Source organism: Eschrichtius robustus, chromosome 9 (assembly GCF_028021215.1).
Source record: "Eschrichtius robustus isolate mEscRob2 chromosome 9, mEscRob2.pri, whole genome shotgun sequence".
Taxonomy (NCBI): Eukaryota; Metazoa; Chordata; class Mammalia; order Artiodactyla; family Eschrichtiidae; genus Eschrichtius; species Eschrichtius robustus.
In genome coordinates this window covers 46449289-46737646 of record NC_090832.1, presented here as the reverse complement: position 1 = coordinate 46737646, position 288358 = coordinate 46449289, and the positions used below count along the sequence as shown (strand labels likewise).

Sequence of the window (288358 nt, the reverse complement as noted above, 5' to 3'; positions counted from 1 at the left end):
TCACACGTAATTTGTAAGGAACACATTTACTTGCAAATACAAAATGTTCCTTTGGAAATTTAATAACTCTTTGCATTCGCTGATATTTGATGTCTGCAAAATGTTTCTTTCTCCCCCTAGGATTTTAGGACCTGGTGAGCTTGCTAGGATGCACCAGGGAGAATTTGTTACTGCTCTCTGGATTTCTTTTTCAAGCATTCTGTAAGGATCTTTACTGTGGTCACCACCATGTCCTCTCTCTAAGGTGGAGATCAAAGCTGGCAGTGACCTCAGCATCTCTTTCACCAGGAGGGAACCTGCCGCCAAAAAGCTTCCTCCCCTGGCTTCAAGTTGCCTCTGGAAGGCTCTCTGAACTCCCTAGCTCTGAGTTTTCCAATTGCTGTCCCCGGTTTTTTGTCTAGCTCTTTCTGTGATTGACTTTGCCACTGAGGACCTAATATTTTAGACTCTGTCCTTCTTGACGGTGCTCCGAGGGCTGACCATCCCTGGCAGTCCCACCTCCAGAGACCCAGCGTAGGTGAGAACTGCTTCCGAACTGGAGGGAAGGAGAAACCCAATAGTGCAGGTGACACCAAGGATGCAGGCTGGGCCAGGCCCAAAGCCCGGGCACTGAGTCATCAATTTCTTTCATTTCTTTCAGCCCATAGTCCTTATTCTACAAGCGCTTCAATTAACCATACCCACTTCCTGTGCCCACACACATACGAGACTAAAAGAAGATATGGGGTTTTTTTTGTCTATCAGACTGATATTTAGATTTAGGTAAATGAGTTTTGAAAATGTTCCGGCTTATATATTTCCACTACTGTGGCTCAGTTGCCTGGTAACCAAATCTATTCAAAATCAGCTCGCCCCCTCCTTTTTTAAATCTAGTAGTACTAGCTGATGAAAAATAAACCCTGATAGTGGGGAAAAAACAACACAAAGCCTTTAACATTATTATCCTTCTTTCTTGGTACATTTGAGACAATGGAACTGAAATGTGTCTCCTCTTTCAGAAGATAAAGGGACCATATTATTAACAATCAACTACTGATTTTCAGATTTGCATTGTTTTCAGTCATCTGGTATATTTCTCTGCAGCAAATTGCTTGATGGTAGCAAGGAAAATGTCCTATAAAATAAGCAAGTAAGATGCAACATTCCAAAGCGTGGTCTATGGGGTGATTCTAGCTGTGTGACAATAAGCAATTTGCTGGGGTGGCTACTTTTACTAGGAATTTCTTAAGAGAGGCAGCCAGGATATAAGTTTATGTGTCTTAGACTGGCACTAAACTCAGTCTGGGAAAAGTAAATAAAATGTAATTGATTTTTCTCTGGAAGATGTGACATTCGACTGAAATATGTAAAATGTAATATGGTCAATGAATTAAATGATTTTATTTTCCTTTTAAAAATACAAAACACTGTTGAAGTTGAAATATATTCAGAAAGAATTAGTATTTTAGCTTTTCTAGCATCACATATCAAGAGTAATCTAACAGGTCCCCCTCAACTGAGAACAGGACATACAATTTGGAAACTTTATGTCTTTCAATAGAAATTCCCTTCCTAATGCATACAATTTTAAAGGTGAATGCTAAAGGTCATTTAAAAATGTGTCAGTATTCTCAGAAAATTAGCTGTAAAATTTAGGGCAATATATCAAAAATAGTTTTAAACATATAACACTTGATTTTGGTTCAGCAAAAAAAAAAAGCATCATTGAATTCTAGAAAACCAGTTTTCTACCATTTCATGAAAGTAGTTAAATATTTAGCAAGATCAAAAGGTGCTCTCTTTCTGGCATCGTCTACCTCAAAGGCGATTCTCAAGAAATTGGTAATTAGGTAGAATTTTATTCCAGTAATGGAGTCTTATACCACATATTCCTATTTAAGGCACAAACACAATAAACGGCATAAGCGGGACCCTAAATTGAACGCCACCTGATTAATCGAATCCCACAGCGTAGAGAGAGTACTTAGTGGACTCAAGGCTGAAATGACTGCACAGCCTCAAATATATCAACTTGATGACTACCTGACTGGCCTTTCCTGCTGACTCCTTGTCAACACATGATAGCCTACTTGGCATTGTTTGACTCGCTCTAAAACGCAGAAATAGGCAAATTACCCATCTTTCTTTTGAAGTAAAAAACATGCAGCAAGGAAGCTGACGGGCACTGCTACCAGGAACTAGGAAACAAAGTCGGCGGAGAACTCTCAGAAAAATACCTATAGGAGGCCATTAAAACAACAAAGCTCTGAGGTAAAATTCTACCTAAGAAGCTTTAATCAAAGAACAGCTTGAATCTTATATTCCTGTTCTTTCTTCACCATGATTAATATCATCAGTTCCTTAGGGCACAGTAATAAGCAACATTTCAAAAACACTCCCTGGATACACAAAGAAAAAAATGCCAAATATACATTCTGCGCAAGCAAACATTTTAGTGTCGAGGGAGACATTTAAAAAAAAGAGTAAGAAGAAAATAAAACAGAGAGCCTTTATAAGTTTTTCATAGCGAGTCATTCATAAGTAGTAATTCAGGTCAGCCCCAGGCAAACATATGCAAAGAGTTCAATTTCACTCCTTTTTCCAGCCACTTGCATTGGGAGTGTTCCTATCTCTCATCCTTCCTGTTCAGTGTCTAATTAGAAAAGGGTCATGAAAGGGGCAGTATACTATAGGGATTAAAAGCACTTCTGTACATCTAGGCAGATTTGGGATTTAAAAAAAGTTTCTCCAGTTACTTGCTGTGTAAATTTGGGGAAGTCACTTAAGCATTCTGGGCCCCGTTTATTCATCGGTCATAAGAGGATGACAATATCCACCTCCCAGGATTATTCTGAGAATTCAGTGAGGTATCTACTGAATGCAGAAGACTAGCACAGAGTCAGGGATGGGGTACAGGTTAAATAAATGGCAGCTGTTTTTATTATTATGAACTGATTTCTATTGGGCGAACATGATGTAAATGCAACTCATCCCTCAGGCATTCCATTTTTTTTTTAACATCTTTATTGGAATATAATTGCTTTACAATAGTGTGTTAGTTTCTGCCGTATAACAAAGTGAATCAGCTATACGTATACATATATCTCCATATCCCCTCCCTCTTGCGTCTCCCTCCCCCCCTCCCTATCCCACCCCTCTAGGTGGTCACGAAGCACCAAGCTGACCTCCCTGTGCTATGCAGCTGCTTCCCACTAGCTATCTATCTTACATTTGGTAGTGTATATATAAGTCCATGCCGCTCTCTCACTTCATCCCAGCTTACTCTTCCCCCCCCCCACCCCGTGTCCTCAAGTCCATTCTCTACATCTGCGTCTTTATACCTGTCCTGCCCCTAGGTTCTTCAGAACCATTTTTTTTTTTTTTTAGATTCCATATATATGTGTTAGCATACGGTATTTGTTTTTCTCTTTCTGACTTACTTCACTCTGTATGACAGACTCTAAGTAGGGCATTCCATTTTAAAAGGGATTTCTAGAGAACTGAAGAACTCTCAGGAATCAAAGACGTCAATTTATTTCAGGAATTCCACCACCATGATAGGCTGGTGGGTAAGTTAATTTTTGTCATGGGAGCCTTCCTTGTGCCCTTCAAATAAACAGACAGGCAGCTGTGAGCACTGAACCTGGGTCAGGAGAATTGGGTTCAAATGACAGTTCTATCACTTGCCAAATGCCTGACCTTGGGCACATCACTACTTAATCCTTCATGGCTCAGGCTTTCTCTTTGGTAAGGTAGGGATAATGATAAATCACAGGGTTATTAAGAGGATTACATGACACAAGGCATGAAAATAAGTGCTGTCAATGGTCAATGCTATACAACTGTAAATTATTACCACGGTCCGTTCCTTGTCCTTGGCAAGGAACATGCCCTAAGAGTGACAGAAATGTCTTACCACTGAGAGACACATAAAAATCTGACTGGCTAACAATAAACCAGAGAAAGGAAGGAAGGAAGGAAGAAAGGTTGATTCTAGCATTCATTTGGTTAGCAAGAGTTTGAGAACCTTCAAAATTACTTGGGGAAACAACTACAGTTATGAGCAACTGAATGGGTGATTCTCTAAGCATTACGCTAAGTGAAAGAAGCCAGGCACACAAGTGTACATAGGCAGATGAATGGATAACAAACTGTGATATATACATACAATAAAATATACTCAGTCGTAAAAAGGAAGGATATTCTGACACATGCTACAAGACGGTTGCACCTAGAGGACATTATGCTAAGTCAAATAGGCCAGTCACACAATGACAAATACAGGATTCCACTTATATGAGGTACCTAAATTTATAGAGACAGAAAGTAGAATGGTGGTTTCCAGGAACTAGGGAGAGGGGAGAATGAGGAGTTAGTGTTTAATGGTTACAGAGTTTTAGCTGGGAAAGATGAGAAAGTTCTGGAGATGGATGGTGGTGATGGTTGCACAACAATGTGAATGCACTTAATGCCACAGAACTGTACACTTAAAAGTAGTGAAAATGGTAAATTTTCTGTTATGTGTATTTTATCATGGTAAAAAACAAAAAGAAGCCAGGCACAAATAGTACATATTATATGACTCAATTTATGGAAAATTCTAGAACAGACAAACCTGATCCATAGTGATAGAAACAGATCAATGGTTGTAAAGGCACAGGAGACAGTTTTCTGGGGTGAAGGAATGTGCTTTATCCTGAATGAGGTAGTAGATACTGAAAATATACATTTTCAAAACTCATCGAACTGTATACCTCAAGTGGGTACATTTACAATATGTAAATTGTACTTCATTGTGATGGTTAATTTTATGTGTCAACTTGGTTAGGCTATGGTACACAGTTGTTTGTTCAAACACCATTCTAGATGATGCTGTGAAGCTATTTTTTTTAGATGTGATTAACATTCAAATCAGTAGACTTTGAGTAAAGCAGATTACCCAATAATGTGGGTGGGCCTCGTGCAATCAGTTGAAGGCTTGAAGAGAAAAGACTGAAGTTCCTAGAAGAGGAAGGAATTCTGCCTCCAGACTGCCTTTTGACTCAAGACTGCAACATCTGTTCTTGCTGGAATTTCCAGCCTGCCTTACAGACTTCACACTTGCCAGCTCCCACACTTGTGTGAGCCAATTCCTTAAAATAAATCTCTCTAAATAAATATACACCTACCTCCTATTGGCTCTGTTTCTCTGGAGAACCCTGACCAATACACCCATAAAGTTGATTTAAAAAGAAAAAAGATTACCTAGGATTCTCTGTGAGAAAATAGATTCTTAGGCTTCACCCTGGATTCACGGAATCAAACAATCTTTAGGGGAAAGACCTGAGCCTACATAGTTTTTTGTTCATTTGTTTACTGAAGGATGGTTGATGTATAATATTACATAAGTTACAGGTGCTCATAATAGCGATTCACAATTTTTAAAGGTTATACTCCATTTATAGTTATAAAATATTGGCTATATTCCCTGTGTTGTACAATATATCCTTGTAGCTTATTTTATACATAGTATTTTGTACCTCCTAGTCCCTTACCCCTATCTTGCCCCTCCCTCCTTCCCTCTCCCCACTGGTAACCAGTATACTTTGTTCTCTGTATCTGTGAGTCTGCTTCTTTTTTGTTATATTCACTAGTTTGTTGTATTTGAGCCTATGTAGTTTTGAAAAACTCTTCTAGATGATTCTGATACGTGCTCTGCCCCCTCCCTGGTTGAGCATTGGAAATATTCTTCAATAACATCTTAATATAGCTAAATAACATTTTAAGAAATTCTTAAACACGTCAAATTTTGTGTGCATGCCTTCTTTCCCCCATGTTTCTTAGTATTTTATATAAATAGTAAAACACTTTTAAAAGAGGGCAAAATTGTAACCCCTCACCCCCGCAAGATGGGATAGAGGAACATAGTGCAACCATATGAATACTCTGAATTTTGGTCATCACTCATCTAACAAATGGTGATCAAGTGCTTATAATATGTCAGGCACTATTTAAAGGACTGCAGATACATGTAGAAGTGGACAAGCCAGACCAGATCCCTGCCCTCACCGAGCTTACACTCCAGTAGGGGGGACCTTAAAGAGAAGCCAATTATGCCTATGCCCTGAATACAGGTTTTCATGAAAAAATAAAAACTGCTCCATAGGCAACACACTAGACTGCCAGAAGGTTAAAAAACAACAAGAAACAAACCTATAGATCACAACTTGTATTTTCATGGTAAAATTTAACTGAGAGTACCAAACCAAGACTTTAGCAGCACCCTGGAGTGATTAATACAACTGCTGAGAGTAAAAAGTACAGGAAAATAGAGTAAGCAATTAGCTCCAGTCCAATGTGAATGTCAGTGAGCCAATCTGGGCTCTTTATAGCTCCCGAGCATTGCTCTTTCAACCCTTGGTTGCTACGAATATTAGATAGTCACGTTACTTTCTGCAATGAAGAAAAACTGCTGCTAAGGTCTCGTCATTGCAGAAAAGGCTGCTGAGAACTTCTTTTTGTCTGTCATGAGCAAGGCCAACTCCAGGAAAAGGAAAAGCCAAGTTTCTGGCTTGATACTTTGTCCATCCATCATACATTTATTAAACTGAGATTGTAATAGTGTTTATCGCATAGATTTTGTGAGGGTAAACGAGAATATAAATCCCTTAGCACAACGTCTGGTCACAGCGAGCTCTTGGTAAATGGTAACTATCATTGTTGGTATATGGGTCTCATTATTGGCAAGGCAGACTTCCAGGAGCTGGGGATGCAGACGGTTGCCACAAGCCCACCACGACAAGAATCTTAACATCTAGCAGAGGGAGGGCCCCCATACATGAGAAGTATTCGAATTGCTACTGTAGAGATCAGTGGTGTCACTGCAAAAGAGGTCTCTGGTGGGGACGGAAGGGACAAGGGAGAGACAGGTGAGCCTCGCAGGAGGATGTTTTGCCAGTGGTGGCTTTTGATGTAACTGCAGTTGTGCGAAGGCAGTTTTAGGAAAAAATATTTTCTGTGATCTGTGTAAAAAGTGGTTGTGGGAGAGAAGATGGCGGAAGAGTAAGACGCGGAGATCACCTTCCTTCCCACAGATACAGTAGAAATACATCTACACGTGGAACTGCTCCTACAGAACACCCACTGAACGCTGGCAGAAAACGTCCGACCTCCAAAAAGCCGTGTGGACGAAAGGCTCTTGGTGCTCCAGCCAGGCATCAGGGCCGTGCCTCTGAGGTGGGAGAGCCAACTTCAGGACACTGGTCCACAAGAGACCTCCCAGCTCCACGTAATACCAAACGGTAAAAATCTCTCAGAGATCTCCATCTCAACATCAAGACCCAGCATCACTCAATGACCAGCAAGCTACAGTGCTGAACACCCTATGCCAAACAACTAGCAAGACAGGAACACAGCCCCGTCCATTAGCAGAGAGGCTGCCTAATATCATAATAAGGCCACAGACACCCCAAAATACACCACCAGACGTGGACGTGCCCACCAGAAAGACAAGATCCAGCCTCATCCACCAGAGCTCAGGCACTAGTTCCCTACACCAGGAAGCCTACACAACCCACTGAACCAACCTTAGCCACTGGGGACAGATACCAAAAACAACGGGAACTACAAACCTGCAGTCTGTGAAAAGGAGACCCCAAACACAGTAAGATAAGCAAAATGAGACGACAGAAAAACACACAGCAGATGAAGGAGCAGGGTCAAAACACACCAGACTTAACAAATGAAGAGGAAATAGGTAGTCTACCTGAAAAAGAATTCAGAATAATGATAGTAAGGATGATCCAAAATCTTGGAAATAGAATAGACAAAATGCAAGAAACATTTAACAAGGACGTAGAAGAACTAAAGAGGAACCAAGCAATGATGAAAAACACAATAAATGAAATTAAAAATACTCTAGATGGGATCAATAGCAGAATAACTGAGGCAGAAGAAAGGATAAGTGACCTGGAAGATAAAATGGTGGAAATAACTACTACAGAGCAGGATAAAGAAAAAAGAATGAAAAGAACTGAGGACAGTCTCAGAGACCTCTGGGACGACATTAAACGCACCGACATTCGAATTATAGGGGTCCCAGAAGAAGAAGAGGAAAAGAAAGGGACTGAGAAAATATTTGAAGAGATTATAGTTGAAAACTTCCCTAATATGGGAAAGGAAATAGTTAATCAAGTCCTGGAAGCACAGAGAGTCCCATACAGGATAAACCCAAGGAGAAACACGCCAAGACACATATTAATCAAACTGTCAAAAATTAAATATAAGGAAAACATATTAAAGGCAGCAAGGGAAAAAAAACAAATAACACACAAGGGAATCCCCATAAGGTTAACATCTGATCTTTCAGCAGAAACTCTGCAAGCCAGAAGGGACTGGCAGGATATACTTAAAGTGATGAAGGAGAAAAACCTACAACCAAGATTACTCTACCCAGCAAGGATCTCATTCAGATTCGATGGAGAAATTAAAACGTTTACAGACAAGCAAAAGCTGAGAGAGTTCAGCACCACCAAACCAGCTTTACAACAAATGCTAAAGGAACTTCTCTAGGCAAGAAACACAAGAGAAGGAAAACACCTACAATAACAAACCCAAAACATTTAAGAAAATGGGAATAGGAACATACATATCGATAATTACCTTGAATGTAAATGGATTAAATGCTCCCACCAAAAGACACAGGCTGGCTGAATGGATACAAAAACAAGACCCATATATACGCTGTCTACAAGAGACCCACTTCAGACCTAGAGACACATACAGACTGAAAGTGAGGGGATGGAAAAAGATATTCCATGCACATGGAAATCAAAAGAAAGCTGGAGTAGCAATTCTCATATCAGACAAAATAGACTTTAAAATAAAGACTATTACAAGAGACAAAGAAGGACACTATATAATGATCAAGGGATCGATCCAAGAGGAAGCTATAACAATTGTAAATATTTATGCACCCAACATAGGAGCACCTCAATACATAAGGCAAATACTAACAGCCATAAAAGGGGAAATCGACAGCAACACAATCATAGTAGGGGACTTTAACACCCCACTTTCACCAATGGACAGATCATCCAAAATGAAAATAAATAAGGAAACACAAGCTTTAAATGATACATTAAACAAGATGGACTTAATTGATATTTATAGGACATTCTACCCAAAAACAACAGAATACACATTTTTCTCAAGTGCTCATGGAACATTCTCCAGGATAGATCATATCTTGGGTCATAAATCAAGCCTCGGTAAATTTAAGAAAATTGAAATCATATCAAGTATCTTTTCCGACCACAACGCTATGAGACTAGATATCAATTACAGGAAAAGATCTGTAAAAAATACAAACACATGAGGCTACACAATACACTACTTAATAACGAAGTGATTACTGAAGAAATCAAAGGGGAAATCAAAAAATACCTAGAAACAAATGACAATGGAGATACGACGACCCAAAACCTATGGGACGCAGCAAAAGCAGTGCTAAGAGGGAAGTTTATAGCAATACAAGCCTACCTCAAGAAACAGGAAACATCTCGAATAAACAACCTAACCTTGCACCTGAAGCAATTAGAGAAAGAAGAACAAAAAAACCCCAAAGCCAGCAGAAGGAAAGAAATCATAAAGATCAGGTCAGAAATAAATGAAAAAGAAATGAAGGAAACAATAGCAAAAATCAATGAAACTAAAAGCTGGTTCTTTGAGAAGATAAACAAAATTGATAAACCATTAGCCAGACTCATCAAGAGAAAAAGGGAGAAGACTCAGATCAATAGAATTAGAAATGAAAAAGGAGAAGTAACCACTGACACTGCAGAAATACAAAAGATCATGAGAGATTACTACAAGCAACTCTATGCCAATAAAATGGACAACCTGGAAGAAATGGACAGATTCTTAGAAATGCACAAACTGCCGAGACTGAACCAGGAAGAAATAGAAAATATGAACAGACCAATCACAAGCACTGAAATTGAAACTGTGATTAAAAACCTTCCAACAAACAAAAGCCCAGGACCAGATGGCTTCACAGGTGAATTCTATCAAACATTTAGAGAAGAGCTAACACCTATCCTTCTCAAACTCTTCCAAAATATTGCAGAGGGAGGAACACTCCCAAACTCATTCTACGAGGCCACCATCACCCTGATACCAAAACCAGACAAAGATGTCACAAAGAAAGAAAACTACAGGCCAATATCACTGATGAATATAGATGCAAAAATCCTCAACAAAATACTAGCAAACAGAATCCAACAGCACATTAAAAGGATCATACACCATGATCAAGTGGGGTTTATTCCAGGAATGCAAGGATTCTTCAATATACGCAAATCAATCAGTGTGATACACCATATTAACAAATTGAAGGAGAAAAACCATATGATCATCTCAATAGATGCAGAGAAAGCTTTCGACAAAATTCAACACCCATTTATGATAAAAGCCCTGCAGAAAGTAGGCATAGAGGGAACTTTCCTCAACATAATAAAGGCCATATATGACAAACCCACAGCCAACATTGTCCTCAATGGTGAAAAACTGAAACCATTTCCACTAAGATCAGGAACAAGACAAGGTTGCCCACTCTCACCACTATTATTCAACATAGTTTTGGAAGTGTTAGCCACAGCAATCAGAGAAGACAAAGAAATAAAAGGAATCCAAATCGGAAAAGAAGAAGTAAAGCTGTCACTATTTGCAGATGACATGATACTATACATAGAGAATCCTAAAGATGCTACCAGAAAACTCCTAGAGCTAATCAATGAATTTGGTAAAGTAGCAGGATACAAAATTAATGCACAGAAATCTCTTGCATTTCTATACACTAATGACGAAAAATCTGAAAGTGAAATTAAGAAAACACTCCCATTTACCATTGCAACAAAAAGAATAAAATATCTAGGAATAAACCTACCTAAGGAGACAAAAGACCTGTATGCAGAAAATTATAAGACACTGATGAAAGAAATTAAAGATGATACAAATAGATGGAGAGATATACCATGTTCCTGGATTGGAAGAATCAACATTGTGAAAATGACTCTACTACCCAAAGCAATCTACAGATTCAATGCAATCCCTATCAAACTACCACTGGCATTTTTCACAGAACTAGAACAAAAAATTTCACAATTTGTATGGAAACACAAAAGACCCCGAATAGCCAAAGCAATCTTGAGAACGAAAAATGGAGCTGGGGGAATCAGGCTTCCTGACTTCAGACTATATTACAAAGCTTCAGTAATCAAGACAGTTTGGTACTGGCACAAAAGCAGAAATATAGATCAATGGAACAGGATAGAAAGCCCAGAGATAAACCCACACACATATGGTCACCTTATCTTTGATAAAGGAGGCAAGCATATACAGTGGAGAAAAGACAGCCTCTTCAATAAGTGGTGCTGGGAAAATTGGACAGGTACATGTAAAAGTATGAAATTAGAACACTGCCTGACACCATGCACAAAAATAAACTCAAAATGGATTAAAGACCTAAGTGTAAGGGCAGACACTATCAAACTCTTAGAGGAAAACATAGGCAGAACACTCTATGACATACATCACAGCAAGATTCTTTTTGACCCAGCTCCCAGAGAAATGGAAATAAGAACACAAATAAACAAATGGGACCTAATGAAACTTAAAAGCTTTTGCACAGCAAAGGAAACCATAAACAAGACCAAAAGACAACCCTCAGAATGGGAGAAAATATTTGCAAATGAAGCAACTGACAAAGGATTAATCTCCAAGATTTACAAGCAGCTCATGCAGCTCAATAACAAAAAAACCAACAACCCAATCCAAAAATGGGCAGAAGACCTAAATAGACATTTCTCCAAAGAAGATATACAGATGGCCTACAGACACATGAAAGAATGCTCAACATCATTAATCATTAGAGAAATGCAAATCAAAACTACAATGAGATATCATCTCACACCGGTCAGAATGGCCATCATCAAAAAATCTAGAAACAATAAATGCTGGAGAGGGTGTGGAGGAAAGGGAACACTCTTGCACTGTTGGTGGGAATGTAAATTGATACAGCCACTATGGAGAACAGTATGGAGGTTCCTGAAAAAACTACAAATAGAACTACCATACGACCCAGCAATCCCACTACTGGGCATATACCCTGAGAAAACCATAGGTCAAAAAGAGTCATGTACCAAAATGTTCATTGCAGCTCTATTTACAATAGCCAGGACATGGAAGCAACCTAAATGTCCATCGACAGATGAATGGATAAAGAAGATGTGGCACATATATACAATGGAATATTACTCAGCCATAAAAAGAAATGAAATGGAGGTATTTGTAATGAGGTGGGTGGAGTTAGAGTCTGTCATACAGAGTGAAGTAAGTCAGAAAGAGAAAAACAAATACAGTATGCTAACACATATATACGGAATCTAAGGAAAAAAAAAAAAAAAAAAAGGCCATGAAGAACCTAGTGGCAAGACGGGAATAAAGACACAGACCTACTAGAGAATGGACTTGAGGATATGGGGAGGGGGTGGGGTGAGAAGTGACAGGGTAAGAGAGTGTCATGGACATATATACACTACCAAATGTAAAATAGATAACTAGTGGGAAGCAGCCGCATAGCACAGGGAGATCCGCTCGGTGCTTTGTGACCACCTAGAGGGGTGGGATGGGGAGGGTGGGAGGGAGGGAGATGCAAGAGGGAAGAGAAATGGGAACATATTGTATATGTATAACTGATTCACTTTGTTATAAAGCAGAAGCTAACACACCATTGTAAGGCAATTATACTTCAATAAAGATGTTTAAAAAAAAAAAAAAGTGGTTGTGATAACATTGATTATCAAAGATTTTGTATAAAACTCAAGTGTCATTTTCACTGATGCTACTAAAGCCTCACAGTATTAGATTTGATATTTAGGCTGTTATAGAATTAAAGGCGGGTGTAAAGAGTGTGATATTTTGAGACAGAGAGGAGAGTCAGACAAGTTTGAGCTGCAAAGAACATTTAGAAATCACGTAGTCAACACTCTCATTCTGCTAATGAGAAAATCAAGGTGCAGATAGGTTTGGTCTCAATGGAACACTGTATACAGGCAACGAAATGACCACATCTGTTTGCTCTGTGCTATCCAATACGGTAGCCACTAGTCACAGATGGCTATTTAAATTTAAAATAATCACGACCTTTTAATCCCCTACTGTATCTTGCCCCTCCCTCCTGCCCTCTCCCCACTGCTAATCACTAGTTTGTTCTCTGTATCTGTGTCTGTTTCTGTTTTTTTATATAGATTCATTTGCTTTATTTTTTAGATTCCACATATAAGTGATAACATAGAGTATTTGTCTTTGTCTGACTTACTTCGCTAAGCATAATAGTCCCTAGGTCCATTCACATTATCACAAGTGGCAGAATTTCATTCTTTTTTATGGCTGAGTAATAGTCCATTGTATATATGTACCACATCTTCTTTATCCATTCATCTATTGATGGACACTTAGGTTGCTTCCATATCTTGGCTATTGTAAATTGTACTGTTACGAATACTGGGGTGCATGCATCTTTTTAAATTAGTGTTTTAGTTTTCTTTGGATATATACCCAGCATATACGTTGCTGGATTATACGAGAGATACAGACTACTATGTATAAAGTAAATAAGTAACAAGGAGTAGAGTAACAAGTAACAAGTGCTATATATTGTATAGCACAGGAAAATATAGTCATTATTTTGTAATAACTTTAAATGGACTATAATCTATAAAAGTATTGAATTACTATGTAGTACACCTGAAACTAATATAATACTGTAAATCAACTATACTTCAATAAAAAATAAATAAAATAAAATGATCATGATCACTTAAAATTAAGAATTCAGTTCCTCAGATGAACTAAGGATATTTCAAGTGCTCAATGGCACTAGTAGTCCCATATCATATATACAGATTTTCATCATCCTAAAGCATTCTACTGTACAGCACTGTGTTATTTTTACGCAGTGAGAGAGGAAAGTAACTTTTAGTCACTATTAAAAGCATTTCACAATAAATAAAGAGCTTATTTCACATTATGACCAAATTTTCCAAGTGTACTTCTAAAATTACCTATGTAATTGCTAGCCTATAGAAAAATCTACCTTAGCACACAAATGTTTCACAGAAAAAATTGGGCTGGTGTCACCACAGAATGCATGGCTTTACAGATGCATCAAAGTTACAAGCATAATTTTGGAAATGGGGTGGAAACAACTTTAATGTTCCAACTGTCATACATTTCAGGAGCAATCTAATACAAACATCTACTCCATAGATTATCAAAGAGAAGAAGAAGGAGGTAAAGGTAATTTAAGTAGATCATATTTGAGGAGAGAATTCCTAAAATAGGAAACAAAGAAACAAATATAAGTTTTGTTCTTAAAGTGTTGCAAAAGTAAACTTTAAAAAAGTTAGCCACTTTCCCTATACATTTGGGAAGTAAAAAAGTGTATTCTCCCTCCTTTGACAATAATTTTTCAAGTATAAAAATACATATAATACCAGTTCTTAAAAGATGTGTTTTAAAAGAGTATGCTGTATGGAGGGAAAATGTCCTTACACTTCTTAGGGACCACAGTTTTTATATAATGACTGGAAACTGGCTGGGGGTGGGGGGTGGTGGTGGGCGGGGTGTGGATGATCTGAAATTGAAAGAGAGATTTTTAAAAATGTCCTTCAGGAAGCTGACATTTTAGACTTGAATATTGTATTTTAAGATTTGTTGTATAGCTACCAAAAATCTTTACCAATTTAGTTTCTTTTCATATATATACATATATGTGTATATATGAATTATATTCATAAGTGAAATCCATGTTTAAGTGACATTTCACATATAAGCAAAATCCATAAATTTCACTTCTGCAAAATTACTTTTTGCCATTTTTCCTTCTATATTTCTCTTTCTGACTAGTACAATTCCCTACCAGTGTTCACCAAGAGCTTTGGCCTTAATCCTGTGGGCATTTGATATTCCAGTGTGCCCTTTCACCAATGCCAAGGGTGTGACTGTGGTGTGGCTTCCATTTGGAAATTCCTCTCCCATTACTATGTAGTGTGTTTTACCCCTCATCTTAATTTTTCTATATTTTATTTTATAAATATTTTGGTTCTTTATCTTATTTGCACCCTGCATTTTAAATATCCTTTTGCATACTAATGATTCACTTTTTTCAATATTCTCATAGCTTATATCCCAGGGTAAAGGTTCTCAAACACCAGTCTATTAACTATTGTCAAAAGAGAAAATAAGGACCATGCAATGACCATAATGTGCATGATATGGTATAGAGAGTCGATTTGTAACCAGTACATTTGCATGATTTTATGAATTCCCAGTAAAACTTCGCAAAAATACTCTTCATTTTACCACTTACTCCTACGATGAATTAAAATTTATTGGCAAATGTGATTTTGTTTTCCTACACCCAACATATCAATTTCTGATACCGATTTATAGACCATGTTTACTGTTAAGTTTGCCATATCTTGTTATGCCATATAAATGCTGGAAATGAATAAAGATCACCTTCTTGTTCTCCTAGCAGCTGGCTAGCCAGGGGAGCTAGAAAGACAGCTATTCAAAAATCAGCCAAGTACCAGCAGGGCAGGCATTTTCCAAGAACGTGCTAGTGGTCACAAACAAAGAATTTTCCGTGCTGTCTGCCTATAATATAAGAGCAACAGGAAACAGAGCAGTTTCCATGGCCTGAAGCAATGGAGATGGCCCGGCCTGATTGAAACAAGAGTTTTGGCCAGGTCTGTGGAGAAAAGGCCGACTTGTAAATAGTTTCAGGCACAGTAAATATTAAATAGGGCCTGCACCAAGGCATGCATGTGTGCCTACTGTGAACCAAGGCTGGGTGTGGTAGTTCTGGAACACGGGCTAACTGCTGGACCTTTGGGCCCTTGTCTTATTCACCACCTGAGGCCAAGGCTCCCTTTCGGGCCACTCTGAATTTGGAGCATTTGACTTTTGACTTTCTTCTGGGACATTTTCAGGGCTAGGTAGACTGCCTTATGTGACATTTTCACTATTCTCTTATTCACATTATGCCTTTGTCAACCGAATCTCCAACCAACCTTCCAATTTCATCTCTCCCCTAAGCCCTTTCATTGCGCTTGCTCCCCGGTGGGCCTCCTCCTCCTCCTAGGTACTCCCGTTTCTTACCCCTTCTCCAGTTTCCTCTAGGCCCTGCATCCAGACCTGTTCCTTCTGGATTATCCTTCCCATACAGATTGCATCATTTCCCATTCAGTCTTCTGTCCATCTGGGTATGACGCTGGGTCTGGTCTCCACTGCCCTGTCCGTTCCTCCATCTTTCTCCTTCAGAGTCAGCTTCTCTGAATCTCCCCAAGCTCTGAGACTAGACCCTTCGGGTTCTAGAGGTGGAGGGAACCTGAGAGCTTCTTCAGCCCGTGACTCTACTGCTCATCTGAGGGCACTGAGGCAAAGGCAGGGGATGAGAAAGGCAGGGGATGAGGCTGTCTACGGAGGACAGTCCTTGCCTCTGTACTATCGTGTATCCGTGTGTACGTGTGTGTGTGTGTGTGTATGCGTGTGTGTAACCAAAGGTACATTCTAACTAGGTTTCTGTCCGTGTGGTGGTGTTTTTCTCATTTAACCCAAGAAAATGATTCCAATGGTAGAAAAACCAGGCTGGAAGAAGGGAGTGGGTATCTTAATAGGCCACCAGAAAAGATATTTTAGCACATTTAGGGCAGTCAGCATTGATTGAGTGCTTGTGGCATACTGGACACTGTTTTAAGCACCAAAGGTACAAGATAAATTACTTCCAGGAGCTCAGTTCTAGTGGGGGCAAGGGGCACGTGCATAGATAGTTACAACACACTGTGATAAATGCAGAGTTAGAGATAGTACAGGGCGTTTTAGTGGCACAGAGGAAATGACTCTGCTTGGCATGGGGTGAGGGGATGTCCAGGGAAAGTTTCAGGGAGATGATCATGAGATGAGTCTCAAGGATGCAAAGGAATCATGAAGGCTGAAGGAAGGACAGAAAGAGGCCAGGCCAGGCAGAGGGAACAAGACAGGGTTATGAGAGACACCATGGAGAAGAGAGAAGAGAGAAAAAGAGAGAAATTAAAAACAATTCAAGTTGGAAGATGCAATGAGCCAAGAAATTGTCAAACCCTGAAGCCGGGGGCTGGGTAGAGACTTGCACATGCCAGGCTGACACGCACTGCTGACAGCAAATAGCAGCCATCTGCTATGCGCCAGGCACCACGTGAGGAAATTTACACTTAGACTTCGTGAAATCATCACAACCCCATGAGGTGGGTATTATTATTATCATCTGTTTACAAGTAAAGGAATCTGAGGCCAGGAGAGGTTAATTAACTGGCCCAAGGGCTCACTGCTGGCCTGGATCCAAGGTCTGACCCAAGGGTCTGATTCAAACACTGTATCACTTAGCCATCTCTTTCCCTCTCACGTACAGGGTCGTCTGGTTGGAGCCCAGTTTGGGAGGCCCAAAGTGGGAGGGAGACCCAGGAAGGAGTCCTTTCCAGGCAGGCAGGCAGAGTCCTTTGCAAACAGCTGCACGGAAGGCAGGATCCACAGAGAAGTCCTTTGTTGCGGCTCTGATTGTAGCTCCATGGCCGTTGGCCCTGACGGATAGTAGAGTCATCAAGGAAATACCGGCCTGGGCTTTACCCCAGAGGTTCTCATTTAACTGGGGACTGAGCATTAGTTTTTGAAAGCTCCTCAGGTGATTCTAATGGGCAGCCAGGGCTGTTGGAAACTGCTGCTTCTATGCAGGGCTTGGGGTACATCTCCTTATGTATGCCCTATATTCATTTCCCTTTCTCCCTGTTCTCTGTCAATCTTACTTTCCCTCCAGTATCCCCGATTCTTCTGTTCATTCAGGTTCCCTTTAAACCCACATCACAGTCATTGCCTTCCACTCTGACATCCATGCTTGCTTTCCAAGTAAACCATCCAGGCGCAAAGGGACCAAAGATACAAGGGCTGGACAGGACGAGAAAGCTCAGAACCCCCACGGGAAGGGATCATGTCTGTGTGTGAACTCAGTGACAGACTAGTTTCCTGTATAAGGGACGGCTAGGCTGGGGAAACAGGGTGGAAGGGGTGTGAGAGATAAGATCCAACCTGGCCAGGAGGTAAAGACCGGGAGGGCACCATGAGCTCCTTCTTCAGAGCCCCTGTGGAAACTTCTCCCATGTTCCTACTATGCAGTGGCTGCAAACATTCCCTATACCCTTCCTGTTCCTTCCATCATTCACAGGACTACAGATTCAAGATTAGATCATGACCCGGATGCTAACCTGAGAGAAAACCTATGCATTCATTTGATTATTTATTTATTTAACTTTGGGTTTTTATTTTTATTTATTTATTTATTTATGGCTGTATTGGGTCTTCGTTTCTGCGCGAGGGCTTTCTCTAGTTGTGGCAAGCGGGGGCCACTCTTCATCGCGGTGCGCGGGCCTCTCACTGTCGCGGCCTCTCTTGTTGCGGAGCACAGGCTCCAGACGCGCAGGCTCGGTAGTTGTGGCTCACGGGCCTAGTTGCTCCGCAGCATGTGGGATCTTTCCAGACCAGGGCTCGAACCCGTGTCCCCTGCATTGGCAGGCAGATTCTCAACCACTGCGCCACCAGGGAAGCCCCTGTATCACTCTTTATACCATGAAGGCAGAGATATTTGTTCTTTGCTTTATTTCCAGCACCTAGAATAGAGACTGACATAGTGGGTACTCAATGCATATTGGTTGAATGAATGAATGAATAAATCCTGGCCTGCATTACGATTGTTAGAGGAGCTGTCTGTCTAGCTCATTAGACTGTAAATCTCTAAGGACAGGAACTGAACTGTATCCCCCTCGTATCTCTCACAGCACCTCCTACACAAAAGTTCACACGTATTGCTATAATGAACTGAATGGGACATTACCTTGGAATCCTTCAGCCTCTCCTGAAGGAGTCAGTTTGTTTGGTTGGTGGCTAGTGTGATGTGCTGCCTTTATTTTATGGTTTTGGCACTTGAGAATACAATTCAAGGAATTTATGGCAATTTAAAAGCTTTGTTTAGTTCAAGAGGAGGTCACTGTAGACAATCCCTCATTTCATTTGCATAATCCAAGTACTCCCAATCATTCTGGACACCTTCAGGGAGGAAGCCATGGGGCCGTCTTTCATATTGGGCTCAACATCTTTCTTCAGTTTGGTTCTTTTAATTATAATAGTTATAAAATGGTATTTATGTAGTGCTAAAAGTCCTGGTGTTTTTATGAAGAATTACTTTTGAAGAGAACATCATTCTTTAATATTTTGCCTTCTTAATCTCATCATTCAGAAAACATAATGTATTCTGCTGAGGAACTATTACGAAAGTATTTTTTCTTCTAAATCTGTATGTGGATATGCCAGTATAATGCATCATAGCAATCTTATTCCAATGACTTTTTGGATAACGGCAGTATCCAAAGTAGAAACCTGAGAATTATCTCTTCTTGAATAGGTTATCTGGAAAAGATATTTTCTCCCTTAATGAAAACAATTCCCATTTCTCTGTTTCTTCTCACATATCCCATTTACAGTTTCAAAGTACAAAAGTTAATAGTATGCTGGTTTTAACTCTTGGATACTAGGAAATTATCATTGCATATGAGAAAGCCACTTATTTTAGTAAAAGTGATAAAAGAAATACGCATCTATGGATATTACAGAGACAAGATCTGCTGCAGTTCTAGATTTTAAACATTAATATCTCTTTGGGGTGCCAACAACTGGGTTTTGGGCTTGGTATTGCTCCACAGATATCGGCTAAATTGCTACAGTAATTAATTAATTATTAAGTTGGTCATACAAAAGAGTGAGACTCAAAACAGTGGCAGGAAATGATAAGACTTTTTCCAGGTAACCATTCAAAATCCCCAACTTCTGTCTCTCCTGTAGCCTGAGACGATACTCTAAGGAAAGGAGAGGTGAGAGAGGTAAATCCCTCTGTCCCACCTGCTAACGAGGCAGGTACTGTTGTCACGTCACTCTGACTCAGATCCTCTGCTTGGCTTCCTTTCTTTGTCAGCCTTTTATATTCGATTCTTTTATTCCTATTTCATCTCCCCCACGTTTTCCATTTCCCGCTGCTAATGTCCCCTTTGGCATCCAACATTATGTCCTACTGGTGGCACTGACTAAAAAGAGTTGGCTCTTTGAGGGAAAAGACATTTTTAGACTTCCTTAATACCCCCAAAGAATAAGGACACAGCATAGATGCACTTAGCTACCATTTATTAAATTCCTCCTACGGGCCAGGTACTATGCCAGATGCTCTACATACTTTATCTCTAATCTTAAAAATAGCACTAACATTTTATAAATGAGAAAATAGAGGCTCAGAGAGCTGGGTACCTTGCCTAAAGTCACACCACTAGTAAGTGGCAGTAGCAAAATAAACATCAACATCTGATTGCTCAGCCCAAATGTCCGAATGTACATTCATTCATTCATTTGACAAGTACTTATTGAGCATCTATTATAATGCAGAGTAGATTCTAGGTACTGGGGACGGGACAGAGTCACTGACTTCATAAAGTAAGAAGTTTCTACTACTGAATTGAACTTAAAAAAACATTTTCTTCACAAATTCACTTTTCAGATTGTCTTTGTTCTCCAAAAAAGGTGACTTGTATAGTATCGGCACAGTTAGAAGCAAGGTATTTGGGTTAATAAGAACTTGTCTGTAATTGCTGTTAGAGTCGCTGTTGCTTAAAGTGATGGAATTTTGGGGAGCGCAGAAGGTCTTGACATTGGGAGAGGTCAGGTAAAACTTAAAAGCAGAAGCCAGAGTTAGGAGAAACTGGGTTGGAATGAGCCAGTAACCATTTAGGAACATCTTACATGTACTTTAACTTCTTTCTTAGCATTTCCCCCTCTAATTTATGAGGTCAAATGGCTGAAAATATCACCTGTCACAACCCTTTGGGCCTAAACCATCTACGTGGCTCTTCTGGTAAACATCCAGAGCAGGATGTTTAAGGGAAACATTTCTGCAGGCTCCACTAAGAGCCAGGTTGTGCACACCACAAAGATGGCAGCAGGGAGGGTGCTATTTCAGAAGCGGCATCCTTTGGTCCCAAAGGCACATCTTTGCCCTATTGCCCAGATCTCCTCCCCGCTCTTCTTTCAGAAGCACTTCTTTAGTCTTTACTGCAATGACTGAGGCAGCTTTGTTTCCAACTATTGCTGAGTTTTGGTGTTGAACAGTGAGGCCATCTGGGATGCATTAACATAACTGCTTAATCTCAGCTACTCTCAGGCCAATGCGGGTAAGGAGACTATGAAGCAGGTTGGGAAAGCAGTTGGAAAAGTCCATGACGAGCTCAGAATTTTAAAACTCATTCCAACAGCATGGGCGACAAAGGGTAAAAAATGGGTGAGGAAGGCAGAGGAGGCCTCTGTAGACAACTTCATCTTCTAGGTCATTCAGCATGAGTAATCCCATTTATCTTTGATTCTGCTCTAGATGAGCAAAAGGAAAAGGTGCCCAATAAACTGAAGTTGGATTTAATTGTTGAATTCAGAATGAAAAATACGACAAGATTCCTATCCATCTAAAGATTTATGCCCTATTGCTTATTTAATACATTTTGGATTCCCAGCTCCATGTTAGGTTTTGGCTTGTAGAACTTGGACCTCTTACAGAACCTGTACCCAGCTCTTTTAACTACCATTCATGCAGCGTCTTCAACTTGTGGGGCAAGATGCAACATTAGCAAGAACACTGCTGGGAGTCAAGAGACCAACTGGCATTTGATTGTACTGACATTAAGTGGTAGCAACAGAATTAGAATCCGCATTCTATTCTAAAGCCCAAATATGTCCAAATAGCCCGTTTATGCATTCACTGAACATCGACTAAGTGCCACGTATCAGATATGTGAACATGGAAAATCATTTCACCTTTCTGGATCTCAGTTTCTTTTTTGGTAAAATGTGGGAAATAGACAAGACCAGAGTTTTCCAAGTGATGAATACAGACTACTGTTTGTGCTAGAGGTGACTAAGTTATGCACGGACTTGGCATTAAGTAACATTGAACAACCCGGGGAAAGATTTTTTTCCTTCTAATTCCTTTTTGAATCCTCCTATTTATTCTAGGAGAAAAGTCTCAGTTTGATGCTACAATGTCTTTAATATCCCCAAACAATTTCAAATATGCACAAGAAAAACCTGGCTATCAATTTCAAAGAATTTTGGCCATATCTGGCTAGAATTTAATAACATTACTTTGTTTTGTCTGTATTTTTTATGGTTAACTTCAAATTAAGGAAGTATACCGGTTTTCCATTTAAAATAGTGATGTAAAAGTTCCTTTTATAATAAATGATTTAATATAAAAAAGAGTTTATTTAAACGATATATTAAATAATTGTAAACAAGTGATGGGTGGATCTGGCTGAAATGAAGGTGGTGTGTGACTGGCTAGAATTCGAGACACATTAGATGTTTGAGATGAATTAGAAGAGCTCTAAGGTCTGTCTACCCTCACTTGTTATAATGTTCTAAGATTCATTGGTAAAACAAATGCAGATTTAGAAGGCATTGGACATTACTAATTCTATTCCACTCTCACCCGACACAGGGCACTAGTATCACATTCAGATCTGCTCCAAGGGCTTAGGGAAGAGCATCTTGGACAGAGGCGCCTCGAGGGGGCTGTTCTGGGATCGAGCCACCAGGGAGATGTGTGACTAATGTAAAACACGGCAAGTTTGCTATTTGCCAAAATGGGAAACAGACGAGGGTTTTGGAACCAGGCAGGTCTTTGCATTTACTAGTTGTGTGATTTTTGAGCAAGTTATTTAATGTCTCTGGTTCAATTTCCTCATCTGTAAAATGGAGAAAACAAGGCTGTTTAACGATTAAATAAGGTAGGGTGAGCAAATCAAGTAATAAATGGCAGCTATTATTTTTATTCATATGAGGACCAAAACGGGATTTTGAAAATAGTTTCAAATTGGGTTATCTGGCTTCACTGCCTCATTAAAATGTACTCATCTACGTTACCACTGGAAACCCATGTCTCTTCCAGCTTCCCCAACCTCTAAGAATCTCCATTTATCCAGCAACCAAGGACAGAGACCTGGGATCATTCTAAATTGCTTCCTTTCTCCAGGATTGAAATGTAATCATAGCACTGCCATGGATGGCTAAAACCAGCCCGGTGTATTAACTGAACATTTTTATCATGTAAATATAGATACTAAACTTCTTCTACAGCCTATCAGTAAATCAGTGATGAAGAAGTTATTTTTCAGATCTCAAAATTCCATATAATATTTATAGCCTCTGAATATGTTTAAAGCTAAGCATACCAGGGATAAGAAAAAGTTCCATAAGCAGAGAAATAAATATACTAAATGTGTGCAGTATATCTGTCCTACAAGGCCCAAGCATGCTTCACGCAGCGCTGAGAGTTTCTGAGTGAGAGCTAAGCTGCGTTTCCCTGGTTGATCTTTTTAACTATAAAGGAAGGTGATAAATTATAAATGTACCCCAGCCTCCCAAGTCTGACAGTTTTAATTTTCATTTTAACAATACGTACAATACCAAATGCATGAAACTCAGTTGGAATATGACAAAGCAGCAGAGGTTATTTGGAAGGTGAAGCTGAGAAGGTGAGTCTGATCTTCCTGCCCATTAGCTCCTGTCCGGTAGCCATTGGTAGGGACAGCCAGTGTTCTCAGCGCCTTACACTCTGCCACCTCTGTGCTCTATCTAGATGATAGTTCATCTGTTGCTTTGTACACAGGCTTACCATGCTAATGACTGCTCGAGTATTGAACTGGCTCTGAGATCCTCACATTATCTGAATAAAATGAATACTTCCTTGCTTCACTTTTTTAAAATTTAATTTAATTTTTTTAGAATTAATTTTTGGAACTTCCCTGGTGGCGCAGTGGTTAAGAATCCACCTGCCAATGCAGGGGATGCGGGTTCCATCCCTGGTCCAGGAAGATCCCACATGCCGCGGAGCAACTGGGCCCATGAGCCACAACTACTGAGGCTGTGCTCTGGAGCCCGTGAGCCACAACTACTGAACCCGCGTGCCGCAGCTGCTGAAGCCGCATGCCTAGAGCCGGTGCTCCGCAACAAGAGAAGCCACCGCAATGAGAGGCCCGCGCACCGCAACGAAGAGTAGCCCCCGCTCGCCGCAGCTAGAGAAAGCCCGCACGCAGCAACGAAGACCCAACACAGCCAAAAATAAAAAAAATTAAAATTAAAATTAATTTTTATTGGAGTATGGTTGCTTTACAATGTTGTGTTAGTTTCTGCTGTACAGCAAAATGAATCAGCTATACGTATACAGGTATCCCCTCTTTTCACTTTGTATCCCACTTTTTTCCTTCATTTCCTACAGCCAGTTGTCTGTTAACACACATGATATTTCTTGGTTTCCACGTTGTCTCTTGTTTCTCTCTCACAAAATGATGCCCCGTCCTTTATGTCCTTGTACTGCCTTTCTTCCCCTGTCATCCTTATTTCTTAAGCTTTTTGACTTGGAGCATCACTGCCTGCTTATTTCAAAGGTGACAACTTCCGCCCTTTGTACGGAATCCTCAGAAGAGGCTATGAGAAACATGCCACTTTTATAGACATTGTACAGTTGCAATTAGGGTTTAAAAAGTCCAAACAGTCCTAGTTCAAATAGGACCTACAGTTTGGGATTGGCAAATCGATGAAAGGAATTAGTAAAATGAAGTAATATCAGAAAAGGAATGCCATCCACCTTGTTTCCTTGTCTTTTTCATTAAAAACCCATTCCATGTGGAAACTCTGAATGTGGTCTTGCGGCAGGCACGTGTACCCTGGGAGATGGGGAAGGCAGGCAGGAAGGAGGGGCAGTAATTGCGAAGGTGGGTGAGGATAATGCAAACCTGTGAGCCAAACAGAATTTAAATCTGGCAATGTTTGAAACATGTTTGTCAAGATGGATAATTACATCACTGATAAGTAAGTATGATAATCTTTTTGCCCCTACAGGTAAAGTCACAGACTAGTAAATGCCATTACAGGAAAGTATTCTGTAAAATAAAACTATTTCAAAGTCTCAGAAGAGGGGCTAAAATAACACCATTTAATTGATCTAGTCTTATAAACTCTATGCAAGGAATAATCCTATGTTAAGGCTTTCCGATAAGTCTATCTATTTATGGGGGATAAGCAGGGATAAGGAGGGGGAAGGGACAAGTGCTCCACAGAATGGTATTATTTCCTTTGGACTGTTTTTAGGTAAAAGTTATTCCTCCACCTCACTCACCATTTCCTATCTCATTATCACAGATTCCTCACCTAAATATATTCACAAAGAAAATTTTTCAGGTTTTTGGAGTAGGCAAGATACAAGCGGATGGTGCCACAGGGAGCAGTGCAGTGACTTAAACAGTGTTAAGTTACACATGTGAGGTGACTACTGAGATCTCTCTTCTCCCTTCACTTATTCCAAAGTACCTGTCACTCATTATATCTGCCTCATCATCATCATCCTTCAAGTAAGGAGCACACTTTTAGGAGTTGCTTTTTACTAGATACCTGGCTTTGGGCAAGTTACTTAACTGGTCTATGCCTTAGTTTCCTTATCTCTAGCTTTGGCATAATAACAGTACCGCCTTCACGCAACTGTTGTAAAAGTTAAATGAGTTAATATCCATAAAGTGCATAGAACAATACTCAGCACATCATAAGCATTACATAAATGTCTGATGGAAAAATAGTGATTATCATTGTTAACAACACCTATGTTGTATTCAGTGGGAGTTCACTGTATATAATCATTGCCCCATTCTTCTTCAAGATTTGTGTTTCTCTTAGGCACTCTGCTCATGGCCACAGCAGAATAAGGGGTGCTTAGGTATATAGTTTTGTTGCTATTTCAATACTAGAGTTTGGCAGGCAATGCAAACTCACTTGAGGCGTTCCCAGCGGCAGTGAGCTCAGCACCCTCCACTCTGTGCCCAGGTAACTTCTCCTGACGAGGCTGATGATTTGAGTATCAGGAAAACTGTTGTTCTGTATTTTTAAGCTGAAAGACTTTCATTTTGATTTGGACTATACCAAGGCAAGCATGCTGTGCTCCCAAACACTGTCAGGACACAATTGGATGACCTAAGACCAATACATTTAATGAAATAATTACATTATTAACTGGATTTCCCACAAGTCATTGTTCAAAGATTGAAATTTCACAAATAAAATCAAAGCCTGATGAAGGCTTTTTGCTTATATCATAAAGAAAGAAATCTGTTTCAGCCTTGGGACTTCATCTTTGATAAAAATGCAGAATGGTCTGGTTCAAGGACTTAAAATTAAATTCTCCAAAGATTCCTACAGTCTAACCAAACATGACCATTTAATGATGAGAGAAATCCTTGCCCAGAGAAAGCTTTCACTCCAATATGTCTATAGGACAGAAGCAGAGAAATGGAAACTGGCTGTGACAGGCCCAGAAAACTCATGAATCATTTTAAAGAAGTTCTAACCCCTGCTAGATGAAAAAATGTAAAGCCTTTGGCATCAGGGAGATCTGGGCACTAAGTTCTGACACTTCCTAGCTATGTGATCTGAACCATGTTTCAGTTTCCTCATCAGTAAAATGCTGAGTTGACACCTACTTCAAAGTGGTATTGCCAGAATTAAATGAGCAACCTTTGAATAGCTCCTATGACAGTGTCTGGCGTATTAAGAGCTGTTCTGTAAATGTTTGTGTCTCCCTGGCTCATTGCTCTGCTGTTAATTAGGACCCGAACAGTGGGAGCCATTACCAGGTGAGGGTTCACCTGTGCCCATAGAGGCTGGGCCCCTCAAACATGCTCAACTGATGCTCGTGGAAATTACTCTCACTTGCCCACTTCTTCTCCACCCCTGCTCCTCTATGCCCTGTTAGTTTTTGTCCCTGACTTGACCCTCACTTTTTGGTATTCCTCATTGTTTACCCTGAGACTCTTGGCTTTGAACCTGACCTCATACTTTTCATACTAATTAGGTTCTGGTTTTCTGTCCATGTTCCTTCAAGTTCTGGATCAGGGTTTGCCTTCATACTTCTGGGTTGGTCCTGATATCACACACCAGTCCTATCTCACACATGGCTCAAAGACTGCCTCACCAAAACAAAACAAAATGACACCTTGTTTGGATTTTCATCATCTTTTCAGAAAGAGAGTTTCTTTATAATGGAAGATCTCTTCTCAAAATGGCTTAGTGTGCTTCTAGTTTCATCTCAAGTGTTATTTGCAATGGTCCTAGCAGTAGGCCTGGCCTATCTGGGTCCTGGTTTATGGTAGAGGCTGAATGGGAGAGGCCAGGTATGTGAAGCAGGCAGGGTGGAGGGCACCAAAGCAAACACATACCGCAGATGCATAAGTGAGAGTTCAGTCTTTGCTGTCTGGGGAATTGCTTGTGAGACGGCGCGCATGTGTGGTTGTGTCATGGGAAGGCTCTGCCATGGCAGGAAGAGGGTTGTCTGCCACCAAGCCACAATTCTCTGCTCTGGGCTGACCATTTCTGACTATAGTGTCATACTGAATTTAAAGAATTTGTGGAAAGTGACTTTAAATGAGCTATTACCATTATGCCTCATTATCTCTAAACCAGTGGACAGCTGAAAGGCAAGTACATCTTCCTCAGGTTGCATTGAAGTAAATTGCTATTGGAGACAGGCTAACGAAATGGGTCCAAAGCCTCATCATTTTTAGCAGACGAAATTAGTCTGATTTGGAAATAAGACTGCCTTCAGCATTTCCATTAATATTGACAAAAATAACCTGATCCAGTTATTCTGCTTCTACATATGCCTCTTCTCTTTAAAACATTGATCTACAAGAAGCAGTCTTTGATAGCAGAGAGCCTTATTCTGATGACTGATCACAAAAACAGCAAAATAGGATATTTGAGAGAACAATTTGTGAGTGCCATTAAAGGGTAACTGCTGTTTTAAAACAAAACAAAACAAAACAAAAAAGTAATCAGCTTTCTTCCTTTCCTATGGCAGAGACTAGCTGAACCTGATTAAATTTTTAGAGACTCATATTGCTAAAGAAACCAGAAGTCTAGCCCATAAAAGCCTGTGATCATTCAATCTCTAAATTAGGCCCCAAAGAAGGTATTCTTTCTATCTCACCTCGGATATGGCTAAGGAGAATACCAGACAAGGAAGAAACTCCCAGAGGACTTACCCAAGGGGACAAGTCCCCAGGCAGGGTACAGAGTCCCAGAAGTTCCTGAGCATCAGGATTTCAGCACTGGCATGGACCAATGCTCTGTGTTTCCCTTGACTTCTTCTCTAAAGGAGCACTTTTATTGTAGTTGTCCTATTCCTATGCCCACACTATGTATTGAGGGCAGGTGAGTAGAGTCAGACAACTTGACTGTTTACAGGTGGCTGGAACACACGAGCCATCTCTGCTCCCGATGGGAAAGCTGGTACACGACTATGTGCTGGATGCAAAGACTGGCTGGGTTTTTGAAAAGCACAAGTGCATCTGGCCACCCAGAGGCACACACTGGATGGGGACTGCCACAGACTATGTGTCCAGCCTTCCTTGCCGCTGGATGTGGTCATATGACTGAATCCTCACTAACAGAATGTGAGCTGAGTGACGTGCACTACTTCCGTATCATTTACCTGATTGCCCTTCATTTCTGCTCTTTCATGGGTGCGAGCACCAGCAGCTTCAACCATGAAGATGAAGATGATGGAAAACAACGTGGAAGGAACCTGGGTCTTGGAATAATCTCATGGAGCAGAGCCACCCTACCAGCCTGGACTGCTCACTCCAAATGGTTAGGGCAGTGAGAAATAAACTTCTATTATATGGAAGCTTCCATGGTTTGGGATTTCGTTGGCATAGCAAATAAGTCCTCCTTCATCCCAATGCATGAAATCATGATTTCAGAACGATTCGATATATTTGATATAAGAACAAATATAAGCATCATCTCTAGAGTCATTTTAAATTTGAAATTTCAGTTCTAGGCACCACAAAATCATATTTCTAGACATGATAAATTCGTAGAGTCAGCAGGAGTTTTGAATCTGGGGCATATCACGCCCCCTGAAATTACATGTAGAAAAGTGCAATACACACATAAAATTTTTCATTCTTATCAGCTACTCAAAAGTAGTCTTGAATGAATTAAAGCACTGTTAAATATCTTGGTAATTCTGCACCATCCAGTATCAAGAACTGTATTCTTAAGATACAGTTCCGCTTTGCTGGTTAGATGAACATGTTAGCTAAATGAGAAATGACTCCATTTCTGCCAGGAGGATGCTCTGATACTCTTGGCCTAGTGTTACTTTTAGATACGAGAATTTGTATTCAGTAGGGAGTAAGGAATGGCTAATTCCAGTTTTCTTGGCTGCCATCAAGTACTCTTGTTGAAAACTAGTCTTTTGCTCATTATTGCCACCTGAATGGAATTAATTTAACAACATTTCCAATACACTGAACTGCTTTAGATGTCCTGTGGAGGTTGTTATCACCTGTACTTTTATTCATGCACACAGATCTAGATGTCACACAGCCTATGTCCACACAACCGTAAACATAAAACACCACCAAGCTCTATCAGGCTCCAGTCCCACAGAGTACAAAATGATGGCTGTTCAGTGTTTGCCCTCTTAAAGTTTTCTAAGATGGGTAATCTCATAAGCAAATGTATAGAGATTCAGCTGCCTTTTTGACTAAGTACATCAAAGTAAGTATTTACTTCATATATAAGAAATTATACAAGTGCCCTTTACAGAGTAGAGAATGTGGAAAGCTGTTGCAATTAGACCTTAATATGGAGGATTGGAGGGGAAAGCCCTACTTCATTTTCATTCAGGAGAGATTTTGTGAAGAATATGGGGGTTCATAAGCTATTTGGGTATGCTGGGAGAAGGTGAGGGGGATTTGCATTCTATAATGTACAAAATATATTTTAAAAAAGGCCCAGAGAAGGAGGTAATACCTGACTGTAGGAAATGAACTCAGTAGTTACAATAAAACCATGAAAGAAAGCATTGTCATTTGTGATCATATTTATTTATTCACTAGAAGCATGGAGAAAAAAACCCAGAAGGGACAGTCAAGGTGTCTTCTGTGAATTACACTGGAAAACTTGTGTTTTAGACATTTTCAAAACTCAAAATATTTTGCTTATTCTTGAAAGTGGGAATTCTAGTATAACTTAATATTCTTTCATCTCACATATTTCACTGCTTGTTTAAACCATGAATAAAAAACCAGAAAACACCTATTCCCTTACACCTGTAAATTTTAAATGATCATTTTTCAAGTCATCCAAATGAAGGCTAATTCTGATAGAATCAAACACCTGAAAATGTTGATGATGAGGTATAGGCCTTACAAACCAACCATATTGAGTCAGGATTTTTAGGGGTTTTGTTTATTTTGGGCAGCATGATTTGACCCACAGAATAGCTATCTGAAACCACGTAATAAAAATCTTTTCTGTAATGGGGCTCTACTGTATTGCCTTTAAGATCAAATGTCAGTGTTCTTTGATCTTTGTTGCTCAGATGTTCTCATTATGTGGAGCAGAATTCAGCAGGTGTTCGATTGTTTATCCAGTAAAGGGGAAGGTGAGCTGGGATTAAATTGCTGTGACATAGCTTTGTTTTCGCCCCGCTGAGTCTCACTGAATTTGGAGGAACTGTGTTGCTGCAATAGCAATCTTGCTAAGTTCAAGAGGACACGGAAGAGTTTGGCTCAGAGACTAATGGACTGCAACTACCATTTGTGGGATTGAAACTAAATGCCTCTAAAAGAAATACTCATAAATGTAACTAGCCATCTTGTTGACTAGCTTGCTGGTGGCCAGGATTCCAGTGGTCTAAACGAACCAGCACAAGCTCTCTCTGGAAGCCAATAAGTAGACGAATAACCATTTGCTTCTGAATAAGCATTTGCCCAATGAATTCCAATATACTCAAAGTCCCTTTGAAAGGGGACATTTACAATCAAATTATATAAAATGTAGAAAGTTATATCAACACTTCACAAGCTGTAAATTAAAACAGGAAAACATAAGTTCTTGCGCCAGCTTTTATAAGGTTGTTCTTTCCCAGTTCAACAACATTCCACTCTCCTCTTGTATCCTATTCTGTGTCTGAGTTAATTGTAAACTGGCAAGCTCACGTTTCTGTTCTTTGATTTATTCAAAAGAAAATTTTAGTCTCCATTCTCAATATTAGCACACATTTTTTTTCTCTTTTTAATGAAAAAGAATCCATCTTTGCAAGTGCACGGTTTTCTCTCCGTGTACTCACATCTGCACAGCACATACAACTCTTAGGCTTCATTAACTATTATTAACACACCTACATTTTTAATGTCTTTACCTTTGATTCCAGAATTTTAAGTTTCTGAGGACATAATTCTTCACTAAAATCCACCTAGAGGTGAAATTTTAGATAATTAAGAATTATTCTGTAACTATATGAGCTAAGCAAGAACTGGTTCTTATAAAGAATTTGAAACCCCCAAACAACTCTACAGATTTACTTTTCTCGTCTTCTCAGAATTTCATCTTGCAGCCCGAGGAAATCCAGAGGCTAACGCTGGATTTTACTGAGAGCTTGTTAGATGAGAGGGGTTAGCACAGGTTCAGTTCTCTGCCTCTGCACACTTTCTTCCTATGGCCTAACCTCCCAAATGCAGGTACCAGTCAGTGCCCACCTCAGCTGGGAGGGATGTAGGATCTCGGTGTCAGCATCATGCAGCTTTTGCTGTTAGGTGCTTTCGCCTATGCTTTGGGTTGTGACTCCAAAGTTTCTGTCTTGTCTTTATGTATTGGATCTTAGTTTTGTTAACTGGATCTGCCTGAAGACCTGGCGAATAATTTCCACACTCTTTAGTTTACCCCGTGTTAGTCCTAGTCTCTAACCCCTCTTGTCCTTCTTGACTCTACAAAGAGTTGAAGTCTTGCCTATGATCCCAGCCAATGATTGAGGCCCTACACATTTGCCTGAATATTCCCAGCTGCTCTATTTAACTTTCCCATCAAAACATCCCTTTATTGCCCAATGTCTGTGTCAGTGGTAACATGACAGCTGCCGTTCAAAGTGGCCTCCGTCTTTTAGTCTAGACTTCCTTAGAGTACATACGGCTGATATGTAGCCTCTTGTATGTCCTGTGTTGGTGGGGCTGTGCCAGGCCCTGACACCCTGTGTCTGCCCTGCTTCAGTATAGCTAACAGAATAATGTTCAACAATCCCCCATTAAGTGACAATAGGTTGGAATATTTACATATTCTATTGGAATTCTGTTATACATCCTAATTTTCCAAATGTTGTCTCTTTCTATATCTTCATTGATATACTCTTCCTTCCCACCCATTGAAAAACTCTGGCCACTCTTAAGGGCAAGAATTGCCTGATGCTCACTTTCATATTCATGTTCTCAACTGGGCAGACTCCCATCACACCATATTGATGGACAGATCAAGCTTTGGCCCTGGACTATCATATTCTGTGTTATCTCACTCTAGTTAACTCTTCTGCACTCAGAAGTGGCAGTATGGTGAGACTATGAGGCTAGAACAAAAATGTTAAGTAATTTTCACCTCTGTTTCTTCTATTTCAAGTTCCTGGGACCCCCTTTTTGCCCTCCTTTTTCTCCTATCGGATCAAGGACTCACCTGGAATCAGCCATAATCACTTTATTAATAGCTACTACCCCATACAACAATTCTGCAGGCTGGGCAAGATCAGGCCCATTTTGCAGATGAACAAGCCAATAATCTTGACCTTTCTTGACTCAGAAAGGTCAAGATTATTTTCCCTTCAGCTCTTTGCTGTTCAGGTCCCTTCAAGTGGGCAACAGTGAGTAGGGAGGAATTACCTAGGAGACCCACGGGGACTGAGCACACATGGGGTCAGGAGGGGGTTCAGTGGGGAGCAGAGAGGATCACAGCGGGTTTTATTTCCTGGGTCAAGGAAGCGGGCAGAAGCAGAAGCAAATTCAGCTGCTGGAGACTTGGTTCTTGGACTTCAGGCTATTAATAAATGCAGGTGGGTGGGGGAGCAGAGATGGAAAAATCGGCATGAGAAAGGCTATGTCTGGAATGGTTCATCGCTTGGCCAGCTCTGATCTTTTGCAGGCAGACCAGAGAAATCTGTGATCTTGTATTGCTGCCTGCCCCAGGGGAGGAGAGGGGAGTGGCAGCTTGCTTATTTTCTGATCCTGCTCTCCTTGGTTTCAGGACAAATCATCCAACTGGATCTATTTATAACTAAGAGGAAACCCGAAAGAGGAGCAAACCGGTAAAACTTGGATTGGACATGTTAAAGCAATATTAATTGTAAATGTGACTTCCTTACTAGATTTGACTAAAGTCCTCATGTGACTTACAGGGCCCTCTGAGGTCAGACCAGCTGCCCCATTACCAGGCCGGTCGGATTTAGTAGCTCGCTAGCCATTCTCCATTCCCCTAACCTATTCATTCTGGCTACCTGGCCTCCTTGCCTTGGGGAAGACAGAGGTAGGGGCACACAAACACTCGGCAAGTTCCTGCTTTGGGTTGGTTGGTCAGGCTTCCTCTTTCTGAGGTGCACTGCACTGGGCTGTGGGAAGGGTTTGCCCCCTGTGGCTTCTGTCTAACTTTAACTCACCTGAAAAGTCTTCCCTGACTGCCTTACTTGAGAACACAACGCCTCTCTTTCCATCCCCTTGGCACTCCCTTTCTACTTGACTTTGCCTTCTCTTTCCCCGCTGTCGTGGTTATACATGTGTTTACTGTCTACCTCTCCCCTCTCCCACTTAGAAGGTCAGCTCCAGGAGGTAAATAATAAGATATAAATACATATAAAGAATAAAGGAAAGAAAAGGATAGGGTGGTAAAGTGAAGCCTGTGATAGATTTAGAAGACAACAATATTAGTCTTCTGTTAATCAAGCAAATAGACTCTATTCAAAACTTGGAAAGAAAGCAAAAAAGCCAAAACAAAAACAAAAACAAAAATGAACAAAACAAGCACACAACACTTTAGTTCCAGTATGTCATTGTGGGAAAATCTGGGTTTGAATCCAGGTCTTGTTACTTATTAGTTGTGTACTTGGGCAAATTACTTCATTTCTCAGGTTCTGCCTTTCCCTTTCTGTGAAATGAATATAATTAGAGTGTCGACCTCTCAGCTGTGCTGGAGATGAAGTGAGAACAGAGTGCCCCATCCCCAGAGGGGAGGCGCTCAGTGAGGTGGAGGACAAGGGTGAAGGGTGCCCTGCAGGGCTCTGCCACTGAGCGCACCAACCGCTCCACAAAGCACCGCTCCACAAAGCACCGCTCCTTAGCTCTGCCTTCACGCACCAAAGCCACCGTGAGAGGACGCCCTGTCCGTGAAAGGACCCATTCTATCATCCACCTAAGTGACCTTATATATACATATTTTTTGAAACTGGCAAAGGTTTTATTTTATTTATTTATTTTTTAACGTCTTTATTGGAGTATAATGGCTTTACATTGTTGTGTTACTTGCTGCTGTATAACAAAGTGAATCAGCTATACGTATACGTATATCCCCATATCCCCTCCCTCTTGCGTCTCCCTCCCAACCTCCCTATCCCACCCCTCTAGGTGATCACAAAGCACCGAGCTGACCTCCCTGTGCCATGTGGCTGCTTCCTTCCCACTAGCTATCTATTTTACATTTGGTAGTGTATATATGTCCATACCACTCTCTCACTTCGTCCCAGCTTACCCTTCCCCAGTGACCTTATATATTTTTAAAAGGAAAATTCCCCAAACACAATCCTTTTCAAATCTCTTTTAAACACGAATCTCACCCATTAAACTGGTCTGGGGCTTGGTGTGAAATGTGAGGATAAACGCACCCTACATTTATAGATGCATTGGAAGCAGTGCTTTCACATAGTGTTCCTACACCCTCCTAAATGAATTTGCTACACTTTACCCTGGTGCCCCACAGGAGCTGCTCCTGAAATGAAAGGAGCTGAAAATGAAAGAATTTTCAACAGTGGAACAGGGCAGGGAAAACAGAACTTGCTTCTCCTGCTTATGATTTATAACATGTACCCTCTTAGCTCACAACAATGAATCACTGACTTTTCCGCCAAGGAGTATATTCTCTCTCCAAGTTTGACTCTGCATATATGTAAATGCAAGGACAGGAACTTTCCTTCCAGTTGGAATTCCTCCATGCTTTGCTTCCACATTCTATTCTTTGCAACATTAACAAAAAATTCTCCAAAAGGAATTTCTCTAAAGGGAACATTCTCCCTCACCCCATTCCTGTTTCTTCAGAATTCTCAGCTGAGTTTCAAGAGGCGAGTTACTAATAATCAGATTAAGACATAAAATTCATATTCTTCTAAAGAACATTTTTATGGTTCAAAGGTGTATGTTAAACCAGTGATGAACACCCATTATGGAAAAAGAAAACATGATCGAAGTGGTAGATATTTTGTAGTTGCTGTATTTAAGTTTTAAAATATGTATTTAACAGATCTCAGAGTAATTACCTTACTAATATAGTTCTGTAACGTGCTATTCAGTCATCACATTTACCTGAAATTCCATCAAATCTTAGTTGTGTTTCCATTTATTATTTGTACCTCGACTTGCTCAAAGCCAGCCACTTCCTAGCAAAGTTTCCACAGATCTCCTTGTTGCCAAATCTGGTGGTTACACGTCTCAATATCCAGCTTATTTCATACCTTGGCAGCATCTGCCACCACTAGCCATTCATTCTCTCCTTCTAAAAACATTTTATCCCATTGGCCATCACGATAACCACACTCTACATTTTCTTACCACGTCTGTGGCTGTTCCTTCTCAGTGTCCTTTGAGGTACCTCTTATTCCATCTATATCTGAAATATGGCTTTACCTCAGGGCTCTGTTCTAAGCCTCTGTCTTCTCACTCTAAACTCTGCTTAAGCAACCTGTCAGGTGTTCACGGCTGCTGCAATCACCGTGTTACTGATACCTCCACCCTTTTTACTGTCCCAAGCCCCTATCTGGTCTTCCTGCCTCCTGTCTTGTTCCCACCCAATCCATTCCTCACTCTGTACCAACAGTGGTCCTTCTAATACACAAATCTGATCGAGATACTCAAATTTAAAACCATTCAATTGTTTCTCATTATTGTCAGGATAAAGTCCAAAGTCCAAAGTCCAATCTATAAGGGCTTAATGGATGGGCATCTCCTTGCCTTTTTAGCCTTACCTCTTTTTTTTGGACACATTTCATTTTCTTTTCCCCATATCTAGTCTGCTAAGCTTCAGTCTTTCTGAAAATCTTCCAGTCCGCTCATACTATTTCCTCTGCCTGGTATGCTCTAGCTCTTGTACATTCCTTACCCCTCCCTCACCTGGTTAAGTCATATGCATCTATCAGGTGTTAGTTGAGCTGTCACTTCCTCCAGGAAGTCTTCCTGAAGTGAAGGGCCTCTTCGATAGTGTCTGGACTTCCCCTTCATACCAAGTCCCACCACACATTCACTGCGTGAGGACTTGAGAGCCATATCAGCTCTGTGCCCAGAGCAGTGTCTGGACTGTTTATGGTGAAATCAGGGATTGTAGGTGTACAATGTTGCATAGTGCATAGCACATAGTAGGTACTCAATACTTATTTGTGGAAGAATTAATAAAAAGAAGAATAAAATCTAGCTGTCAGGTTCTGATTGACTTTATAGCATATCTGTCTATCCACAAAGTATGAACAAGGGAATCTTTACTATTTTTAGACAGAGGTTGGAAGAATACCCATCTTAAAATTTAAAAAACAACAATAACGCCACCTGTTATTTATTGGGTATCACATGTAGGCACTGTGTGAAGTGCTTCACATGTGCTATGTCATTTGTTCTCACAGTGATCCATGAGGCAAGTTCTATTATTTCTCCACATTGCAGATGAAGAAAATAAGACTAACGGAGGGGCTTCCCTGGTGGTGCAGTGGTTGAGAATCTGCCTGCCAATGCAGGGGACACGGGTTCGAGCCCTGGTCTGGGAAGATCCCACATGCCGCGGAGCAGCTGGGCCCGTGAGCCACAATTACTGAGCCTGCGCGTCTGGAGCCTGTGCTCTGCAACAAGAGAGGCCGCGATAGTGAGAGGCCCGCGCACCGCGATGAAGAGTGGCCCCCGCTTGCCGCAACTAGAGAAAGCCCTCGCGCAGAAACGAAGACCCAACACAGCCACAAATAAATAAAAATTTAAAAACAAACAAAAAAACAAGTTCCATTAAAAAAAAAAAAAAAGACTAACGGAGATTAATAATTTGGCCAAAGTCAGTTGGCAGAACCAAGATTCTATGAAACCCCCAAAGCCCTCCCCCCAAAAAAAACCCCATTCAACAAAATGGATAAATGAGTTCATCAAAAATGTACTGAGTACTTGTTTTGTGTAAAATACCAAAAGAGATGTACACCTACAACCCCTGATTTACTCCAGTGGAAATAACCAGGAACATTGAAGGGCGAGACTGTTTTGCATTTGGCTAATTATTACCATCAGCCTGGCAAACAACGTTCTGTGTTACGTGAAAAAAAATGCAATTGGGCAAACCAGAAAACTTTCCAGCTCTTCTGCATCGGTTACTGTAATTTCATTATTTAGCATAAAATGTGAATGCTCAGGTTCATTAACAGTCAAATCCAGATGCAAATGTAAATAGAGAAATATAACGGAAAACCAAATAGCAGACTTTCATTATTTGCCTTATGTTGAAATCGATGCTAATGTTCTCCACTGTAAACAAGTACTGAATTACAGAATTTTTGGCCTGAAAGAAACCTAGAAATTATTCGCTCCAATTCTCCCCAGTTATTTTTAAGCTTGGGGTCCAAAGTAAAATAACTAGTAAGTGTAAGAGATTACTGGAACTCTGGAAAACGTTTGGCAGTATTTATGAAACCTGAATCTATACCTATCCTGAGACACAGCTATTCTACTCCTAGGATATTTCCAACAGAAATGCTTTCATTTTTCATCAAGTGATATGTATGTTAATGCTCATACAAGCATTTTTTTGCAATAATTCCAAAATGTAATCAATCTAGTGATCAATGTAGACTGGGTAAATAATATATGGTATATTTAAATGAAGAAATACACCATGTGGCAATGACAATAAAGTACAACTACATACAACCATGTGGATGAATCTCGAAAACATTACATTGAGGAAAAGATGTCATACTTTTATCATGATTTTATTTGTATAAAGTTCAAAAAAGAACCTAATGTAATCTAAGATGCCACAAATCAGAAGAATGTTTACTGGGGTGAGGGTGGGAGGTGACAGCTGGAAGGAGACAGGGATGTTTGCTGGAATGCTGGTGATTTTTGTCTCTTGATTTGAGTGCTGCTTACACAGATCTGCTCACTTTGTGACCATGCATTGAGCTGTATACTTATTATGTGTGCATTTTCCCTGTATGTATACCATACTTCAGTAAAAATCCACCCCCCGAAAAAAGAAACTTTGGCACTCCCATTATCAGACTATATGTTATCAAGAAATCCTCTGGCACAATCGGAAAAGTTTATAGAATGTTGTGAATCGTAATTCTGCTAAAACTAACATTTGTTTCAGTCATATCAACAAAAATAAATACTTCAATATTGAAAACGTTTGCTAAAGAAACAAATGTGTTTGATGAGAAAGCAAAAAACGCTACTTCCTTTGGCAAGCATTTGTGGGATTGGAGGTAGCAAATGTAAAGCTTCCAAAGTGTTACTGAATTTGTTTACATGCTCAGTTTACTCAGGATTCAGAATTTTGTGGAGTTGTATTTTTTAAAAACCATAGGGATAAAAATAATTGTAACAGAAATAAAAAGAATACATTTCTAAAATGTTGCTATGGCTCTGTCCCAACTCCACACAGTTTACAATGCCTGGCACGTAACAGGCATCCAAAAAATATTTGCTATATGAATAAAAATATACAACACTGAGTACTCTTTAGAATACATCTAATCAATTTTTGTCACATAGAGGTAAAATGAGTATTTTTTAATACCTGGTAAATAGAAAATTAACTATACTTCTTTACAATTTTAGTAGACAATAATAGAGAACAATGACTGAAAAAAATAAATCTCTATTAAAGTGCTGATTAATATTATTTACAAAGTACCTGTAAATGATAGAACATCACTAAGTGATTTATGAAGCAACAAATCATTTAGGATAAAAAAGTTTTTTTTTTAAAGAAAAACTTGAAACTTGTTAGAACCTTAGAAAAACGAATAAAAAATCCACCTTCCTGTCCACTACCTTTAGAGAAAAAATTAAGACAGAAGTATTACTCTCCCTGGAATTAATCATATATTAAATTGGTGTCAAGAAAACCTTAGAAAATATGAGCTTTCAGGGAAAAACACTTACAATTTATATTTTCTACTTTTAAGTCATATATTCTTACTATGACTCTAAAATCTGTCTAAACCACCATTAACGTTTTAAGAGAAAGTTCTCCACTTCTTACCAAACAGAAATAAATAATACCTGACAACAGCATTAGGGAACATAAACATAAAATTACCTGTTATTAAAAACTGAGCACATTTTTCTCAAAGAAATATATTACTCAACTGTAAAATAGTATGTTTGCCATTCACACTAATGTTTCAACATTATGGTTCAATCTTCTAAAAAGCTGACATGGAAAATAATGGTGTAATAAACTAATTCATCATAATGTGCAAAAGAAACGGCTGGAATAAATTGTAATAACCTTTAAAAACTAGCAGCTTTTAAAAGTATTAATTTCTACTCCAGATAATTGGAAAGGACACCTGGGTGGGTAGGCAATATTTTTTATGGGATTGCTCTGTCAGGAGCTCAGATTGTCTCTGGACTCAGCAATGATCATTTAGCACTAAATGACAGTGAATCTTGCAAATAGGTCTTCCTAGATAGCGTTTGCCGTAAATTACCAAACTCAGCTCCCCTCAAGGTCAGCCATATGAGAGGGCAGGTATCAAACGGCCTTTGCCGAGACCTAGAGTGGTCCTCGGGTTTCTCATAAATGGACAATAGTTGTGTTGGCTGCCATAAAATCAACGTAATGGACTGACAACATAAATTACTGTCAAACTTTGACAACATTCATCCCTAGAAAACAACTGAAGAATGCTTTTATATCAAAGCTGGGGAAAATGGATAACAATATGTTTTGCTCTATACTAGAACATAAATATTCTTAACAATGCTAAGTGGGGAATGAATTAATATTAGAAGCCACAATATGTCTTACTTGATGCACTAAAAACAGCATATAATATTAAAATGACACTTGCTTTTTGAAGTAACTGATATATATATATATATATATATATATATATATATATATATATCATAGTAATACAATGGAGAGAGAGAGGGAGAGTGTGTGTGTGTGTGTGTGTGTGTGTGTGTGTGTGTGTGTGTTCGTTCTAGGGAAGAAGGTTGCATTTGCCTGGCACTGGGTATTTTTATTAAACCTAAACAACTGAAAAGAATATTGATGTCTTTCTAGTTTTATTTTATCTATGTAGTCCACTGGATCCATAGGAAAGATATATTCTTCTGCTCTCACACCACCTTGGATAAGTCATTTGAATTCACTTTCTCTATGGCTTAATTTTTCCATCTATAAAGTAAAATAATTATTATACAAAGACATCTTGAAGACAATGGAAATAATCCTTGGGGGAAGGCACCAAATAAACCCCAAATTACTAGAGAATCATATCAATAATGTGTGAAAATAATGTACTCTAGACATTCAATTCACTGTTTTAGAAGTCAATTTGGTAGAAAATACAACAGCTAAACTAATAAATTGGAACTCTGGAGGTAAATTAAATATCAGCGTTTTGCTAAATTTTCTTTACTCATCTAATTTTGCTACCATTCTGTAACTACGGTTGTTATTATTATTATTATTACTGTTACTACTATGATACACAGTTAGAATTATTCTCTCAGGCATTTTTACAATATCATCTACTATCTCTTGGAAAGCAGCACTTCACTGTAGATTTTGCTAAAAGAAATGCTACATTGAGTAAAAGCAAGATCTTCCTTGAATCTAATGACATCTCAGACCATGAATATTGTATACAACATCCAGTGAACTCTATCCACTTTTATAAACTATAGAAGTTCCTAAACAGAATTTAATCTATTTTGTGCCTCTCTCTCCCGTATCTAGACATCACCTTCTTTTATGTCTTTCTTTGCACTCTCTCTGGCATTTGTTTCTTTCCTTCTAGTCCCATTGTTACTCTGTCCAGAACCTCATCACCTTAGACCCAAATATTGCAGTAGTTTCTTTGCTCTTGCTCTCTTTCCACAAAACCATCCTCCCTAGTCCTGCCAAATTAATCTTTTTTAAAGCACTATTTTAATTATGTCATTCCCCTGCTCAAAATTTTTCAATGACTCCCCATCACCCGGAGGCCAAAGGTCAGAGTCTTCAGCTAGAATCGAAGCCTTTGGCTATCTGGCCTGACCTCCTTTTCCAATCTTATCTTTTCCAGTTCCCCTGCACAAACCTTCAGGATAATAAATGTATTTGCTGCCTGGGCACCTCCACCACAAACACCGGCCCGGCCAGTGCCATCCATCCTCTCTGCCTAGCCAGTTGCCTTCCTTCGGAAAGGCTTTTTTTCCCCACTTCAACCCATAGTCAGCACCTCCAGCCATGAAATTGAAGCGTTCATTTTTTGGTGTTTAACATGATGTATTTCACTGTTGCAATATTACTTAACTCAGTCTTTGTTGCTTAATTGTTATCATGTCTTTTCTCCCTAATTAATTTGTAAAGGTCTTTGAGGGCAAGGGTGTTTGAGTTCTTATTATCTGCCTATCTTCCTAGCACACACTTATAAAAATAGTTGGCAATCAATAGATATTTGTTTAATGGATGAATGCACAATGCTGCTCTAGGCTTCTTGTAAGATTAGGATGAAAGCTATCCAGTTGTGTTTGTAACTTCTAGTATTCCAGCACAGCAATTTCTGTAAATGAGACAGTTTTCCTAAATTTAATACATGTTTCAATTCTTAAGTTCTTAGTGAAATTCTAGATTATAAAATATAAGCTGGGCACATTAGATAGTTAATGTTAACTCTGACTTTAATGTAAACATGAGCACTATTAGAAGAAACACAGACTAGTGCATATTCATTGAATTAGTGTTAATTTTCTGGAAGTTTCTTACCAACAGAAAGCTCAGTAATTTCTAAACAAAACTAAAATCATTCTGAGAATAAATTCAGAGTAAAAAGATAATGATGCAGCAGTCCACAACCTAAAATATAAATCAGACATATATTATATTTTAGCTTATAATAGTCTATAGAAAGATTATGAATTTTGGAACTTGGCAAGACCTGAGTTGGCAACTCGGTTCTGCTACTTACCAGGGGTGCTATCTTGAGTTAGTAACTCAATGCCTTGAACCTTAAATTTCTCACAAGGCAGATGGGACTATTAATATCCAATTCATTTGAAATAAAAGGAATCCAAATTGGAAAGGAAGAAGTCAAACTGTCACTGTTTGCAGATGACATAATACTATATATACAAAATCTTAAAGATGCCACCAAAAAACTGTTAGAACTAATAAATGAATTCAGTAAAGTAGAAAATTAATATAGAGAAATCTGTTGTATTTATACACATTAAAAATGAACTATCAGAAAGAGAAATTAAGAAAACAATCCTATTTACAATTACATCAAAAAGCGTGAAATATCTAGGAATGAATCTAACCAAAGAGGTATAAGACTTGTACTCTGAAAACTATAATACAATGATCAAAGAAGTTGAAGATGACACAAACAAATAGAAAGTTACCATGCTTATGGACTGGAAGAATTAATATTGTTAAAATGGCCATATTCCCCAAGGCAATCTATAGATTAAATGCAATCCCTATCAAAGTACTAAAGGCATTTTTCACAGAACTACAACAAATAATCCTAAATTTTGCATGGAAACACAAAAGACTCCAAACAGTCAAAGCAATCTTGAAAAAGAAGAACAAAGCTGGAGGTACCATGTGCCTTGATTTCAAACCATACTACAAAGCTACAGTAATCAAAACAGTGTGGTACTGGCACAAAAACAGCTGCATAGATCAATGGAACAGAATTGAGAGCCCAGAAATGAATCCATACTTCTATAGTCAATCAATCTGTGACAAAGGAGGCAAGAACAAACAATGGGGAAAAGACAGCCTCTTCAATAAATGGTATTGGGAAAACTGAATGGCTGCATGCAAAAGAATCAAACTGGATGACTTTCTCACACTATATACAAAAATAAACTCAAAATAGATTAAAAACTTAAATGTAAGACCTGAAACCATAAAACTCCTAGAAGAAAACAGGCAGTACACTCTTTGACATTTGGTCTTAGAAATATTTCTTTTTTTTTAGATTTTTTTTTCCTCAGGCAAGGACAACAAAAGCAAAAATAAACAAATGAGACTACATCAAACTAAAAACCTTTCATACAACGAAGGAAACTATCAACAAAATGAAAGACAGCCTAGTGAATGGGAGAAGATATTTGCAAATAATATATCTGTTAAGAGGTTAATATCCAAAATATACAAAGAACGCATACAACACAACATCAAAAAAAACTACAACCCAATTAAAAATTGGGCAGAGAACCCAAATAGACATTTTTCCAAAGACATACAGATGACCAACAGACACATGAAAAGACGACCAATATCACTAAACATCAGGGAAATGCAAATTAAAACCATTGAGATATCACCTCACACCTGTCAGAATGGCTATTACCAAAAAGACAACAAATAATAAGTGTTGGCGAGGATGTGGAGAAAAGGGAACATTTGTGCACTGTTGGTGGGAATGTAAATTGGTGTAGCCACTATGGAAAACAGTATGGAGGTTCCTCAAAAAATTAAAAACAGAACTGCCATACAATCCAGCAATTTCACTTCTGGATAGTTACCTGAAGAAAACAAAACCACTAATTCGAAAAGACATATGTACGCCAATATGCATGGCAGCATTATTTGCAAAGGCAAGATATGAAAGCAACTTAAGTGTCCATCAGCAATGAATGGATAAAGATGTTGTACACACACACACACACACACAATGGAATATTACTCAGCAATTAAAGAAAGAAATCTTGCCATTTGCGATAACAATGGATGGACCTACAGGGTATTATGCTAAATAAAATGAGCCAGGCAGAGAAAGACAATCACCATAAGATTTCACTTATATGTGGAATCTAAAAAACAAAACAAACAAACACAACAAAACAAAATGAAAACAGACTTTTAGATACACAGAAGAAACAGGGTTGCCAGAGTGGAAGGGGATGGAGGTGGGTGAAATAGGTGAAGGGGATTAAGAGGTACAAACCTCCAGTTATAAAACAAATAAGCCATGGGAATGTAATATACTGCATAAGCAATGTGGTCAATAACCTTATGATAATTTTGGGGACAGATGGTTACTAGACTTATTGTGATAATCATTTCATAATATATGCACATGTCAAATCACTACATAGTAAGCCTGAAATTAATACAACATTGAACATCAACTATATTTCAATTAAAAAAAACTTCAAAAGAATATCCACTTAATTGAAAAACCTGAGATGATTGAACTCTTTTGAGCTGGTTATTAGGATAATGAATTTAAAGCCCCTAGGGCACCTAACCCAGTACACAGTCCAGCACATTAATAAATGGTAGCTATTATTATTGTTCTGTTTTCAGAATTTTTCTTTTTGACTCATTACCTCCTATCTATTATGGAGGTAACTGGCTTCCCTAATAGTTAAAGAGCATGAGTACAAAGTCTAAAAGATTTGGGCTTGAACTGTGGTGCTACCATTTACTAGTTTACTAATCTCTTTATTAACCTCTCTGAACTCCAATTGTATAAGGATATATGGGGAAAATAAAATCTCCTTGCAGGGACATCCTGAAGACTGAGAGGTACCTATTTCAAAGTGTCTAGCATAGAGCAGGCCCTCTATGAATGTCAGATAATATAATTCATATAAGTCTCCTCTGAGATGGGTACCATCCTACTATGTGTTAAGGAACACATGTGTATGAATATTTTTTAAGTAATGGAGATAGAAACATTTTTCTCTGTTATATTCCAGTACTTTTCAGAAAAACATAATTTGGTATTATAAAAATTATTCTTATAAATAATATTCATATAGTGACTTACAGTTTACAAAATACTTTTATAACTTAGGACAAGACCTTAAAAGTATTCCCCAAATTAGCCATTTGTTGCTATATTATTGAAATCATTATCTTTGCAACCCCTTCTACCATCAAGATGCTTAATAATTAACAATAATGATAAACTGCAGATATTAGGGAGGCTATTTCAAAAAAGTTAAATGTGTTATTGTCATAGGCCTATAGTTTTAGGAATACTTGACAGCTGAAATTGGCCAGATGAAACTGAACAATTGATGATAGCTTTTCCATATCAGCAGTAGTCTTGGAAGCCTCTTCTAGGCAGGCTTTCACAAAAGACACTTATGAAAGTGGTTTCTTAATTTCTCTTTTACTTCTTGAATACTGTTCTAAGTGTCAGATAGGTTACCTGTTCTCATTCAGGTTAAAATACAATTAAAAAAAAATCTGGTAGGTGGTTTCTGGAACTTTGCATGTAAACAAAAGAGTAGAAAAAATGTGGGTAATTTTCTTAAATCTAAATGCATTAGGTCATATGCTGAGATTAATGATTTATTGTCTAAACTCAGTAGGAATGCAATTAAATGCTCAGAAATGGAAAGCACCTTACAGTTTTTTAAGACTGAGCTGTTTTTATTATCATAATAACCGAAGCACATGCTTAATAACTCATCAAATACATTGACTTCTCTTCAACATCTACAAGGTCAAAACCAGACATCAGGTACAACTTGAGTGCCATTAATTCCTCTGAAAAACTTTTGAAGAGATTGTTTCAAGAAGCAGCAGGCTGGATCCCACTGAGGCCTGTAGGATGTTTTAGGTCAGGGGTCCCCAAACCCTGGGCCACAGACCAGTACTCGTCTGTGGCCTGTTAGGAACCGGGCCGCACAGCAGGAGGTGAGCAGTGGGCCAGCGAGCAAAATTTCATCTGTATTTACAGCCGCTCCCCATCTCTCACATTACCGCCTGAGCTCTGCCTCCTGTCAGATCAGTGGTGGCATTAGAGTCTCATAGGAGCACGAACCCTACTGTGAACTGTGCATGCCAGGGATCTAGGTTGTGCGCTGCTTATGAGAATCTAATACCTGATGATCTGAGGTGGAGCTGAGGCGGTGATGCTAGCGCTGGGGAGCGGTGGCAAATACAGATCATCATTAGCAGAGAGGTTTGACTGCACAGAGACCATAATAAATCAATTGCTTGCAGACTAATATCAAAACCCTATCAGTGAGTGGCAAGTAACAATGAAGCTGCATCTGGTGGCAGGCTTTATAGTGGCAAGTGAGTTGATGTACTTCAATTGTACAGCTGCATCTGGTGGCAGGCTTTACGTCAGAATCCGACACTTATTTTAGTCCATGCGTAGCCCGCCCATTATTTTATTTACCACTTCCATCCGAGCCTCTTTCCCGCACTGTGCACTTGTCTCAGTCACAGTTTTTGTAAGCCCACAAGCTAACCCTAGCCAAAAAGAGTAAAAAACAAACGTTGCTGGAGAGCTTCTTTGAAAAGGGGGAAAGACCCAATGATGAGACAGCAGAAGACTTTAAGACTGCCAACAAAAAGAAAGCTGCATTTAAAAGAAAATACCAAGAGTCCTACTTAAATTACAGGTTCATCGCAACAGGTGATTCACATTCTCCAAGCCTGCTTTGTATAATATGTGGCGACCGGCTATCCAATGAAGCCATGAAACCTTCAAAACTTTTGCGCCACATGGAGACCAAGCACCCTGCATTAAAAGACAAGACTTTGGAGTTTTTCAAAAGAAAAAAACGTGAACACAAAGAACAGAAGCAATTATTGAAGGCCACCACTTCATCAAATGTGTCTGTACTGAGAGCATCATTCTTAGTGGCTAACTGCATTGCTAAAGCTAAGAAGCCCTTTACTATTGGTGAAGAGTTGATCCTGCCTGCTGCTAAGGACATTTGCCGTGAACTTTTGGGAGAGGATGCTGTTCAAAAGGTGGCACGTGTTCCCCTTTTGGCTAGCACCATAGCTAGACGAATTGATGAAATAGCAGAGGATATTGAGGCACAATTGTTAGAGAGGATTACTGAGTCACCATGGTACGTAATCCAGGTTGACGAGTCTACCGATGTTGACAACAGGGCAACAATGCTTGTTTTTGTGCCATATATTTTTCAGGAGGATGTGCATGAAGATGTTATGTGCACTTTTGTTGCCAACCAACACCACAGCTGCAGAACTATTCAAGTCTTTGAATGATTACATATCAGGAAAATCAAATTTGTCACTTTGTGTCGGTATATGCGTGGACGGAGCAGCTGCCATGACTGGACGGCTTTCTGATTTCACTACTCGGGTCAAAGAGGTCGTTTCTGAATCTGAGTCTATGCACTGTGTCATCCATAGAGAAATGCTGGCTAGCCAAAAAATGTCACCTGAACTTAACAACGTTTTGCAGGATGTGATTAAAATTATCAACCACATTAAAGTACATGCCCTTAACTCACGTCTGTTCACGCAGCCCTGTGAGGAGATGGACGCAGAGCACACACATAATTTATCTTACAAATAAAATATTTTGATCCTCCTGACAATGTCATGTGAGATGAGGAAACTGAGGCATGAAGAGGTTCTATGATGTGTCTGAGTCACTTGTAGTTAGTGTCAAAACGCAGCCCCTGCCTCATAACTCTGAATCGAGCCCTCACTTCACCGCCATTACTACTTCATCATTTGCTTGGTTGATTAGACTTGTGTTGGAAATTCTTTCTCACCAGCTTTGTGACTTTTACAGTATGTTAGTTAAACTCTCTGAATTTTAGCTTCCTTGTTGGTAAAGGGGATATAATAATACCTATTTCATGGAGTTACTTTGAGAATTAAATAAAATGCTGTATGCAGAGTAAAAAACCTAGAATAAGGTAAGTGTTCAAACATGTTAGTTCTTCCACTCCTCTCTCTTGGGTATGCTTCACATAAGGTAGTTCCTCTAGGTCCACAGAGGACTTCTGAAGTTACTCTGTAATTCAGCGGTAGGCCAGGAGAGCAGAGCATATTTAAGTATTAGCAGGGTGACAAAATTCCACTTAATCAAGGATTTATCAGTCATCTACTACATCCCAACACAGAGCTAAGTGCTACAGCACAAATGAAGTAGCGGCAGCCGAAGAATTTTGGCAGTGAGAAGAACAAGACTGTTGATAACTTCCTAGAAAATAGAGAGATTCCAAGAGGGGCTAGTCTGCCAAGTTTAATAGAGCTCTTTGTAAATTCTCCCAAGTAATTTCAAATAAAATAAAACAATTTTAAAACTCATAAATTTTATGGTTTACTCTTAAGTAGCACATTCCACCAAACCCCAAAGTGTTATCTTTGTAGACAATGATACTGTGTCCAACCTACATTATTACGTGGGGTGAGGGAGGGACCATGGAGGAGCCAGTCTCATAAGGAACCTAGAGACAAGAGGTTAAAAAATGTGTTAGATATTTCTGCTTTGTTTCATTACTTGAATCACCTAGATTGTAAAATATCCTAGGGTAGGAATAGCCATCTTGTATTTTCTTCATCTTTCTCCTTCAGTGCCTGGGACTAGAAATACTTGTTGAGTCAAATTTGGTTTAAACCATAAGAATAGAGAAGAATAAATTTCATTATGATCAATATGAACTAGTCACTAGGCACCTGTGTGAGACAGCGTAGGGAGTGAAACAGCCCAGGGTTTAGGATCAGACACTTTGGTTCTCATTCTGTCTCTTCTCTCCATCTTAGGCAGTAACCTGACTGCTCAGGGTCACAGGGTTCCAATTTTTAGAATGGGAATTATGCCATCTATCTTCTAGTATTATTGAGAAATTAAATGAGATGAACTATTATTGTATATACAGTAACAAATAAGTAATGATTTTTGAGTGTTTGGAATGTATTAGACACTATTCTAAGCTCTTTTTCTTTATTAGCTCACTGAAATTTTACAACTTAAGGAAATGGGTGTATTACTATTATTCCTATTTTGGAGATGAGAAGATGAAGACATAGAAAGTTTTGTAGGTTTTTTTTTAGTAAATTTATTTATTTTATTTTTGGCTGCGTTGGGTCTTTGTTGCTGCTCACGGGCTTTTCTCTGGTTGTGGCGAGCGGGGCCTACTCTTCGTTGCGGTGCACGGGCTTCTCATTGCTGTGGCTTCTCTTGTTGTGGAGCACGGGCTCTAGGCATGTAGGCTTCAGTAGTTGTGGCACGCAGGCTCAGTAGTTATGGCACACAGGCTTAGTTGCTCCGCGGCACGTGGGATCTTCCCGGGCCAGGGATCAAACCCGTGTCCCCTGCATTGGCAGGCAGATTCATAACCACTGCGCCACCAGGGAAGCCCCATAGAAAGTTTTTTAAAAAACCTTGCCAAGGTCACACAGCTAGTAGTTGGCTGGGCAGCAACTCAAACTCAGGCAGCCTTGCTCTAGAGTCTGTGTTCTTGACCACGCCCCTTTGTTGCCTCGCTCCATCAATGGTAGCTCTTTTCAAGCCCATTTCCCCTGGTCCTGGACTCTGATACAAAAATGCAACAGATCCTGCCTCTTCAGAAATAAACGGCTACACTGAGGACACAGGATAGACGCATGAAGAGAGAAACAACCATACATGATAGAAGTGGTCAAATGCCAGAGGAGAGGTATGACTACAAGCCCTACACACATTTGAAAGGAAGGAATGAATTGGGATGGGGAATCAGCAAGATGTTGTCATGTACGTGAAACCTGACTTAGGTCTCGGAGGAAAAACAGAACTAAAACCAGCAGAGAGGATTTGGGAAAGTTATTTCAGATAGTGGGACAGCAAAGACAAAGGTCTTCTGTGCTCAGGAAACAAGGTTCAGTGCCAGTGGGAAATGTTTCTATATGGGAACGCTGAGATTACAGAATCAGGAGGCAGTTTAAAGTCATTCTGTAGAATGTTTTAAAAGCCCACAGAGGAGAGAGGACCTCCTGCTGGAGAGCCGCCCTGCATTTCTGAGTAGCTGTGTGCATCTGTGCGTGCCTCCAAGTCCTGCCAAGTAGGGCTTTCAAAAGGCTGATGAGACGGCAGGTGTATAACATGAATGGGAAAGCTAGATAATGGATTGCAGGAACACACAGAAGTCTTTGGTACACATACCTACATTCAGACACCTCCAGTTATTCCAGCGATGATTATCTGCTTGGTGGATGCTCCAAGGCCTTTCCGCATCTACTGCTGTCCTTTTGGCTTGTCCCCTGCTCTGTTAGCGCCTGGGGGTAGAGACAGAGGCAAAGTGATCTTCCCATTAGTCTTTTTTTTTTTCTCTCCACTCCTCAGTATCTGTGGTTAAAAATTTGTGTTGGAAGAAGCATATTAGGTATGATCAGAACATTTCTTTTTTTTTTTTTAAAGTACTTCTGGTCTTTTTATTAAACAATTTGTTGATGAAGGACAGAGCTCACATTTGAGCCTAACCTTGGAATATGTAATTGCAAATTCCCTTTCATCAGAGATGGACTTGTAAATTGGGGGCTACCCACATGTACTTTCACGTAATGATCTTGTTTCTGATCTGGCTGCTGAGGATTTTAGGTTGAGAGTGGTTAAATGTACTCTTTTAAAAAATGCTATATATTGACCTTTTTACAACCATATGATGATTATCCGTCAATCATTCTTACCTTTGCTACTACTTGAATATATTAAGCAATTGCTGCTTCTTCCTAAGTTGAATATAGATTACTAGGAGACCTGAGTAATTCTCTAGCTGCAGAGTACATGTATGGCTCTAAAACAAAAAGTGTTGTATTGGAAAGGTGAAAAAAGAAATTGATGGGAAAATGAAAAAAGATTTCAACGTAACAGATTTGCAATGCCAAACTCCTTTTTAAAAAGTAATATTTCAGTGTCATTTCAGGCTATTATTAAGAATGCGTATGAAGTCTAAATAGACTGTAGGAGCCCAGTCCTAATACATCATTAACACTAATATGTATTTGATAATAGTAGACATAAAGATTATTCAGTCCAAAATAGCCAGAATGTCCATCTTTCACTTGGGTCCACTGGATGCAAATATATTTAGAGTGCAAAGCACACATACACACACACACACACACACACACACACACACCTCTTTCAAGAAAAGGAAAGTCTTTTTAAAATTTTATATATACTTGGCTAATAGCCAGCTACCAAATCTATTGTATTTCTTCTCTGATTAACATGCTTTCATTCATTATTTCCAGTTCTTCCATTTGAATCCTTGTCAACACTTCCCCTCACAACCCCAATATTGCCCAGATAGTTTTAGAGAAACCAGAGAATGAGTAAAGTTCATTCAGTTATTTCAGGACATGGCACACATCAATAGTATCCACTTATTAGCCAGAAAACTGGCTCCATTGCTCAGAGAACTTCTTGGCATGTTCATACACCTGCTGAGACCTCAATATAAAATAAAACAAAACAAAGCCTCAACTACTCTGTTTCTCAATTTGTTTTGATAAACCAGAATTATTTCTAAAGTTCCCAAATAAACAGAAATCATTATAATTATGAATAATTAACATGCTAAACTCAAGAGGGCACTCAACATTCATTACACTGTAGAATTCGTCCCCTAAGGGTAGTACCTTCAATTAGTTCAGTTTTTACAACAGAAAGAAAATGTGACAATCAGTAATTGCAGATACTCAGTACAAGGAACAAAACAAGCTAACTTGCCTTTAAATCACCCTCTTTCAGCCAGCAGAGGCCCTGCTCTCTTTTAGAGTCTTAACATTTGTGCTACTTCCAGAACACAGAAAAGCAATAGATAATAGAAAAACACACTGCCTTCAAAGATGTAAGGAGATGCACTTCAGCTTTATCAGCTATTCTAATAGAGCAGGTTAAAGTAGAAGGTAAGATATAGCAATAAATGGTTTTAAAACAGAATCTTTTAAAAGACGTTTTATAAAATATATCAACATATTTATTCACTCAATTTACAAACATTTATTAAGCACTTACAATGTGTCAGGGTAAATGTGCTAAATGATAGCTACATTGTAGTATAAGAACTAGCCAATGTGGCGAAAAGGGAACCATAGTAAACTGCTGGTGAAATGTAAACTGGTGTAGTCATTATGGAAAACAGTATGGAGGTTCCTCAAAAAATTAAAACTAGAACTACCAGACGATCCAGCAATTCCATTCCTGGACATATATCTGAAGAAACAAAAACACTAATTCCAAAAGATATATGCACCCTAATGTTTATAGCAGCATTATTTACAGTAGCCAAGATATGAAAGCAACCTAAGTGTCCCATAAGCAGATGAATGGATAAAGAAGGTGTGGTATACATACACACACAGGAATATTACTCAACCATAAAAAAGAATGAAAATTTGCCATTTGCAACAACATGGATGGACCTGGAGGGCATTATGCTTAGTGAAATAAGTCAGAGAAAGACATGATATCACTTATACGTGAAATCTAAAAAACAGAACAAATGAATGAATATAACAAAACAGACACAGACTCACAGACATGGAGAAAAAACTAATGGTTACTAGTGGGAAGAAGGACAAGACAGGGGTAGGAGATTAAGAGGTACAAATTATGATGTATAAAATAAATAAGATACAAGGATATATTATAGCAAAGAGAATATAGCCAATATTTTATAATAACTCTAAATGGAGTATAATCTAAAAAATATTGAATCACTGTGTTGTATAACTGAAACTAATATATTATAAATCAACTATAATTTAATTAAAAAAATAAAGACTGAAACATAAGAAAAAGAACAAGCCAATGATTTCTTTAAATAAATACACATTTTTATATACAAATTTGAATATAGCAACACATTTGTATATTCTTACAAATATAAAGTTTGAAGTATATTTATAAAATGAAGCTATTCAGTGTTATTCCTCAAATTCAACTGCAATTGAAATTGCAGTACATCATTTTAATTTAAAAAATTAAATCACAAAATTATTTAGGTTTTCTTCTTCCTCAGAGTCTCCTCTATAAAAATTATAAAAAATTTCAACCAAAATACATCCATTTTCTTTTGCAGTAATAAACGCTATTACAATTATTAGGGGTTTTCTTAGGCACTTATAGAACTAAAATATAAGTCAAGTTGAAAATGGTTTAGCAAATAGTAACTACAGTTGTGTATGCAAGTAGACATTTTTGTTCTGATCCAATATCAAATTGACAACCATGACCCAAGAAAGGGTTATCTTTTATTAGCAGCCACTTCGGGGAGATACATTTTATCTTCCATTGAAGTAGAGGAAAGAACTCATTAGATATGTGGTACAAGTGGTTTCAGAGTGATAAATCTCAAGTTACCAATTCCACTTTTAATGATTAGTTGCCCGAGTCTTGTATTTAATTAAAATGGTTATTTTAAATGCTTATATTTAATTTAAACATAATTAGCTAAACCTCAATGTTACTGCCTCATCCATTTTGAAATTAATTTATAAAATAGCTAAAAAAGTGCTGTAAGATTTTAATATTAAAATAAATCACTATCAGTTTGTATCTTTTGTTTGTTTCAGTTGTGAACCCACAGTGAGCCATTTATATTAGGTATGACTGCAGGGTCTCTGGCATGGCTAACATGTAGTAGAATCAAATATTGATATGCCATTGATGTTTCCTTTATACATATGACATATACTTTAACCTCCTAGGCAAAAATAGTCTATAGACAGGATATGATGATTTAAACTTTAAAGGGATCTAAATATAAATTAATTTTGGCCTTAATACATTTAGGAGGAACCACTGTTTTTAGCAGATGGTTCATAAGCGTGTAACAATCAGTGTAACAAAACTTCCTTTGTGTCAGTCTGATAATACATTCTGATTTTAACTTCTATTTAAACAGACAACATGATATATATACATAACTTAATTAAAAGGTGAAGGTAACACATTTGGCTTGCCTATTAGTAACTAAAATCTGTTCTTCCCAATATTAATATCTTTTCATACCAATATATGCAGAATTTTCTAACATTTTATTAAAACCTGGGCCTTCTACTCTCCAATGAATGCTTATAGTTGGAGGAATCTGTTTCTACCATTCTCTGACATTAGCTCAAACCATCGGCACCCTTCTCGCCCCCGGCCCCGACCCTTTAGGAATTTTAATTCAGAACATAAAATCTGACTCAGCTTACACATCAAGTGAAGCTGTGTAGAATATTTCTCCTCTTTTCACACTAGTACTATTATGTGGCATTCCAGGATGCCTTCAAGCTATACTGTATCTCAATTACCTCAAATGCCATCTGCTTTTGTTTCTTTCAGTCCTTCTCCCTGGTTCCCTAAACAATGAACAATAGATATTATTACTCAGGAGCTAGACTTAGGCGCATTCTCTGCAAAGAATGTAGGTAATATATACTAATATCCCTCCTGTTTAGATAAGACAATATGAGATTGTGATCAAATCCAATTATGTATTGATTTACCATTTACCATTTCAACTATCAACCATTATCTTAACTCCAAACATCCTCAGAAAGTCCAAAGGATTGTAACTGTCTCAAAGTAATCACAATGGAGAGGGACTATTTGAGAACCAGGAAGGTACATCTGCTTTGTTCACCTTGCTCAGGCCTTTAAATACCATCTGTTTTCCATTCTTTTCTGGCTACCATCTTCCCCTAGGCTAAAAGATTTTTAAATGACTGGGGAAAAAAAAAAAACTTGAGAAACTAGTTTGAGATTTTAATTCAGCATTTCATCTGCCAGACAGTGAAATGCAGTTAGCCGCAGCAAGTGTTCCTAATAGATAAGGGAATTGTTGCTTCACATATAATTTACATTGAGTCTAACGGTAGACATAGCCAACCATATCATCTTCATACTATTAGAAGTGCTAGTAAGTCTGAAAAGAATCCATTTTGAGGATGGTCAGAGCTACTTTTATTTTACTTCAAACCAGGGTTATCATGGAATAAAACTGATAGTTCTTTTGGAGGAACAATATTTGGTATATAAGAAAAAAGTATTAAAGGGTAAATGAAACTGACTTGTGACTGGCAGTAAGTTCAGGCATTTTGTGCGCTTTTGTGTTTGCTTTGGAATGTTAAACAGGTTGGGTTCTTTTAGAAAGAAAACATTTTATTCAGAACATTTTCCCATGAAAGCCCTCTTTGACAAAGTGTCTTTTTTTGATATATTAGTACATGTCTGCCCACATTTTATATTCAAAAAAGGCAAGCAATGTTTTAACAACTTTTGACAAGCATGGGGAATTAAACTACCACAGAATCGACTCTCAGTGTAATACTATAGACTGTTATATTTTCTATTTCTGTACTTCTTCATGGCAGGACACAACATTTTAATTATATAAATTTCTGGTTGAAGAAAGAGACATTGAAGATGAGTAATTAGAATAGGAAACGTCAATTCATCAATAAAGTATGTTTTAAGCATAGAATTCTGAACTTTGTTGAGAAACAGAGCTACAGATATAGCATGCAGTGAAATATAAATAAGTAGCAGGAGATAAGTCAAAGAATTTTCTAGAAAACTAGCCAGGAAATCTCAAGAAATTTACCTACTTCTTCATTATTCTTACAAGTTACCTACTAAATTACAAATTTCAAAACCAAACCATCCTTCATGTTTTGGCAGTGCAGGCTCTGCCTATTAGAACCTCACTTGGATACACACAGGTACCTCCAGTCAGCAAACTGCTTCCAATCCTGTGTCCCTCTGACTGTGACCCTGCAGGACAGGGTCCTGGCTGCTCTCCAGCCTCATCTGTCTCCACCCCACCCTGCCCTTGCTCACTCATTCACCCAGACCTTCTTCCAATTCCTTGACTACGTCAGGTTTTTGCTCCTCTGCCTAGATCACTTGGCTAATTTCTCCTCTTCTTTTCAATCTCAGCTTGGATGTCACTTCCCTCAGGAAGATCTCTCTGACAGTTCTCTCTCTAGGTGTCCTTTCTCTAGAGCCTGTAGAACCCCGTTCTCTCCAATCCAAGTCCCTGTCATATAGTGATGCCATTGTCTCTTTATTTGCAGACTGTAAGCTCCATGAAGGCTAAGACCATGTCTATCTTATTTACTGTTAAATATCTACTTCTTAGACAGGTGCTTGGAATATTCTCGATGCTCTCGAACACTCTGTTAAGCAGGCTAGTGAATCATCTGAGTGAAAAGTTCATATATAACCAATGACTTTTTTTCCTTTTGGTGACAATACAAACTATTAAATATAACCACTTTTACCAGATATATTAACTTATTTGAGTTGGCAGTGTTAATGTTATTGCTCCCATTTGATTACTTGATTTAGCTGGAACAAGTTTCACATTTTAGTTCAAGAGCTTTCTCATACCACCTTCCTCTATGAAGAAAGTGCAACGTGGATAATAGCCATTGAAGGATGTTAAGCACTGAAATGCCATTCTTGGATTTGAGTTTAAGATACAGACTTCTAATGGCAAAACCAGGGTAGATTGAAAAGGGGGAGAAAATATTTATGGAGATTAACGTATAATATCTGAAAGAGCTGAAGGTCTTTCTTTACTATCACTCTGTTAGTATAATCTGATAACTTTTAGGGAGACGCTACAACTGGGAAAAAAAAAAAAAGAAAATTTGAGACCAATACCCATTAGTGAGTAGGGAAGTGGAGTTGGAGAAGAGGGCATCTTACGAATATTGTTATCAGATAATCAAGAGCTGTAATAATCGTTATACTCTTCTTTTTTCTTATTAGTTATCCATTTTATATGTATTAGTGTATACATGTCAATCCCAATCACCCAATTCATCCCACCACAACCCCCACACCCCACCGCTTTCCCCCCTTGGTGTCCATACGTTTGTTCTCTACATCTGTGTCTATATTTCTGCCCTGCAAACCGGTTCATCTGTACCATTTTCTAGGTTCCACATATATGCGTTAATGTACGATATTTGTTTTTCTCTTTCTGACTTACTTCACTCTGTATGACAGTCTCTAGATCCATCCACGTCTCTACAAATGACCCAATTTCGTTCCTTTTCATGGCTGAGTAATATTCCATTGTATATATGTGCCATCTCTTCTTTATCCATTCGTCTGTCGATGGGCATTTAGTTTGCTTCCATGACCTGGCTATTGTAAATAGTCCTGCAGTGAACATTGGGGTGCATGTGTCTTTTTGAATTATGGTTTTCTCTGGGTATATGCCCAGTAGTGGGATTGCTGGGTCACATGGTAATTCTATTTTTAGTTCTTTAAGGAACCTCCATACTGCTCTCCATAGTGGCTGTATCAATTTACATTCCCACCAACAGTGCAAGAGGGTTCCCTTTTCTCCACACCCTCTCCAGCATTTGTTGTTTGTAGATTTTCTGATGATGCCCATTCTAACTGGTGTGAGGTGATACCTCATTGCAGTTTTGATTTGCATTTCTCTAATAATGAGTGATGTTGAGCAGCTTTTCATGTGCTTCTTGGCCATCTGTATGTCTTCTTTGGAGAAATGTCTATTTAGGTCTTCTGCCCATTTTTGGATTGGGTTGTTTTTTTTTTAATATTGAGCTGCATGAGCTGTTTATATATTTTGGAGATTAATCCTTTGTCGGTTGCTTTGCTTGCAAATATTTTCTCCCGTTCTGAGGGTTGTCTTTTCGTCTTGTTTATGGTTTCCTTTCCTGTACAAAAGCTTTTAAGTTTCATTAGGTCCCATTTGTTTATTTTTGTTTTTATTCCCATTACTCTAGGAGGTGGATCAAAAAATATCTTGCTGTGATTTATGTCAAAGAGTGTTCTTCCTATGTTTTCCTCTAAGAGTTTTATAGTGCCTGGCCTTACATTTAGGTCTCGAATCCATTTTGAGTTTATTTTTGTGTATGGTGTTAGGCAGTGTTCTAATTTCATTCTTTTAGATGTAGCTGTCCAGTTTTCCCAGCACCACTTATTGAAGAGACTGTCTTTTCTCCATTGTATATCCTGGCCTCCTTTGTCATAGATTAGTTGACCATAGGTGCATGGGTTTATCTCTGGGCTTTCTATCCTGTTCCATTGATCTATGTTTCTGTTTTTGTGCCAGTACCATATTGTCTTGATTACTGTAGCTTTGTAGTATAGTCTGAAGTCAGGGAGTCTGATTCCTCCAGCTCCGTTTTTTTCCCTTAAGACTGCTTTGGCTATTCGGGGTCTTTTGTGTCTCCATACAAATTTTAAGTTTTTTTGTTCTAGTTCTGTAAAAAATGCCATTGGTAATTTAATAGGGATTGCACTGAATCTGTAGATTGCTTTGGGTAGTATAGTCATTTTCACAATATTGATTCTTCCAATCCAAGAACATGGTATATCTCTCCATCTGTTGGTGTCATCTTTAATTATCTTACATTTTTCTGCATACAGGTCTTTTGTCTCCCTAGGTAGGTTTATTCCTAGGTATTTTATTCTTTTTGTTGCAATGGTAAATGGGAGTGTGTGTTTCCTTAATTTCCCTCTCAGATTTTTCATCATTAGTGTATAGGAATGCAAGAGATTTCTGTGCATTAATTTTGTATCATGCAACTTTACCAAATTCATTGATTAGCTCTAGTAGTTTTCTGGTGGCATCTTTAGGATTCTCTATGTATTGTATCATGTCATCTGCAAACAGTGACAGTTTGACTTCTTCTTTTCCAATTTGTATTTTTTATTTCTTTTTCTCCTCTGATTGCTGTGGCTAGGACTTCCAAAACTATGTTGAATAATAGTGGTGAGAGTGGACATCCTTGTCTCGTTCCTGATCTTAGAGGAAATGCTTTCAGGTTTTCACCATTGAGAATGATGTTTGCCGTGGGTTTGTCATACATGGCCTTTATTATGTTGAGGTAGGTTCCCTCTACACCCACTTTCTGGAGAGTTTTTATCATAAATGGGTGTTGAATTTAGTCAAAACCTTTTTCTGCATCTATTGAGATGATCATATGGTTTTTATACTTCAATTTGTTAATATGGTGTATCACATTGATTGATTTGCGTATATTGAAGAGACCTTGCATCCCTTGGATAAATCCCACTTGATCGTGGTGTATGATCCTTTTAATGAGTTGTTGGATTCTGTTAGCTAGTATGTTGTTGAGGATTTTTGCATCTATATTCATGTGTGATATTGGTCTATAATTTTCTTTTTTTGTAGTATCTTTGTCTGGTTTTGGTATCAGGGTGATGGTGGCCTCATAGAATGAGGTTGGGAGTATTCCTTCCTCCACAATTTTTTGGAAGAGTTTGAGAAGGATGGGTGTTAGCTCTTCTCTAAATGTTTGATAGAATTCACCTGTGAAGCCATCTGGTCCTGGACTTTTGTTTGTTGGAAGATTTTTAATCACAGTTTCAATTTCATTACTTGTGACTGGTCTGTTCATATTTTGTATTTCTTCCTGGTTCAGTCTTGGAAGGTTATACCTTTCTAAGAATTTGTCCATTGCTTCCAGGTTGTCCATTTTATTGGCATAGAGTTGCGTGTAGTAGTCTCTTAGGATGCTTTGTATTTCTGCAGTGTCTGTTGTAACTTCTTCTTTTTCATTTCTAATTTTATTGATTTGAGTGCTCTCCCTCTTTTTCTTATGAGTCTGGCTAATGGTTTATCAATTTTATTTATCTTCTCAAAGAACCAGCTTTTCATTTTATTGATCTTTGCTATTGTTTTCTTTGTTTCTATTTCATTTATTTCTGCTCTGATGTTTATGATTTCTTTCCTTCTGCTAACTTTGGGTTTTGTTTGTTCTGCTTTCTCTAGTTCCTTTAGGTGTAAGGTTAGATTGTTTATTTGAGATTTTTCTTGTTTCTTGAGGTAGGCTTGTATAACTATAAACTTCCCTGTTAGAACTGCTTTTGCTGCATCCCATAGGTTTTGGATCATTGTGTTTTCATTGTCATTTGTCTCTAGGTATTTTTTGATTTCCTCTTTGATTTCTTCAGTGATCTCTTGGTTATTTAGTAACATATTGTTTAGCCTCCATGTGTTTGTGTTTTTTACTTTTTTTCCCTGTAATTCATTTCTAATCTCATAGCGTTTTGGTCAGAAAAGATGCTTGATATGATTTCAATTTTCTTTAACTTACTGAGGCTTGATTTGTGACCCAGGATGTGATCTATCCTGGAGAATGTTCCGTGCGCACTTGAGAAGAAAGTGTAATCTGCTGTTTTTGGATGGAATGTCCTATAAATATCAACTAAATCTATCTGGTCTATTGTGTCATTTAAAGCTTCTGTTTCCTTATTTATTTTCATTTTGGATGATCTGTCCATTGGTGTAAGTGAGGTGTTAAAGTCCCCCACTATTACTGTGTTACTGTCGATTTCCTGTTTTATAGCTGTTAGCAGTTGCCTTATGTATTGAAGTGCTCCTATGTTGGGTGCACATATATTTATAATTGTTATATCTTCTTCTTGGATGGATCCCTTGATCATTATGTAGTGTCCTTCCTTGTCTCTTGTAACATTCTTTATTTTAAGGTCTATTTTATCTGATATGATTATTGCTACTGCAGCTTTCTTTTGATTTCCATTTGCATGGAATATCTTTTTCCATCCCTTCACTTTCAGTCTGTATGTGTCCCTAGGTCTGAAGTGGGTCTCTTGTAGACAGCACATATATGGGTCTTGTTTTTGTATCCATTCAGCAAGCCTGTGTCTTTTGGTTGGAGCATTTAATCCATTCACATTTAAGGTAATTATTGATATGTATGTTCCTATTACCATTTTCTTAATTTTTTGGGTTTGTTTTTGTACGTCCTTCTTCTCTTGTGTTTCCCACTTAGAGAAGTTCCTTTAGCATTTGTTGTAGAGCTGGTTTGGTGGTGCTGAATTCTCTTAGCTTTTGCTTGTCTGTAAAGCTTTTGATTTCTCCATCAAATCTGAATGAGATCCTTGCTGGGTAGAGTAATCTTGGTTGTAGGTTCTTCCCTTTCATCACTTTAATTATATCATGCCAACCCCTTCTGGCTTGTAGAGTTTCTGCTGAAAGATCAGCTGTTAACCTTATGGGAGTTCCCTTGTATGTTATTTGTCGTTTTTCCCTTGTTGCTTTCAATAATTTTTCTTTGCCTTTAATTTTTGCCAATTTGATTACTATGTGTCTTGGCATGTTTCTCCTTGGGTTTATCCTGCATGGGACTCGCTGTGCTTCCTGGACTTGGGTGGCTACTTCCTTTCCCATGTTAGGGAAGTTTTTGACTATCATCTCTTCAAATATTTTCTCTGGTCCTTTCTCTCTCTCTTCTCCTTCTGGGACCCCTATAATGCGAATGTTATTGCGTTTAATGTTGTCCCAGAGGTCTCTTAGGCTGTCTTTATTTCTTTTCATTCTTTTTTCTTTATTTTGTTCCATAGCAGTGAATTCCACCATTCTGTCTTCCATGTCACTTATCCGTTCTTCTGCCTCAGTTATTCTGCTATTCATTCCTTCTAGTGTAGTTTTCATTTCAGTTATTGTATTGTTCTTCACTGTTTTTTTGTTCTTTAATTCTTCTATGTCTTTGTTAAACATTTCTTGCATCTTCTCAATATTTGCCTCCATTCTTTTTCCGAGGTCCTGGATCATCCTCATTATCATTATTCTGAATTCTTTTTCTGGAAGGTTGCCTATCTCCATTTCATTTAGTTGTTTTTCTGGTGTTTTATCTTGTTCCTTCATCTGGTACTTAGCCCTCTGCCTTTTCATCTTGTCTATCTTTCTGTGAATGTGGTTTTTCTTCCACAGGCTGCAGGACTGTAGTTCTTCTTGCTTCTGCTGTCTGCCCTGTCATGGATGAGGTTATCTAAGAGGCTTGAGCAAGTTTCCTGATGGGAGGCACTGGTGGTAGGTTGAGCTGGCTGTTGCTCTGGTGGGCAGAGCTCAGTAAAACTTTAATCCACTTGTCTGCTGATGGGTGGCACTTGGTTCCCTCCCTGTTGGTTGTTTGGCCTGAGGCGACCCAACACTGGAGCCTACCTGGGCTCTTTGGTGGGGCTAATGGTGGAGTCTGGGAGGGCTCACACCAAGGTGTACTTCCCAGAACTTCCGCTGCCAGTGTCTTTGTCCCTTGGTGAGCCACAGCTGCCCCCCGCCTCCACAGGAGACCCTCCAACACCAGCAGGTAGGTCTGGTTCAGTCTCCTATGGGGTCACTGCTCCTTCCCCTGTGTCCCGAGGCGCACACTACTTTGTGTGTGCCCTCCAAGAATGGAGTCTCTGTTTCCCCCAGTCCTGCTGAAGTCCTGCAATGAAATCCCACTAGCTTTCAAAGTCTGATTCTCCAGGAATTCCTCCTCCCTTTGCCAGGCCCCCAGGTTGGGAAGCCTGATGTGTGGCTCAGAACCTTCACTCCAGTGGGTGGACTTCTGTGGTATAAGTGTTCTTCAGTTTGTGAGTCACTCACCCAGCAGTTATGGGATTTGATTTTGCTGTGATAGCGCCCCTCCTATCGTCTCATTGCAGCTTCTCCTTTGTCTTTGCATGTGGGGTATCTTTTTTGGTGAGTTCCAGTGTCTTCCTGTTGATGATTGTTCAGAAGTTAGTTGTGAGTCCAGTGTTCTCGAAAGAGGGAGTGAGAGCATGTCCTTCTACTCCGCCATCTTGAACCAATCTGCCCAATCTATATACTCTTGAAAGACCTTAAATCTAATGAAGCAGCTGTGGATAACTAAATTATGATTATGACAAATTCAGGGAATTTGTTCAGAGTTCCTTGCATCTGATATGCAAACAAGTAATCAAAGTGGAATTATATTAGCTCACCTCCTCAGACCACTTCTGAAATACAGGAGGCATTTATTAAGAATACTCAAAATAACAGCATGACATAACTGTTTCCGTATTTCACAAATGCCTTTGGCTAAGGGGGAGGGTGGTTGAAGTTGGGTTGGGGAGGGTGGGTATGAGGGGAAGGACACAGAAGGAAGAGAAGGAGCTACTTGGAAAGAGATCAGTGGAGCTCTTCTTTTAAAAATTGCCATAGCAGAACTCTCCTTAAGTCAAGATTAAAAATGTGATGAGTTTATGGAATGTTATCATGCACAGCAAAAGTAATATAAAAATAATTTTTATTCCCACATAAATTACTTAACACAGCAGCCACTGGTTTTATAGACTAATGCTGGAATTGATGGTCCATTATGTATAAGAGATTCTTTCTCTGTATTTTCTTAGTCTTAGGCTTTCAGTATTTCTTCATCTCTTTAGTAACCACTTATTCTTAGAAATATATTGAAATAGTTCACCAGAAACACACATAGAGTTGTTTCTACTGGCTCTCTTCTGGGCTTCCTGGGGCCATTATGTGGGTGGTGGCAGAAAATAATCTCAAACACAATAATAATGATGAATAAATTAAAACACGGTGTATATAGCCCCCATCAAAGAAATACATTTGTTTTACTGAACTGTATTTTCATCTCAAAGACTGTTCACCCCATCATCACCTCATTCCAAAATGCTTCTTTATAGCAATTCTCATTTCAAAAGGGTGCTTCAAATTGATTCTGAGGAATTTCAGTTCTTCACACTGTTTTCTGGCTCTATGCTTTTTTTTTTTTTTTTTTTTTTTTTTTTATCAGAGCAGCAGAAACAATGTGAAAATACCTGCCACAGTAATTTCAAATGTTTACCATCTACCAAATTATACACAAATGATCTATGGCTGCAATGCGGTCCTTGAACGAAGAACTTTTTTCAGGAAAGACCAACAAATGCTGTTGAAAATATAAATGGATATGTTGCAAGAAGAAGACACTTGTAGCATTTGCGGAAACTTAAGAGTTTTTGTTTTTATTTTTAATCAGAACCGAGAGAACATTTCTGAAAGAACTAGTCTTGCTTTTCACAAGAGTCTTGCATTCACACAGAGTGTTATATATATACACACTCGCCTCCTCCTCACAGGGGTAGACATCACTCAACTAAACGCTACAGGGCTGCAACTGGCAATGGAGTCCGATGGGCAGCAAAGCATTTACTGGATGCACACTCAGGGTAAAATGATAAAAAATCTATGCCCCCACCCCACACACCCCCCCCAAAACAAAGAAAGGTATAATCGTTGAACATGTATAGGTTTTTTAAAAAGCACAGAGAAAGGCTCTGGGCTATAAATCTATTTGTATGTCCTACATACCAGTTCTGTTCTGTGGTCTTAACTTACATGCTAGTCACTCTTAGGGACTGCTGCGCTCCACGAGGATTCTGTTGTGCAGCCAGAGCTGAGAATCCTGCTCTAAAGCCTCTTCTGCTCTGTGATTTAGTGACAAACTCCCTTCCCATTTCTTGTTTCAGTCACCTGTGCACATCTGCATTTCCCTCACAACCAAGGAGGCCTTTCACCAGGGCTTGAAAGTTTTGGTATATTTTCCTACTCCATTCCCCTTCTGTCCTCAGAACTGGAATGTAGTTTGAATGTGAAGTATTACAGATTTTAGCATTCAGATTCAAGGAAGTAAGTATGTATCAAAATAATGTTTACATTTATCATCTAAAAGAATAACACTCGAAGTAAGCCTTTTGCATGGGGTTGCAATTTTATAGGAAATAAGATGGTATAAAAAGAAATGGAAAAACATATCCTTTTATTTTTTTAAGTTCAGTGTATTTCAGACTTAAACCTACGGGAACATAATGACACAGTATGATAAACACTCCAATATTTCTAAAGGTTTGACATTTTTAAAGAGTGTGTATAATATTCAGGTGGGGCTCAAATGGATCTAACCACCCCGGCTGCTGTTTTGTAAAGCAGCATGTTCTACGGTAGCACAGCTAAGGGCAGAAATATCCAACCCTCAAAAGGCAATAAAAAACACTCTTAAATGTACCTTATTTCTAAACTATGGTGGCATATTACAGCACTCTTTGTCAGCACTTTATTGGTTTCACAAGAATAAAAACAAACACTGAGGTCTTTACTCTGAAATCCATTTCTAGAATTTATTTTACTAACAAAGTCCTTAGTCCTGTGAGAGGTGTTCTAGTTATAAAAGAAGAATCTCTCTTGGTAAAGCTTATTTGCTGTTTGAAAGGCTGTATTTATTTGACATTCTTAATTTATAAATGTGCTTTAAAAGCAACAAACTCTTTAAAATCATGCTTTTCCATGATCCATATGATAAACCAAAAGAAGGAAATTTACTGAAATAAGAATAGTTTTCTGTATCTGGGCAAAACTGATGCATTTATGCATTTATATGGGAAGAAAAAAAGAAACCCTAAACTTTGTTTAAACATGAAAAAAAATTGGAATAAGTCCAATTTGCATTCAGCATTGTTCTAGAGGTTATTTACCACAATTGCATATTCGTTGAAGTTTTGCCAAAACATTTACTCTTACTTTTTCCTTTCTTTTATTTAAGCATACAACAATAGGCAGCTGATATCAGTGCTTCTCTTAGCTGTTTTGATTTTGTATTGTATATACATGAACTCAGGTTGCCTCAAAATAATAAAACAAAATAAGGTATATTTCCAAAGCAACAAAAGAACAGTCTATTTTGCTACACTGTTACTGCAGAATTGTGTCTAGGAGAATGGATGTTTAGATGTGAAAAATGGTTTATGAATCATAACCAAATCCATTTACTGATCAGCCCTGCCTATGGGTGACAAAAGGATGACAAACACAACAAAGAACATGGTAAATGGCCACCAAACCAAACAAAATCTACTCTGCAAATATTTATGCAGAGTATTTATTCCCTCTTCTGAATCAAGAGGGAAGGATGAATGGGGGCTGGAAAAGTGAGAACACCCCTCGCTCCCATCCTCCAACACTAGGAGGTTAACAGACTGTCCTATACAGACATCCACAAATGCTAAGAAAGGGAACTGGCGACAGAAAGAGGCCCCTTTTAGAAAGGTATCGTTGTGAAGCTTTAATTTCCCAACTTGTTTTAAGATGTTTTCCTTTTTTCAGGCTGAAATTTTTCAGAGACAGGATTCAGGGAAGCCAATTAAACATTATAGGACAATGGATAGATCAAGGTATAATTCTCTTTAGGATAAGAAAGCTGTCTTTATATAAAAGCCTGTCCCACTAGAGGGGAGAGATGAGAGAAGAAAGGCTCTTAGAGAATAAGAGTAATGAGTACCTTTTTATAAAATGTCATGTCAAACAGGAGTCCTTCATGCATTTTTGAAAAAGAAATGAGCAATATTTACCATATATGTGACAAGCTATTTGACAGCATACATTTTGTTTCTTTTTACATATATTTAGCCATTCACGGGGACTGTGTGAGTTGCCCAGAACAAAACCTTTCTGGACATGAGACATGGCTGGGGACTCAGGAGCCTGCCGATCCCAGGTTTTTGTCATTAGACTCCTTAATTCTCTCTAGAATGTAAGCTCTGTGAAGGTAGATTTTGTTCTGTTTTGTTTCTGTTTTGCTAGCTGCTTTATCTCTAGCACCCATAATCAGGCCTGGCAGTAAGTATGCAATAAATATTTGGGGTATGAACAAACGAATGTAGGCTAGCTCAGACCCCAAGTTCTCTGACTTTGGCTACTATATGTAGTTACCAATTCACTGAGATGTTAGCATGTGTCACACACGGTGCCAAATACTAATGTTGACCTTAAACAAATAGGCTGCAGCAAAGATGGGTTTATTCAGGATTAGCAGAAAATTGCAGTTCAGGGTCTGCAACCATTGCGAGCCATGTGAAAGTCCCCCCCCGCCCGCCCCCGCCCAGGAAGGGAAGGAAAACTTTTATAAAGGAGAAAAGGAAGTTGGGAGGGCTATAGGAAATAAAGAGTCCTTGGCTTTTCATTGGCTGAGTCCTTGCCAGGAAAGAGAGGAGTCTTCCTTCTTCCTGTTGGCTCTGCTATTGTTTCAGGGCATGAGAGCTCCCCCTTCTGGTGGCCCAACTCTATTTAATTGAGGTTTCTGTTTATTAATTTTTTACACTAATCGTTTAATTCTCACAAAGGCTATGTGATAAAAGCACTATCATCTCCATTTTAGAATTAGTTGTGAAGTACCAGAATTAACTTGAGGTACTTAAGTAACTTAAACTCTTTCAACATGTAGAAGATAGAGAAAAAAGTCACTTTAGTTTAAGTCCAAAGCCTAAACTCTTCCTTACTATGCTAAATCCTGGCTCAATCTTGCTTAGTTGATGACTCTGATCTATCCATAGTCTCAGTCTTGTCTTTATTCTGATCCCTAGTCTTATCTAAACTCTGCTCTAACTCTGATCTTGGGATTTGTACTGCACCTGATGCAAACTTCTCTTCAACACTCCAATGTCTCCAGTTCATCTGTGTGGGACTGTCTTAGTCAGTTTTGGCTGCCATAACAAAATGCCATAGATTGTTGGCTTTAACAACAGAAATTTATTTTCTCACAGTTCTGGGTGCTACGAGTCTGAGATCATGGTGCTAGCACAATCATGTTCTGGTGAGACCTCTCTTCCTGGCTTGTAGATGGCTGTCTTCTCACTGTGTGTTCACATGGCCTTTTCTGGGTATGTGAACCTGGAGAGAGATCGCTCTCTCTTTCTCTTCTTATAAAGCCACCAATACTATTGGATTAGGACCCCACCCTTATGACCTCATTTAACCTTATTAACTCCTAAAAGCCTTATCCCCAAACACAGTCACACTGGGCGCTAGGGCTTCAAAATATGAATTATAGGGGAACACAATTCAGTCCGTAGCAGGTATCCTTCTGAACTAAATAATCTGGGACAGTAACAACCAAGCATATCCTATTTTTCTGCATTTAATCACATGATTCACTGTCACACTCGCAGAAATAACTTTTTTGTCATCTTTTGGGTTCTTGCAATGTTTTGGCCTCAGTAATTTAGAGATTAAATATGCAAATCTTGGTCAAATGTGCACTGGATTTGAAGAACTGTTAAAACTCAAGTCATTCGCTGATGCACTCATCCAACAGTCATCTCCTGGGAATTCCTCTATTTTTCCAGAGTCTTCATTCTGGCCATCCCATGATCAGAGTTAGCATTATAGAGGAAAACACAGATTTGGGGGGCATATACCTGAGTGCTAAGCCTCTTTCTATCTGTATGACCTGGAGAACATGGTGCACTTCACAAAACATACATTTAAAAATTATTGTTGTTCAAAGTCTACCAAACCAAAGATACCTTTTGATTACCCAAGGGAAATTTTATAAGTATTATATGGTCTAATACAGTTTCCAGTGGTCATCACATCTGTGTGCTGCTTTCTTTTTCCTATATGTAATTTTGAGAATCCCTGTTCTAGGTAGACAATGACCAGAGGGTCAATATAACTCTTAATTATTCCTTGAGATATTATAAGTATTTCTTGGAACTTTCCAGTTGGATCTTAGGATCAGAAATCATATTCTGACGTAGTTATTACAAAGGTTCCTTACTACAGAGAAAAAAAAAATGAAGCCTGTGACAGTCTCTCTTTAGTAACAATGGCCTTGTTTTCTGAACTTGTATTAAGCTTCTATTGGGGTGGCAGAGAATCTTGTATAAGGATACAACTACATGGCATCATGACCTGCACCAAAATCCCAAAATGCTGCTGTAGATTTGACCATTGTAGACATGACTAAAACATCAAAAAGCCTTGGTGCAGCAGTGTGAGCATCTTCTTTTGACAAAAATAGACCTGACTTATGAACGTTCTTTCTTCAGGGAACTCAGGGAAGTCTAATTGTGTGTGTGTGTATGTGTGTGTTGTATGCACATGCTGTCGTGAATTGCAAAGTTCCTCTGGAAGGGAGATATTTCTTTACATGTTTCATTAGCATAATTACATTTTAAGATACAATAGTGGGTTTTAAAATATATGATTGAAACAATTAAAATATGTGTCTACGGTAAATGCAAAGCCATTACTTAAAACAGAATGAGGAACCTCCATACTGTTCTCCATAGTGGCTGTATCAATTTACATTCCCACCAACAGTGCAAGAGTGTTCCCTTTTCTCCACACCCTCTCCAGCATTTATTGTTTCTAGATTTTTTGATGATGGCCATTCTGACCGGTGTGAGATGATATCTCATTGTAGTTTTGATTTGCATTTCTCTAATGATTAATGATGTTGAGCATTCTTTCATGTGTTTGTTGGCATATATACAATGGAATATTACTCAGCCATAAAAAGAAACGAAATTGAGTTATTTGTAGTGAGGTGGATGGAGTTAGAGTCTGTCATACAGAGTGAAGTAAGTCAGAAAGAGAAAAACAAATACAGTACGCTAACACATATATATGGAATCTAAGGGAAAAAAAAAAAGAAAAAAAGGTCATGAAGAACCTAGTGGCAAGACGGGAATAAAGACACAGACCTACTAGAGAATGGACTTGAGGATATGGGGAGGGGGAAGGGTAAGATGTGACAAAGTGAGAGAGTGGCATGGACATATATTCACTACCAAACGTAAAATAGATAGCTAGTGGGAAGCAACCGCATAGCACAGGGAGATCAGCTCTGTGCTTTGTGACCACCTAGAGGGGTGGGATAGGGAGGGTGGGAGGGAGGGAGATGCAAGAGGGAAGAGATATGGGAACATATGTATATGTATAACTGATTCACTTTGTTGTAAAGCAGAAACTAACACACCATTGTAAAGCAATTATACTCCAATAAAGATGATTTTAAAAAAACAACAAAAAGCAGAATGAGAATGTGTGCAAGTCATACATATTGCAGTATTTATAGGTATTTCTTAGAAATACTGTAACAAGTTATCACCATTAGATTTTCACATAATTACTTATGAATCTAAAAATAGAAATTATTTATTTTTTAAAGAAGAGATTGAACATCCTTAAGCTGCTACCAGGTACTAAATTTAGACAATAATGCAAAATTCAAGTAGAAAAAGTAATTCCTTTTTGCAATATTTTCTTTCATTACTGAACAAATAAAGTTTTCAGTTGTTTGGTAACACTGTGATAATTAGTTTAATAATTTCAGTTTCTCAAAAAGACCAAGGTATATTTTTCTCTATAATTGTAGAGAAGAGTTCTAGACAAGGAACTTGGAGATCTGAGTTCTTGCTTTGGCTCTAGCATTAAATAGCTGTGAGACTTTGGGCAGACTACTAAACCTCCTGAATTTTCCTGACTACAAAAGGAGAGGATAAGATAAGAATACATGAGCTCTGAAGTCCTTACAGGTCCTGCCAGTCTGCGATTCCAGGTGATTATTCATATTACTAAAGCCAGTAGAATTAATCTCCATGAACAGATTAGATAGTAAAGGTAATTACAGGTGAATGTTGTTCCTCACATGGTCACCATGGCTCATATTGTCATTATTAAACACAATGCTCCAGGTGACATCCTGCAGTTAATTACCCCAGACCAACAGAAGCCACATTTGATGGTTCCTTACTCTTCTCTGAAGTTTATTACTCATAATGGTTGTTTGCCAACTACTTGGGGTTGGCATCTACCACACAAGGTGCCAACATGTCACTCTCTCATATAAGATTTACCTGATCCCCCTACTACGCTAAGCCAGCACTCTTTTTATATGGGTTTACACAAGATTAAACAAGAAATTTCAGTCACAGCATTTAGCACAGTTGGTAGTTAGCTACATACCTATGTAATTGTATCATGTCTGTCTCTTTCTTTAGGGTGTAAACTCCAAGACAACCAAGAGGCGGCTAGTATTTTTTTTTTTAATTTGGTTTTTATTTTTTCAAGGGAACAAATGAACATATCTTAAAGAGACAGTGTTATGGGGCTTAATAGGGAAAAGAGCAGCTCCCTGCCCACTCCAGTACCAATTTCAGCTCTTCAGAAGCAACTACTTTCAATTCTTCTGGCTGAATATTTTGGCATTTTTGACCACTTTTTGTAAATAGCATGCCTATATTACTTTTGCTTGAATTCTTGTTTTAGGCATTGAATATTGATTTCCCTCTTGAAAGAGAAGGTTTTATTTAGTTCTCTTTCACTTCTCCACTATTCTTATCTCACAAACGCTTTCTGTCATCCCATTCTCCCAACACAGTTAGATCAACAGTGACTATTATGACTGTCATTAATACATTATTATTACGTAGTGCCATTCTCAGCTGAGTCATGTAGTATACCATGATTGAGTCCCTTTTTGCACAAATTCTTATTCCCACTGAGTTAATCATTATCTTGTTTAGTTTGTTTTCAATAGTTTATCATTATTTCAATCCTAGCCCTTTCCTAATTGGGAAAATCTCTCAGTATGTATAAATACACTACGATTCTGTCAGTTTCCTTCTTTTGGAGAAACCTCTTGGAGCTTTCTGCCTGGTTCCATTCTAAACTAGTTGCTGCACAGATGTCATCGTGAAATTCCCAACGCTTTCTCAATGTTTCCTGATTCCTTACATCCTATGTTTTCTACTTTTTTTGCTTACTTTCTTCTTTCATGAAGTACATCCTTCAAAGGCTTTTTGAGAAAGAGTACATGTAAGTTAGAGTATTCTGAATCTTGTATGCCTAAAATATGATATTGTGGCATATGTCTCTCCTCACAAATAGTCAATAGTGCCAGTTGGTATAGATTCTAGATTAGAAGCAATTTTCCTTCTGAATTCTGAAGGTGCTTATTACCTTCCAGCTACCCAGTATTGCTGCTGAGAGGTCTGATATTATCCTTATACTTTTTCCAATCTATGAACTCTGCAATTTTGCTGTGGAATCAGGTTTTTTCTTTGTCCCAAGAGTTGTAAAATTTCCTAATGAATGTAGTTTATTTTTACTCATTGCGCTGGGCACTTCATGGCCCCCTCAGATGAAAAACTCATATTCTTTAATTCTGAGAATATTCCTTTGATGATTTTTCCCCTCCATCAAAAATTTTTCTCATATTGGGGAATTCTTATTATTCAGAAGTAGGATCCTTACGCTAATTTTAAAAAAAATCTTCTATTTTCCATCTCTTTACCTTTTTGCTATATTTGCTGGGATAATGCCTCAACTTTATCTTCCAAGCTTTTTATTTTGTTTCTCATTTCTTCTATTATAATATTAATTTCCAGGCATATTTTTCTTTTGCTCTCTGGATACGTCTCTTTTATATAGCAAACTTTTCTGGTTCTACTGAGACAAATCTTGTCTTATGTCTTCATATAAACTCTGTTTCCTAAAAAGTATTACTTTCTGTTTTTGGTCTGTATGCCAAATTAGATGCTTGCCTTAAACATGTATTGATCTATTGTTGTTTACTTACATTTATGAGTAAGGCGCTTGTGAATATGCAAGAAATGGGTCAATTGTACTCTGTATACTCCACGGTGATCTGGCCAGGCTGTTTCCCTAAGGAATCTCTGATCTCTGTATCCTTTGGATTTTCATTTCTAGATTGATCAAATTCCCCAAAGACTCTTGAATATCCTTCCTGGAGAACTCTGATTGTCAAGATTCTCTAAGTCCAGTGAGGAAGAAGGCTGTGAATCTCAACATTCCATATGTAAACTCTCACTTAAATCCATCATTTTTAGTGTGATACTCTGTTCTTTCTTCTCCCTGATGTTCCCAAGTCCACTAACTCTGTTTTGCCCTCATTATGGAATAAAACATCAGTCTCCCAGCTGTATGGATGAGTAAGGGGATCTGGAGGGTGACTAGTTGCTCTCGATCAGTCTTCCTGTTATTTAGCTCATGTTTACTCCCCAAATCTAGACATACACGGTGAGGTCATTTCTTGAACATTTTGGGAGTGCTTTGGTGGAAACTGCATTGCTTCTAGACTTTGCCCCCGTGCTGGTTTTAAGAGTCAGCATTTTGGGGTTTGTTAAATTGGTTTCCATGTCTACATCTGCTCTCTAGCTTAAATGACTTGTTGCTATTGTCTCTTATCCCAGGCTTTTGTCCTTATAAGTGTGTGCCTTTAAAAGAATACATTTTCAATCATTTCATTAGGGGTTAAGAAGATAGTTAACACACCATAACTACCCTGCTCACTATGGCATCCTCATCAGAGGGCATAGTGCTTTGCACTTAGGGGGTCCCTAATAAATATCTGTTACCTGAGTGAAGTAATCATCACCATGTATAATTCTTCTCATATAAATAAGCCTCCTCCAATTGAGCAAATTCTCTGGATTGGTCTTATGCCGATATCTCCAAATATTCTAAGATCTTAAATATTCTCTGTCATCTCAATGTAAAACCATGTATGGAGCTCTTTGGTCTCTTAGAATGTAGCTGTTGTAAAGATATCTTTTTGAAGCTAATATACTATTTAGACTAGAACTGAATATCAGTCTCCAAGGAAGACAAAGAACTTCTCTGTGACTGATATTGCCATCTGTCCTGTTTTCCACTTAACATGTATATTAGTTGTTTGAATAGATTCTTGGATGGTGACGGTCACTTTATTGCTGCCCTTTGATTATGGGGTCATCCTGAATAACCTCAAGCTGCAGCTGTGGCCAAAGAGAAAATGCCTACAACTGTTGACAAATGCTCTTGGTCCAGATTTAATGGTGGTCTAATAACATTAAATATAGAAAATATAGGACAAAGGAAAAAAACCATGGACTCACAAGAGTCCCATTGCATCGACATTTTTTTCCTCTTAAAGGAAGTGCTTCAAAATGTATATGCAACGTACTTGTGTGTTCTGTGTTTTGCTCCGTCTCCCAAAGTTGTTTTCAATCACAAAGTAATAATTATTATAAAATAAAACTGTACTTAAAATTGATCATTACTGTCACTCAATCCGGCCTTATTTTTTTTTTTAATCCTGCCTTATTAACACAGAATGCTATACATATGAAAATAGGCTCCTTATTTTATTAGAGAGATACTTAAACAGGTAACTTACAAACTGTTATTTATTTATGTTGAAATAAATGTTGTGTTATGGGCAGAGAAAGATGACATAAGAATCAAATTCAATGAGAATCAATCTTGAGGCAAGTAGTTTCCAGGCATTGAAAGTAAAACAATGGATGCTGGCTAAATGGAAGAGACTTTGTCTTTATATTTGTGGCAGCACCAGGTTGAGTGAGGAGAACCCTCAGCATGCAGCCCTGCACCATCAAATACCCACACACTCAGTGCCTTGCAGTGTCAAAAGCTGCTGCTTCACAGTTACACTGGGACGTTTGTGGAGGCGACTATTTTCTGAGGAAACGCTTGGCTCTGTTCACTGTGGGTCCCCGGCCCACCTCTACCCTAGGTACCAGTGACCATTCTTGAGACATTCTTCCTGATTAGACTCCTTAATTTCCGAAAACAAAATTTAACTCTATTTTCATTTGTTTGATAATAAAAGCATATGTATTTTGACAACACAGGCACTGAAATTTCAAGTTCTTCCAAAGGTTGTAACCTTGAACTCTGTTGGTTAATTCTTCCTCAAGGCAAAAAGTGGTCTATAATTTTCAATATCTTATAGAAACAGATATCTATTCTTCAAGAGAGAAAAGTTTTACTGGTACTAAATTCAAAATTAAATTTGTCATGTAATCTTTAGGTAAGAAATAACATAATGAATATTAAATAACATACTAGATATTATTTTGGACCAGGGTTCTAACTCGGAGAAATATTTTTCACAGGGTTATTTTTGTAACACCTTCAGTAAGTGGAGGGCACAGTATACAACAATTTTTGAAGGCACTTCTGTTGAGATCTAATGTATGCACATAGATTTCTAAATAACCTGATGATGATGATTGCAAGTACTCATATGGCACTTATGTGCCAACACTGTTCTAAGCACTTTACTTAGATGAACTCACCTAATCCTCCTAATTACCTTAAGAGATAGACACTTATCATTATCTCATTTTACAGATGAGGGAATTATCTCACAGAGAGGTTAATATCTTGCCCAATATCACACTATTAAGTTGCAAGAACACAAGGCTTGAACCTGTCTATTTATGGTGTGTTCCACTTTTTTTGGCCTACCTTTTTTTTTTTTTTTTTTTTTTAATATCACTTCTTTCACCTTGGAATTTTTGAAGTAGTTGTATAATGATAAATTCAAAACTGAACTCCAGGAGCCTACTATCGTGTCATTCTAAAGTGTCAATTAAAAGAGCAACAACCAGGGACTTCCCTGGTGGCGCAGCAGTTAAGAGTCTGCCTGCCAATGCCGGGGACATGGGTTCGAGCCCTGGTATGGGAAGATCCCACATGCGCGGAGCAGCTAAGCCCGGGCGCCACAACTACTAAGCATGCACTCTAGAGCCCGTGAGCCACAACTACTGAAGCCTGCGTGCCTAGAGCCCGTGCTCCGCAACAAGAGAAGCCACCGCAATAAGAAGCCCGCACAGCACAACGAAGAGTAGCCCCCGCTTGCCGCAACTAGAGAAAGCCTGTGCGCCGCAATGAAGACCCAGCACAGCCAAAAAAAAAAAAAAAAAAAAAAGATAAATAAAAGAGCAACACCCAGGAGCAGGGGTGACATTCCATTTTTGAAAATTTAGGAAACTGCCTGCAGTCTGAGGGAGGGTCACAGATTATTCAGCTAGAGACTTCAGAATTATATAATTTGGGGAATATTGGTCCTCAGCTCATAGCTTTTACCATAAAGTTATAAAGAGAAAGAAATCATTCCAATGTCAATAAAACATGTGCTACCACAATCTCTCTTAATGAAGCTCTACCATGAACTTCTATGCTATATAACATGGTTATATTATTTTTCTCCATAGTTTCCACAGAAGGCTGTTATTGTCTAAGTTGTTTTTTCCTCTTTTTAAAAATTTAACTTGATAGCAGCATGGATGTGCTTTTCTTTTCTTTTCTTTTCTTTTCTTTTTTTCTTTTCAGATTTTATCAAGCTAACATTACAGCAGTCTTTATGGAACAGGACTAAGTGGCTAATACCCTGTTTGCCCATTCATGGAACATATTAAATCAGCAAGCTCCCATTAATCATTGATGTGTGGGGCACTGGAGATCAAAGCTACCTGCTTCCCGATATCATCATATTTGGTGGAGGAACAAGCATAACAAATGATAGTTTAATATAGTAAAGGCTAAAGGAGAAATATATGTGAATATAAATATATAAATAAATATATATAGAGAGAGTGTGGTGTGTGTGTGTGTGAGTGTGAGTGATCGGAGCTGAGAGGAAAGAAAACTGTAACTCTCCTTGGAAAAGCCAGCAAGTCGTCATAAATGAAGTAGCAAGTCACAACATGGACCTGATGAGCAAAGGTATCATGGGTAAAGGGACAACCTTGTGGGACCCAAAAAGCTTGGTGTGTTGGGGAACTGCGATGACTGTAGTACAAACATGTGTGTGAAGTAGTGTCACATGGAGGTTAAGAAGGTAGACTCTGGCATCATTCTGCCAGATCTGATCCCGGGCACTGACCTTGGATAAGTTCCTTATTAACTTCTCTGTGCTATAATTTCCTTATTTATATAACAGGGAAAATAATGGTACCTAAACTGTAGGGTTTTTGAGGGTTAAATAAAATAGTAGGATTGTAAAGCCCTTAGTATAGTGCCTGGTGCATAAGCATTCAATAAATGTTAATTGTCATTATTATTACCCTAAAGAGACAATTAATTCTTAAGTAATCAATATCACTATTAAGGGTGAAATGTCCTCCACATGTGTCTTCACACTAATAGTAACTTTAGATCATGCTTATAGATTCCTTTTGTCTAAGGTACTCTCTTCTGTAAATCAGAAGGCTATTCCTGGAAGGCAGCTTCCCAACTCAGATGTTCTGAGTGGTGTCTGAATAGCTGTTTTATCTAAGCATTCTGATCTCCTAACTTATAAATTCAGTTGATGAATAGGTGCAAAAAGTAAGTGCAAGACACCCACACTGTCACCAGATACCTTACATACATATTTTAGAAGGATAAATGTTATTTTCAAGACATATAAGGTTTATCTTTTGGGGGAAGATGAATGATATTGAGAGGAACAAGTTGTCATCTGAGCTTGGGTAACTCAGAATTCAGTCCTCTAATTCTGACTGAATTTGACTTAGACATCTTTACCCTTCCATTGGCTAAATTTGGAAATTTGAATGGAAGAAAGACTTGAATAAATTCATCTTCTAAAAGCTGCCTCCTTCTAGCTGAATGCTATTAAGTGATTACAATCACTTCAATGGACACCACTGAAAGATACAAGGAAAGTTAGCAGGACATACAGTCTTTACATTCAGATCCCATATCCCACCACTTCTCATGTGAGAGTTTAGCCATTATTAAGTGCAGAGAGCCACTGAGGAATGCCTGTTTGAATGACATGGGCAGGTTTAGGAGGACCAATTTCTCCAGAGCAGAAATTCAGCAGGACAGACCAAATTACACAGTTAGGAGATCTTTTCTAGTTCCTTAGATCAGGTCAGTTTGTTCTTAGGAACTCCTCTTTTTGCCTGTGAGTTGGGGCAGAGGTGGTGTAAACAAAGGAGTACAAAGATCTTTCCCAATCCGTCCTTCCACTAAGTGGGGCTTTTGTGACAGAATAAGACATTATGTCCTTTAAGTAACTTCTTTTAGCTTATTCTTTCCTTTGTATTCATTCATTACTTTAAAATGGCACATGGAAAAGGTACTGCCCAAATTCCAGTGACAAAGCCTAAGAAGCAGGGAGTGGCCCTTTGGAAAATCTCCTCTTTCTAGCCTAAAACTCAAATACTAGCATCTTTCCCAGCACCTTTTAGCCAGACTGGGGCTCTACAAAGAGACACCCCAAATTCCCTGGGAGTTGAGTGTCTGTCTATAAAGTGACAGTCACTGGATATGGATTTTAGAATGTGTGATGACAACATGCCACTATATGAGTATATTTTGAAGTTACTAATTTGCTTAATAGTGTTTTGAAAGATAACATTTTTTTTAGAAGGGAGTTGCTATCATTACGAAGGAGAGACTAAATTCCTGGCAAATTTGTAAATGAAAAACAAAGATTAAACAAGAGGTGGGGAGAGGACTAACTGGAGAAAAAGTTCCTTTGAAGGGCAAAGGAGTACAGAGGCAAGGTTCTTTTTTCGGTGGTTGTTATCTTGAAAAGACAAAATAATTTTAGCTGCAGGATGGAGACAGTACAACGCCCCAGAACTGCAACCAGCTAGCCAAAAACCAGCCACTTTTGGTTGAAATGAGAAGTGACCTACTCTAGTTCACAGAATAATCAGGGTTAATGGAGAAAGGTAGGGGGTAGGTTTAAGGGGCAATTAGCACCTTCTTTCCCACACACCAGCAGTGCTTCTACAGCAGGTGATGTGCTAGGCTGTGTGAAGAAATTTAGGATGGCTCTGTAAGTGGACAAAATTCAATGAGTAATTAAGTAAATTAAAGAAATAATTCGGCTTGCTTGGAAGCATCCTATACTTACTGTGGACTTTGCTCTGCTTTGTAAATCATGTAGATTTAGAAAGAAATTTAGTAGAAATTACAGACGCATGAAAATATCTGCTACTTAGTAAAAGTTCTTGTTTACAAGAAAGTAAACGTATGAATGAGATAATTATGGGTTGTATACCTAATTCTCATGATGGCCTATGCCTTAGGACAGCCAAACACCAGTCTATGACATATACACCCACACCCCCATTTCCCAGGAGCAGCTACCCAGACATTTAATGCCCTCAAGCAGTGAATTGGCCTTTAAAAGGATGATTTTAGAATAGCAAACATTTTACAGACTTAAAACATCACATGTGATTTCAAATAGATATCTAGGTGCTTCCAAGATTAGTGTAACTGTCCAGAAATAGAACTGAGGGAATAGTGAAAGTGGTAAAAATATTAAAATCATAAAATATTCATGGCATTATTACCAAAGTAATAAAATGGGAACACAGAATGTTTATATTTTAACCAAACATATAAATAGGAACATAAAGATAGCATATCATGAAGCAAAATTAATAGGAGAAAACATCAACAAACTAAAAAGTCAAGTGCAAAAGTGACTTAAAAATTTTGGTGACTATGGCCACAAAGGATGCAGGTGCAGGATAAGGTATCAGAACAAAATAAATGTACCCACTGTTTCTGGAATTGGTCAGATCTGTATTAGGTCAGCATGGCATTTTCCAGTGTGTGAATTGGTCCTAGGAGATACTCCATTAAAAAAAGTTCTATGATCAAACACATTTGAGAAATGCTGCAAAACACATTTCTCTCTTGAAATTTTAAAACGCACACAAGCAAATTAAAAGTCCTGAGAATTCCTATAGTAAAGAAATGTTTATGTTTATTTGACACCCAGAGCTCACCACTGTAAGGTCAAATAAAAATTAAAAACAAGAGGCTTAATCCTCCCTGTTGAAGATTAGGGAAGAGATTCCCCCATCTCCCACCCCTGCCTCCTTTTACCTAGAGCATTTACTTTAGAAAATTTATCACTGTAAATACTTTCTCTTGTCTTTAAAATGTACATAAATCCACTTGAAAACTAGATAGGGCTTTTGTCAGCTTTATGACCCAGAGACCTGGGAGCCATCTTTTTGAAAAGCACACATCAAGGAAGACAGCACCCCTCTCTCCCTCTTCTGTGGGAGGATAGGAGCCTAACTTTGGTGAACGCCTTGCTCTAATTTGCAAAGCTACCTCTTGTCATAAAGATATGAGGTATGTTTTTCCTCTGGATGAAGCCAATAAGCTAACACAGATAGGCAACCCAATTACTAGGTAGAGTTAGGATAAACTATATGTGACAAATGGTGCTGTCAAGTCCTCTTACTTTCAGACTAGTTACTGTGTCTGTAATGGGTTGTATCTACCTGCCTATACGAGAGAGTGCAATCTCTTTCTGTTTTTGCAGTCTCCTATTAGACTATGTGTGATGCACATCACATTTAAGTTTAATTCTTATTCATTAATAAAAGTGTTTTCTTTTTCTACTGCTTTTGTGGAGAGTATATCTGGATTGGTAGAAGACTTTGTTTTAATTATTTTTCTCCAACACCATACATATCTGAGCCATCACCCCCCACCGCCTTTTATATGAGCACCAGTGAAAAACGTGACCATTTTGGGAATCACTAGTTTACAGTATTCCACTTAAGGTTTTATAAAATGACTCCAAATATCTTAAGATCTCAATTACTTTAAGAATAAAAATTAAGACAGTTTGCCTGAAAAAGAGACAGAGAACCTAAATTTTCTTTAGGCATCCAAGCAATCTTTCTCATCTGGGCTTCCTCACCTGAACCACACAACACAAAGAGACAATTTCTCAACTCTTTAAAGGAGGCTACATAATTCGTACCATCCTAGATACCCGGAAGAGAACCGAATTGATTACATACAAGAGATCTTTAGGCAGGAGGGCTTAATTCCCTTGTGAAACTCCAGCTGAGGGGTCTGGCTGGTCTTCACCTCCTCTCAGAGTAGAACAATCTACATGCTGATGACCTTTCCTTAGACTTTAGATTCATAAAGGCAATTGCTGACTTGACATTTCCATTTAAATGTCTAATAAACATCTCAACTCAATACATCTAGCACTAAATTTGATCTTTCATCACAATGCTGCTCCTCGAAATATCTCCTCTATCTCAGTTGATAATACTGTTCTCCTAGTTGTCAAGTCAAAAAAATCTTGGAGTCATTCTTGACCCCTCTTTTTCATCTATACTAAAGAAATATTGTTGGCTCTACCTTCTAAATATGTCTCGAACTGGCCACTCCTCACTACCTCTATTGCTATCACCCAGGAGTGAGATATCACCATCTCTTGCCTCTTTATCCCAACAGCTTTTCACTAGTCTCTCTACTTGTACATTGGTCTCTCCCATCCAGTCATTTTCAGCATGGCAGCCAGATTGGTCCTTTTAACAGTTATCTCTCTGACCTCATCCTGGCACATTCTCTCCTTGCTGTTCAAACATGCTAGGCACCTCTCACCTTAGAGTCTCTGCCTTGGCTCTTCCCTCTGCCTGGAATATTCTCCCTCATGGTCACATTCCTCACTTCAAGTCTTTACCCAAATGTCACCTTCTCAGTGAGTCTACTTTGACCATACTACTTAAAATTGCAACCCATTCCCCAATCCTTGGTGCTCCTGATCTCCCTTACCCTGCTGTTCCCCTTCCCCCATAGTACGTATTTCCTTCTAATATACTAGGTAATTTACTATCTTTTATGTTTACTGATATTTTCTGACTCTCCTCTCCTCCCTTTAAAATATAAGTACCATGAAGGTATGGATCTTTGCATCCCAAGTTCCCAGAGAGATCCTGGCACACAGGAAGTAGGCAATGCGCACTTGAACAAATTAAACAAATGGAGTTTGAAATCAGCAGCAGGTGAGATTAAGATTTGATGCACGGGAAAAAAATTCCAATAGGCTGGTTCTCAGGGTCATGTATAGGTTAATGATCAAGGTCACAAATTCCTCTCGTAGGAAATCGTAAGCCTAGAGGACATTTCTAAACAGTCTAGCACAGTGAGGGGAAGCTGGCCTGGAGGCAGGGTAATGAAGCTGACTTTGGACGAGTCAGACAGCTCTGTTTCATAAATTATTTTAGGGAATGGAAGAAACAAAACTTGAGGGCTATGCTTTTCTTTCAAAGTCAATCTAAGAGTAATTTACTGACTAGGAGCTTGATTAACTCCCCCTAAATGAAAATGAAAACTGGGGTCATAAATCCCTACTGACAAAGTGGTATTGCAAATAATCTAAATTTTGATATTACTCTTAGGATCACAGGTGATAACTTCAATGTCTTAACAAAAAACATTAGGAAGAGTTGAGGTATGGTCGATTCTCTCATTTTGTAATTAGAACTGGTGGTTAGTTGGCTAATTGAAAAGTTGGCTAAGGAGGGAATTTGACAAGTAATACACACTTTGTGCATTTCATTTTAACTTAAAACATATGAATCATCTTTTGAAGAAGAATCAAGGCCTTTTCTTTGAGTATAGGTCTGGTGGTTGGTGTTTCTTATTTTCTTCCTTGCTAAGTCACACCCATATTTCATCATCTACAAATTTCAGTTTTCTTTCTTTAAAGTGAAACCTTAAAGATACTTGTGAAGAATTTTGAGTGGAGACTCCTCCTGATTTATTTTTTAAATTTAAAGGTTTTGTACTATAATTCATATTTACGCAATTAGTTTTTTTATGATTCTAAAAGTATATTCTGAAGTAATTTCTTGGGTAATTTTGTATTCTAGGAATAGATACATTTTTAATCTTTCTAGATTTAAATTTTTTCTTCAGTCTTTTAGAATGGTCTTGTCCAAGCCCACTTTGATAGAATTTTTTTTTGCAACTTACCTTTATCAAAGTCTTTCCAAAGAATCTGACTAAATTTTCCTAGAAACTACTCTTGCATTTCACATTTATAGTCCTAAATTTACTTAATATTCAATTATAGTGCATAACTATACAAAATACAATTACCACAAACAGTTTGGGGGCAAACACTACTAGTTATTGATAAGTACACAACACAACTGGTGGACACAGAAATGCAAAGTGACCTAGAGAGTACCACACTGGCCACATATACTCCACATGCCTTGAGCCACATACAGGGCATTTTGTAGAGGACGTGGTGAGCACTGGTGTTTGGTTTTTGCAAGCAATAATCAATTCTCCAATCCTCTGACCCCAACTAGGTATCTTACAATTCAATTCAATTTTGACAGTAACTACCCAGAGTTAGCACAGACACCCTCTGCCCCCGCCCCCCCCAAGTTAAGGGCTCAGTTTCACAAGATTGTCTTCACTTCAGATGCTAGTCTCAAGTCCCAGGTCCCCAGGCTATCCATACTTCTGTCGTCCCTGGTTATAAATTCAAGGATCCCCTCACCCCAGGTTCAATATTCACTAAAATGACTCACAGTATGCATATACTATACTCATACTGATTGGTTTATTATAAAGGATACAACTTAGGAACCACCAAATGGGAGAGATGCATAGGGCAAGGTATGGGGGGTGGTGATGATGATACGGAGCTTCCGTGACCTCTCTGGTTGTGCCACCCTCCCAGCACATCACTGTGTTCACCAACCCAGAAGCTCTCTTAACCTCATTGTTTCAGAGTTTTTAATTAAAGTTTCATACAAAGGCATAATTGATTACATCACTGCCAACTGGTGATTGGACTTATCTCTAGCCCCTCTCCCTTCTTGGACATTGAGGGGTGGGACTGAAAGTTCTAGCCTTCTAATCACGTGGTTGGTTTTTCTAGGCCTCCCCCCTTCCCCCATACGCCATCTCATTAGCAGACAATGAGACATTCCTGTCAGGAAATTGCAGTGGTTTTAAGAGCTTTGTGCCAGAATGGGAGTGGGGGGCGCAAAGACCAAATATATTTTTTAGTACATCACAAATGGTTAAGGTATTGTAGTGAGCATATATGTTTATCTGCTTTCCCTTCTGGACTGTGTACTCCTTGAGGGCAGCTTCTTACATCTGTTTTGCTTTTTTTCCTCCTGATGAACAAAGTAGATACTCAAAAAATTTTAATAAAGGAGTGACTGCCTGAACGGAGCAGGCAAATTGCATTTTAGCAGTCTATAATATTGCCCAGTAATAAAAAAAGGATAGAACGAGACACTTCAGCAGAAATGAAACTATCATAGTCAATTATAATAATTCCTACAACAAAATTCTTATAAATATTGGCATGTGGAAACCCCGGTATCTGGCACCAGCTTGGTCACCTATTCACTATATATGACTGGGCAAGTCACATAACCACTCTAGGTCTGAATATTCTCAACTGTAAAACACAGGAGAAATAATACCCTCTTTTATCACACAGCAGTATCGTGAGGGTTAAATAAAATACGGTACTAAAGTACTTGTAAATTTAAAATTTTAGTCAAATAAATGTTATTAAATATATAATATTAATAAAGTCTGACTCCTGAACAGCAAAAGAATATTCATGAAAATGCATAGAAAAAAACATTAGCTATGAAGCTTATTTAATCTGGAAAGAGGCTGAAAAGTTTGGCGTTGTATACATAGCTCAACGTGAACTTCCAACTCATGAAGTTTGAGAAGGCTATAGCATAAAACCATAAGGGACATTGTGAAGTGTGTTACACATTACCTCGTCTTCAGTCCACTTTGGGTCTGATGCTGTAATCAATGGGAAATTTCCCTGTATAAAGGCTGGAGGATACAGTATATCACCTTCCACCCTTTCCAATAAGGTTATTTATTGCTATTCAATTCACATTTCCCTCAGGTTTTGGCAAGATTATAGAATTTATTCTCCTACATAGTGTGCAGCCAAGTAAATCACATCACATATTTCCAATGTCACATATTTATCTCACCCTGCATCAGTGGCTTTATTTCTTTGTCCCTCAGAGCATCTTAAAATTTAGCTGTACAAGCTTCCCTTTTATAATTCTGCAATTTAGTATTATTGTTTCCTTCCTAATATTTTCTTAATAAAAAGTGTTGAAAAAATAGAGTAAGTCAGGGCTTCCCTGGTGGCGCAGTGGTTGAGAGTCTGCCTGCCAATGCAGGGGACACGGGTTCGAGCCCTGGTCTGGGAAGATCCCACATGCCACGGAGCAACTGGGCCCGTGAGCCACAATTGCTGAGCCTGCGCGTCTGGAGCCTGTGCTCCGCAACAGGAGAGGCCGTGATGGTGAGAGGCCCGCGCACCGCGATGAAGAGTGGCCCCCGCTCGCCGCAACTAGAGAAAGCCCTCGCACAGAAACGAAGACCCAACACAGCCAAAAAATAAATAAATAAATAAATAAAATTTAAAAAAATAGAGTAAGTCAACAACAAAACCAGAGACAAGGTGATAAATATTATGGATGAAACACTTGTCCTTGTAGACAAAAGGTACTGGTTGATATTAAAATAAAAATAATACTGTCTCTGCCACAGGGTCTCCAAACACTTCATTAGCAACACACAAGCACAAAGAGCTGCATTAGAGCAGCCTTGTGGGCCCCCCCCAAGGACAGTAAGAGTGAAGATGGCTCACTCCCTCTGCTTTATGCCAGGCATTCTGAGTAAGAGTCCAAACTCCTGAGATCTGCTCAGGTTATGTTGCACTATAATTCAGTGGCTCCCACTTTTTTTTTTACTGACTTTTGTAGGCAGCCCTTTTGGTAAGAAAAAACACCCCACCATTCATCTATGTCGCTTGTTTCCACTTTCAAATGGGAAAAAAACTTTGTGATAACAATACTATACCGTATCATATTATCTATATTATTACTATATTATATGGTACTATTTTATAGTATTACTATACTATACTGTTTGTATACTTTAGTATAATTATAATATTCTATACTGTATATGTTATGCTGTACTATACTACACTATATACTGTACTGTGTAATTTCTGAAGGGAAGTTTGTGCGTGTATCTACTTTAGCGATAAGTTGCATGAATAATCCATCTTTGAATCACAATATATAGCATGTCTTAAAGTACAGTTACTGTAAATCATAGGCCAAAAATACTGTTTATAAAAGTAGGGATAACTAAACACTTCAGGGTTAACTAAGCAGCATATAATAAGTGAAATCGATAATGATGAATTAAAACTAACAGTAACATATAATAAGGAATAGCAGCAACTGAAAACCCTGACCAACTCAAAACTACACTGCTGAAGCACTGATAACATGTTCTCTCTAAAAACTGGGGAAATTCCAGTGGTGTGTATACATTTGCAGGAGGCTTCTGAGTGCTGCCCAATGGTCAGGTTCTTGATAAATTCTAACAATCATTAATATTCAGGTCATGAATGCCAAGTTTTAAAAAATATTAATAACTCACTATTAGTAATTAATGGCAGAGGTGTTTTTCAGCAGGGACACTGTTCATATTTGGGGTTGGAAATCTCTTTATCACGGGCACTGGTCTCTCGCCTAGACAATTATTGTCTCTCGCTCCTCTGAACGCTAAATGCCAACGGCATCATTCAATCTTTGTGATCGTCAAAAAGATCAAGGCCAAATGCTTGCTAGTGGGGGGAGGGTGGTGTTGAGAATCATACTGCTTGTAAACACTCAGCAAAGGACTGGTGCAGGGGCCAGTCTGCCTCCCACCAGGCAGAGCCCAACCTCTCATATTGCCTCGGTGACTCTGAATCTGACCAGTCACACTCTAAGACAAGAACAGATATGTTTCTTAGCTTTGCACTGTAGGAAATAAACAGCTTGGCCTCCTTTACTTTACTCCTTTTATCTGTGACTCCAGATGAGTTTTTCCTAACTTCTCTGAGCTTTAGCTTTCTCATTTTTGAGAACGGGACAATAATGCCTATTTTAACTTCTATACAATTTTATGTGAAGTGCTTCGTAAATTGTAAATCATGACGCAAAAAGATACTATTAATTTTTTTAGTTTTTAAAGATCAGAGATTGCCCTGGACTATATATATATTCAATTCTCAAATACGATGGTTACAAGCTACATCATAAGCTCAATAAATATTCCTGGGTAATGAATGCAATGGCAAAACAGGGAGGATAGGGTTAAAATCCATAAGCGATCACAGCCATTACTGGAGTATAAATGGCAGCCTGTAGCCCAATGACAGTTAAGTCGGATTGTGGGTAGGAGAGTCAGTGGGCTATACAGATTTTCAGAAGCACTTCGTTATTGCCAAATTAAAATGTATAATGTTCTTTCCTATTTTCTGTAGTTTTGGTGAGACCATACACTCTCCACAGTCAATTCAATTCAATCAAGCAGTTTTATTAAACATATCCTAAATTTTGGCACTGTTTTTGCTTTGAGAATTATTAATTATATGTTTTAAATCTTCAAAAAAGAATCATTTCTAGTTCCCTTTTTATTACTGAAAAAAACCTTGTCTATCTTCTCTTTTACAGCCTTCTTTTCAAAAACACCTTCTCTAAGTATAATTTCCAAGATATTTTTTTTCCCTCAGACACCATTTTCTCCCTTTTAAGCTTCCTCTTCCTACATTTTCCCTTCCTGTATTCTCTCAGCTTTTCCATGGAGTATTGTCTTTCTTTTCGCCAGCACACGAAGTAGTCCTAGAATAAACAATTTGGTATTCAAATTCTGGACACTCATTTTAGTAAAAAGAAAGTTGTTAAGCAGAAGATGAAAATTACTTGTTCCTGTTCCAATTTTTATTCTGAGATAAATTCGTTTATAGTAGGAACTGGCATGTGAGTATGAATTTAGGTTGGTTAGAAATAGAAATCACCTATATCAATCGACTGAATATAATTTCCAATATCCTGGGTGATTGATTGGAAGTCAGGAGGGGAAAGGAGAAAGCAAGAGGAGAAGAGGGAGAGGGGAGGGATGGAGAGAAAATACAAAAACATGTCAATGACTGTGCGTGTTGGTGAGAAGAGGCATAAAGTTCAAGTTTTTTCTCCTTTTAAGGTATTGTAGAGAGAAAATTCTCAATTAATAGCATAAAGTGAACTTTCAATGTACCTTTAAAATCCACAAAAGGCTAACACTATCATTCTAATAGCATTTTACATCATGCCCAGGTTGTTCACAGTCTCTGATTTTTCTGTCAAAGGCCAAGGTGGAAAAATGGATACGTCATCCGTGACAAATATGTAAATATTGTATGGTGCATGAACCAAATGGAATAAAATGGAAAAGCTGCTAAAACGCTTAGATAAAACATTCATTACTAGTAGTAATTATAAACTAAAATTAGGAAATAAAAGTTCCATACGGGCAGAAGTGATTTTGTAGCTCCATTCATCTGTGTGCCCCTGTAGGTACATTCCACGTTTTCACTGCATAATTTGAAAGCAAAAGGCTGTTGTAGTCTTGGACCTCAATTACAGGAACAACAACAAAAAAAATTTTTAAAAATCTGTGATCACAATTCATGTCTTAAGGGATTTTAGCTTATTTTCTCCATTGTAGCAGCTGCTCTGGTTTCGGAGAAAATGATAGACAAGAAAACTATTAGCACTTCTCCAGCTTAGGCAGTAGGAATGCGAACACCGACTAATAAGACAGGAACTGGCTTATTTGGGGCTGCATTAAATGGCTTACTGTAAAAGTTACACTGTTGTTTCATTACATTTTCAAAAGGCAAACAGACCTCTGATGTATTGCTAAGAACATGTGCTGTACTCTGTTAAGGTTTGGGCCACTTCTGTATAATTCTGATCGAGGTTTAGGAGGCACCAAGAACTGTGGCCTTTCGGAGTCACCAGACACCGTGGTTACTTGGACCAGCCACATTTTGATTGAGTTCCCTTAGCACTCGCGGTGATAGGTTTTTGACAACTCAGAGGCCACTTGCTACCTGCCGGGCATCTCAGTTATAGTTATAATAAAATTCCGACTTAAATTGAGCAAGGTTTACACACCAGTGTCGTCCGCCCTTTTCTCCTTGTTCTGCTCTATTCCTATACTCCATACCCCCTGGCAGCCTTCAGATACAGAAGACAGTTTTCAGCCTTCCACTCTGTCCCACTATACCTCATCTCCTTCAGCTAAACATCTCCTCTCCTTCAGGGTGCTCCTTCCCCTGTTATAGCTCTAGGGGCCCTACTCTGAACACACTTTGTTCCAGTTGCAGCGCAGCTCTGAAAACCTAATGCGATGCTTTAGGCCTGGCTGTGGGTGTGCTCAACCTAGTGTAAGAAAGGCCATCATCCTCTTTGCTCTGGAAATGTTCTTATTATAAAACAAATCTAAGGCCATATCAGCTTTTTAAGGCAATTACATTGCGTCTCTAATTCATAATTAAATGAATGTCTAGAATCTTTCATGTGTGTTTCTTTCAAGTTCCTCTCAATGGACTTTTTTTTTTTTTTTTTAACTGGAGGATGGGATTTTACATTTGTTTCCATTTCATTTTATTTCCCCAGATTTGTTCCAGTGTTATAGCTGGTACAGATCTTTCTGAGTCTTGGTTCTAGCTTCCATGTTATGAGTTATCCCTCAGTTTCATGCCATCTGCAAATTTGATTTCTAGGATGCCACTGGTTCCTAGGAATCATTCTAGAAACCCTTTTATAATAGTAAAATTAAAGATAAAATTATACACATATTTTATGTGATGCTTATATAAATAATTTTCCTTTCTATTAACTTTAGGATTTTTTATGAGTCTCATGAATATATTTACTAAAATTATGCCATATTCCATTAAAATAAATACTTCATTTACTAAGATAAGTGTTTAACTTTATATATGTCAGAAAAAAATGTGTTAAAAACCAGTTTTCATTAATTAATTCCCAGATTATACAGAAGGACCAAAAAATTATTTCCAATTATGACACTATAGTGGTACAGAAAAGACTTGGCATAACAGACTAAGCTAGAAGAATCAAATGGAATTCATAATAGACTCTGAATTCTCAGAGGCTTTGGAATTACTGAAAGAGCATGTAAGGTGATTGCTAATGGCTAAAACATAATGAATGGGAAAAAAAAAGACCGTCAAGTGTCATGAGCACATGTTATGTGTCCCGCATTGTTTTGCAGCCTTAAGGGAAACATGATAGAAAGACATACTCTAACACTTTGCAGTGATTTTGTGAGAACTGGCAACCAGAATGTGTTATTTCAGGCATGGCTGTGGGTGTGGTCTCTAACTGCTTCTCACTGATCTCAGATCAAAAGGGTTTGTGTTAATGGAGTCTCTGCTTGCTAACAGGTTAAAGTGTTTGCTTACCAGGACTTAGTAGGAGTTAGACTGGGAGTTAAAAAGCGCCTCCCCTCCAGGAGACATGGAACTTCTTCAAATGAGGGCAGGCTTGGTCTTCTGAAAAGTTGTAGTCATGGTCACGGTTGATACAGTATTCCAAACTCCTGATATGTTTTTCCAATGGGAAGTTCCTGCCATTGGGTTAGGATATTCAGGAATACATGGTGATGCTGATATTTTATTGCTCTTTTTGCATTACCGTTCCAGAGTAATGAGCACCCCTCTAATTTATCACTCCTCCTCTTGAACCCAAAAAGCAAGACATCAACACTCATATTCTACAAGTTCTGGTAGGAAAAACAAAAATGGCAGTGGAGGTTTATTATTTCCTGCTAACAAGTACATTTACTGGATCAAAACTGCTTTTACACATAGAGAACTTCTAATATTATTTAACATTTTAATAGTCTTCTCATTAACTTAGACATGTTTACTTTTGCAATTCCATCAAAGAAATCTGTTTTCTCTCTATCCAAACATTTAAACTAAAGCAGTTAACTCTAAATATACTGCCTTGTGTGTCTAACACCCTTAACTTGCCCACTGCAGTAGGTCAGTATGGCCTTCATTCTAGCTAATATGTCTTTACTTTAAGCCTTTCTCTCAGGTATTCATCTTCTGGCCTGCAGATTCAAGCTTCTCCTGCAGCTTCCTCTCTTTTATTCATAACATCTCAATTTTGGATATTTCCTCTGTACACCTATTCCCAGATAGCTCAATATAAGATACAATTCCAGTTTTAAAGTACTTAGAGTCTCCTGGGGAATAAGCTCAAACATGTACAGGGCTATCTTGTTGCATAAAAGAGGCAGGTCAAACTCCTCGCCTGGCATTCAAAATCTTTCACAATTTTATCTCTACAACCTTCCAATCCATCTTCATCCCCCACTCAGCCTCAGTTCACATATGGTGAGCTCAAGCAAATCAAATTGCTTGCGAATCTTTTTCCATGTCCCATACACCTTCCTGCGTCTTTGTTTGCCTGTAAACTAAATCCCAAGTCCTTCCTCACGGGCTATGATGCTCTTCATTTTACTTACACTGTTTTTCCAGAAGGGTCCTCCCTTTTCCTGTTTTCATGCCTTTACCCACATTGATTGCTCTTCCTAGAAATGTCCCTTTTATTTTATTCTCGAATGTCCCTCTATGAAGCTTCACCTTATCTCATCAATTGGAAGTTCGTAATTTTTTCCTACTTTGAACATCTAAATGTATTCAGTTGTGCCTTCCTTATAGGATTTATCACTTTATAAATTAAAAAAAAATTTTTTTTTTTTTGGCTGCATTTGGTCTTCGTTGCTGCGCGCTAGCTTTCTCTAGTGGCAGTGAGCAGGGGCTACTCTTCGTTGCTGTGTGCGGGCTTCTCATTGTGGTGGCTTCTCTTGTTGCAGAGCACGGGCTCTAGGCGCGCGGGCTTCAGTAGTTGTGGCGCACGGGCTTAGTTGCTCTGCGGCATGTGAGATCTTCCCGGACCAGGGGTCGAACCCGTGTCCTCCTGCACTGGCAGGCAGATTCTCAACCACGGAGGCACCAGGGAAGTCTCACTTTTTAAACTTTTAATTTGAGATGAATTTAGGCTTATAGAAAAGTTGCAGATAGTTTCCATTATACCCTTGAATCATATTCTCCTAAATGTAAATATATCATAGAACCATAGCACAATTTTCAAAATGAAAGAATTGACATTGGTACAATACTTATAACTAAACTGGAGAGTTTATTTGGATTTCACCAGTTTTTCCAGTAATGCACTTCTCTGGTCCAGGATCCAATTCAGGATCCCACACTGCATTGCGGTCATGCCTCGTTCATCTCCTCCAAACTGTGACGCTGCCTCAGCCTTTCCTTATCTTTCATGACCTTGACAATTTACCTAATAATATGATTACAGCTGTACACATATATTTCCTCACTCTGCTACAAGTTTCTCGAAATATTTGTCACTGAGACATGTTTTTATTCCCAATAATGTCTAGCACATGATGGGAGCTCAATAATTAATACTTAACTACATGTCAGAAACAATTAGAAAAGATAGTAACAAAATCTACATAATTAAATACTGAGCTGTGTGCTATAGTGACTCTAAGTTGTTACAAAAATTAGAGAGCAAGAGTGCCAAATCGTAAGACAGAAAACGCTCTTTGCAGATATTATATCAGAGTCCATTATCTGAGCCCCCAGAGCAGGAATCATCAAAGCCCCCAGCCCGTGAGCTGATCATGGCACATGGATATCTGGTGGCAGCAGGAAGGGCAGACACAGCCTCAGTCCCAGAATCGAGCATGACTTGTCGGATCTCGCTACCAGTAGACTTCATCTGTCCTGTGACAGGGGTGGGTCCTTGCACACACTACTGAGCTAAAATAATTACTCCCTCTGTCCCTTACACCTTGGTTTCTATCCAATAGCTTCCTGTTATGAAGCTCAGGACAGAGAACTCTAGTTTTCTTGCCTGGGGCCCTGAGCCCTGGCTGGTTCTGTTTCTGGCTCTCCCTACAAGTGACTGACCAGTGTGTCTGGTGCCTCACACCATGACACCAGCACTCATCTACCCTCTGATATCCAGTTGCCTGGATTTCCCCATTGTTATGACATGTTTGGCCCTATTGAATCCCACTCCTCTTCCATGAAGCCAGGAGAAAGCTCAGCTGACAGGTCCATGCCTTTTATATGCTATCATACCCACTGGCTGTCCTCTTTAGCCATGGAAGCTTCTTTTTCTCTTTCCCACGAGCACCTCCTGCTAAGTTCCAGCATATTGCAGAATTGTGCCCATTCTCCTTATGACTCAGATGTCCTTAGTTATTTCACTTTGTTTCTAGTCTCAAATTGCTATGATATCCACATAAAGCTATACTTCCTCATTACTGCTGTAGAGGCTGACTCTGTGTTTTTCCCATCTTGCTGAACTTGTTAGTGTTGGCTTGCTGAAGAATCCACTCATCTTCTGGGGCCACAGAAGCTTTACTTTGTTTTGAAGGGACTGTAATTACTGACATCTGAAAGAGGGCATTCTTTAATTTCAATTCCGTACTGCATCTTTCACAAAGACCCAGAAGTACCATTTGACAGGTTCGAGAGAATTTGAACTGATATCTGTTGGGTTTTAACTGGGGCACTGCTGCATAATTTTTCATTTTCTTTGGAAGGCCTTACCACAAAGAGAAAACATGACTAGTAGGGCCTCACAGAGGTGTTTTGACATTAGGCTTAATAAAGCATGAAGAACTCATTAATAAATAATGTTCTGCTAGGTTAACAAATAAAGCTGAGTGAACTAGCTAGACCCTGGAGTAAATCAAATCATGCATGCAGCCATGTGACCTGTTAACCTGCAGCAATCTCTTCACAGCTTCTGGTAGAGCCCAGTGCCACAATGCACAAGTGAACCTAGCACATGACAAAGGCAGGCACCTTTGGTTACGACACAAGCTGTCATTCTTCTTCATACTCTGTGGGTCCCCAAAAGTAAACAAACCTCTACTGATGATGATCAGGAGGCACTTCAATGATACATTTTATCTTTGTTAGAAAGAAGGTTCCACTCATCAACATGTCTACACAACAGAAGACACAGTTATACCTTCTCGGCTCGTAGCCTTTGTCTCATTATCTACAGGTAGTTGACAAAAGAGAACTAGAGAATGAGTTAATGTGCACAGGTGAGCTAGTCAATTCAGCCAAAATGGTTACTGATGAACTTTTTAGTCTGACTCAGAAAACCTTTAGGAATGACCAGAAACAGAGAAAAGAATCATCCTCTCTTTTCTAAAAGAAATGTATGTTCAGTGCTCCTGAAGTGTCCTTTCCTGGATTCAGAAGTTTTCATGGTTTTAGCTGGAGAGAGATTTCATGGCTGCCCAAAGTGGGTGAAAGCTCTCAGAGTGGTGGAGGGTGGGAGGGAAGCTTCGGTACTTTGGGCAGTTGTATTTCTCTTTTCGTTCTGTGGTGCTTAAGGCAGCTGCTGCTTCCAGGAAGCCCTTCTGAAGATTAAAAGCTTATGGACAGCTGTCAGGTGTAGGTTCAACATGACTCACTCCAGCTGCTCAACAATCTGGAGGGACAGAACCTCCTGCCCCACACTCTTCTGATTGCCCACCTACTACGTTCACTAATGGGTTTAGCTAGAAAGCTAACCACCAAGCAAATAAGATGCAAACATTTCCAGGCACTGTTTTGATGAAACAACTTGTTGGGTGGGTTCAATTTCAACTCAAAGCCTTGCCAACCATGCTCATATGCACAAATTTACACATCTTGCCAGACCTTTTATGTGGTTATGATGACAAAGCCATTAGGCTGCCATTTAAATGCTGTTCCAAAGCTGCAGATTTAAAGGCAATCATTATCCCGAGAATGAAAGTATTCCATTAAACACTCTTACTTGAATATTTTCACAATTCCTATATACTTATGTGTATGTATATGCCATATATACACAGTTATATGATTATATAAAGTTATCTATTTATAGTTTCTTCATTTTCAAGTTAATGGAAACAATGAAAATGAAGGAACAATCAGGGTTCAAAGTAATGCATGACAAGATTTCATTTTTGAGAAAACAAGAGAGGCCATGTGGAATAGTAGCAATGAGAATAGTCTGTAATTATTGAGACTTACAAAGTACTTTATGTGACTCATCTCCTTTAATTCCAATAGCCCTAGGTTGTTGGCAATATCATCATCTGCATTTTACATAGGATGAAATTGAGACAGTGAGTTGAAGGTATCCAAGATCACACGGATAGTAAGCAGCAGAACTGGGGATTTGAATTTAGGCAATATGATTCCAGAATTCACCTTCTTAATTGTTATTCTATACCACCCCTGTTATGTTATCAGGAAATCCAGTCATGGATGGCTCTACCACTGAACTGGGAATAATGGGACTTCCTTTGTCCTCATATTAAAATGGGTTTAGGATTAGGCTAAATATTTGTTACCTTCCTATATGATTATTCTAATAAACATTAAGTTACGTACATATAGATGGTCCCTGACTTACAGTTTTTTGACTTTACAATGGTGCAAAAGCAATATGCATTCTGTAGAAACCATACTTCGAATTTCCGTCTTTTCTGGGGCTAGCAATATGGTGGATACTCTCTCATGATGCTGGGCAGAGGCAGTGAGCTCCCGGTCAGCAACGCAGTCACAATGGTAAACAATCGACACACTAACAAACATCCTGTACCCATACAACCATTCTGCTTTTCACTTTCAGTACAGTACTCAGTATATTACATGAGATATTCAACACTTTATTATAAAATAGACTTTGTGTTAGATGATTTTGCCCAACTGTAGGCTCGTGTAAATGTTCTGAGCACATTTAAGGTAGGTGAGGCTAAGCTATGATGTTTGGTAGGTTAGGGGTATTAAATACATTTTCTACTTACAATGGGTTAAAGGGGATGTAACCCCATCGTAAGTTAAGATCTGTTTTTAAATTATTTTGCTTGCAATAGTGATGGTTCTCAACTGCAAGTTACAAAATGAAATTGAAAAAATTCATTTTGATATCTGAACAACTAAGCAGTTCTAGTTTCAGCGACAAATGTCCTTGACATTTAGCCAAACATATATTGGTATAAATACTTTTCTTCATAAAGTAAACAATACTTAACACCACAGTGTTGAAAATTTTGGTTCTTTTGGAAAGAACAAAACTTGGTTGAAAGGCCCCTAAGTCTTTCAGTAGATATGAAACTTTGAAGGAAAGATTCTACTTCCTGATCAGCTAGGAGCAAGCTGGGATTTTGACAGTCTACTCTGAAGAAATGGGAAATGCAATGCCTTGATTAGGTTTAGCATGAGGCTGTATTTGATCCCTGCTAAGAATCAAGCACCTAGGGGAGACCTTCAAGATGGCGGAGGAGTAAGATGTGGAGATCACCTTCTTCCCCACAAATACATCAGAAATACATCTAAGTGGAACAACTCCTACAGAACACCTACTGAACGCGGGCAGAAGACCTCAGACTTCCCAAAAGGCAAGAAACTCCCCACATACCTGGGTAGGGCAAAAGAAAAAAGAAAAAACAGAGACAAAAGAATAGGGATGGGGCCTGCACCACTGGGAGGGAGCTGTGAAGGAGGAAAGGTTTCCACACACTAGGAAGCCCCTTCACTGGCAGAGATGGGGGGGGGGGGGAATGGTGGTTGGGGGAAGCCTTGGAGCCATGCAAGAGAGAGCAGCAACAGGGGTGCAGAGGGCAAAGCGGAGAGATTCCCACACAGAGGATCAGTGCCAACCAGCACTCATCAGCCCGAGAGGCTTGTCTGCTCACCCGCCGGGGCGGGCGGGGGCTGGGAGCTGAGGCTTGGGCTTTGGAGGTTGGATCTCAGGGAGAGGACTGGGGTTGGCTGTGTGAACACAGCCTGAAGGGGACTAGTGCGTCACAGCTAGCCGGGAGGGAGTCTGGGAAAAAGTGTGGAACTGCCTAAGAAGCAAGAGACCATTGTTCTGGGGTGCACGAGGAGACAGGATTCAGAGCATGGCCTAAACGAGCTCCAGAGATGGGCGCGAGCCACGGCTATCAGCGCGGACCCCAGAGACAGGCATGAAACGCTAAGGCTGCTACTGCAGCCACCAAGAAGCCCGTGTGCAAGCACAGGTCACTATCCACACCTCCCCTCCCAGGAGCCTGTGAAGCCCGCCACTGCCAGGGTCCCGTGATCCAGGGACAACTTCCCCGGGAGAACGCACAGCGCGCCTCAGGCTGGTGCAACGTCACGCCGGCCTCTGCCACCGCAGGCTTGTCCCGCATCCGAACCCCTCCCTCCCTCCCTCTCGCCCACTCCACCCCCCTCCCCCCCACCCCCACCCACCCACCCCCCCCCGCCTGAGTGAGCCACAGCCGCCTAATCAGCTGCTACTTTAACCCCGTCCTGTCTGGGTGGGGACAGATGCCCTCCGGCGACCTACACGCAAAGGCGGGGCCAAACCCAAAGCTGAACACCAGGAGCTGTGCAAACAAAGAAGAGAAAGGGAAATCTCTCCCAGCAGCCTCAGGAGCAGTGGATTAAATCTCCACAATCAACTGGATGTACCCTGCATCTGTGGAATACCTGAATAAACAATGAATCATCCCAAAATTGAGGCGGTGGACATTGGGAGCAACTGGAAACTTGGGGTTTGCTTTCTGCATCTAATTTGTTTCTGGTTTTATGTTTACCTTTCTTTAGTATTTGGAGTTTGTTATCATTGGTAGATTTGTTTATTGATTTGGTTGCTCTCTTCCTTTTTTTTTTTATATATAGATATATTTTTTTTTCTCCTTTTTCTCTTTCTGTGAGTGTGTATGTGTATGCTTCTTTGTGTGATTTTTGTCTGTAGAGCTTTGCTTTTACCATTGGTCCTAGGGTTGTGTCTGTCCGTTTTTTTTTTTTCAGTATAGTTTTTAGCGCTTGCTATCATTGGTGGATTTGTTTTTTGGTTAGGTTGCTCTCTTCTTTCTTTCTTTCTTATTTTTGTTTTCCTTTTTAAATTACTTTTTAATTTTTTAAATTTTTAATAATTAAAAAAACTTTTTATTTTAATAACTTTATTTTATTTTATTTTTCTTTCTTTATTTCTTTTTTCCTCCCTTTTCTTCTGAGCCGTGTGGCTGAAAGGGTCTTGGTGCTCTGGGCAGGTGTCAGGCCTGTGCCTCTGAGGTGGGAGAGCCAACTTCAGGACATTGGTCCACCAGAGATCTCCCAGCTCCACGTAACATCAAATGGTGAAAGCTCTCCCAGAGATCTCCATCTCAATGCTAAGACCCAGCTCCACTCAACGACCAGCAAGCTACAGTGCTGGACACCCTATGCCAAACAATTAGCAGGACAGGATCACAACCCCACCCATTAGCAGAGAGGCTGCCTAAAATCATAATAAGGTCACAGACACCCCAAAACACACCAAAAAACATGGTACTGCCCACCAGAAAGACAAGACCCAGCCTCATCCACCAGAACACAGGCAGCACTCTCCTCCACCAAGAAGCCTACACAACCAACTAAACTAACCTGAGCCACTGCAGGCAGACACCAAAAACAACGGGAACTACAAACCTGCAGCGTGCAAACAGGAGACCCCAAACACAGTAAGTTAAGCAATATGAGAAGACAGAGAAACACACAGCAGATGAATGAGCAAGGTAAAAACCCACCAGACCAAACAAATGAAGAGGAAATAGGCAGTCTACCTGAAAAAGAATTCAGAGTAATGATAGTAAAGATGAACCAAAATCTTGGAAACAGAATGGAGAAAATACAAGAAATGTTTAACAAGGACCTAGAAGAACTAAAGAGCAAACAAACAATGATGAACAACAAAATAAATGAAATGAAAAATTCTCTAGAAGGAATCAATACCAGAATAACTGAGGCAGAAGAACAGATAAGTGACCTGGAAGATAAAACAGTGGAAATAACTACCACAGAGCAGAATAAAGAAAAAAGAATGAAAAGAATTGAGGACAGTCTCAGGGACAACATTAAGTGCACCAACATTCGAATTATAGGGGTCCCAGAAGAAGAAGAGAAAAAGAAAGGGACTGAGAAAATATTTGAAAAGATTATAGTTGAAAACTTCTCTAATATGGGAAAGGAAATAGTCAATCAAGTCCAGGAAGTGCAGAGAGTCCCATACAGGATAAATGCAAGGAGAAACACACCAAGACACATATTAATCAAACTATCAAAAATTAAATACAAAGAAAAAATATTAAAAGCAGCAAGGGAAAACAACAAAAACATACAAGGGAATCCCCATGAGGTTAACAGCTGATCTTTCAGCAGAAACTTTGCAAGCCAGAAGGGAGTGGCAGGACATACTTAAAGTGATGAAAGGGAAAAAACTACAACCAAGATTATTCTACCCAGCAAGGATCTCATTCAGATTCGATGGAGAAATTAAAATCTTTACAGACAAGCAAAAGCTAAGAGAATTCAGCACCACAAAGCCAGCTTTACAACAAATGCTAAAGGAACTTCTCTAGGAAGGAAACACAAGAGAAGGAAAGACCTAGAATAATAAACCCAAAACAATTAAGAAAATTATAATAGGAACACACATATCGATAACTACCTTAAATGTAAATGGATTAAATGCTCCAACCAAAAGACACAGACCGGTTGAATGGAGACAAAAGCAAGACCCGTACATATGCTGTCTAAAAGAGACCCACTTCAGACCTAGGGACACATACAGACTGAAAGTGAGGGGACGGAAAAAGATATTCCATGCAAATGGAAATCAAAAGAAAGCTGGAATAGCAATTCTCATATCAGACAAAATAGACTTTAAAATAAAGACTATTACAAGAGATAAAGAAGGACACTACATAATGATTAAGGGATCAATCCAAGAAGGAGATGTAACATTTGTAAATATTCAGGCACCCAACATAGGAGCACCTCAATACATAAGGCAAATGCTAACAGTCATAAAAGGGGAAATTGACAGTAACACGATCATAGTAGGGAACTTTAACACCCCACTTTCACCATTGGACAGATCATCCAAAATGAAAATATATAAGGAAACACAAGCTTTCAATGATACATTAAACAAGATGGACTTAATTGATATTTATAGGACATTCCATCCAAAAACAACAGAATACTCTTTCTTCTCAAGTGCTCATGGAACATTCTCCAGGATGGATCATATCTTGGGTCACCAATCAAGCCTTGGTAAATTTAAGAAAATTGAAATCGTATCAAGTATCTTCTCTGACCACAATGCTATGAGACTATATCACAATTACAGGAATAAAATCTGTAAAAAATACAAACACATGGAGGCTAAACAATACACTACTAAATAGCCAAGAGATCACTGAGGAAATCAGAGAGAAAATTTTAAAATACCTAGAAACAAATGACAATGAAAACACAACAACCCAAAACCTATGGGATATAGGAAAAGCAGTTCTAAGAGGGAAGTTTATAGCAATACAATCCTACCTCAAGAAACAAGAAAAATCTCAAATAAACAATCTAACCTTACACCTAAAGCAATTAGAGAAAGAAGGACAAAAAACCCCCAAAGTTAGCAGAAGGAAAGAAATCATAGAGATCAGATCAGAAATAAATGATAAAGAAATGAAGGAAATGATAGCAAAGATCAATAAAACTAAAAGCTGTTTCTTTGAGAAAATAAACAAAATTGTTAAACCATTCGCCAGATTCATCAAGAACAAAAAGGGAGAAGTGTCAAATCAACAGAATTAGAAATGAAAAAGGAGAAGTAACAACTGACACTGCAGAAATACAAAGGATCATGAGAGATGAGTACAAGCAACTTTTTACCGATAAAATGGACAATCTGGAAGAAATGGACAAACTCTTAGAAAAGCACAACCTTTCGAGACTGAACCAGGAAGAAATACAAAATATAAACAGACCAATCACAAGCACTGAAATTGAGACTGTGATTAAAAATCTTCCAACAAACAAAACCCAGGACCAGATGACTTCACAGGCGAATTCTATCAAACATTTAGAGAAGAGTTAACACCTATCCTTCTCAAATTCTTCCAAAATATAGCAGAGGGAGCAACACTCCCAAGCTCATTCTACAAGGCCACATCACCCTGATACCAAAACCAGACAAAGATGTCACAAAGAAAGAAAATTACAGGCCAATATCACTGATGAACATAGATGCAAAAATCCTCAACAAAATACTAGCATAAATAATCCAACAGCAAATTAGAAGGATCATACACCATGATCAAGTGGGGTTTATCCCAGGAATGCAAGGATTCGTCAATATATGCAAATCTATCATGTCATACACCATATTAACAAATTGAAGGAGAAAAACCATATGATCATCTCAATAGATGCAGAGAAAGCTTTCAACAAAATTCAACACCTATTTATGATAAAAACCCGCCAGAAGGTAGGCATCGAGGGGACTTACCTCAACATAATAAAGGCCATATATGACAAACCCACAGCGAACATCATTCTCAATGGTGTAAAACAGAAACCATTTCCTCTAAAATCAGGAAGAAGACAAGGTTGTCCATTCTCACCACTATTATTCAACATAGTTTTGGAAGTTTTAGCCACAGCAATCAGAGAAGAAAAAGAAATAAAAGGAATCCAAATTGGGAAAGATGACTTAAAGCTGTCACTGTTTGCAGATGACATGATACTATACATAGAGAATCCTAAAGATGCTAGCAGAAAACTACTAGAGCTAATCAATGAATTTGGTAAAGTAGCAGGATATAAAGTTAATGCATAGAAATCTCTTGCATTCCTATACACTAATGATGAAAAATCTGAAAGAGAAATTAAGGAAACACTCCCATTTACCATTTCAACAAAAAGAATAAAATACCTAGGAATAAACCTACCTAAGGAGACAAAACACCTGTATGCAAAAAGTATAAGACACTGATGAAAGAAATCAAAGATGATACAAACAGATGGAGAGATATACCATGTTCTCGGACTGGAAGAATGAACATTGTGAAAATGACTATACTACCCAAAGCAATCTACAGAGTCACTGCGATCCCTATCAAACTACCAATGGCAGTTTCCACATAACTAGAACAAAAATTTTCACAATTTGTATGGAAACACAAAAGACTACGAATAGCCAAAGCAATCTTGAGAAAGAAAAACAGAGCTGGAGGAATCGGGCTCCCGGACTTCAGACAATACTACAAAGCTACAGTAATGAAAAAAGTATGGCACTGGCACAAAAACAGAAATATTGATCAATGGAACAGGATACAAAGCCCAGAGATAAACCCACGCACATATGGTCAACTTATCTTTGATATAGGAGGCAAGAATATACAATGGAGAAAAGACAGCCTCTTCAATAAGTGGTGCTGGGAAAACTGGACAGCTACATGTAAAAGAATGAAATTAGAACACTTCCTAACACCACACACAGAAATAAACTCAAAATGTATTAAAGACCTAAATGTAAGGCCAGACACCATCAAACTCTTAGAGGAAAACATAGGAAGAACACTCTATGACATCCATCACAGCAAGATCCTTTTTGACCCACCTCCTAGAGAAATGGAAGTGAAAACAAAAATAAACAAATGGGACCTAATGAAACTTCAAAGCTTTTGCACAGCAAAGGAAGCCATAAACAAGACGAAAAGACAACCCTCAGAATGGGAGAAAATATTTGCAAGCGAAGCAACCAACAAAGGATTAATCTCCAAAATATATAAACAGCTCATGCAGCTCAATATCAAAAAAACAAACAACCCAATCCAAAAATGGGCAGAAGACCTAAATAGACATTTCTCCAAAGAAGATATACAGATTGCCAACAAACACATGCAAGGATGCTCAACATCACTAATCATTAGAGAAATGAAAATCAAAACTACAATGAGGTATCACCTCACACCAGTCAGAATGGCCATCATCAAAAAATCTACAAATAATAAATGCTAGAGAGGGTGTGGAGAAAAGGGAACCCTCTTGCACTGTTGGTGGGAATGTAAATTGATACAGCCACTATGGAGAACAGTATGGAGGTTCCTTAAAAAACTAAAAATAGAACTACCATACGACCCAGCAATCCCACTACTGGGCATATACCCTGAGAAAACCATAGTTCAAAAAGAGTCATGTACCACAATGCTCATTGCAGCTCTATTTACAATAGCCAGGACATGGAAGCAACCTAAGTGTCCATTGACAGATGAATGGATAAAGAAGATGTGGCACTTGTATACAATGGAATATTACTCAGCCATAAAAAGAAACGAAATTGAGTTATTTGTAGTGAGGTGGATGGACCTAGAGTCTGTCACACAGAGTGAAGTAAGTCAGAAAGAGAAAAACAAATACCGTATGCTAACACATATGTATGGAAACTAAAAGCAAAATGTTTCTGATGAACCTAGGGGCAGGATAGGAATAAAGACGCAGAGGTAGAGAATGGACTTGAGGACACGAGGATGGGGAAGGGTAAGCTGGGACCATGTGAGAGAGTGGTATGGACATATATACACTACCAAATGTAAAATAGATAGCTAGTGGGAAGCAGCCACATAGCACAGGGAGATCAGCTTGGGGCTCTGTGACCACCTAGTGGGTGGGATAGGGAGGGTGGGAGGGAGGGAGATGCAAGAGGGACGAGATATGGGGATATATGTATATGTATACCTGATTCACTTTGTTATACAGGAGAAACTAACATACCATTGTAAAGCAATTATACTCCAATAAAGATGTTACAAAAATAAATTAAAAAAAAGAATCAAGCATCTAATTTTCCTATGTCTAGAGTCCAAATCATTAGGAAATATACTCTGCTGTCAACACACGAATAAAATGTTTTTGTACTTTTTTGCTTAAGCTCTGCATGCACTGAACTTGTTTACATATGAAATATAGAAAGATAATTTATAATGGCCATGTCAATCCATATAGAAACTTGTATTTATTATTAACTCTTGTGTAATCTGACTTCTTATTTCTCTATGCTTTACTTGTCCAAATAGATTAAAAACTCTTTGTGGGAAGAAACTGCATTTGCTATTTCTTTGTTACCCTTTTGAAAACAATTGTACTTTCCACAGTGTGATTTATTATGGAAGTCTAAACTCTAGACAGGAACGTATAAATGCAAATACTTATTCACAATAAATGTGGTGTCCCAGAGCACTATTTCTAGCTTATAATAATTTGGGTATTATATTACATGATACTGTCTGTCAAACTACACTCCCAATCACATCACTTTTATTCTTACCAATTTACATAATGTGTGAAAAGACAGTGAAAGGCAAAGGTATGTTCAATTTTCTCAGCCCAAGAGACAAATGAAGACACTCTTGGACCCGTAGGTTTACCTAGAAGTGAAGTCTGGCCCACTAAGTCCCTTGGCTATCAGAGACCAGTCATCTATGAAGTGATTAAAAATGGAAAAATAATGTTCCTTTGGGAAAAGAATATGCAAAAAATGTTCCTGCCTTCTAAACCATAAATATTCATGGGAGGGGGGAGAGGAGAAGGAAGAGGAGAGAAATTTCCAAGGATATCACTAAGGGCTTCAGACAAAATGAATTTAATCAATCAAAAATAAGCACAAATCAGTTATTTTCAAAGTTTTTCTTTCCATTGGTAACCTGAAGTGTATTAGCTTTGTATTTTCTTAAACATCTTTTTTTATTATTGTTGAAAATAAAAAACAATCTAAAATGCCTAATGCTAGAATGCTAATAATTACCCATGACATCAATAAGAACCAGATGTAGTCTTAAATTATAATTTTCAATTAATTTTACTTATTATAGAATACTTTAATTGAACTGTGTCATGGATATTGGAACAGATAGCAGATCCAATTTTTAGCTTGGTAGTCTTATAGGATTTACAAGTGTACAAAAGCAGGAGTAAAAACTGGTTGAATTACTCATTTTCTTACTTCATTTACCATCAGACAAAACCATTAAAATCTTGCTAAGTTCACAAAGTACTCATTAAGTCTTCTGGACCCTGTGTCTTTACAGCTGTTTTCCTTAACCGTCCTCATCAATCATTTAAAGTCATGTGCCTAATGTTATATATACTTTTTAATATACTTTAAACTTAAATTATGTTGGTTTAATAAATGATATGCCTGGAAATGCATGTGAAAATTCTATTCTGTTCAATGAGAAACCCCAATTTTATCATTATATAAAGCCATGGTTATATCCTTCATTTCAAGCAAATTTAGAAACCATTTATAAGAACCAAACATACAGCATTTTAAGATGTATTATAATGCTTAAACTAAAAACTGTCTTAGAAAATTAACTGATATTGCTTTAATTGTTTAATTGTTTTTTGCATATGAAATTTCCTAGGCTTAGCAGACAGAGTTTTTTTATACTTTGCTTTGTGTTTTGAATATATTGCCTCTCTGCTCTATTAAATCTACTGGCATTATTTTCCAGTGAGTTACATAATTTTCCCTTATGAGAGTTCAGAGTTCTCACATGACTCTGTATCATTTCCTAAAGACTCTGAGGAACCCAGGGCCCAGGTGTTACTTAAGCTGTTTTCTAAACTCAGGACTTTACTATATATATAACTTTCTCCTTCCACAATTTATTGAAAAATAATAATGTTGTATTACACTTGTACCATATATACTGATTAATAGGTAAGTGATTTCGTGACTCATAAATTATTTTTCAAAGAAAAAAATCTCAAAAGATCATTAAGAAAAGCTCACTTCTGGTACTGCTGCAGAAGTTATCAAATAACAGGCCATTTCTGGGAGCTTAGGCACACTCACTAATCAGGTGACTTTGTGAAATTCAAAGGTATGGTCAACTCTCCTTAATTAAAAGGAAACATTATTTTAATAATAAGCATTGGGAAATCTTAGGTAGAGTGATTTGGCAAGGAAAGTATGGATTGACTTTTTTTTTTTAATTTTTATTTATTTATTTATGGCTGTGTTGGTTCTTTGTTTCTGTGCGAGGGCTTTCTCTAGTTGCGGCAAGCGGGGGCCACTCTTCAGCGCGGTGCGCGGGCCTCTCACTATCGCGGCCTCTCTTGTTGCGGAGCACAGGCTCCAGACGCGCAGGCTCAGCAATTGTGGCTCAGGGGCCTAGTCGCTCCGCGGCATGGGGGATCTTCCCAGACCAGGGCTCGAACCCGTGTCCCCTGTATTGGCAGGCAGATTCTCAACCACTGCACCACCAGGGAAGCCCTGGATTGTGATGTTTAAAAAATGGATTCCTGTCCTAGTTCTACTATTAATAGGCTTCCTGGCCCTACACACAACCATCTAACCTGCACAAATAACTTACCCTCTTTGGGACACATTTTTTCACACCTTTAAAATAAAGGCAGTTGGACTAGAATTTCTGGGATCATTTCCAGCTCACACAGGCTGTAATTCTATAGCGTCGGTAGTTATGGCTGTACATGGTTATCAACATGAAAATAATTCTTAAATGGCATCACAAAATGAACTAAATTAGAAACGACTAATGGGTTGTTTTTTTTTAAATATGTGCTCAAATTTGGAGTTCAGTCCTTATTTTTCTGGGAATCAAGTAAGAATCTTATCTAAAGTGTCCAAAACCAGATACTCTCAAAATCCAGGTTAATTCTAGAAGTTAATATATTCTAACTTGATGCTTGAGTCTTTTTGAACTAATTAGGCACTGTGTAGCATTACTGATGAAGATTATGGTTGCACTGATACTATAATTTAAAATTACTTCATGAATTATAAATTGTCAGAACAAAAGAAGGAAGTTTACATTTAATATAACTTTTTATTCTTCATTGTTTGACCCCCTTTGGAAATTCCACAGCACCCTTTGGAGAACACTTGTTAATTAGACTACCTATAATAAAACCAAGCTCTAAAGCTAAAATTTAATAAACACATGCAGTTGATTAATTTGGGGAACTCTAAGGTGAGTATCTCAAGTATGAATGTCAATGTATAGAAGCTTATCGGTAAAAAAAGAATATTTGAGCAATGGTCATTTGATAATGACTCCACCCTCCAAGTACAATCCTCATATTCTGATTTAAAGACAACCAAAATGAACATAGAGAAACACCTGCCAGAAGAGCTGGTACAAACAGTACTGGATCTGATCCTACTCCTGTCATATCATTCCCTCCCTCCCCCTTTTACCTTTAATCCACGTTTTCTTTCTTTCATACCTAATCACCGTCTATGATACTACATAATTCACTTACTTGGTAGGATTATTTTTTATTGTCTGCACGTCCTAAGAGAAGGCCATATTTTGCTCACTGATGCAGCTCAAGTCCTAGGACAGCCTGGCACTTAGTAATTATTAACCAAATACTTGTTGACTGAATGAAGAAATGGAGTTTGCAGTGGAATAAAATGTATCCAGGTATGGGTCTTGATTCTCAGCTGAAATCACAGTACTATACATAAAAAACCCCACCAAGCCAGTACAGTTTATAAAGTTCATATTGGGCTTGGCTGGACACTTACTTCTTCTATTATAAAAAATCAATCATTGAATTTGGCAGTGTTGACCAGGCACAATGAAAATGTAGTTGTCATGGGATGGTGCATATGTACCTTACTCATTAAAGAAGAGCAGTTAACAAAAGAACAAAGTTAATTCCCTGAACATCAGCATGAAGTTAGAAGAGCTTGCGGTTGACACCCATCAAATCTATTTGACTTTAGTCAACTTGATGAAACTGCCATCTAGAATTTTCTTATTCAAAGGATGAGACCAATATCTTAGTAACCTACATTATAGTAATGTGTGGTTTACATAATTCAATTTGAATTTATTACAGATACAATTATTTTAATACTAGGAGAAAAAAGATGCTATTCGAGCAATCTTTACTTTCTCAAACAAAGTAAGGAAAGTTTGAACCATATGGTTGAAGTTGAGGCCTAGTAAGAAAGAAATTAAACTGAAGAAAATGTATGTAAATTAGAGAAACTGTGCCATCTAGGGAAAAAAATGCTACTGTAAAATATAATAGCGTCATTAAAAAAATATTTTTTGCTGAAGTAATATATCATACAGGCCAATGTACTACATTTTTAATTTTGAATATTTTTTCTCCTTTTGTTTTAATAGGAGTGTCACATGCTGGCATACATGGCATTTCTTTACAATTTTAGGTCAGAAAAAATAAGCTTTTTCCTCTCATAATTTTTCATGCTCTACAAAGTCTGCCATCATAAGCCACTTTGCATTTATTATAAATAGGTATTACATTAGGAAAGCAATTCAAATGTATTCCATTTCACTTGTGAAGCTAAGCGGCTTTGCATTATAACTAAGTTGAGTTAATGGGACTATGCTTAAAGAATGTGTTAACCTGGAACTGAAGTTACCTACTTGTTTCCTACTCAACTTAGGAGTCTACAAAATGAAGGCAGGAAACCTGCTGTGAGCAGGATAGGAAAATTATTATAATCTGCATTCCTAAATTGAACGAGAATTTTTGCTCAGCAGAAACCTCTTGACTGCAAAAACTCTGAAATTGTATCCTGCTGTCAAGAATACCTGTTGGGGTGGGGGGGAATCCAAACATCCCACTTTTCTTCAAATCAAATAAGTGTAAGGCATACATTTATAGTCTTAGTGGAAGCTATCTTTCTTTTCACAAAGAGAAGCAACTTGTAACCCTTTCTGCTGAAAATGAAAAAAAAATTTTCATTAATCAAGTACCTACTTCTTGGTTAATAGGTAGTTTTAACTCTCTTTGATATCAAAATACTTTCTCTTGAAAATAAATTTCAGTATACATGTTTTGCTTTATAATACAGAAGGTGACATTCTTTTGTTTTAGTCCAGCACCTAAAATACAGATTATTGATATTTCTTGGGATGTTTTTAGAAGTTTGCTGAACAAACTCTTATGGTAGCCCTTAAAGCCATTATTTATTCATGATTGTATATCTTTATTATGTATTACACATATCAGCACTCACATAAAGTTTTTCTTTTGTCTTAGTTAATGCCTTCGGCCCTAAGCATCACTTTTTCTGATATTAAGATTCTAACTCCTAATTTCTTTAGATTGTATTTACCTAGTACACTTGTTTTAAAATTGTTTTTAGTACCGTTTTATTTCAGTGGACTAGGTAAACAGTTGGATGTGAATGTGTGCACTGGGTTGTGAGGCAATATTTTTTTTTACTCTGGATTTTGTCAAAACGGCATGAAATCCACTGGTATAGTTATTGACAGAGAAAATTTGTGATATCCTAAGTATTCCATTGAAGCAAAAATCCCATTAACCACAGCTGTTTTCAAACAATTAGAAACATGCCATCAGAAAAGTACCAAAGTACCAAATGGTATCAGGGGAAATGGAAGTTTGAGTTGAATGCCCAAAGAGTAATTGAGAATGTGAAAAGAAAATGTTGTTTTTATAAATCTTAAAATAGTAAGTGCTAAGATAATCATGACTGCCATCATGGTATGACTGACCATAAAACTCTGACAGGAAATTCCTTATGGGATCAGCAGAGTTATGCGTGGTGTGGTAAAGTGTGACCCGTCTCAATACCCAGCACCAGCAATTGCCATTTTGTGACTCTGCTACCTTCCCCTTTCCATCCGCTCCTTGCAGTCTTATATTAAAAACCTAATTTTTACAGGCTTCCCACCAATACGTAGGCCTCGTCTCCAGGTCCTTGTTTTCTCCATTATCCCCTCTAACCAGTTAGAGCTCAAGTCCTGATAATTCTTCCTTCAAAAGATGCATTGCATCCATGTCTTTCTCTTTCCACTTCCCTTCTCACCTCTTGTCCCGACTATTGTTTTAACCACCTATCCATCCCCTCTACTCTACTCAGCCTATCCTTTCACTTTCACATTTTTAAATAACTTTGTTTTTGTTGTATCCCGGTATCTGTATAGACAGAATTTGGTTCAGCACTGTGATCCAAGCTGAAAATATTTTCTTTAACAAAAATCTATATATTTCTTTACATTTATTGATATGAAAGATACAACAAACCTATTTTGTCATAATATTTTTAAGTTTTCTATTAAAGGTTTTAAGTCTTAAAAAACTTTCATTATATGATCTGTTTTCTTTGCTTAATATATGTATGTAACTTCTTAAGAATATTTAATAGAGTGCACATTTTCTTCTAATTTGTAACTTTATAAGTTCATATGATAACCTACATATAAAGTTTGTAACTTCATATAATAACCTTGATCTTCTATATCTTTAGAATATTCACTATTTCCCTATAATGACTGACAGAAAAAGTAGCATTTTTTCCCCTCTGTCTCCCCATTCTTTTTCACCTAATGTTGAGCATTAACATGACCTTCCTTAGTGTCTTTTTTTTCTAGCTTATACTTTTATGACTTGATTTGTCAGGCTTAAGTGGTATCTGATTCATAGATATTGAGAATAAAGCAATCAGTTAACTTTATATACCAGTTTCTTTCTGTTGTGTCCTCCTAATTTTTGTTAGTTACTTTAGTTCTACAGGATATTATATTTTTATGCTCTATTCTGTCACCCTAATCTCCATATCTGTTTTAGATTTAGTTTTAGAATTAAATACATTCAATGCTCACAAGCAGTCATTTTTCAGTAGTGTCTACAGTCATCTCTTTTTTTTTTTTTTAATTTTTTTTTAAGTACATATTTTTTTTTTAATTAATTTATTTATTTATTTATTTTTGGCTGTGTTGGGTCTTCGCTTCTGTGCGAGGGCTTTCTCTAGTTGTGGCAAGTGGGGTCCACTCTTCATCGCGGTGCGCGGGCCTCTCACTATCGCGGCCTCTCTTGTTGCAGAGCACAGGCTCCAGATGCGCAGGCTCAGTAGTTGTGGCTCACGGGCCCAGCCGCTCCGCGGCATGTGGGATCTTCCCAGACCAGGGCTCGAACCTGTGTGCCCTGCATTGGCAGGCGGATTCTCAACCACTGCGCCACCAGGGAAGCCCCTACAGTCATCTCTTGGTTTGATGGAGTTTGTCCTCTAATAGTTGCCTCAAGAAGGGCTCATGATAGCAACATTTCCTGAATTCCATTATGTTCAGAATATTTGTCTCTAGCTTTTATACCTTGAAGCCAGTCCGGCAGGTTATAAAACCCTTGGTACCCACTTTCTTTTCCTGTAATGATGGTGAATTCACTACCTCCCAAGGCATCCTATCTCATTGTTGGATATCTCATGTGTTACTAGGTGGGTTTCTTTCTGTTTTTAAGTTTTGCCAAAATTGGTCTCTTTGTAAATTTCTAATAGAGTAGCCTACAGTCTCTTCTACGTAGAACTCTCCAAATATTTCTCTTCTCTAGGATAAAAGTAACAAGTCATTGAAGGAAAGTTCTCCAGAGTACCTTTTAGTAGACTTAAGGATTTGTTTATTCAGTCAGCTCAAGTCATTGCATCTTCCTTGCGCTTCTTGTGCCTTCCTCATAGCACTCTTTTAAAGCAAGTCAGAGTTAGCATTTTAGAGGGACCATTGGGATCGTCTGGTACAAAGGCATCATTTTAGGAAGAAGGAACAGGCCCAGGGAGAGGCAAAGAGATTTTCCCAAGGTCAGTCTGCTACCAGAAAACTGAGTCTAACTTTGAACCCCAGTGATCCCCAGGCAAACGTTCTTTCCACTTCACTGAGTCCTTCAAAAATACAATGATCAATTTTTTTGTGTGTGTGTGTGTGGTGAGAATATTGAAAATCTCTTCTCTTAATTATGTGAGGTAATGAATGTGCTAACTAACCTTATCATGGTAATCATGGTATCATGGTAGTTGCATTATATAAATGTATCATATATAAATGTATCAAATCATCACATTGTACACCTTAAGCTTACACAATGTTATACATTAATTATATTTCAATAAAGATGGAAAAAATACAATGATAAAAAATGTTTCAATGCACTTAAAGAACTCAATGTATGCCCCATCACAAGGGAAATTACCTAATGTCTGCTAGATGATTATCATTTCATTTCTTATTCCAGCTACGTACAAAACAATACAAAATACAGGATAGCCATATCAGAGAATTTAAAGTGGGTTTGCTGTTCATTTACACAAATTGTCACTTTCATTTTCTGTTTCTTGAAACTGACAAACTTCAGATAAATGCAGATTTCATTTTCCTACTGTAAACTCTCTAAACCATCATTTTGAAATCAAATTACACAGCTTATGCTTAAAACATAAGGGCCAGATTCTATCTTCAAATACACCACCCACTCTCTAACAGCAGAATTTGGCCCTAAAAACCCATTAACAAATATTGTCATTAAACTAAAGAGCTAATTACTTTGAATTCAGACAGAATAAACAAAATCATAGGCCAAACTCAGCTGGTAGTAATAACGGTAAGACTAACCGTATGTTACACTGGAGATTTAAAGAACAAAGACGTACTAACACTAATGTAACCAAACATAGAAAATTATCTTCCAAATGGAGCAAACTATTATAGTTAGAAAATTCCTGAAAGCACACTGGAATTACATGATACAAGAAATAAAGAATATTCTAAGAAATTAATGTCATAATTCAAAAATTTCAGTGTTGAATGAGGAGGGAAATGAGAAATTTATCTACTGCAATATTCCACAAATGAAGAATTACAACTAAAAATCATTTTGATCTAATTGGAAGTACTATTCTCATATTCAAATCAGTTTAATACTACAAGATGCAAGAGCCTTGCTTTAAGGCTGTTTTAAATAACCATTAGCAGGACTACTTTATAGTTCTATGAAAGTGAACTTCCCAGAAAACTGAACATTTTCTCGGCTCTTAAAAAATATGTTAAAATTACTTTAATAATATATACTTCAGAAAAAGTTTTATAAATCCTGAGGAGCAATAAAAATTAGCCATAATTTCATCAATCCATCATAACCATGAATAATATTATGATGTAGATCATTTCAATTTTCTTCCTATGCATCTGTAGCTTTTCTTAATCAAAATGGGACCATACCACAACACAGTTTGTAACTTCTTGTTTTCATTTACAATATATTATGAGCATTTTGCCACATCAATTTTACTTTTGCTACATCAATTTAAATGACTGTCCAACTTCTCAAATTGAGAATAATAGACATTTTAATTATTCTGGATATCTCACAAATATCATTATTACACTGTTTCATAATAACACTAATACTCCCCAGAGATTCCTACATATTTAAATCTCCTTTCTCCTATACTGAATGGTCCCAGATGGCTCTACTGCTCTAAAGCTCTATCTTACATTCAGCTCTTTTTCCCTCTCTCTCAATATAGGATTTCCAGATACAGCTAACCCAGGCTGAAATAAACCTAAATTTTGCTATTTTCATTTCTAGATTAATGACATGGTAGATTATCTACTGACAACTAAAATAATACATGATTTCAAATTGAATTACATTTATAAGTACCCAGGTATTTTCTTCACTTCCTCAAACTTCATCTTGGAGGAAAAATTCCTCCTACCTTTCTCCCTCAAGAAATCATTATAGCAAAACACTTGGCTAGTTTCTCCTTGTTAATAAGTCATACCTGACCAGATTGATGTTTACCGCTCTTTGTATTAAGGTTTTTACCAGCAAGTTTGGAAGACAAAAGAATGCTATGATACATGAGGGGACCAGACTAGATCTCAATGGTCCATTTCTGCTCTAAAACTTTATGCTTCTGTAAAGTTTCTGTATTCATTCTTTTGTTGTGTATTTTACTTCATGAGTATGGAGGCTGTTTCACTCAGGTTCCCTGATTGTAAGTTTTCTATAGGGAGCCACAATTTAAGATAAATAAGCCAATGATAATGAACATGACTCGCTTGAGGACACAATTCTATTCTTTCTCCACCTGCTCCTCTGCAAAGAAAAAAAAAAGAAGATGAAAGAAAGAAAGCGTGGAAAAGTAGTTTCTACATTTTTCTGAAATTGAAGAATTATAAAAGATCTGCACTAAAAGCTTTATGAAATCTTATTTGGAGACTCTGTTGAACCATAAACTTGAATACTATATATTTAAGGATTTTTACTATCTTGTGTACTACAAATTTTAGAATTTTATCATCAGATGGCAATCTCATTATTGAAAACAGTTCTAACAACAAATGTACATGAAAATTCATTGTTAGAGTTAATCCAATTCTGTAAATCTTTTATTTTAGTTACTTTCAGTGTTGCTTTATTTCATTTTATTATTTTTTAATTTTTTACTTAAGTATAGTTGATTTACAATGTTGTGTTAGTTTCTGGTGTGCAGCAAAGTGATTCAGTTATACATACATATGTTCTTTTTAAAATTTTTATGCTGCTTTATTTTATGCATATAACTATATTCATTTTCTTTGTGTAATACTAATAGGTAATGTGTAGCTAACTTGCATTATAGGGGCACACTTCTTTTTGATTAGGGTTTATTTTTGCCTTTTGATATTTTATGGACAAGAAAGTCTGTACAATATGAATAAGTTCACACAAAGACTAACAGAAAAGAAAATAGCTATAAGCCTGAAACTCAAAGGATTTTGATTAAAAACTTCACTCTTCACTGCAAAAGTAATATCATATTGAACATTTAAAAAAAAATCATCACAATTTAAGGTCTGAATATGTCCATACCAGCCTCTTCTTTTACTAAAGTAAAAATGCAAACCTTTTATAAACTTAAAATTGCAAATAATAAAGATGAAGTTGCTAAATTATATATAGGAAACAGAAATAAAATAAAGTAATATTCAATGAATGTACATTTACCCTGTTATAAATATAGCACGTGATTTCTAAGGTTTAATCTGCAGAGGAAAAGAGTAGCTAAAGGCATATTAAGCAGATCTGTTCTTTTCAAATTTAAGGCTAAGTTTTCAAACGAAGAGAAAAAGAAAAAACCCTCAAAAAAAAAAAAATGCTTACCCAACCCTCAGTAGTAATTCATTATTATCATCCTCTAGATATTTCTTAGAATTAGATCCACAAACATCTGAATAAATTAAAACATTATGTGGAACAGAGAAACAGCTAAAGAGAGCAATGGCAGGACTGTCACTCTAAAAGAGAGATAGAGACATCGGGGAAATTAGCTCATCATACTGAACTTTAAAAAGGAATACTGGAGGAGCCACGGAGGAGAGCGCAGCAACAGGGGTGCGGAGGGCAAAGTGGAGATATTCCCGCACAGAGGAGCGGTGCCGACCAGCACTCACCAACCCGAGAGGCTTGTCTGCTCACCCGCCGGGGCGGGCGGGGCTGGGAGCTGAGGCTCAGGCTTCGGTCGGATCGCAGGGAGAGGACTGGGGTTGGAGGCGTGAACACAGCCTGAAGGGGTTAGAGCACCACAGCTAGCCGGGAGGGAGTCCGGGAAAAAGTCTGGACCTGCCCAAGAGGCAAGAGACCATTGTTTCGGGGTGCGCGAGGAAAGGGGATTCAGAACACCACCTAAACGAGCTCCAGAGACGGGCGTGAGCCGCGGCTATCAGCGCGGACCCCAGAGACGGGCCTGAGACGCTAAGGCTGCTGCTGCTGCCACCAAGAAGCCTGTGTGCAAGCACAGGTCACTCTCCACACCTCCCCTCCCGGGAGCCTGTGCAGCCCGCCACTGCCAGGGTCCTGTGATCCGGGGACAACTTCCCCGGGAGAACGCATGGCGCGCCTCAGGCTGGTGCAATGTCACACTGGCCTCTGCCGCTACAGGCTCACCCCACATCCGTATCCCTCCCTCTCCCAGGCCTGAGTGAGCCAGAGCCCCCGAAGCAGCTGCTCCTTTAACCCTGTCCTGTGTGAGCGAAGAACAGACGCCCTCAGGCGACCTACACGCAGAGGTGGGGCCAAACCCAAAGCTGAACCCCGGGAGCTGTGTGAGCAAAGAAGAGAAAGGGAAATCTCTCCCAGCAGCCTCAGGAGCAGCGGATTAAATCTCCACAATCAACTTGATGTACCTGCATCTGTGGAATACCTGAATAGACAACCAATCATCCCAAATTGAGGCAGTGGACTTTGAGAGCAACAATATATATATATTTTTCCCTTTTTCTCTTTTTGTGAGTCTGTATGTGTATGCGTCTGTGTGTGATTTTTCTCTATATAGTTTTGCTTTTACCATTTGTCCTAGGGTTCTGTCTGTCCATTATTTTTTCTTTTTTTAGTATAGTTTTTAGCGCTTGCTATCACTGGTGGATTTGTTTTTTGGTTTGGTTGCTCTCTTCTTTCTTTCTTTCTTTTTTCTTTAATTACTTAAAAAAATTTTTTTAAATAATTCTTTTTTTAATAACTTAAGTTAATTTAATTTAATTCTCTCTTCTTCTTTCTTTCTTTCTTCTTTCTTCTCCCTTTTATTCTGAGCCTTGTGGATGACAGGCTTTTGGTGCTCCAGCCAGGCGTCAGGGCTGTGCCTCTGAGGTGGGAGAGCCAAGGTCAGGACATTGGCCCACAAGGGACCTCACAGCTCCACGTGAAATAAAACACCAAAAACCTCCCAGAGATCTCCATCTCAATGCCAAGACCCACCTCCACTCAACGACCAGCAAGCTACAGTGCTGGACACCCTATGCCAAACAACTAGCAAGACAGGAACACAACCCCACCCATTAGCACAGAGGCCGCCTAAAATCATAATAAGGCCACAGACACCCCAAAACACACCATCAGATGTGGACCTGTCCAACAGAAAGACGAGATCCAGCCTCATCCACCAGAACACAGGCACTAGTCCCCTCCACCAGGAAGCCTACACAACCCACTGAACCAACCTTACCCACTGGGGGCAGACACCAAAAACAATGGGAACTAAGAACCTGCAGCCTGCAAAAAGGAGACCCCAAACACAGTAAGTTAAGCAAAATGAGAAGACAGAGAAACACATAGCAGATGAAGGAGCAAGGTAAAAACCCACCAGACCTAAAAAACGAAGAGGAAATAGGCAGTCTACCTGAAAAAGAATTCAGAATGATAGTAAGATGATCCAAAATCATGGAAATAGAATGGAGAAAATACAAGAAACGTTTAACAAGGACCTAGAAGAACTAAAGAGCAAACAAACAGTTATGAACAACACAATAAATGAAATTAAAAATTCTCTAGAAGGGATCAATAGCAGAATAACTGAGGCAGAAGAACAGATAAGTGACCTGGATGATAAAATAGTGGAAATAACTATTGCAGAGCAGAACAAAGAAAAAAGAATGGAAAGAATTGAGGACAGTCTCAGAGACCTCTGGGACAACATTAAACACACCAACATTCGAATCAGGGGTCCCAGAAGAAGAAGAGAAATAGAAAGTGACTGAGAAAATATTTGAAGAGATTATAGTTGAAAACTTCCCTAATAAGGGAAAGGAAATAGTTAATCAATTCCAGGAAGCACAGAGAGTCCCATACAGGATAAATCCAAGGAGAAACATGCCAAGACACATATTAATCAAACCATCAAAAATTAAATACAAAGAAAAAATATTAAAAGCAGCAAGGGAAAAACAACAAATAACATACAAGGGAATCCCCATAAGGGTAACAGCTGATCTTTCAGCAGAAACTCTGCAAGCCAGAAGGGAGTGGCAGGACATATTTAAAGTGATGAAGAGGAAAAAACTACAACCAAGATTACTCTACTCAGCAAGGATCTCATTCAGATTTGACGGAGAAATTAAAACCTTTACAGACAAGCAAAAGCTAAGAGAATTCAGCATCACCAAACCAGCTTTACAACAAATGCTAAAGGAACTTCTCTAGGAAGGAAACACAAGAGAAGGAAAAGACCTACAACAAAAACCCAAAACAATTAAGAAAATGGTAATAGGAAGATACATATCGATAATTACCTTAAATGTAAATGGATTAAATGCTCCAACCAAAAGACATAGACTGGCTGAATGGATACAAAAACAAGACCCCTATATATGCTGTCTACAAGTGACCCACTTCAGACCTAGGGATACATACAGACTGAAAGTGAGGGGATGGAAAAAGACATTCCATGGAAATGGAAATGGAAATGGAAATCAAAAGAAAGCTGGAATAGCAATTCTCATATCAGACAAAATGGACTTAAAGACTATTACAAGAGACAAAGAAGGACACCACATAAGGATCAAGGGATCAATCCAAGAAGAAGATATAACAATTTTAAATATTTATGCACCCAACATAGGAGCACCTCAATACATAAGGCAAATACTAACAGCCATAAAAGGGGAAATCGACAGTAACACAATCATAGTAGGGGACTTTAACACCCCACATTCAACAATGGATAGATCATCCAAAATGAAAATTAATAAGGCAACACAAGCTTTAAATGATACATTAAACAAGATGGACTTAATTGATATTTATAGGACATTCCATCCAAAAACAACAGAATACTTTCTTCTCAAGTGTTCGTGGAACATTCTCCAGGATATATCATATCTAGGGTCGCAAATCAAGCCTTGGTAAATTTAAGAAAATTGTAATCGTATCAAGTATCTTTTCCAACCACAACGCTATGAGACTAGATATCAGTTACAGGGAAAAATCTGTAAAAAATACAAACACATGGAGGCTACACAATACACTACTTAATAACCAAGAGATCACTGAAGAAATCAAAGAGGAAATCAAAAGATACCTAGAAACAAATGACAATGAAAACACGATAACCAAAACCTATAGGATGCAGCAAAAGCAGTTCTCAGAGGGAAGTTTATAGCAATACAATCCTACCTTAAGAAACAAGAAACATCTCAAATAAACAACCTAACCTACTAAAGCAATTAGAGAAAGAAGAACAAAAAAAACGCCAAAGTTAGCAGAAGGAAAGAAATCATAAAGATCAGATCAGAAATAAATGAAAAAGAAATGAAGGAAACAATAGCAAAGATCAGTAAAACTAAAAGCTGGTTCTTTGAGAAGATAAACAAAATTGAGAAACCATTAGCCAGTTTCATCAGGAAAAAAAGGGAGAAGACTCAAATCAATAGAATTAGAAATGAAAAAGGAGAAGTAACAACGGACACTGCAGAAATACAAAGGATCATGAGAGATGACTACAAGCAACTCTATGCCAATAAAATGGACAACCTGGAAGAAATGGACAAATTGTTAGAAAGGCACAACCTTCTGAGACTGAACCAGGAAGAAATAGAAAATATGAACAGACCAATCACAACCACTGAAATTGAAACTGTGATTAAAAATCTTCCAACAAAGAAAAGCCCAGGAAAAGACGTCTTCACGGGCGAATTCTATCAAACATTTAGAGAAGAGCTAACACCTATCCTTCTCAAACTCTTCCAAAATATAGCAGAGGAAGGAACACTCCCAAACTCATTCTACGAGGCCACCATCATCACCCTGATACCAAAACCAGAAAAAGATGTCACAAAGAAAGAAAACTACAGGCCAATAGCACTGATGAACATAGATGCAAAAATCCTCAACAATATACTAGCAAACAGAATCCAACAGCACATTAAAAGGATCATACACCATGATCAAGTGGGGTTTATCCCAGGAATGCAAGGACTCTTCAATATACGCAAATCAATCAATGTGATACACCATATTAACAAATTGAAGGAGAAAAAACATATGATCCTCTCAATAGATGCAGAGAAAGCTTTCGACAAAATTCCACACCCATTTATGATAAAACCTCTCCAGAAGGTAGGCATAGAGTGAACTTACCTCAACATAATAAAGGCCATGTATGACAAACCCACAGCCAACATCGTCCTCAATGGTGAAAAACTGAAACCATTTCCACTAAGATCAGGAACAAGACAAGGTTGCCCACTCTCACCACTATTATTCAACACAGTTTTGAAGTTTTAGCCACAGCAATCAGAGAAGAAAAAGAAATAAAAGGAATCCAAATTGGAAAAGAAGAAGTAAAGCTGTCACTGTTTGCAGATGACGATACTATACATAGAGAATCCTAAAGATGCTCCCAGAAAACTCCTAGAGCTAATCAATGAATTTGGTAAAGTAGCAGGATACAAAATTAATGCACAGAAATCTCTTGCATTCCTATACACTAACGATGAAAAATCTGAGAGTGAAATTAAGAAAACACTCCCATTTACCATTTCAACAAAAAGAATAAAATACCTAGGGATAAACCTACCTAAGGAGACAAAAGACCTGTATGCAGAAAATTATAAGACACTGATGAAAGAAATTAAAGATGATACAAAAGATGGAGAGATATACCATGTTCTTGGATTGGAAGTGGGTCACTTTTGAAAATGACTATACTACCCAAAGCAATCTACAGATTCAATGCAATCATCAAACTACCACTGGCATTGTTCACAGAAGTAGAACAAAAAATTTCACAATTTGTATGGAAACACAAAAGACTCCGAATAGCCAAAGCAATCCTGAGAAAGAAAAACGGAGCTGGAGGAATCAGGCTCCCTGCCTTCAGACTATACTGCAAAGCTACAGTAGTCAAGACAGTATGGTACTGGCACAAAAACAGAAATATAGATCAATAGAACAGGACAGAAAGTCCAGAGATAAACCCACACACCTACGGTCACCTTATCTTTGACAAAGGAGGCAAGAATATACAGTGGAGAAAAGACAGCCTCTTCAATAAGTGGTGCTGGGAAAACTGGACAGCTACATGTAAAAGACTGAAATTAGAACACTCCCTAACACCATACACAAAAATAAACTCTAAATGGATTAAAGACCTAAATGTAAGACCAGACACTATCAAACTCTTAGAGGAAAACATAGGCAGAACACTTTATGACATAAATCACAGCAAGATCCTTTTTGACCCACCTCCTAGAGAAATGGAAATAAAAACAAAAATAAACAAATGGGACCTAATGAAACTTCAAAGCTTTTGCACAGCAAAGGAAGCCATAAACAAGATGAAAAGACAACCCTCAGAATGGGAGAAAATACTTGCAAATGAAGCAACTGACAAAGGATTAATCTCCAAATTTACAAGCAGCTCATGCAGCTCAATATCAAAAAGACAAACAACCCAATCCAAAAATGGGCAGAAGACCTAAATAGACATTTCTCCAAAGAAGATATACAGATTGCCAACAAACACATGATAGAATGCTCAACATCATTAATCATTAGAGAAATACATATCAAAACTACAATGAGATATCATCTCACACCCGTCAAAATGGCCATCATCAAAACAAACAAAAAAAATGGTCATGAAGAAACTAGGGCTAAGACGGGAATAAAGACGCAGACCTACTAGAGAATGGACTTGAGGACACGGGGAGGGGGAAGGGTAAGCTGGGACAAAGTGAGAGAGTGGCATGGACATATATACACTACCAAATGTAAAATAGATAGCTAGTGGGAAGCAGCCGCATAGCACAGGGAGATCAGCTCGGTACATTGTGACACAATTGTTCTTGTGACTGAAGGAAACAAACCACATAAAACCCCTTTAAATGAAGTTTGAAAATTAGAAGTACATTATTTTAAATGCCAACTTCCATGTTTCTCAAAGGCCCAAGACCCACTTTCATCAGGATCTTTTGGGGGTGAGTAGCTGTAAAAATGCAGATTGCTGGACCATATCCCAGTCTAGTAAATCTAACTCTCTGTGAAATATGCCCAGGAATTAGCATTTTAAGAACCGCTCTCTCCCCTCATGTCACTCTCATGAATATTAGAATTTGGGAACCACTGTATGCCATGCTTTTTTGTGTGAAACTGATTTCAGATATCAAGATAACCGCTGTGCCTGGCTTGTATTTATATTTACATGACATATAACAACTTTTGAACTTTGTATTTTATTTACCTTTTTTTGCTGCAGAACTAAACATAGCTGGCTATTTTCCTTATATTCAACAACTGCTTTTACTTTTGTATATTTTTAAAAATATATTAAATATTCACTTTTGATGTAATTAAGAGTTACACAAGAACGTGAGTTACTGCGAAAGTTCTCTTACCTTCAAATCCTTATTCTTATTCAGAAGGTTCTGAACATATACACTGGAAATTTTCAAGAAGAGTATATGCAGTGGATTCTCTGTTTAATTTTCAAGTGTTTCAGGGCTGGCCAAGGAGACTCCTGAGGTGGACACCAGAAACGCCATTGAGAAGGGAAGACAGCAATGCTGAAGCCTCTGGGTACCTGATCACCTCGGAACAGAACAGAAAAACAAGTAGTCGGTCACCTGAAATTCACAGAGAATCTGCTATGGAGAAGGTTATTTTCGGTAAACTAGCACTGTTACTAAATTTAAACTTGGCCTGGGTTCGCTGCTCCCTGATTTAGCACCGTTGTTATTTAAAATTTCATATCACTGTGAAGTCAGAATTGCATGACGCTGTTGCCTGCAGAGGATTCTGGTTGAATTCATATTGTTTTAATTGACTATTTTTCTAAACATTGCATCAAGTAGTATAATTACTAATTTTATTTTTGATATGCAGGTGCTACATTTTGGTGCTGAATTTCTTCCTAAGTCAAGGCTGATGAGGTCTTTTGGAAATAACATCCTTGTGTGAAACTCTATCACATCTCATAAAAGATAAAATGTGATCCTTTTACTAAATCCCAATGGAATCATCTGGTATTTTTGCTATGTTTTCTTTCACATGGGTAATGCTTGCCAAGATAATTAGACATAAATAAAAATTATATCCTTTGTAGCAATATGTGTTGCCTACTCAGGGAAACCAAAATTCTAGCTTCTTTGTTGCATGAGTTAAGCAGGTGTTAGTAGTAGCTAATGCAGAAAGAGAATAAAACATCCATTTAAAAAATTGGTAATTAATCATGCAAATATTCTCCCAAAGGGTAGAGGAAGCATCATGTACAGATAAATACAAAGTCAAATACAAAATAAGAGTGTAATACATATGTAAGCACAGAGCACACTGTAGAACGATAGGTTTTCACGGAAGAGCTTACTATTTGGCCACCCAAAAACCATTTCCAACTTTCTTCTTGCTTGCTATGACTCACACAAATAGAGAACAGAAAATCAAATGTTCACTCTCCTGGTCTCCCTTACTGCTAAGAGTGGTCATGCGATCCCATTCTGGCCCATGAACTATAAGAAGTACACTGGGTTAGAAATCCAGGCAGAAATTTGTTTTATTGATAAATAGAAAGATTCCTTCTCCCCCTCTCTTTACCACACAATTGCTTGCCTTGAATGAGGCCGTGATACTTGGAGGTAGAGCAGTCACCTTGTCACCGTGATGTAAAACACAACAAAAGTCCAGAGAAACTCAAAGATATCGGCCCTGTTATAGATGAGCAACTGAACCAACACTACTAACTGTTTCCTTTGGAATTGTACTTGTTTAAACCAATGGGTTTTCTGTTGCTTGCTAACAGAATCACTGTAGGTTGACGAAATGCTCAAAAAACATTTGTTAAACAGTAAGTGCCACTGCTATGATTGTAGTGATATCTATCTTTATAAATTGCAAAGTAATCTGCAAGTTCTCATTCTATGGAGTCAAGGACAGCTTTCATTCTGACAGAGGTTGGAACTTGCCTTCTTTTGACTCCTAGGAAAGTTGTGCATGTGGGGAATAATGGGTCACAAGGTGGTGGTAACTAACTAGAACGAAATGAAATGAAAAGCCTAGCTCAGAGCTAAGTTGGGAATAAAAGGGTCAAGTACTACAGTAAAAGAAAGGATTTCATTTTTGCCTCAGTGCCAAAGCTACCACATTAGTCGAAATCTCAGTGGAAGAGTTTGAAGTTCCACCATTATTATCTTGCTAAGTCTCTTGGATTCTTCTTCTGAAATATTGTTCACATCCATTACTTCATTACTGGCTTCCTTTCATCAACATTTCTTACTCAATCACAGTCTGGGTTTTCACTTTCTCTTTCCTAAACTATTGCTATACACTCTTGAACAGATTTCTTTTTCTGTTTTTCTTAAACATTGCCATATGTACTATAGTTGCCTCAAGACTTAATTTTTTGAAATAATTTCATTGGATGCCTCTTCTGTTCAAAACACAAGAACTTTTGGTCTATTAGATTAAGAACAAGGTCTTTAACTTGGCATTTAAGACTCCTTATAACATAACTCCTTCTAGGTTTCCTATCTCCCTTCCCCAATACTCTAGGTAGTTTAGTGAGAGGATTTGTCTCCATTCCAGAGGTACACCCTGACTAGGTTAAAATAATCCGTGTACCTCAATCTCTACCTACAATATTAGCGATGAGCACACAACCTTAATAGGTCAATGATCTCCATTCTGGGGTTTTCATTGCCCTATTGTGTAAATAAATAAATAAATAAATGAACTTTGTTTTTCTTGCTGGACATAAGCATATGAACATGTAGCATCTGGAACTACTAGCAACCACCTTGGGATCATCAGAGGAGAACTTGCTAGAACTTAAGTCAACACCAAGGAAATAGCTGAAAAACAGGAAAAAAGGATCTGAGTTCTGAGCTTGGTGTTTCACCCCGGGACAGAGCTTTGCTTGCAGGTAGAATACCCTGAACGTCTCACTTATGTGTGAATTTATAGATTCCTTTTTTTTTTGTATTAAGCCAGTTTGGGTTGGTATCTCTGTTACTTGCAACCAAAATCTTTACAGTCTATTTATTTATATTTTTATTGTGTTCCTGCCATTTCATTCATTCTACTTCTCTCTCTTCTTATCTATATTCTACCTCTTTTCATGATCCAGTCCTCTTCCCCATGAAATGTTTCCAGAGTCTTCTAATTCATAGTGAGAGAACCCTAACCTAAACCACTTTATTTTCCACTGTACATATTGATAAGAGAGCCCATCAGAGTATATGATGCTATCATTTGATGACTCTCAAATCTTATCTTTAGCTTAACATTTTCTTCCATCGCCAGACTTTTATTTCTAACTGAATAGTTGACATCTAAACTTGAATGTCTTGAAGGTCCCTCAAACTGAATTTTTCCATAACTGTATTCATAAAAACCTTCCTCTCAAACACACCATTCCTCCAGTGTTGCCTATTTTTGTAAACAGAATCATCAGCCATCAGTTAAACAAGCCAAAAAGCAAGGCCTTCAACCTTTAAAAAAAGGAATCAGAGTAGATTTAATCCTTCTTTTCCCCCTTAGCCCCAGTACCTGATTATCAAATGCTTTTGATTTTACTGCTTAAATAATTTTTAAATCTATCTACTTTGTCCCCTTTCTTTCTCTATCTTCCTCTTTCCTTTTCTCCCCCACTATCATCACCACTACCACCACCACCACTACCTCTAAAACCTTGTCTGTTGCCTGGAATAATGCATGGCTTATTTCTGTCTCTCATCTCACATTTTGTTTCTCTCCACTAAATTCTCCTCATGGTATTTAGATCTTTTAAAAACACACAACTGATCATGTCAACCCCTTGTTTAAAAGCCTTCAATGCCTTCTCATTGTTCTCAGGGTAAAGAACAAGGACTTACATCACCCAGTCCCTACCTCTTCATCCTCATATCCCTAGAGAGAAGTGACTATTTCTGTTTATAATTATCCTCATTTTTAAAATACCCTGCATTCAGCACAGTGCTTAGCACACAGTAGGCACTCAATAAATATTTGTTGAATGAATGAACAATTTCCTTGCAATAACTCTTGAACCATGAACCACCTTGTGTTATTATTTTTTCCTGTATATTTTACTTTTTGAATTACTTATAAGTACGCTGAAGGCAAAGAAATGTCCTATTTCTTTGTACTATATAGCAGAATGCTATGTAAGTAGTAGGGGTTCAGAAGGCATTCAACTGTATTGATACTGATATTTCTTCTACTCTGATTCTTTCTTAAAAGGATAAGATTAAAGTGAACAAGGGGAAATATATTATTAGTCTGTCAAAAATGGAAGTAAAAAATAGGTAACTTGTTTCTGGATCCCAATTCTACAGAATCTGCACAGATTAATTATTATAAAGGAGCTCTTTTTCTACATGACATGGAGAACCTTCAGATAAGCCCTGAGTTATGTGAATAGACACTCAAACATGATGTTTGCTATTTTCACTGTCACACTTTTAAATATTTTATATTTCTCATTAAAAATCTTTTGTCTTTGAAAAACATAAGCAAAAATTCAATAGTTTCAATAATTTTTAAAATATTTATTTATTTATTTTTTGGCTGCATTGGGTCTTAGTTGCAGCATGTGGGATCTTTTGTTGTGGTGCGTGGGCTCTTTGTTGCAGTGTGCGGGCTTCTCTCTAGTTGTGGCGTGTAGGCTCATTAGTTGTGGTGCGAGGGCTCTCTAGTTGTGGTGCACGGGCTCAGTAGTTCTGGCATGAGGGCTTAGTTGCCCTGCTGCATGTGGAATCCCAGCTCCCTGACCAGGGATCTAACCGGCATCCCCTGCATTGCAAGATGGATTCTTAACCACTGGACCACCAGGGGAAGTCCCAATAGTTTCAATAATTAACAGCTAAAGTCTTTTGGAGCTGAGACAAGTTATTTTGGAAAATAGTTATCCCAAGTACAAATTAATTCCTAGTTATTGTATACTTACCTGAAAGGGGCAAACAGAACTGCAGGGATTCCAAGGTAGGGATGAAATTTTAGCCTATGCTATATACTGATATTACCTTAAATAAGATATTTCTTAGGGTAACCTAAAATAAGAACATGCACTGGAGTCTAAAGGTAATGAAGCAGTGGGGCTGTAAGTGTTATTAAACAGGAGGACACAGGGATACATGTTTCTCAGAGGCTTCTGACTGTGTTAATTGTGGCCAGAAAATGCTTTTTTAAGTTGAAAAATGGTAGATAGAATTGAGGGGAACCAGAAGAGGAGAGATCAGGAAATTTAAGAGTAGATAATGCAAATTTTGTGCCTGAATAAAATTCTTGAGACGGCTTAAACATCTGTTTCTTAAAAACTAGTTGAAGTTTGCCTAAGGCATACTTATATACGAGGTAATCGCCTTTGCGGTTCTATAGACTTGTTGTTTAGTTATAAATATCTTCTAGTTTTCTCAGGGTATTGGATCTGTCAGGGAGTTTGTAAAAGTAAAAAAAAAGAAAGGAAAGGAAAAAAATTGAAAAAGAAACCTTCTTGCACAAAACGCATTTTAAGAAGGACTACAAATAGTTGTCTTAAAAATCAGAGAACAGGCTATTTTACAATTTTTACCCAGATATTAAAAGATATTTTAAGAAACTAGTGATTTGTAATTTAATATTCAACTGCTTTTCAAGCAAAATTCCACCAGAATATAGTCATGATTTCTTTTCTCCTGTAACTTAAACTCCAAGGGATAGGCTGAAGTGGCCCTGTTTATTTTGCTTCTCTTTATGTAAATAAAAAATAAGCTTAACTGCATGAAGGAAGGACCTCATGCTCTGCCTCTTTTTACATGCTTCTTTTCTGTATAATGGAAAAAATTATTTTCAAGTATATGGTATTTCACTGGCTAAACTTTTCTGTTTTGTTAATTTCTATAGCTATTGGCAAGATTGGGTTAGTCCTTTTGCATGAAAATTGACATGTGTTCTATAATTATAGTACAAACCTTTTGCTTTTCTTTTTTTTTGAATTTTATTTTATTTTTTTATACAGCAGGTTCTTATTAGTTATTTATTTTATACATATTAGTGTATATATGTCAATCCCAATCTCCCAATTCATCCCTTTTGTATTTCTTTAAAAACTGATTCCTTTAAGAGTATGAGATTGCCAGTGGATGTCACAGCCATTCTATAATGCAAGTAGTGAAGTTTTAAAAAAACACATGGAGTACAGATGTTCATGAGTGCTACGAAAAGAATATAAGCTTGCCTATTTATGTATATTTTTGGTAGGTTTTTCTCAATATTGCATTGAAATGTAAAAAGTTTTACTTATCTACCTCTGGCTCAAAGATTTAGAGTACCCTATAACAGCACCTACTAGTAAAAAGTAAAATTCTCTCTTATAATTTTGAAAACTTCCTAAGGAAATGAGAGAAATAATATCATATGATGAGAATTAAATAAGTAAAAGCTACACATAAGACATCCATGATTATTCCTAGATGATTGACCTTCTGTGATTATCTCAATAAAAGAAACACTGAGAGTTTGGGAACTCCCTATAGTCCATTAAGGAGATCTGGAAATAATTTCATTGCCAGGAGACAGGACTGGAAAGTGACTGGAGAAGCTAAAATTGTATCATAACAGGAAGGGAATGGCTAGAGAGGGCAGTAGTTTAAGTTTTGTTTTTTCTTTGTGAGAGGATCCATCTCCCACAAAATGATCCTTACACAGAATCCTAGCATTCTGTGGAACATGGATTGACCAACACTAGCTTTGAGAATGAAGAAGAGAAAATCCAGAAATCAGAAGTTGCCAGGGTGGATCAAGAGCTTGCATCCTACTGCAAACAGAAGTCACATCTTCAGAAGATTCCTCACACTTCCCTATGGTCTGAATGGCACGTCCCCCACAACCACCCACGTTTACTGGTCAGCTTCCCCAGGGACTGCTAGGTCACAAAGAGGCACTGGACACAAAGGACACCAACATTCTGGACACAGTAGTGGAGTGGTTCCCCATTCATGAACTGACCACCTATTTCAGGTACTTAAGTTCCTTGTGAGTCTGACCAGAATGAGACTGACTCCTTAAATCAAATTCTCAGGCTGGTAATGCAGAGACTCATACTCAGAGCAGTGGTAAATTCCATCAAAGCAGTATGGCTTTCATTAAGGACGTCCATCTGGTCTGCTCCTTCTTATACACTGATCTTCTTTACTCTGTGGTTCTGACATTGGCATTTCTGCAGCATTTTCATAAAAACAATCAGTAAAACACCTGCTATTCATGAATTTCTCTATTCTTTGCACTGTGGAGAAAATCAGTACAAATCATACACGATTCACATAAGGTAACACCCACTTGTAGACATAGACACACATTTCAACTATCAACTATCTAACTGTCTTTAGTGGAGACTTGTAATAGGTTGAAAAAACTGTGTGAATGTATATAGCTCTACTCTTAAATCACAGAATATATTTAGAAGTTCTAAAAATTTCAATGTTTATTCTTTACTCTCAATGACTTTAAACTGTATTTATTTGCTTTTGCTTCATAAGAGCTGAGAGTAGAAACTATGCCTTCAATATTCTTCTGGCATCTAGAATGTCTGGCTTACAGTGGATGCTTAATGCATGATGATGATCACTACATAGAAAATTTTGCATCAGTGCAAAAGAGAAAAACGTTTCTAGCCTTTATTATCGTTTTCATTTATTTCTGGCACTGGCGAGACAGGAGATTTGCATTACTTTTGAGCATAGGCATGATGCATTTAGATATGCTTTCCCATCTCGGCACAAGATAAAATACGAGCCATACAACAATTGGTACTGCAATTTTATGCTGAATTGAAATACTTTAGACTTTGATGGGTTCAACAGATATACACACACAGAAAAGATAGATGTCAAAAAAACAGGAAAATGTTTAACTGTATCTTCAGCACTGCAAACTGGGCAGTGTTAACGGTGCTGTTTTCTCAGTAAGTGAGTTACACGAACTTTACATGATGATTTTAAAAATGGGTCTACATATGCTAAAATGATTAAAGATATCTTGTGGACTTATATAAAATGAAAGTTATACATATGGTTCAAAAACTCTTCACTACAATCAAAGACTAACTTCTTTTTGGTAGAAGGCAAGGAGGCCAACGCTACCAAGAAACGTAGGAAATTCATGTGCTAACCCAGCATGGTGGGGTTTTTCCTCAAGTCTATTTGACAGAAAGTATTAAGAAGCATCATTCCTTCTGCTAATTTTGTTACTGAGCCCAAGCTCACTCTGCTCGCTGCACAACAGGCTGAAACTGGGAGATGAGGTGTTGGGGCAAGAAGCATTGACTTTAATCAGAAAGCCAGCAGACCAAGAAGATGGCACACTAGTGTCTCAAAAACCATCTTCCCTCCGGCTGAATTCGGGCTCCTTTTATACAGAGGAAGGGGAGGTAGGGGAGAGGGGCCCCTTGTGATGCCAATCAATGGCTGAGTGGGACTGCTAACTGTTGCTTGCTAACAGTTGCTCCCTAATGGTCACTTGCTTAGGGGAGGGGCCCCAGTTGCTTGCTAACAGCTGTGTGCCCACCCCGCTCCTATCACAATTTTATCAAGAGAAAGTTCAAATGAGTCAAACCTAACAAAAGATATTAGTACCACATTGTTATGGAAATTGCTCTGGACTGGGGCTAGGTAATGTGGTTTCTAATCCAGGCTCTACAAGGCCTGAAATACTTCATTTCTTCCTGATGGGTTTTTATTTTGCCTATCCTTATGAAAAGAATTGGACTAAACCAGGGGTTTTAAAACCTCAGCTGCACTTTAGAATACTCTGAGGTTTAAAAAAATACCCTTCCTCAGGCCCTATCCTCAAAGATGATGGTTCAGTTGGTCTGGGAAAGATGGAGCCTCAGAAGTTCCCCAGGTGACTGTAGTATGCAACCTGAACTGAGAATCATTGACTGTATGTCCTCTAAACACTTTGACTGCCTAAGAGTCTGTGATTCTAGAATTTCTGGGAAAAGTCCCTCTCTCTCTCTCTCTCTCTCTCTCTCTCTCTCTCTCTCACACACACACACACACACACACACACACACACACACACAGAGCCAAAGTTTGTTCATTAAACTGGACTCCCATTTCTAGTCTGATGGTAGTTTTCTACACTTAGTGAGGTCTAGATTTTCAACTAACAAATGAAAACTGTGATACCCTTCATACTAATCAGATAAAGTATTAATTCACAGGGAGTGTAAGTAGAAGGAAGAGAAGCAGAGAAACAAAATATAAGTGCTGTCAGAATATAAGCTTTCTAAGAGGAACAGTGTACCTGTTCATCAACATTTAATAAAAGCTTTGCTAGGTGCTTATTTACATAGAGAATTTTAGAGTTATAAGCTTTTAACAATTCCTCTACTTTCAACATATCTTAGCAACTATAAAAAAGATAATCCTGATAGTGGGAACACTAGAGAAATGTTGAGAGTTGGTCTAATTAAAGGAGACAAATCTATTTCAATGAAGATGCTTGATGCTTATTTATTGAATGAGTGAAATTCTTCCATGTCCTAAATACAGACCTTATGACTGGATAGATCTGATGACTGGAAAAGATCTTTCCAAGGAAAATGGTAATGGGTTTTGCTTTGCTAAAGGAAGATCCAGAGTATCTCTGACCTTAATCTTAAAACTGGAATGGGGTTTCCTTGGGAGAGAGGAATATAGCATAAGTAATAAGCATATTAAGGTTAGACCTCCCTCTCCACTCTTGTACTTCTCTGTTCAGGCCACAGTGAAGAGGCTGAAGTCATGGTTTGATAGTAGGAATTAAGAACTGTGGCCCTATTTTGCCACCTATATTTAGGCCTGGCCTCTCTTTCTGCAGTTGCTGGGACTCCTCCTAGTCTTTGAGACATGGCAACAGGGACAGAGTGCTAATGGTTATAACTGAAAGGCTGCTCAATTCTTAGATCCTTCTTTCTGTTTGAAGGGGCTTAATTTCCAGAAAAAGGTAAACCCACAGTCACTAAAATTTCTTTAATTAGATAACATTTATTCATTTGTTCATCCAATAAATATTTATGGTATGTCTTCTTTGTTTTAAGCCATGGGGATATAAAGATTCTTAGATAATTTGCAAGTACACAGCATACTCATTGACTTCAGCTTACACTGTTTTAAGTCAGTTCTCAAGTTACTGCTTGACTCATTTCAATTTATTTTTAATCCCCATCTAAAAATATCTTAATAAAAGGAAATGACTCAAAATATTTCAGTGTCAGAAGCAAGAATGAAAAATGTGTGTATGTGTGTTGGAGGAGGGGGAGCGGAGAGGAGATACTGGTAGATGTCTACTGGTGCTGAAAAGTAGTATTTGAAATGACTGAGATGATCCTTTGTCACTAAACAGAAGACCAATGTTCCTGTTCTGATTTAAATCCTTCATGAAAAACTGGAGTAGATGCACAAATATACCTTTGTAATTTAATGTGTAAAAAAGCCCACCATGTAATCTGGACTCTCTTCTCTATGTAATTATAATCATTTTCTAAAGTGTCTAGTATGAAAACACAGAGCCATAACTGAGTTTTCAGTAATATCTTGTAAAAACAGCATCTCGGAGCTTACAATCCACTACGCTGTTCTCTGTACCAAACTACCTAAACTGTTTGCTATCTGCAGACGAGTACCAATCACGCAAGCTATGAAAGTCAAAGGTGCTCTGGGTTTCCTAAGAGCGTGAGCCCAGGTGTCAGCACTGGGACCTGCCATGTTGCCAGAGGAACAAGGAAGCATGAGGGCATTTGCCCAAAGTGGTTTTGATATCAATGGGTTACACAACCAAAGCACTGAAAAGGCACTGAATCACCACTGAAAAGGCACACAATAAGCAGAACAGGAATAAAAAAAGAAAAGAAATCACGGGGTGATTCATGGCATTTAAAAGAAACCTTTTTCAGTTCTTTAAGCTACGCTGATATATTTAAACAAACATCAGGGTTTTTATTTTTTAGACTACAAAGAAAATATCCTATCTCCCTATTCTTTTCAAGATGCTTTATCTGCAATTTCAATAGACCATAATTGTTTTCTAAAAACTACCCTTTTTCATAAATCTTGCTTGGACAGTTTAGTGCAGAGAAATGAAAACTTTCTTTTAGGCACTTACAAGCTTAATCAGGTCAAAAACAGATAAACACTATTAATGTTTCCCTTTTTTTCTCAGTTTCTCCATTCTCTGCCTCTGTTACTCCTTGTACTACTTCTGAAGCAATAGTCTCCCCTTTATCTATTATTATGCATTCTCTCTACAATCACCCACAGTTTTTTTTTTTTTTTTTTTTTTTTTTAAAGCAGATAAGCACTGAGAAAGTAAACTTTTCCATTCAACTTTTCTATAATGAAGGGTCCTGGGCTCTTATCAGGTGAAGTTATAATGTGGAAATTTATCCACCTGGTAATAAGATCTCAGGTAATATCCCTTTACTATATTGATTTTGAAAACAAAACAAAAACCACATCTTTGTTGCCAGATTTTGGAGTACAGCAATGGCGTTCCATAAGAGATTTGAAAAGACATGTTGAAATGTCTCCAACCAAACTAGGCTAGAGAGGTTGCATGGGGTTGTATTATAGAGAACTAGTACCATAAGGACAGGAGTTGGTGCACAGGGGCATGACAAGATCTGAGAAATGCAAATTAAAATATGAGTTTCTCAAAAAGATATATAATGACTACACTATTTAAATTAAATCTCCTTTCTCTTGAGATTGTAAGATCTGTGGGGCAGGTGTCTTGTATCCTCAGCACCAAGTTCAATACATAGTCTGTAACTTCACTGTCTAATACGGTAGCTAGTAGTCACTTGTGGCTTTTTAGCACTTGAAATGTAACTAGTTCAAACTGAAATGGGCTGCAAGAAAACACTACATGCTGGATATTGAAGAGTTAGTGCCCCCAAAATAAGAATATAAAATATCTCATTAATAACTTTAACACTGATTACATGTCAAAATGATAACATTTTGGATAATTTCACTAAATAAAATACATTATTACACTTAGTCCTATCTCTTTATTTTTACTTTTTAAAAAAGTGGCTACCAGAAAATTTTAAAGTCCGCATATGACTCACAACATATTTCTAGTAAGCAGCACTTGTCTAAAGAATTCAACATTATGTGTTAAATGAACAAGTGAATGAATGGATGAATGAGTGAAAGGTGTTTGCATCTAGAGCTGACACTACCAGAAGGAACCATACCTAACTTTTAATAGGATGATACTCAATAATAATAGGTCAATGACTATAGTAGACTTCATCAATTTTCCCAACCCTTTACCTCTTCCAACATCCATGCCCATTGCCATGTGCCTTTGTAGGCTGTCCTGATAAAAAGGGATAATCTCTTTCCCTACTCCTTTTCTTTGGGTTTGTTCATAGGACTTTTTGGTCCATAAAACATTAGAGAGCACAATTTGTTCAAAAGCCTGAACAATGCTTTCACTATTGAGTTTTCTCACCAGCACTTCTGCTACTGCCATGAGAACTTGGGCAGGCAGGAGGAGGATGGGAGACATGCAGAACTACGCTGCCCCAGTGGAGCCCAGCCTGATCCCCAGTCACATGAGTAAACAGATGAGATCATCACATATCAACCCACTGCAGCCTAGATCAGCCAATCCCAAATGACCCACAAACCATGAGATAGATACATGCTTATTATTGCACACTGCTGAGATTTTGTACTTGTTTGTTATCCAGCCTACTTTGAGACACCTAACTGATATAGAAGTGTAGTCTTCAGAACTGAGCTTTCATTTTGAATGTGAGAATTCACACTGGGGACCTTACAGTCACAGTTGAAAATACCCTTCTCTCTAATCTCTTAGATAAAATGATTTTTGCTATGATGACATGTATGGGAACTAGGGCAGATATTCTAGCAGGAGCTGGACAAATTCATCCTAGAAGTATAACTCATTGATTATCACGGGGAGTTTTAAGGCAGGCATCAGCAGGGATGCTAAAACTTAAAAGGAATGGAGTAGCATAGCATGATTCTTATTTTTCCAAGCAAGTGTTGGATTTGTTAAAAAGGTCCTTCTTATGAAGGTCCTTAGGTTTTTTGTTGTTGTTGTTGGGGAAAAGCTGTTAATATATGCGTACTCCCAGCTTTGTCGTATCCCTCTGCTTGATGAAGATGGTACTGGCTTTGTCCACTAGACATCCCCTACTTTGCCCTCAACATGCTCCTGGGAGGGATCTCCTACTGCCTCATGGGTTCTTTGGGCTTTTGTGATGCTGAATAAGAACGTTGAGAATGAGAGAGAACTGGAATTGTGGGTAGAAAAGTAAAAGGGTAAGATTAGGAGAGTAGTGTCCTTTTATAAAAGACAGAAAAGTTGTAGAAGATCAGGGATGGCACAGTGTTTTGTGAAGGACTTTTAAATAAGGGGACTCAGAGAAAGTGAGGGTAAAAGGGACCATGGATAGAAAAGGAAAGGAGATTTTAACGAACATTCCTGTAGGTTTTGTTAAGTTCTCTTCACATGATTTAAAAAATGTAGCTAGAAAACGAGTTAATTAATTAATTACATAATTTTTTTTATAAGACCACCAGCTTCTGTGGGTCAAAGCTTCTGCCAGTGATGACCTTGTACAAAAAGTTTAATATGGAATGAAGTCATAATGTGGTGGAGAGAATGGAAGAACACATAGGACCTACAGTGATATTCACTTCCCATATCACTTACTAGCTGCATATCTGGACAGTTACTAAGCCATTCCAAAGCTCATTGTCTTGATTTATACTGTGGAGAAAGTTATACACGTCATAGGTTGTTTTCAGGCTTAAATAAGACAGTGAATATCAAAATGTCTACCACATTGCTTAGACATTTATAAACATTAGTTGAAATGTTGGGGCACAGTATTTTCTTTACAAAATTCAAAGTTTGGTCTATAGTCACTATAAAAGTTGACCTATACACCCAGGCTATGCTCCAAGTTTAGTAGCAGCAGCCGACTGCTTAAGCAGTTGCTAATCGACAAAGAACTCTGTTTTCGTTACAAGTTCCTTTTATGAAAGGCGAAAGAAGCTATGCTCCGTACCAGGCATGGTCGATGAGGAGCTTCCAAAGGAGGAGTGAACTCAAATGCTGGGAAACTCAACAAACAAAGTGACGACTTATGGAGACTTTTTAAATTAAATCTTTGAAAGAGCACCTTATATGTCGTTCCATCACTATCCTAAGTTACTTTGAGAAAAGACAGCAGAGGTATACCCGTGATCAAAATAATGTCACATATTATTTTCAGTAGTGAAATTTGGAAACCTGGTGCTACTGCATGGGAATTGATCGTGGCCTGATAGAATTCTAGTTTTTACTAGCAATACAACCAGCGAATCACAAGGTGGCATCTAGGTTTTAGATACTCTTCAGCATGGAAGAGCTACATAGAGCTGTATAGAAAAGGCACTGGCAATCTATGTTTTGAAATTGCAACACAAAATTGCTAGCTGATGTTATGTAAGCAGCAACTAGCCTAAGGCTGCAAGGAATGAACATAAGAATAAAACTAGATTAAGAAGATAAATATGCTTTTCTGGAGACTGGAAAACACCAATACAGCATCATGCTTCTGAATTTACAAAATGGGGGTTTAGAGAGGACGGGAAGTAGTATGGGACCGAACCCACAGCTTTGAGACAGGGATGAATTGGAAAAATCCACCTGGTTCTTCTCACGTACATGTGAATAGAGCTTAACGTGAAATGGCAAATCAGGATCATCATCAACAATAATGTCTTGGTATGCAGCCAGCCTACCAGCATAGATTGCTAGGCTGGAGCTCCACAGGTGACAGGAATAGATAGCAACAGCGTAGCTGAGCAGATGTGGTTTGGTGAGTTGATGTGGGGACAGCCACAAGCTGCGAGGACAGATACAGTCTTGCAAGGACACTGAAACACAATTTCAAGGTACACCATGGAGGGCGGTGGACTACTGGGAAGCAAGAGCCTGATAGATTGCTCTGACACATAGCAATAAGGAAGAGTGGCCTCGTTTCCAAGGCACACCTAGTGCAAAGAGCAGACTCTCAGAATCCTAGGCTCTGCCCACACCGGTAGAAGCCATAGACAAACAAGACAATCCACTATGCACACACAGGTGGGAAAGGATTGCTGCAGGTATGTGGTATCCAAACCAGGTTAGTTACGCTAGAGCCAAATCTGGAAAACACTATGTACTGTTTACTCATATAAAGGTAGGAGTTTTATGGAAAGGGCCTAGGAAAGATATTTCAGTCAAGTCTCATGACCTCCGAGAAGCTGCGGCTTAAATGATGGCATAGCACGTATCTTCAGGCTTTGAATGCAGGTAAATAGAATAAGGATTTTTACAAACTGATCTAGCCTGGGAATGCTCAGTGGCTATCACCAGTGTACAGCAGTCTACAGACATAATGCTTGATACATGTGGTGTATTATATCCTCTGTTAATAAAATGTCTTAAAATAACTTTGAAGAAGAGAGCTTGCCCAACATTTAATTATTTCCATGATTACTGGCAAAGGGAAACATGTCACACAGCAATAGTCCATGAACTAAATTACCAGGGGGGGGGGAATTATTAAAAACGTGCAGGCATGGCTGAATCACATGAGTTTTGAATTTGTCAGATATCGTCTCGTGGCTTAAGTCACAGTGTTTTCGTGGGGATGAAAAGTGATAATAGATATAGATGGGGTTTGTAAGCCATCAAGCACTGTACACACATATTGCAAGCCTTAAAGTACAATCAAGAGAACTTCAACAAGAGTGTTCCAAGCAGACCTACTACAATTTGCTCTTCGACTCATCTCAGCTTTAATAGACAGTAATATAGTTTGTTTGCTAGCCTCTTAAGCTAAGGCAAGTAAAAAGCTTTAATGATGGCTTAAGCAGCATTTTTATAGCAGTGCTCCTATTAAGAGAAAAAAGGAATAAACTCTCATCCTCTTGTTGTAGTAATAGTCTTGATAAAGCCATCTTCCCACCCTAAATCAAGTTTGTTTGGACTTTACACAACTTCTGGAAGTAAGGCTGGGCACTCTACCAATTTGCAGTTACTGAAGAGGACATAGGTTGTGTTCTGTTCTACTTGTGTAACAGGACCACCTTCAAAGAGAAAGGATTTCTTTTTTAGCTCGACTGTTACTTTATTTATACAGATTCCCCACCCCCCAAAACAAACCTCCCCAAACCAACAATTTGAATTCAAAGGTAAGCTCTAATCTACCACAACCTGGTTTCATTTATTGTGTTAATGGGAATAAGAATAGTAAGAGTAGATTAAACAAAAATCTCTTCCAATTTTCTCTTCATTTTAATCAGAGTTCCTAACTAAAATAAAGTCATTTTTATCCATCTCTTCCTTAATCTTGTTTCTTTTGCCTTCATCCTGGAATTGGTAATTCACTCAACTGTGGGTTATTGTTTCTCATCTTTCCAAGTACCCTTCTGTGGCTAACCCTTTACATTTGTTAGTCTGGTTGCAACACAGCAGTTCTAAAGCTTTACTGAATTTAACGCAAGGGACCACAAGGAGAGCGCTCTGTAATTTTCTAGTGGCGTCAGTTTGCACTGGAGGTACCAGCCAATCGGGCAGTGAGAGTTAACCTAACGGCCACTGATACATTAGGCTGTTTTCTACTTGTTCCTTAGTGATGAAAACAAGAAAAATGTGCATCTTCATGAGAAATGAGAGAGATAAACCAAGAATGAGAGATAAACTTAAGAAAAGTAGAAAATAAACTTGAGGTCTGAGTCTACTCAGAGAAACAAGGGTGACTGACAGAAATGTGACTTTAAAGAAAGCACTGGGGCTTCCATAGTATGTAATCCACAAATTTGGTGATTCCAAAATATCAGGACATGTTTTATAAAGAAGTTGCTGTCTCATTTAAAAGTTTGATAGTTAAAAATAAATTTAAGAAACTCCTTGGGGTTAAGCATTTTGTCTTCTAGTCATTATTCAGTTTTCCCAGTGCCCTTGAAAACTGCTACATCCCATATTTGCATTTCTATACTTTATTTAATATCTATATTTTTTTCTATTATGTATACTGGATAGCTCAGTCTAGGTGAGCATAAATAACATTGAGCAGAGTTAGAAACATCAATTTTTATTATTTGTTTTTGAAGTCAAAAGAAAATTATTTTACTAACTGAATTTAAAAGCCTAAACTTGTTTTGTTAATAAATAATAATATATGAAATATGCACTATGGGATCCACCAATTATATATTCATATACATAGATGGTGATCCTTTTTGGAAATATAGTGAATAGTTGAAACTGAAAGAGCAACTAATATTTGATTAGAATACAATATTATGAAGATTGTTATAAAAACTATGTGTCTCTAAATAAGAAGCAAACACTAACAGTTTGCTACAGAAAGTTCTGTTAGCTTTTCAAGATTCACCCAGCAAACAATTCAGATATTTACCAGACAGTCTGAGAAAAGAGTGTATGGTCACCAGATTGTTGTGCATTACTTCATGGTTCATTCAATCATCAAAAATGTACTGAATGTCTGCTATGGGCCAGGCACTGAGTTAGGTTGTAGGGATAAAATAACAAGGACAAGCAAACAAGGTCTCTTCTTTCATAAAGCAAATGTCTAATAATTTTCAAAACAGAGGCAAATTATTAGGACAACAAAAATTGCAATAATTAAAATAAAAGTTAATAAGACAGCCCTCACTTTCCACGGTTCCAACATGTTTGAATTTCAGTACTGTGCAAAGCAAAGATTGCCTGTAATATAATATCGGCTGTTTTAGTCCCAACGCAGGATTTTCAGGCTGAAGGTACTGTTTATTCAATCACGTGTCTACCCTGATTTGTTTTTTTATGTTTTTTTGTGAATATGCTATGTGAGAAGAACATCTGTGACACTTTTGGCGGTCCCTGCTGATAACAAGAGTGCTACCTAGCTTTTCAGAGTCTGGTCAAGACTAGCCCGTTTAATCAATGAAATATGTGAAATAATTTTCTTGTAATTTCCTCTCCTGTCTCCCTACTTAAGAAATGTATCACATACCAAAGAAGTCAACTCCTAGAAATTCATTGACTTGTGTCTATGCTTTTAATTAATATTCTTTTAGCACAAACATGCTAATCAATAATTAACTTCTTAGGTCCAGGGGAACCTCTTACATGTTTTTCTTCTTCTATCAACTATCTATCACTTGTACGTTCATTGTATCAACAACTGTCTTTTACTTTATTCAGTCATGCATTCAAAGTTACAAGAAATAATTTGAGTGGCAAACGAGGTATGAAAGTATGAAACAGAAGCCCTTGGCACTCCTTAGGTACACACCTCAAAGCTCCTTTCTGGTGGTAAGCACTGTCCTGCTCTGGTGCGGGCACTGTCCTGTGGTGGATGCCCCCCTTCAGAACTGAAGTACTCATTCCTCCAACATCTACGAGTGTTGACTGCAGGCAGCTCACAGTTGCATCCCTCTCCCGGCATCGCCCTTGACTGAAGGGAACTGCCTTACCTACGGTGTGCCCCCTCCCCAGGGGTAGTCTTTATCCAGTGATTGGTCAACATGGGATACAAAGGCTGGGACTCTTGCCTCAATGTACGACAATTCTGAGGACCCATCTAGGTTAAAAGATCCCTTGATAACCTGGGGTCACTGTTGTAACAGCTCACAGGTGACCTTCTCCATCTGTCCAATCCTGCTTCCCTCAATTCCTTATAGCTGTTATTCCCAAACACTTCCCCAAATTCTATGTATACAAATTTCCCTTGGAATGTGTTTCCGGGGAAGTCAAAGGAGGATATAGCACCAAAGATAACTAATATAAAAATAGATCAATATGAATCTGATTTCTAATCCTTACCCATTTTCATGATTCTTATCATTCATGTAAGGAAATATTACTTACATAATACCACATTCCACCAAATTTTATGATATGAATATTACTCATTGTTTCAGACTGAATTTTAGGAAATATTCTGAATTCCCTAAATGCTTCTCAGAAAATATTTTTTAAGGATAAAAAATTTTTATAGACCAAATACATCATTATGACGAAATGGGATGGAAGTAGACTGAATACAAATAAATACAATGTTAAGATTTGAATCCTTTCAGAGCTAACAATAAATGTGATATATTTTCAAATTTTACATTTCATTGACTAGAATATGAAGGAGATAAAAATTTAGCAGCGAAAGAGAAGAATTCACCAAGTATACGACCATAATAAAGATATTGCCAACTTTGGTATGAAATAAGGGATATTTTGTCTTCTCTTGTGTTAAAGTTTGGCTCTTTGTTACTGTAAGTGTTAATTTTCAAAGTATAGGGTATAACTTCAGTCCAGGTAAGCAAGTGGATTATTGAAAGGACAACAGTAATCCCATCGCTTAGTGTCTACATTATTGGATCTCATCGGCAGATTCACTCATCCGTTAAGAATTCCACTTGCTTACTCATGACCTTAAAGTTGAGTATTTAGAAGTATTAGAAAAGTAGAAATCTTTCTCAAGTGTTTTGAGTGAGTAAATGGATCAGGGAACGGAAAGAATGTCTATGAAAGGACTTACTAATAGCAAAATATCAGAAGCATGAGAAAAGGGCCTGTGAAATATAATCTTCAGCAGTAAGACGTGTTCCAAGAAATGCCTTTCTGATTCATTCAATTAGCACTGGGGAGGTCCTGTAGCAGTAAGGATATGTTTAAAAAGTATAAAACATAGTTAATTTTGCCATTGCGGTAGCATTAATGTGGGAGAGTGGTTTTAAAATTGCCTTTCAGCAGCGAAGCACTTTCTTCAAATGAAATCTTATACAGAAGCCCAATATGTAAAACAGAAGAAAGAGGACTAGGTCTGTTTGAAGTCAAGGTCAGGGGCTGGGAGTTCCAGTGGTGCAGAACCCCTCAAACTCCAAGACACACTAGAGAACTCCTAGGACTCCAGGGAGCAGAGTGTAAAAACCAACTGGGCTATTGGAAAGCTCTCACCTGTGAGCACTTGAGTGCTTAAAATTTTTGTTGCTTCCCAGCATTGATTTTTCCATTCCCCCTTCCTATCAGTATTTTGGAATTCTCAGCATGTATTCTGGATAGGTTTCACACCATTCTTGACTCTGGGAATGGCCCCCAATTGGCTTAAGCCAGTCAGCATATCCAATCTCCAGGTCACACTAATAGACTTAATAGATTCAGGGTTGAATACATGATCCAACTCAGGTAATGAGAGCTGCAAGAATCAATTACAAGTTGGTCTTTTTTTTTTTCTATCCTAAGAGCAAAGTGCTAGATTTGTATCTGAAAGCACATAACCCCAGGAGCTGCTGAGTTGTTATATTGTGACAGTAATGGAGGAGGATTGCAGAATGGACCCAGCACTGGGGAAGTGGCCCTGAGAACTGGAAACAGTCATCCTCCAGAATGCATTTGAGCTACTGGTCACGAGTTGCCCGAAGCCATTCAGCCTTCTCAGCTACATGACAATAAATTTCCTTTATACTTTAAACCAACTTTTAATTGGGTTTTCTGTTATAACAGGAAAGTATCACCACTGGTATCTATTTCATCCCAAGACCTAGAAGAGTCAGTCCTAGCACACAGTGAGTAGCTCAGCAAATATCTGTTGACTGAATGAGTCATGGGTTCTAATGCCCATCTTGCCCCTAACTAATTCATTTTACTCCACCAGATCTTACTTCCTTTATTTGTAAAATAAGAAGGGTTGCTCAGATAGTTCTTCAAAACCCATTCCTGCTCTAACACTATGAGTCTCTCTATGCCTTTGTGCAGATTATTGCTTATGTGTCTGCTTTTCAGCTAACCTGCAGAGGTTTGAGAGTTAATGAACTGATTCAATTTTGTAGAAATTTAGCCCACTGAGGATTTTTCATTAGCTGTGGGTTAAGGTGGCCCCGTTCCTCCCTGAGGTGACTGCCTGATTGTGAAACTATGGTAACCCACAGAAGAGAATCTGTACACTGGAGGACTGGGAATGTTGAATTCATGGGAATCAAAGCTGGGTTATCACTATTTGCTTGAGAGTATCCTGAACATCTGTGGAGGGGGATGAGTATAAGTTCTAGATGATTGCAAAAGAAAACTGTATTATTTGAGGATAATTGCAAGGATACCTATAATTCTTAACCAAAATTTCAGAATGCTAGGGGCCTGTGAGCAGAGTGTGCTGAGAAATGGAAAGGAATGCTTTCTTTTGTAAAAAATGTAATCTATTCAATACCTATAAACTCACGTCAACTCAGGCCTGACCCTGACTGCGGCTTATGGCAAAGCACCATCATCTCTGGAGCTTCAGAGGCTAGGATGGGTGGGTGCAGAATCTCTGTCCTTTCTTTATAAGCTTTCATATTGTAGGTTGTTCCATCATAGTCACAATCTAGAGCAGATTCAATAGAAATATAATGCAAGTGAGCCATAAATGCAATTTAAAATTTTCTGGTAGCAACATAAAAAAACTAACAAAAACAGGTGAAATTAATTTTAATAACTTATTTTCTTTAATCCAATATATCCAAAATATTACCATTTCAACAGGTGCTCAATGTAAAAAGTTGTTAATGAGATGTTTTATATATTTTTGGCACTAAATCTTAGAAATCTGAAATTATAACACATTTCGATTCAGATTAGTTACATTTCAAGTGCTCAATGGCCACATGTACTCTGTATGGATCAACAAAAATCTAGAGAATAGCTCCTTCCTCCCAGGTTTTTGTTTTGTTTTGTTTGGGGTTGGGTAGGGTAGGGGGATCATAAGTGCACACACTATCATCAAACACTGTAGTTTAAATCTGAGGGGTCAGCATGTCTCTTCTCACGAGGGACAGAAGTTTAAGATGGCCCAGCATTGGGCAGGAGTCGGGGAGTGACAGGGAAGGAGAATGGGGAAGGCTGTGGGCTTGTGCTAACATGTCTAAACTTGCACACCAGGTCCAGAAGTTTAGATGTAATGCTCAACACAATCAGAAGCCACGGGAAATGTTTACACAGGGGAATGACATGATTTAAGTAGTGTTCTAGGTCTTCAGTCTGTTTGGCTTCTGTCTACTGAATGTGTGGTGAGACAATATTTCAGAAACGAATCTATTTTTTCTCCTGGTAATTCTTTTTCCCTTTCTTCACTTAAGCAGACAGCAGACCCTCTGCTCATTGCCTCAGGGAAGGAATATAGCAAGGTGAAAAATAGAAATGTTCTCTCTGGCTTTACTGATCCAAAGTTGCCTTAGGGCAACTTAGAGATTGTGTGAGGTAGGTTAATAAAAGAGAATGTGGAGGTGCAGGGAGACTGTTTTGGAAAGAAACACAAAGCTAGAAGGGCAGTCCTCTGAGCAAGGAGGAAAATGGCGAGAGAGAAGAGAAAAGTAAGAGAGAGAAGAGAGGGCTTGAGCTTGCTTCTTGGAAAACAGGTCCTCTTTGAAAGGCTACCCAGAAAAGAGGCAACACTGCATGAAGAAAATGAGTGTGTGCTACGAGAAGATGGACGAGACCACAGACAACCTGGGAAAGATTTCTGTACCCAGGCATGGTCAGGATGAAGCAGAACAATGCACGCTGTGGTGGGGGACACCTCATGGCCACCAAAGAAGACCAAGGACCAGATTCTCATTTGTCTCTGCCCTACAGGATGATCTGATACTGTGGAAGACCCCGAAACGCTCAAATGAGTGTGTTTAAATTTCTTATCATCCTGGCACGTTCAATACGGTTTCAGAATAGAATTTGATTGGGCTTTGGAAAATTGTGTAATCTTTACTGCACACCTGAGTTTGTGATTGAGATTCATATCAACAAGGGTGCTAGGCTGAGGTAACAGCCCAGTGAGAAGACTACTGCAGGTCAAGTTAAAGATGTTGAGTGGGACAGCTGCCCTTCCAGAGAGAGAAGTAGATGGTGTCAAGTGCTGCTCAGAAGGCAGAATTGGCAGTGTTTGTTGAATGGAAGCAGTGGGCTGAGGAGAGAGAAGAATCTGGGCATATCTTAAATTCTGACCTAAGAAAACAGGGAAAAATTTGAAAACATCTACATATCTGAGATACTCACCAAATATTAGGTACTATTCTAAGCTCTTGACAAATAGTTCATTTTATCCATATAATACCCCTATGACTATTATTATCACCCCTATTTCCAGATGAGGACCCCAAGGCTCAAAGAGCTGAAGTGACTTACCCAAAGTCATAGCTGAGATGGAACAGAGGCAGGATTTCAACCCAGGCAGTTGGGGTTCACAGTCTGGCTTGTACATCTCTACTACTATCAGGTAACAGACTAAACAAAACTCAGGATTTTATTACAACTAACAGGAAACTTATAGAAATACCCCAGTTGAGGCAATCCTGTATTTTTGTTGTCAAGGTCCTGGATACTCAGTAACTTTTGTCCATACTCTGTGCCTGTCTTTAATCTCTTTATGTGTATATATCTTACATATGGGTCTCTTTTTAATAAGTTATTATAGACTTCAAATCCAAACATAAACATTCTTGAATCCATCTTCCAATAAGTTTAACAACTGAGCCACAAAATGCAGAGGCTTCCAACGGCCTTTCCTTACTGACAAATAAAAGATGGCGCCTGGGGTGACTTCCTTCATCCACATGTGCCCTCCTTTGGAGAGTTGATTTGACCCTGGGGAAAGTACATGAAGATTCGGCTCCTGTTTCAGATCTTGAAGACTCAGGATTCCCTGATGGGATTCTGTGTACCAACCAGTTCTCACAGAAATTTGAATTTAGATTTTTAAAAAAAGTTCCCATTTACAGTACTAACTCCACACCATCAGCAGCATGGTGACAAACACTAGCAGGGCAGACCAATGCTGTGTAAGACTTCGGGAGACGAAGGAGATGCAAGGCCAGAAGGGAAGATGAGGAAGGCATTGCAGCTATGGCCCTGGGCATGGTGGTAAGCTGAGTGTCTTGTCCTTAGGCTTTAGCAGTGGGGGGACACCTGGGGACAGGGGACCCCTTGGCAGTGCCTCCTTCCTTGATTGAAACACTTTTTGCCCAGTCTCCTTGCCCTAGCTCTCAATCCTTGTTGGTAGGCAATTTCCCCCCAATTTAAAAACTGCTGGCTGTCCTGACCCCTTGCTATATTCCTCTAACTGCCTGGTGTCCCCAGTTTTGATGTTCTTAGCTCTAATCTGTTTTACCAAGGTTGACTTCCATTTGATAGGGTTCTTTGACTCCAACTGAATTGCCAGGTCCTGATTATTTAAAAGTATAGAGACAATAAAGCTAGTAAGACATGGGTTCTGAAGTAGAGATGATGTGGGAAACAAATACTTAGAGCAAGGCTTTGGACAAGGAAAGCCTTAATGGCTTAGATTCTCATCTGGAGAAAGTAAAAGTATTTTCTTATTTTACACTCCATGCATAGGCCACATCACACTGTCTGGCCAGTAGTTAGGTTAATGTTAGCTATTAATATTATTATTTTTTATTGTTATTATTGATCTGAACCCTCAGATTAGCCTCCGTTTTCTTAGATCCTACTCAATACCCTTTGTAGATGAACTATTACATGTTATTAACCAATTAGTAATCAATAATGATTAGGAATCATTATTGTAGCCAGTAAAAACATGAGCAATTAATCATTTCACAGAAGATTTTGGAGAAAAAGTTTTTGCGTTTATAATTTACGATATCATTGCCTTTCCATCAATCTCTATTTCTATTTACTAAATTTAATAACTATTTCTATAATTCTTTAACACTCACGTGACATCATGGTAACAGCTTTTTATGAATATGCATCATGTCTCCCCTCCTAGATTATAACTACACAAGGCAGGACTGTGTGTCTCAGTGTTTTGTGTCTCCACAGATTGTTGTTTGGCACATGGCAGAAATGCAATTAAAATCTGTTGACTGACTTGTCCTGTTCAGTAAGGGAGAAGATGTGTATCACACACTGTGAAATGGGTACTCTTCTACAACTAAGTGGTTCTTCTACCAAGATAGCACTTTAGTGTTTAAGCTGCTAAACAATCAAGTTAAAAGATCAATGTGCTTGTACCTAGAGACTGTCGTACAGGATGAAGTAAGTCAGAAAGAGAAATACAAATGTCTTTTATTAACGCATATATGTGGAATCTAGAAAAATGGTATAGATGATCTTATCTGCAAAGCAGAAATAGCGACACTGACATAGACAACAAAGGAGTGTACACCAAGGGGGAAGCAGGGGGTGGGATGAACTGGGAGATTGGGATTGACATATATACACTATTGATACTATGTATAAAATAGATAACTAATGAGAACATACTGTATGGCACAGGAAACTCTACTCAATGCTCTGTGGTGACCTAAATGGGAAGGAAATCCAAAAAAGAGGGGATATATGTATATGTATAGCTGATTCACTTTTCTGTACAGCAGAAACTAACACAACATTGTAAGGCAACTACACTCCAATAAAAATTAATTAAAAAACATCAATGTGCTACCTCAGTGTGATTATCTTTATTTATTGGAAAGGATATTACTAAGATTTCTAGACATTTTTTGCTGGAATCCCTTAACACATAGATATAGATCTAGATAAGATACAGAACAGATATAGATACAGACGTAGATATATGTCTGAGCGATGATTTAGAGCATCTATCTGCAATGCACATGCTTCTCCAAACATCTCAAAAAGCAAGCAAAAATTCCTATTTAACAAAAAGCAACTAATGGCAATAAAATTCTATTAATAGTTTTCACTTTTTAAAAGTGGAATTTCTTATTTAGGTTTCACTTTTGCTAGTGATATGTCAAGATAAAAATACAAAAATAAGTTGTCAACAAGTTGAGCTGTTTATTACACATTTAAGAACACAGCCTAATTAACAGGTCCAAAGCATCTCATATAGGTAAACTATGACAGGTCATGTAACAAAAATAACTAACATGTGTGTTAAGGTGTATTTTTATACTAAGAACTTAAATAACTTTAATATCACAGTGTTTTTATCACTAAAGAAATCAGAGCAAATTGCAAATTTGAGTATTATTTGGCCACAAACTTAATATCATCTATTCAAATATGTCAGACTATATACAATTTCAATTAATGTAAGTAATGAAAAATTTATGAATGTTTTAGGTCTTTTGAAACTAATGCTTAACAAACATTTTCCCAAAGATAAATATTATAAAAATTACTGTGTAAAAATTATGAAATGATTAAAATTCTTCTACTGTGTTTACTTATAAGAAATATGCCTAAGGTAATTATAATTTTAAGGCTTCTTCTTAAAACTCTTTCAAGTTGTTCATTTAATAGTAAGATACTAGCTTAAAGATACTCTATCCCTAACCAGATATTAAAAGGTACTAGCAGGGTTTTAATAGAAAAGTCAGGATATTATAACTAGAATGTGTAAGGTTTTTTGGCAGATATAGAGAAGAGATCATAGTATTTCAGCAGTTATAACCATTACTGTCTTTTCCAGAGTTTAGAGTAATCTAAGTGATAAGACTCTAGATTATTTTAATCTAAAAGGTAAAAACGTACTCCGAGCCATGCTCTATGCTAGCTGGTGGGTTGGCCTGGGAACATAATCACATTAGTGTTTTAGATTGTTCACTCTGGATGCAGTGTGTGAGATGGATTTGAGGGGAGCAAAAGAAGCTGCACAGCCATTGTTATGATGATGATAATGAGAGTGACAGTAGCGACCTGAGCAGTTCAGGTGAGTGGTGAGGGCAGAAGCTAGAGTTCAGGGCTTTGGATAATGCCTGGGAAGAGGAGAAGTGTGTAACAGTGTGGACTCTTATTCAAGAATTTGGGCAGTAAATGGAATGAGGGAGATAGGGCAGTAGTTAGTGAAAAATAAGGTTGAGGGAAGGCTATTTTTTAGGATGGAAAAGCTTAGTTATTGGGTAGGAGAAAGGAGATTGTTGAGAAGGAACAACTACAGATAAAGAAGAGGGGACTAACTGATGGGATGCTGTCCCAGGAAGTTGAGAGACCAGGTACAATCATACAAGTTGAAGAATTAACCATGGCCAGAAGACTGAGCATCTCCAGTTGACGGGCAGACAGGAAAGTAATTTTAAATGGTTGACAGGGAAGCTGGTTGAGTATATGCTTCTATTTTTTCTGTAAGTAAGTATGGTCTCAGTATTAAAGAGAGTGGCAATAATCAGTCAATATGAACAGGTCTGAAGTTGACCTTTGTAATAACTTGCAGAGAAAGAAAGAGAGAAGAGGGAAGTAGAATTTGATGATTTTTATACTATAAACACAGCATGGAGGAAATACATGTATGTCTTACTTAACAACAGACATTTTTTCCAAATCTATTTGCAGTATATTCTATTGCTAAATCATAAATGCAAATGCTCAGTATCTATTAATATGCTTACATTAGATATGTCTTCCAACACTTACTTACTTTTTGGAACACTCAAGCAGGACCAAGCTTCCCCCTCCCCCTTCCCAATGTGCCCATCTTTGTCAAAACCCGGCAGGAGAGTGTTTCTGCCTCCGTATTCACTCATCTGACATGTAGTTACGAGGACCTCAGTACAGGCATGATGCTAAAATGAGAAAGTTTCTGTCCTCATGGAACTTACTGTTTACTGGACACTCTCTTCTCAGTAACCCCTTCTTTACACAATTTCTCTACTATTAACAGAAAAATGGGTATTGCTTTCAATGAAATTCCATTATGTGGGTATCGTGCATTACAGATTTCTATAAGAAGCCAAAGCAGTAAAATTTCTCTATTTTGCACCATCCTATTTTGCAGATTACTTGTATTAATAATTAGACCACAGATTACCTAAAGAATCTTTCCATGAGATGTGATCTATGAATCAAACTATAATACTCTTTTCTAAGACTCTATTCTGTCTCGTATCTAAATAAGACTATTATCATGTCTTTTAAAAATGTTTTGTAACATGTATTTTTGATTAAGTTGTACCAACATACTTCCTCTCACTTTTAAAATGAAATGAAAAGAATTTAAAATATTGCAAATATATTAAATTTTTTTCATAATATTATATATATTTACCTTAAAATGGCTGAAATAGCAAAACAGCAATGTTACTTAACAATAAAGATAAAAGTCAAAGGAATGTAGAAACTCAACTACTTAGACTGCATGAGAGACTATGAACTATTATATTCTCAGGTTAATTGATAGTGATTCAGGATCTCTTCTTGTTGAATAAGTTTTTATTGAAGAAATGCTATCAAAAATATCTTGTTCCCTTAGAAATATACTAAATATAAATGAATCTTTCTTTGATAATTGAAGATTTTGCTATCCCTATGAATAAAACCAAAATATTAGTAGTAGTAGTCTTGAAAATATAGACAATGTAGGAGATCTAAATAAACATATAATAGTATCAGGTTGCTATTGTTTCCAGTAAATTCCCTATATAAGTTTGCTTTCTTTTAATTATCATCAGTGTAGGTCTGGAAACAAGGGGTGGAGGGATGGCTATCTCTGTTGGACTCCAACTGACTGAGATTTTTACAAAATATTCAAAACATGAAACTTTTTTTTCTAGTAGACAAGCCTTTAATAATTAAATTATAATTTTCTTTCAGGACTCTGGGCCTGTCAGACATACTTTTTAGTAAAATACTTCCAAGATCTTTATTAACCACTTTCATTCAGACAATTATAACCTCCATCTTAATATTCAAAAACAGATCAAAGACTTGGAAAAAAAAAGATTTCCAATATGCTTTGAACTCTTATATACTATCTTTCCTCATTAAATTTGGTTAAAAAAAAAAAATTCTTCTTAGCTAGTTAAACAGTGAATTATCCAATTCTCCAGATAAGAAAAAAGCTGTTTGAACTTCTAACATATCTCCTAATCTTCAAAGCTTTGAAATTTGTTATTTTCAGGTAGCTTTCTGCCAACCTTGTTTTAGATGGAATCTCATTCTGTTTTTAAAGTTTCTACCTCTAGTTTCTAACTGAAAAAGAAAAGCAAAAAGCTTGCTGATAAAGTCTGAAAATGAGGTTGTGTTCAGGTGGTCCATAAAAGTGTTTACGGACGACAATGTCGGCAGCACCCTGACCTCTCCAGGGAAGGACGAAGGGAGTATGGGGCTCAGCCTCCCTACTCTCCTTTCAAAATTGGTCGTAAGAGAAAATGGATATGGAGAGAGATTCATCCCCCATCCCATTGCCATCAAGTGTCAACACTAATTAACTAAGTGAAATAAGCCAGACAAAGACAAATACTGCGTGGTATTACTTATACGTGGAATCTTTAAAAAAATGTCAAACTTACAGAAACAGAGAGTAGAAAACTCTACTATTAGGGGCTTGGGGATGGGGGAAATAAGGAGAGGTTGTAAAAGGGTACAAACTTTCCTCTATAAGATGAATATGGTCTGAGGATCTAATATAAAACATGGTGACTATAGTTGGTAACACTGTTTTGTATAATTGAAATTTGCTAATAGAGTAGGACTTAAATCTTCCCACTCCCCCTGCAAAGAGACAACTATGTGAGGTGATGGGTATGTTAATTAAATAGATGGGGGGAATCCTTTCACAATGCATATGTATATCAAAACATCACACTATACACTTTAAATATCTCACAATTTTATAAAGCTATTGAGGTATAATTTTTAAAAAACAGTAATTAAGAACAGAAAAGTAACACCCATATTCATTTGTAAGGAGAGAGATTTTTTATAATTAAGGAGGTAAAAGCTAATAACATGGTATAGTGAAAGAATCTGAAATACATAAAGTATAAAGAAAAATATAAAGTGTTCTTATAATAGCATAGCCCGAAAAGACTCACTATCAACCTTGTATTGGGTCTCTTTCCAGACTATTTTCTAGGCATGTCTAAACAAATATTTTTTTTAAAGGATCAGAATATGAATATTATTTTGAAAACTGCTTTTTTACTTAATATAGTATTGCTCTTGTTCTAAAAATAAAAATACAGCCACATTATTACATGTATGATAGCTTCATATATAGATAATACATAAATTATTTAACTCATTCCTTATTGATTGACATTTAGATTGCTTCTGAACCGTTGCTTTTATAAACTCTAAAAACTCTAAAAACATTGTCTGCATATCATGCAATTACAGCATTATTTCAGGATGCCTTTCTGGAAGTAGTAATGTATCAAAAGGCATGCATAATCTGCATTTTGATACATATTTATAAACTGTACTTCTAATGTACCATATTATTCCCCCACCAATGTTGTATGAAAATGTCCATTTCTTCAACCTTACTCATTATAATAAATATTATAATTCATCTTCATATTGCCCAATGGAATTGTTTTAACTTGATATTTTTATTACTAGTGAGGCTGAACATATTTTCATGTGCTTATTGCCCATTTTCATCTTTCCTGTCCTCTCAGTTTCCTAATGTGGTATTTCTTTTTCTTTCTTTTTTTTTTTTTTTTTTTTACTACAGATCTGAAAGAGTTTTTCATGTTCATGCCATTCAGTAGGTATGTGTGTATCAGATATTCACTGAAAAGCTTGGATTGTTATTGTAAACCTGACAGTTGCAGCCTATGGGAGGCATTTCAAATCCAGTAACAGGTGTGGTCACCTATGGGGAGAGTTCGGAAAACAAGATAAATGGGTCTAGGACAAAACCCAGGAAAAATGTCTTATTGAGAAGTTGGGTAGAAGAAGATAAGTCAGCAAAGGATACAAAGCAAAAACTGTTTACATAAGGTAGAAAGAATGCCAAAAGGATATGGTGTCACAACAAGAGAAGAGAATGTATGAAAATGGAGAAAGGAGTGGATGATGTGTAATTCTGCTGAGAGGCCTAAAAAGTGTCCGTGGGGTTTGGCTGCCTGGAGGTCACTGGTTATCTTAATATCAAAGCAGCTCTACTAGAAAGTGGGGGTGGTAATGGTGCAGAAGCCAACCTGGAGTGGGTTAATGAGTGAAATGGATTCCAAATGGCAGATGTAGCATGCACAAACACTCGTTTCAAGCAGCTTGGCTGTGAGAGTGGAGCGGAAAGATTGGGTAGTTGCTGGAGGAAGGTCTGGGTCAAGTATGGATATATTAGCTCACTTTGATGGAAATGATCCAGGAGAGGAGCAGCTACATTGCAGGAGAATGACAGGAAACCCAAGGAGATAATTTTTTTTTTTTTTTAAATGAATAGCCCAGTTTTGCTTTTTTTTTTTTTTTTTAAAGAAATTCACGTTCTTTTATTTTTTTATTTATTTATTTATGGCTGTGTTGAGTCTTCGTTTCTGTGCGAGGGCTTTCTCTAGTTGCGGCGAGTGGGGGCCACTCTTCATCGCGGTGCGTGGGCCTCTCACCATCGCGGCCTCTCTTGTTGCAGAGCACAGGCTCCAGACGCGCAGGCTCAGTAATTGTGGCTCACGGGCCCAGTTGCTCCGTGGCATGTGGGATCTTCCCAGACCAGGGCTCGAACCCGTGTCCCCTGCATTGGCAGGCAGATTCTCAACCACTGCGCCACCAGGGAAGCCCCCAAGGAGATAATTTTTAAAGAAATCAATAGTCAATTGGTTCTAGCAAAGGAATGACTCTTCTGGATCTCTCTGGCCAATGTCACCAATGTCCTTCGGACCAAATCTCATGACCAGTTTTCAATTCTCCTCTTATTAGATATAGTTAACACCATTGGCTACTTATTCCCTCTACTCCTTGTCTTTCATGACACCCCTCTCTTCTGGTTCTCTTCTGTCCTTTCTGAGTGTATGTTCTAACCTTCTGGGGGGGCATCTCTTCTTTGCCCGCCCATTCTTGGTGCATTTCAGGATTCCACCTCTGGTTCATTTTTCTTCTCATTCTACACGTGTCCCTAGGTGATCTCTTTTAGTCTTATGGATAAAATATAATTTATATGTCAATGGCACCCACCTTGCAACCTAGTTCCAATCTCAGCAAACAGACTTTGTATCCAATTGCTTGAGAGATACCTTCACCCAAATGTCCCAAAGGTACCTAAAACTCAAGGAACCCAATCTGAACTCATCACTCTCACTTTAAGATTTGCTTTCTATCTTCTCTTCTGTCAGTTAATGACCTTGTCAACTACCAGCTGTCATATCCAGAAACCCTTGTCATATCCTACTTCTTCTCCCTCCCCACTCATATGCAAGGCTTTGCCATATTTCATTGCTAATTTGAAGGAATCATTACAGGAGAAAGGGTTGAAAATAAAGGAGATTTGATTTTCTTTTTGAAGAAAGAAGCAAGGTATTCCATTTAGATAGGGTTGAGAAATATGTTTATGATGTGACGGTTAGAGGTGAGTGAAGGTTTGATATTGTCATGGAGAACTAAAAAAGAGAGCTGGGTAGAAAAACATAACAGGACTGACAGTGTCGCTATTGTGTTGGGTCCAATGAAGAGAAAGACTACTTATTGGTATCCTGCCTTAACAAAATTAAAAATGAGTATTCTTATCTGGTAGTTTCTAAAGTACACTGGAAACTCTCTGATATTTACCTTGAGGATGGGTTACAGGGGAGACCAGTTTTACTGGGTCTTTGGGCTCTGCCTTATTGCTCAGGTTGTTAGTCTCAAAGGCAGAAAGCCAGCTCAGAGGTGGGTGGCATCAGCACTGCCTGTAGGGAAAGCAAGTAGTTTAATTTCTGGGTATCAGTGAGTTTACTTGCCTGAGATATCCTTTCTCTCATGTTTGTTGATGCCCTAAATTTGCCTAAAGGAAAAATGCTTGAATTCAGAGATAAGGTTTAAAGATTAGGGAGCATTTCACAAGAATTTGAACTTACAAAAGTTTAAAAATTGGTTTTTGAAAATAAATGGAGTCAAATATCTCTCTTCTCACTTTTAAGTTAAATGGAGAAGCATTAGTTAACTACGTATAAGTCAAGTCTCATCGTGAGAGAAGCAAGAAAAACAATTACTGATTGTCATTTTCCATATTTAAATGCAATGTGTGGGTTTTTTTTCTAAAAATTCTCAGAAATGCATCAAATTATGAGGAAAAGAAAACAACATTAATACTTATCATGCAGGTTTGAGAACCATAATTTGCCAGTATTCATGTCAGTATTTTTCTGCATCACAGACATGTCACCAAGAACCTTTTAAGATAGGTGACAAGCCCCAGCTTTTTTCTTCAAAGAAATGTTTGCTCCAATTTTTGTTGATCAAAAGTATCAAAAGGATACACAAAACGTCTGTATTTGAAATAACTGAAGTGGCCAAGCTAAGCTTCTCGTCCATGCCCAGCACTCAAATATTAGTTCAAATATACAAGGGAAAAATCCCCTTTCAACTGTAAAAAGTACGTCTAGTTGCCTATTAGATACACTTTTTGGTACCTGTTATTCTCATGTCTGCAGAGAACAGGGGCTCCCACTTTTTACTGCATCTTCCTTGTCTTGCCTCTAAACAAAAATGCCAGCCTCGGATCAAAGCACAGTCACGTGTGTCTTGACACAAAATCTCAGATGTGGCAAATGTGACACAGAATGAATTGGTCTTTCAAGAAGCATAAAAAAAAAAATCAAATAACTGAAGATTTATTGGTAGATAATTTAATATTATAAAAAATGGAAGTTATAAAAATGAGTCAGTATGATGAAGTTATTTTTGCAATTAAAAATCCAGCTACTGTGCAGAATATTGAGAAAAGAGTGTCCATTTGCCCTAGCTTCAGGGTGGGGCTCTGGGCCTTGAGATAAGGGATGGTGAAGGAGACACCAGATCCCAGAGGACATATCAGAGATTCAGATTCACAGAAGACAAGGGAGAGTCCCTCTTCCTAGAATCAGTGTAGCAGATGTACTTCTAGCTTCTGGACTGGGCTATTTACTTCTTTTTATTTTTTATAAGGCAGGGGTTTGGTCAAAAGAATGACTTGCTAGATCCAGGGAACAGGCTGGATCAACCAAACAGCCAATTAGGCCAAGCTACCACTGGACCTTAGAATTCCCGAGGGCCTGGGAGACAGGGCCATGACGGACAGAAGTCAGACAGAACATGCAATTTCTTTTTTGTACAATATCCACATCAGTATACTCTTTCACAAGTTCCAGGTCACTGTTTTCAGAAAATGTGGCTTTCTTGGACATCTTCCCTGGGAAAATTTGTGTTGCTGCCCACCTTTCCTCTAGTTCTCATGGTACAAGTCTCTATGAACACAATTAAGGAATAGAGAAAAAAAAAAATCAATTTATAAAACTTTGTCATCTGTTCCTGGGTACAGACATAGAACATTAAGTTTGTATACCCCATATAGGTCCTGAGCTTTCTACCAGACAATCAATCATGAATGTCCACTTTCCTCAATCATAGTCAATATGATTGGTCCAGGGAACCTCTCTCTCCTGGTTCTTTGACCTTGTGTGCTGTGTGGTGCAGACACTCATACCAGACCCCGAGCCCTCAGGGAGCGTTCAATACCACCGTATGTGCGGCTTCCCTCTCCTCCACCATCCAGGTGTGTAGGCTCACTCAACTCTCTAAGGGAGGATCTGACATAGAATGTATTCTTATTGTTGGAATAAGAAGTACTAATGGATAAAAGGATAAGAGGGAAGCTTAATCAGATCTGCCTCAGTTTCTCTCTGCCACTGCCACTCATTCTCATGACTTAGAGGAATAGAAAATAAATAGGAAGGATGGAAACAGTGCACATTCCCTGAGCACTTCCCTAAAATTTTTATAAACAGCAGTTAAAACTGTTTCTTTAAAACTTTTCATTCTAACCCAACTACAGGAAGAGACATGTCGGAAACAGTATGAATTCCGCTCTGACCAAGTCTCATCTTGCATTTCCCAAAGTATAAACTACAAGACACTCACAGGTAGTTGCTTGTCAAGCAACAATCCAGAAATGAGGAATTGAGCCATTATTATGCAATTAGTCATTTCTTTGGGCAACAAGTACTGAAGGCAGCAGTTAAAAAGTTGGAGGTGTGGTAAGATATATTTTATTATCCACTGTTAACAATTTAACTCAATTTTAACTTAAAATAAGCTGAGGAGGGAGTAAGGCAAAAGGGTGGAAACTACGGGACAGATGGGTTTTAATGAGTAAGAGAGACCAAGCTGGTGCCCAAGGCAGTGTGTGGTCTGGATGAAGCCCCACACCAGAGAGAGACCTGACCACGGAAGGTCACTGAATATGCCAAAGAGGAGGTGGTGGGACTCTGAAGATGCCCCGCAGGCCACACTCCAGTTCTCCAGTATCTCAAGTTGCAGAACTTACGGTCTAAGAGTTAAGAATTTTATGGGCTATTAGATCACTACCTTTCAACACTTAACAATTTATGATTCTAAACTTTCATTAGTTGCTCTTCTCAAACTTTCACCTAAAGTATAAACCAGTCACATTTTTGAAAGGAAGCGGGAAATAGATTTGTTGATGTATCAAGCATGGTGTTGGGCAATATTATTATTATCTCATATAACCCAAATTCTGTGAGGAAAGAGTTATCTTCTTGTTTGATGGGTGAAAATAAACTCACAGTGATTAACCATCTTACCTAGTATCTCAGAGCTCCGTGCAACAAAGCTCTAAGGTCTAATCCCAAAGCTCGTGCTCTTTCTAATCACATCGTGATGCTGCTATGAAAAACCCAACATATACATACCACCCACCAAAACAAAGACATTTCAAAGGGGACAGAGATGGCTCTAAGAGGTACATGAGCATTCTGAAATTCAAGCGAAATTTGAATGGTTGTGTGATTTCTGGGAAGGGACAGTTTATAATTTTTATCAAATTCTCAAAGGGTTAAGCCATAAAATTTGAAGAACCACTGTACTCAGTGTATTTAGAAACTAACAGCCATAGTCTCCTTCAGTCCCATATGGCATATGGCATCCTGAGCTTATTCCCAACATACTCAATTTTCTCCAGAGATTGGAGCAAGGCTGGAAACCTTAGAAAGAAGATTAAATAATAATGAAATATACAAGAGTCCATTTAGCTATGTGTGCTGTTTGGCGGCTGCCCATATAATTTCGGGCTATCAGTACACCCCAGGGGCTATTGCAGGTTCATTAATATAATTTTAGGCTGGAAGATCCTTGGAGATCATAGAGTCCAATGCCCTCAGTTTCCAGATGATAAAACCAAGACCCAGAGGGCTAGAGTGACTCACAGATTGTCATATAACCTTTTACTGGCTTGATAATGGACTTAATATTTACCCAGCAATCAGTCACTTTTGGCCATCATCTGTGCCTCCATGGTCAGTCGAGGGAGAAAACTGCGCTAATGCTCAAATTGCCCCTTCCAGTTCTAATATTGATCTAGCATGGCTAGATACTATTTAGTTTTTAAGTTCTAATCAGATTTGCATGGTGGCCCCACAGCCGCCTGGCACCACTGTGGTCTGCAGACGATTGTCAGGAAAAGTTGACATAAGGCTGAGGATTCTTGTATTCCAAATTAATAAACCAGAAAAAAGAAGATGCACTTCTCAAATGCAGCTTAATGTGGCAGACTGTGCCAAATTTGCTAATATAAGCCAAGTTATAATGATAAAATCAGTAATTTAATTAGTCTATTGCAAATGAAAACATTCTATCTACACCATTATTTGAAAGCACTATGATTCTATTGATTTCCTTCTCAGTGAAAATATAAGAAGAAACTTTTTTTTTCAAAAGTCTGTTTTAAAATCTTTGACTTTGTGTTAAGAAGAAACTGCTAAAATAAATTGCAGTTTTAGACTGCATTATAAAATTTCATATTGGTTCAATTTGATGCATGCTCCTGGTCATTGAACATGTTGCACCTGTACTGAAATAAATTAGATATGTGAAATAAAAACGCTGCAGAAATAGTCATTTAAATTAATTTAAACAGGCAAGAGGCCGCTGTACAGTAGACAGCTCTGGAAGGGGGTCCAAGGAAGTTCTACGCCCCATGAGCTTGGACAACTCACTTGGCCTCTCTGGACCTTAGTCTCTCTTCCTGCAAAATGTTGAAGTCTGTGTTACTTTTAAGGCTTACTCCAGCTCTAAAATTTTAAGTCTATGATTCTATCATACTATTTTGTCCCTAGATATGAAGTCAAGAAACCATACAAATAACATTTCAGCTAGATCACTAATAATGGGTTGTAATAATTAACAATGATCACAGAGAAAGTGGGGACTGAAAAAATTAAATCAGTATACTTTGGTTGAGGTCCTGTATTTAAAGAAAAAAGCTCCAAGTAGCCTTATTATAATAGTTTACTACTAGATTCTGATTCTAGAGTCTTAGAACCAGAAGGGAATCTTAGAGGTCATCACTCAATACAATTCATGATAGAAATTTCCCCTAAGGTATCACAAAGACATGATGTTTATCCTTTGTTTGAATATTTCTATTAACTAATGATACGAGAAAGTCCACTTCAACAGATCTAATTGTTAGAAAGTTCTTCTTTATGGTAATTAAAATCTGGCTACCAGTTGTCCTTACTTATTTATCCTACTTAGTTCCGGCGTGTAGTCTGATATTCAGTTGACCATGAGGCTCATCTCACCACGCCTGCTTCCTGAACTTGATAGCTCTTAATATAATCTCCTAGTCCTGGATGAACAGAAAATCTAAATTATAACTATAATGAATCCAGGTCTTAGAGAAGCTTAACTTTAACACATATGCACTTTACATTTTAAAAACCAATTATGACTTCAAATTAAAGCAAAAATTTAGTTTACATATTGCTGATTTATTATCTCTTCCCCTACAGTATATTCTAAATTATTTTTAGTTTCACTAAATTTTTCCCCTAACTCTCTGCACATAATCTTGTCCCGTATATAATAGGGATGACTGAATCCATTCAACATGGGGTCCCAATTAGTCTTCTTTCTGACTTAAACTGAATATTTATCATAAAATAAACCTTCAATTATTTTATTCTTCTCTCCCACCTCAGAGGAAGAATTCTCTCAACTTCCTAAATTCTACACTTTGCAATCTCCATCTGATTCCCACCTGCCTACAGGAAGACCTTGCTCCAGTTCTCTTTCTCTCAAATCTCCCATCTTTCCTGGCAGCCTATAAATATGTCCTCAACATATTAAAAAAGCAGAAGATGGCAGAGTGTTAGATGGACAATGGATGATACTGGTGAGCCACTGAATCAACCATACCTGGAGCACGTCCTAATGCCACACTTCTCTGAATATATTTTTCTTTAATTATTTGAACATATTACAGGTTCTTTAAAGTCTTTGCTAAGTCCTACATCTGGGTCATCTAGGAGTTAGTTTCTATTGAATCCTTTCTTCTTTACTATGGGCTACATTTTCCTGTTTCTTTACACATACAGTAATTTTGATTGAACACTGAATGTGGTGCATGATATACTGTACAAGTTCTGGAGTCTGTTTTCTCCCTCTGAGGTATGTTGATTTTATTCTAGGGGGCAGTTAAATTATTGGCTGATCACTTTGACATTATGTAGGCTTGGTTTACGCTTTCAGGGCAGACCTATGGAAAGCTTGAGGTGTTTCTCAATCCCTTCTCGCTGGGCAAGACTTAACTCTGAAACATCTCCCCTTCAAACCTTGTCATGCCTGCTTTTAAGCTTTGAAGAGCAGGTGTGGTCCTATCTCCTAAGGCATGGCCTTTCTAGTCTTGCATCAGATGTTGAGGAAAACAAGATATGAAGAAGGTGTTAACGTGGCTAGAATGGAAACTCAAAGTCTTCCAGCACTGCTGTTCCATTCTCAACTCCAGAGCAGTCCCTCACTGTTAAGCCTCAGGGGGGTCTCACCCTAAGCCCAGCCCTCAGCCAAGGATCCATAGGGACCTCTGGGACTCCTCTGCAAACTCCTTCCTTTCTGGGAGCATGCATAGGGCACTGTAATTACTGAGGTGATATTAGATCAATGAGCTAAATGAGGTGAAGAAGTAAGGCATGTAGATATCAGTGGAAAGAACATTCCAGGTACAGGGAACAGCAAGTACAAAAGCCTTGAAATGTGAATATGTCTGGTGTATTGTAGGACTTGCAAGGTGGCCACTGTGTGACTAGAGTGGAGTGAACTAAAAGTAGCCAAAGATATATTCAGAGACATACCAGGAGAGGGGGAGGGGGAGACAGACACCTTGCAGGAAAAATGGCCAGCCATTGGGGGATTCTGAGTAGAGAATAGTGACAAGATCAAAGTCAAGTTTTACAGCAATCATTCTGGCTGCTGTGGTGAGAATTAACTCTAAGGAAACAAAGACAAAGGAAAGGAGATTGAAATAATGCAAGTGAGAGAATATCATGGCAAGAACAGGTGTAATCATGGTGGAGAAGGTGGGATGCAGTTAGACGTATTTTGAAGATGAGTCACCAGGTAATCCTGATGGATTAGATGTGATGTATAACAGAAAGAAACTCTGTCCTGAGCAATGGGAAGAATGGCATTGCCCTCTACTGAGATGGTAAAAAACGCTGGAAGAGAATTAACAGGAAAATCAGGATTGGTTTTGGATCTTTAAATTTGAGATGTTTATTAGAATCTAAGTGATTTAACCTGCTGTATCTGAGTCTGCAGCTCCAGGGTGAGGCCTGGGTGAGAACTATAAGGCTATTGATGGTATTTAAAGCCATAAGAATGCATTCAATCATTGAAGGAGTAAAAATAGAAAAGAGAAGAGGACTGATATCTGAGCCTTGTGGAACTCCAAGTTAAGTGGTTAAGGACATGAGGAGGAATAAGCAAGACACTGAGAAAGAGGAGTCAGTGAGGAATGTGGAAGTTTAGGAGAGTATAGTCTTCTGAAAGCCAAGTGCAAACAAAAAGTGTTTCAAAGAAAAGTAGAGTAATTAACTGTGTCAAATACCAAAACATCAAGTTGGATGAGGAATAAGAATTAATCACTGCATGTGCAACGTGAAGTTACTGGTGACCCTGAAAGAGCAGTTTCAGGGAGCAATAGGATGAAAGCCTGATGGGAGGCGGCCCAAGAGAGGTGAGAAGAGGAACCAGAGCCAGAATACTGATGACAGTTTAGAGAAGTTCTACTCTAAAGGGGAGCAGAAAAACTGAAGTGTAGCTGGAGGGGAAGGTAGGGCAAAGAAAAAGTCAAATTAAAGATTGGAGAAATAACAGGTTTGCACACTGTGGGAATGATCTTGTAGAGAAGGACAATTTTGATGATACAGGATGAAGAGGAGAAAACTGGTGGAGCAGTGATCATGAGTAAGTACAAGGGAAGGGGATTTAGTGACCGAAAGGCAGCCTCAGATGGGAGCTGAGGTTCACCTCAAATAATGTGGGCACAGAGGCTAGGGCCAGGTAGTTCTCTTGGTGGACTCTTTGGAAGTTCTCTTCTGATTGCTATTTTTGAAATGAAATAGGAAAGACAAAGATCAGTTGAGAGACAATAAGGAGGATGTGTGGACGTTCAAGAAAAGAGGGTGATGGATGGACGAGGGAAATATAACACAGCTGCTGGGCAGCACTAATGACCCCTTGCGGTTAATGATCGTGAACTGAAAGATCATGCTGAAAGAGCATCAGCATGGTTGTGTGTTGTCCTCTAGAAATGTTAGGCTGCAAGGGACCCTGCATAGATAGAGAGCTGGATTTAGTTACTGATAGAACTGAGGGTATAAGCTAGGGAGTAATTTTGATGAAGAGCCACATAATTAAGCTGGTAGGAGGGAATTAAAGCTGTGATAGGGCGAGGACAGTGAGAAGGTGGTGGGTCAATGGACTGTAGGTCCCTGGGCATTGCTCGAATTGGAGTAATAAAGGGAGTAAGATGGAAAGACAAGTAGTAGTTGGGGATGCGATACTTGAAAATAGGATTATGAAGGCGATGCGATTGTTGGTAATGAGAAGGGTTAGACTACGACCTCAGGAGTGGTTGTGCAAAGGAAAGGACAAGATCAGCTCAGATGTTGCCTTCTGTAGAAGCCTTCCCTCATTTCACCTTTCCTCTCCTCTTGCCTTCCAAGTCTCATCATACTTTATCTGCAAGTCTTTATGACTCTAGTCTACTTCGCATTTACTGTTATTCAATAGATATGTTTTAGAGTATAAGCTCCTTGAGGTTTGGGAATGTGTCAGAGTTACCTTCCCATCCCTTAGGACCTAACGGTTCCCTGACTACACAACTACACATAATAAGAGCATAATATATATCTGCTAAATCAATATACATATAAATAAATAAGAATAACAATAGTAGTAGCTAACATTGTCTCTCTGTGCCAAGCATACTCCCACGTGCTTTGTATAATGTTACTAAACTTTAACACCCTCTTGCAGATACACAATGCTTATAATACATGTACAGTAACTGTGAGAAGAGAATGATTTAACTGACTCACGTGATAAGATCGCAGTCAGGGGATGTGCATTAGGGAGCACAGGGACAGTCAGGTGGCTTCTGGCTGAGTAGGGTCAGGGTTGTTATAGAGTAGGGTAGGTGCCAGCAAACTTTTTCTATAAAAGGCCAGAGAGTAAATATATTTTTTGTAGCCCTATGGTCTTTGTAGCAACTAGTCAACTCTGCCATTGCAGCCTGAAAGCAGCCACAGACAATCCATAAAGGAACAAGTGTGGCTCTGTTCCCACAAACTTTATTTATGAATACTGAAATTTGAATTCTGTATAGTTTTCATATGTGACAATATATTCTTCTTTGGATTTTTTTCAACCATTTAAAAGTGTAAATGGTCCCAGGTTGTACAAAAACTGGTGACAGGTCTTTGGCCCAAAAGCGATACAGTTTGCTGACTTTTGGGAGAGAGAAAAGTCCTCGTGGTTTTGGCTTAGGCAGCAGTTTTCAGTGTTGATAGAAACTCAGGTTGGTTATCGTTGCTGTTCTCCTGGCTCTTGCCCTGGGGTTTTTGATATAATCCCATAACCATCTGAAAAGTATTTCCCCAAAACTGTTTATTGGCTAGTCAAAATTCATAGGGTTGGGGAGGTAGATTGCCAAAAAGAAAGAAAAGGTAGCAAACGTAGAAGGCAAGTTAGGGCGACTGGAGACCCTCTATCATATCTATTTTAGTCCTTTTACAAAACCAAAGATTAGAGAAATTAAGTGACTTTCTCAAGACTACACATCTCAAAACTGACAGAGCTGGGTGAGAACTGTGGACCTATTTGGTCCTCATTTCCCTGGCCATCCTACTGTACAATGCTATGCAAGTCATGCTAAGGATTAATACCTTGCTCTGAATGTGCCTATAACACTTCATCTGCCATGCACACAGAATGTTCTGTATGTATTTATTATTTGAATAAATTAACTCACATTTAACTACTGGCACGGTGAGAGAGCAAGTATTCAGTGCCACCTTAATAAGTGGGTAACTCAGGCTTTTATGCAAGACAAGGGTACTCTACTAACCAGCCATTAAAAGGCAAAAAACACTCTTTTTGTACTAGCACAAATTCCATGTGGGTAAATTAGCTCATGATCTGCCACAGCTAAATCTCCAAAAGCTGTGAGAGTAGAGAGGAAAAAAGCAAACAAAAAACCAAAACAAGTCTCAGATTGGTGAAAATTTCCAGGTGAAATACATTAAATGATCTCAGCACTGCATTTTCAAGTTTCCTCTCCATAGCCCAAATTTCATAAAATACACGGCAATTTCTACAGCTAAGATTGCAGTCTAATGGGCACAAAAAAAGGCCTGTTTTCCAAGCACATGCATATTTTCCCTCTTTTCTAGTTGATCCACTTAGCTCACCTCTGATGAAGTACTTGCTCTTTCCTGTATCCCTCTGTTTACGTAAGGACATAAAGAAATGGAATGATGTTCAGTATGGGGTTATTTTAGACACTGTTGGAAGACATTATGATCCTTTGGCTGCATGAGGACAAATCTCCAGTTAAAGAAGTTATCCTATGAAGGGAAGGGTGCATTTGGCAAAGAATGAACATCAATGGGACCTATTTTAGCTTTTCCAGGTTGACTTTCCTTTACATCAAAGAAAAATCTGTAATCAGAATGTTTTTGGTGTTTTGTTTTCTTTTAAGACCAAGCAGAAAGATACAAAGAAATCCAGAAGAATCATAGTTTTTCAACTTGAAGTTTCAAATATTTGCAGAATCACTTTTACCCCTAATAAGGCTGATACATTATTAAAGCTTATATTTTTAAAAAAATTCTTGATTTAATTCTCTTTAATTCCATCCAGGGGTGGCTCTCCTTGGTTACAGTATCAACAGGGTATTAACTGCCAATGGTGGATAAGTAATAAGTAGTGCCGAAAAAAAGGGAAAAATGAATTATGTTCCTTTTGCTTTTTCGCATTAGGAAATATGTAGCTGCTTACAAGAGCAGTTATACAAACAGTAATAATAATTTTGACAATAATAAAATCCTGTTTGTATAAATGCAAATCTTAGCTTTCTCCCCCTCTCTTTTTTGGTGTTGCAAATTTATCACTTTCATCTGCTGAATAAACAGATACGTTCCTGGGTTATGATGTTTGTTACACACAACTGTTTCATAGGCAAAGGAAAGTAGGGAAGTTCCTGATAAGAGAATTCATTCTAAACTGCTCCATACTTGAGTACACATGTGGAAATTTCAATGACTTCAGGAAATGCCATATGCAGAAATTATTCAAGGATGTTTTAAAAGGTTTAGTTCCAGAGGTATATTCCTATATCCTTTCCTGAGCAGAAATGCTCTCATTAAAGGTTGCCTTGTCTGGGTTACAGTTTTAATTATAAAGGAGAAAACGATGACCAATATTTTTTACTCTGATATTTTAAGGTATATTTTAAAATTCCCCAAACATGAGAAGGTCACCCTAATTATCCCTGATGAGAGAGGATCGTGGCTCATTTCTCACTTTTGGTGAAGGCCACCTGAGATGGGCTTCTGGGAGTTCGGTTAGTGTGAGAAACAATAGATGGTTAAACACAGCCACCCATGACTGACAGCTGTTTCCTGACATTTGGGTTAAGTCATGAGGGAAGAGACCCAAAAGGGACAAGGGAGCAGGTTTACATGTGCTCCTCAATTATCCTTATGAGATTTATATAGCTACATAAATGAACACCATACTGTAATAAAAAAATATGTCAGAATCAATAGAAATCCTTTCTGTGTTCAATTCTTTTACCTCTTGAATGTGAGTGTAGGTAATTTAAAGTGTTATTCTTTTTCTTGTCATTATTACTAATTTCTCTGCCTTGAGGGTTGCATTTTCTGTATACTTTTGCTTGCAGATTTAACAATCTTACAAGGTTTGAGTCCAAATGAATGGAAAAATTTCCCCCCAATAAACAGTAAAATAAAACGCAATAAAATGAAAACTGAGGTGCATTTAGCAACTTGGCAGGAATGTGAAGTCTTTTTATATTCATTGAAAAAGGTGATATTTCAGTATTCTTTAAAAATCCAGTAAAATGTGAGACCATAAATTCTTATAACAAATCTCCAAGGTTTTAATTGTTCATCAGCTGTATTCAGATTCCTTGAACACCAATTTCCGCTAGAAGGTTGATGGCTGGCAGGGTAGAGGAGAAAGCACATGCCTGAGGTTGAGGCGGAGATGAAATGGACAGGGAGTGATAAGAACCTCCGAGTGAATTTACATGAAAAAAGACCAAGGCTAGGGAAACACACTTTTTTCTTTGCATAAAATTTCATGCACACATGCAGATCTCAAAGGATTCCTTTTGAAAACCAGATGGAAATGTGTTCTCCACAGCAAATGACGGAATGTAGCTAACAAGATCAGTTTATCAGTAATTCGCCACTCAGGAAAAACTCCAAATTTTAGTAAAGAGTCAAGCACAACTACAAAAATAACCTATTTTCATTCTGATTCTACTTTACTGCATCAATTCCATTTCTATTTCAAGAAACAGGCAGTGCACTATAGGACTGCTAATCAATACCAGACGAACTTTACTGACAAGAAATAATCTATTTTTTTAAGTTAAGAATTAGACAAAGAAATCTGGAACTACTTAAGGATGTTAAAACTTTAGGATTCTTCCAAGTTCATATTTCTTCACAAGAAAAATCAGCGCCTTATGTCAATATTTAGATGTGTGTGCTTGGGTTTTAATGAGCATTGAATGAAAGCAAGAATGTATATGCAATGATATTGAAATGTGAAAGTACTGCTTCAAGAAATGCCCTGAAGTTGTGCTAGTTCTTAACACAGTACAAGAGGCATAAGGAGCAGCAAATTGCATTATGCGCTTCTGCAACGGAAGTATAATTTCAACTTTAACTATAACTTGTTCTTTCTATTTAGGGAAAAATAGGTGGAATCTGTGCTTTGTGTGTTATACAAGGTTCTAAATGTAGATTATGCAGTGATAGAGTATAACAAAGCTGTCCCAAATTTTTGTTGCAATTGCAGTGAGATTTAAATGATGAAAACACCAATAAAGGGTGTTGTCCATTCCGGCAGCTTCCACCTTTCTATTAGCTCCTGAAGACTGTTCCCATTTCATTGCTTTCTGAGAGCCTCCTCATTATGGTCAGGACATGGTCTAGTATGGCAGGATTTACCTTGAAGGAATGGGGCAGGGTAGGAGAATCAGAAAGAGGGACTGTCTTCTGCAGGGGGCCGTGGTCTGGTGGGAGGAGGAGGGCTACCTTTCAGATGTTCTGAGAGAGTTGGGACAAACTGGCTCCAGTTTGCTCATTCATTCAACAAATATTTACCGAGAAATCACTATGTAGCCAACACTAGGGTAAGTGATAGGAACACCATGGTGAATAAGCCCTGGTCCCTAACCTCAGATAGCTTAGGGAGCAGCGAGGAAAGAGTTCCCAAAGAGAACAGGAAAGGGAAGGCAATTATAATTCAGAAAGATAAACAGGACCAAGGTTTCTACCTGGCCTACATGGCCCCAGAACTAGTGAAGGACATGGAAGGACAGCCAAAACAGCCCAGGAGGGCTTCTAGATATTTATGTGAACCCTGAAGAGACTGGGGGTTTTCCAGGATAGGGGTGTTTGTGTTTATGTGTGTGGGTTAGAGCCAGAAAGAGAGAGAGAGACAGTACAGAGACAGAGACAGAGAGGCACACAGAGACAGACAGAGAGATGAAGAGGAAGATGCTGGAAAAAGTATTCCACACAGAGGGAAAGAAAACATGAAGAATGTGGGAGGGGGAAAGTCGTTCAGGGTGACTGGAGCATGAAGGGAAGTGGGAAGTTGAGGAAACCCAAGCAGATGCCAACTTATGAAGGGCCTTTTTAGGCCGCGTTGAGGATTCTTTACTTGTTCCTGAGGACAATAGGATGCTATATTCCAGGATACAGGCAATGACATAGGTCAACGTTTGGCAGCCAATGGAGTTAAAAAAGATTTAAAAGGGGCATGGTGAGCTGAGTCTGAAAGGAGACTCTGGGTCACATTATAGAGCCTTTCAACAGATAAAAATGAGAGTTCTGGCCACAGGATGAGATTTGGGAGGTAGACTCCCTTCCATTAGGCAGCGGGAAGGGGGATCAGAGCCAGTTATCCAAATCCGGTTACCAAAACTAGACTCAAGATCAAACTTGTTCTAATCACATAGTTGATTATTGCTGAGTCCTCTGAATACTGAATTACTAAATGATTTCTGACATTTTCTGTCTTCCACATGGCAAATGGTGTATCTAAAGTTTATTTCATTACAATGATTTTCAAAAAGTTCAAAAGTATGATATTTTTGAAGGCAGTAAATATTACATTCTATCTCTTCCCTTTTGGATGAGCCTTCAGAGATTCAATTTCAATTTGTATGCCTTTGAAGATAATCTGACCTGCTTATTCACAATTCAGCATTAAAACCAAAGTAGGGCGCCTTCAGCTGTAGACAGAGCCTTTAGAAATTATAAAAACTGGTAAGTAATAAAATCATAAAACGTCTAATCATCATCAGACTTACAGTGCAATCTGTAAATGTGAGAGCTTCAGATCAATGGTTTTGTGGTTACACACTGAGGCCACTCATTTCTACTTCTTTAAGGCAATAGCCTAATAAGTTTGGCAAAGTTTTTATTAGGAACAGATTTTGAGCATGAAAATGAGAGTTCAGACATTTAATTGGTAATGCAGAATAAGAAATGTATTCTAGGATACATCTGACGATTTCTCCAAATAACATATTGCACCTTTGCCTCAATGGTCCCTTCCAATATACCTCAGTGTTTCACTTATTTTATCTTACCTTATCTTTAGTCAGCAGTACAACTTATATGGATACTAATGAGGGTAACATGATCCCTTAATTAAAATATACGATTTAAAATGAGTTATACTTTACAAAGTTTGCCAGTGTAGCCCTACAATGTTAGATCTAATTCTTGGAATGATAGTTCTGTATAATGCAGTTTTATCATGAAAGTGTTAAAAGCTTGTTCTGAAAGTAACAGAATTCCTTTGAAAGGCCACAGATGCTTTTTGGCCAGCTTCTAAAGAGACTGATAAAAATAAACTTCTTTTCTCCCTGCAGCAGCAGCCATCAGCTTCCTTGCCTTCCGTGCCTATATTCCCATCCCCTGCGGCCACCTGGAACACAGCTCACCACTGCACTGATGTTCGGGATGGCGGGCATTGGGGGGAGGGAGGGGAATCAAATGTGAAGACAGAGGTAAGCTTTTAACTCTGCTGTCAGTAAAGGAAAGAGGAAGTAGAAGATACTGCTGCTACCCCCTTTTTTCCACCTTCTTCAGCCCAGGCATTGTGTGAAGTCCCTGAGGGAACACCACAAGATGTTTTAGCTTTTCTCAGTCTGGCAAAGCCTCCAGGAATACAGTGAATTGTTTATTTCAGATAGGCCCTTTGCTGTATTCAACCCAGAAAACAAGCATGACAATTAGCCTCCTCGCTGAAGACATTGGGAGATGGCAGGAAATTACTAATAGGAAGTGCACCAGAGGGGAAAAATAAGCACCTTCCACAAAAAAAGCAAGGTGCTGATGAGACTTGGCATTTGGAACAACCAAAATCAAGTAAGATTTTTGAACACTTTAAAGGAGTGAATTGAAGTAGTAGCTTAAATTTGCTATGGAAAGGAATGTACATGCAGCAGTAATCTTTATTTTTAAAACAACATATTCAGAAACTGTATGAATACACATATATACTAAATATATATAATATTTTGAACCCCTTAAGCACCTTACATGGAGATATTAAGTGAGGAAATAGTTTTTCTAAAATGAGTGGCATATTGATGTAAAAAAAAATTGCATCTTCTTGTTTATTTTGAAAGCTACCTTTCAAAAATGTAATATGCCACCACTGGCATCTTTGAACTCACTATTCCATTTTTCAAGCAGTCTCAGAGTTGAATCCTGCATTCTTGCCATATGCCAAGGGTTAGGCCATTAATATGTAAAAGAAGCTGGTATCCAGAGAATTGACTTTATAATTGGAGAACACCAAAATAAACCTAACACTTCTCTAACAATGTTGCACCCCAGCATCCCTGTTCTCTTAGGCTATTAAGCCATGTCCAATTTTCTCAGTCTGTCAGAGGATACAGCTGCCTCCATGTGCCAGGGAAGCTTTAATTATGGGGACTTTTCCTCCCACTGGAAAGCCTCTTCCTGTGGTTTGAAAGTTTGAATTATTCAAGCCCATGTTAATACACTGGGCTGAAGGCTCTGTCTGGCCCACTGACGTGCACCTGGAACTGTTCTCTTTTCACAGATTCTATTTCTTTCTTTCCCTCTCTCTCTCCCTCCCTCCTTTTTCTATCCTTTCTCATCCACTTCGCTCCTATTATTCAAGGCAAGAAACAAGGAACACTGAGCACGGAGAGACCCATGGAATCTGGCACAGCAAATCTCATAGACTCTTCATGTGCAGTCACAAGAAAAATAATCTCTCAACTAAAAGTTTCTCAAGTATAAAGCTTCATTCCCTAAACCTTTCTTTTTTACAAAAAGTAATAAGATTTATATACTCTGGTAGCCAGACTTTCAGGACTTTTAAATCTATTTCTCCCAAATTCAAGCTGTTAATTTGGTTTTACTCTTAAAATGGAATCAACAGGAAAATTCTTAATTTTTCCTGTTGAAGCTACACAGAGTTGATACAGATAAATCCTGTTTTAATACCAGATTCTAGATTTCAGTCTTTGATTAGTTTTTAGGCTTTGCTTAAGATTCCAACCCTAATTTTCCTTTATTCTAATTTTTAGTCTAGTTTTGAGTTGTCATTGTGACTTCTTTAGAACCAAAGTCAGCGTCAAGATAATATGAGGTATCCTTGGATTAAGGGTACCATGATTTCTAGACTTGGTTTGTCATTCATCACCTGCAAGGCCTCTCAGAGGCTTACTTTTCTCATATATAAAATAGTAGTAACAATACAAACACTATCTAGAACCTGCAAAAAATCAAATAGAATTATATTCAGGAAAGTTTTTTCAAAATTATAAAGTAATATATAAATTAAGATGTCTTTGCTATTATTATTTTTTCATGTCATAAAAGAAGCATCATCTTTGGATTATACTCCAATTCATTCATTTAAATTAAAATGTTTTGGAAGTCTTTCTTCTATGTCCAATCACAAAAAAGAAGCTACTGAGTTCACAATGCAGACAGTGGGATTCTCTTCCTTTCCTACACATTGAGTCTATTGTTTTAGGAGGAAAGAAAAAGGTAGGGAAGAAAAATGTATTCCCTGAAAACTCCTAAAGAGCTGTCCAAGTCCTCTGGCTAATAAACCAGAGAATTTGTGAAATTTATTGCCTACACTGAGAAATGCTCTTAGAAACTGTTTCAGAGTATCAAAAAATAATGTATCTCCAAAAAGAACCTCAAATCTTTTTCAGCAGCAGGTGGAATATTTAGGCAAAAAATAATACATATAGAAAGAACTTATTCAAAATAACACTGCATGTACCTCTGGGATTGGAGAAGCTGATGAAGGACTCAACCAAGCCTACCAGTTGGAGGTTATTTCTATCTCTGTACAGGTCTAATCATTGGATGGTAATTACATATCTGCTGTGTTATTGACCAGGAATCTGGTCTTAAACATTCAACGTCAAGAAAAACAAAACAAAACAAAGGTAATAACCAAAAGACTTTAAAGACGGTAACAAAATGGCTCTGTGCTCATACACCATTATTTAGAAAATAAAACACTTGACTCGCTGTCTAGGAAGAACTTAAACATCATTAAAGAATTTTAAAGTTTAATACCAAATCTATATTGGCTTCCTTTTTCACATTAACAATGTGTTCTTCATCCACAAACCCATTCACAATGCACAGACCTGAAGGCTTTGTACTATGCTGAACCACTATTCTACAAAGGCAGTATTTTTGGTACTAACTGAAGAGTTGTCACAAGTCATATATTTTTAAAGTTCTTTTTTTTTTTTCTTTATGTGTGCCCTTTTTTACAATGAGAAACCAGGTATGAAGTCATTCGTTTCCAAAGAATTGTGCTGTGAGTTGGGAAGCTAGCCTGAGCCAGGAGATTTAGTTTTACTCACAACTTGGCCCTAGAAAAATCTGTGATGGTTTCTACAGTAGGTTTCCTAACCACAGCCTTGGGAGCACTGCATCTCCCAGCTCCTAAAAGCCTGAGTCTGTGACTACAGGAGCCAGGGAAAAAAAAGAGCTAAAACTTCTTCAATATCAGTGTTACAAATCTTTGGAATGTTTTCCATAATAATTTGTGGGAAGTAAAATTACTACAAACTAAGAGTTTACAGCCAGAATAAATGTATTTTGTAGAGGTAAAAAGTAAATCCTCAATTTGTCTTTTTGCAATACACACACATACACATACACATATATATATGTATATATGAGTGTGTATGTATACCTGTATGTACATACACACACGTATATTATTGTATATTCAGATCAGAGAAGAACACTAGATTTGAGAGGAAAAGATACTAAATTTGACAAAATTAAATTAGGGGGAAAAGAGAGAAAGAGAAAATATCCATAAGACTAAAATCCAAATTGGTCTGCAGCTCAAGTTAATCTATATACATTATTATACGACTCATTCTCTAAAGTGCTAGAATATTCTATTTGCACACCATTTTCATACATATGTTAGTTTTACAAAGTAAGATAGATCGTCTAGTAAAGGTTTGAATGGTTATTAGCCAAGTATATCATATTATATGGATTAATTTGTCTAATAAAATAAAAAGAGAAGGGCTTTCCTGGTGGCACAGTGGTTGAGAATCTGCCTGCCAATGCAGGGGACACGGGTTCGAGCCCTGGTCTGGGAAGATCCCACACACCGCGGAGCAACTAGGCCCGTGAGCCACAACTACTGAGCCTGCGCGTCTGGAGCCTGTGCTCCGCAACAAGAGAGGCCGCGATAGTGAGAGGCCCGCGCACCGCGATGAAGAGTGGCCCCCACTCGCCGCGACTAGAGAAAGCCCTCGCACAGAAACGAAGACCCAACACAGCCAAAAATAAATAAATTAATTAATTAATTTAAAAAAAAAAAAAAGAGAGAGAGAGAAGAACTAGGCATGTTTATGTTCCAGTGGGAAAAACCTTCTTTTTCTTCCCAATTAGATATATAATTGTCAATTTTCATTCTTCCCTTTTATGAACTAACCTTGAATTAACAAGCAGTGACTTACTAAACTCTTTTGCCCTCAAGCATGCAATTTTGCTTTTCACATTTTCTTGGGACTCACTTTCAATTAGGAAAACATAAGTAACTTTAGAAACTTAAAAAGTTGTAATGAATGATAAAAAGTCTGTCTTAATATTTATTACTATAAATAACGTTTTGAGAAGAAAAGCTACTTACATTTTTGTCTGCTAACCTTACTTCTGTGGAACTGTTAAGATCTTAGTAACTTAGTAACATTTCAGTTTTAATCCATTACGAAGAATGAAATAAAAACTAAAGTGATATAGAGTAGTTTCTGTGTAGAAGACTTAAAGATGGCTGGAGCTGTGCTTAAAGATTTCTAATATAAATTAGAGTATTAGCCTTTTTATCCTCTTATTTAAAAAACAATTTAACCTTTATTCATGGGAATTTTAGCCAATTTAGAAAATACATAAAATTATAAAGAAGAAATAAAAATTACTTTTAAGCCCAATTATCCAAGATAAGCACTATTAATATTATACATTAATAATAACAATATAATTTTAACAATATTGAGTACTTACTCTGTACCCATATCCATTCTCTATTATATATAAATAATTTAGAACGGATAATATATATAATTTTTGATGTACAAACCCATTATTTCCATTTCGCAAATGACGAAATTAAGGTACAGAGATGTTTAGTAACTTGCTCTGGGTCAAAGGTCACATATTTAATAAGGTGAGAAGCTGGGATTTGAAATTGGGCCCTCTGAACTATGTCAGAAACTGTGATCGTAACCACAACTCTACTACACTAGGCTTTCCTCTGTGTGTATAACATAAAAGGGGGCTGTAATTTATACACTGTTCTATAATCTGTTTTTATCCATGTAACTTACTATGAATCTCTCTTCTCACATCAGTAAGTGATCCCCGACCACAACACTTGAAAAGGAAGCATTTTGACAAGTAAGAAATCTTGTAGCATGGCTGTTTCTAGCATGGTATGATTCAAGAAATCTAAACAAAGAACACTCTCTATTTTCTGACATGTATTCAAATCAAGCAAACATCACCCTCTTTAAGCAAACAGAAATTACCATAGCAGAACTGACCAATGATCTGATCAGTCCAATATCCTATTTCTGAAACTGTCCAATGCTGGCTATTTTAGTAGAAGAAATAAAATCCCCCATAAAGTACCTAATTGTGTGATACACTGCAGTAAGATGAAAATTTCCCCTTTGCCCAGTTTCTCATCTTCTTCCACATAAAAGCTTTAGAGGGAACAGTCCTTGAAATTTTATCCTACTGAAACTAGTAATGTGTGAAGATGTTATTTTAACACACACATATGCACTATAAACGTGAAGAAACAAGAGTTCTTCCTGATAGCTTAAGAAAGTTAGGAATTATTATAGCTATTTCTATAAATATATAATACATAGAGCACACATAATGAATCCATTACAATTATAAGAGAATATTGCTAGGTAATATACAGCACCAGTGAAAGAAACTGGTAAATAGCATTCAATAAAATAATCCTTTCCTCCATTAACAATATATTGTAAAATATATTCTTTAGGGGAGGTAACCACAGGGCAATTACTGAGTGGCAAAATTCATTGCGTGTGTTTCTACACAGTGCAAATCAGAAAATCAACGCAATCATACATTTTATTTTGTTTTATATATTTCAAAGTCCCATCAACCACTGATACTATATTACAGTTGGAATTTAATGTGGTTAAAAATATCACTAAGCATATTGGCATGGTAGCCAGGAAGACAGGGACATTTTAAAGAGAGTTTTTTAAAAAAATTTTTTCTCTGAAATTGTGCCTTTCTCTAATGAAAGAGGACTTAAGAGACTGGTATCTTCCATTTCCTGATGCTTGGAATACTTGCTCTTAGACCCCTGAGCTGCCATGCAGATACAGACAGACAGATATAAAGACATATAGATATAGATACATAGATATTTGACACAAGATGCAAGAGCTTTGTGAGTTCAACTAAATAGTCATCTTTGACTGGACAGATTGTAAAGGTTTCATGAGGAGAAGGCATTTACACCATTTCTATCTGCACTGTTCCAGAATCTCTCACCTGTGTCTCTTGTAGCCATCCCCCAAAACAACCAGAATGTTAGATGTAGTCTGTGCCCAAAAATTTGAATAAAGTAATTCAATCCAATAGTGATGGGGACCATTGCCTCATAACCTTGGGGCTTTTCCCTGACCTAGTCAGCTACTAACTGATCATCCCTACTTCCCATGATAGTACCGATCCTTAGTTCCCTAAGAAGACAGACCGTACTTTATGAATTTTGTATTCCAAATGCCTGGCACAGTTCCTGGAACAGAGAAGACGTTCCATACATCCTTATTGGAACAGTACCTGACACATAATAGGTCCTCAATAAATGCTGGTTGGTGGAATATTTAAATGGATGAATGAATATATTTAACCACTGACTGAGTTTCTCTATTTAACGTTATTTCATACATTTCAGTCTGGAATACACATATTTTAAAATCTATTTCATAGGAACTATCATTATACAACATTGTAGTTTTTACACTAAAAATATATTCCCTAAAGACAATTCAGTCACCAGTTTAAAAAATAACATATATTGGATACTGACCAGTACTATTTATAAATTCTTTTTTGGATAGGAAATGCAATGCTGCAACTGCTTCCAAATCAGCAAAATGTACAGCCAGTAAGTCCAAGAAACATGAAGATACTGTATGTTCTACAAGAACAGAAACTCTAGATATTTATTTTAAAATTTAAGATAATTGATGGGATGTTTTTCCATAAAAGGCACATGCCATCAATTATCTTCCTCCTTATTATTTTTAAGTCACCCCAGCCAGTAAGCCAGCACTGATGGAGTTAATTCACCAAACATTCTCCCTTGCTTGGTAGTTTGTTCCCACCTTAGGTAGGATGCAGAGAAACCACTCCAGGAGGTTGTTTTCCTTATAACTCTGCAGATGATAAAAGCTTAAGTCAATCCTAACCTGTGTTTCAGTTTGTCAGCTGAGGACATTAATACTTGTAATGTTATCTCCTTCTCAGAAGACCCCGAGAGCAATACTTTCTAGAACCCACCAGCTAAACTCCTCATCAAACATGTTCTACACGTACAAATTTTACACTTTGTATCATCACCTAAGTGATGAACAGAATTGAAATCAGAAAGAGTAAACAAGATATAGTTTAAACTTTTCAAACTATCTTTCTGAACTTTGAAATCAAAGTTAAACATTTTACATTCAAGTAACTCTCCTGACCACAGTTCTTAATTAAGCACAAAATGTCCTATGGGTAACATCGCAGTGAGTTCTGTACCTCAAATGAATAGCAAAAGTAATAAAATTTTTTTATAATAATGATTATATAAGTTGTGAGGAGCCAAAAAGTCTACATCAGCTTATTACATAAGAATTCTCGACCAGAGGGCAGACAGCAGAAGCAAGAAGAACTACAATCCTGCAGCCTGTATAACAAAAACCACATTCACAGAAAGACAGACAAGATGAAAAGGCAGAGGGCTATGTACCAGATGAAGGAACAAGATAAAACCCCAGAAAAGCAATTAAATGAAGTGGAGATAGGCAATCTTCCAGAAACAGAATTCAGAATAATGATAGTGAAGATGATCCAGGACCTCGGAAAAAGAATGGACGCAAAGATCAACAAGATGCAAGAAATGGTTTTTTTTGCAAAGACCTAGAAGAATTAAAGAACAAACAAACAGAGATGAGCAATACAATAACTGAAATGAAAACTACTCTAGAAGGAATCAATAGCAGAATAACTGAGGCAGAAGAACGGATAAGTGACCTGGAAGACAGAATTGTGAAATTCACTGCTGCAGAACAAAATAAAGAAAAAAGAATGAAAAGAAATGAAGACAGTCTAAGAGACCTCTGGGACAACATTAAACGCAACAACATTCGCATTATAGGGGTCCCAGAAGGAGAAGAGAGAGAGAAAGGACCCGAGAAAATATTTGAAGAGATTATAGTTGAAAACTTCCCTAACATGGGAAAGGAAATAGCCACCCAAGTCCAGGAAGCACACAGAGTCCCATACAGGATAAACCCAAGGAGAAACACGCCGAGACACATAGTAATCAAACTGGCAAAAATTAAAGACAAAGAAAAATTATTAAAAGCAGCAAGGGAAAAACGACAAATAACATACAAGGGAACTCCCATAAGGTTAACAGCTGATTTCTCAGCAGAAACGCTACAAGCCAGAAAGGAGTGGCATGATATACTTAAAGTGATGAAAGGGAAGAACATACAACCAAGATTACTCTAGCCAGCAAGGATCTCGTTCAGATTCGAAGGAGAAACCAAAAGCTTTACAGACAAGCAAAAGCTAAGAGAATTCAGCACCACCAAACCAGCTCTACAACAAATGCTAAAGGAACTTCTCTAAGTGGGAAACACAAGAGAAGAAAAGGACCTACAAAAACAAACCCAAAACAATTAAGAAAATGGTCCTATGACCTATGACATACATATCGATAATTACCTTAAACGTGAATGGATTAAATGCTCCAACCAAAAGACACAGGCTTGCTGAATGGATACAAAAACAAGACCCATATATGTGCTGTCTACAAGAAACCCACTTCAGACCTAGCGACACATTCAGACTGAAAGTGAGGGGATGGAAAAAGATATTCCATGCAAATGGAAATCAAAAGAAAGCTGCAGTAGCAATACTCGTATCAGATAAAATAGACTTTAAAATAAAGAATGTTACAAGACACAAGGAAGGACACTACCTAATGATGAGGGGATCAATCCAAGAAGAAGATATAACAATTATAAATATATATGCACCCAACATAGGAGTACCTCAATAGATAAGGAAACTGTTAACAGCTATAAAAGAGGAAATCAACAGTAACACAATAATAACGGGGGACTTTAACATCTCACTTACACCAATGGACAGATCATCCAAAACGAAAATAAATAAGGAAACAGAAGCTTTAAATGACACAATAGACGAGATACATTTAATTGATATTTATAGGACGTTCCATCCAAAAACAGCAGATTACACTTTCTTCTCAAGTGCGCACAGAACATTCTCCAGGATAGATCACATCTTGGATCACAAAACAAGCCATAGTAAATTTAAGAAAATTGAAATCATATCAAGCATCTTTTCTGACCACAATGCCATGAGATTAGAAATGAATTACAGGGAAAACAACGTAAAAAACACAAACACATGGAGGCTAAACAATACGTTACTAAATAACCAAGAGATCACTGAAGAAATCAAAGAGGAAATCAAAAAATACCTAGAGACAAATGACAATGAAAACAGGATGATCCAAAACCTATGGGATGCAGCAAAAGCAGTTCTAAGAGGGAAGTTTATAGCAATACAAGCCTACCTCAAGAAACAAGAAAAATCTCAAATAAACAATCTAACCTTACACCTAAAAGAACTAGAGAAAGCAGAACAAACAAAACCCAAAGTTAGCAGAAGGAAAGAAATCATAAAGATCAGAGCAGAAATAAATGAAATAGAAACAAAGAAAACAATAGCAAAGATCAATAAAACGAAAAGCTGGTTCTTTGAGAAGATATTAGCCAGACTCATCAAGAAAAAGAGGGAGAGGACTCAAATTAATAAAATTAGAAATGAAAAAGGAGAAGTTACAACAGACACCACAGAAATACAAAGCATCCTAAGAGATTACTACAAGCAACACTATGCTAATAAAATGGACAACCTGGAAGAAATGGACAGATTCTTAGAAAGGTATAATCTCCCAAGACTGAACCAGGAAGAAACAGAAAATATGAACAGACCAATCACAAGTAATGAAATTGAAACTGTGATTAAAAATCTTCCAAAAAACAAAAGTCCAGGACAAGATGGCTTCACAGGTGAATTCTAACAAACATTTAGAGAAGAGCTAACACCTATCCTTCTCAAACTCTTCCAAAAAATTGCAGAGGGAGGAACACTCCCAAACTCATTCTAAGAGGCCACCATCACTCTGATACCAAAACCAGACAAAGATGTCACAAAGAAAGAAAACTACAGGCCAATAGCACTGATGAACATAGACGCAAAAATCCTCAACAAAATAGTAGCAAACAAAATCCAACAGCACATTAAAAGGATCATACACTATGATCCAGTGGGGTTTATCCCAGGAATGCAAGGATTCTTCAATATACGCAAATCAATCAACGTGATACACCATATTAACAAATTGAAGGAGAAAAACCATATGATCATCTCAATAGATGCAGAGAAAGCTTTCGACAAAATTCAACACCCATTTATGATAAAAGCCCTGCAGAAAGTAGGCATAGAGGGAACTTTCCTCAACATAATAAAGGCCATATATGACAAACCCACAGACAACATTGTCCTCAATGGTGAAAAACTGAAACCATTTCCACTAAGATCAGGAACAAGACAAGGTTGCCCACTCTCACCACTATTATTCAACATGGTTATGGAAGTTTTACCCACAGCAATCAGAGAAGGAAAAGAAATAAAAGGAATCCAAATCGGAAAAGAAGAAGTAAAGCTGTCACTGTTTGCAGATGACATGATACTATACATAGAGAATCCTAAAGATGCTACCAGAAAACTACTAGAGCTAATCAATGAATTTGGTAAAGTAGCAGGATAAAAATTAATGCACAGAAATCTCTTGCATTCCTATACACTAATGATGAAAAATCTGAAAGTGAAATTAAGAAAACACTCCCATTTACCACTGCAACAAAAAGAATAAAATATCTAGGAATAAACCCACCTAAGGAGACAAAAGACCTGTATGCAGGAAATTATGAGACACTGATGAAAGAAATTAAAGATGATACAAATAGATGGAGAGATATACCATGTTCTTGGATTGGAAGAATCAACATTCTGAAAATGACTCTATTACCCAAAGCAATCTACAGATTCAATGCAATCCCTATCAAACTACCACTGACATTTTTCACAGAACTAGAACAAAAAATTTTACAATTTGTATGGAGACACAAAAGACCCCAAATAGCCAAAGCAATCTTGAGAAAGAAAAACAGAGCTGGAGGAATCGGGCTCCCTGACTTCAGACTACACTACAAAGCTACAGTAATCAAGACAGTATGGTACTGGCAGAGAAACAGAAATATAGACAATGGAACAGGATAGAAAGCCCAGAGATAAACCCATGCACATATGGTCACCTTATCTTTGATAAAGGAGGCAAGAATATACAGTGGAGAAAAGACAGCCTCTTCAATAAATGGTGCTGGGAAAACTGGACAGCTACATGTAAAAGAATGAAATTAGAACACTCCCTAACACCATACACAAAAATAAACTCAAAATGGATTAAAGACCTAAATGTAAGGCCAGACACCATCAAACTCTTAGAGGAAAACATAGGAAGAACACTCTTTGACATAAATCACATCAAGATCTTTTTTGATCCACCTCCTAGAGAAATGGAAATAAAAACAAAAATAAACAAATGGGACCTAATGAAACTTAAAAGCTTTTGCACAGCAAAGGAAACCATAAACAAGACCAAAAGACAACCCTCAGAATGGGAGAAAATATTTGCAAATGAAGCAACTGACAAAAGATTAATCTCCAAAATTTACAAGCAGCTCATGCAGCTCAACATTCAAAAACAAACAACCCAATCCAAAAATGGGCAGAAGACCTAAATAGACATTTCTCCAAAGAAGATATACAGATTGCCAACAGACACATGAAAGAATGTTCCACATCATTAATCATTAGAGAAATGCAAATCAAAACTACAATGAGATATCATCTCACACCGGTCAGCATGGCCATCATCAAAACATCTAGAAACAATAAATGCTGGAGAGGGTGTGGAGAAAAGGGAACCCTCTTGCACTGTTGGTGGGAATGTAAATTGATACAGCCACTATGGAGAACAGTATGGAGGTTCCTTAAAAAACTAAAAATAGAATTACCATATGACCCAGCAATCCCACTACTGGGCATATACCCTGAGAAAACCATAATTCACAAAGAGTCATGTACCAAAATGTTCATTGCAGCTCTATTTACAATAGCCAGGACATGGAAGCAACCAAAGTGTCCATCAACAGATAAATGGATAAAGAAGATGCGGCACATATATACAGTGGAATATTACTCAGCCACAAAAAGGAACGAAACTGAGTTATTTGTAGTGAGGTGGATGGACTTAGAGACTGTCATACAGAGTGAAGTAAGTCAGAAAAAGAAAAACAAATACCATATGCTAACATGCATATATGGAATCTTAAAAAAAAAACGGTACTGATGAACCTAGTGGCAGGGAAGGAATAAAGATGCAGACGTAGAGAACGGACTTGAGGACATAGGAGGGGAAGGGGAAGGTGGGACGAAGTGAGAGAGTAGCACTGACATATATACACTACCAAATGTAAAATGATGGCTAGTGGGAAGCTGTTGTATAGCACAGGGAGATCAGCTTGATGCTTTGTGACGACCTAGAGGGTGGGATGGGGGGGGTGCGGATATGGGGATATATGTATATGTATAGCTGATTCACTTTGTTTACAGCAGAAACTAACACAGCATTGTCAAGCAATTATACTCCAATAAAGATGTTTTAAACAATTTAAAAAAAGAATATATAGAGTGCTTTAAATATATAAAGTAAAATCTAAAAAACAAATAACTCAATTTAAAAATGGCCTAAGGATTTGAATAGACATTTCTCCAAAGAAGACATACACATAGCCAATTAAGACATGAAAAGAGGCTCAACAAATTCATTAGTAGTTAGAAAAATGCAACTCAAAACTATGAGACACTATTTTACTGCCACCAGAATAGCTAAAAGAAAAAGACAGACATAATAAGTGCTGGCAAATATATGGAGAAATTAGTACCCTCATAACATTGCTGGTGGAACTGTAAATGGCGCAGCTACTTTGGAAAACAATTTGGCAATTCCTCAGTATATGAAGTATAGAGTTACCATGTGTCCTAACAATTGTACTCCTAGGTATATATTCCAAAGAAATTAAAACAAATGTACATACATATATGAAAGCTCATAGCAGCATTATTTGTAATAGGCAGAAAGTGATGAGCCCTAATAACTGATGATAACTCATGATAACTAATAACCCTAATAAACTGATGAATGGATAAATAAAATGTGGTAAAGTCATACAATGGAATATTATTCAGCAGTGAAAAGTGAAATGCTGAATCATACTACAGCATGGATGAACCTTGAAACATTATTCAGAGTTGAAGATGTTAATCACACAAGACCACATATATGCTTCCATTTGTATGAAATATCCAGAATAGACAAATCTATAGAGACAGGAACTAGATTAGTAGTTGCGTAGGGATGGTGGGCTGGGGAGAGGGAGGATGGAGAGTGACTCTAATGGGTACAGAATTTTATGTGAAAAGCAATTAAAGTGATTTTTAGATTGTGGTAATGGTTGCAGAGCTCTGTGAATATACTAAGAACCACTGAACTGTATACTTCAGGTGAATTTTATGATGTGGGAATTAAACATCAGTAAAGTTGTTTTTAAAAAATAATGTTTCTTCAAAAATTGATTCTGCAAAAAATCTCTATGTTAGTAAATTCATTTTTAGTTTGGTATACATAAATTAAACCACCCTGACGCCTTTGTTATTGTTCCATAAAAAGTTAACTTATTTCTGAAGGTCATGCACAGGACACACTAGCATGCCCTGGGAAGTTAAAGATGTCTTTGTGTTCTCAGTCATGGAGCCACTGTCAAAGACTTGTATTCTTAGCTCACCTAAGTCAATGGCATATATAATTTGAGAAGCCCCATTCCCAGTAGCAAGTAAGGTCTACATGAAACCTTGGTATCCTAGGTGCTGGTGTACATTTAAGGCATCTGTATCCCAAATAAGCTATCATTTTCTCCCTATTGTCTCAGCACCAGGGCTCCCCACCCCACACTCTTTCCCCAAAATAGTAAATCTTTGGTTTCCTAATTTCTCCACTTGGGGCCCGGTTCCTTGACCTGCACTCAATTTCAGGGACACTGACACTCTCTTTAGCTCTTACCATCCCTCCCCTGGAGGGACTGGACATAGAGCTGAGCCCTTAGCTACTTCACGAGTTTCTCTTTAGAATAGGATTGGTCTCCCAGGACCAAGACACAGCCCTGCTACGTGCCATCATCACCACTCAAATATGCCTGCCAAGTTTAGAGGAATGGCAGGGGAACCAAGGGCTTAGAAGAAGATTTTTAAGGAAAAAATAGCCTTTTGGATAACTGAACGTTGATTTCCAGTGTTAAAACTACAGCATGTATTCATTAGATCTTTGTTGGCTTTGAACATCATTGATGACTCACTACATTTGCTCAAGCCGCAAATCATACTGTCTGCTCTTCTCTCCAAGATTTGCAAATATTTGCAGTTACCCAGAAAGGTGTTGAATTATTCTTGCCATAGTGGCAGCCTACAAACTATACTTTAGGTATCAATCAGGAGGTATGCATTCAATTCATGAGTGATGATCCTTGATGCCCCTAAATATATTTTTTTAGGCTCAGTTAGGTCATGATAGAGATAGAAAAATCACTCATTTCTATCACTATAACCCTCAAAAAGGAGAACCAAGGTAAGAATAATCTAGCCTTGCTGAAACTCATAGAAAATTATTATTTCATGATCATTGGAACATAGCAGTGTGAAATACTATGGGAGGGTCATGTTTAAGTTTATTAATGATAGAATTTACCAAGTTTTATTTCTTCACTATAGCTATATCCAAGCACATAAGCAAAATTAATCTATCAATCACCTACTACTTAAGTAAAACCAATGACAATAATTCAGACATATAGATGTATCGTTAAAAGAAGTTAAGGCATCTGGAAAGCAATGCAGAATAATGAAAATTCCTTATAAAAATTCTAGGGGGCAGAGATCTGGGGCACAGTATTTATCTTGAAAGAAAAAAATATTTTATTTTCTGGTAGGTTTCAACTATCAACACCAGCCAGGAATTATTGAACAAAAGTAATTTTCCACCCTTTTCTCTCATCTTTTTCTTTCCTGTAGGATCCTTAGTGAGCATTTTTAGTCCTTCAATCCTTTATCTCTTAGTGTAATCACCTTATGTCTTCATTATTTGCAGTTTAAATATATTATTCCAATTCCTTCTCAATTAAGAGTAAAAATGTTACAAGCTGAATATGGATTAACAATTTTAATGTTACTATTTAGGTTTGCCTGTAATTTAAATGCTCTTAGCTTATTTTATATAACTTAAACTTGTGTAGCTATTACCGATGAATTCTTGAGACCAGTTCGGCTCCTGGGGATTGAGTGCTCTAAATCATTCAAGAAAGTTTAATTTGTTTAAACCAAGATTAACTCAATAAGGCTTTTTTAAATGCATCACTTTCTTAAATTTGTTTAAAAAACCTGACAGGCTGAATGGACTTTCTGCACTGAGGAGTTACCAGGTTTCACCAGTTCTGGCCTCAATTCTACCAAAGCTTCCAGCTCTAGCTTGCATAAAATTTTAACAGAAAAGGATTATGAAGCCTCTACTAAAAGCATTTCAGAATACCCAAAGATATTTTTAGTGATTCCAACATAAATAAGATTATTAATGCATACTTATCCCAGATACTTATCTTTTCCCCCCAAATAAACAAAAAACACTACCATGTTCTATCTTCACTGGTTTTCTATTGATTTAAACAAGAATTCTTAACTGGAATTCTTGTGGACTTCAGAAGATCTGAAAACCTTCAAAATTGTATGCAAAATTTAGCATATTGTGCTTGTATATTTTTCTGGGCAGAGGAATCATGGTTTTCATCTGATTTTTAAAGTTTTTCTTTTCTTTCCTTTCTTTTTTATTTCAATATGTTAAGAACAACTGGTTTGAGAGAGCACAAGAAGTTCTGCAGGAAGAATAAAGTACTTAGTGAAAACAATTTCTCTTGCAGGGGACTTCCTCACCTTTGCCCTTATCAGGGCACATCACATCTTACCCAGGAACAAACATCCTAAGAAATCTGGAACAACATAGCAGCTGTAAATTTGGATGTACTTAGCTGTAGTTTTACCATAACACTGATTGCTTAAGATTATTTATAAAATACAAATAATAATGCATGCAATTATTTCTAAAATACCTACAAAAGTCATCTAGCAGCTTTAACTACTGATCCTGCACCCATCTCTTAACAATTAAGATGTGGTTCTCCATACCAAGCCTTCAGGAAGACAAAGATAATAAATTTATTATTAAAAAATGGATGTCATTGAGGGAGAGTTCATAAAACCACAGGAATGACTGGCTGCAGTAGCAGTGTGATTCTACGTGAACTTTAGAGAAGAGAAGAAATAAATCATTCAGAACTCAGTCACTGATTCCATATGTAGAGTCATTTCCCCATAACTGATACAAATGTCTCTGGGAGAAATACAAGATGGCAGAAGCATTTCTGACTGACCTACACTCAACTAGCAATTACTCAAAGGTCAGCGAGGAGAAAGAACTGCATCAACTCCTGCTATTTATAAGGAAGCAATTAGAAAGAGAACAAAAGAATTAATGACTTCTTACCATATGGTGTCATATAGTAAGACTTCATGATGTTTTCTTAAATGTCTACTTTAATGGAATTTTCTTAAGCATACTAGGCACACACAAACTTACGGCTATAGAAGAAAAATCCTTCCATTACGTTTAAAGAGCTACCATAGAAAGAAAGCACAAAAAGCTGGGGGGGTTCTCACAAAGCTCTGTGTTTTATATATTAAGTGCTGTGAGTCTAGAATTTTTGCATTTATTTTTCATATAAATTCTTAATGCCTCTACTCTACACATAATTTATATAAAATAAAAGCTCCCTCTAGTGGCTAAAAAGTACTATTTTTAGCTTTATTTTATATTTGAATAGCTTCCCCCACACCAGCCTCATGGTTTCTATTAACAATTCTCAATCTTTTTGGTCTCAGATCCTTTGGTTTATGTAGGTTATATCTATCACTACTTACCATACTAGGGATCAAAACTGAGATTAAAAAATTATTAATTTGTTTTAAAAATACCAATAATAAACCTATTATATGCTAACACAAATAATATTTTTATAAAGAAAATAACTGTACTTTCACAAAAATTGCAAGAAGAGATATATTGTTTTACATTTTTACAAATCTCTTTAATGCCTGGCTTAAAACTGCTGGATTCTCATAAATGCCTCTGCATTAAATCTGTTGCAATACATTGTTTTGGTTGTAAGATACATATCAGGCTTCACATAGATGTGTACTTAGAAAAGGAAAGAATAATTCAAAAGCATTTTCAGATAATTGTGGTTATTTTTCTTTAATACTACACTGACATTTGACACGTAATAGTTTCTTAAAGCTTGGCTGCATTGTGGAATCTGAAACTATATCAGTGAACTTTTGTACTCTTACATTAAAATAGTTCTATCTTTCACTTTTACCAAGCATAAATTTTAACACGGGTCATTTGGAAAATATTACACTGAACTCTACAAATCTTCCAAATGTTGACACATTTCATTATCAAAAAAATTACCACCTGTCTCATCAGAAACGTCTTTACCTATTTCAAAGCTGTCACAGTAATAGAGGCATATACATGTTTTCCAGTACTTTTATTTTGAAAGCTTGAATTTTATCATTGCCAGAAAATATTGTCAGTTGTTCTCCTCGAAGCGACAGCCCACCTTGCTCATTTTTGAGAAAATGTCTGTGAAATACCCAGGAATGAATAACTGCAGTTTGTCTGCAATTCTTTCAAGTAAACATAACGTTCCATGGAAAAATGTGGCTACATTAGCTAGCAACTCAAACAATCCACTTGAGCTTTTTCTCAAGAGAACTTTTGTACTTCGATATGCAGAAGTCCTTGATGCATACTTCCCATTTCATCATGTAGCCTATTTAAAAGATCACATTCAATGGTTAAGATTTAATATAATTAAGTTTTACTGCTTTATCAAGGACATTCTTAAGGAAAGCTGCATCCTCCTCCTCCTCTCCCTTCTCCTTCTCTAAATGCGAGTGTGTGGCAGGGGAGAATGTAATCAGTTTGCCTTGATTTGTGCTAAGGCTTCAGAAGTTTTTCTCACCACTGACTGCTGCACCATCCAGACAAATGTCAACACAGTGAAAAGGACAAAAAACACCCTCATATTATTATGGAAATGGTTTTGACCTCACAGACTCCCTGACAGTGACTCGAGGATCCCCAGAGTCCACAGATCACATCATGAGAACCAGAGTTTATATGATAGATTGTACTATAATGTTGGAAGGGAGAGACCAGTTGATTGGCTTCTTAAAATAGTAGAAATAAACATTTAAGCTTAGAAAGTCCAAGTGGCTCACTCAAGGCCACACATTGCCTGGGCAATTCCCACTGCATTCTGCCTCCATGAAAGTACTTTAAATTCTGAAATTCTTAGTCTGAATACATTTTGAAACAATTATGACTACTAAAAATGTTCAACAAAGTCCTCCTTTTCTCTTTAAGACTCTAAATTTTATTTTAGCATTTTTATTTTGGTTTATTCAGGGACCATTTAAGGCAAAACTTTTCATGAATAGTATATAGATTATTCAAAAGCAAAGAGTTTAATCATGAGATTATAAATAGTATGTAATTTCAACCTAGAATACATCTTAGGGCCAATTTCGTATTATAACATTACTAAAAGATGTTAGTGCTTTAGTGCCCGAGATTGTTTATAATAATTTTTCAACAGAATGTTGTGTCTCTTGTGTTTCGATATTCTAGCTGCAAATTGTTATCTATCAATATGATAATAGACTAAAAACATTCTCATCATTTCACAGGTTAGGAGAAAAAGGAGACACATATAGTGTTCCTGTAGTTAAAGATATAGTTGCTATAAAAACAGTTATATTTGAAAAATGCTATTTGGGTACCCAAATTAAGTGAGATGGCATTAAATGCTTTATAACCCAGGAATCCAATGAGTTTAATAGATATCTCGATCACCAAGAAAAGAAAAGCTCTAAATTTAAGGAACACACATTAGGACATAAGATCACTTCTTGGGTGATTCTTCATTTCACTATCTCCTATTCCTCCTGAAACCCTGTTCTGACCACAATTGTATAGGTGGTAGCAGCAACCAGAGGAGACTCATGGGGAAATACACATAACTGCAGTAGTAAGAACAGCATGAACATCTCATTACATTCCTGTTAAGCAAGGACTCCCAAGTCATGAGTAGAGAAGATGTGGATTGGGTTTCCTTTACTGTTGATACAGAAGGTCCAAAGCCTCATGCTGTCAAACTACAGTTTCTTGACTTTGTGGGCACTGAGAGGAAATTCCAAACTTTGATTCCTAAAACCTTGTTATACTATGGTCCATGAGATCACCTAGGGTGGGTCTGCTGGGACATCCTCTGAGTCATTACTCATTCTACCAGTGGTTGAATAATATAAAAATCATTTCTCTTTCTCTTGTAAGGCCAACACAGGATGCCGCATTTGAAATATGTGTATCACAAGTATCCTTACTTTTTCACATAGTACTCTGTTGAAATTACATAGAGATTGCTATGAACTATGATAAAACTCTTTTTATAAATATCTAAGAATTTTATTATATTAAAATTTAATACAGGAACTAGGATAAAAATTGGATTCATTGATGTTGGTCTGAAATAAATTTTTGGAGAATAGTGATAAAAAATAATTTTGGTATTGAAGCCTGTGTAAAGCAATGCATAACATATGCAATTTCTACTTTGTAAAGGTAAAGGGCAGAAAGAATTTGCATTTAAATTTAAAAAGCAGATGAATTGGCATTTACTAGTGAGATGTAATTTGCTTCCTTTTAATAGATAATAAAATATTGATAGCAACATATCCAAGGAAATTTGGAATACTACTATTTTAATTAATACCAATGTGAGGTGAATTCAGATTTATTCTCAAAGATATTCTTATTGACCTGTTTTGAATCGGTTTTGATTAAAATGATTGGGGGTTTTGAGTATGTTAGTATATATAATATTACTCTAATTTATAGTTATTAGTCAATGCGCAATATTAAGACTGATGTAGTCAAAAGTTTAATGAGTTGAGTCACATAGAGACTGCTTAAAAATGATTGCTTTAGAAAGCAGATAACAAAAGATTAATTTGGAAGGAAACTTTTTATATACTGACATTGTTCACAGAGAGGAAATAAGTAATTAACTGAATATTCTTTATTTCAAGAATAATGTGGGAAAAGTTGTCATAGTAAATGCCTATTAAAAATTTTAAGTTGAAATTTTATATACTAATAAGCATATCTTAAGAGTACATTGAATTTTTTAAAAAATTCTCTTTAGAGCAAGAGTCTCTTAATATTCTCGTCCTTGTTTGACTCGCATAGCAGGAAATAGCCCACTTTCACACAAACTAGATGGCTCACTGAACATTTAAGTATAAGTATAGGAAGTTAGCTTTCTCACTGTTGACTAGAGCTGTAGCTCTATGCAACGTCTCAGAGGCTCCAAACTGCCCCAGCACAGGGTCCCAGGAGGAGGCAAGACCCGGGGAAGAAGTGAGTAAACACAAAGGTTGGTGAGGTGATTCTCCTGACAGTCCCTTGCATATCAACAAAACCCTGAACTGTACATAGAGATATTCCTGCTCCCTGGGAGCTGGGACACAGCTGTCCTTGATAAGCAGGTGGTCTCAGGGTCAAGCAGGCGTGAAACAAGAAAAGGATGATCTTCCCTTCAGACCAAGAACCATATTAACAAGCAACCAGGAGGCAAAAATGAGAACCAATCCCACAAAACATTGGTCTTTAAAATGTCACACTCACCTGGGATGTGGTTAATATTATGTAATGCAGAGTCCCACCTTTAGAGATTCAGATTTAGAAAAGGTAAGGCCAAGGAAGCTGGCTTTGTACAAGTAACCTAGGGGATGCCACTGAAAGTGGTTTCTTTGATCACACTAAAGAAACACTTTCACGGAGTATGTACAAGTACCAGAAGACATGAAGTTCTGGAAAGGGTGGTATGCTTCAAATAAGTGAAACTTGTAATATACTTAAAGTACAAATAGAGTTGTCCAAGACATAGATTTAAGCAGTAATAAGTGAAAACTTCTTACTATTTGGATGACTTTTCAATAAGACACACCTATACGCCTCTTCTAAAATACCACTCCATGTAATAAATTAAATAGTAACCTCAGGTTGAAAATATTAAGCTAGTCTTTTGTGTTAAACATTTTAATTTTTTTATAAGAGGACTAAAACACTGAAAAACATAGTACTACAATACATTTACCTTTGGGCCAAGATTGTGTCACATTTTGAGCAGAAAATTAAGTTTGCACTAAATATTACCTGCCAGGGCTCTTTTCCAACTTTTATTTCATAAATATAAAATATATCTAAAGAAAAAGGTCTCTGTATTTATTTATACTTGAGCATGCCTTTCATCAAGGTCTTAAGGGTAACATGCAGAGAACAAGACCTATGAGCCAATGGAAGATGGCAGTGAACCTGTTCCCTCTCATATATTACATTAGACAAGCAAGCAATGAATCCATGACAGAATGGCGGGAAAAAAATATTAAAGTCACGGTCTTTACAGAAGACTTAGATTTCATTGCAGACTAACATTCTTATATCTAAAATATGTTTCAAGTTTTAAATTCCCAGACAGGTGGCAAGCTCCTCCAGGGTACTCAGTACAACATCTATTATGTTACTCAATAAATGAATGAGAAATCTGCCTTTACTATATACCAATGATCAGAGAGAGGCAGTTGCATAAAAAAAAAAAAAAAAAAAAAAAAATTGGGACTCTAGATTTTTTTTTTCTGAGAGATAAGAAATCAAATGATTTAGCTTATCTGTAAGTTACTTAACGACTTTAGAGTAAGGAACTCGGCCTAAAATGGCATTTCAAGCTTTCAAATTCGTTGTATTTGAACGAATACATTTGTATTGTAAAAGGCAGCAATTTAAAAAACTTCTTGTGTAGAAAAGACCATTTTATTTAATCACCAGTTTTTTTCTCCTCCTAGACACTCAGGAAATGTATTTTTTTTCTCCCAGCCCACTTCCATCTAAGTAGGCCTTGTACACAATAAATATCTGTCGAATATATGTTTATTTAGTGATATGATTATATTCCCCACAATTTTCAGTGATAGGAAAGTTTGATAAATTTTTCATCTATTTCCACGTATATAAACGCACCTAAGTCTTCAAAATGCCCTGGAAAAATAAGTACAGTTTGGCAACTTTCTGATTCACTTCCAGATTGTAAAGTTTCCAGTAGGTTGAATTATTCTGATACAATACAACCAAAGTCATCAAGATAAGTGCTCAGGCTCAAGAATAAATACATCAAATAAGCAAAGAAACAGAACTCCCAATTCTATTCATTGAAGCAAACACTGCCATTTAAAACAATCAGACAAGAATGCAGAATTATACATACCAGGCTGTTAATCACAGCACTATTTTATAATAACAAAAATCAAAAACAAAACAACAACAAAAACATTTATATGTTTATTTTGAGGGAAGTGGTTAACCAAGATGTATAACTTTCAAATAATATAACCCTATACGATTCTAATATTCATTTACTAAGACATAAAGAGATCTACAATGTCTTAAGGAAAACAGTGATATCATGACTATGTTTCCATTTGATCTCTGTGATTATGTATTTGGGCCAAACTAATATTCAGACTAATACTAAATGCCTAGGAATATTTGGAGTTCTTGTTAATATGTTTGCAGACTAACATTATCTAATGGGACCTCTGGCAAAATCTAAAAATAATGGATAAGAGTCTCAAGCTTTTAAAAGAACTCTAATGTAAACTATTTAAAAGTTAAAAACAGATGCTTGTCGGAAGTTTCAACAAATGTGCTGAAACAACTGGATAGCCAAGTAGAAAAAAAAATGAACCTTGACCTTTACCTCACACCATACACAAAACATATTTAGACTTTAGGTCTAAATTAAAAATATAAAATATTTATATTTATAAATATAAAAGCTAAAATTATGAAACTTCTACAATAAAACAAGAAGACCCTTGAGGTAGGCAAGTATTTCTTAGACTAGACACAATAAATACAAAATTAAGAAAATAAAATTGATAAATTGGACTTCATCAAAATTAGAACTTCTGGTCTTCAAAAGATATCATTAAGAAAATAAAAGGGTAAGCCACAGATTGAAAGAATATATTTCTAATACCTGTTATGACAAATACTTGTATCCAGAAGCAAAAAAAAAAAATTCTTAAAGCTGTGTAATAAGAAAATCAACCCACTTAAAAATGGCCAAAAGAATCCACTTCATCAAAGAAAAGATACTCATACCCAATAAACACATGGTAAAATGTTCAACATTAATCATCAAGGAAATTAAATTTAAAACCACAGTGAGATACCACTTTACAGTCATTAGCAGGGCAAACATTAAAAAAAAAAAAAGACAAAAAGCTAGTAGTACTAACTCCTGATGAGGATGTGATGGAATCACTTGAAACTCTCACATGTTTCTGATTGGAATGCAACCATGCTGGAAAACCATTTGGCAGTCTTAAAAGGTTAAACATACACTGACCATGGGATCTGGACATTCCAGTCCTATGTATTTATTTACCCATGAAATATAAAAACATGTCCACAAAAAGACTTGTAGAAGAATGTTCATAATATCTTTATTCACAATAATCCTAAACTGGAAACAACCCAAGTGGCCAACAACAGATGAATGGATAAACAACTGTGGTATATCCATACAATGGAATATTACTCAGCAATAAATAGAAATGAACTACTGATACAGCAACCTGGATGATTTTTTTTCATTATGTAGAGCAAACACAAATTGTACAATTTCACTTATGTGAAGTTTTAGGACAGGCAACACTAATCAACAGTGATAAATATCAAATCAATAGTTTACTATGTAGAAAGTGACAAGGATTACCCGCAAAGGTACATGGGGGAACTTCCTAGGGAGATGGAAAAAATATTCAATATCCTCATTGTGGTAGTGGTTAAATGGGTACAAAGATTTGTCAGATCTCACTAGATGTACACTTAAAAATGAATGCATCTTATTTTATGTAAATTAGGTATCAATCAAGCAATTTAAAATAGATGCTTGGCTATGGGGATTCGAAATAAGAAAATTCCTTAGGCTAGTGGTTCACAACCTTTACCTTGCATCAGAATCACCTGGCAGCTTCTTACAATATTTTGTTAGGTTTTACCCTAAGTTTCTGATTCAGCATGTCAGAGGTGATGCCCCAGGAATACGCATGTCTAACAAGTTCTCAGGTGATGCTGATGTTGCTAGCCCAGAGAGCACAGTTTGAGAACGACTGCCTTTAGAGGTAGACATAACTGATTCCTAAGTTGAGACATTAGATAGGTCAGTTTCAGCAAGCTACCCTTGTCACAGTAAGATACAGAGCAATTTTACAAGTTTAAGTCCATACATATGCCTTTCAATTTAATGGGAATAACATATAGTATTTTGAGTAATTTCCTGGAAAAATAAAGTGAGCTTTCTTTTTGCTTTCATGGGTCCAAGGAGTCCCTGGAAATTCACAGAGAGAGTTGGCAAATCCTCTGAAATTCAGTAGAAATTTTTGTGTGCATGCTCTTTTTTTTTCCCTAGAGAAAGGGCCAAATTTTCAGCAAATTTTCAAGTGAATATAGTCAAAAGAGATTAAGAAGCACCAAAGTAATTCTATGAATATCCTTTCCATTTTTAATTTTAATATACATGTGTTTTCTTCAAAGATAAACAGTAGGAGAACATGAACGCTTACATATTCATTTTTTTAATTTATGCTGAGCAGTCGGAAGTTTTAGATTTAAGACTTGGCATAGATATTATGTAGGTCACTGACTGTGAAGAGAAATGAATAAAAGTTCGACACTGAAGCTTCTGAGCATTGTAAGACTTCCTAGAAATGTAATTTTTTTCTAGTAAGATTAAAATTAAGAGAGTATTAATTTTATGCTATTATACCTCTACCTTTCCCCACTATTTCTGGTTCCAATGTAATTAAAACAACAAATATTAATGTAAAATTAATAACCATACTATGTGACTTGGGCAACATATGAACAATAGAATTTGTGGCATAAAAGCTTTTTTATTTGTGCATATAAATTCTCATGTATAGAATATGCAAGCATGGTTAGATTTCCTACCTATTTTACCATTATGCGTAAGCATTTTAATGGAAATGCCACACATAATATTAGAATATAGCACATCTCTCTATTCATCGTCCACTACAACTCCCTTTATTCTTTACAAATATGAAAGAGGTATATTTTCAGTCTTATGCTTTATCTGATCTGTATCCTAGACATATATTTAGGGGGTCGTTTTAGTTTCTTAACAAGGTACCAGAAACCTTGTTTCATTCAATTATTTTCATAAAATAGAAAAAAATTGCAAATAGAGCTTAGCCGTCAACAGATTTAGTAAACATATTTAGTATTAGTATTTCAGAATAAACATGTCAAAAGGCTTCTACAAATATGTGATCCACTGACTGTTTTGTGACTTAGAGGTACACAGAAAACAATTTGATTGTAAAATATTATGACCACTACTAATTCTTTCATGCCCTGCTTTATGAAAAGTTCTGACTTATTTTTCTGCATGCTTTTTAACAGGTTATAGACTTAGATATGTTCATGGTCTAGATAATATATAGACACTAAACTCTTTAGGAGATTAAAAAAAACAAATTTTCTCTTAACTAAACTTTGTTTTCTCCCCCATTTTTAAATCTTTGCATAAAATCACCTTGCAGAATAATATTCTTTTCTCCCTCTTCTTGTCTGAGCTGTTGCTAACAGCTTTTAATTTGGGAAGTCTATCTCTGAGTTTTCTGTGCCTCACTGATTTCAGCTCAATTGTTTCTCTAGCCAGCAGAGCATTTCATTTCTTCTGAAGGTCACCGCAGGCTGCCAAGGTTTTGAAAACATACCATCTTTTCATTCATGCTGCAATCTAACCCTGCAGTGCCATTAAGAGAAATGGAAGCAGGCATGTGACTTTTTCTATCAACAATTATTGAATTTACTGTTATATAAAGTGAACTAGGCCATCAGTGAACAAGGATCTTCCATAACGCCACCTTTTTTCAAGGCAATAGAAATTATTTTTTGTATTTTAGTAGTTTGCTTGTGTACATATAATTATTTGTATAAATTATACCATAATGTCATCTGCTTTTGGAAGTAACTCTTCCAACCATATCACTACCAGTTGCAATAAACCAATGATTCAGGAAGCAGCCCCATTCTAAGGACACTCATAAAATGAGCACACATTGGCCATCTGTTGGAGGAGGGATGGCATTAAATGTGATGTGGGCCTGGAACACATCCAGTATTGTTTATTCTGTCACATATCAGATGAGCACTGAAATCAAATTGATGATTTTTTAATTCCAAGGGAACAAGAAATGGAGAGCAGATGAGGGAGATGATTCCAGATACATCCAAAAGTATTCAAGTGACAACTTCATTCAAAAAGAAAAAAAAAAAAAACTAATAAAACAAATGATCTCAGAGGAAGAGTAATCCACATTATACACACCAAATATTTATATTATTGGGCTAACAGAAATTTTCCATAAATATTACTTGTGTTCTGTAGTTAAGGCTGCTAGAAAAAATAAAGTTTCCTGGATGAGCAAGTTCATTGAATTATCAGCACTAGTTTTTATTTCTAAGATTTTAAAGGTAAGAAAATTTTTTCTATATTTTAGGTAAGATAAAAATGTTTTAGATTATCGTATATGCTTAGATTAGCCTATAAGAAAGAGATGATACTGTGAATCATGAGTTGCTATTCTTTTTGTTTTTGTTTTTTTTCTTTTTTTTTTTTAGTTCTAGGGCAATGAAATTATTACATAGCAGTTACACTATGTTAGCTAGTTTGGGAAATAAAATGAGATTTTCCTTATAAAAGCAAATTATTTTAGGTGTTTTAATGGGAAACTCACTGAAGTTTGATTCAGAGATCTGACTTAACATCTTAGATTTTCCAATTATTAGTGAAGTGACTTTGTGCAAGTAATTTCCCGACTCTAGGTTTCTTTAAGATGTAAAAATGTCAAATGGGGAATTTATGTCCAATATCTCTGTAAAAGCTAAGGTATCATGAGAATGTAAATAATTTTATTTTCCTTTTTGTAAACTCTATAGGTCAGTCTTGGGGGAAAATGCCCTTAGGATCTCTTACGTTCTCATGTAGAAGTGCCCCCTTCTTCCTCAAGTCAATTTTTCTTCCTGCATTACCCACAAGGGCAATCTTCAACAGACATGGAGTACACAGAAGCATATAGTCTCAGTTACTGAGCTTCCTTAAGACTGAAAGTGCTAACAGAAATACAAAGGAATTCTGTAACAGTCTTAAAATCTCAATAAGAAAAATATTCTTTCTTTAGGTTGTGGGCAATATCTATGGATATGAGATTTGAATTGTATATTACAATGTTTTTGATTATTCAGGTTTAATGGGAAAGACATTTCATGCATCCATCTGTTCATTTAACAAATACTCATTGAGTACCTATAGTGGTAGACTGGGCATCTACAATACCTAGTTGGGAACAAAAGTGACATGGTGCCTGTTCTAAGAGAGCTTGTTTTAATTGGGGGCTGACACCAACACAGGTAAAATATTCCCGAGTTGTCCTAAGGACTATGAAGGAACCTCAGAGTAACGATGGTGTCTGTGGGTGGGCTGGAACGTGGGCGGAAGTCATGGGGAAAAGTGGTTGACTAGATAGAGCGGCTAGTGACCTGAGTTCCATATCATCAAAACATATGAAAACGCGTACACACCAACAAGATTCAGAAAATCGGATGTCCTCATTAACATCACTGTTAATGCACATACTCAAATAAGAATACTTTATTAGATAAAGTGAGCTTTTCTCCACTTGAAAGTCTGAACTATGAGCTCTTACACATATAACTGGCAAGAGTTAAGCCCACTGCCGTGCAAGCAGATGCCACCCAAGCCCCCCCACACCCTGACCTGCCAAGGCTCATTAATCTCCACCGTTTAACACCTTACCATTCATGGCTCCCCATCCTGGGGAGTGAATTACATGCTGTCCGCTTCGTGGCTTGTCCATAATATAAGGTGACCAATTAGGAAAACTGCAAGGTCTACACTAGCCAAAAGCATAGTGTATATTTTTTTCAAAACCTCTTAGCAATGCTTTAACTCAACTTCAATCTCTTCCTCAGTGATTTCAAAATCCATGTGGATTACTTTTATAATTTATCTACCTACTCATCACTGGATTGGTCAAATATTTATTTTTTCTCCCTCTCTCACCTATTCCCGGGATCTCTCAGACTCTTTAAACAGACTTAAAAAAAATAACTATCTGATAATAAACTAACTATCCTGGACAAAATTATAACAGTAAAATACAAGTCATAGATTCTGCCCACCACTCTGCACAACATTATTTCCTGTTTCTATACCCAAATCCATTCTCTTGAGTTGCTTTCCCTGTAGCTCTGTATAGCTAACTGAATCCTATCCCATCTCCCTCCTGTAGATTACACCCTAAGCTTAGAGCATTCAGCATCTTGGTTACAAACAAGAGCTCTGGTGTCAGCAGCTCTGGGTTCAAATGCCCACTTAACCTTTTACTACTTGTGGGACCTTGGGCAAGTAATGAACCACTTGGGGAAACAGAAGCACTTACCTCATCAAGTTGTTATGGGGAATTAACTATTATGTAAATCACTCAGTACCATGCTTAGACCCAGCAAATGCTCAGTACCTATTAGCTCTTTATAACTTCATAATCTTTTACCAAGAATGGCTAAAACACCGCTTTTATCAGCTCCTATCAGCCCAAGGAGAAACAAGATTTAGGTATTCCCTATCATCTTGGCAAGTTTTTGTTCTGCTTTGCTATAATTGTTTGCAAAAAAAACCCTAAACCAAAAACCATCCATAGTATGTATTTTAAATATGCATCTAATTTTATGTTTATGCAGCTTCTTTTAAATGTGATATTTGTATGTCTCTGAAGATGTTATATACTCCAAGCTCACAGAGAAACTGAGAACTCAATCTGTTTAATTTTCTTAAACTTAATATATTTCTTTTGTATTATTTAATTTGCATGCACCATTATGCAACACTTGTGATTTATATCAATTCGTGTCCTTTGGGTTCAAAAATGTTACTGCTGGGAGTGATGCCACAGAAAAATATAGCTTAAGAGAATGATCTGTACCTTCAAGTTTTCTCTAAATTTGATTCATATGTAGTATAGCCTCTGGTCACCAGCTGTCACTGCTATTTCCAAGTCTATCCATAGTTGTGACCATGTTGATGTTCTGTGAAGGCCACTTCAAAAGACTTAGTTAAAAAACAACATCATCTTCTCATTTTTTATTCAATTTTTTTCTTTTTTTGGTACCCTGAATATAAATATCCTGTGGGAAAGCTTACTGTTATTTTTCTGGAGAGTGCACATCTTGCTTTTATATTTAAAAATATGTTAAAAATCATCTCATATTTTTATTTTAAGTTCTATTTCATTCTTTCTTTTTGTCGACTAGTATTCCACTGTATAGGTGTATCTTAATTTATTTCATCAATTCTTTTTTTTATAAATTTATTTATTTTTTATTTATTTATTTTTGGCTGCGTTGGGTCTTTGTTGCTACACGTGGGCTTTCTCTAGTTGCAGTGAGTGGGGGCTACTCTGCATTGCAGTGCGCGTGCTTCTCATTGCGGTGGCTTCTCTTGTTGTGGAGCACAGGCTATAGGCGCACGGGCTTCCGTAGTTGTGGCTCACGGGCTCAGTAATTGTGGCTCGCGGGCTCTAGAGTGCAGGCTCAGTAGTTGTGGCGCATGGGCTTAGTTGCTCCACAGCATGTGGGATCTTCCCGGACCAGGGCTTGAACCCATGTCCCCTGCAATGATAGGCGGATTCTTAACCACTGCGCCACCAGGGAAGTCCCTATTTCATCAGTTCTTGTTGATGGACGTACAAGTTTTTCCATCTTTTGCTACTATGAACAATATTGCAATAAACATACTTCAGTTCCTTTGTATATTTGTGTAAGTATGTCTGTAAGTCCTGATTCTTATTTTTTGTCAATGGCTCCACCATTATCCCAATCGGAATCTCTCTCTCTCACCCTTCTTCATAATAATATATATATATATATATAATATATGCCACATCACGTTTAATCAGTTCTTTATTACATCCTATCTTTACTAGAGAGGTAGTGGTAAAAATAATAATAGAACTTGTTCTTGAGTACACATAAGACAGTCTCTAGAAAATCTTATAAAAATTGGTGGTGATGGGATAGTACTTTGTAGAAGACTACATTGTTCTTGGGATTTTACATGTATTATCTTTAATTCTCACAATTAGGTTTTATTATGCCCATTTTTCAGATAAGGAGATTGAGGCTCAGGTCAAATTAGAAATTTGACCAAAGCTATAAAGTAAGTACTGAGGCCATACTATGTACCTGGATTCTCTGATTCCAAAACCCATATTCTGCCCTGAAATCTACAATGTCTCTTTAATGTGTGACATCAGACGTAATGCTGACTCATTATATCTTCTGAATCCTTCTGAATCTACTCAGTGCCCACTACCATATCATTAGTTCAGGTAAACAGCCTCCTATGAAGTTTTCTTGTCTTCTGTTATTCCCCTCAAATTTCTCCTGCTCGCCACTCTCTGATAACCTCACTCCAGTACTAGTTCAATTACATCATAAGTTACTCTTTCAATCTAGTATTCATACTTTCTCACCATCTGGACCCATTTGCAGTTCCCACACTGATATCTCCACTGTTCTGGTAGCAATCTCAAGGTGTAGGGACTCTCTAAGTAGGTATATGTGAAATGAGGAAGGAGGCAAGGGAAGTGTTGATTGGGTAAAGTTCCCAGCTCCTTATCTTCACCTTAAACAGAGCATCTTTATTTTTGTCTGCTTTATGTATGGGGGAGGGCATATAATATTTTATTTGAAAAAAACGTAACATTCCAAAAACAAAATAGGAAACCATGAATATTGGAGAAATACCAGCCCCATAGGACAGGAGGGTTTTCCTCTCTTGTTCACTGCAGTATTCCAGCACTTAGAATGGTGTCTAGAAAACACTCAATAAATATTTGTTGAAAGAATAAATAGATGAATGGATTTAATTAATTTTGGTTTCCATGATGTTCTAAACTGAAACTTAGGGCAAATTAGCCAACTGCTTGCTATAAGCCTCTTCTTTTTTTTTTTTTTTTTTCCTCCTGTGGAACTCACCACTCCCACTCAGGAGCATTGTGGTGGAGATTAAAAATGTAAAGTACATAGCACTTATTTTTTTTTCTTTAACATCTTTATTGGAGTATAATTGCTTTACAATGGTGTGTTATAGTTTCTGCTTTATAACAAAGTGAATCAGTTATACATATACATATGTCCGCATAGCTCTTCCCTCATAGCACTTATTGTTATTGTGCTATAACTGAAACATTCTAACCTTTGGGTTTATTGCTCTCTCTATATCGAAAATTATTTGTTGTTTCATAATTCTTCTTCCACTTGGAATTTCTTGTTCTCTTTTCCTTTAAAATTTGTCTTCATCAGAGCCACTAATGGCTTTTCCCAGAGTCTTTCTCAATTAACTCAGAGTCTGACTATTTGTCTGATTGTTTGTCATTTGTCTGTTTCTCATGGTAATGGGAAGTGGAGAAAAATAAGGCTAGTCCGGTATTTTTTGGTCACTTAATAATTTAATAATGTGGTGACTTGATAGAAGCCTTTCAGATTAATTATTAAAATCAACTTAGAACAAACAGAAAAGCCACTTTTTTCTTACAGTTACTATGGAATTTACTTTTCTCTATGCCATTTAGATTAGTGTAATATAATTTTTTTCATTTATACAGTGCTTGGTAGTATACAGACTTTTCCCTGAAAGTATGTTCAATTCTTGTTAATAGTATTAACTACAAGTAATAGAATTGTTAGCCATTTCAAAATTCCTGTCACCAAAGTCAGAGGAGGAAAGCTCTCTATGCCTGCAAATGTTATTTCCCATGCAACGGAAAAATAAATGTGGTTTTAAAGGAGCAACATAATGTGTCTTTGGGAATGTATATATATTTTCAATTTGTTTTATCTTAACCCTGAAAACGAATAAATCTATACTCGTCAACTACCTTCAAAGCAACTTAACCTTAACTTTAAGACCATACTAAAAATATGGTCTGCACAACCTTCCCTAATCAAGTTTGAAAGAGACAGATGGGGCTGCTTTTTCCTTGCACTGTGTTTATAGTTACAATCTACATTTGCTCACATAACACATTAAAAAAAAAAAAAAAACCAGCTGCAGAACTGACATCAGAGAAAGTGGTTCCAAATTCTAAATATATACTCTAAATTCAAAAAGGCAACAGTGCAGTATACAAATTCCCTTTTGATAATGACTAAAATCCATTTTAGCAAAAGTAAGAGACGTGAAGAAACACTACTTGTGAAAGGACAAGAATTCTGGAGGTCATTTCTGTTGAAGCTGCTAAGGTAGCCCTTGAGAAAATTCCTTGCAGCGTAGTTCCCTTCTTGCTATCTATACTTTCCAGTCTCTCTGAAGGTTTCTCTGACTTTTGCCCACTAAAGAGACTAGACATACCACAGTTTTGAGATATGATGAGTATATGTAATGTCATAGACAGTATTAAACTTCCAAATACTTACTACTCCTCCCTGGGAGAAAACTGTATTTTCTTGGCCTCACTGATGTCAGACTTGGCCATAGGAACTGATTTGATTAATAAAATAAATACAAGTGACTTGTGTCACTTCCAGAGGGAAGTCTTGACAGCTAGCATGTCTTCCACAGTGATGTCTCCTCCCTATGCCACAAGATCAGCAATGTTCCCCACAGACGCTGCTCGGACAGAGCAGGTCACCTTGTGGCAGAGCCCTCCAACTTGCAGTGGACATGTGGTGGGAGGGAGAAATGAGCCTTTGAGTTGTGAAACCATTGAAATGGGGTCTTTTGTTACCTCAGCTCAACCTAGCCCATTCCTAACATACTTGATAAAAAGTCATACACTGGAATGAAGGGAAGCTCTTTTACCTAGAAGCCACAAGGAAAAAATAATACTAAAGCAGGACTGTTATTGGGATTAGAGAAAGATAACATATGTAAACTACCTGGCACAAATGTGATGATATGTAAAATTATTAAGGCATTCAAGGACTCGTGTTCGGATGACTATTAAGTGTGTGCAGGGGGATACAGGTAAAATTATTAATCTGTTGGTGAGTATCAATAGTACAGGAATACTTAAATTTTATGCTCAGAAAAACCTACAGTGGGTAACATGACTGGTGACAGGAGTCATGAATTTATGGAATCAGAAAGACAGGAGTTCAGTTCCCACCTCTACTTCTTCCTAACTTTTCGGCTTTGAGCAATTTAACTTCAGCTGCAATTCCTCATCTATAAAAGTTGAAGAGAACCTACCTCATTGGGTTCACATTTACACACTGTTATATTCAAAATCGATAACCAACAAGGACCTATTGTAAAAAATTTTTTTAAAAAGTAAATATGTGCGATGATAGATGTGTTAGTTAACTTGCGGGGGGCGGGAAATCCTTTCACAATGTATATGTACATCAAAACATCACCTTGTGTACTGTAACTATCTTATAATTTTATTGGTCAATTATACCTCAATAAAGCTGGAAAAAAAGAAGAAAATAACAGTGCATGTTAAGGCTCTAATATAGCATGTGGTATTCAATGGCAACTCAGTCAATGCAAATCTTATTATTTCTATATATTTAGTTTACACTTTCCTTCTCAATGAATGGAAAGCTAAAGTATACAAAGTTATCCCGGGTATAAAGCTATGCTGGCCTGGGGTGGGTTAAGGAGTACAGCTTTCAGTACTTTTGATCTTAATTTTGGGACAGAAGATATTTTCAAAAGTTCTCAAAAGAAAAACACAGTTTTAACTTTAGGGCCAAAGAAATCTAGAAGGCTACTTTGAAGGAACGCTCATGTCATGAGGTGAGGGTTAACAAAGACATCCTGAGGAGACTCCAGCAGGAGCGCTGGAGGATGGGAATTGACTTCTTTGTGTTTGGTCTTAGCTCCTGAGAGTTTGAGATTCAAGGGGAGGAATAAAAAGGAAGGAGTCTGCATGAGATAAACATAACCTAACAGAAGAGGTACTGTGCACTGCTATAGCCATTATTGCACATAAAACGTAAATGCTTGAAAAGGCTTACCCATTCTCATTCCCTTTTAGACAACAGGGCTGCCATGTCTCATGGGCATCCGAAAAATTGGAAAGTTTCTAAGATTCTGGATCATGTGAAGAGAGTTAACACCTGTGTTGCCTTGAATATCTTTTCTGAAAACTCTCATTTCTAACTTGGCCCTGGAGGGACAAGTAGTTTCTGACATGGGCAGGTTTATGGTTTCAGCTCATCACTTTTATTCATCATGTACACATGGCTTCTGACATTCAATCACTGTACAATGGAACAAAATCCGTGGACCTAAGACGTTCTGATGCAACATTAGTTAGATGGCTCTGACTCCAAGTTTTAAAAAATGAACACCCTTCCCCCCAAATTGTTTAATCATTATGTAGGCTAGGATTTATTCTCCTGAGTTTTTTGCAGATATTTGCCATTAAAATAAATTCCCTTAAAAAAAAAACAAACAGGGTATTTCATGGTAAACTACATCTTTGTGCACTTTAAATGTCACTTGTCAGTTACTGACTTGTTTTTATGTCTTCTGCATTCTCCAGCCAGGATGCACGAAGTCTGTCAATAGCCTCTTCATACAGTGATGTTCTGAAAGAAGACTTTCAGCCAACATAGTCAAGTGCATTCAGATGGACCAGGAATGGGACTGCCGACTTGAGCAAACCCCCATTATAGCCTCCTTTCAGCCTGTGGGATCACCACTCTTATGCTTTCTAGTGATTCCAATTGCTGACATTATGTCTCATCCAACTTAAAGGACATTATAACATAGGACAGCTTTAGTCATATGGCTAGTCAGTGAAGTACTGTCAAACTAGGAAATGATAGTTATACATGCATGCAGAAGATGTCTACACTGGGTTCCAGGCCAATAACCTGGAGAAAGAAACATTTAAACAAAGATTTAAAAAAACTCTTTGGATTGCCTTATAGTAGGAAATGAACCTTGAATGCATCAGCCTAATCTCCCACTCTCTGAATAAACGGACTGCTAGGTTTAGTATCTGCAGATGATTTATGCTTCCTCTGTAGTAGGAGATTTGGCTTTGGGCAGAGACCCAAGTGGTTTCTACAGGTCAGCTTGATGGGGTTAGTTATCTAGGCATAATTGATCAAGGGTTAAAATAAGAACCTATTTAAACCACGAAGTAGCCTAGGCTTCATAGCAAAGCCTGCTCCAGTTTAAAAATGTGTATTATAGACAAATGGTGATAAAAATTAGGTAAATGGTTCAAAAATATAGTGGGATAGAAACATGATCAAAATGTTGTTCCTTCGTTGAGGTGGGCTGAATTGGGGGATAGTTTCATTAAGCATTTGTAGAGAAGGAAGGCATATTCTAGATATAGCTGTTGTGTATGTGAAACACACATAGAGATGGACAGAGGCGTCTCGAGGAGTTTTGCTGCATCCCAAGACTCAAATTTCTTATATACTATTTTTGGCTGTCAAAGTAGTGCTTCTTTGACTCAGTGTTAAGGCATGTTTCAAGACAAAAAGAAAACAAAACAAAACAAAAAGAAAAAAAAAACAAACAAACCCACTCAGCTTTATGCAGGTATATGTGGCCTCTGTAAGCTTTGTTCAAATTATTTTCCATTTAGAGCTTCTAGACTGAGTTCAAGGTTTACCTCCTCCTGGAAGTACTTTCTTACTCCTTTCCCTCCCAGCCTCTTCTCTGTTCCTCTACTCTTCTTCTTTAATACCTCATATAACTATGATTTTATTCAACAAGTATTTATTGAGCACTTACTATGTGCCAGGTAATATTTTAGCATACTTAGGGTATATTGGTAGATAAAAATTCTTGTTTTCAGTGGATTTTACATTCTAGTTGGTGGGAGGGGAGAAGTGAAAATAAATGGATCCTTATTTAATTGTAAAGTAATAATTTACTTTTTCACCTGACTCTTTGAAGCCAGAGGACTGTGTTTCGTTCGTCTCCGTAGTACACAGTAGGCCTTCAACAAGTATTTGCCTAATGACTGAAAATGGAATTCTGAGTAATGACAATATTAAGAGTCAAAGACATTTTCAAAAGAGAATATTTGGGCCTTTATTACTCAGTACTGATTTATGAACTAGCACAGTAATTAGAGCAGTTGCTGGCAGAGTTTCCAATTTTATAGATCTAATTTTGGAAAGTTTTATAGTTGAAACATTGAGTTGTCAAACATACCCAATTTCAATGATCACAATACTTTTTAGTCAATGTCCCTGAATCCTATAAACTGTTTTTGGTGAAGAATCTTCTGTTCTTGGTTGGTTTCTAAAGCACAAAATAAAAATTAACCTCTATTTTTAATAGGACTTAAATACCAATATAGTATAAGACTCAGTAGGGCTTTAAATTTAGGGTTTTAGTGAAGCTTTGTACTTTAATATTCAAAATAACTCTTAAATGGTCTTAGATATTTATATTTAGTATCCATACAAATGCTGCTCCTTAGAATTTCCTTTTTGTAAAATCTCCCTGAAATACAGGTAAGCTCCTGATTTTTTTTTTTTTTCTTCTAAGTACCCTTGTTAGAATGATCAGTATTTGAGAATGAAGATGGTACACTGCCTAGTGGGGGGTTGTGAACTCAGTTGGTGGTCATATTGTCCTTGTGAATAATGATAAGTATCAAACTAGTGGGTTGGCCACATCCTTTGTGGAATCTCCACTGTTTACCTTGCTCAGGCTGTCCTGGGAAGCCCCCTTGTTCTTTAGCTTATGTCCACTAGAGGGTGAGTGGGAAAGAGGAAAAAAAAAAACCAAAAGACGTTTAGCAAGTCTGCTAAACAGTTTGATGATGGAAATTTTTCGGAGGATCAATTTAGGATTTCTTTATTCATATTCATCTTGCCTCTTATTACCATGGATACATAAGTTGATTTTTATGGATACAGCATTTATAAGTGGCAAGTTAAAAGATGGTAGTATATTATACTGAGTCTATTTTTACAACTTGAAAAATAAATGCCGTCCAGATAACTTAAAGCAGCATCGTGAAAACACACTAGGCTTTCTCAGTGAAAACAGCTTCCAGACATGCAACATCATATTTTTTTGCTTCAGATTTTAGACCTCCAGTAAATATTTTTGAATTGGGTTCCATGAGTGTGAGAAAATATATTAGGTTCTTGGACTAACATTCTACTGATAATGCTGCAATAAGCTGATCTGTTTATATATCTCGAGTGATACACTTAAGTAATGAAAATGGCAAATGTCACGTAAGTCAAGGACTGCAAGTTTGAGCATTCTTCGCAGCCCTTCTTAAAGTTAGCGGCAGCTACCTATGCCCTGCGGTTTGATGATGTTAGGAAGGTGGTACATGTTGCTCAAACTATTGACCATCTATTTTGATGTTTGGAATCCCACCATTATATGTTCACGCTTAGTAGAAATTACCAGATGAGGGCAAGACAGGGCAGGGAAGGGGGAATAACAGGGGCAGTGGGAGACAGGACAAGCTTATAATATAAGAAGGAATGGATGGAAATTGCACTTAACTTTAAAATTTAGAATGTATATAAAATCCTAAATTTGATTGCATATACTTTTCAAGTACTCTACAAGTCACAGTTGTATATAGGGTAAAGCACAAAAAAAGAAGGAAGGAAGGAAGGAAGAAAAGAAGGAAGGAAGGAAGAAAAGAAGGAAGGAAGGAAGAAGGAAGGAAGGAAGAAAAAGAAGGGAGGAAGGAAGAAAAGAAGGAAGGAAGGAAGGAAGGGAGGAAGGAAGGAAGGAAAGGGGAAGAGTCAGAGTGTCAATATAATCAGAAATTACTAATTTACATGGTTAATTGTGTTTCTGTCTTTGGCACCCAAACACCTCCACCACCCCTGCCCCCCACTCCCCCCAAACGTACACACAGACTCAGACACAAAAAAAATGACACACAGTTCCAGACTAGGGACCAATGTTTGGCACTGGACTATTTCTTATTCCTTATACAATCTGCCTGTTTAAAACAACAACAACAACCAAAAAAACACTTTTATAGTTAATGTTTTTCTTTCTTTTTGTAACCATAGACACTCCCACGTAGCATAAGCTCAATTCCAGCCAAACTCTGTGTGTGTTTTTAAATAAAGAAAACGGGTCTTCTAGTTCTGTGTTAGCAAAGTCACCTCTTTTACTGCCACTGCTAATGCTAAACATGTAATAATACTTTATTGTCATGAGCAGGAATCTGCTTTGCTAATTAAATGCAGCTGTCAGTAATTACTACTTGTCAGTGTAATCTATTTTAGGGAGCTCTACTTTAAATGATAAAAGATGGGCCTGATATTGAGAGGGTGGAATAGGCAAGGTGACTGCTTACTTCCTCAGATCAGAAACTCACTCTTTTATGATGAATGAGTAACTTTATTGTGAGTAACTTTATCTTAACTAGGTTATCCTGTATTTCTCTGGTGCATGAGTGACAAAGTTTGCAATTACATAGTTTTTCTTTTTTTTAATATCTGAAATCTAAATGTCACCACCTTTGTCACACCAACAAGTACTATGACTTTCACAGAGTTAAAAATGTGTCATGATGGTAATCTATAAGAAAAGCGTCAATGGTGAAGTCACTGTAACCTCCACTATCAAATATTGAGCTCAGTATAAATGTACCTGCTAATTCTCACAAACTGGATTAGACACAGAGAAGGATCACTGTGAAAGGTGGGCAGGGGGAGGGGGGCTAGTAACTGTTTCTTGTAAGCATTTTTCACTGCTATTCAACCAGGTTTTCTCTGGGGAAATGTTTAAACTTTACGTTAGGTCTTTGAAATCTGCGAATGAAAAAAAAAATGCAAGGTGTTGGCTTGTAATATTAATTTATCTTAACTGATTCTGAAATGAACCTCAAACTCTTTAAAGCTCTACATCTGCAGGACTAAAAGTAATGTCAGGACAAGGGTAATGGCAGCCTGATTTGCTCCATGGGATAGGTGCTGGGGCTGCCACAGATGCTGGCATTGTGTCCAGGGTCTAAGGGGAGCAGACCTTTGGCCCTCACCTCCCCTTACTTCCCCTGACATTTAAAATGAATGTGGTGGCAGTGGGGCAGGGAAGCTGCAGTCTCAAGGACAGAAGTGATGGAGTGGTGGAAGTATCAATGGAGAAAAATAAGCACAGCAGGGAGTATGAGGGAGGCTTGGCGCACAAGTGGCTTTACCCCACACAGCCTGAAAGACTTATCACACCCCTCACAGCATCCTGACTGCCTCATCCTTCTTCTCCCACCATCTGTTTTATATCCAACACTCAATAGTCCTCGTGTTGCTGGATAATTAATTGTCTTGTTATAGGTCCCAACAAATTTGGCAGCTACTCTTCTGAATACAGCACATTATTTAAATAGAATTAATAATTCGGTTGTTCATCCCAGGTGAAAAAAAAAAAAAAGCTTTCCAGATGGAAAAATAATGAAAAAAAGCAGAGCAACCTAAGTGTATTTTTGAAATACAGTAGGCAAAAGACTCTAACTTGTATTCTTTTTCCCAGTACTCCTTGCTTGGGTAAGAGATGAAAGGTCTGAGGGGAATGGTATAAATTCTCCCTTTTCATGGCATAAATGTTAACCTCTTTTACTGAGAAAATGTGAGTTATTCCAGATAGTTCTAAAAAACCAAAATGTTAAAAATTCCGAGTGACCAGCATCTCAGTCAAAGAGAGGATACATTGAATGGCCACTGAGCTCCTTAAAAAGTATTCAAAGGAAAAAACCAAGAAGACAAATATATGGATAGTGGTGAAACCTCTGAGAGTTTCTGACTTTTATGGGTTCCTACAACCACAATTTCACTGCATCTTGAATAGCCTATCATGTGCCAAACTCAGTCTTTTGAATCAGCTAAATGATATTCCTGGATTATAGTAGGTGTTCAATGAATTAGCGGCCGAATGTAGGAGTGATGATTTTGAACTACTGTCATGATATTGTTTCTTGCTGCTCACACCAGCTGGTTGAAGCTGGCAGGTGACACTCAGTGGCAAGTGTTTAGACAGCAGGGACAGAGGTATACTTCCCACCTGTGGACTGGTGGTGATAGGGGTGGGGAGAACATAGACCTTGTTTTCTCATATGAGCATTGAGAGGGCAACACACTCACAAAGATCTCCAGTTCCTTTCTCTGCACTACACCCCCTCCTGCATCAGGGTCCCTTTTGCCAACTTGGGTTTTAAGACCCACTTAGCTCTCTTCTCCAACAACAAAAAATGTCCTTCTCCTCGAGCCGACTTTAAGTAACAAAGGCATCCTGGCACAAAGACTATAGTATGTACAACTACCAGCATGTCTTTCCCAGCCCTGTGCTGGGTGAGGGATGAAGGTGCAGGCCCAGGCACTGGTGGGGGTTAGGACGAGTATGTGTATATGTACTTTGGGGGTTCATTAACAAATAAACCAACAATTCAATAAACTACATATAATAGAGGATCAGAAAGCTAACCCATCCTGGCTTGGAGCGGGGTGAATAGGCTACAAAGAAGGAGAAGAGTAAGAAAACAAAAAGAAGTGAGGAAGACAAGAAGTTAGACAAGCAGAGAATCCGCTTGCAGAGGGGCCGGCATGTACAATGGCTTGAAAGTGTGAAAGAGCACGCTCTATTCTTTGCTTGGAATCACCCAATTGAAGGGACCTCAGGTTGAGTGACAGAAGATGAGTCCCAGGCTGGGCCACTGAAACAGTAAGGACTTTGAAAGTTGAGCTAGCTTGAACTTTACCCTGAAGGCAAAGGATGCTACAGGTTATTAAGCTGGGGAATTACATGATCAGGTTTGCATTCAGAAAAAATTTCAGAAGCATGGAAGAGGATGGAGACCTGAAGCTAATAAGGAAGCCAGTAATTCAGGTGAGAAGTTCTGATGGCCTGAACTAAAGCAGGAGCATTGGGGCTGGTAGTAGGTAGATGTTCAAAAGGCAACACTGTCATGTCTTGGTGACAAACTAGAGGAAGAGAAGGAAAAATACAAGATGATCCCCAGTTACCTGTGTTCCTACTCTGATCTTTTAACTATTTTTCCTGGTTTCTCACTTTTCTTGGGTATCTGGACAGTTGATGCTACCAATACAGGAGAGCAAAATAACAGCAAGTATTTGAGAAGAGGTAACATTAAGAAAGTAATGGTGTGCGGGACTTCCTTGGTGGCGCAGCGGTTAAGAATTCGCCGGCTGATGCAGGCGACACGGGTTCGATCCCTGGTCGGGCAAGATCCCACATGCCGTGGAGCAACTAAGCCCGTGCGCCACAAATACTGAGCCCGCGCACCACAACTACCGAAGGCTGTGCGCTTGGAGCCCGTGCTCTGCAACAAGGGAAGCCACCGCAATGAGAAGCCCGTGAACCGCAATGAAGAGTAGGCCCTGCTCGCTGCAGCTAGAGAAAGCCCGTGCGCTTGCAGCAATGAAGACCCAATGCAGCCAAAAATAAATAAATAAAATAAATAAATTTATTTTAAAAAAAGAAATGGTGTATGAAAATTCTTAAACTTTTTTTTGCTTGTTTGTTTTTAACATCTTTATTGGAGTATAATTGCTTTACAATGTTGTGTTAGTTTCTGCTGAACCTAGGACAGGAATAAAGATGCAGACGTAGAGAATGCACTTGAGGACACGGGAAGGGGGAAGGGGAAGCTAGGACGAAGTGAGAGAGTAGAAAATTCTTAAACTCTTGATCTTATTTTTCAGGTAAGTACAGAGTTGGGTGTCCCTTATTTAGAGGATGCTAGTATTTGTAGAATTCGGAAACTCCAAAACTAAACGCTGCTTAGTAACCTTTGACTGTCTAGTCATCCATTTCAGAGTAAACGGTGTATAAAAATAAGTACTTGATTAAGAAAACATAATTCTATCTGCAGAAAATCAAGAAATAATAATTATAGCTAATACTTATTAAAATTGTATGGTGTGCCAGATACTGCTACCAGGACAGTAGGCAATAACGTTCTTCATTTTACAGAGTCAGATATCAGGGTTAAGTGCTCACTGTACATCTAGGCTAGATTTGGGAACAGAGGAATATAACCATAACCTGAATAAAAATGAAATGAAAATAAGTACCGCCCCGGCTACCAATCCATCTGCCAGCCCTTCACCCGCTCGCACCCCCTTATCTGCCCTGTTTTCTGCCTCCACCTCCCTCCTTGTGTCTTTCCAGCCTGGATCCCTCACCTCTCTGCTTTCCAGGTTCTGAGATGCCTGAAGGAAGAAGCTCCGAGTCTCCCTGCCTTATACCATGTGCCAAGTACCACGGAGAAAAAGGTGACAAGGACACAATCCGGCACAATCCCTGCTCTTGAGAGGTACTCAGGCAGGTGGCCCATGGAACAGTCCTCGGGCCTTTTCCAGCTATTCTTAGGAGGAAGGAACCCTTCAGACCCCCAGGAACGCTGGAGCTCCCCGTAGTGAGACTTTCTGCTCATGCACACTGTGTCCGTGAGATGAAGAGCCCCTTCCCAGTGCCCTTTGGTCCTATACTATTTCATTCAGCTCAGAAAAAGTGAGGCAGTTAGGAAGTTCAGGTCACAGGCGGCTGGCTCACCAGATGAAGAAATTCCACTAGCATAGACTGGTAATTCCCTACCACTGCATACAGAGCATAAACGCAACTATTTAGCAGGATCTTGGCAACCAATTTAAATCTATTGAAAAACAGATCCAACCATTTACTAAAAATTAATATGGTCTCATTCTTCGCTTTTGTGGCCGTTGTACATACACAGGAAAATAGTGTGATAGGACAAAGCCAGGAAAGTAAACTTTATTGAAGATAAACCCCTCTTTTGTTGCAGGGAGGACACAGGGAAATAGGAAGGCGTGGGTTTCAAGGCCCAGAAATACAGGGAGGTGCTTGGGGGCTAATTGCTACTCAGAAGTCTGTTGGTGTGGGTAAGTGTGGGCTCTGGGCCAGATGACATGGGTTTGTATCATGGCTCCACCCCTCTAGCTAGAGGACATCTCTGGGCCTCAGTTTCCTCATCTGTGAAATGGAAATACTAATGACACATACCCTATTGAATGCACTGTGGGAAAGAAATGTGTTAAGACCTGTACAAAGCTTGGTACGTTAGTAAATGTTAATTAAATGTTAGCTATTATCATTTATTATTTTTACAAAGATAAAGAGGTAAATAGGTATATCCATTAGGACAAAATAACATGGAGGAACATAGTTTTAAGCTTTATAAGTCTGTAAAGTGAGGATAGCCAGGTGGCTACCGGAATTAAATGCATTACAGAAAAATAATCTAAGAATAAAATTAAACTCTTAAATCACGTTATTCAAATCTAATCATCAGAGTTAGGAAAGAGCTTTTTAAACCATGAACTCTATATGGTATAAAAGTATAAAAGGAAAGAAATTTCTGTGCATCCTAATACTTCAACTCATGTGGTATAAGAAGATAAATATAAATAGGTCAATGCTTTTAGCAAACCTTTTGTTCTTCCCCATTAACTGTATTTGTGTAAGAGGATACATCTTTCAAAGAATTATGTAAACATACACAGCTGGGCCTTGCAAGAAAAAACTGTGCAGTAGCTGCCCCAAAACCCTCCTCTCAATTTCTGTGCTTGACGCAGGCCTTTAAATCCAGTAACATTTTAATCACGCTTAACTCTGAAACACATTTCTTCTCTTCATACCCTTCTCTCAACAGTAAGACAGTCCAGAGGACCTATGCTTTGTAATGGAGAACAACCAATTCAAGATACACACATACATATAGACAGATTGATAAACAGATAGATACAGAGAGAATAATGTACCCATTATGTTCAACCATTGCTGATGATATTACAGTGATGTTAAAGATGATAACAGCGATATCAATTACTACTTGCTGAATCTTCACTATGCATGACACTCTATGCTAGGCATTTTACATATATTATCAAATCTAGACATAGGGAAATCTAGAACTGCTATTTCCATAACCATATTACAGATAAGATTACTAAGAATTAGACAAGTTCAGTAATCTGTCCAAGATCCCACAGCTAACAAGCCATGTAGCAGGGATTCTAATTCAGCCAGCTCTGTCTGACTCCAGTACTTATACTATAATAAATACCTTATTTATATTGAGGTGCATTCAGAATTATTGTGATTTTTTTTATTGACTTGACTTACTTAGGCTATGGCAAACAGCATTACAATGACATTTTAATATGTTCCTAAATAGTTCCCCAAAGTATACTCAAATAGTAAAGTTGTTAATATTTATGATAGAAGAGTTGTGCTACCCCATTAGCAGTGTAAAGATTCTGTTACTTAATGTTAATTATGTCTTATATGCCTTTTTTTTTTTAACATCTTTATTGGAGTATAATTGCTTTACAATGGTGTGTTAGTTTCTGCTTTATAACAGTGAATCAGCTATACATATACATATATCCCCATATCTCCTCCCTCTTGTGTCTCCCTCCCTCCCACCCTCCCTACCCCACCCCTCTAGGTGGTCAAAAAGCACCGAGCTGATCTCCCCGTGCTAAGCGGCTGCTTCCCACTAGCTATCTATTTTACATTTGGTAGTGTACTTATATGCCTTTTTAAAATAAAAGGTACAATTACAGGCAGTTTTCCTTTTCTCAAATTCTAAATTTAAACACTTTAATCAATTTATTATTTTACTTTCCTTCCCCATCATCTTCCTTCATCTCAGGCCACTCAATCTTAAAAAGATTATTATTCCACAGGGTTTCATAGATGGTGATGTCCTGAGGTCATCACAACGAAGGAAAAAGCCTGTACAATATTGAATCACAATCTTAAAACTATGCAATTTTAAAGACTTGTAAAGTTTCTGGACTATCAACTTCTAGAATACCCTTCATCAGTTTGTGCAGTAAACATTAACTGGATGCCTACTGTATGCCAAATGGGTCAGAGCAGAATAAGTCTCATTTCACACTTTCACATTAAACTCTGATTCCTTTGGCAAGTACCATATAGAAACACATAACACTGACCTCTATGCAAGAAGCCGACATTATAAGGATATTAATGGCAAGCATAAAACATGCAGTATCAGAACCTCTGAGCTATTAAAACTACTTAAATATGGCATCAGTTGTTAAGTTACCTAATTTTAAAAAGTAGTTGAACCTAAGAAAATTGTTGAGTCCATTAAAAACTGAATTAGGCTATAGCACTGCTCTAGCATTGCTCTAGATCAGGTTATTTCTGTGCTTCATACCAATCACCTTCCTTACAAATTCCTTAAGAATTCACTCTAACTTGAACTGTCATAAATCTCAGTTGCTAGAATGCATTTACTTTACAACTCAACTTGGTCCCCCTTTGGTTCCCTGTTTAAGTAAACTTAAAAAAAAAACCACATCTGTTCAGGAGCCGCGGCACAGCACAGTGGACTGCCTGGGCGCAAAGGCCAGCTCTGCCATTTAGCAAGTGTGGGGCTAAAGCCATTTATTTAGGCTTGCTGAGCCTCACTTCCTCACCTCCTAAATGAGGATAATAATAAAAACATCCGCTTTACCTATTTATTTTCCCTCTGGGGAGAGCAGGGCGGCTACCAGAATTAAGTGAGTTAATATTAGCAGAGTTCTTTGGACAGTGTCAGGCACATACTAAAGGTTATGATAAGTGTTTTTTAAATAAATTGTTCAAAAAAGTTTAGTACACTCCCAATTTTTTAACCTCAAACTAGTTGAGCATTTAATAAGTATCATTCTCCAGATAATGATGACTTCACAAACCGCATATGCCACAAAGCGGGACTCTCTTCCTATTGTTCAAAGTTATGAGACAAAACGTAGATACATACCTAAACATACACAAGTATGTAAAGTATACAAGTAGATAGAGATGTGCTCTAGATATATACACGTGCTCATATGTATATAAATATTTATACAGAAGCACGTGTGTATATAGATGTAACTTACCAACCTCCCACACACAGTCCAGGTAAAATGGCCTAAAGTCAAACCAACTCTGCCAACATCTCTTAATACTGACAGAGTTTTCTTTTGTAAAACTTTTCAAGAAGAGGGAAAATAATCCATTGTACCAAATGTTAATTAAGACGTGATAATGGAACTTGCATATGAGATTTAAAGAGGTTCATTTACCCTGCTTATACATTATGGGGATCTCCAGATATAATCTTTTACTTCTACTTTCGATAAGTGTTAGCTGCTCTGAAATGGTTTTGAGTTAGATCAGTGATTTTCAAGTGTAGTTCTTAACATCTTGCTTTAATTGCACTCCTGCTGTAAAGATTAGGATAACCTCATGACCCTCAGAAACAAATATCGGTTCTAGACTGAGCAAAATTTGTCAACAATTAAACTGGATTTCAGTGGGAAAGAAGTTATACTTTTGCTGGTTTTAAAGAATTTGTATTAAATTCACAGAAGAATTACAATGTAGGATTTTTCTAAATAGTAACAATTTAGGTCATAGTGAAAGTTTAACTAGTGATTTTGGTTTTGAGGTCCCCCTTACCATCAAAAAAAAGGACAGAACTTGAATGAAGATAAATCTGAGGTTAGACAATCGTTTCCTTAACTTGACTTGCTCTCTCCTTTCAGACTATTCACGTTTTCTTAAAACAAAACAAGCTATAATTCCATTACCAATCAATAACTCCTCACTTAATTGCAATAATCTCAGAATATGAAATATTTGAATAAAGTATTAAATAGAAAATTTAAAAATCATGCATAAATAAAATATACAAGTATTCACATAATTTCAATGGCACAAGAGTGTTACTGCTTACACTCTACTCCTCGTTTTAAGCATCATTTTTAGCAAGTGTCCCCTTTACTAAGGGATTGCTATCTCCTTTTACTAGGAAGTTACCTTGAGAGTTACTTCATTCATGAATGAACATCCCTAAAATAAAAGACCACTCTGGCAGACCTACCAACAGAGTCAAAGAAAATTCTTCTCAAATAAAATTTCCATAAGGTATTTCCCTTTTTCTAAAGAGTCCTAAATAACCATTTTTGTTAACCTGCTCTTTTACATATAACTGTACTTGTAAGAGATGTTACTGTTTCTGAGATTATAAAAATAAAAAGATGAGGAAAGGAGCATAATATTTGTTGCATTCTAGGAATTTGGGTTAGCTTTCTCAATGCAATGGGAACATTTGCATTTACTCATAAATGAATACTAATGACATATGCAGATCTGGCACTGCTTCACAGAAATCACACACAGAAAGCTAGAGCAGTGCACAGATAGTTCTATTTCTCCAAAGTATTCAAAGAGTGAGACGATTAAAGTCAACATCAGTTCTCTGAAGTTGAGTCATAGCTAAATGACACGGTGTGTTAAGAATAATGGTGGGATTTATGGTGAAAGCGAAGTTAGCTAGTGAACATCTTGTATGATTTTTGAGTCAACAACTCATGACTGACCACCTACTTTGGGCAAAATGCTGCTTCCTTAAATAAGTCACTATTCTGCAGTTCTTTTTACATTACACAGTGTAGGAGTAAGCACCCAGCTTCCACTGGAAACCCTTCCTTGTTATTTAAAATAACACTCAGCTCAGCTTTGCATACTGTGTGTACTCCTGTGCTCCTTTTTGAATGAGTAGAAATTCAGTGAGTAAGAAGATTATTCATTCAAAAACATCTGTGTATGCCTGCAAAATGGTACGGACAAGGATGCAAGCATAGGCAACTCACTGTGGGCATCACTTGCTCACAAAGAAGTCAAAGGGATTTCTAAGGGAAGTGTCAAAGGGACACTAAAATTTAAGAATGAGGTCTGGCTTAACCTAGAAACCGTGATCCTATACTTCTGCAAAACTCTGAAGAGTGTGCTTGTGATTTCCCATATTATCTCCTTTAGGCATCTATTTGAAAATATTACTTTATATTATTGATGATGTTTCTATATATTTTATTAATCCAGGAAAGAGTATTTTTTAAATAGCCCAGAGTAATCTGGAAGGGGCCAGAGCAGTTTTCTTGTTCACTGCTAAGAGTCCCTGCACCGGAGACAGTTAAATTTAAGCAGCAGTTTCCTTCCCATCATTATGTTTCTTATACTGTCTTCCTGTGTCTCCATCAGTTCACTAGTGAATGACTTCATATCCCTAAAGAAGCCTACCCTGCCGCTCATTCAGTCACTTTAAACAAGGTTCATTTGTAAACAGAGGGAGGAAGGTAAGTATATCTCTTTCATTTCTCCTTTTAAGAGCTTTACCAGGAGGAACCACTACGGCAACTTCAAAAAAAAAAAAAAAAACTGCTACAACATAATTGATACCAATAAAAACATCAAAAATAGTTTTGATATCCAATTTTGTAAGCCCTTTTATTATCTTCAACTTTTTCTTGGAATAGAAGCTAAATATACTTCAAATAAATTGTACTGTGGAAACATTCGTCTGAAGCCCTGAAATATGTCAAAACTACTGAGCAAAAAAGCTTTCAGAAGCACCAGCTTTAAATTACTTCTAGCAAATCAGTTCAGAAAGGAGCACCGTGAGAGAAAGAACGCCCACCCACTCTCGCTCCCACCCCAATCCGACCCTGAATGCTATTTATCCGACTAAGTTTACATAAATCAGAGAAGAGTTACAGTGCAATTAAATGTATCCACGAAGTAATATGATATAAAGCACTTTGCAAATATTAAACCTCCCCTTAAGGGATCAATGTTTTCCATGAAGAAGCTGGAGGGGTGGGAGGGGGGGAGAAAAGCAGAAGGGAGGGAGTGGGAGAGAGAGAGAGAGTCCGACCCACCGGGTGAGTACTGGGGAGACCGGGATCTGAGCAGCAGCTCTCTTGGGTGGGCGCCCTGAAGCACTCAGTGAGGGAAGCCAGAGAGCGGAGCCCGCCAAGGTGAAGTGATTCCGGAGTCGTGACAGAGGTTTGCTCGCTGTGCACCTGGAACCGCCAGATAGAGGCATCCGCAGGGGGCTGGGCGCTCCTTCCCGGCTTCCCCAAACCAAGGCGGTCGCCCAAGTCCCAGAAACAGAAGTCTCTGCGCTCCAGTTAGTAGCCACAGCGACTTCGCGCACCTCTGAGTAACAACGGTATGACCACCCACTCCACTGCATTTATCTCCTGAGTGTGTGTGCGAGTGTGTGTGTGTGTGTGTCTGTGTGTGTGTGTGTGTGTCGGGGGTGGGTGGGAAGGGCTGCGTGAACTGCGTGCACTGGGGCTGCCCTGGGGCGGGGACCGGTACTTCGAGGGGTGGGGGCCGGCGGGGCCGAGAACGCACCCCACCCGCAAGTTCACGGCGCCTTTGCCTGCCCTCTGCTTGTCCTCCTCGGGCCTCGCAGCCCCCCACTCGCCCAAAGCCGTCTCGCGCTCCAAGCGACGGCCCCACAATCACCCCGGCAAGTGGCCGAAGGCGGGCCCCCAAACTCTGCTGTGCGCATTTAACGCGTGTTTCCAACCTCCCTCAAAGCCAGCCCAGAGAGCTGCGACCGGCTCGAGGAGAGACAGACTGACTGACACCGACGACTCTCTCAATCTACCCCGAGAATCCTCCCTAACGTTTCCCATCTCGCACTAGTTTAACCTCGAGCCCCAGAGAACGTCTCAAAAGTCTCCTCCAGGCAGTGCCCAAGAGAACCGCGCCCCACAAAGCGCTTTGGCCGGCACCACACGGATGTCTCTCCTCGGCGACCTCCCCTCTTGTCATTTCCCCCCAAATCTACGAAGCTTCAGCCCCCTGTGCTCGAGCCCCTCCCCGGCGCGAGGCGGGCAGCGCGCCCTGCTCACCAACGTCCCCGGCGGCGGCGGCGTGGGCGGGAGCCCAGGGCGCGGGGGCCAGCGGCGGGTCGCGCCGGGCCACAGGGCGTCTCCAGCAGTCCCGTTGGCAGTCGGTGCAGTAGTTCCGGACGTCCGGGCTTCGGCTCCGCGGAGAGCGAGGCTGTTCGAATGCGAGCGAGCCAGCGGGGCTGTGCGTGCGCGCGTGAGAGTAAGAGGCAGGCGGGCCCCACACGCAGGCGGCGGCGGCGGCTGCCAGGTCTGGGGCGGGGAGCCAGGAAGGGGAGGAGGCGGGCGAGAAGTAGTGGAGTTTAGGGCGCGTTTCCCGCACTTCCCCTGGAGGCTGGAGCCAGGTACGGCAGGGCGCGCTCCCGCGGCGCGGGCACGGCAGGAGCGACCGCGGGAGCCCGAGTCCGCGCAGTGCCTGGGCCCGCAGCGGCTCTGCGGGAGGAGGTGAGCATCCTCCTCGCCCCACGCGGGCACCGGCGCGGCCCCAGACTCTGAGCGCCGACCGGAGAACCTCCTGCGTCCTCGTGACAGGTCCTTGCGCAGCTTGCTTCCTCCCGGTCAGCCTAAAAGAGCGACAGTCAGTGCGGCTGGGATCTTTCCTTCCGGGGTCTTGGAGCCGCCGGGGCCAAGCTGCGTGGGCGCCCGGCTCCCCGCGGCTGGTGCTGTCACGGCCGCCGCCCGGCTCCCGGCGGCTGCCTCCCGGAGACGTGCCCAGCTGTGTGCGCGAGTGTGTGTCTAAGCGAATCTCTTCCCCTCCATCACTCGGGCGCGCGGGAGGGATCGGGTCCCCGGCGACCAGCTGCGGAGTGGCTGCCAGTCCCCACCCTCCCGGCTCTCTCCCCACCCACCCCGCCCCTACTCCTCCTCGCCCTCGTCCTCCTCCCCTGCTCCTCCTCCAGCTGCCGCTCTGGAGCTCCCAAAGGCAGGGGAGAAACCGCAGCGAAAGGGGCGGAGAAGGGTGGGGAAGGAAGCGCAGGTGTCTTCAGCCGAGAGCGGGGCCGCCCACACGGGAGCAGCTTGCTGCAGGGGGAGGGCAGGGCCTTAGGCGGAGAAGGGGGAGGAGAGGATTTACCCGGAGGCCGAGGTCCTGCGGCTGAACCGCAGCGCGTCCCACCAGGAGCGCGGTGAGGAGGCCGGGTGGGCGCTCAGGGCTCCCCGGCCAACTGAAGCCGCAGCTTGGGGAACCCGCGGAAGTGACCAGGGTGGCAGAACCCGGGAACACAGAAGTCAGAGAAGCTGAGACCGGTCTCTCCCGGGTCAGAGGGGCCTAGACCTGGAGCTTGGGGCACACAGGTGTCCAGGGAGCTCGAGTGTGGCTCCAGCATGCCAGGCGGGAGAGCTGGAGGCTGTGAGGGGTCGGGCGGCTGCGGCAGCGGCGGTTCTCAGACTGCTGTGTGCCTCCGGAGTCGCAGGGGGCGATCACCGCTTAGCCGGCAAGCGGAGATCAGGGCTCTCTGCCTTTTTCCTGGTTCTAGATCCCAAACCCGAGAGGCACACTGGCCTTCCCAATTCAGTCAACGTCCCGCCTACCCCTTGCTCCCAGAATAGCAGTGGGGCAGTGGACTCTACGTGCTATTTCCTGTGCTCTCTGCCTGATTGAAAAGATCCCACCTAATCTGAGACTGATGTGTTGATTCTTCTTTCCTAACTCCAGTCCCCTCACTCATCATCTAGCCCCACGCAACTAAAATTTCCCAGAAAACTAATATCTTTCTCATTGATAAAGTTTTCCCCTCTGCAGTTTCCTTAAAGAACAATTTTTTTTCTCTCGAGGTATTAGGTCTCATATTAATTCCCTAGTACAAATGCAATACGCAGAAAAGTCCTTTAGACTGGGAGTCACGTACGTTATTGCTTATGAGCGCTGGTCTGTTTTCAGATGAGTCATAGTATGCAGAGTCGAGTCAACCTGGGGTCCTGGAGAGAACTGGTCCATTTAATTAGAGGTCTGTTGGAATGTTCACTGGCAACAGCACTAGAAAGAATTGTGGTGCTTCCGCCAGTATCCATTCTTTTCTATTATGGTAATTTTATTTTGTTAATTTAGGCAATCCGAAAATGAAAGGTTGGATGCAATTCACAAGGCACAATATTTCTAGATTATCATTCAACTGCGGCCCCCTCCCCCTTCCCCACGTCCACTCTCACCATCACTTCCAAAGGTGGTGAGCTTGGATCTCAAGCTGTACTTTTTCAATTTCAGGATACAGCCTGAAGGACCAAGCTGTTGAATTCTAGAAAGAGATAACTTAAATGTAAGTAAACTTATTTACCAACTACTCAGACAAAATCATAAGCTCAGCAGCAACACAACAGAATGTATATTGTTTAATATATTGAGCAGGAGGAAAGATGGCTGTTTGCCAGATATGTGATCCATTAACCTCTGTAGCTCATTGTTGGCAACAATAGCATACAATCACATTCTTATGTTTGAAAGACAAGGGATTGTTTTTTCCCCATCTCAAAATCCAAATGCCACATTATAGTCTAAAAGAAACCTCAAACAATAAAAGTAATAAGAAAGGAAGAAACACAATTTGCTTTTTTCTGAACAAATGTTGCTGTTCTGTTTTTCTGGAGGGGAAAAATGCTGATAAGCAATAAAGTCTGCAAAAGCATGACAATAGATTTTGAAGAATGCATCGCTCCATCTATCGGTCTTTTCAATTAGTCAACTTTATTTAAAATGTTTATTTATACTACCTTTTTATTGGTATTCATTCTTTCTTTTGTGCCAGGAGGATTACTGAGGAGGACGATGGGGTGAGATGAATCTAGTTTCTCATAATTCTGTCTTGCTTCAGGTTTATGTTTGGCAGCAGAGGAGCAATCAGCAGCCCGTGCTTTCTCAGCAGTCCTAACTTCTCCTCAGAGAATCCTTAGCTCTGTAGCTGATGGACTAAGACATTGTCACAGTGATTTTGCCTAGCTTGTGCAAGATCACACCGGGGGCTGGGAGCAGGTACAACCCCAGAAACTGTGAAGCAAAGCTCTGGAAAGGCTTTCTACCTAGCCTTGGGTTGGAGGATTAGATCAGGGTAAATGCACTTTCAGCGTGTGCTGTTCTTCAACTCCTCCAACAGTGTGGCTTTCTTGCTAGGTAAAGTGCAGAGGAGGGTGGGTGGGTGTCTAACATTTTTAGTAGAAACATTTTAGTATTGTGTGAAATTAAACAAATAAAACTAAACACTGGATGATGAGGCACAGCCAAAAAATCTTTTTAGGATGCAGTTTTGAAAATGGTCACAGATTCATTGGTTTGGTTTAGTCACCAAAGCCAAATAAAGTGCACAGTAATAAAAACATCTGGTTAATTAGTTTTCATTTGGTAAAGAATATATTTTTTCTGAGCATCATCACACTCTCTTGTCTCATAAAGATGCAACCGTTAAATATTGTTCAGCTTACGGTTTCAAATGGAGGCTGTCCTTTCAGGAAAGTATAGAAATGTTTGTCATTATTAGAGGGTATTTGACTTGTTTTCCAGCTATATCTTTTTTTCTTTTTTAAACGAGCCAATCACTGACATCTAGACTCAGTTGGTTAAGTAAATATTTATTAAAAGGAACTCTTTTTGTGCCAACCACTGGAAACCAAAAGATGAATAAAAGAAGCCTCTGCTCTCATAGGCTGAGTTCAGTAATCACTAGGGTTATCAGGTGTAGGTCCGGTTCAACAGGAGTCCTTACCTTTTTCAGAAATGAGCCCCTGAGCCCACATCTCCATGCTCCATCACTGTATTTGAATGTCCCTGTATGAAAGTTCTGGTTTTCTATTGTGCTAGGAAATGTTTAGCAGTCAGAGGCCTAAAAGTGTAAGGCCACACCTGATTATAAGGAAACTATTTCTTATGGAAGAGGTGGGTCCACAGATCTGATGTCAGAAACGATGAGGACGGTCAAGAGGATTTAACCCCTCTCTAGGTCCAGACCAGTGCTGGCTAATAGAAGCATCATGCAAGGCACAAATGTGAGCCACATGTACAATTTTAATTCTATATAGCTCATTTAAAAAGTAAAACAAAACAGGTAAAATTTAATATTATATTTTGTTTAACTTAATATATCTAAGATATTATAGTTTTGACATATGATCAAGATATAATTATTAGTGAAAGATTTTACATTATTTTTTTCACATCGTGATGGGCAGAATGGCTCCCACACCCTAATTCTTGGATCCTGTAAATATGTTACATTACATGGCAAAATGGACTTTGCAAGATGTACAGTAATTAAATTACAGACCTTAAAATGGGGAGGTTATCCTGGATTGTCTTGAGTGGGCCCAACCTAATCACACGAGTTCTTAAAAGCAGAACATCTGCTCAGGGGACAAGCAGAAGAGATGTGACCCAAAGAGAAGTCAGAGAGATTCAAAGCACGAGAAGGATTTAACATGCTTGAAGATGGAAGGGCCAATGGGACAAGGAACGCAGGTGGCCTTTAGCTCAGCGAGCTCCAGAAACAAGACCCCTGCCCTGTAACCACAACTGAATTCAGCCAACAACCTGAGTGATCCTGGAAGCAGATTCATCTGCAGAGTCGCCACAGAAGAATGCAGTGCTAATGGCACCTTGGTTTTGTCCTTATAAGACTAAGCAGAGGGCTCACCTGAACCAGCTGTTCCAGGACTTCTGGACTACAGGACTGTGATAATAAATGGATGTTTTAAATCATTAAATTTATCATAATTTTTTACAGCAGCAATGTAAAACTCATACCTGTACTGAGCCTTGAAATCTGGTGTGTATTGTACACTTACAGCCCATCTCAATTTGGACTCTCCACATCTCAAGTATTCAGTAGCCACATGTGGCTAATGGCGATCATATTGGACAGTGCAACTCTAGACCAAGAGGAGTAAGATGTCTAGAAAGTGCTAGATCTGTAGGCTAACTATAATGTCCCTATGTGGAGAGAGAAGACATGCAAGGAAAGGAGGAACTAGCAAGATCTCTCCTGATTCCCCACCCATGACCCATGTGAATGGGGGGTAATCTTGCTCATACAGGACACAAGCTAAATCTTACAAGTGAGACTGTCAAAATTCACTGAATTCTGATATTTTTGCTTTTATTACCTTTAGGCTATTAATAAAGTCTTTCTGAATATTCCATTTTTGTGTCAGTTAAGTTTTGGAGCAATCAAGAGAAGAGTCATTGCTTCTACTTTTCTTCATGCTTAATGTAGAACATCATTTATTTCCAGTATTATGGTGTGGGGGACAGTAGGCAAGGGTAACCATGAAAGGTCTCTAGGAGAAGAGGAATTATGTGGATTGATTTAGCAGTCCTAGGAAGGCTGTTCCCCCCACCAGAGAAATTGTTTTCAGTATCAATCTTCTGAGATCTACATTTTATTTTTATTAAGGCAGCATGTTTTACAATTCTAACTGCATTCCATGTTTAGCTTTCTAAAATCATCTTTTACCATCTTCCTTAATAGGGAGGAATGTAGGCTCTTACCCTATAAAACCTAGAACAGGAACTAACTACTGTAATCTGGGACCATTTTAGGAAGGTTTTGCCAAAGAGCTGTAGACCTGAACTGAGTTTAAAGAAAAAAAATGGAACCTAGACCATGAGAGAGTAGAAGGAGGACTTTCAAGGCTGCAAGGAGCAGTGGGGTAACAGTATAAAGACCGGAAAATGAATGGTAGGTTGATTGGCTGACAAAAAGGTCCTTTGACTATAGCAAAAAGCTTTTGTAAGGAAAGCTGTAGCTGATGTTAAAGAGGGAAAGGTTAGTTAGCTCTAGATCTGCTCTGTTCAATATGGTAGCCACTAAGCACATGTGGCCATGAAGCTCTTGAAATGTGACTAGTCTGTGAGTATAAAATACATACCTGTCTAGGAAAAAAAGATAACAGTGGCTTGAACTAGATGGAAAGGCATGGATGGTCTTCAGATATATTTCGAGGGCACAACCATAGGACTTGCTGATAAATTGAATGCAGTGAAGCAAAGTAAGGAACCAAGGATGACTTCTAGGTTTGGAGCAAATGGGTATATGTTGTTACTATTTACTGAAAAGGGAAATAATAGGGTAGTAACAAGGCTTGGTGAAGCAAGGTCCCCACCAAGAGGATACATTAGGCATCCAAATGGAGATGTCACTTAAGGAGGCAGATATATCAGTCCAGAGGTTTGAGAAAGCCTGGGGTTAGAGATATGAATTTGGAAGTGATCAGCATACGGAAGGTGTTCAAAGCACCCAGTGGGGGGAAAAAATAGAAAGAAGCCGTGGTGATTGGGAAGGAGGGAAGGAAGAGCATAGACAGAAGACTGAAAAGAAATTGCCTGGCCAATTAAAGGCAACCTAAGAGTCTGGCAACTCAGAAGTCAAGAGAAGAAAGGATTTCAATGAGGAGGTAGTGGCCCCTATGTCAAATACTGCTCAGAAGTCAATAAAAGAAAAATAGGGATGCCTGTATTGAGTTTGGCAACATTGGAGATAATTAGTGACCTTTACAAGAGAAGTTTCGATGGCAAGGTTAAAGCCAAATTGAATTGAGTTGAAAAGTGAATGGGAAATGAGAAAGTAGGGAAGTGAAGGCAGACAGCATTTTGAGAAATTTTGCTTTGAAGAATTGCAAAGAAATGGGGGCATAGTCCAGAGAGGGATATGGGATTAAGGGATGTTTTGTTTTAAGATGGGAGGTACTAGAACATCTTTGTATAATGACAGAAATAGTCCAGTAGAGAAGGGGAGAATTAAGAGAGTAATTGAAGTCCTTGAGTAGGGTAGAAAAGAGGGGGTGTGGACAAGTGGAGGGGTTGGTTTTTCAGGAGCAGGCATCATTGTTCCATCATAAACAAAAGGAAGACAGGAGTTGTAGAACCATATGAAAGAATATGTAGACCTAGTCAAGAGACGATAAAGGAGTTATTTCCATTTTCTCAAAATATGAGTCAAGGAGTAATATTTTAGAGAAAGGAAGTAATGGAAAATTGAGGAGCGAGGAAAAATCATGGAATAGTGATTTCAGAGAGTGAGACGTCAAGCTTCCTAGAAGAAAACAAGAGATTAGGTGGAGGAGTGTTGAGTGCTATTTGAGGTTTGAGGTCCTGAATTTCCTATGAAATCAGTGAGGCCAGTTAGATAATTTTCTCCAAGAATAATCAGCTGATAAAGTATACATATGGAGAAGCCAAGCAAGTGGTTGCATTCTGCCAAACTGGGAATATTTTAAGCAGCATGAAACATGGGAGTTGAGACTGTCTGCAAAAGAATTGTTATAGGGCTAGATCAACCTGAGTACAGAGGGAAGTGGAGTCAGGAGGTTGAGATGATCAGTGAAAAAGTAGTGAGGTCAAGAGCTTCATTTCAATTTTAAGAGTGATTCAGTCTGGCAAGTAGGAGTTGGGACAAATTGGGGAAGGAGGATCTTAATTTTTTATAGGCAGGGTATTTCTATGCAGAGTCTAAAAGGAGAAAATTAGGGAGTCAGATCAATCTAGATTCAACTTACATTTGTTGGAATCGAATGTGTGCTACACTCTGTACTGGGCACTTTCCTGTTATTTCATTTAATCCTCACAATATCCCTGTGCTTTGGGTAAGATAAATCCTTGTTTTATAGATGAGAAAATAAAACAGAGACAATTAAAAAAATAAATAAAATACATACTGGATTTCAAAGTCTCAGTCCAAAAAGAAAACTTGTGAAATATTTATTAATAATTTTATATTAATTTTTGAAATGATAACCTTTTGGATACCTTGGATTACATAAATTATGTTATTAAATTATTATTACTTTTTTTAAAAAAGCTTTTTAAATAGAGCTACTAGAAGATTTTAAATTACACATGTAGCTTGCATTATATACTTCCACTGGCCATCACTGCTCTAGACTAAGTGCTTCTTATACTTTAACGTACATAAGAATCACTGGGGAATCTTGTTAAAATGCACATTTAGAAACTCCCAGGTAAACCGCTGTCACTGGTCCTTGGACCACACTTTGAATATCACAATGATGATTTACAACTTCACCTGCAATATAGAACCATTCAGGAATTTTTTTAAAAAATCACAATGACCAGATTGCTGCACCCAAAATTAATTAAATAGGAATCTCTGAAGTTGTGACCTGAGGATAAGTATTTGTTATAGCTGTCTAGGAGGTGATTTTAAAATATTACAAATTTCAGAACCACTGCGTTAGAAGCTCTTGAATAGAGGTGAACTAATTTAAACTTTATTCTGTAGAAAATGGAGACGTTTATATATCAGGTGCAATTAATTTGTCACTAACAAATATTCATTTATTCATTAAGTGAGTGTAATTACTATATGTAAGTCATGGTGACTTATATCCTGCCTTCTAGAAGCTTAGAAACTAGTTACAGAGATAAGATACCTACTTAAATAATGGCAAAGCAACATAGCATAGGTTCAGCATGACTGGTATAGATATTAAGAGTTATAGGAGTCCAGAAAAGGAAGAGTTAGTCTTGGATGGGATAATTAGTGAATCTTCCTGGAAGAACTGATGTGTAAGAAAGATCTGATACAGGGGTTCTCAAACTATAGAATGCATCAGAATCTTCTCGGGTGACCAGGGCAAGGCCACTATTGTCATGGAACACTGCTAATATCACCCCTGCCACACTATGAATGAATTGTAAAACCATCCTGCTTCTCTGTCCCAGTAACTCAAGTTCAAAGTCCCCAGTGGGAGGCTGACTAACTGAGCCCAGACCACATGCTCCAGCCTAGGCTGCCAGGAGCCACTGGCTATGCACAACTTTTCACCAACACTGCACACAAAGGAACTTTTTCCAAAAGCAGGAATAAAGACGCAAGTCTGCTCAGCCTGCCCCAAAACTCCTCACCCTACCCTTGCCAAAGCCAAATCAAAATGAAACAAAGCCAAAAACCCCCCAAAACAGCCAATCAAAGAAATATCTACCACAGGTAGTATTACTCAAAACGTTGACATATATGAGGGGGGACTTGATTTTGGCAAATTCAATTTTAGACTGTTAAGCTTGAGATTATGATGTTTAACTCAAGTAGAGTTGCCCATTTAGTTTGGGGAATGAGGCAAAGGCTAGAGAAGGTTGCTTAGGTGTCATCTGCATAGAGGTAAAAATAGAGAACAAATGTGAGCTTCAGGAGGCTGAATGTAGAAGGAGAAACTCTGGACAAAGACTCTTATAATATCCTCATACTTCTGGGACTAAAGGAGCAGTACAAAAGGAGTGTTGCATTACCTCTCAAAAGGTATTAACCCTCCAACCAGCTCAGATCAGAAGAGTTAAATAAGAATTTCTATTGTAGTAGTTCTCAGAGTTTTTAATATGCTGATTTGTATTACGAAGCTCTGATTATGCTACACTTCCAAATATCATTTGCCTATGGAACTTACTTGAGAAACTAGTGATATATTGAAGACATTTTGGGAAACAATGGGCTAGAATTATCTGGAACCAGAAAAAGACAGAAAGATCTTAGAGAAATGTCCAGGGGGAGAAACAATAGTCCAGAATCCAGATTATTCTGACAATTCTGATGCCTGTTATTCCACTGTTATAGGAGATGGGTTTAATAGTATGGAGATTAGTGCTACTGAATTCTGTTTTACCCCCATGTCCCCCAAATGAACAGTGCTTGGTAAATGGAGGCACGCCATACAAATTTGTTGAGTGAATAAATAAGAGAATAGTTAAGAAAAGCCCTTTAACTTGTCAATATGGAGGTCACAAGTAACCTCCAAAAGCATTGTTTCAGAATAATGGTGAGCTGGGTTGGAGGAGGCATCCACCTGCCAAGGATTTCTCAAGTGATTCCTCAAGGATCTCTGGCAGAGACTGAATTGTCTACCCCATCATCTGTTTCTCTCTTTTTTTCTTGGTAATATAACAAGAGTGACCATGTAATTTATCATCTGAACTAGGACACTTGAGAGAGAGAAGGGGGGAGCTATTAATATTTATGCCGGGACAACACACACAAAACAGACTTTCAGGCAAACTGGGACAAATGGTCATATTAAAAATAATTCCTGATTTTTAGCTGAACACTTGACTATTAGGAATAAAGACTGCCTTGCCCAACCTCTCTTGTATTTATGGGTAACAATGTGACTAAAATGTTACTAGATCACAGTGGTTAGTTTTCCCCCAAAATTTTTACAGAGGTACGCATATCTTGACCAGCGTGTGTTCTCATTTATCAAAGAAGATGGTAGAAGATGGTTTCAGAAGGTTGCACATGGAATGTATCTTTTTTTTAATTGAAGTATAGATCATTTACAAAGTTGTGTTGGTTTCTGGTATAGAGCAGAGTGATTCAGTTATATATGTTATATATATATATATATAAATAATCTGAAAAGTACTTTTCAGATTCTTTTCCATTATAGGTTATTATGAGATATTGAATATACTTCCCCATGCTATACAGTAGGTTCTTGTTGTTTATTGGATATATAGTAGTGTATATCTGTTAATCCCAAACTACCAATTTATCCACCCCACTTCCTCTTTAGTGACCATAACATTGTTTTCTATGTGTCTTTAATGGTCTGTTTCTCCTTCCAGCTGGCTGGAATGTGGTTATTCTGGTTAGAGCTTTAGCAGCCATCTTGAATAATCCTGTGTTATTCTGGAGTTTTCTGTTACTTGCGGTTGAACCTAATCCCAATAGATAAGACCTTATACCAAAGCTGCCTAAAACCAGTATAATATGAGCCACAAATGCAAACCACATATGTAGTTTTACATTTTCTTGTAGCCATTTTAAAACATAAAAAAAGAACAGGTGAAATTAATTTTAATAATGTATTTAAATAAATGTGTCCAAAATATTATTTTTTCAGAATGTAACCAATATGAAAAAATATTAATGTGATATTTTATATACTTATGTTTTATGCTAAATCTTCAAAATCCCATGTGTGTTTTGCACTTACAGCACATCTCAATTTAGATTAACCACATTTCAAGTGCTCAATAGCCACATGTGGCTAGTGACCACCATATGGGACAACACAATTTTATACCATGAATAACCTCCTCTCACCCATGTATTTTCTATCTCTCCCTCTCCTCTTGCTTCTCTTCAATAGATAAACATAGATAGATAAAACTCTGTATCTTCCACAACAACAAAACAGCAACAATAAAACCCTGTTTCATTTCTTACTTCCCAGAAGTGATTTCTCTATTGTTTTTCTTCCCTTCACAACTCTATTTAATTGAATTTGCAATATCAGGTAACTCTGTTCTTAGCATAATGACAGAATGTTGTCCTTCAGGATACCTTTTGATAAACTGGGTCTCTGGGTGTTGATCAACCATAAGCAATCTATTTTTAGAATGATCCCCTAGCAAACTGAGCCCCTAGCTATCAGGAGTTGTTAATATCAGGACCAAACTCCACTATGCTTTGTCACCAGTTGCCACAAGAAATTGGTTAAATAATTGTTTTTGCAAATGATTTGAGAAAATCGCTTCTAGTAGAATCAAGTTTACCCCTCTAATGATGACATTCTTCCCTTCTTTGAGACATATGTTGAAGAGTGGGAGAGAAAAGAGAACTGTTAGAGCTGGCCTCTTGGGAATTGAACCTAAACTGGATACTCCCTGGAAGGGTAATGGATGTGTACATTGACTACCACGTGTGGGACGATGGAAAAGTGACTTCCAGCAGCTGGGCTTTATACAGTACAGCATAACCTCAGTTATCCAGTGTAGTGTTCAAGCACCAGGAAAGATGTCAGATACAAAAGGAAAAAAATTGTGTATCTTGTAAGAAAGAAACTGTGAGATTTGAGCATTTGAATGAGTTAAGAAGGACCAAAGACATGAAGGTTATAGCGGATGAGCTGTGATTGATTAATTCTCCAGCAGGAGGAACAAGTCTTCTGGCTTGATGGTGGTGTATATAAAAGGTCAGCCTTTTCATGTAGGAGCCAAGAAGCTCACACAACATGACAGGGATCCAATGAGATAAGAAATAAGAAAGGCCGAGAGAAGGGGAAAGCAAGCAAAGAAGATTGTATATGGAGCCGAAGTGGTGGTAACAAAGACAGAAGTAGTAGCAAAGGAGGCTAACAAATGTCGCCAGCTCTTGTGGGCAGTGGAAAGAATGGTGCAGGGGTGAAGTAGTCTAATGGGTGTCAGGGTGCCATGTGTACTTAAATCTTCACACACAATATTTCTGGAAGAAAATCTCTTATGCCGACTGTAATCGTTTGTTTCTTTGTCAATTTACTTACTTCCCTGTGGTTGTCTAATCTGTACCAGAAGTTTGCTCTCTCTTAGTGTATGTGCTCTCAATGACTTAGGTAAAGTCGGTGGATGCTGTGGGTGATACTGCCAAACTTAAGACCTAAACCACAGTCCACTGGCCAAGAAAAACAAAGTAAGGAGGAAGAGAAAGAAAAAGACCATCATAAATATTTTAGTTATCCAGAAGTCATTTACCTAGCCTCCTTAACTATGCATACTCTAGCTAAGAACAAAGGAGTAAGCAAAAACACATCTGAAAATCTAGATAGATGATGCCAAGACCACACAGTAACTTTCATGCGATTTACTCATTGAAAACTCCCCAGGCTCCAGAAGCATGGCACCACTTTCTCTTGTCTTAACTATGCCAGACTTTGCTATGCCCAGTGGGCCCTTCCTGCAGAGCGTGGATGTTGCCTCAACCCCGCCCTCTGGTCAGCTACTACTGTGCCATCAGGGTCAAGCAGGCAGCTCAAGTACCATTTGTCATCCTTTCCTTATGTTGTTACTAAGAATATTTTATTCTTATTGCTAAATAAGTCTAACAAGCATGGTTAGTATTTTCTACGCTGATTGAAAACCAGAACAGCAAAATCAGGTAGGAGAGGGCAATAGCCAGAGGTGACAGGTGACTTTGAGGGAGGGGCAGAAAAACTGTATGAACTTCATCTCCAACCAAAAAGCAGGTGGCCCATTCCATGTCAGAGTGAGTGTATGTGGTTTGGCAGGATGTGGATGGACTTTGGCATAAGACAGGTCCAGGTTCAAGTTATAGCTCTTCTGCTGGTAGCTGTGTGATTTTGGGCAGGTATTTGAGTTATCTGAGCCTCAGCTTTTTCATTTCTAAAATAGAAATACTAATATTAGCTTCTTACTCAATTATTGTGAAGATTAAATATATAAGAAACAACAAATTTGACGGAATTATCTTTTTCCTCCCTTTGCTCCCAGAGATGAGTAGGTGCTTGGGTTATCACTGAATTTTATAACTTAAGATAGTGCTTATTAAACTCATACCACATTATGGATTGTATAATCCATAGTGCTAGGCACTGGGACATAGAATTATATGAAAAACAGTCAATGCCATCAAGGAGCTGAGAGTTATCTGGGTAGAAAGACTGTAAAACACAAGTTAGACGGTGGGTAAAGGTGCACCAATAGAATCAGGAACAAGTAATTGAAGCAGTACTAGCAGCAACATGGGGTGGATGGCAACAATTTATTGGGAGGAGGCATTGTATATATAGTGATGATAGTCCTGAATTATCAAGGAAACAGAAATTGTGTTTAATAAACTATGTTTAAAGAGGCAGGATATGAGTAATCTTGTTTTGAAATTTTTCCATTTAAGCTGATTAGAACTAAAAAATAAATTTCCATGGTTTAGTTTGGTGGAAAACTCATTAACTTCTAGTGGAACATCTTATCTATTGGTCTGTCAAATAAATGAGGCATTGTTAAAATGGCAGATGAAAAAGGCAAAAAAAAAAAAAAAAACGGAGGAAAGGAATTGAGAAAGGATTGAGAAAGAAGCAGAAAATATTATGCTGCCAGAGCTACCTCCTGAGTATCAGTCTTTTCTAAGTGCATCCTTCTCGCTGTTTCATTTAATCTTCACAGACACCCTGTCCAGTTGGCGAAACAGATATTGTTCTCTGTTTGACAGATGACGAAGTTGAAAATGTAAGAAGCTATTTCTTGTCCTAATTCACATATTGAGTAAGTCACACATCTAGAAAGAAGAGCCCACATTCTCTGCTTGAGGCACAAAAATGTAAAGAAAGTTACCCACATAAAAATGTATGGTTCTAAAGAATTTTATTTAAAGACGAAATTTTAAAACCAGGAAGCAGAGTGATAGGGGCACAAAAATATTCTATGTAGAAAATAAATGCTGAGCATGATGGCTTCACTACAACTTTACCTCTTCTTTCTCTTTTATTTCCTTCCTTTCCTTCCTTCCTCCCCTCCTGCCTCCTCCAAGAGATGAAGGTATATGTGAGAAATACAAGAAAAGAAGGAAACAGAGGAGAGAAAAACAGAACTTTATGAGGAGAAGGCATAAGAGAACAGGAAACGAATGTGTAGGGAGATCTTAGTCATGAACATATAATATGCCTCTGGTATATTTAAAATTTGGAAAGAACATATCAAAGATTTTGTTTTAAAATTTCTCCTGAAAAAAATTGAGGTCAGAGAGCGAGTAAATGTGTCAAAGAGTTTAGATGATGTCTTTGCTGCCAGTAAATGAATGGGCTGTTTAGACAGAACCGAAAGCTTTCCCTGTGGTCCCCGAGCGGGCACCTCTGGCTTCAACTCCATGGTCTGACACTCTCTATTACTCAAGGGCATCGACTGGCCAAGCACACCTTCTCCTCCCCATCGAGTCACTGTAAACACCACCCAGGGCTGCTGCTGCTGCGGGGAGGTGACAAAAGATCAAGTGCTGATCATGTTCCCTGGGCATTTTCAGGACACAGATCTACATCTGCAGAGCATAGTGATCAAGAGGCGGGCTAGGTTCCAACACCAGTGTCATCCTTACTGTGTGACCTCTTGGAGTACCAGTTTCTCCTCTGCTGGGGCATAATCATAGGACACGTCACACAGGTTATAGTGAATGTCAGAGATGATAGTTCATGTGAAGTACTTAATATAGGGATTGCTCACGGAAAGTTCTCAATAAATATTAGCCTTTTGTAGCAAGCTGTCTTTCTCCCTTTCAAAAATTAACACTATTTGTCTCGTGTTAAGTTATAGTGAGTTCTCCAACCTATAATTTTCATTTTTTAAAAAATGAAAAATAGGCCTCAATTAAAACTAGCTATTCATCATTTTCTATTGTTCAGCACAGAAATTTCCCTCCTAAAAATAAGTGACAAAAATCTGGTGGTATTTGAAATACCTGTATTAAAAGTCTTATGCGGCTATGGGCATTTGCTGGTTTCTTGCATCAGCTTGGGAAGAATTGCTCCATGAATCAAGGACTATAAATTTGTATCATTTACATTTTCATTTCTCTAAACAGCCTCCACAAAATTAAAAAGAACATAATTTTGAAAGTTGATGTTTATTCATTGGGAATAAGGGAGGGAAAATAGTGAGCAATCTGCCTGAGAAAATATTTGAGAAGACATGGAGTTTTAGTAATCTCAAGGGAAGTTAATATTTTAAGCTAACATTTAAATGGTTATTAATGGGTAATAATACTAAGCTCATAAAAAACTATGCTTCACAAAAATCCTTGATTGTTTTATACTGCATCATAAGTATAAGATACTTTGGTAACATAATAAATTTAATTACTAGAGCCAGAAATAAATGACTTTAAAAAAAAAAAAAAACCCTGGATTTTTCTAGCTTACAAATAAGATTCTAACAAACTCTTTGAAGAAAAAGTAATATTTCTTAATATTAATTACCTGTAGTTTGGTTAACTATAAACATGAGATTAGTGAAGTGTGAATTAATGGGGTTTTATTGCATAATACAAGTTAAAGCAACATACTCATAAAATAAACAGTCTAATTATCTTTTCTTATATCATAGCTTTCAAACACCTAGGGCTTTGGTCTTGTTTATCTTTAGTTGTTCATGGACAGAATTCTATCAAGGGAATGACAGGAATATAAAGCTGTTAACTCTTTCCACTGAAGTTGGAGGTCAAGAAACGTCTTGCACGTGAAGTCCTGATTTCCTAGCATAATTTAAGAGCGTGGGCTCCAGACTCAGGCTGCCTAAGTTCAAACCCTGCTTCCCCTTTATAGGCTCTGTGACAGTTGGGAAATTACTTCAGTTCCCTCCTTCGTGAAACAAAGATGATTATGGAATTTATCTCACAGGGTTCAGTAGAAGGATGAACATTTAAGAGTGCCTGGTATACCGTGAGCTCTCAATACATTCCACTGTCACTATAGCTTACCTGGTGGAAGTTTACCCACCTTTAACCTCATGGCAACAAGTTAATCAAGTTCTAACTTAGATTATTAATTCAAATGTACTTATACTTTGCCATATCATTTAGTGCTTTGTGTGTTTCTCACCCAGGAGGTGATTTTTAAAACTTGTTCTTTGTATAAGTGCATTGTAAAATGCTTTTTAAAAATTCCTTAGAATAAAACATCTACTAAAGTTCAGGTACTGTACGGTTAGTATTTCAATTCAGATGACAGAACAAGCACTGGATGACTTTCATGAACTTATTTACTTTTTGTTATTTGTTTTATGGCCGTTGAAATATCACAGGAGAGCTCTTGAATCTGCCCCTCCCAACCTGCTGTTTGCCAGCCATCACCCATTTGTTCAAGCCCCAAAGCCTTGGTTTCTCATTGGTTCCTTCTTTGGCCTCATATCCCATATCCACTCTATCACAAGAACTATAGACGTTGCTTCTAAAACATGTCGTAACTCCATTTGTTTCCCTCTCTGCATGATTATCTCTGTCTCCAAAACTACCTCCATCTGACCTCTTGGCTGAAATGCTGCAGTAGCTTCCTAAATGGTGTGCTTGCTTTCACTCCTTTACTAATAAAATTCATTCTCCACTGACAGCCCAAGCTGATCTTGGGGAACCACACATCTATCCCTGGTACTATTCTTATTTAAAACCCATTCTCCATGGAGATCTCAGACTGATCCTGGTGAAACATATCTAACCATGACACTACTCTTATTAAAGACCTTCCAGTGGCTTCTCAGCATCCTTAGAATAAGATCCAAACTCTTGACTCTGGAATACAAAGCTTTGTATGCTCTGACCACTCCCTACCTTGTTGACCTCTTGTCCTACCCTTTCGCCATCACCCACCGTGCCTCAGCCACATGGGCCTTCTTCCTGTTGTTTGAACATGGCAAGCTTGTCATCTTAGAACATTTGTACTAGCTGTGACCTTGGCCAGGAATGCTCTTAACCCCCAAACTTCTCATGGCTGGCTCCTTCTTGCTCTTCAGATTTCAGGCTAAATGTCACGTTTTGGGAGATGTCCTCCTCTCTCATCCAACTGAAAGCATCAGCCTAGTTACTCTCTATCACATTACCTTTTTAAATGTCTTGCATGGTATTTATCAAGATCTGATTTTTTCTTATTCGTTCATTTACTGCTCACTTGTCTCTTTGCATATTTTCAGCTTTGTTCCCACTAAAACATAAATTGCAGCAGACAAGGGACAACTTTTCTCTGTCTCTCTTACTTCTGCATGTGGTATCTTTTGCATTTGGCAGACAGTCAACAAACTATTGAATGAATGTACAGAAAAATTCTCAGATTGCCCACAGGAAGATACTCCCTGTATCCTGACTTCTAAATCCCTTCAATTCTTAAGTTCCACCCAGGATAATTCCATGCCACACCCCGGAGAGTGTAATGACATGAATTCCTCATCAGGAAAGCAGTATAATTGACTATTTCTTTCAGAACTGCCTTAGTTCGTTTCTATACTACCATGTGTTTTATCTCCCTTCTCTCAATTTTCTTTTTCTTGTCTCATAGTGACATCTTCAACAAAATTATCTCATTCATTCACATAACAACCTGGGCAAGTATCATTTCCTCCTTGTTTTTTAAGGGAGAAAGCTGAGGCTCAAAGAGGCCATGCAACCCATGAGTGACAGACTGGAGATCTGAACCCAAGCCTGCGTATTACCTGTGGATTTTTCCTTGCCTGGAGATAGTGTCCCATTCATTATGGGGTCTCACGTTTCCCACAGTAGCCATTAGTGAGCTGACCAAAGGGTTGCCAAACTTGGCTGCCCTATATAGTCATTTGGGGATTTCTCCTCAGACTTGCAGAATAAGAATCTGGATTAGAGTTTAAGAATCTGCATTTTTGAGGAGCTCTACAGATTCAGGTACCACTGAGTTAGATTAAAAAATCAGGTGAGGGAATGTTAAATATATGTTATTCCAAAATGGCCTTTGAGATATCAGCTGAGATTAGTTTGTCTCATAAGGTTAGTGACCTAGTGAGCCTCTGGGGCTGAGACATGGAAAGATAGGGATTGTATACCTTCAAGCCCTTGCTTGGGGAAGAGGAACAATATATGCTATTTGTTAGGAAAAGAGCCACAAAGCATGCACTGGGGCCTGGTCTTGGGTGTGGAGGGCAACCCAGGGAAAGTGCTGAGAGTAGAAGAGCCTACTTACAGTGGTTTAAGGTCCTTCAGTAAAACCCCATTAGCTTTTTGAGCTTTTTCAACTGTCTGTTCAAGTTTCCTGAAGTCTTTTGCATAAGTAATTTAGCATGTTTTTGAACCATTAAAAATATATTCAAAATAAAGTGGGCAAGAAGGGCATTTTATAGGAGTATAAGCTTACTTAGGCTATCAGAAATAGCTTAACAAGCATCTCCATATTACTCCCCAAACACTGAGAAGTGTTTTCATCATATAATTATAACATAATGAAAGGAAACAACACATTTGAAGTACTTTTCCTCTTGGAGAACATGCAATTTTGTCAAATCTATAAATGCTAGTAAAATGCTCCTCCGCCGTGCATCTTGTTAGCATTGAGTCCTATCTAATAGAAGAGATAAATGGCCTCCTGAGGCTTAGAAGCCATGGAAAGTCACATCTGGTAGCTTGCACCTGGCTGACCTATTCATGGAAAAGGTCAATTTAGTGCAAAAGGGCATTTAAAAAAATCAGTTCTGTTGGAGGGAATTAAGCAGCTGTCAGGGGGGAAGGGGTTCATCCTTTCACACCCTTCCACTTGCTGAGCCCATTGCTTTAACCATTGCTGGAGGGCCACAATTCTGCATTTGGTAACATTATTACAGGCTACTTTTTATCTCCTTTTGTTACTAGAAATTCAAGTATTTCTGTATTTCCTATATTAATGCAGTATCCAAATAAAGACTGAGAGCATTTCATTTTATTACAACTTGAAGTAGTATTTAGGACTAGGTTTTATTGTCTTTAAAAATATTCAGTATTGCCTTTTATATTTCAGTGAGCTTTATTTGTTGAGCTTTCTTCAACATTTGGTTGTAGTTTGTCATGAAAAAAATGCCTTTTTTTACTCTTCCCATATTTGAGTCAAGAGACAGTTCCAGGAAATCCATGTGAAAGGAGAGGCAAGTTAGAGTCAGCTTCTAAGGGATACAGTTTTGATCTCAGTACTGTAAGGCTTCAAGAGTATCCACAGTATATTTTTCTAAAATGCAGGAAGTAAGGTGTGGTCTTTCATAATATTTGGAAGTTTCAAAGTGCCTGCGCTGGATGAGAGATTTGTTGGACTAGACTGAAATGCTGTTTCTTAGCTAGACCCAGAAAGTCTCCACTCAGAGTTGGTTTCCATCCTTTAATGCCCAGGGGACAATTAACTACATAAGCTGAATCTAGGGTTTAGTGTTGCACCTACTCTCTGGCTCATCAATTGCAGATATTGATAACATCTGAAAAATATGTTTAGCTATTTAAAAAAACAAACAAACCTCATTACTTTATCTTTTAACTTTCCTGGTTCTCTGTTCAATTTTATTTATTGATTTATTTTAAAAGGAGCTTTTTTTTTTGGCCACGCAGTGCTGCTTGCCGGATCCGGATCCTAGGGATCAAACCCAGCCCCCAGCAGTGAAAGTGCAGAGTCCTAACTGCTGGACCGCCAGGGAACTCCCTCTATTCAATTTTAAATGGCCTAAAGAGAAAGGCAGTATTTACCCAGATAATGCAGAGATTTGCCCTCTCGTGTTTCCGGACCCCAGATTCCCCGTCACTGATGGACCGAATTTCTAGCTTACTTGATGAATGCTGAGCTTTCACATCACGTCATCCTGAGGAGACAAGTTCATACTGAAATAATTTTCCTTTCATTGAAAGCAAAACATCAATATCCCCAGAACAGTCTACCCCTTCAAAAGAGAAAAGTCGGGAATCTTTGAGACTATTACGTATAATTATTTTATGTTTAACTAAGGTGCTTTTTAAAAGGCTTCAGATATATACTTTAGATATTTCATGAAGATTTATGCAGAGTTTAAATATTTAGTTTAACATGTTTAAGTTTCAATGATTCATGTCAAAACAAAATTACCCATTAGCCAAATGCCAAACAAGTTTGACATGGAGATGAGTCAGACTGGGGCCATTTGGGCTCCACACGGCAAAGTGCTGTTAAGCATTCCCGCATCATGGGTGCCATTTCCTCACAGGGTCCTCTCTCAGCATTCAGGCCATGAGGCTTACGGGGAGTCACACTAGAAATATGGAGAACACTCCATTTCTGTTAATTTATCATGGCTGAATTGGCATAACAAATGGTGACAAATAGGCCTTTTTCATCCACATAAAAGTTACCATTACATTTTCAATGGCTTTTGCTTGAGCGTCAAAAACAGCAAGTTTAATTACACAAAAGCTGGTAGAGGCATGTACTGTGAATTTAATGCAGGGAATAGGAGAGGGGCTGCTGGACCATCAACTTTGAGCCTGCCTAGGGAGATAGAACCAACATAAATATACACATGGAAGGAGATATTAGAGATTACAGAAATCATAGGGAAATTTACTTCTTCAGGTCAGTGTTATATTTATCTAGAAATAGGTTGAAAGAAAAACAACTACTAAATATTATTCCTTGATTCCCTTCTGTCTCAAGAGTTAACCATATGGCTGAAACTCTAAATGCATGTGAAATGTGAATTTTGCAAGATGTCTTTAACCTAATTTCAAGAAGTGCTTAGGCTTTGATCATGGTATTTAATGGACTGTCATTAGTTAAAAGAGAAGAGCCCATTATAGCATTGTCGGTTGGGTAGTAAAATCCTTATGTATAGAATCAACTTGATAAAATATGGCCCCAAAATGGAATTATTATCACTAGACAACCATTTAGAGTTACTTGATACCTATTATATATCAATAAATCTAAATGGCGGTGGATCACAGCACATAAAAGATATTCCTTTGCAGCCCAGACTTACTATATTTTCCTTATCTTACTTGATTGATTATAACAGAATTCTCTGTATAGTTTCACCTCTAGGAAATAAAAAAAAATTAATATTGATAATATAAAATGAACCATCTCGGTAAGTGTTTTGATACTAAGAAAATGCAATTTGTTGCATCTAAATATTACTGGCATGCCTTATTTTAACTACATATTGATTTTTTCTTATATACCTATGAAATGAAGTTTTTCATGATAACTATAATAACATTAAGAAGTATGTTCGCCAATGCCTTATCTCAGTTTTTTAAGGATACAAGAATTTAATGACCATATGGTACAACTAACTCAGATCTAAACAATGATAAAAACAATTAGCTACTGCAAAAATCACCTTAAAGACCAACTGGATGAATATGTAAAACTGCACATTAGAGAATCAATGCCAAGAAATCGCAAATCCTGGTATTCTGATGTTCACGTGTACTTTACAGTTGCTGAGTAGTGTTTTTCAAATTGGAGCAGGGGGGAAGCCATATAAATTCACACCTGTCCCAGAGGTTTGGATGATCCTTTTTTAGTTTTGTTAGTAGGAAACTGCCTGGAATAGATTACTTTCCCTTCTGCAGCTCTATTGTAATTTCCTTAAAGAAGATCAAGGGCAAAATTGTGTTCTATCTGCTTATCGAAATGCAAATACCATCTTTAGGTTCTAGATAAATACTATAAATCATTCTTCAGGTGTATTTTGGATTAACTATGTAAAATATAGCTAAATATGAATATAAACATATCTAACACTTGCTATGTACCAGGCACTGTGTAGAAGATAAGAAAGTAAAGAGGCAAACACAGTGCTGGATTTGTTGGTGCATAAAAAAATACACCATGCCCTTACGGAGTTTACAGTATTACTGGGGAGACAAGAAAACTGTTGGAAATATGATTATGTATAAGCAACTTGATATAGGGCTAGGCTATAAGGGTAGGTGAACATAGAAGTAGAGGGTAGTGTGTGGTGCAACATGAGAGGAAGCAGGGGTGAGGATACTGATGACTATAGTCCTGAAGAGGAGACTCTTCACTCCTTGAATATGCTTTGGCTTGTGTCATCATGATATGAACAAAGAGTCAAAGAAATGCTAAGAGTTTGGACTCTATTGCAAATCAACCCTGTAATTAATCCTTCTTTAGTTTTTACTTTCACAGGGATCCTAGGGGAGAGAAACCTCCCCCCAGCAATGTCCTTCCTTCCTTTTTTCCCAACGGCAAATCTATACTTCTTTCCACATCTAGCTTAAACATTTCAGGGAGGGTCAATCTCTGAAAATTCAGAAAAATCTTGATTTTGGAAGGAAAGAGTAGTAATATTGTATATAAAGAGTCTTAAAAGATAATTTTATGGTAAGCTGAGAACAAGATTAGTTTTAAGAACTTTTAATTATATCATAGATATTTGTTATCTTGTATATGTGTGTTTGTGAAGAGTCATTCCAAGGCCACGATCTCACATACCTCAAGGAGGTGGCTAGACAAAGCAAAAGTTAATATTCTAAAAAAGGAAGGTAATGATTAGTGATCACTAAAGAAGCACCTCACTTCCTGAGGAAAATATAGTTCTTTTAATTAGAATGGAATGATACAACTCTGAATGTGTTTTCTCTTGTAGCATTACAATTATGGCAATAACATTTAGATTTTTAATATTAAAGTCTTATATTCCCCTTGAAACTTCCCTCAACTCCTACATGATTCAACTAATTTTTTTAACTTAAAATTAAATGTCCTCATTTTTTTCCATGGAAGTGTGTATACATTCTTGGCCTCAAGATGGAAAGTTATTTGCTTTAATATTCATGATTCAGCAGGGTATTTTATAGCTCGCAAGAGTTGCAGCTTAAGTGCATATCTTCTGTACATACAGAGGTCAGAAATAATTTGCTTCATGATATAGGAATTAAAATCAATACTCTTGCTTCCTTAAGAAAACAAATGTAACATAATGTAAATGAGAAATGAGTAAATTATTAATAGATGGGCCTATCTAAAATACAATTCAAGCGAAGCAAGGTCAACCCAGAGAATCGAGTTTTAAGAAGCACTGCAAGTTACAGGAAGCATGAGGAGGTTAGATATATTACCACAGCTTTGTCTTTAGAAAGTTGCTTTCATCTAGGGTCTTTAAGCCATATTAGAAACACCCTGTTATCTGCCCCTGTGAATAAGTGCATGGTATGATGTTTCTCAGATTGAGGATGAGGAAATGGAGAGCAGAGAAGTCTTACTGGGCCTGGAAGTCTTGCACATGGTACCTGAGGGGACTCCCAGGTTTCCTATTAGCACTTAACTAGCCATCAGGCTAGAGGGAGTCCCACTGGATGATGTTGTCAGGATTGTTCACGCTTCCAGATTTTCACTTCCAGTGCCTTTCTTTTCTTTTCTTTTCTTTTTTTTTTTGAAGCAGACTGCTTTCTTAGTTGTATTTTAAAAAGATAAAAATGTAAAAACAATAATGACTTGACACCAATGCCTTTCTATGTCCTTTCTGCTCAGGATTTAGGCAAATCCTATACTCCAGAATGATCCCTTCCTTTCTCTCTCTGCTTGGTATATTTCCACCTATTGAAGATACGGTGAGCCCAAACTGGCTGAGTTAGGTGGAAAGGGCATTTTCTTCTTTATTGTTAGAGAACAGAATTTATAAGCTGCCATCTTTCTGGGTCCTGCTCTAGCTTATGATTTCTACACAGCATCTGGGTTTGGCTTCCTATTTCCCAAGTCAAGAACGAGTATTTCCATGTGTCTAGAAAAGTATTCCTCTTAGAAGGAGGAAAGCTGCATGAGAACCTGACCCCCTTGAAAGATGGACAGATATATGACTCATGATCAGCAAAGTCAGAATCAGCTTTGATTCTGTCTTTCTTACCTTCTAGTCCATGTAATTTACTTACATTTGTAGGATCCTCTCCCCTACCATCAAGCGTTGCTTCTATAGCAATTCATTCATTTATTTCTTGACCCAAAATTTGAACTTCTTTTGTGTCAGTGTTGGGGATGATAGATATACCCAAAGCAATTCCTTACCTTAAAGCACTTATAGTTTAATAGGATGGACTTATACAAATGAATTCTAATAAATTGAAATGAAAACGTGTATAATGAACATATGTCCAAAGTACTGTGGAGACACAGAAGAGAATACGATTATTGCTAACTGGTAGGTGGCAATGCTATATGCAGAATTTTTTCAATGGAGAGATTACCAGTGTTGCTGCTGGGGTGATTTTCTTAGTAGACAAACAGGCAGTTCTTAAGATGGAAGTAAATATGTTCTGTCTGAGTAATTGCATGGTGCCTGAGGTCTCCGTTTTCTTTCAGCTGGATGTAACACTTTTCAAAAAGCCTCTAAACTGGTTGACCAATGAAGGTAAGGTTAAAGCGAATTAACAGATTGGAATGGGGAGGTCTGCGAGTTGGGTTACTCAGGATAGGATCACAGATTTTTCATCTTTTATGCTCAGCCCCTACCATGGAAGATGGTTGTTGAATTTGTATATATGTACCCATACATACTCACTTTTCTAATGAAGAATACTTCATAAACATGAGGTCATTTGCAGTCGTATCTTTCAAGCAGGCTTTCAGAAGGAATTTCATTGTTCTTTGACTATTACAAATCAAATAGATCTCTAGCAGAGACCTTAGGGCCTCACTTACAGACTAGAGTCGAAGTTCAGAACAGATGGTCATTTGAATCTAGGGCATTAGTATGTATCTGAGAAAGGAGATTAAAACACCACAAAAAAGAAAGCCTTGTTCAGAGACATCATGTGGGCACAAAAGGTGAGAGATTATTTATCATAATGACTTATTCAACCACAAGGGAAAACATGAGTTAGAAGACATTATTTTCATCACACTTTTCCTCTGAGAATTCAAGAGACTGCCCCAGTCTTACGTAATGGGCAGCAATTCTCTTCATACTATGTTGCTTTGTTCCTAACCCCCAGCAGACAGTAGTAATAAAAAATTCCTAAAGATGACCAACTTATTCTCCTCTCAAAAATTACTCTCCCACAGATCCTGTGAGCTCATGAATACTTAAGGACAAGCTTATTTGATCTTAACCACCATAGTTACCTGCTCATTTCTCGTCAGGCCGTTCTCCTTATTCCACCCCCTCAATGCTCCATCTCTCCAATTCTAAATACTCTCCTTGTCCTACCACTTCTGTGGAAAGAGCTGTTCTCCTTTCCCTCCTCATACTTAACCACGTCACTTCGACTTTCAATTACTTCCTCAAGTTGAGAGGCAGGGTGAAAATTTTAAATGCAACACAAAGCATCTGGTGGGATGGGAAGGGGCATAATTCCTGCTCTGCTTCTATCACCAAATGATAGCATGCACTTGGAATACTGTTTTATTTCCTGGGCTTTAACTTCCTCATTTACCAATAACAAAGGGAAAAATAAACAGTATATAATATGTAAGACATATCCTGGTATGAACAACAATGTGATTCCTCAGTGTTTATCAAGATGAGTGGCACCAAGTTCTAACATGTCATGTAAAAGCCCCTACAAAGTCATGAAGGAGTCGGCCTTCTCATATCTGTAGCTGTCACTCATATACTTCTGCATATATGCACACACATATGTTTAATAGCATGTGTTTATTGTGTACATGTATATAAATGTGACTACTTTTCTAAAATATTGACATGCTATTAATATATTTATCATTATTATTCCAATGTCTTAGATTATAATCTTTGTCATAAATGGGAGAGCAGTGGAACAAATATCAGGAGACCCGCATTCTAGGCTCCTCTGCACCTCTCAAATTTCATGGTTTTGAACACGTCAGACTCATTGAGCCTCAGTTTTATCTATAAAAAGATAAATTGGGGAAATTATCCCTTTTAGGTCTATAATTGTATGATGTTTGTATTAATGAAGACAAGAAAGATGATATTGTGGGGTAACTAATTAAACCCCAAATCTTATAGCTTAAACAATAAAGGTTTGTCACACGTGAAAAGCCTGACTGCAAGTTGGAAGATACTTAAAGATGACTGTCCTCCATGTGGTGTCTCAGTAAACCAGGGTGCTTGAATTTTGTGTATCTATTATCTTTACACAAGAATCCCCCTTCCCCATGGCAGGGGCCCCATTTCAAGCCACATTGCTTCTGCTCACATTTCACTGGCCAGAACAAAAATCATGGTCTTACCTAACTGCAAGGTAGCGAGCTGGATATGTAGTCATCATTATTACATCCTCGAAAGACAACTATTAAATGGAATTTGTCGGACACTCAGACTTGTCTTTGCCATGGTGCTAAATCAGAACAGAGCAGGGAGTGTGTCCCATGGAATTGTTTCTCCTGTCCCATCTTTAATATCATGGCATTTAGAACACATCTGTCATTCAGTACTTTCTGAAAGAGCAGGAGATTTTTTCTCTTTACTGAATGATCCTTGATGTTGTAGGGTGGTTCTAAGACTTCTCCCGGGTTTTTAACACATCAGGAATTTCCAGATACCCAAACTCTTATCCCTCAAGTTTAATGGTGAGAAATCTGTGCTCCCTCCATTGAGCCCTTTGCTAGTGGGAAGAATTGACTGGAATTTACATGTCACATGTGTTGAAACATGGAGGATTCTTAGGATATCCTTTGGAATGAGAAATATAAATGGAAAATGAGAGAAAGAGCTAAAGAAGTTGTCTTTTCTAACAGTAACTTTCTTATTGCTTTAGAAGGTTTTGGTTTAGTGCCTTTTTTTTTAAAGCAGGAAGAATGAGTCTTGGAGAAGAGAGAGAGAAGAAAATCATTATGAAAAATCAGCCATGAAAGCATAGAAGTCAATTCAGACAGAGCTTGGGAGTGGTATTAAATAGTATCAGCTTTTTAGTTTGCTCTTTCTCTTTATCAGAGTAAGGAGAGTTTTGTCTTGATTGAGTGGCTTCCACAGAGGGGCCTGGGTGGTTTATGCAGTAGAGTAGATGACGACAGATAACATTCTTACTTCAAGGCCTTTGGGACGGCAATGTGCGTAGAAGGATTTTTCCAGGGAGATTTGCTTCTGCCCACTAATTGTGGTCATTTATTTTATGGCTTTGGGAATATCTTGGCCACTAGTATAAGTCCCAGTGCTGCAAGAAGCAGTGTTTGTGTCTGATTCAGCAGAAGCTGTAGCTGTATTTCTGAAGCTACTCTTGATAAAATCACTCATGACAATAATTTTCACTTCCAATCCTGTATTTTCTTTCCTCATCCTGCATAATTTGTTTACAGTTGCTACTATTGATAATACCTACCTTTTAAAACACTCTCTAACTTTTCAGCCCTACTTCTTTATGTTCATCATTTTATCTAACTACAACTTTTCCTCGGCACCACCAGTAAACACCTTCTCTGTCAACTCTTTAAATATTAACGTTGTCTGGAATTTTATCCTTGGTCCTCCTTGCTTCTCCTGCAACATGTTTTCCTTAGGGGATCTTATCTACTTTAGTGGTATTCAGCCACCACCAAAAACCTTTAAAATGACGAGCTCTTGGTCAATTCAACCACCCATGCTCTCTGTGCCGACACCAGGGCTGCATTCACTGGAGAAAATAAGAGAAAGAAGCAGTTGGTCCTCCACCACATTGGTGGTCTCCAGGCTGATCCAGGCCTTCAACACTGCCTGGTTGTCTTTTTATTTTCTGTAGACACTGCCCTCTATTAATTTCTGCAAGAGCAATTTTAGATCTTCTGCACGGATTGACAGATGACCTCACATCTTCCTTCACAGTTTTGAAATTGAAACCATAGGCCAGACTGAGTATCAAGAAGGAGAGGTTGGTGGATTTTGTAAAATGTTGCCCAGAGGGCAGAGAACATGTTTACTTCGTTAAGACTTTCAAGAGGACTTGGGGAAAATCACTCTGTTTTGGTCATCAAAACCAATGGGGATCATGGAAGGGATCATGATGTTTCCAAAATCTTTTTAACAAAAGTGTTGCTATGAAGGCGAGGAATGAGATAGTGTAATAATTGTTGGAGGGTCATGAGGGATCATGAGAGCGTACTTAAGAGATTAAAGAAAATCAGTGTGTTTTAATCCTACGGGAAAGGGCCCAGTAAAGGCAAGAATTTAAAAGCAATTCCTTTGCTCTAGAAACCTTTTCCTGGCTTTCCTCCTGCTTGTCTGTCCATGTATTCTTAGAGAAATATGAAGGATGATGCCCACATTTCTGGCTTACGTGACTCGTTGAATAGTTGTGCCTTTCACTGAGTTGCACAGTGTTTCTCAAACTATCTGTGGTGAAGGATCCGTTTTTGTTTTTGTTTTTGTTTTTTTAATTCTCATTCATTGTATACTTTTGTAAACTACAATAAAAATGAATTAGTAGAAGTATGCTCATGCAGTTAGACGTTGCAGCATTGTCAAATTGCTATGAAAGTTTCCAAGTGCTTGCTCTCAGTTTTTGTACTTACTTCATGGACCAGTTCAAATAATCCCCAGATCATCACTTCTCCATGGTTCATGCTGTCAGTAGCACTGACCTAGAGAATATATAGGGATTAGCAATGTGAAGGATGGTGACAAATTTCATCTTGGACATGGGCAAGTTGCATCCCCTATTAGGCATCCAAACAGAGATTTCCAATAGGTAACTGGATAGAGCACATGATAATGTGCTTCAGAGAAAAGTTAAGGAGCCCATAAAATAACGTGATGTCTATCAGTTGTAGAACATGGCATATCTGTATCATGGTAAACTATTAAGCAGTAAAGAATGAGAGCACGAAAGCTAAGTGTCCCGATATGAAAAGAGCTCCAAGACAAGTTGTTAAGTCAAGAAAAATAAAATAGGGTACAATATGACAAAATCATGTTTGTATAACATACATACATGTATAAGATACATTGAAAACTTCTAGAAGAATATGCATCTGTTAACAGTGGTTACTTTTAGGAAGGAAGCTAGGGTTAATGGGGTGTACAACATTTTAGATCCATATGTTACTTTTCAAAGTTAACTTCAGTATTATTCTTTTACAGATTTTTTTTTACACTGTTTATATGACTTGGGTAATTAAAATGTGAATCATAAAGTTTTTGTATATAATGCAGTATATTGCTTTAAGAATATAGAGGAATATAAAAGCAATCAGTAGCTTGTTACAGTTTAGTTTTGTAGTAATTATGTAATTGAGGGAGGCAATAACATAGTAGGTAGGAACTCTTTAGCACCATGCGATCAGAGGTTCAAGCCCAGCTCTGCCGCTGACATGCTGTGTGGTCCTGGATAAGCTTTTGAACCTATCAGCCTGTTTCCTCATCATTAAAATGGAGACAGTAATTGTATCTACCTCGTGTTATTATTGTGAGGATTTATTTTAACTATTTATTATTTTAAGTATTGAACTGTTTTGTTACATGATATAATGCAGGTAGCATGCTTAGCTCAGAGCTTGGCAAATATGCAAATTTGTAAATATTATATCCCTCAAGCATTTTGTTGTTAGGCTCTTCAAATATGTGGAATTACATAAAACGCTAAATCAGAAAGCACTCACCTCCTTTTTTTCTCCACTATGCATTTATATTATAGTAGTAAAATACCAGAGTTAGAATATTTTTGTTTCTATTTTGTTTATTTGTGTTTGTATGTAGTGCCTCTGTGGGGTACATGATAGTCAGGTCTCAAGAAAGAACATGGAATTGGGAGCCAGACAAAGTTCAGATTCTGGGTCTGTTATTATTAGTGGTGTGGTCTTGGGCACATAATCTGTCTGAAACTCAATGTGCTTACCTGTAAAATGGGGCTGATGTCCCGTCCCTCCTTGGGCTGTTGTAAAGATTGATGGATATAATATATGGAAAGGCCCTTGTAGAATAGAGGCTCCATAAATATTAGTTCTCCTTCCCTTCTCTGAAAAAAATAAGGGCATTTTAAAAATAATCAGTGTTTCAAAATTTTACTTTATATAAATCTTCATGATTAAATGGAAACGGCATCCCAAATATACTTATAAATTATTTTCAAAATTTTGGAAACTCCTTCCAGAGTACTCCGATTAGGCAAATATTTCTGTCCATCCCCTCAAATTATCCAGTTCAAGATACCCTGAAATATTTTCTTCCTGACCTCTTGGATTGAGAAAAGAAAGAGCTTGATAGAAAGAGGGAGTTTTAAAAGTTCTTTCTGAATGATAATGGTAGAAATATATGGTGTGTGGAGAGGTGGGGAGCGTCCCACATAATGAATCATACGTAGAACGTACAACAGAGAATCGAATACTGTGCTTCTAAAACCTCAATAGTGCTTACTGTAAGTGATACTTTTGTGGCCTTTTCTTTGCACAGATATTTGTCATTCTGTAGTTGATTTATAAAGAGATTCATGGAAAGTCATAATTATTTAAAGAAGAGAACAGGCAAAGTGTTCTTTTGCCATGTCTATAAATCTTTACTTATGCTTTGCTGAGAACTCTGTGCTGGCTGTCTGCTTTAAGCGTGTAACAGGAGTATATCATAATGTCAGGAGTTGTCAGACCCTCAGAACTCTCCATAATGTGAGATCACAAGCAGAGACAATTTCATTGTAACATTTCTGACTACAAAGTATAAATACCATTCAGTTGGCATGCTGATATCACATCAGGGAGTTTCTTTTTTTTTCTGTCCTTATCCTTTAAGTTTGTCAAGGTATTTAAATCTGTAAAGTTAGATAAAGCTAGAATAAGAAAATTAAAATTCATAATAGAATAACAATGTCAGAAGAAAAACATATTTTTGAAAGGAAACATAAAAAAGAAATTAAAGATTACAGAGACATTGAAAAAGTGCTACATGTATTTCAGTTATGTTTTCATTAGTTCTCTCCAGAGAACAAAAACATTTCTCAGAACAATTTAGAATAGTAGATACATTTTTTAAAAAACTCAATCATAAGATTTAAAAATCTCTTTGAGAGCCTTGAGAGAATATTTCTTTCTCATGATGAAGTTACCAACTGGGAATATTTCACTAATTCTTCCGTGTGTTTACCTGCCTCACTGCGTACCACTATGGCTCCCTTAACAGCTATTGTTTTTAAAATGGAAAAAAAATTTAATGCTTGCATAAACTCAGATGTGAAAAACGAGCTTACAGATGTTTTATTTTTTCCTGTGATTATGCATTTCCAGTACATGTGCCTTTTCAATTTTGCTCTATAAAATAAATGGACTCAACCATTTAAAAAAAAAAAAAAGAAATATAGAAAGGAAGATAGAGGTACATTATTTTCTTCCTAGAAATACCTTACTAAATTCTCCTTGGTCTTTCCAGGTTAACCTTAACTTCTTGTTAGTGATTAAAACACAACAGCCCGATTATCCCCACAGAATCAGTATATCCTGACTGTCACTGAGGAAGGAGCTTTGTTAGGAGATATGCTACATGAATACATATGTTGTGCTCAGAGAGGAGATACTATACTCTTTTTCTATTTTATAACCGACTCTCTCCTTCCTGGAAACCAAACATGTTTGCTGAAGTCTGGAACTGGGTCTCTCTCCCCAGGATGTGTTGGAAGGAAGCCTGCACTTCGTGTCTGCGGTACATGGCTGTCATCAAAGATTCAGCACCATTGTTAGCACCTGGTGAGGGCATGGACAACTATCTTGGTCTCCTACATGCCAAAGCAAATCTCATTTTAAATGCTTGGAGATAAATTAGTTTTCAATAGACATGGGACAAATATATTGGTTGGTAAATGAAAACATCCTTCAATAGGGTAAAAATTAGACCTTAATATATATTTTTGATTATTTGAGGGTTTTTTTTGTAGTTTACTTAAATCAAAGACCCTTATAAGCCATCTTGCTCTCATGTGTTTCCCTGACTTTTGAAATTATGATATTAGTGTATTCTGCTCTGTTCCTTTATTTGTTGTTTTCTGCTTTCCTGATAACATCTTTTTAGATTAGGGTAAAGTCTAGTCAGAATGAGGAAGTTGTGACAGATTTCTCCCTCCCCATTAGGCTTATTCAAATCTCATCCTAAGATTTCCTTTTCTCACTTTATTCACTCTTTCCAGGCAATCCCACCCAGGCTCATGGCTTCGATTACCATCTCCATGCCTTACATGCCTTGTCTATTTTTTTTTTTTAAACTTCTTCATTGGAGTATAATTGCTTTACAATGGTGTGTTAGTTTCTGCTTTATAACAAAGTGAATCAGCTATACATATACATATATCCCCATATCTCCTCCCTCTTGCGTCTCCCTCCCACCCTCCCTATCCCACCCCTCTAGGTGGTCACAAAGCACCGAGCTGATCTCCCTGTGCTATGTGGCTGCTTCCCACTAGCTATCTATTTTACATTTGGTAGTGCCTTATCTATTTTTAACTTCAGCCCAGAGCTGTCCTCTGAGCTCCAGACCAGTATGTTCAGTTGACTATTTGGTATCTCCACCTGGACATCTTAAAGTCATTTACAATTCTACCCATCCCAAATGGAACTTATCATTATCACCTTCCCACCATAAACAAAACAAAGTAAGATGTTTTTCTAGCATTGCTGTTTCAAAGATAAGCAAGCTGGAAACCTGAATCATCCTTGACGGCTTGCTTTTTTCATATGCCATGTCTAATTAATCCATCACCGGGTCCTGCTGATTTTAATTTCTATGTCTCTCAAGCCAACAACTTCTCTGTTTTTATTACCACCATCCGAATTCAAGCTGCCATCATCTTCACCTGGAGAACTGTAAGAGCCTCCAAAACCCTTCTACCTTGGTACTTTAAAATCTGGGCTGTACTACACTGTGCATCATGCCACTGCCAGAATGATCTTTTTAAAATAAAATGTAACTTCCCGTGCCAGTCTCCTGTTAAACAACTGAATGGTTTCTCATGATTCTTAGAATAAAGACCAAGATATTTCATGTGGCCTTTCTGTGTTGTTTTCCCCCTACGTCCTGCTCCCTCTGTCACTACACATCCCTTCCTCTGGGCTTCTTAGTCTCATCCCTTCTTCTTCAACACCCCTCCCCACCGCCACACACATCATCATCCTGTTAACTCCTACTCCTTGTTCAGATTTCAGGAAACTCATCACTTCCTCAAGGATGTTGTGTTGTGCCATCCTTTTTAGATCAAATCCCCCTCCTACAAACTCTCAGAGAATCACTGCACTTTCCTTTCCTAGTGCCAATCACATTTTGCATTTACTTGAGTGGATACTTTATGGACATCTTCCATACCTGATGATAAAGTCTGTATGAGCAGGCACTGTGTCTGTTTTTACTAAGTATTGTATCCCCGATACTCAACATAGTGATGGCACTTATGCTGGATTCAGGGTTGATTCAGAATTCTGCTTGTTTATATTAACATCTGATGTAGCACGTCTAACTGGTGATGCTGGTTTTCTGCTTCTGTTACTTTAGCATCCTTCACCTCTCTCTGCCTCTTTTGCATTTTTGTACATCTGTGAATTATCCTTGCTGAATGAAAGGTACTTTCTTTATATGGACAGGAAATACATTATTATTTTTATTCTTCATCATTTGGACTTTGCTTTTTGTACCCAGATCAATCTTTCAGAGCAACACTAATGGATAGGTTACAGTGTGTTCATGTATTTATTTTTTCATCTGGTTCTCAAGGCTGTGTTCTGTCATCAGCCATCTGCTTCTAAGACAGGTCTCCATGTTCTCTAAGGATCTGAACTCCATCTGTTAGAACTTCCTGAGTATTTTGTTCATTGTCAATCTGACCAATTTAGTCTCGCTCTTTTCCCTGGCCTAATTCTGATAATCACAGCTTCCTGGTAAACTAATTTTGACTCTCAGGTTTCACTACTTCTCCAAGTCTGCTGACCTCCCCCCAGGTCTCAAGGACACCCTTTGTCTTCGGTTTTCAGCCCTTAGGGGAGGTATTTATCTTACATCTATGGTTTTAGGGACAAAGGATGAGAGTTTGAAGCAAGTGTCACTGAAAATACTGAACCCATGAAGTGATGCATTTCATTTTCTTTGGTCATTTGCGGTTGCCCTTTCAAAAATTTAACCTACTTTGCTTTTCAACCGCAACAAGAGAGAAGGGGACAAAATGACAATCTTTAATATCTGCAAATTGCAGTTTAAAATTAAAGTGCTACTTTTCCAAGAGAAAAGTCCTTGTCAGTACTTTTAAATCCTTTGGCATTTTTCGCCCACTGTGTGTGGATTGCATAAGCATAAAGAAGTTGTTCTATGAGCGATGCAGTAGGTCAGATGCCTCCTGCAAGCCTCTTTTTTGTGACTACTTAAAACAAGATTTTGAAGTGGATGTATCTTTCTCATTAGTGCAAAGAAATATCTCTATAAAGGAAAAAAATATAGCTATTGTTTTAATAATTAGAATTTTCTGAGAAAAGAGTTTACTATTTGCTTCTAGTGCTTTCGTCAGGCAGTTGGAAAGAACCTACTACGTGTTGAATACCATCCCAATGCTGTAGGGCCTTTAAAGATTCACAGATCACAGTGCCTGCACTCAACAGCATGTTCTGAGTAGGGAGGTATAGAGTAATACAGTAAAGAGTGAAACAAAGTTAATTACAAAGAATTTTTTGAGCTCAAAAAATACTAAAATAATCTACTCTATGTCCTTTATTTAAAAAAAAAAAAAAAAAAGAAAAGTGGACACAAAGAAGCCATGGGACTAGTTCAAGGTTCTCCAGAACTAGATTTGGAACCCTGCTGTTGCTCTTTCATCTGCAGCATCTTGTGTGCTATAGTGAAAAGTTCATGTTCCCTTATCTACCACTGAGGGAGATCTTTCTGAGTCCCCTTTTTGACATCAGAATATTGCCTTGAATGGAAAATTGGCATTGGTGATACAACTGAGAAAAAATAGACTGGAGTCCAGCTCTCCTCAAAGTGTCCTCTGTGGATAGAGTCAGCATCACCTGGAAGAAGCTTCTTAGAAATGCAAAATCTCAGGCTCCACCCAGACCTGAATTACAACTTTTTTTTTTTTAATATTTATATGATACAGGTTAAAGTTTGAAAAGCATATCTCTAGAATGCTTGATGTAGAGCAATGGTCCTGAAAATTTAACATGCATCAGAATCTGGATGGAGGCCTTGCTAAAGTACGATTGTTGGGCTTTAGCCTCAGAGATTTTATTCAGCAAATCTGAGGTGAGGCCAGAGAATTTGCAGCTTTCCAGGTGATGCTGATGCTACTGACCTGGGGGCTATATTTTGAGAACCAGTGATTCTCAGCTCTGGTTGCACATCAAAATCTCCTGGGCAGCTTTTTAAAAATACCCAGGCCTATGCTTCATCTCCTAATACCTGGTTTTGGATGCAGCCCAGTCATTTTCTTGAAAACTTCCTCATGATTCTAATGTGCAGTCGGGATCAGGAACCGCTCTCTAGAAGATGAAAAGAGCTTCTGTATTTCCTATGATTAACGTGGGATCCCAGGAATCGAACACCTTTCTAAGGAACTCCAGGAGACCATCTCTGTCCACACAGACTTCTGCATGATCCAGGCCAGTTGTGCACTGATAAGGGGCCATCAGAACTGGGCCCCAGTCTCAGATCTGCTACTTACTGGCTGTGTGGCCTTGGGCAGGTTACTTCTCCTCTGAGCTTTAGTACTTTATCTGCTAGGTGGAAATAGTAATTTTTACCATTGTGGGCCTGTTCTTGGGAGAGTTAAATAAAGTATCAAATTGCCCAATCATAATAGGAATTCGATAGTTGCTGGCTGATAATAAGTTTGGGTAGTTCACTGTTTTTCCTACATGAGAGCTGAGATGAGCATACGATATTACTAAAGTCATACCGTTAATTTTCCCAAATCTGAAAGATTTTGAAAGGATATCCAATATTAAAGTTATATTGAATGAGCAGAATCTAGTGGCAGATATAACTCCTGAAGAGGCTCAAACAAGGAAGTTTTGCTTTTAATATACAGTTTATCACTCTCACCATCATTACTTGAAGTTCGTTCAACATGCACAGTGTTTATATAGCACCAAGGCAGTCATGCCTTGAGCAAATGATTTATTTTATGGTGATATAGACAGTTTACTATTGATAAGTCCTAAGGATTATAAGTCTCTCTCAGCGTCCACGTGGTCAAGGTCAACGGCAGATGTGTCAACCAACTGACCATTCCCCTGCTTAGTTTAGGCACACTACATGTTTTGTTGGAAAACTCTGTAATTCCTCTAATGCTGAATGTTCAGGTGTACAGCAAATGTTTTAACCAGGTGCTTTGGTGGGCCATTTGGGGTTAGGCAATAAGGGTTCATGACTGTTGTTCGTATGCAAATCTAAGTACATGTTCCTAGAGCATGAGAGCTTGGGAGACACTAATACAGCTCCCACGTTTCACAAATGAGGGACCAGAGTGACCTGCCAGAGGTGAATTACTTAGCTTTTCCCAGAAATAGTCTAGGGGCCATGTTCTCCTAGACATACAATTTTCTCTTTATTTATTTATTTTTGTTATTGTCATTATATTGACATATTCTTGAGTTGACCAAATTTCTGTCATATTTGTAAGACATTATTTTTCAATTTGGTGATAAGACTTTTTGTAATAAAGAGGTCACAAGTTGTGTGACACAAGGTGTGTGTGTGTGTATCCATGTGACTTGGTATGTGTGTCTCTGAGTCTATGTATTTGTGCACATGAGAATGTTTGAGCATGTGTGTGTCTAAGTGTCTGTGACCAGGTATGTGTGGTTCTGAGTGTGTGTTTATATGTGACATTTGTGTGTATGAGAATGAGCATGTGTGTGCATGTGAGTGTGTAGGTGTGTGTGTACAAATGGAAGAAGGAAGGGTCCTGATTCCATATTCCCTGTGATATGTACTGTGCTTCTCAGCAGAGCTGCAGCCTCACCAACTGTTCTTTCCAGTATCTGGGCTAATAGAAAATCTGCCACATTTATGACTGCATATTGTTCAAACTGAAAAATTTCCCCCTTGACCTAGAATGTTTTTGGTATCAAAGACTCTTGAGTCACTTGTAGACTTAACACTCTTTAAAAATGAAACCTTTATTTCTGTTCTGAGTGCTGCAATGTAATCTCTTTCGGTGCTAAATGAAAAACTGAGTTTGGAAGAAAGATATACCAAAACAAGAAATGTTATGATACCAGTAGGATGACTTACTAAAGCTGTTTTGAATTGCATTAGATACTATTTTATTCTGCTCCAAGTGTGAAAAAAAGAATTAAAAGCTCATGTTTACAGACTTAGAAATAAGAAACCACAGAAGCTAAGTGTTGGAAGGGCTTGCATAGCTCCCCTAAGTGCCCCGGATCTCAGTTTCTTTCTTCTCTAAAACAAAAGGGTTCAGGTTATTTTTCAGATGTCATGCCCCTTGTTTGCTATCTCCAGTCACAATTTAGAATTTATTTATTTATTTTTTTCAATTTTGAACAGCCTGGACAGCCAGACCTGCCTGACAGGGAATGTGTTACTTTTTTGGGTCTTAAAATGAAATATCTAGTGTGATGTTCAACTCTCTTAAAACATTATTATAAACTCATTATCATGCAATAATTTAGAAAGGCAGAATACAGTATGCATGACACGTCAGAAAGGCATTTACTTATCTAGGTATGAAAATTTTGCTTATTTAGAGTAGAGTCATACAACTGGAACATGGAAAAGGTCATTTTTATAGACAGAAGGATTGTTGTTTTATAAGAGATGGTGCCTTGCAATTTAAGGAAGCCAAAACTCAGTGTCTGAGGCATCAGTAACAAAGTTCTTGACATCATGAGGTAGAATATTCATGTCAAAATATTCCAAGAAAAGGGTAAAGTGTAAAAACTTTAACAAAACCGAAATTTTACTAAGCGAACACATTAAGTTGATAATTCAAGTTAGTTATTAGCATGTTTTTAGTTTATACAAATTTTATACCTATGTTCTTATTCAGTGCTTGGCCAGAGGAAAAACCTACCATTTTTCTTTTCTTTAAAGCTTATTTTATATTTGCATTATTGATTTATTTTAAATTTAGTTTTTGTGTATTTGTTATTCAATGTTGTGAATATCTGTAACAACATTGTTTGAGTTTATGAGTGGAGAGACGATAACATCACAGTACCCCCCTTGTCCACAAATAGGTGAAATCTATGCTGTAATTACAGTCTGTAAGAAATAAAATATTTCTGTCTGGAAGGCAAAGCATATTGAAGAAATGAGGAAAAAAGTGCTGAATTGAAAACAAAAAGACCCCTAAAAATAGAAAACAGGTAGAAAAATAAACTTAAGCATTTTCCCCCAAAACACCCTTCCTACTGCACTCATCCAAACTGCTCATGTTTTCTGTAGACCACAGTCCTCACAGAAAACTACATAGTAGTAATAAAGGCACAGTGATCCTTTCCTCCAGATCAGAGGCCAGCAAATGTTTTCTTAAAGAGACACATAATAAATATTTTAGATATTTCAAGTTAAGAGGCAAAATCAAGGGTACTATGTAGGTACTTCTATAGCCATTTAAAATGTAGCCATGTAAAAATGTAAAAGGTGTTTTAGCTTGTGAGCCATACAAAAACAGATGGTAGGCTGATTAATCTTTTATTATAGAATTGGAATTTCAAAATTCTATCCTATATCAGCTATACATTCAATGTTTTATAAAAATTAAATAGGTTAGGTTAGACCTTTAAAAAATTTAAATGTCATTTTTTCCTCAACACCATTGCTACTAGCTATTAAAGGTATTATCTTTAAATAAGAAAAGAACACTCAGCCTTAAACTTCAGGAACATTTCCCCATAGGATATCTCCATTGTCTTAACTCAGAAGCAATGAGGTAAAAATGAAAAGTTGAACACAGAGCTAATAATAACAATATAAACAACATTAATAAGAATGGTGGAGGATGATCAGTGATTCAATATCTATACTTTAAAATTTGATCCTCCAATATATGTCTTTAATGTTATATTAATAGTTGATGTAATTTTAAAAGTTTCGGACGAGATAATAAACATTTAACAATTAATGTTGTAAAAGTGTATGAAAACATTATTTAGATATTGAGATATATGCTATTGGAGGGAGATTAATATATTTTCACCCAGAAATTCTTGGGCACCCCATCAACTGGGGCAAAGAAGTATATTCTCTTCAAGACTGGAACATACGGAAAGCAAAGATAGTCTTGGCCCATCTTTTACTGTGCTTTTATCTTAGAAGGAACAGAACTTAGCAATATTTTCCTCCATTGGCATTTATGGAATTATGTAGTTTGTCTTAATTAAGGAAACGAAAAGGAACTCGATATTTTTGTGTGAATCCACGTAGGTGGTAAAATATATAAACAAGACAGGAAAAGATGATAACGCAAGAAAAACACAGACTTTTCAAGAAAACTGGAAGGTATAAAACATCATATGTCATAATGTTGGGGTGGAATGTGACGTGCCAAACTATTCAGATTTTTAAAAACTCAGCCATCAACTCATTAACCAGCATCTGCAAGCAGGTGTTGCCTTGTGCTGTGGTACTATTTGGTGTGTTCAGGGAAGTGGAGATAGATATCAGCTTTTCAAACAGAAAGTTGCTACCTAATATAAAAAAGTGACTTCTTTTCTCAAAACTTACTTGTCATATTATGTTACATTAGATGATGAAACAGAACGTTAACTGTGTAATGAGACAGGGATACTAAAACGTAAAGGAGAACACACTTTTTTCAGCTTAGATACGTGCCATCGTTTCAGACACAGGTAGCCGTTCTGAAATGATGGCAGAATTTTTCATGCGAACCAGCTGCTTGTGAATTAGAATAATGTGAAAGTTAAATAAGTTTGAAAACTTCTCAAAAAAAACAACAAAAAAAAAGCAAGAGGCTCCAAGTGATACTTTGCTATATTTTTTTAAATTAATTTATTTATTGATTATTATTTTTGGCTGTGTTGGGTCTTCGTTTCTGTGTGAGGGCTCTGTCTAGTTGTGGCAAGCGGGGGCCACTCTTCATCGCGGTGCGCGGGCCTCTCACTGTCGCGGCCTCTCTTGTTGCGGAGCACAGGCTCCAGATGCACAGGCTCAGTAGTTGTGGCTCATGGGCCCAGTTGCTCTGCGGCATGTGGGATCTTCCCAGACCAGGGCTCAAACCCATGTCCCCTGCATTGGCAGGCAGATTCTCAACCACTGCGCCACCAGGGAAGCCCGATACTTAGCTATTTTAAACAGAGGTGTGACTGTTGGTAATGCAGAGTGACTCAGTACCTGGCTTTTTTTTTGCCTGCTAAAATGCCCAGGGCCCCTTGTTAATGTGAGCACCCCAACTTTTGGGTTGCTGATGCTTCTCTATACTGTATGTGGTTCTTTTGACAACGGTGCATATAGATGAGCTTCTAGACCTTCATTAAAGTCTTTGTAGTTTATCTCTCAAAACGGAATGTAATACAGATATTTGCAGAGTAGATAAACTGCATATTTGATTTATTCTGGTAAGAATGAATATATCATTTCAAGGTGAGAAAAATTTATAAGTAAAAATAACTGTTAATAGAAAAAAAATAATGTGGAAATACACAGAGATGGACCACTGATAAAATCACTTTTTAAAAAAATTATTTTATTTATTTATTTATTTTTGGCTGCATTGGGTCTTCGTTGTTGCGCGCGGGCTTTTCTCTAGTTGCGCTGAGCAGGGGCTACTCTTTGTTGCGGTGCATGGGCTTCTCACTGCAGTGGCTTCTCTTGGTGCGGAGCACGGGCTCTAGTTGTGCGGGCTTCAGTAGTTGTGGCACGCGGGCTTCAGTAATTGTGGCACGCGGGCTCAGTAGTTGTGGCTCGTGGGCTCTAGAGCGCAGGCTCAGTAGTTGTGGCGCATGGGCCCAGTTGCTCCGCGGCATGTGGGATCTTCCCAGACTAGGGCTCAAACCCATGTACCCTGCATTGGCAGGCGATTCTTAACCACTGCGCCACCAGGGAAGTCCCACTTTTTGTTTTTAATAGGATTTGTATTTACTCTCTGCTCTTGAATCATTCTTATGTATATACTGATTGATTTTTTAAACTATTTCAACCCAGCCCACAATTAAATATCAGCTTCATTTAATCTTAAAAATTCTAGGTTGGTTCAGACCTAAATGATTCCAAGAAAGATAATCACTTACTTTATTCTTTTCAAAATCTGGTCAGAAAAGGAATCTCACAAACTTGTTTGGGTTAAATTCTCATTTTTCTTAGCCTTTGGTTGCAGTGTGTTCCCTGGGAAGCTGACTCTGAGGCGGCAGTTACATGCAGGACTTTATTAGGGATTGTTCTCTGTATCAACAACTATAGAAGAGAGGAGAAGGCAAGCAAAGAAAGGGAAAGGGACAGGGAGAAGGGGGAGGAGAGGAGAGAGAAAATGCGTTGGGAGTGAGAGTGAGAGAAGTGATGGAGGGGCGGGGGCGGGGGAAGCAGGACTGGGCAGAGAGCAAAGCTGGAGCTGTGATACTGTGTCAATAACAGAGTTATCACTGGACCTTTACACTGTATACTATATACTATGCTAATAGTTTACATTGTAAACTGTATACTATGCTATATATTCCAGACACTACACTATATGCTGTTTTCTATTCTACATAGTATATATTCTATATACTATATTAATATGCTATATACTAATCTCTATACTGTACTAATTCTATGTATACACTGTATACTAATCATTTTATTCTATATACTATATTATCATACAGTATATATTATATATAATAGTTTATACTATATAGTTATATGTAGTTTGTACTATGTATTATACTTTATAATTTACATCAGTCGTTGGATACTGCTGTCCCAGGAAGAAGGCTTGCAGTTGGCTGAGACAGCTTTCTTTAGTTCAGGGCACTTTCCGAGGTCAGTTTCTGGAGAAGACTGACAGCTAAGGACACCTCTTCTATAAGCTGGGACAGTAAGTCCTGAAGTCCTGAAGGGGGATATGGCTGCTCATCAGAGCATCCACTACAGCTTTAAAATGAGGAAGATTGGGGCTTCCCTGGTGGCGCAGTGGTTGAGAGTCTGCCTGCCAATGTAGGGCACACGGGTTCGAGCCCTGGTCTGGGAAGATCCCACATGCCGCGGAGCAACTAGGCCCGTGAGGCACAACTACTGAGCCTGCGCGTCTGGAGCCTGTGCTCCGCAACAAGAGAGGCCGCGACAGTGAGAGGCCCGCGCACCACGATGAAGAGTGGCCCCCGCTCGCCGCAACTACAGAAAGCCCTCGCACAGAAACGAAGACCCAACACAGCCAGAAGTAAATAAATAAATAAATAAAAATTAAAGTGAGGAAGATTGTTTTAAGTTCTAATCTACATTACTGCAATAAAATAATTTATATTTTTAAATATCGGAGTACCGGGCAGTTACTTTTCATTATACAGACTACAAATTTCAATCATGATGCAGAATAAGTTTACTAATATAGCTGAAAGCCAGATGAACAATCCCAGTCTACTCTTTTTTCTAAGCTTTGAAAGCACTTCTCTTGTGTTTCCTTGAATACATTGGTTAAATCTAGAACAAAATTTATTGATTTTGTATAATATTTTTGCAGAGATTATACCAAGAGGGCACACTACATAACAATGCTTGGAAGATACTGTTAAAATTTTAACTACCTGTAGGAGACCAGCTATTCAATAGCACAATATCTTTTCATTTCATAGTGGCCTGTGGGCAAGATATGTGTAAGCACATTTTGGGATCATAAAGTAGGATCCCAGGCTATCTATTTAATTTGGAGAGATGAGAACTAGGTATTTAGGGAAGAATAGAATAATTAATTTATTTTACCTGAATTAAAAAAAAAAGAAAATTATATGACAATGTAAGAAGCAATGAGATGTGCAGAAACATCAGTTCTTTGTGGGACATGCAAGCCCAGTGACCTCCATCAGTTGGCCAGGGGACACTTCATAGAAGCCAGATGAAGTAAGCATGTTTTGTTGACACCTCCATTCATGAGACTATCAACAAATCACTGCTTCAACCCCAGAATGCGTACCTGAACACAGAGGGAATCACATAACAAGGATTTCCAGTCAATTCTGTAATGGAGACATAGCTTTCCCTTTTTTTGTGTGACTACTTTGATAGGACCAACTGGAAATATAAGAGTTTGAATTACATGAAGTCTTCAGAAAAATAGTCAATTCTGAAAAATTGGGAAAAATATTTCAGATTTCAGGACACCTTAGAAACACTAGAGATAAACATGACCTTCAAAGTCTGCCCACATAAGAAGTATTAAAAGTTTCACTCTTTAGGAACCCAGGAAAATTTTTCCTCATTCGTATTTTTAATTAATATATAAAGTACTGCCCTGTGTATTGCCAGTTGATGACACCAACCATTCCTTAGAAGGGCAGGTGCTTTAAGGGAACCTTCCAGGAGCAGAATTGGTAAACCAGAATTATAAAAGATGATCCACTAAGTTATGGGGACTTTTATTGCAAAGAAATAATAGAGGCTCTAAATCTGGTTAGATGAACAAATGCCCATTAAAAATGATACCTTCAAGAAGACTAGACAGCAAGTAGTAGTTTAATGGTACAACAGTACTATAGTTTGCTACTGATTGAACTTGCTCGGTGATTTATATATTTTTTTCCAGTGTGAGATAAGAAAATGAGACTTTGGTAAGGACTTGTAGAGGTTATGCTTTTCACTTTTCTGCCTGTAGAATAGTCTGAGAGTGTTTGGTTAAGACTTTCTCTTATTCTCTAGGCAGAAATAAAATTGCTGAACTTTTATAGAAATGTTGACCTCTAAATAATACTTCCAGCCAAGACTGCAAGTTCCATGAATCTTGTGCAAAAGTGTGAACTGATCCTTTACCAGTTGCTGGAATTACCTATGCCCAGTGGTAGCAAGCATTTTTAATCCAACATTTTCTGCGTCTTTGTCTTTCATTATTTTGTTTACTTTAAATACATAAATGAATGTCCATGTGTAAGAGATACAATTATTTTCAAAGATATTTTGTGCCAAAATGGCTAATAAGCAATATGATTTCTATAATTATAAATGAATACTAAAACTATAAATGGGTCCTGCCTTTGGACCCATATCCTACAGAACATACAGATTCTTCCTCCCTACTTATTTATGTTTCTGTGTAAATAAGCAACATTCTTAAACATTCTGGGGTAAGGAATTGAAGTTTCTCTTTTACCATTATTGTCTAGTCTTTGACTAGCCTCAGGTCTTAGAATATGAGAAGCTGAAATGTATCATTCGGTTTTCAGTTGACTTAGACTGAAGAAAGAACCTAATTGCACATTTTTGCAAGATTTTAAATATATAACATCTGCTATCTTGGCTATAGATGATTTAATTTTTAACACGTGCTTCCAAACTTTAATTTTCTGCAAAGCAGCCACATCAATTATTAATGCATCTATATTTCCTCAAAGCAAGTCAGACTTAAGATCCTTCATAAATATTTAAGAATACTGCTACAAAATAAACAGAAACTTTTACTGAACTTTTGAATGCAAGTTTGAGAACCAACTATTGCAAAAGCAACAAAAAGCAAGACAGACATGTTAAAGATTCCAGAGACGTGAAAAGAGCAGATGCTGAAAGAACAGGGAGGCCAGATTTCAACTATAACCCTCATTGTCTCAATTTTACAATGTGACTCACATTGACTGCACATTTAACTAATGGAATTAATGGATGTGGCCAAATTTAACTCAGGCCTGATTCATGATAGCACTTAATTTCTGATGGCTCACTTTTTCTCTTTCTTTCTCTTTCCCTCTCACATACACATTTCCATGTATCCTATACAGTCTTTACCATTAATACTGACCAAGTTACTGAATGAATGAATACATGAATGTATAAAAATAGCTCTAACTTTCCTTTCTTATTATCATTAGCAAGGCTTCTGAGATAGATGTGCTGAATTGTGTCCCTTCTCCCACCCCCTCATGACATATGTTGAAGTTCTAGCCTCCGGTACCTGTGAATGTGACCTTATTTGATAATAGGGTCTTTGCAGATGTAATCAAGTTAAGATGAGGTCACACTGAATTAGAGTGGGCTCTAATGCAATATGACTAGTATCCTTATAGGAAGAGAAGAACCACACAAAAAGACACACAGGGAGAATGTCATGTACTAACAGAGGCAGGGATTGGAGTGATGCATCTACAAGCCAAAGAATGTCATTGTGGGCGATAGTAGAAGCTGAGGGAAGGCATGGAACAGATTCTTCCCTAGAGCCTTCAGAGAAAGCATGGCCCCACTGACCCCTTGATTTTAGACTTCTAGCCTCCAGAACTGTGAGAGGATGAATTTCTGTTGCTTTAAGCCACTCAGCTTATGGCACTTTGCTACAGCAGCCCTAGGGAACTAATATAGATACTGTAAGCAAATCTATCTTTTTCTCATTTAAAAAAATTATGAAATGAAACATATGTATAATGCATAGCATATATATATACAGTTTAACAAATAATTATAAAGCAAGCATCCATCTGACCATCATTCAGGTCAGTAAACAAGATATTTCTAACTTCCTAAAACGCTCTCTCTCTATACCCCTTTATTATAGCCTACTCCCTTCCCCCAGGGATAACTCCTGCCTGATAATTGTTAGCTTTTCCTTATAGTTCCATCACCTATGTAATCATATTGTAAACAACATAGTTTAATTTTTGTACTGATAAATCTATTTTATCAGGCCAGGCTCTTGGTCTCCATGTCTCTTTTTTGGTTTTTTGGTTTTTTTAAATTTATTTATTTTATTTATTTATTTTTGGCTGCATTGGGTCTTTGATGCTGCGCACGGGCTTTCTCTAGTTGCGGCGAGCAGGGGCTACTCTTCATTACGGTGCGCGAGCTTCTCACTGCAGTGGCTTCTCTTGTTGCTGAGCACGGGCCCTAGGTGTGCAGGCTTCAGTAGTTGTGGCACGTGGGCTCAGTAGTTGTGGCTCACGGGCTCCAAAGCACAGGCTAGTAGTTGTGGCGCACAGGCTTGGTTGCTCCGCGGCATGTGGGATCTTCCCGGACCAGGGCTCGAACTCGTGTCTGCTGCATTGGCAGGCGGATTCTTAATCACTGTGCCACAAGGGAAGCCCTGTACTGATAAATCTTAAAATAAGAATATATTCAGATGAACCTACCTGATGAAAATGCATTTTAGAGCTCTGCTTAGGCAAATTCACAAGTTACTAACTGATATATAAAAATTAAAACCAATATTCTGTAAAATCGTATTTTGAATAGGCATATTCATTCAGTTGCTTTACTCATTGAACACTTACTATTACTGAGGACATGTCGAGAGAACTTTATCTTTCAGGAATTTTCTAGAATAGAGATTGAAAATAATGTCAATAATTCCATTTTAACAAGTAAAATTAAATTTTTATAGTCATACTTAATTGTTGCATCCATACACATACACACACTGAGAGTTTGTGAGATTTAGTAGTATTCTTTGTAATGTAGAATACTTGGTCCATACAGTGGATTTTACTAATTTATAGATAAACTTTATTGATTCAGATAAACAGGAGTGTATAGTTTCAGAGATGCTACACATTTTAATTTTTATTAAGTCACTAGGTTTATCTAGATGTGTCTAGTTACTGAACTTGCTCTGTTTGTGCGTATGAGTTCCTCTTGGTATCTCCATGTATATTTATTGTTTTTATTTAACATCTTTATTGGTTTTTTTTATTTATTGTTAATAGAAGGTAAATAAATCTTTGTTTTGATTTCATAGACTGCTTACTGTACTATGTATTTAAGCATTAAAATGTGCTATACTGTAAATGAGGACATAAAGGGATTCAAAGTAGTTTACTTTAACACTGAAATGTTTGTCAGTAGAATACATCAGAAGTTTTGGAAGGCACCAGAGCACAAGTATTTTCTGCCTTTTGAGAAGCTCATGGCCCCCAGGAGAAAAGAATGGGTTGGCTAATGATTATAATATAATAATGCATCTGTAGTCCAGAAAAATTTTAAGTGCATATTGTAGTCCACAGAAGAAAATCAATGAAAGCTACCTAAAGAGAAAGAAATTGGTTCACATAGGGAATGGCATTTAAAAAGCCATTCTTGTGTCTTGAAGAACAGGAATTTGTAGACAGGACATCATAAAGTCAAAGAAGGGCAAAAGTGTATGGTATGCATTGGATTTTTTAATGCCTGGAAATACACCTAGATAACATTTATCTGTAAATATAAATGATCATTATTATTACCTTAAGCCAACGTTTAATTGGTCTTGGAAACTCACCAACTTTATTGATTATTATCTAGTTAACAGAAAATATAACTGACATGTAATTTGGTTGACTCTCTCACTATCACAGCATTATTTCTTTTTTTCTTTTTAAACATCTTTATTGAAGTATAATTGCCTTACAATGGTGTGTTAGCTTCTGCTTTATAACAAAGTGAATCAGTTATACATATACAATATGTTCCCATTTCTCTTCCCTCTTGCATCTCCCTCCCTCCCACCCTCCCCATCCCACCCCTCTAGGTGGTCACAAAGCACCGAGCGGATCTCCCTGTGCTATGCGGCTGCTTCCCACTAGTTATCTATTTTACATTTGGTAGTGTATATATGTCCATGGCACTCTCTTACCCTGTCACATCTCACCCCACCCCCTCCCCATATCCTCAAGTCCATTCTCTAGTAGATCTGTGTCTTTATTCCCGTCTTGCCACTAGGTTCCTCATGGCCTTTTTTTTTTTTTTTTTTTTCCCTTGGATTCCGTATATATGTGTTAGCATACTGTATTTGTTTTTCTCTTTCTGACTTACTTCACTCTGTATGACAGACTCTAACTCCATCCACCTCATTACAAATACCTCCATTTCATTTCTTTTTATGGCTGAGTAATATTCCATTGTATATATGTGCCACATCTTCTTTATCCATTCATCTGTCGATGGACATTTAGGTTGCTTCCATGTCCTGGCTATTGTAAATAGAGCTGCAATGAACATTTTGGTACATGACTCTTTTTGACCTATGGTTTTCTCAGGGTATATGCCCAGTAGTGGGATTGCTGGGTCGTATGGTAGTTCTATTTGTAGTTTTTTAAGGAACCTTCATACTGTTCTCCATAGTGGCTGTATCAATTTACATTCCCACCAACAGTGCAAGAGTGTTCCCTTTCCTCCACACCCTCTCCAGCATTTATTGTTTCTAGATTTTTTGATGATGGCCATTCTGACCGGTGTGAGATGATATCTCATTGTAGTTTTGATTTGCATTTCTCTAATGATTAATGATGTTGAGCATTCTTTCATGTGTCTGTAGGCCATCTGTATATCTTCTTTGGAGAAATGTCTATTTAGGTCTTCTGCCCATTTTTGGATTGGGTTGTTCGTTTTTTTGTTATTGAGCTGCATGAGCTGCTTGTAAATCTTGGAGATTAATCCTTTGTCAGTTGCTTCATTTGCAAATATTTTCTCCCATTCTGATGGTTGTCTTTTGGTCTTGTTTATGGTTTCCTTTGCTGTGCAAAAGCTTTTAAGTTTCATTAGGTCCCATTTGTTTATTTGTGTTCTTCTTTCCATTTCTCTGGGAGCTGGGTCAAAAAGAATCTTGCTGTGATGTATGTCATAGAGTGTTCTGCCTATGTTTTCCTCTAAGAGTTTGATAGTGTCTGCCCTTACACTTAGGTCTTTAATCCATTTTGAGTTTATTTTTGTGCATGGTGTCAGGGAGTGTTCTAATTTCATACTTTTACATGTACCTGTCCAATTTTCCCAGCACCACTTATTGAAGAGGCTGTCTTTTCTCCACTGTATATGCTTGCCTCCTTTATCAAAGATAAGGTGACCATATGTGTGTGGGTTTATCTCTGGGCTTTCTATCCTATTCCATTGATCTATATTTCTGTTTTTGTGCCAGTACCAAACTGTCTTGATTACTGAAGCTTTGTAATATAGTCTGAAGTCAGGGAGCCTGATTCCCCCAGCTCCATTTTTCGTTCTCAAGATTGCTTTGGCTATTCGGGGTCTTTTGTGTTTCCATACAAATTGTGAAATTTTTTGTTCTAGTTCTGTGAAAAATGCCAGTGGTAGTTTGATAGGGATTGCATTGATTCTGTAGATTGCTTTGGGTAGTAGAGTCATTTTCACAATGTTGATTCTTCCAATCCAGGAACATGGTATATCTCTGCATCTATTTGTATCATCTTTAATTTCTTTCATCAGTGTCTTATAATTTTCTGCATACAGGTCTTTTGTCTCCTTAGGTAGGTTTATTCCTAGATATTTTATTCTTCTTGTTGCAATGGTAAATGGGAGTGTTTTCTTAATTTCACTTTCAGATTTTTCGTCATTAGTGTATAGAAATGCAAGCGATTTCTGTGCATTAATTTTGTATCCTGCTACTTTACCAAATTCATTGATTAGCTCTAGGAGTTTTCTGGTAGCATCTTTCGGATTCTCTATGTATAGTATCATGTCATCTGCAAATAGTGACAGCTTTACTTCTTCTTTTCCGATTTGGATTCCTTTTATTTCTTTGTCTTCTCTGATTGCTGTGGCTAACGCTTCCAAAACTATGTTGAATAATAGTGGTGAGAGTGGGCAACCTTGTCTTGTTCCTGATCTTAGTGGAAATGGTTTCAGTTTTTCACCACTGAGGACAATGTTGGCTGTGGGTTTGTCATGTATGGCCTTTATTATGTTGAGGAAAGTTCCCTCTATGCCTACTTTCTGCAGGGCTTTTATCATAAATCGGTGTTGAATTTTGTCGAAAGCCTTCTCTGCATCTGTTGAGATGATCATATGGTTTTTCTCCTTCAATTTGTTAATATGGTGTATCACACTGATTGATTTGCGTATATTGAAGAATCCTTGCATTCCTGGGATAAACCCCACTTGATCATGGTGTATGATCCTTTTAATGTGCTGTTGGATTCTGTTTGCTAGTATTTTGTTGAGGATTTTTGCATCTATGTTCATCAGTGATATTGGCCTGTAGTTTTCTTTCTTTGTGACATCTTTGTCTGGTTTTGGTATCAGGGTGATGGTGGCCTCGTAGAATGAGTTTGGGAGTGTTCCTCCCTCTGCAATATTTTGGAAGAGTTTGAGAAGGATAGGTGTTAGCTCTTCTCTAAATGTTTGATAGAATTCACCTGTGAAGCCATCTGGTCCTGGGCTTTTGTTTGTTGGAAGGTTTTTAATCACAGTTTCAATTTCAGTGCTTGTGATTGGTCTGTTCATATTTTCTATTTCTTCCTGGTTCAGTCTCGGCAGTTTGTGCATTTCTAAGAATCTGTCCATTTCTTCCAGGTTGTCCATTTTATTGGCATAGAGTTGCTTGTAGTAATCTCTCATGATCTTTTGTATTTCTGCAGTGTCAGTGGTTACTTCTCCTTTTTCATTTCTAATTCTATTGATTTGAGTCTTCTCCCTTTTTCGCTTGATGAGTCTGGCTAATGGTTTATCAATTTTGTTTATCTTCTCAAAGAACCAGCTTTTAGTTTCATTGATTTTTGCTATTGTTTCCTTCATTTTTTTTCATTTATTTCTGACCTGATCTTTATAATTTCTTTCCTTCTGCTAGCTCTGGGGTTTTTTTGTTCTTCTTTCTCTAATTGCTTTAGGTGCAAGGGTAGGTTGTTTATTCGAGATGTTTCCTGTTTCTTGAGGTAGGCTTGTATTGCTATAAACTTCCCTCTTAGCACTGCTTTTGCTGCGTCCCATAGGTTTTGGGTCGTCGTGTCTCCATTGTCATTTGTTTCTGGGTATTTTTTGATTTCCCCTTTGATTTCTTCAGTGATCACTTCGTTATTAAGTAGTGTCTTGTGTAGCCTCCATGTGTTTGTATTTTTTACAGATCTTTTCCTGTAATTGATATCTAGTCTCATAGCGTTGTGGTCGGAAAAGATACTTGATACGATTTCAATTTTCTTAAATTTACCAAGGCTTGATTTGTGACCCAAGATATGACCTATCCTGGAGAATGTTCCATGAGCACTTGAGAAAAATGTGTATTCTGTTGTTTTTGGATGGATTGTCCTATAAATATCAATTAAGTCCATCTTGTTTAATGTATCATTTAAAGCTTGTGTTTCCTTATTTATTTTCATTTTGGATGATCTGTCCATTGGTGAAAGTGGGGTGTTAAAGTCCCCTACTATGATTGTGTTGCTGTCGATTTCCCCTTTTATGGCTGTTAGTATTTGCCTTATGTATTGAAGTGCTCCTATGTTGGGTGCATAAATATTTACAATTGTTATACCTTCCTCTTGGATCGATCCCTTGATCATTATATAGTGTCCTTCTTTGTCTCTTGTAATAGTCTTTATTTTAAAGTCTATTTTGTCTGATATGAGAATTGCTACTCCAGCTTTCTTTTGATTTCCATGTGCATGGAATATCTTTTTCCATCCCCTCACTTTCAGTCTGTATGTGTCTCTAGGTCTGAAGTGGGTCTCTTGTAGACAGCATATATATGGGTCTTGTTTTTGTATCCATTCACCCAGCCTGTGTCTTTTGGTGGGAGCATTTAATCCATTTACATTCAAGGTAATTATCGATATGTATGTTCCTATTCCCATTTTCTTAAATGTTTTGGGTTTGTTATTGTAGGTGTTTTCCTTCTCTTGTGTTTCTTGCCTAGAGAAGTTCCTTTAGCATTTGTTGTAAATCTGGTTTGGTGGTGCTGAACTCTCTCAGCTTTTGCTTGTCTGTAAGGTTTTTAATTTCTCCATCGAATCTGAATGAGATCCTTGCTGGGTAGAGTAATATTGGTTGTAGGTTTTTCTCCTTCATCACTTTAAGTATATCCTGCCACTCCCTTCTGGCTTGCAGAGTTTCTGCTGAAAGATCAGCTGTTAACCTTATGGGGATTCCCTTGTGTGTTATTTGTTGTTTTTCCCTTGCTGCCTTTAATATGTTTTCCTTATATTTAATTTTTGACAGTTTGATTAATATGTGTCTTGGCGTGTTTCTCCTTGGGTTTATCCTGTATGGGACTCTCTGTGCTTCCAGGACTTGATTAACTATTTCCTTTCCCATATTAGGGAAGTTTTCAACTATAATCTCTTCAAATATTTTCTCAGTCCCTTTCTTTTTCTCTTCTTCTTCTGGGACCCCTATAATTCGAATGTTGGTGCATTTAATGTTGTCCCAGAGGTCTCTGAGACTGTCCTCAGTTCTTTTCATTCTTTTTTCTTTATCCTGCTCTGCAGTAGTTATTTCCACCATTTTATCTTCCAGGTCACTTATCCTTTCTTCTGCCTCAGTTATTCTGCTATTGATCCCATCTAGAGTATTTTTAATTTCATTTATTGTGTTTTTCATCATTGCTTGGTTCCTCTTTAGTTCTTCTACGTCCTTGTTAAATGTTTCTTGCATTTTGTCTATTCTATTTCCAAGATTTTGGATCATCCTTACTATCATTATTCTGAATTCTTTTTCAGGTAGACTACCTATTTCCTCTTCATTTGTTAAGTCTGGTGTGTTTTGACCCTGCTCCTTCATCTGTTGTGTGTTTTTCTGTCGTCTCATTTTGCTTATCTTACTGTGTTTGGGGTCTCCTTTTCACAGGTTGCAGGTTCGTAGTTCCCGTTGTTTTTGGTATCTGTCCCCAGTGGCTAAGGTTGGTTCAGTGGGTTGTGTAGGCTTCCTGGTGGAGGGAACTAGTGCCTGAGTTCTGGTGGATGAGGCTGGATCTTGTCTTTCTGGTGGGCACGTCCACGTCTGGTGGTGTATTTTGGGGTGTCTGTGGCCTTATTATGATTTTAGGCAGCCTCTCTGCTAATGGATGGGGCTGTGTTCCTGTCTTGCTAGTTGTTTGGCATAGGGTGTTCAGCACTGTAGCTTGCTGGTCATTGAGTGATGCTGGGTCTTGATGTTGAGATGGAGATCTCTGAGAGATTTTTGCCGTTTGGTATTACGTGGAGCTGGGAGGTCTCTTGTGGACCAGTGTCCTGAAGTTGGCTCTCCCACCTCAGAGGTACAGCCCTGATGCCTGGCTGGAGCACCAAGAGCCTTTCGTCCACACGGCTCAGAGTAAAAGGGAGAAAAAATAGAAAGAAAGAAAGAAAGAAAGAAAGAAAGAAAGAAAGAAAGAAAGAAAGAAAGAAAGAAAGAAAGAGGCTATAGTATAGTAAGCAAAATAAAGCTATTGTAAAGCAAAGCTATACAGACAAAATCTCACCCAGAAGCATATACATATACACTCACAAAAAAAAAGGAACAGGGGAAAAATTAATATATCCTGCTCCCAAAGTCCACCTCCTGAATTTGGGATGATTCGTTGTCTATTCAGGTATTCAACAGATGCAGGCACATCAAGTTGTTTGTGGAGTTTTAATCCGCTGCTTCTGAGGCTGCTGGGAGAGATTTCCCCTTCTCTTCTCTGTTCGCACAGCTCCTGGGGTTCAGCTTTGGATTTGGACCCGCCTCTGCGTGTAGGTCGCCTGAGGGCGTCTATTCCCCGCCCAGACAGGACGGGGTTAAAGGAGCAGCTGCTTCGGGGGCTCTGGCTCACCCAGGCGGGGGGGCGGGAGGGGTACGGAGGAGGCGGGATGAGCCTGCGGTGGCAGAGGCCGGCGTGACGTTGCAGCAGCCTGAGGCGCGCAGTGCGTTCTCCCGGGGAAGTTCTCCCCAGATCATGGGACCCTGGCAGTGGCGGGCGGCACAGGCTCCCGGGAGGGGCGGTGTGGAGAGTGACCTGTGCTCACACACAGGCTTTTTGGTGGCGGCAGCAGCAGCCTTAGCGTCTCGTGCCCGTCTCTGGGGTCCGCCCTGATCACCGCGGCTCGCGCCCGTCTCTGGAGCTCGTTTTGGCGGTGCTCTGAATCCCCTCTCCTTGCGCGGCGCGAAACAAAGAGGCAAGAAAAAGTCTCTTGCCTGTTCGGCAGCTGCAGACTTTTTCCCGGTCTCCCTCCCAGCCAGCTGTGGCGCGCTAACCCCTTCAGGCTGTGTTCACGCCGCCAACCCCAGTCCTCTCCCTGGGATCCGACCTCCGAAGCCCGAGCCTCAGCTCCCAGCCCCGCCCGCCCCGGCGGGTGAGCAGACAAGCCTCTCGGGCTGGTGAGTGCTGCTCGGCGCCGATTCTCTGTGCGGGAATCTCTCCGCTTTGCCCTCCACACCCCTGTTGCTGCGCTCTCCTCCGCGGCTCCGAAGCTTCCCCCCTCTGCCACCCGCAGTATCTGCCCGTGAAGGGGCTTCCTAGTGTGTGGAAACCTTTCCTCCTTCACAGCTCCCTCCCACTGGTGCAGGTGCCGTTCCTATTCTTTTGTCTCTGTTATTTCTTTTTTCTTTTGCCCTACCCAAGTACGGGGGGAGTTTCTTGCCTTTTTGGAGGTCGGACGTTTTCTGCCAGCGTTCAGTGGGTGTTCTGTAGGAGCAGTTCCACGTGTAGATGTATTTCTACTGTATCTGTGGGAAGGAAGGTGATCTCCGCGTCTTACTCTTCCGCCATCTTCTCTCCTCCCCTCACAGCATTATTTCTAAATCCAGAACCCCTGGTACGGCACATTGCCAAATGCAAATTATTTCTCAAAAACATTAATTAAAAGGTAATAAAAAGTTCACTAATTTTTAAGGATTACATTTCTCAATTTTTAATATGAGAACTAAATTAATGCCTTTCTTATAGTTTAGGATAGGGCAATATGTGTTAGAAGTTTTAGTTCAGTGTAATTATCAAGTTTTCTTAAATTGCTCTTAAACCTGTCTTTGTTAAAGACTTTGAATTTTGACCTTGCTATTGACTCAATCAGCATTTCTCAAACATGGGCCAGTGAACCTTCATGAAATTTACTACCATAGTTGGGAGGCCATTTAATTTTCTAGGGTTGTTAAAAATTTTAGAGGATCATGAAATGGAAATATAGAAAAAAAGCACTATTTATACATTAAAATACTGTTTTATAAAATGTTACTTAAAAATGTAGTTGTAACAAAATTAATACATTAAAGATTGTAAGTAATTATGTGATCAGTTATCTACATCCCCCAAAATTTATGTTCTTGGTAGCCTGAAAAGAAGGAATATTTTCATATCAAATACTACACATGCCTAACTATAAAGTAGCTCTATAAGGCAGTCATAAATCCTTCATATTTTGCTTTTTTTCAAATATGCTTTTTTTATGTGCCTCTTTCTTCAAGGATTCTGATACCTTTAAAAAATTCTTTAACTACTTTATAGTTCTTTTCCAATAGTTTGATTAATTTAAATTCCTGAAATTAAATTTCCTCAGTCCCTCCCATGAGGAAACTTGCACAACCGTCTTAGATAGCTTCATCCACCAGAGGGCAGACAGCAGAAGCAAGAAGAACTACAATCGTGCAGCCTGTGGAACAAAAACCACATTCACAGAAAGATAGATTTGATGAAAAGGCAGAGGGCTATGTACCAGATGAAGGAGCAAGATAAAACCCCAGAAAAACAACTAAAGAAGTGGAGATAGGCAACCTTCCAGAAAAAGAATTCAGAATAATAGTGAAGATGATCCAAGACCTCGGAAAAAGAATGGAGGCAAAGATCAAGAAGATGCAAGAAATGTTTAACAAAGACCTAGAAGAATTAAAGAACAAACAAACAGAGATGAACAATACAATAACTGAAATGAAAACTACACTAGAAGGAATCAATAGCAGAATAACTGAGGCAGAAGAACGGATAAGTGACCTGGAAGACAGAATGGTGGAATTCACTACCGTGGAATAGAATAAAGAAAAAAGAATGAAAAGAAATGAAGACAGCCTAAGAGACCTCTGGGACAACATTAAACCCAACAACATTTGCAATATAGGGGTCCCAGAAGGAGAAGAGAGAGAGAAAGGACCCGAGAAAATATTTGAAGAGATTATAGTCGAAAATTTCCCTAACAAGGGAAAGGAAATAGTCACCCAAGTCCAGGAAGCACACAGAGTCCCATACAGGATAAACTCAAGGAGAAACATGCTGAGACACATAGTAATCCAATTGGCAAAAATTAAAGACAATGAAAAATTATTGAAAGCAGCAAGGGAAAAATGACAAATAACATACAAGGGGAACTCCCATAAGGTTAACAGCTGATTTCTCAGCAGAAACTCTACAAGCCAGAAGGGAGTGGCATGATATACTTAAAGTGATTAAAGGGAAGAACCTACAACCAAGATTACTCTACCCAGCAAGGATCTCATTCGGATTTGATGGAGAAATCAAAAGCTTTACACACAAGCAAAAGCTAAGAGAATTCAGCACCACCAAATCAGCTCTACAACAAATACTAAAGGAACTTCTCTAAGTGGGAAACACAAGAGAAGAAAAGGACGTACAAAAACAAACCGAAAACAATTAAGAAAATGGTCATAGGAACATACATATCAATAATTACCTTAAATGTGAATGGATTAAATGCTCCAACCAAAAGACACAGACTGGCTGAATGGATACAAAAACAAGACCCATATATATGCTGTCTACAAGAGACCCACTTCAGATCTAGGGACACATCCAGACTGAGAGTGAGGGGATGGAAAACGATATTCCATGCAAATGGAAATCAAAAGAAAGCTGGAGTAGCAATTCTCATATCAGACAAAATAGACATTAAAATAAAGACTATTACAAGAGACAAAGACGGACACTACATAATGATCAAGGGATCAATCCAAGAAGAAGATATAACAATTGTAAATATCTATGCACCCAACATAGGAACACCCCAATATTAAGGCAAATACTAACAGCCATAAAAGGGGAAATCAACAGTAACACAATCATAGTAGGGGACTGTAACACCCCACTTTCACCGATGGACAGATCATCCAAACAGAAAATTAATAAGGAAACACAAGCTTTAAATGAAACAATAGACTAGATAGATTGAATTGATATTTATAGGACATTCTATCCAAAAAGAGCAGATTACACTTTCTTCTCAAGTGTGCATGGAACATTCTTCAGGATAGATCACATCTTGGGTCCCAAATCAAGCCTCAGTAAATTTAAGAAAATTGAAATCATATCCAGCATCTTTTCTGACCACAACACTATGGGATTAGAAATGAATTACAGGGAAAAAACCGTAAAAAACACAAAACATGGAGGCTAAACTATACGTTACTAAATAACCAAGAGATCACTGAGGAAATCAAAGAGAAAATCAAAAAATACCTAGAGACAAATGACAATGAAAACACGATGATCCAAAACCTATGGGATGCAGCAAAAGCAGTTCTAAGAGGGAAGTTTATAGCTATACAAGCCTACCTCAAGAAACAAGAAAAATCTCAAATAAACAATCTAAACTTACACCTAAAGGAACTAGAGAAGGAAGAAAAAACAAAATCCAATGTTAGCAGAAGGAAAGAAATCATAAAGTTCAGAGCAAAAATAAATGAAATAGAAGCAAAGAAAATAATAGCAAAGATCAATAAAACTAAAACCTGGTTCTTTGAGAAGAAAAACCAAATTGATAAACCATCAGCCAGGCCCATCAAGAAAAAGAGGGAGAGGACTCCAATCAATAAAATTAGAAATGAAAAAGGAGAAGTTACAACAGACACCGCAGAAATACAAAGCATTCTGAGAGACTACTTATGAGCAACTCTATGCCAATAAAATGGACAACCTGGAAGAAATGGACAGATTCTTAGAAATGCACAAACTGCCGAGACTGAACCAGGAAGAAATAGAAAATATGAACAGACCAATCACAAGTAATGAAATTGAAACTGTGATTAAAAATCTTCCAACAAACAAAAGTCCAGGACCAGATGGCTTCACAGGTGAATTCTATCAAACATTTAGAGAAGAGCTAACACCCATCCTTCTCAAACTCTTCCAAAAAATTGCAGAGGAAGGAACACTCCCAAACTCATTCTATGAGGCCACCATTACCCTGATACCAAAACCAGACAAAGATACTACAAAAAAAGAAAATCACAGACCAATATCACTGATGAATATAGATGCAAAAATCCTCACCAAAATACTAGCAAACAGAATCCGACAACACATTAAAAGGATCATACACCATGATCAAGTGGCATTTATCCCAGGGATGCAAGGATTCTTCAATATACGTAAATCAATCGATGTGATGCAACATATTAACAAATGGAAGAATAAAAACCACATGATCATCTCAATAGATGCAGAAAGCTTTTGACAAAATTCAACACCCATTTATGATAAAAACTCTCCAGAAACTGGGCATAGAGGGAACCTACCTCAACATAATAAAGGCCATATATGACAAACCCACAGCAAACATCATTCTCAATGGTGAAAAACTGAAAACATTTCCTCTATGATCAGGGACAGGACAAGGATGTCCACTCTCACCACTATTATTCAACATAGTTTTGGAAGTCCTAGCCACAGCAATCTGAGAAGAAAAAGAAATAAAAGGAATCCAAATCGGAAAAGAAGTAAAACTGTCACTGTTTGCAGATGACATGATACTATACATAGAGAATCCTAAAGATGCCACCAGAAAACTACTAGAGCTAATCAATGAATTTGGTAAAGTTGCAGGATACAAAATTAATGCACAGAAATCTCTTGCATTCCTATACACTAACGATGAAAAATCTGAAAGAGAAATTATGGAAACACTCCCATTTACCATTGCAACAAAAATAATAAAATACCTAGGAATAAACCTACCTAGGGAGACAAAAGACCTGCATGCAGAAAACTATAAGACACTGATTAAAGAAATCAAAGATGATACCAACACATGGTGAGATATACCATGTTCTTGGATTGGAAGAATCAATATTGTGAAAATGACTATACTACCCAAAGCAATCTACAGATTCAGTGCAATCCCTATCAAATTACCAGTTGCATTTTTTACAGAACTAGAACAAATCATCTTAAAATTTGTATGGAGACACAAAAGACCCCGAATAGCCAAAGCAGTCTTGAGAGAAAAAAGCGGAGCTGGAGGAATCAGACTCACGGACTTCAGACTACACTACAAAGCTACAGTAATCAAGACAATATGGTACTGGCACAAAAACAGAAATATAGATCAATGGAACAAGATAGAAATCCCAGAGATAAACCCACACACCTATGGTCAACTCATCTATGACAAAGGAGGCAAGGATATACAATGGAGAAAAGACAGTCTCTTCAATAAGTGGTCTGGGAAAGCTGGACAGCTACATGTAAAAGAATGAGATTAGGACACTCCCTAACACCATACACAAAAATAAACTCAAAAGGATTAGAGACCTAAATGTAAGACCAGACACTATAAAACTCTTAGAGGAAAACATAGGAAGAACACTCTTTGACATAAATCACAGCAAGATCTTTTTTGATCCACCTCCTAGAGTAATGGAAATAAAATCAAAAATAAACAAATGGGACCTAATGAAACTTAAAAGCTTTTGCACAGCAAAGGAAACCATAAACAAGATGAAAAGACAACCCTCAGAATGGGAGAAAATATTTGCAAATGAATCAACGGACAAAGGATTAATCTCCAAAATATGTAAACAGCTCATGCAGCTCAATATTAAAAAAAAAAACAACCCAATCCAAAAATGGGCAGAAGACCTAAATTGACATTTCTCCAAAGAAGACATACAGATGGCCACGAAGCACATGAAAAGCTGCTCAACATCACTAATTATTAGAGAAATGCAAATCAAAACTACAATGAGGTATCACCTCACACCAGTTAGAATGGGCATCATGAGAAAATCTACAAACAACAAATGCTGGAGAGGGTGTGGAGAAAAGGGAACCCTCTTGCACTGTTGGTGGGAATGTATTGATACAGCCACTATGGAGAACAGTATGGAGGTTCCTTAAAAAAAGAAAAATAGAATTACCATATGACCCAGCAATCCCACTACTGGGCATATACCCAGAGAAAACCATAATTCAAAAAGATACATGCGGGCTTCCCTGGTGGCGCAGTGGTTGAGAGTCTGCCTGCCAATGCAGGGGACATGGGTTCGAGCCCTGGTCTGGGAAGATCCCACATGCCGCGGAGCAACTAGGCCCGTGAGCCACAACTACTGAGCCTGCGCGTCTGGAGCTTGTGCTCCACAAGAGAGGCCACGACAGTGAAAGGCCCGCGCACCGTGATGAAGAGTGGCCCCCGCTTGCCGCAACTAGGGAAAGCCCTCACACAGAAACGAGCACCCAACACAGCCAAAAATAAATAAATAAATAAATAAATAAATAAAAATTAAAAAAAAAAAGATACATGCAAAAAAAAAAAAAAAGATACATTCACTCCAATGTTCATTGCAGCACTATTTACAATAGCCAGGTCATGGAAGCAACATAAATGCCCATCGACAGATGAATGGATAAAGAAGTAGTGGTACATATATACAATGGAATATTACTCAGCCATAAAAAGGAACGAAATTGGGTCATTTGTTGAGTCGTGGATGGATCTAGTTACTGTCAAACAGAGTGAAGTAAGTCAGAAAGAGAAAAACAAACATCGTATATTAACGCATATATGTGGAACCTAGAAAAATGGTACAGATGAACCGGTTTGCAGGGCAGAAGTTGAGACACAGATGTAGAGAATAAATGTATGGACCCCAAGGGGGGAAAGCGGTGGGGGGAGGGGGTTGGTGGTGTGCTGAATTGGGTGATTGGGATTGACATGTATACACTGATGTGTATAAAATTGATGACTAATAAGAACCTGTTGTATAAAAAAATAAATTAAATAAAATTCCAACATTCAAATAAATAAATAAATAAATAAATAAATTATGTGCTCATCCTTTTTTTTTTTTTTTTTTTTTTTCCCCCTTTAGTTGTTCTGACTACCTCCAAGCGCTCCATGGCTGCACGCTTGTCTCACTGGAAAATGCACAGCCCCAATTCTGTGCAGGGACGACGCAAAGCAGAGTGTGATGCATCTCTCTGGAGCATCAAGTTTATTAACTAGAATTGGAAGAACCAAGGAGTTCTTGGAACAAGAACTATCCCCCTCCCCCACCAACACGGAAGACAGAAGAGTAGGGGAGGGGAGACGTGCCCCAGGAATGACAGTCCAGTCTCTCAAGTTTCACCCAGGTGGGGGTTGAGGGGCAGACCTGCAGCCACGGTGGCCTCGCTTTCGGTCACCCGGGCTGCTCCGGACCATCCTCTGAGCTGGCCAGGGTCTTGGATACGATGCTTCTGAAGGCCGTGCAGAGAACACACTCCTCTTCCCCTGCACCGGGCCCCAGGGAGCACGGCGGCCTGACCTTCCTGCCTCGGTCATCCATGGGGTTCACATGGGCTCACTTTATTATGACGCCTCATGCTGGGCAGCTTGCAACAAAGATGTTTCAAAATAAAGTTCCAGATTCTCCCAGCCACCCCTTGCTTTTTCTGGCTCTGGCCAGAGAAAGTGGATGAGGACACACTCTCAGGCTGCCCAGCGTGGGAGGACCTTCCAGTGTTGGACACACCCAGGGGGCAGCTGCTTCCCTCTGGGGCTCCAATCCTGCTGCTGCTGCTGGAGGTGGATGTCCCAGTGCCACACTGGGGGGCTGGGCTGGGAGTGGCAGTCCTTGCCTCCAGGATGGGTGAGGGACAGGCAGACTCACCGGTCTTCTGCCCTGCCTGCTGGTCTTCCTGCAGCTGCACATTTTTTCTGTGGTAGAGCCACCTGGTTTGCAGGGAGGACACCACAGGGCTTGGAGAAGGCTCAAGTTCACTGCCACAGAGGTCCCCGCAAGAGAAGGGCTTCAGAGTTATGATGGAGACCTCCACCTTGGGTTTCTTGGAGCTCACACTGCCTGTCCCAGTGTCCTGGATCTGGTCGCAAGTCAAGCCCGGAGTCCTCACCATTGTCACCTCCAGGTCCTCTTCACAGGGTGGCTGGAGTGGCTCCTTCTGGCCCATGTTGACCCATGGATGCCTCTTGAGGTCAGGTAAGGTGCCTCTGTCACTGGGGTTGAGGGCAATCATTTTTTGTAACAGATCCCTTATCTTCAAAGACAGATAAGGTGGGATGGGGTATTGCCCTTGTAGGATTTGCTTCCGCAGCTCCTGGAAGTCTTTTCCCACAAAGGGCTGGGACCCAGTTACCATGGTGTACAGCACTACTCCCAAGCTCCACACGTCCACCGCAGGGCCGCTGTAGCTCTGCCCCAGGAAGAGTTCCGGGGCAGCATAAGGGTGTGTGCCGCAGATCGTGTCCAGTTGGACAATGTCATCACACTTGTTGCTGAGGCCAAAGTCTGTAAGTTTGATATTCATGTTGGAATCAAAGAGGAGGCTCAGTGGCTTCAGGTCTCGGTGCACGATGCCCCTCTGGTGGCAGTGCTGCAGGGCGGAGACCAGCTGCTGGAATGGGCCTCGGGCCTCTGCCTCTGCCATACGGCCATGGATCTTCAAATAGCGATACATGTCCCCCCCACTGAGGTACTCCATCACCACGAAAAATGTCTCCTCTGTGTCAATCACCCCCAGCAGTTTTACAATGTTGGGGTGATTCAGAGCCTTCAGACTGCACACTTCCCGGAAAAGTGCCTGGACACTTGAGAAGCTCTGACGCCTTTTCTTTATTACCTTCACAGCCACCTGTGTCCCGGTCAGAATGTGCCGGGCCAACTTCACTTTACCGAAGGTGCCTTCACCAATGGTGTGTAGGATCTCGAAGTCATCAATATGAGCCTCCTTGCCAGCAGATTTGGCTGTGAGGCCCTGCATCATGGTGATCTGCTAACTACACTGACTGACAGCACTACCTAGCAACGCTAACTACGCTAACTAACAATGCTAACTGTACTAACAGGGCTAAGTATGCTGTCTCTACTAACAACGCTAACTACGCTAACTGTACCAACAGCGCTAACTAGCACTAACTACACTAACTATGCTAATCAAGTATTAACTATACCAACAATACTCACTATGCTAACTGCAGAAAGAACAATGACACAAATAAAAAAGAGTAGAGAAAGGAGAAACGAAAATCAACAAAATGGCAGAAACAAGGAAAACACAAGCTAACTGTAGGTCCAAGGCCGTCAGGTCACCAAAAGCAGCTTCCTGGGCTCTAAGGACCAAAAACCTGGGCCCACCTTTCTCTTTCATAGGGCTTTGTGAAGTACATCACAATGGTGCACTCTGAGGTCAGAGCAAGAAATGGACCCATCACCGCTGGGGATACACCACAGTGGTTTTCTCACTTTTTGAGTTCAAGGCCCCTTTACACTTAGGAAAAAGGATCCCAAAGAAATTTTTCTTTACGTGTGTTATTAGATATTGGTATTCACTTTGTTATAAATAAAAATCTGCAGGATACTTCAGTGGCCTTTGTATTTCTAGTTTGAAAATGTGTAATAATTTTAGAGACCTCATAATGTCTACACTTGAAATGTTCAATTCCTTTTCCTTAAATTCTGGTCTCAAAATAACGTTACAACTTAACTGACTTCACGATACTATACAAAATGTTCTGTTGCATAAGACATGATACGGTACATTATGAAAGTCTATGAAGCTGAGAGAAGGTTTGCCAGGAAGGTCATTGAGCAGATTTCTCATCAGGAGCCTCGGAGGCCAGATGGCATGACTCAATGTACTTGAAGTGTTGAAGGAAAGAAACCGTCAACCAAGAATCCTATATCTAGCAAAACTTTCCTTCGAAAATGAGGGAGAAATCAAGACATTCCCAGTTAATCAAGAGTTGAGAGAGTTCTTAACCACCAGACCCGCCTGCCACAGGGAGTTCTTCAGGTTGGAGTCAAGGACCCTGGACAGTAGCTCAAAGCCTTATGAAGAAATAAAGACCTCTGGTAAAAGTAGACAGACGGGCGATGAGAAAAGCTAGTACTGTTGTAACTTTGGTTTGTAGCTCCACTTTTTGTCTTCTATTTGATTTAAGAGACTAATATATAATAAAACACATACATACAAATCAAAAAAAAAAAAAAGATCACCTCTTCACCTAGAAAAGTTACTTCACCCCCACTTTAGCCTAACTTTGGGAATTCCCATCAACAACATTCTTCTTTCCACTGTAGGAAGCAATGCTGCCAGAAGCTATGGCAAGCAGAGCCTCTTCTAAAATGCCTTTGATGACTGCAGCAACATGGATGCAACTAGAGATTATTAAGTGAAGTAAGTCAGAAAGAGAAAGACAAATACCATGTGATACCACTTACATGTGGAATCTAAAGTATGGCACAAATGAACCTATCTATGAAACAGCAACAGACTCACAGACATAGAGAACAGACTTGTGGTTGCCAAGGATGAGGGGGGTGGGAGAGGGAAGGGCTGGGAGTGTGGCATTAGCAGAAGTGCTCATCTTTTTTTTTTTTTTTTTTTTTTGGCCTGGGTTGCAGAAATGTTCTTAGATGGCAGTTTCTTAGAGCTTTGTGTGTTTCCTCAGTTTGTATTAGTTTTCATGTTAGTTTTTCAACTTGATATTTCCATGTAACCCTAACAATACAAATGCAAATTTCACACCTAGGATAGCACAGGTTTAAGGTTTGAATTTCTCTTATTAGACTCTATCTACATACTATCCCCACCCCCTATCTTCTTTTGCTCAACTCTGGTAGAGATAAGCTTTCCTTGTGGATTCCCTAAACTAATGGCTATTTTCAGTATCAGTCAGATGCAGCCTTTCCATATTTCTGGCTTTTTATGCAGGGTCTTACATCTAGCTTTCTACCTTGCACAAGCCCAAGGTTATTCAGTTTCCATGTGAGTGGTAAACTTCCTCCGGCCAATATCCAAGTCTCTTTGACCTTCTGCAGCATTAGCTTATGTGTTCTTTATTCTGGCTTTGACTCCCCTCTTCGTTTATAAAAACTTCTAGTATTTATTTCAAGCATGACAATATTTTGGTATGCTTCATACTGTCTATATTATTGTTGCCAAGAGCTGAGAAAGAGCAAAGAGTGGGTGTATTTTTCAAGTTGCTAAATTGCTAGAACTAGAATTAGATATTTTGGGTAAAGTTACGGAACGATTTGGGGATGACCCTGTCAGAGAAGGTTTTACAGTGTAAATAACTGAGAGATAAGTAGCAAAGGATGATGGTGGAAGGATGGGGTAGATATAACTTTTCTGGTAAGAGTGGACAATTAAGGAACAAGTCAGAAGAAAGAGTATTGGGGACATATGGACATGTATGAACCAGTAGAGAAGGAGGTGTCAGTGAGGGAGATGGAGCAGCCAGATATTGAAGTAAGAGATTCAGGAAACTGCCATCACCAAAACCTCGGGAGGAGGAGATTTCAGGAAAAAGTAGGGTACAGAACAGTGTTAGGGACCATAACTGGGAAAACCTCATTGGATTTGGCACCCAGACAGTTATTAGCAGTCTTCCTCACTTCAGTTGACAGCAACACTATCCTTTCAGTGCTCAACCAAAAAACCTGAAGCCATCTTTGACTTATGGAGCTCTCTCTCACAAGACAGATATCCAATTCATCAGGAAATTCTATTTGCTTGGCCTTCAAAATGTATCTGTACTGGACTACTTCTTTCCACTACTCTATTTAAAACACAAACTGAATCTCTCCCCCCCATTCCCAACTATTCCAATACTGGTTACTCTGCTCTCTTATTTTCCCACAGTACTTCTTACCTCCAGCATACTAGATAGTTTCTTCATTTATTACAATGATTGCTTATTGTCTGTCTTCTCTCACTAGAGTATGAGTTCCATGAGGGCAGGGCTCCTCTTCTGTGTTCCAAGGGCTTAGAGCATCAGCACCTGGCACATACTAGTCACTTAATATATGTTGAATAAACAAATTATAGTTTTGTTGTGTATTTAACTAAAATTTGATTTGAGTTTATAATTGGAGCTGTATATTTTAGGTCTGTGAACCAAATTCAATTCTAGAGTGAATTCAAGCAGTATTTTAGTAAAAAACAATCTTTTATCCTGTTATAACAATTCTGTGCTCAAGAATTGCTGCATTCATCATATCCCAGAAATTAGAGTCCACATACTACTACTAGAAGCAATTTTCATCTTGTGCTCTAATTAAATTAAATACTTTAGCCAAAGTTTTAAATTATGAGATTAAAAATATTCATAGAAATTAATACTTTATTTAGCATTACTTCTAAGTGCTTATCCAGTAAACAAGAATATTCAAATTATAAAAAAGGAGTGCATATATTCAAGGACTCACAACATGTTCTTTGGGCAAGCTCATTCAACACACATTATTGTTGAATGTATGTAGACATTTAAATAATAAGGTTGTGACATGAATACACAATTTTTCATTGATGCAAAATATAAATTTATTCCATTATATCAGCAATTCATATAGAATCTCTTTGTCACAAGGCATTTAAAATATTATTTTTTCCTGAAAAATCCTAGTAAGAACTTCTAGCCTCTCTTTGACTGGAAGTTAAGAAATTGACCTCCCACTTCCTTCCTTTCTTCCTTCCCTCTCTCCATCACTTCTTTTTTCTTTATTTTTGGTCTTACTCCCCACCTCACATCTTTATTCATTGACTGAAGAGTCAATGCCTACTCTAGAAATGAGCAAATGAAATGACAGTGAACTACTATGCTTAACTTGTCCTGCAGACTTCACTGCACATTTTTGGTTCATCGTTATTTTCCAATAGATCGTGTTTCTTCGATGAATATAATTGCATTGACTTCCTACCAAGTAGTGTAACTCTCAACTTTTTCTCTCTCACACCTCTCTTACACATCTAGGAATCGAGCCCACATCCATTTTCTAATCATCAGAGCTGATACTCATTCATTTGTAGCTCCCTCAGCATTCAAATCATTTGTCTCTTGGGCTCAGGGGTCTATTTATTTTCTATTGCTTGGCCACTTGAAACCTCAGAATAGAGACTTCAAAGACTGTGATCTGTGGCTTTTCTTATGATTTGCACATGCTAAGCTTACTGGGTGTATTAACATCACACCTGGGACACAAACAAATGCAACAAGATGAAAACAAGTGAAAACAAGATCCAGAACTCTAAGGACCTTACTGTTGATGCAAGTTAATAGAGAGTATTAACCCAGAGAAATCAACCCAGCCGAGTAATGTAAAAGCAGCTCTTACTCTTTGCTCATTCAGATATTGAATCAAGAAAACACTAAAGCCTAATTTTCTTTTTTCTTTGCAAGTTTTACCATCTCATAAAGCCCTATAATTCAATCTTGAAAAATTTTGAATGTTAAAATTGATTTTCAAAATTTAAAAGAAAAGTATAGACTCCTTTTCTGGCTAGAAGCAAATCAAGTTTGAAAATGGCGAGAAAAAGCACTATGTCTTTCTCCTCCTTTTCCTTTTACTTTCTCTCTCTCCTCACTCCCTTTTTTCTTTCTCCTCCATTCCTTTCTCCTTGTCTTATTCTTTTAATCCCCTGTCCCCCCAAATATTTATGTGAATGAAGCAAACTATATTCCAATTTGATAATTTGGCATTTTGTATTTTAAATTACATCTTTTCTCCATGAAAATTTTAGAGTGAATTTATCTTGGGGGATGAAATTACCCCACTTCTTGAAATATAGTGAAGGCTAACAACATAAGCATATCCATGACATTTTCACCTGCTGTCAATATAATTTGGTTACAGTGATAAACAAATATATTTAAGATAACAATAAGCTAAAACCTATAGATAACATAGCTTATTTTCAAAGGAGACATATGGATGGCTAATAGGTACATGAAAAGATGTTCAACATTACTACTTATCAGGGAAATACAAATCAAAACCACATTGAGATACCACCTCGCACCTATCAGAATGGCATCATCAAAAAGAAAACAAACAACAAGTGTTGGTAAGGATGTGGAGAAAAGGGAACCCTTGTACACTGTTCATAGGAATGTAAATTGGTGCACCCACTGTGGAAAACAGTATGGGGATTCATCAAAAAATTTAAAAAAGAACTATTATATGATTCAGCCATTCTACTTCTGGGTGTTTATCTAAAGAACACAAAAACACTAACTCAAAAAGATATCTGTACTCCCACGGTCATTGCAGCATTATTTACAATAGCCAAGATATGGAAACAACCTAAGTGTCCATTGACGGGTGAATGAATACAGAAAAAATACGTATATAAACGGAATATTATTGTCATGAAAAAGAATGAAATCTTGCCACCTGTGACAACATGGATGGACCTTTAGGGCATTGTGCTAAGTGAAATAAGTCAGACAAAGAAAGACAAATACCCTATGATCTCACTGAAATGTGGAATCTAAAAGACAAATAAACAAAACACATACCAAAAAAAACCCCCAAAAGCCAAGTTCAGAGGTACAGAGAACAGATTAGTGGTTGCCAGAGGCGGGGAGTGGAGAGTAGTGAAATGGGTGAAGGGGGTCAAAGGTACATTCCAGTTGTAAAATAAATAAGTCATCTGCTTATAGTTAGTGTACAGCATGGTGCTTATAGTTAATAATACTGTATTGCATATTTGGAAGTTGCTAAGAGAATGAATCTTAAAAGTTCTCATCACAAGAAAAAAAAGTTTGTAACTATATATAGTGATGGATATTAACTAGACTTACTGTGGTAATAATTTTGCAATATATACAAATACTGAATCATTTTGTTGTACATCTGAAACTAATATAATGTTATATGTCAATTATGCCTCAATTAAAAGAAAACATAGTAGCATATACAATTCAGTTTCATTTTTATGAGAAATAAAAGTCAAATAGGACAGCAGATCTTTGTATTTACACAGTAGAATAAGAAGAACACATTTTAAACAACATTTTCAAAGTATAAATACAGAAAACATTTGTAAAGCTTAATATAATTTTGTGATAATTTCTAGAATTATGCTACTCCTCCAAGTATGGTGCTAATGTTGTAAAAAGTTGATAACTTCAGTAATGATTGCCAAATTATCTTATTTAATGAAACCAGAGTGATGCCAAAATTATTTCTTTTTCATTGTGCAATTTTTTCATAATTTTAAAGTGACCTTCTGTCAAACAACTAAAAATCCCAATGAAATAGTATGTTTTCTTTGAAATCATCTTTTTCTCTTCTCTGTACCCTTTCTTCACATCTTGTTTGCTGATAGTGGAATAGAAGGGGATTGGGAAGCTGAAGTTGAGAAAAACTAATTTTTGGAAATTTGTATCATATTGAAAATCAAGTTAATGAACATAGGTGATTCCAGATCATACCAGAATTTCTACAGTTCCCCAATAAGTTACTTCTTAACCTAGAAAAGGTCCTTTGTATAGCTAATAATCATAAACCTACATGCTCTAGATAGTTGTTTGAACTTGTTCTCTCTTGTCATATGAGAATTGTACATAAAAGAGGAAAAAAGTAACATGACAAGGTCGCCAGTCCTATAACTTGTCCATGTGCAAATATTTGCTGATGAATTCAAAGAAAAGGTAGACTTGACCTTTAACACGAAGCTCTGATTGAAACCAAGTGAGAAACAAAACCCATGTTGTACCATCTGTATTATTTTAATCATCAGTATCTATGTAAATCTACTAAATACAGTGCTTCAGCCCTTAAGCATTTTATAATTTAGTCATCTGTATTATCTTTATTTTATTGTCATAATATCTATATCTCATAATATTTAGATATTAAAAATAATATATCTTAAGTGATGCTTATAAGCTATATATGTCTGAAATAAGGGCAAGCAAACCTCAGAAACAGAAGATATCTTTTGGGGAGGATATGGGATTAAAAAGGTACACAAAACAGCATGTTTTATAAAAAATTTTGCTTTCTTATATCTTAGTGCTTTAATGTAGTTCTATATTTATACTTTTCTTTGTGACTTTGTAAAAAAGTAAACAGCTAGTGTGTTTCCTGTTTTCCCATTTAATTGCCCCTATAGGCTTTGCTACAAAAAATAATCTTAGAGAAGCAAAACTTAAGGCTTTTTCTAATTTCTATTTAGTCTCCCTCTGTGTAGATCCAAGTCACAACCCAGCAAATAGTACAAAATTATTTTTTTTTCTG

The 288358-nt window shown here is 38.1% G+C and overlaps 1 protein-coding gene and 1 pseudogene across 1 annotated transcript; both read right to left on the bottom strand.

The window, feature by feature from the left end:
- Positions 1-49581: 49581 nt before the first annotated feature.
- LOC137769129 (uncharacterized) lies at positions 49582-279654 on the bottom strand. Its single transcript, XM_068550836.1, has 7 exons — positions 279485-279654; positions 220453-220538; positions 219578-219729; positions 218308-219217; positions 121125-121309; positions 50357-50469; positions 49582-49750 (listed from the first exon to the last, which is right to left on the bottom strand). The coding sequence occupies exons 1-5, from the start codon at positions 279652-279654 to the stop codon at positions 121209-121211; spliced, it is 1419 nt and encodes a 472-aa protein (XP_068406937.1). The 3' UTR covers positions 49582-49750; positions 50357-50469; positions 121125-121208.
- LOC137769128 (serine/threonine-protein kinase MARK2 pseudogene) lies at positions 279651-281093 on the bottom strand (annotated as a pseudogene).
- Between the last annotated feature and the right edge of the window lie 7265 nt (positions 281094-288358).

What these genes read in the sequence shown, in the direction of transcription:
- LOC137769129 (XM_068550836.1), bottom strand. Translation starts at nt 279,654, where the DNA reads ATGACCGAGGCAGGAAGGTCAGGCCGCCGTGCTCCCTGGGGCCCGGTG. An exon ending in CACCACCTTTGGAAGTGATG is followed by an intron (nt 219,730 to 220,452) that starts GTGAGAGTGGAC and finishes TTGCCGGCTAAG; the next exon opens with CGGTGATCGCCCCCTGCGAC. An exon ending in CTGTGTGCCCCAAGCTCCAG is followed by an intron (nt 219,218 to 219,577) that starts GTCTAGGCCCCT and finishes TGCCTTTGGGAG; the next exon opens with CTCCAGAGCGGCAGCTGGAG.